Here is a 261,086-nt window from a genome sequence, read left to right as displayed (position 1 = left end):
ACTCAGGAGTTATTCCTTTCTGTATGTTTCTCTCCAGCTGGATGTAGTCCCTCATTATCAGTAATTTCATTCAACTTATAATACTTTGATCACTGCTCAAAATTTTGATTCAGCCAATCACTTGATTAATACACACTAATGTATAAACAATAAATGTCACACACTAATGGCCTACCTTTACTGGCTTACCTCTAAAGAAGAGGGAAATATACTGAAATGAAGAGGGGAAATATGCTGAAATGTGTCAGATCTGCTCCCCTGAATTTAAGTCTCATTACAGAAAATGAGGATTTATATGAGTGATATCTTTTAGAAAGCATTAAAAAAACCCATGGGAAAAGTGGCATTTAATAATGAGGCTGCTGGGTGCACCTGTGTACAGTGTCTGGGTGTGCCTGTGGACAGTGAACACTGCCCTTGGGCTTTATGCCTCGGAGAGTGTGGGAGGACCCTCTGAGGGAAGGAGCCCAGGTTTTTTTGCCAAGTAGAATCTTGGCAGATGCCAAACTTGTAAGGAGTGATTTGCAGTGTTTGGGGGTGGATTTATTTTTCTCCTCATTTCATCACTTTTTAAATACCAAGAACAATTTTATTTTAATCCTCTACTGTTAACAGCTTCCTACTGTAACCCATTGAGTTACATAAAATGCCACTTCATTTTATGACTTTTGAAAGGCTGAGCTATAATCAGACACATCTATGTAACTTCAGGGACAGCTACCGAGTTACAGGGCAGCAATGTGTCATTCATGGAGTCATTACAAGAAGTTTTTATGCATTTTCTGTGTGATGTCAAGATGTAAACCCACATATGGGTCAGCAAATTAGGCAAAGGGCTTGGAAGTTAATGCCAGGGAAGTCAATCATGCAAACCAGTCTGTGGAGCAGACCTTTCATGCCCAGCACTCCCGCTGCTATTGTGCCAAGGCGGTTTTCCCCTTCACCCTTCACTTAGCCCATCTTTGGTTACTCTGTCCATTTATTTGTCAGATGTCCTGGAACTTCCATCCTCAGGAAAATAATTTACTGGTGTGCTAGAGAAAAGGAAACTGAAACTAAAAGAAGGGAAAAGGTAGTTAACAAGGCCTCCTTACACTTTTCACATGATTTCTTGCCCCTTGCCCAGGTTGTGTCACCCTGACCAACAATGGAGACAAGACCATTGGAGTAGGTAGGACACACCACCACAGCTGTTTGTGCATTTGTCAATGCAAACTAACCAGCTTTAAGTTAAAACTCTGTCATGGTTCTTCAAGGCAACAATTCCATCATTTCCATGCTTGAAGACTAACCTAGAATAATATTTCTGTAGTTCAGGAAGAAGCTAATTCCTCTCATGATGAGAAATCAGACTGATAAGCACCATACCACGAGTGGCTAAATAAATCTCCTGGAAACCTTTTCCGGAAGGATAACCCTTCCTCAGAAGCATCTGCTCGCTCAAAGCCAATGCTGCTGTTGTTCTCACTCGAGAACAGTTTTGGTACTCGTGAGGAGTGCACATTGTGGTGCTCTCCATACGGATTACTTAGCCACAACTATCTGTGCTTAACCACGGCACTTTGAGTGACACAGTTTTCTCAAGGTGTGTTGAGTGATCTACCTTACAAAATAAATGCTAGTTTGATTCTTTAGCTTGTAACAGATAGTCTGAACTGGGCATTTTTTATCCCAACTATTCTAGTAGGAGATCTTAAAAACCATATCTTTAGGCAGAAAAGGGTTCTCAAAAATCTGAACTGTATTCCATACATGAAGTATAGGAGAAAGAGCAAACACTGCTAACTCTGGTCTGATGTTTTCCTCCACTGCCAGGTTTTTCCCAGTCTGGGAGCCCTCCAAAGTGTGGGGGAAAGACAGCCATGGTAGGGGAGTGGATCCTGCTCTGTCTAGTGGTCAGACTCCCACTGTCCCTGTCCTGCTGCATTTCATGGGTCGCCAGCACCAAGTGCAGTAAATGCAATAATATGCATTTACAAGATTCCGCTCTGGTTTTCTTTTCCTGTTGTTTGGCTCCTGCTTTTCCAGCAGAGGGCAGTGGCATATTTCTAGTTATAAATCTGTTAAAATCCAGTGAAAAATGCAGAAAGATTCCTCCATATGTGCACCCGCGCAGAAATAAGTAGGAGAGTTCATACCAGGTTTGTCTATTATTTAGCAATCAGTTACATCACCAGATAAAGCAAACACTCTGCACTCAGGGAAGTGAGGGGAGAGAGCTGTCTGCCTGCATTTGGGCATATTTAGTGGAAAGAGCAATACAGAGTCTCTCTGTATTCTCTCTCGCTGGTTGTTACATTTTCTCCTTTTTTGCTTTGAGGGGATGCAATGGAATTAGCAACTGCAACACTTCTGTCAGCTGAGCAAACAGAACCAGCTCACCATTTCAGGCTTGTACACTGGCTTATTCCTATATTGGGCAAACAATTTGATCTGCTAGAATGTCAGCCTGTGACTCAGAAATTCACTGTATGCATAATTGTCCAGGGAGGAAAAAACCCCAGTAGCTCTCTGTTGACAGTGGCACACAGATCCATACCTCCCTACCACTTTTTCCATCAAGGGTATAGGAACAGATCTGCTGTCAGCTGGATCCTCTGTTCACATACTCCTTCCCCATGGCACGTATTACCCAGTCAGCTCTAGAAAGGTGCAGAACTGCTGGGCTACAGACCCAGCTGTACAGCTGCCCCATGGCCATGCCATCACAGGCAGGACTGACCACAAAGATGCTCCATTAGAAAATGGCACCCTGTCAAAATTAAAATGCCTCATCTGCAATTCTGGCTTGTCCCTGGACTCTCACTGGCATGTCCCTCTGAATGCACACTGTACCAGCACCAAGCTATGGAGAAAGAAGTTGCCTGGGGGAGATGGAGCAGGGAAGGCAGGGAAGGACATGGCTGGCTCAAGCCTCACTTACTTTTTTTGGAGCTTGGCTGCTGTGGCTGTGGGAAGAAGCAGCAGTCGGAAGGGAGTCCCATGAAGGGTCAGGACTTGGTGTACACAGCAGAGCAGATTAGTGTGACAGATGTTGTTACACCATCATTTCTCCAAAGACTCGTGGTGTTGGTGTAGCACAAGTTTGGAGTCACAGCACAGCTGTGTTCCTGGTGCATCATCGTCTGGTGTCCTTACATGAGCACAGCTCTAAACAAGGCAGGAGCCAGCAGGAGCTCCCCAAAATTTCTCAGTCCTCCCTACAGCTAATGCACACTTCCCAGGAATGCAGACATGTCAGTATACCTCTCAGTATACTGCAAACATCTCATTGCTCAGATACAATCATTTTCTAGAATTAGCCAAGGTACAGGGTAATCTGGGGATTATGCTGCACTGCCTGGGTCACAGAACCACAATCCACTGTATAGGACAGTGAGGATACTCCAAAAAAGGAGGGCAAGCATAGAAAAATAGCATTTGTAAAGCTTTACAGGGGCTGAAATACTGTGGTTTTTCATGCAGAGTGAAACTGAAAGAGCTCTCAGAGAAGTTCTGTGTTTGCACAAGCCCAGGCTGAGCTCTGCGGGAAGGACAGATCAAGGGGATGGACTTTCAGCAGCATTGCTGGACTTCCACCCATGAGTATCTTCTTCATCCTTTCTTTGGTGTACCCTAGAGATGGTGGTAACTGTGGAGCAAGATTTGTAGCAGTGCAGCTAATACTTCTCACATGTTAGCAGGCTTAAAATTGCTTCAGGCAGACTGGGGCTTAAAATTGCCATCCAAAGCATCCCCTACTCTTTGCTATGGTTAGGTGGCAGCTTTTACCAGAGGTGAGAAACTTATATTTTTTTTTTTTAGCTAGATTAGATCCTCCAGATCTGTGCACCAGTTTCAGATGGAGATATGGTGATGTGAATCTGTCACGGTACTCCTGATGTGGCTGGGCAGAACTGACAGAAAAGCCAAATGCACATTTCATTGCAGAAAAGATCAACCAGAAAAAGATCAGCACAGGCAGAAGCAGCCTGTCCCTGCAAGTGTGACTGTTGGATACTGCTGCTGGGTTACAGCCAGCTGATTTTAACACATCCTGCTCTTTTATTTTCATTGATTTTTCAGTGTCTTTCGAAGTTGGGTCTTTTTCACTTTGTCTCTTGCTTTCCCCAAACTGAAGCATGCTATAGTTCAAAGCAAAGAGGCAATCCCCCAATCATATTTTATCCTACCACATGTAGTATATGAAGTTTCCTACATTCATGCAAGGAGACCCTCTCACTGCAATCAGACTGGACATCTCTTGGGGTCTAATCCAAAGACAGTCTATGAATTGCCTCCTGAACAAGGCACAGGTGCAGGATACGTGCTAGTGAAGCACCGGAAGACTTTCAGGAGAAGACCCTCTGTCACTGGAGATGTCTAAGAACAGGCTGAACCTGGGCTTCCTATACCCACGCATGTGGATGCCACCATCAACACTGACAGCAGTATCAGGTGACACAGAGACAACCTCCTCCCCTGTGATGATCCTCCTTAATTACATGGAGCTATTTTTAACAACACAGCACACCATTTGAGGAGGAAGGTGCTCCCACAATAAATTCACCACTACCCTCTCTCCTGTCTTATTCACCCCCGCATTTTTGCCCATATCAACCCCTTTGCCCATACCAACATCCACCAAGTAGCTTCACCCTTCTGATCAAGGACCCCACAGCCATCACACTTCCACACTGCCAATAACCACTCCAGTTGCCAGACTATGCCCAGTAGAGCAACAGCGCCTGTCCTTTTGCTTACAGAAACACCCTCTGTAGGGTAAAGCAGAGATGGCCACACAGCAACATCTCCCAACTCTCCAGCAGCCTGGCACTGGCACAGTGCTGTGGTGCAGCAGTGACCAGCACGTGTGCTGGAGGAGCAGGTGCAGGCACCTTTGCCACATCACCCCTGAGCCCTGGTCCCTTTTGGAGGTGGGTTGGCAAACCTCTGGGTTAGGGTTTTGGGTATATGTATCTCAGGGTTGATTTTGACAGAGATTTTAAACAGGGAGGAATAATGTACACCCCCTTGAGAACCTTTCTAGTTCCATTTTCCTTCAGATTAATGTCCAGTACAGGCTTCTGTGGGCTGTTTTCAGTAGAAACTAGGGCTTCTCTCTGACACCTTTATGTACCAGGTTAAATCTGTGCCAAGGCTTTAGGTATTTGTTTTACTTTTTAACCTTTGCAACGAATTCATGCAGCTGCCTCTGTGAGCATGGCAGCCATCACCTTTTTTGACTCTGCCAGGAAAATCAAGAGACCTTTTCTTTCCAGTTAAAAGAAATAAATCCATTACTGAAGATGCTGCAAAAGACATTTCAGTGTTTTCTTTTGGCTAGGTTAAGAAAAGAAGGTGAGAAAGAAGCTTCAGGGATAATGTTCACATTAAGAAGTTTGACTCAAACTATTGAGTTGACTCAAAAGTTGACTTTGATGTAGGAATTAACTTCTCAAACACTTGAGCATGCAGTCACAGAGTCTGCTGCAGTGCTTCCTGTTTAAGCAGCCATTTCAGCAGGTAGTCAGGGATGGGAAAGATATAGGAACAACACAAACTGCACATACAGCATATACACACATCCCAGACAGGTCTGAAAAATGGACCGTGTGTCTGTTCTCTGCTTTTTTTTTTTTCTGAACCACTGTGTACACAGTCCATCACAAAAGCAAAACACTAGCTTGAATTGTCTCAGAGTCAAGGCACAGAAACTAACAGATAGTTATCCAGGATATTTGCAAATAAATGTATCAACCCATCTCCACACACTGAGATATTTAATTAAATATCTCAGTGATTTTTATTAAAATTAATTTTTAATTAAAATTAAATTATTTTTAATATCTTAGTGATTTTTTTTTTATTTTTCACACCACAGGAAAATAAATCTCCCTTTGGCAGAGAGTCCTTCCTCCTTAGATCTCAATCTCTGCCTAACAGGATTTTTATGCACACAAACCTTGAATAGTCTTGGCGCACACTAATCACGACAGATTTGGCTGCCTGATGATAGGAGCTGCAGTAGCTTATTCCCATAAACCAGACATTTCAATGTGTGTAGAGCAACCCCGCGACTGTGATTGCCATGTGGATACTTCAACCAGCTTGTTTTTCCCATAGCTGGCACAGTGCCAAGAGAAGCATTTTAATATTAAGGTGGTTGTGGAAAAGCAGCAGATGCAATAGCTGAGAAACAAAAAAAAATATTGCTTTATGAAGTGTTTTGGCTCATTTACCTGCAGTAATTAATTACTGATGACTAAGTGCCTGAGTTCAGGAAACAAAGGTTGTTTGTCTTGTACAGTTTCATTTGTCCGGTTTGGGATGGACAGGATCCATTAAACCAACACCCACATGTATGGTAGGAAACTCACAAAAATAGTTTTCCTCATATCAGCTAAATCAGGACTAGTATGCTTTAACTCTTCTGCCCTACACTTGAGATTTATTTCTTAAGCCACACTATGTAAGAGGATGAGGAACAGCAGCATCACTCAGGTTGATCAGAGCTCTCTTACCTTCCCCAGATACTGACACAGCCAGAGCCCAGCATTGCACACAGCCTCACTATAGTTTTGGGGTTTCTGCCATGGGTGGGGCATTAGTGCTGTGGCTCCCCTGAACTTGCCCATCTATTGCAACAAAAATGCACAAATAATTACTATTGATTATCCACTTTAACATTTTATCAGGATCCGTTCAATGCACAGCGATAATTTTTAAGTTGGAGTAGTTCCATGGCAGGTATTTTCACTGCAGAGGCAGCAGAAGCTTAAAGCCGTGGGTGGATGCTTCACCACGTGTTTTGTCCTTGGCTGGCCTCTCATACCCAGAAAGTTGGATCTTTTCTCAAGCACTCAGACTGCCCTCTTCATAAATCTTGGGGCTTCAGACTCACTATGAAGTTATTGTCATTTAAGAAATTCACCCTATTCTCCTGAGTCTTTAGGGCTGCCAAGGTGAAGGTTCTTCATCCACCTCTTTTTCTCAAAAATGTTTCACCTTTCAGTTGTGACAAGTTAAGAATTGAGCTCCCTGCTGCCAGCCCTCACTCAGCTGGTGCACACTGAATTGCTGTAGCAGAGTATTGTGCTCAGGACCTGAATGCACTGATTTATCAAGTGTGACATGCTACTGATGCCTTTTTCTTGTGTCTGTGAATCTGGGTGTACTTGTGGTATAAAAAACAATAAAGGATTTCTTGTCTTTGTGATGATTTTGTTCATAAGAATAAATTATTTCAGGGTAGATGAATGAGCAAACAGTATTTGCTATTTGCACCCTTTATAGCAGAAAGATCTCTGAATTTAAATGAAATTATCATTTTTTAAAAGGCAGAATATCAACTTTCAAGACCATTGGATAACACATATGTAGTGTTTAAAAATACCTGAACTTTTTTGTGGGAGAAAAAAAAGAAAAGAAATCCTTTATCCTAGTGGATTTATCATACTTTTATCTGCAGAAGGAATGCTGCTTCCAAGTTTATGGCAGTGGAGTTTTAGATGAAAGTCCTGAGTAAAGAAAAGGGAATTGCATCTGATCAGTTACAGCATGAGAGAGAATGAACAGCACATCTTGCACTCCTCTGTCTGAGATATGAAAACATCTGCAAGTATGCTTACTGAAAGGTAAATCAACCATCTCCTCTTGTCCTCATTAATGCATCAATTGCAAGAAACTGTCAGATACCTTAAACCAATATCAAATTTATAATAAAGACTCAGGAATGAGCCAAAACTGAAAAATCAAGGCAAAAAGCAGCAGTAAGTTGCATCATTTATCTCTTGAAAACGTCTAACTCTGATGTAAAAGCCATCCCACATCTGGTCCCAAAGGCTGTCCCAGGACAGCAGGTCCTGTGGCAGGTGACAGGTGCCTCCTGTGACACCACACCAGGCAGACTGGGTCACTCATCAGCCTTACAATGAGATGTCCACGCCTGAGCATGGACCTGCTGCGACAATTTGTATTGGTGAGGGGCTTGGCACATGGCCTGGCCTCTGGGGAAGGGACCTGCCAGTGCACTCCTCTGAGCCACCTTTCTCCTGTAAAACGGGAAGCGAGGGAGAAGGGAGCTATTTCATGTGTAGCCTGATTTGTGTAAATCCTTACTGGAGATTTGGGAGAGCTGCTGCACTCGGGGACCAAATGGAGCCTGTCAAGGGACAGGTGCCACGGCATTACCAGGGCAATAGAGCACTGATAAATCCAGAGTCCCATGGACCAAGCTCAACCTGCTCAGTGGGAGCCTTCCCAGAGCAGCACAGGATTTCCCCCGCCAGGAAACTGCATTACAGAGTGGGACACCATCTCTCTTTTCCCTCTCATTCCTGGCCCTTTTCATCTTGCGGTTGCTCTGCCGCTGAAACAAAATGTTCCTCCTGACAGCTGCGCTAGGCAAAGCTCAGTTTGTGCAAGATCATTATTCCAACTCTCATCTTGTCCTCAAACTTCCCGTGGATCTCCCGGTGCGCGCCGGCACTCCGAGCACACGGGCGCTTGCAGGCAGACAGAAAGCAGAAAGGAGACGCTGCTCTCCGAGCGCCCCGCCGGCACCCTCAGATCCTCCTGCTCTTTATCCCAGCCCCAAGCTCCACCCGTGACCCTCAGCACGTCCCTCGCTCGCCGTGCTGCTCGGGCAGCAGCTCGGCGCTGACTCGGGAGCGGGGCTCTATTCTTAGCCGGCACCGGCGGCAGCTGCGGCCGTGGGCACGGAGCCGCCCGCGGGCGGGCAGGCGGCCTAGCGCGGCCATGGCGGCCCGCCGCGCAGCCCCGGGCCTGCGGGGAGCTGCGGCTGCTCAGGCGTGAGCGAATGATTAAAAATAAGCCACCTCAGGCCCGGGGGACTGAAACAGTTAGGGAAAAATCCTGTCTGGAAGTGTGGAGGAATAGTCAGTGATAAGCAGCCAGGGGGTAAGTGGTGATAAGCCATGTGGGAAGGCTTTGCCACCAGAAGCCGTGGTGCTGGTTGCAGCTGTAGCTCTGCCTGTGCTCCTTTTCCTTCTGTAGCCACAGAAGTGTCAGAAATGAAAAAGTGGAAGTTTTATCTTTCTTTGCTTTGTTTCCTCTCTGTGAAAAGGGCTGCCACACGCTTGGCTCAATAAGCCCAGTTCAAGTTCTGTATGCAGCAGTTCATGAAAACGCATTAGAGCGAAAGCCAGGCAAAAGCCACTAAGATTCACCCATGACTGTAAAGAGATCCCAATCCATGACCAAAACTTTTCCTAGGAAATCTGTCACATGCCAAATGTGAAATTTCTGTCTGGTATGATTGGCTTCAAATCCAGGTAAAGACTAGGATAAATTGGTGCATAAGCTGTAGAGCAAACAAGACATTAAAAAGAAGCAAGAGAAAATGCTGGAAAGGTCTTGAAATTTTTTACTGGAATATGTTAACAAATGATATATTTTTTTATTCTTCAGCATCTCATTCAATTTCAAACAAAAACTGTATATACAAAAACCCACAGACACTGACAGATGTTTTCCTTTTACCTATTTATGCTTCTGAAAAGAAAACCACTATGGGAAATAGTGATCAAAACAATATTTCATTTTTTGTGAGAAATCACTATTTGTTCCACATTGATTTCAAGTCTGTGCTTTCCTGAGTTCAGAGAAGCCCTTCTGTGCCTGAGCAGTGCCACTGGACAGCAAGCAGTGCTGAGGATAACACATTTTTCCCTTTCTGTAAATTTTTCCTGCTTAATAGAGGGAAAATCCATTTAAATGTGTATTTCCACCAGAGGATCTAATAACTTAAGGCACTAGCAGAAGTTTTTTCTGAACTCAGTGCAGAGATCCAACAACTGAGGACATTGCAGGCTGGAGTGTATGGCTGAATCCAAAATAATAATTTTACTGTCCTTTGACTGAACAAGTAAGGCTGCAGTATTCAGTCTCAGAGCTACCTCTGCCTCCTGCCATGCCCTCAGGCAGCTTCCTGAGCAGTCTTATCTATTTTATAGCGTTTCTTATGGCTCTTTGCTTGTATGAATTTTGTCTCACCTAGTATCTGCAGAGTTACTGAGTTTACATGTTGTACATGCAAAACTCGATTCCTAACACATCTGCAAAACCACTGCCTGCATCTGATTTCCACATAGCACAAGGGCTGCAGGGAAGGCACCTAGCTCCTGTAGCAGTGTGACCTGCAAGTCACGCTTCAAACTTGTCACCCCAAAACACCTTTTGACTTGTAGGCCATTCCTTGGGGCACTGCTGTTTGGTGTTGAGGGGGTGAGTCAACCCTCTAGCTGTTTCCTCCTGTTGAATAATCATTGGGCTCAGAAAAATTGGAACATCCTCAAGAAAAAGCAGGGGAAAAAGAAATCCATATGGAGGAACTGAATAATAAATAGCTGCAGCAGAAATGCCTGATTAGTTGCAACTGCAAGGCCCCCCAGTTCTTGAGCACCCGGCCGTGATTTCAAGGGGCCTATAACTACCTCAGAGTTTTAGCCTTTTTTTCTTTTTCTTTTTCTTTTCCTTTTTCTTTTTCTTTTTCTTTTTCTTTTTCTTTTTCTTTTTCTTTTTCTTTTTCTCTTTTCTTTTTCTCTGTTATTTTTTCTCTAAGAATAATAGGCAAATAAGTTTTAGATGTCTTTGTGATGTTATTGCTCATCTGTAACAATTTTTGCCCCTTCACTGACTGTTCTTCTATATTTGCATGGTGTCTGGGGCTTTTTAGCATACCAGGTAGAGTGCTCTGTGCAGAAGACAGGCGTCCCATGACAGCATGATACACAGAGGTGCAGAGCAAAGCTGCTGTGCTCCCCACCTCGCATCCAAGCTCTTCATTGAGTTCACCCATTTTCAGGTTTACATTCTTTGAGCAGGATGAGAAAATAATTGCTTCTCCTTCTTAACAGTGGTAATCAACACCATCCTCATTCCAAATTCAAAACATGTTTTCTGCAACAGCTACTGAGAAGAAATTAACTCTACCCTAGCTGAAACCAGGACAGGAGCCCAGAAAAAACATCCATAGGAAGTAGACATTTGCTACAGTCTGACTCAGCAGCAAAAGCAGTAACTCAATGAACATTGGCAGGACACCACTTAAGCCATAAAAGTAAGAAAAGGTTTGGTTGTCTGTATGTGCTTCTTCTTGCCCTGTATCTGGCTGGTGAATGGAGAATTCAGTCTCTAGTATGGCCAAACTAGCAGGTTCTACAATGTTAAATTGCTTGGATAAGCATCCTCCTGAAAAGAATTAAAAGTTTGCAATAAATATCAATGTTTTGATTTGTCATTTCAGTTATTTTCTTTCTGGTCATTAGGTCAAAAGAGATTTCAAATATTTTGGTGTGAAATTCTGTGAAAAATATTTGCAAATTCTAGGGTCAAAAATTCTTAGGAACTTGTACAAGATGCAACCAATCAATTTCTCCAGATAAGCAGAACATATTTCACTTACTACATTCATTAGATCTGATTCTGTCAAACTTGCCTAATCTTTAAGCTAAAGATTGCTTACCTTAAGTAATGTTTACTGCTTTTTGACACTGTTTGAGAGGCATATCAAAAAAATGAGGGGAAATTACCATTATACAAAACTCCAATCAGATTCTCAAAATAGTCTGATCAAAAATAGGAATAATTTTCTCTAAGTACCACAAGATTAAATAATAATACCACTAGGTTGTCTTCTAATTGCATTCTGCTTCTTTGAACAATTAGATGCACTTACGTTTTCAAGCACTTCTCTGCAAACATGAGAATTAGAAATGAATGCTTTACTTTTTAAATGCAATTAAGACAAGCAAACAAACAATCTCAGCTTCAGCTGGCATAAATCAACATAGTCATACTGGTGGAATTAGTCTGTGCTGAACTGTTTCAGTTAATAATCATGGGTTCTTCCCATAATCTTTTTGCCACTTTATTTATCTCGCATGCTGCTTCTTTCCCAGTCCTGTAAAGAATTCTAAAGAATTAAGGTATGAATTGTTGCAAAGAAACACATTTTCGCTCGGACAGCTGCTTTGAATGATAACTGATTCAGCTGCAGGCTAAAATGTTTGTCCCTGCAAGAGGTCTTCTCCTAGTGTCTGTAACTACTTGTAGCAAATTTGCTCAAAACCTTAAGCCCTTAAGCAGTTAACTTAGGGTCTCACTGTGGTCTTGCAACACACCAAACTGATTGCAGTGTAACAGCAGTGCCATAAGATCTCAGGTTAGGTCAAAATTAGCCCCACAAGCTCCAGTGACTGGACATGCACCTACATGGGGCAACCAATACAGCTGTAGGAGTGCTAACTCCCCCATTTCTACCTCTCTGCTAATTCTGCCTTGGTTCTGGTCTCTCTCTACTTGCTACTTTTCCCTTATGGGTCACTTGGGAGGTCAAGGTGTGGGGATCAGTGCTGGATCCCAGCCTGGGAAAGCTGTGGTTTCTTTTGTGTTTACCTGTTTGGACCCAACGATTCTCAACAGATTTTGAGGACCCTGTGCTCTTTTCTTGCTGGAGTCCAGACCTGTTTCTTCTTCTCTCAGAAAACAAACCAGCTCAGACCCAAGACTGGAAGAACTGAAGATAATTTGTGGCCTTGACACTCTGCTTTTCCCCCACTTTAGGGAGTTCATTCTTGTTTTCATTTCTCTATCACATTTGTTGGGGCAGGAACAAGTCTAATGATATAAACTGGTTTGATTTCTTAACTTGATAGTCCTGTAACATGACTTTATTGCTCATAGCATTTTATAGCCACAAATAATGTAACTGTCTCCTGCTGCCCAGTTGCCAGAATAGTGCTAAGAAACAAAGTGCTAAGTGAAAGGTCCACTTTGCATTAGCCATAATCCCTTTTAAACTTAGTGCTTCAATTTGTAATTTCCTGCCCTAAACTACTGGTGTTTCTTTTTGTTTAACTTCTATGTTGAAAATACTTCATTTCAGATAATTTAACACAGTAATGCTTCTACATAAGTTTAAAAATTCCAATTTTAATATAATTTTAGAGTCCAGAACGGCTTTATGGGCTGGCTCACTGCATCTTTTCTTTTCTTCTTTTATTCTTTTATAAAAAGCAAATTCCAGTTGTGAGTTCATAAGCTGTAATAGAAAGAACATGCATATCTGGGCTCAATAGACTGCAAGTAAAATTTACAGTTTATTAAGTGGAATTCTTTCCATAGATTTTTTTCTTCTAGTCCACCAGACAGAAACAATTTTCTGGTTTATTCTCCCTTTCCAGAGGTTCTGTTTCAGCAATAGACCGGGTTCCCCTCACTGCCACCCAAGGATTGCAAAATGGTGGCAACACTTTAGCTCCTGGTAATGCTTTTCAAACATGTGCAGCACATTCCAGTATAGAACTGATGTTATTTAGGGGAAGAGTATGGAGGAGAAATAAAAATCTCCTCTAAAAAAAGAAACAGGAGAGAAGGTGACCATCACTTCATGGTACTGCCAGCCAGAGTAAAGAGTATCTCTTCTACTGTGGCTTTTCATGTGCAGAGCGTGGTCCAAGGGAGAAGCTAGAAATTCTCTGTCTCTGAGGGTAGATACGACTCTTTGATGTCACCTTTCCACCCAGCACTGTGCATGGGCTACAACACAGGAAAAGGGAAAGCTAGGATTTTTCTAGAAGACAGCCCTGAGGACTGAGGTTCTCCCCCACCCCTTGTCCTTTCACCATCAGTGCTGGTGCATAAAGGCCATGACCAGATGAGGTTTGGTGTATGACAGATTGACAGCATCAGACTGAAAGGCCCTGATGATTATGTTTTTCACTCTTGCCCTCCAGAGAACCTCGATCTTTCTCAAATAGCACAGAAAGGAACTTCCTGAAGCAGCAAGGGAATATACTAAATACGACTGAAATACAACATCTGTAGAGAAACACATAAGAGTACTGTGAGGGAAAAAAAAAGACTAAGAGAAAAGGTTAAAGCTTCATATTTGCATGAATAAAATATAATCATTTATGCTAGATTTAGCCATGCCAGTATTAAAATTAATTTCTTGTCCAAAACATAATATTTTGCCTATGTTTCGCAAGTTCAGAAGTGAATTCTCAAGAGACTTAAACCATATTTTTTTTGTCTTATGTAAAACAGAAGCATTAAAGTATTTATATAAGCTTCTATTCCAGATCTTATTACCTTTGCAACACATCTGAGTTTCCTCTGCTTTTTTCATTGCATGGTGAGAAAGATACAATTTATATGTATTGGCCTGTGTTTATGTATATAGTCAGTATTACTGTAGCCATGGTTCAAACATTTTAAGATTAAATTCACCAGTGCAGAGGGATTAAGAAAGCAGAAAACATTTAAAGTGGCTTCATGAATTCTGCGTCTCTTCCCAATTTTTCCATTAAAATTTCTAATCACAACAAAATGCCAGACTAACTATTCATCCATCTCTTTTCTGGCCAACAGAAGGTACGTACAGGTGCTTTGGGAAAAAGAATATAAAACAAGCCATATCAAAAGGGACTGCCCCTTCTCTCCATACTCTCTTTGCAGTACTCTACATTATATTTAATCTATAATTTTATTCCTCTGTTGCCCCATACTGTGATATTACACTCCAGTTTCTTACTGTTATCTTTCCCCTGACCATCCCAAATCACCTTCAGGCTTCACCACCTCTCTTGTGCTCACAAATCTTGTATGGGTATATTTAACAGTGCAGCCTGCAGTAATGTATCTGTCATGGGGCTGCATTAGTAACCTCATTCCATTGTTAAAAGTTTTCATTCTCTATCTTTTAGCAGTTATTTCCCCCAAAGGGGCTTCTTTCCTAGTTGGAGGGAGTTTTAAAGAGTTTTTAGGGTTTTTAACTTGGCTAATGATCTTGCTGAAAACTTGTAGAAAGTCCATATATACTACATGGATCCACGTATATTGCTTATTAAGGACTCTACAGCTCTGTGAGGCATAACTGCCTTGATAATATGTATACTGCCTGTTCCTTTTTGTAATGTATTATCAAAATCATGTATTTATTATCAAATATCTGTTTCAAGCTTTTTTACTGATTTTCCAGAATGAAAAATTACACCCACTTGTGTACACATTCCAAGACCACTCTTCAGTGACTGAAGTTATCTTTGTCAGCTTTTCTTTCTTTGGTATTGTGGAAGATTTAAACTACAGAATATTCCCATGTGCAATAGTTTAGTAATGTTATGTTTGAGATTCTTCAGAATTCATGGGACCAAGAGTATCTAGTCCTGGTGATCTGTAAAGTCTGTCCTTCTTCACTCAAAAGCCTGAAATGGAAATACCTCCAAGAAATTCTGCTCTGATTTGCATAGCAGCCTGACCTGAAAAATATTTGGGGTTTTCTGCTTTGACAGTCGTTCTTATTGTTTATGTCTAAGGCATTCTCCAGGCAATGAAGGAAAAGGCATCATGTCTTTTTCTGGGATCCTCCCTTCCTTCAGGCTGTGCCTTGATGCACAGGCAGCATCAGCCAGCCAGCAGCTGGCTGCAATGGATGCATAGCTGTTCATCTCTGGGCTCCTCACCATGTCTGGCCAGCCTTCTCTCCATGGCTGTTACCTCATGGCATCAGGAGAAAAATGGTTTAATGACCCTCTCTAATCTAATTGCTTTTTGTTTGTGGCTACAAAGTATCCCAGGCAGAGCAGGCATTTAGCATCACACCCCTAAAAATCTATATATAATCTATACATGCTGCCACTCCAGCCTCATCATTATCTGTGGTGTCAATGAAGTCTGTGCCCATCAAAATCTGCTACTGACGCTGCCCCATAGGTGTCCCACAGCTGATTGGGTACTGAAGGAGTCTTGCAACAGCCTATCCAAAAAATAACATGATCTAGGCATGTTTTAAGGAGTATTTAAGGTAAGAGATAGTGAAAAATTAAGCCATTTGAGGAGCAGGAGAAAAAAAACACTTAATGTTTTTTTTCATGAATGACATGAAATGACAAAGGAAAAGGGAGTATTCTGCTGGAGCTGAACTATGCATTCTGATGCAATAAATTTCATTTCTTAGCAATTAAACCTGGATTCTCACTTTCCATAATTATGATTCCTAAAAAGCAAGAGGAAGTAATAGCCTCATAGATATGAATTTAAGTGAGGCTAGATGAGTCACTAGAAATATCATGAGAGAGCCTTCCTCGAGTGAAAAGTGTGAATTAGATGGATTAACAGGATCTTTCTAGCTCCAGTTTCCATGCTTTAACTAAGATTTTCCATAGTTTACTAAGAGTGCTAATTGACAACTTTCCCCCACATGCACACTCTTCTTCATCCCCTCCCTCTTCCTCAGAGGTGTGTGTAGAGCAGTCTGCAGCTTGACTATAAATGACAAAAATGCATAATTTTGAATGCAGGGGAGCTCGTTCTGGACTTTCCTCAGCTCTTTTCAGTATTTTCCTCAACTTCCTTATCATCCCCAGACCACGATAATTTGGATTTATTTTTTACTGCCCTGAAAACCCCCTTACTTGGGGAGAAGAAATAACTCACAGCTGGTATGTTCCTTAGTGCTTTTGCCAATCAAAACATAGAGCTTGCCTTTTACTGGCAACATGGTTATCATGATTCAAGCCACTTGGCTCTCCTGTTAGCTCTCTGGCATGTAAAGGAAAATTCACACCAGTGAAGAAGAGAACCGTTGAGTCTTTAAATATATTTATTTGAATATTTAAGTATTTGGCTGCAGAGAAGTGTCTAGGGAGAGCTCCATATTTAACAAGGGGTTTTACTGAAACCACGCCCACAGACAAGACTTTTGCAGTTTGCTGACACCTTTGCTGAACACCCTTCTGTAAAAGAAAGGGACAACTCTGCCTTTCAAGAGATACTAAAAGGTAAAACCAATTCTTTCTAAGGTGGGACTGCAAGGTGTTACTGGCAGAACAGGTAACCCAATACCACCATGTGGTTATGAGGAAATTATTCTCCTTAGTCAAAGAGACTCTGGGTAACAAGCTGGAAGTCAAACACAGTGATCCAGGGCTTGGCTGGAAGTAGCGTGTGACCTGTCATGTCTCTCACATGAAGCCCTTTCAGACTTAAACAATCCATGCTCTTTGGGATCTTCAGGCTTGAGCTGAACCTTGCCTGTTCTCAAAGAGACTGTGTTTGGAGCACAGACTCACAGCTGAAAGACCACTTGCCCAGCATGTTCTAAGAGTTATAGTACAAACTAGCTCTACTTGTCACAGGTGCTCCTGGTAGCATGGTCCCTCCTCATTCCTCCTCCATCCTGTAACTGCCATGAGCCAAGGCAGCATCCCTTATGTGCCCTCTTAGGACGTTACCCTGTCATGAAACAGAAGAAACCTTACAGGTCTATAAGTGAGATAAAAATGAGAAAGTCGAAAATCAACATAATTCACTAGAGATGCAGAGCAAAGAAAACATTTTTTTTATTCTTTTACTTCTTCCCAATGAAATCTAATGTACTATAAGAATTATTGCAACATTAAAAAGAGAACTTAGATAAAATCGAAACCCAGACAGGAAATACAGTAGAGGAATAATTTCTGATCTTTCCAAAAGATTTCACTTTGAGTGAGGTTTTAAATTCAAAAGGGTAGGCAAAACCTCAATAATTTTACAGCTGTAATTTTTTAACAAATCATATGGAAAAAACCTCCTAAAAATAATATCTTCCTAAAGGATGATTGAATAAATCAGTCAAATACATGAAAAGGAGGTAGATTATTAAGAATTGAGAAAGTCCTCTGAGAAAGACTTCACAGGATTGTCTAGATGAGAAGGGACAGTACTGGGATGGCATAAAATCCTTTCTTTTTTCCTTCTGTACACATGTAAATTCTAAGGGAAAATGTGTTTCTTCTATGACAATGTTATAAATTCGTCTGTACAAATACGAACTGACATGAGTGACAACTGTCAGGGTTCAAATCCATTTTTCTAATGAATCTTACTAATCACAAGGAAACAAGTCTAACAGGAGAGACCTATCCTCTAAAACAATCCATCACAATTGGTTAAAGTGCTCAGTTGTTCTTAGAAAATTAATCCTGTTTTTCCAAGAAAATACACAAGATGTTGGGCACTGGCACCACTGAGTCGTGGTTACCACCGGTCTCCGAGCTGACATTGCCCACAGGAGCTGTCAGTTTTGTGCTAGACTAACTGGTCAAAAAAACACCAAACACACTATGTTCAAGGACTCGTTACCCACACACTTTTTCATATTTATAAGGCCATCTCTATACTAATGCAAATAATGGCTTTTGAAAACTAAGTTAAAAGTAAAATATTGCTAACTCAACAGAAGAAATATTTTCTTTTAATTTGCTTTATCCTCGGCCAAGGTCTAGCCTTTAGCGGGCCAGCAAATAAGTAAGTTTATGTAAGTTAAATAAGCTTTCAGGATCCACCTATTTTCTTCATCATTAAAGGGAAAAAACATATTAAATTTGGAAATATTCCCCCATGCCCTAAAACATCTCATCAATCACAGACTTGTGTTTGTGTTGACATCTTTTTCTTTTCCCTCCAAAGAAACTAAGTTGGCTAAGCAGAGCATCTGCCTAGAGCCAGTCTTTTCCCTGAAGGAATCTGGTGCTTATTTGAGTGAAATGAAACTACCAGTTTCCAGCAAATATTTTTGAGAGAGGAATAGGAATAAAGGCATTAAAAGTAATTGCTTGGTCAATTTAAACACTTGCATAAGCAGAGCTTATTTTTCTCCAAAATGGCAATAATAATAATAACTTTAGGCCCTTTGATAGTAAATCATTCTTCTTGATGCCTCACAGTTCAATCTAGGGCTATAGATATATTTGCTACATGTTCAACATACATCATGAAAAATTCCATCCCTGAAAAGAATTTTCAAACACTGAGGTACCCAACTTGAAGAAAATGAGAAAAATAGACAGGAAGGAGACATATTTGTGCCATTTTTGTTACCCATTGCACATAAAAGAGAAGTAAACTCCATTGGAGAAGGGAAGGGAAGGCTTAGGATAGACTGTATAACAGCATTTAGCTGATTTGAAGGACCAAACCCTGCTTTGTGACTTAGAATCCTATTATACATTACTGTATTCTTCTACAGCGTGTTTTTAGAGTTAATAAAAAAATATAAAGTAAAACATTTAAATACAAACAAATCAGGGATACCTCCATTTTTGTGCAGGAAAATTCTAAACAGTCCATGAAAAATCTTTTTCAGTTGCTCTGAGAAAAGATAAGATGTATTTGCAGGTGTCACTGAGCACCGGTGAGACACATAGAGAAAAAGCAGTGACTCAGTCTGTCACTGAGTTGCACTTCCTTAGATTTTGCTAGTTACTACCACAGTCTCTAAATATCTGCCCCTGGGCAATGTAGTGCTCCCAAATCCTTGGCCATATTGAGCTTCCCAGCACCCAACCCATCCCCAGGTCTCCTAGAACCCACAGAAGGCTAATTCTGGCCATGGGTATCCTGCAAGCAAATTCATTTTGGCAGTTAAAGCACATGGGAAACATGGGGCTGTGCTTCAAGGTTCTCTTGGCTTGGACAAAGTGAAGACCATTTTTCTTCATCTGAATTCAGCTTCCATGTGAGCTATCCTCCTGTTGGCCCAGACTGGGAAGTTTGAGGGTTCTGTATCTGATCCTACGCCCTCCCCATTCAACCTATCAAAGTGGTTCATGTGTCACTGCCTCCCTCCTTTTTTCTTTTTCTCAAATCTGTTCCCTTGTTCCATTTGCCTTCTCACAGTCTCTGGCTACTGTCGTGGGTTGCAACTCATGACCACTGGTTTAGTTTCAGCACAGGGAGCTGAGGATTGACAGGGAATGAGGAGGGACAGAGATGTTCTCTGCTGCTGCTGTCAGCAGTCTGGTCTGTGCTTTCTTCTCACGCTGCCCTACAGTTGTCACCTCCATTCCCCTAGGCCTTCTCCTGGAAATCCACTCCAATAGAATGACTGTCAGGGAGCTGAGATAATATTCAGGCTTTCACTTACAAACTGAGGGTCCCATGAACATCTTTCACACTCTATGATGATGGCCATAGAGTCCCTGTAAAGGCTTTACCTCATGCTTGATGTTGGAGGCAAGGTCTCAGCTGCAGTTAGATGCAAGCAAAACCTTCTCAAGGGGCAGGGAGGGAAGGCTGTGTGACAGGACTGTAATGAAAGCATGAAAAGATGTGATGTAATGATTTGAGGTCTCTAATGCATCAGAATGCAAAGCATATGTTGAAGAAGTTTAAAATTAAAAAAAGTTAAGGATATTCAGTACTTAAAAAGAAAAGTTTATTTGTCTTTTCTAGACAAATAAATGTTTTTCCTACTGCCATCAGTGAAGAACATGCTGATGAAAACAAATTTCCCATGGACCTTTGATGTCATCTGAAAGCAAGATGAGAAATTTCTGTTCCTATTTAGACTTTGGTTTTTGTGATGCAAGACGTTGCTAGCAATGATGTCATACCACCACATCCATGGTCTATATTTATCCAGCACTCATATCCTGGCTGGTTGTACAATTTGATTAATTCCTTCTGCATCCCCCACAAAAATGTAAGCACCACTTGAGAACACAATGACGATTTCTTGCACATTGTTTGTACTTTTATAAATGAAATGCAATTCCCCACCTCACTTCTCAAATTGTCCACCAAGGCATTGGATAGTAAATTCATACACTTAATACAATACTTACAGTATTCCAGAATGTCTTATTGAATGCTTATTTTTCAATTAATTACTTACAATACATATTTAATCACAAGCAGTGATGATCACCATTGCAATGGACAGCAGCAAATTAACGCCATTTCATGCCTTTGAATGAGGAAAAAATTTGGTAAGCAATGTACTACTGAAGTTAAAAGTCAGCTTTCAAAATTACATTTTTAAGTAATTCATATAATTTCATGCTCATTGCAGTAGCATGAAAGCTGAGAAAATCTGATAAAATATACTTTGATAAAAAATCACCTTATTTCCCCACAGCTGTATTTTTATTCTTACCTACCATTTTTAATGACTCTGGAAAATATTTCCCTTCTATTTATTTGCATCCTCAACCATAAACCAGAATTGCTGATGATGTCAGGAAGACTTTGGAACAAAGCTCATTAAATATTGTTAGCCTAATTCTGGAGTCCCTAAATGGCTAAAGTTTCTTTTAAAATTAATGTGAGGTTGCTCTGTAAAAGAACCCAGCGTTATTATTGTATGCACTATGCTTCATTGTTCCAGACATCATTAAGCATGGTGCACTAACGTGGCGAAAAACTTGCATGAGGAGCAAGTTCCTGGAAAGCCACAAAAATACTTATTGCTAGCAATGCAAAGCTATGCAACTCTAATAATCATTATAATGATAGGTACTTGTTAGAAATTTTGGGTTATAACTTTTATTGCTAGGTTTAGCACACACGTAATGAAGAGTAATGTCTTTGCTTCTTAAAGGAATTACAAAACAAAACCTTACAAAAAAAAAGTAAGAAAGAAATGCTATGATTTTAGCTAAAGAGAGAAACAATCCTTCACGGCACGATAGCACAAAATGGATAGATGAGACTGACCCTGTACAGTGTTGTTGGAGGTTAGAAATATGGAAGTAATGAAGGGCAGGGATATCTCTTGACCTGGAGTGCTCACAGCCTGCAGCTTGCCTTCTCCAGCAAAGCAGAAACAGGACTTTTGGTGAGTTTCCATAGATAAGATGCAGGCATTTACACAAACATCCCATGCAATGCCTTACATAGGATAAGCTTTAAAATCAGATAATCCTGATGTGCCACAGTTTAAATTGTTTGGATGCTATTTAGGCCTGGAGAATCTGGACCACTTCAGCCAGCCATAAGTTACATGATAAGCAGTGCATAATAAGAAACCAGAATTATTTATGAAAATAACACCTTGAAGTTTGTTTTATTTGATGATGCTTTTATAAAATGGCAGGTTTTCATGTTTTTAATAAATAGAAGTATTTCAGGTAAAGAAATTACAAGACCTCCTTATTCAATAAATAATCCTGGAACATCTGTTCTAAAATGAGGATCAGTTGAAAACATCTCTAATCTAGAGTGGGCTTCTGAGTTCCAGGCATTGGACATTGAAAAATTATTCTAAACCAAAGGAATTTGTACCTCCAGTCATAAACTAAATTTCCATGTATGACTGCACAGCTCTGGAATTCCTGAATGCCAGACTTTGAGTTACAGAGAAACATTAGTTTCTGAGTCAGTCTTAGATGACTGTGAGGTATCACAGTGTCACAAAATGTCATATCATAATTAGACTTGGTTTATCTCAATGTATTCTTTTCTATGTAAATATCTAAAGAATCAATAGACACAGGAATCCATGGCAGTTTTGATAAGAAAATCTTCTATTTTAGGATATTGGCTTTTTGAATTATTGGTTGTCATATGTACCACCACTAAACAGAGAAATCTTCCAGTGACTTGTGTATTAAATTTTATCTGGCAAACAGTGTTGTTTTGTCTGCATCGTCCCTCATATTCTACTGATTAATTAACATTAATTGGATAATAAAAGCAAGGAGCGGGGGTGCTTCTAGAAATTATGTTTGCCATGGAACATGGCTGATTCAAAAGGTCTAATATGTAGTAAAATATCTCACAAATCTTCACCAAAGAAATCCTTAAAAGTAATCTTCAAACAAGCATAATTTAAAGATAAAATCCTTAAAATCACATAATCCTTAAACTAAAGTCAAGGAAGATGAGTAACTTTCTGGTTAATCATTTGAGCTTCTGCTTAGTTCAATATTACCATAGGGGCTGCTTTATAGTATAGGCCATGATAGATTTCCAACCCTGTTGGAAAGTAATAAAGGTTTCTTCTGAAATGTCCTACTGACATAAAGGGTCCAAGGTACAAGAGAGAAATTTAGCATTCAATATTTTATCCAAATAAAAGTTTTTGGAAACTGATCCAGAGTTGATAAAGGCATTTGATGCTCTTCCATTGACTGCATAGGAGATTGGATCAGCTTTTAAGAGTGTCATAGAGGTCCTCAGAGCTAAGATTTCTTTCAACTGAAAAATAACAGACTGAGGATTTAAAAGCCTACAATAATTTGGTTCTGCTGGGTTTTTTAAAATATTAAAATAGGAAAATGCTGTTAATAAATATGGTATTAATAAATATTTTGTTTTGCATCATATTAGCTTCCTATCATTCTTTTCACTTGAAAATTTCAAACTGCTAGAAATATATTAATCAATATTAAAAGAATAAACAATACAGAATCTCACTGTCTGAATTAGAGTAAAATATCTGATTGCAAAAATTGAGAGAAAGAGTTGTAAGTAATTTTCTTCTTCAAGAGCAGATGTCTATCGCATTTTGAACATTGATATTACAATTCTGGACAGGTTCAGGGTTATGGTTACATAAGTATGTTAAAAGAAAGGAAAATGCCCACTCTGCTAAAAAGACCGTAGACAGATTGAAAAATTGGATGTAAAGTTGCCAGATAATAAAATCTTGGACCTTTTCTGGTTTGCAAGCTCACACATAATGTAAATTGATTTTTATCTGTTTGGAATAATTTTAGTTATTATCAGTTTGAATGTCACTTTACTACACGTATCAATTTACCAGTATCAAAAGCCACTTGTGTGTTTGTGCACAGAACATTTATTTGATCTCACTTCCAAAGATCTCCTTCTAGGAAGACACTAATGAAAGTCATTATATTATACAAGTACCCCACAGGTGGACCTGATGGGAAAACAAAGAGAATTTCCAGGACCTGTGGCACTAGGATAACCAGCAGTACCAGGGCCCTCAGGCACTCTGCCATGGAGATAGGTACTTGCAAGCCCACAGAGTTTCCCACTAGCTGGAAAATCCACATTTGGAAAAAAAACCAACCCTCTCCTTTTGGCCAACTACTTAAAATAATGGTGAGCCACAAGAGAAGGTTTTCTAGAGGAAATTCCTCCCTAGAACAATGAACTTTTAGCAAAATGAGTGAAAAGGACCAGGCCTAAAGACCCAGAAAAACAAATTTGATCCATCCCCTCAAACTTAGAAAATATGACATTACATCTTTACCTGTCCATGTATTTGGTTTTGTACACCACAATCTGCCATGTGATTCCTGATCTGTGGTTTGAGGAAAATTTATTTGATAAATAACAAAGTGTGTGATTCGGTGGTTTTGTGATAGTATTGGTTTGTTTGGGGTTTTTTGAAGTGATTGTTGCTGAAGTGATTGCTGCTGTCAAGACATCAATGCCTATTTGGAGGACCTGTTTTGAAAATTCTTTAGTAAATCTAAGACTTCCAAGATAATGGATCTGCATGTCTCTTTTCTTCCCAGAAATTAAGAGACTGGTGAGGAGTGATATGAAAATTATTGATTAGCCAGCAATAGCACAATCAAATGACAAAGTCATAGAAGACATATGGGACACATAAATGTGATAAAATAATATTTAACAACCATGTACCACTGCAATTTCCCTCCAAACAACTTTCTGAGTGAGCTGACTCACTGGAAGGAAATGCAAAAAAACTGAGCACAGGTTTCCAAAAACCACTTGCCACTGCCAATGGAAAACCTGGATGGTGGGAACTTCCCCTGGCTGAACCTCTCTGGGTGTACTCTACCAAAGTATATCTCTGAATACCAGAGCTTCCTGTCTAACTTCACTGTGTAAAATCCCACTCACTGCAAAGGGACTCTTCTGATTTCCATGGAGTTACTGCAGATTTTAAAAAGTGTAAATGCTAGGAGAAGCCATCTGAGCCTACTGGCATGGTGCTTCAGAGCGATAATTTTGTGGTTTAAGATGTTTGCTCCAGAAGGGGAATGTGTATGAAAAATTGTTTAGCATTTTAATCTTCTGAGCAATTTCCATGAGATTATTGATTGCTGTGTCTCACTGAGCATTGTAAAAAATCAAGCAAACAAACAAACAAACAAACAAAAGCAACACCAGAAGGAAATGGAAATTACCCTGAGAAAACATAATGCAGACTCAGAGATGATTAGAAAATACAGCTGGGTTATAATATCTGTCAAAAGCAAGTGAAATCTAAGTAACAGGTGATTCTTTGGTCTTCCAGCAGATATAAATGTGGACTGTTGAGTCAGAGAAAAGAAAATAAAAAGGCATTTTCTGCTGCCTCATCTGTAATAAGTTAGACTGGCAGGCTGAATCATTAAATAACTCAACATGACGAGAATTTATGCAATGGGCAGTTGATGTGGGTCTTGAACAGCCACTGCACCAAGTCACATGTTTTGAGCTGGAACAAAACAAACTGTTCTCCAGCAATTTCTCATGTTCACCTACCACAATTTTCTGTTCTCTTTTCTCTACTCCAGGCAAGCTTCCCAGTAAATTCCTTGCATAAATGTGGATACTAGTGGTAGAATTCTGTCTATCAAATGCAACCAAAGTTATAACCTTCAGTTCAAGGTAATTGTGATTTTCTCCTGGAAGTGATGTTTGGATTACTGCTGAAGTTTGCATTTTTTTTTTTGGGGGGGGGGGGGGGGGTTGATTTGAGATGGCTGCTCCTTCTTTTTATACCCAGGGAAAATATTTCCATTTTAAAGTTCTTTCATTTTTACTGAAAGTGCATCCTGCATTATTGCTTGCTAAAGTATATTTTACTGTCTTTGCATAGCCAGTTGAAAAAGTGCACTAGCAAACAGAGCTGCATAAAGCCAAGCTACCAATGCAGAATTTTGACCTGGCCCACGGTAATATCCACAGCAGGTCACTGTGCAGATGCTCTGATTTACAGTGCTGAACTGAATGGGGCAAGAAAATGCCACATGTTCACAAGGCAATTATTTGTGCCCGACTGATTCCAGCTGACTGCCAAGTGCCTCTGTCAAGCTCTCTGTCAAGGCTGAGCACTGGTGCTGAAAAATAAAGGACAATATGTGAATAACATAGCGTCTTGGTTAAGAAGAATAAACACAGAAATAAGAGATGAAAACTCCTAATTCCCATTTGGCCTTGGATTTCTGTATAATTTTTGGCAGATTTCTTCATTCCAGGCCTTGACTTTTCTATTTGCAATGCAGAGGAAACAATTTTCACCTATTCTATTCCCCTGCTTGTCCCAAGGAGTGCTTGTATCACATTTGGGAGGCACTTGTTTTCTTTGTCCTTTTCTTTTTCTAATAAATCTTGTGCTCAGCCACGCTGTGCAGTTTAGAATTTTTGAGCACCTTTTTGCTATGACACAAACTACATAGAGAAGATATCAGGCTGACCCCCGAATCTAGCCCAAATTTGGTCATAACATCAGCACTCAAGAACCAGCTGCGCTACACGGGAGGCAGCCTGAAGGGGACTGACCGTGTTGCACTGCAAAGCTGGACAAAGTGAACGGGCCACTTCTCCCAGGGTGCCTCAGTTTCTGTGGCTAGGAGAATGCCATGGGAACTGCACAAGGAGTTTGGTGCCTCTGCCTTGCACAAGCCTTATAAAGACGCGATGGTCACAACACACATCTTACAAATCTTGTAAATCTTACCTGGCTGCATGTCTGACTATCTGCGTGTATGGCAAGAGAGAGATTGATCAGTCTTTCTGAGGCACCGATTTTCTTAAGCACATTTAGCAGAAATCTGCTAGGAAATGTACAGTCTGACATTAAGATTGTGTCTTCCTGAGCTTTGCACACACTTTAGCAGAGGGAGAACAATCTAGGATACTTAATAGGATTCCATTGCAGAGCACATCAACGGGAAAATCCTATATGAGCTTCTGACAACCTTCTAAAGCAACCATAACGTGTCACATATTAGGGACTTGTATTGAAGCTTCATGGTTCATCTTAGTTCTACCATACCAGTTTCCTAAATTTTGCATGCTTGGCATGGCAGTCTTACTGTTTCTAATGAAGTTTTCTCATTTGAAATAAATTATTTGCTTAGATAACGTTATCTAGATGATTCACAGCAGCAGAGCCATAACCGTACTAGGTTGCCACAAGTGCTGGTAACAGGCAACTCTCACTGCCTTAGACACTGAAAGGTCAGAACAGAAGGAAGAGCATTGTAATGGTCTTGCTGGCTGAAGCCAGATTTTATACTTTGCAGCTTCATTAGCTGGAATTACATCACAGGATACAGACAAGCAAAGCCTGAATTGATCCTACTTGACTGAATTCTAAATGAATAGAAAATGACTGCATGGTTTTGCTAAGGAGCAGCAATAATGGCATGAGAAAGTTATGATTTCTATGAAGATTTATATCTTTCTAGCTCTTCTTTTCAGTTTATGTGTTTCAGCTGTGGTCATGGGACTTGAAAAATGAAGACCCTTTTGCAAAATGTTTTTTCAAGCAAATCAAAACAATATATTGATTTTTCAGTGTGTAATTTCAGAGTCCTTTCATTTCACTTAAAGAATCTTGCCTTATCCCCAGCACAGAAACCTCGTGATATTTTGGAAGCTTATTTCATTGCACTGATAATTGCCAGTTATCAAAACATCCTCATCCATTGCCCTCCTAAACGAGATTGGAGCAGAAAAAAAAAATTGGGCCTATATGTTGTGGGAATGTATCTAGAGATTATGAATCCTTTAATGAGCTGATATTCAGTACAAAGGTTTGGTAATCTGGTCTTGTGGACTTTTCTGATTTTGAGGAATTCATCTCACCTCACTGATTTTACACTTCTCCAGAAATACTCTTAAGAAGGATACACTTATAAAAATGTCTCCAGTAAACAAAAAAAACCCCAGTTTATTTTAAGGATGTAGAGAAAATATGATATCTCAGTCTTTTCTATTTCCTGCCTTTCTACAGTAGGCAGATTCTGATCACACAAAGTGAAAACAGTGTCCTGAAACCAGTTTTATTTTACACACTGACTGGGATGTCCACTTGCAGAGAGTCATCTAAATGCTCAGGTCTGGCCACAGAAGTGCAAAATAACCCCCTCTTTTGACAATACTCATTGTCAGATAAAATCCCACCTTTTTGTCTCAAAGCAAAGAATAATTTTTTTTTTAATTCAGGAAGCAATACTTCTCAACCACCTGACATGGCAGAGGATGGTTTGGTAAGAATAAGGCATTAAGGACCCCCTCCACTGCCAAAGTGAATGTGCTTTCATGTGCTGGGATTTGAAATTATACATTTTCTTTGCTGGTCTCTCTTAAAATAGGTTTTGATTGGACAGGGTGAAAAGAAGGAACAAAATGTCATTTTGTCATGTCCTGTGGGTGTGTTATGAGTACTGTAGGTTTTGTTAATAGAAAGTTAATGTTACCTCCTGTATTAAACTTTCCTCCTTTTTCTATTTGAAGTTTGTCCATCTCAAGAGCATTACTTGATTAGCCAGACAAGTCTAAGTAGATCAAATAAGAACCTGAGTCCACAAATCTGACTCTGACTTACAAAGTTTGTGTCCAAGAATATGGAAGAGTATGAGTAACATACTCATAGGAGTTCACACAAGGATGAAGGAATAGGCTTTTCTTGTAGAGTAATTTTGATTAAAAAACAGATTGCACATTTCAGACTGATTATATTATTTATTTTGGCCCTCTTTTTCAGCACTCTTCTGGTATTATAATTCAATTACATGCATTACCAGAGCCTATTTCTGTGGCATTTGGCTGTCTGTTTGTCAATATGCATTTGCAGCAAAGAAGTCTTGAAAGGTTTGGGGGCTGGATTTGCTTCAAGCAACCATCCAAACAGCTGAAAGATTATCCAATTTTCCTGCACATTTCATTTCTTGAAAAAGAGAAAAAGACATTAGAAATTTAACAAAGACAACCCTTTGCTGAGATTTCTACCACTTCTGATTCTACTCTCAAATGAAAAACTGGAGGATGAAACATTCATGTCAAACACATCAGAAATACATAAAAGTTTGTTTCTTTACTTTTTCTGTAATTAATTCAAATGAGTGAATTAATTTTCAGTATTGAAGACAAGAGCAGATGAAATAGAAAAAAAACAACTGTAAGAATGAGGCTGGGCTTTTTGTTGTTTTTCCCCCACTGACAGCAAAGAAGCTCTGCCTCAAAGACAGCTCTGCTAAACCATTTCCTGATAGAGAAGTCTCTGGCCACCCCTTCCCCTCCTTCTCCCTCCATGAGTGATTCTTCTGCGTTCCCTATCCCTACTCAGAATCTCCTCTCTGCTTTCTGAATATATATATATATATATATATATATATATATATATATATATATATATATATAAATAAATATTCTGCTTTCTAAATATACCTCAAAACCCCGATTACCAGACATCTCCTTTTACTCCATTGCATAGATACCAGATGGGCCTTCGGACGTCATAATGCTGACATCCAGGTATCCTGCTGATCTCCTTTCTTTCTGTCCAGCCTCTCCATAACCTATCATCTACAACCATTTATTTTTTTTTTTAAATCTTTGTATAATATCCTTTTTTTTAATGTCTGTGACTGGGATGAAAAAAATCCTTGGCTGTTTATCTATAAGAAACATTTCTCCTGAGCTGCCCTGTAATGCCCCGCAGGGTATTAACCACATATCCCTTCAGTGAGTTCCTGCAAAGCCCATGGAAACAAAGAATGGGGTGAACAAAGAGTCTGCACCTCACCCTCTGTCACTCTGTACTCTGCATCTTCTTATGAAATCATGTGCCCTTTCGTTGTGCAGGATGCTCTGCTCTTGTCTCTGAACACAAAGATGCACTACAACTCAGCATGAGGCAAGAATCCTCATGGAGTACTAAAAATATCTGGCATTACAGTATGACTCCGTAAGATACGTGAACTAGTTTTTAAATTATTTAATTTCTGAATCTATGGTGATGTCAAAACTAAGAGTCAGTCTTTTGGGAATTTTCATCTAAAACATCTTTTTTCCTTTTGAAGATAGTGTTTCCTTGACAGTGACCAGGATTCCTGCCAGAATAAACGTGGACTTTCTTTTTCTTTGAACCATCTGTGTGTGATTCAGGGAAATGGATGCTGTAATCCAAAGAGATACTTAATACTTCAGCTATTGTGGTTTTGGTATTTTACTATTATTTCAAAAGGAGCTATCTGGGGCTTAGGAGCCTATGGCCTAATTGCAAATTCTGGGCAGCAAATAATGCAGAAATTTCTTGCTGATTATTGAAAGAATTTTTTTTAAGTTACAAGTCCTTCAATTCTACAGGACATAAGAAATATTAAGTACAATCAAACGTCAGCTTCAAAGGCAGATGGCTCACAGTGCTTCCACTTCCACCTAAATCAAAATTTTCTGGTGATTCTGGTACAATAATAAGATTCACAGAACTCGGTTCAGTAAAAGACTGTCCATATAATGTGTAACAACAACAAAGTCAATATGGTAATGATCAATATTGATTGAGTCAATGATCACTGCATCTTTCCCGTTCAGGGGAGAAAAAAACATATATATATATATATATGTATGTATATGTATGTGTAGTATGTGTATATATATATATGTGTGTGTGTGTGTGTGTGTGTGTGTGTGTTTATGTATATGTCTATGTATATACACACTGCAAATTCAAAACCTCTGCCATGTAATAGAACTTACCACATTATCTGGTAGGCATACAGCCAGGGACTGTCTCGCTGAGCAAAATGCTGTAAATACAGACCAAAATAATTACTAAGGGAATGCATCTGGAAAATAAAATCAGCAGGAGTGCAAGAGGGAGAACTAAGGAAACTGTTTATTGAAACATAACCTGATCCATATAGTTTAAAAATTAGTTAGCACTTCCTATGCTTTATAGTGCTTATTGATTCACTGATTCAAGTCAGAAAACATACCATTAGCTAAAATTTTTCTTCAGTTTGTATCACATTAAAGATCATGTATGTATTTCTTCTAGCTACCATTTTTATCTGATTAGAGATTTTTTTTCTGTGTCACATTAAATTAGGAACAAAGCTCCCATTCAATTTAAAAACAAAGCACTTGCATTAATTGGCTTAACTTAGCCTTTATGTCACCTCTGAGCTTATAAGGTGTTTTTAAAAAAAAAAATTAGCAGTCTTTCTTTGGATTTGTTAGAGATGATTTATGCATTTTGGTCTTTCACACATCTGCTTTTAAAATTTTCCAGACAAATACTGATTATGAAGGTCTCTGTGTGTCCTGGTTTCAGCTGGGATAGATTTAATTCCTTCTTATAGTAGATGGTACAGTGCTCTGTTTTGGATTTAGAATGAGAATCATGTTGATAACACACTGAAGTTTTGGTTTTGTCTAAGTTGTGTTTATCCTAAGTCAAGGAATATTTTTTTTTATTTCTCATGCTCATGACAGTGAGGAGGTACAACAAATCAAAAAACTGGGAGAGGCCATAGCCAGGGCAGGTGACCAAAACTGGCCAAAGGGATGTTGCACATCACAGAGTGTCATACCCATTACATAAACTGGGGGAGTTACCTGGAACAGGGTATGATCTGGGTTTTGGAATGGGACATGGCATCGGTCAGTGGATGGTAAGCAACTGTATGGTTTTTTTTAGGTTAATTTTCTGGGATTTCTTCTCATACTAGAAATGACAGCCCATGTTACAATGATCGTCTGACCGTTGCATACCCAGGTTGTAAGAGGTTGTCCAACTGCTGGACAGAGATGTCTTCCGCTTTTCCAATACTGTTTTTTTTTACTTTGTTTTCAATTATTAAAGTTTTCCCATCTCAATATAAAAGTTTTACTTCAGATTCTACATCCCATTCCACCAGGGAAGGGAGCGAGGAGAGGGGAGCATTGAGGCTGTGTGGCTCTTATTTGACAGCTGGGCTTAAGCCAGGACTGTGTGTCTGGTATTTCAGTACTTCTTCATGTAAGATGAGCAAATGAAATTAGCTCCTATTTATTATGTGCTACAAACAAGTATGAATATAAACATACATATATATATGCTAAGCTTGCTCAGTTTTAGTTAGTATCAATCTGTAAGTCCAGAGAAAGACTTGCCAATATATAGTTAATGGGTTATGGACTTCAGGGACAATCAATAATGCAACTGAATTAGGTTAATTTAGGTTAATTTTCTGGGATTTTTTCTCATACTAGAAATGACAGCTCATGTTACAATGATCATCTGACCGTTGCAGACCCAGGTTGTAAGAGGTTGTCCAACTGCTGGACAGAGATGTCTTCCTGAAAGTAATTATTTTTAAAACCTATTTTAAATACTATTATAATAGAAGACAAATTTATGAACTGCCTTGCTAAGCCATCCAACTGTTTAATCATCTCCACCGATGGGACACACATCTTATTTCAAGACCAAATATATTTTTGGATGATGATATTTGTGTGTCACTAACAGTTTATGGTGGCAGTGGACCCAAGGGAAACTCATCCATCTCTCAAACTCAGAGCTGTTTTCTTTAAATTAAGTTCCAAAAACTTCTTTTTCAGTTTCCATGCAAAGAAGTATAATGTCACCCATGGCTTCAACTTCGTGATTAAACTGAGCCAAGAACAGGATGGTGACATGCAAACACAGATTCAGAGTCTGAAACTCAGTCACCCTCTTCAGTGTTTCATTTTTCTGCCTGTAAAATGTAGAAAGAATTTTACAATTGATAACAATCTGTAAGGTGAGATCCACTACAGAGCATTAGTTGTTCAGTACCACAGTAGAAGCAGTAATTCAAATTCAGAGAGTAAAAGGAGAAAAGCAGTAGAATAATTATGTTTACTGAGGGTGCATTGTTCTGGCACAGAGATTTGTATAATCATGCAAACCAAGATACTGGTCACAAACCAAACATGTTGGGCAGCTCTGCAGTAAGGCAGACCCATATCATCCCTCAGCTAATGCAGCTATGACAGGTTGGGTACCTGGGTACACAGTGCTAGATGCTCCCAGGTACATATAGCTCAGAACTCATTTGAATAGCCATAGTTTGTTTGTAGCTTAATAAATCTAGTGGAGAGAACAAATGTTTTTTCATTTACCCAAGAAGCTATGTCTACTAAAATAAATCACTTTGTCCTGTTAAACCATTTCACCGTGAATATGCACGAAGGGGAGTAGCGTCTATTCCAAAGGACTCAGCAGTCAGCCAAAGTGACGTCTCTCTGGCTGGTGACACATTCCTCCTTGCAGGTTTAGGAAATTTAACACAGTGCGTAGAATGTTGTTTGATGGTTATGTAATGCTCCCAGCTCCTAAGGGAAAAACTAGAATATCATACAGAAGGAAAAGTTCTTCTACACATAAAATAAGCCAATATTTGGATTCTGTCAATATAAATGAGTTAATGTCTGTTTTTTATTCTGTTGTAGGAAGGAAACAGCCTCTTCTTATGCACACAGCCTCTTCTTTGCCATTTCTAGCCCCCTCTTTTCAGCCAGTCAGCAAACCAGTGTCATATGCAGTGACCTGGACTAATTATTTATTTATCACAATTGTTCATATATTAAGCAGTCAGAATGTTTAAAAGGCAGTGTTGCTTCTTTTCACAACATGTTTACCATCTGAATTAAATGGATTGTAAAAGGGAAGGATATGGGGAAAAAAAATAAGTAAGCTTACATAATTTCCCAATAAAGCTCTGATTCTGAAAGGCATTTAAGCATCTAAGTCCCAGTGAACTAAGTGTCTTCCACTATCTACATATACAGACCAAAGCTTTGGTGCCAGAATCCACACATACCTTTTTGTTCCCTCACAACAGCTTGCTTTTTAGTGTTTTAGTCAATGGCAAGAGAGTAGAGGAATTCCAAAGTTAGGCTGAATCAAAGAGGGATGTTGGTTAAAATAAGCTCATCAACTCCTGCTGGAGAAAAGCAAGTTAAGAATGAATAGATTGAAACATTATGCCCCTAAAAAAATGTTTTCCATATACGATCAAATGTTCTCCTTAAGCTCCAGTTTGTTTCCCATTTCTCACTTCAGCATAGGCATTGGATCACTGACTGCTGTCAGGAGGAAGAGCTAGAGCTCAGTTTGCTGTTATTGCAGCTTTGGCTACAAGCATATGGTCAACATGAAATGGGGCAGAACTGCTCAGAAATGGTGACTGACCTGCTAAATAAGTCACCAAGGTTCAGCTGGCCTCTGATAGCTAGGAATCAGAGAAGTCACCATGGAAAGGACAACAGCCCCTGTCTCCCTTTTCCTAGTTATGTTAGATATTTTCCATATATCCAAGCACTACAGTGATGCTAGATTTCTGAGCATCTCACTGAATGAATCATAGAATCATGAGGGTTGGAAGAGAACTTTAAGATCAAGTCCAAATGTCCACCCAGCACTGCCACTGTAGCCCCTAAACCACTAAACCATATCACCCTGTGCCAGCTGCAGACATCTCTTACACACTTCCAGGGATGCTGACTCTACCACCTCCCTGACCAACCTATTCCAGTGCTTGACCACCACAACAGTGGAAAAACTTTGTCAAATATCTAATCTGAATCTCCCCTGCCTCAGGTTAAGGCCATTTCCTCCAGTCCTCTCACTGCAGGAGCAGCAGGAGAGACCAACCCCGATCTGGCTTTCAGGGAGCCTTAGAGAGTGATGAGTGATGTTTAATCTAGAGATTAAACAAACCCACCTCCCTCAGACAAATTTTCTAGTCCCTTCACAGGGACCCACAGCCAGTCCAGTCCAGCCCGAAGACCACTGACCAGGACAGTAGTCCAGCTGGTGGGATTCCAGACCACTGGGATCATCCAGGGCTCAAACTGCATAGATTCAAGCTGTGACGAATACACTGAATTTATAAGGAGAGGTTCTCCAGGTCAAAATAATGAATTTTTAGGCAGAAATAAAGACTGAGATTTTCAGTGATCAAACCAAGTGGATAAATAAGGGAATCGTAGAAAGTGGGTCACTAAGTTCATCCTGTTGACAACCCAGGACATCTGGGACAAGACTGTTGATGTCAATCTCACAGTACATTGGAATTAACACAGTACAGAGCAGGCAGATAAGCAGGGAACTAGACTTGGAAGAGTTAAACTTCAGGAACAGCCAGGCACTCAGAAGATTTACTGTAGGTGGAATTTCATTACACAGAGAAGCTCATGGCTAGAATAAGCTGCCAAAGGAAACAATAGAAGCTACTACCTTACTTTAAAGACTTAAGAAAATATTTAAAAGAAATAAATATTTGGTAGTACATCTGCCATCTCAAAGGATACCTAGCTTCCTTTCATCCCTGCAGTGTTCTCTCTTCCAGCTGCAGTATATTTTCCTCATTGCACAACTAATTTTCCTTTTATTTTTCTTTTTAAGGCTTAAAACCAGCATCTGCTGTATTTTAAGCTAGTTCTTTCTGCTCACCCAAGCTACTGTCATCCCTATCTCAGCAGAATGGACATAAAAGCAGCTTTATTCTGCCTTTTGGCCTCTCTTCACTTTGAGGATGAAAAAAATGGCTGTATCATTCCTCAGGTTATATCCCAGCCAGCTCAGAGCTTCTCTACTGACTGCCTGGAAGCTATGGAATATAGGGCACCCCAGCATCTGCTCCAGGCTGGAGAACACTCTAACACTTAGCCATTTCTTTCTACTTGCAATTTTGACTTGTAACACTGGAGTCTGGTTTGTTTGTTCTGCTGGTAGGCAGTACATAAGGCACTTCAGGGGACCTTGAAGGAAGACTCTCTAAATCTCTAAACTCAGCTGCAACAGCAAAACAAGAGTTTAGAAAAGAAGTTCTGAATTTGTAAGTTATGATTAATTCTGAGTGGGGAAGGAGAATTAGATATGTATTAGTTTCACCATGTGAGGAACATATTTTTGCCATTACCTAAGTAATGAAGCTCCAAGGACAAGGAAAAGGAACTTGGAAGCCCTATTTTTCCCATTTAAATCCAGCTGCAGCGGGGGTCGGTGCCTCCCATGTCAGCTTGTTATGATGATGAGTTACTAAGACATTTTTCTGCTTGTCAGCTTTCTGACAACTCTTGAATGTGGTAAAGGTGGGCTAAGAGATGATTAGTCACCACCTGCCTCTAACAAACAAGTTCTCTTGAGTAATTCATGTGAAATGTTTAACTATGAATAAACTCATTTAAAGCACCAGCTCCTTCAAAGAGCATCTGATGGCCATCAGACCCTCTTCCTCTTCCCAGGAGATGTCTTGAGCACTGCCTCACAATGCAGCTCCACAGCTCCAGACCTGAGTTCCTCTGGGTGCCAGTGGGGAGAAAGCTGGGGAAGAGGTACATACAGCTGTTTAGACTTCATGCATGAAAAGCATTTTGCATTTTGCTCCGTGTCTCACTAGGCGTATTTAGACAACACAAGAACATCACATGTAAGGTCCTGCGCACCATTCCTTGACCCCCAGCTGCTTCCCCTGCAAAGGCAGTGTTTGCACCCTGACAGTGATGTGACAGCCACAGCTGGGGCACTGCCTGTGTCTCTCATTTGGTACATCTTGCTCCTTGAATGGTGCAAGGAGCTTCAAGTGCCCTTTCTGCGTGTTTTTGTGCCAGGTATGTTTCACATAGACACACTCTGTGCAGGAACAACAAACACAATAAAATATATTTTTCTATTACTTACTGATTCCATTTTACTCACCCTCACTTGTATCATTTTAATTGAGTTCCCAGCCTTGTGCTTTGAATCCACTTTCTCTCATCTCCTTTATTTACACTCTCCAGCCCCACTGTATGCAGCACATATATTCTTCCCAAACCCTAACATTAAAGCCACAGAGGACCTGCTCATCTACCTTCTCTTTCACTCACACACAAAAACATAATAAAAAAGAAATCTTATGTTGGAAGAAGTCAGTGCATGGCTTTAGACTTCACACTGTTCTGGCAGAAAATGGTTTCCTAATTTGTTACAGTACTTGTCTAACAGTAGCACACAGTCCAAAAGCCAACCCACACAAAACACCACAGTATGAGCTGTTGGTACCTGAACTAATCCTTTTGCATTTTGTGCCTTGGGCTGTATTCAAAACAAGTTTGGCATAATCCTTTTGTCATTTAACTTGGAGTGTCTCACTGCTTTTCTCTGCTGGACTTCTAAAACACTTCATAAATACTCTGGACACCAAGGGAAAGTTGGCAACATTCATTCAAAAGGCCTGCTTGAAAACAAAGTGGAAGACGATAACTGATACCTATGTAAGACAATGAGGAAAAAGCTTGAAGAAAAAACATTATGATAAGCAGAGGAATAAATGGACCTAGGTGAGAATGCTGAACAGAAAATTGTCTTTGAGATGTTTACAGTTCCCAAGGATCACATGATTTTATTTAGATAAAAAGGCTAGGTGATTTTAAAAGGACAAGTGAGTACAAAACATGATCATTGCACCAATGCCAATTCCTTTTGAAGCATGAAGTCCCACCGCTGCTGTTCTAAGTTTTCACACCTGCTCCAGGCTGGGAGAGTGTTCTCAGATCATAAAGGCAAGTGAAACAGATAAAGAAGAGCAAGTTACATCCTTTGGCAAAGACTACAGGTGCAGGGTGGGTGGAAGCGGGGGCAAGGAGCAGAAAGTGCCATACAAATTTCACTATCAAGCCTCGGGAGATGCCTGTGTCTGTGCCAGACCAGTCCCTGGAACACTTCCCCATGAAACAGTTTGCCATCCATTTTCTGAGGAGCACAATCCTTTGATTCGCACCAAAGTATATGCTAAAACTTGATGATATAATTTTGCCTTTGTGTAAACTGTCATCATTCCATATAAAAAAATATTTTCAGTATTTTCTGTATTCAGTTCTGCTACGGAGTGAGGTTCCTGGACTTTGCTGTCAGTGTTTTAATTCTGCAGGATGATTTATTTGTGAATAATCCATGTTGCATGTGTTTTATAACATGTTGGGGCAGTTATTTATTTAAAAGTCTTTGGTTCCAGTTTTTCTCACAGATAAGCAGATGCAGATGCCATTGAACTGTAAGAGGACATAAAAATCAAATGATCCTGACACCTACTCCTCTGTAATCCATCCCCATCATCAAATACAGGACAGTCAACTAAGTGTTGAATCTGCTCTCAGATTATTCCATTCTTGTTCTAATAGGTAGAGTAGCCCAAGTAGCTTTTTGCTGAGACTGGATTTCATATTTTCAAATTTTAAAAAAATCCATTCTGTTCATAGGAAGTGGATGAAAGAGATGAAGAAATCTTCTTTGCATTGATTAGAGAAGAAAACTTAATAGCACCAAACAGATCCCTTTAATTTGTTGTTTATGTGAAAGATTCACAGATATAGTAGATAACATCCAGGGTCCTAGTAAGGGTCTACAGAAACATCTCTAAAAAGATTCATTAAACAAAAAAATTAATAACTTTCAGTGCAGGTGAGGGGGAATAATTTTTGGCTTCTGAAAGCATGAATAGTTTGCAGAGTGAATGAAAAGGGCAAAGACAGGAAAGAAGTAGCAAATCAAGAAAATCTCAGCTACACTGAATCCACGTATGTTGTGCAGTTTATGGACAGGTGGTGATTGCTGCAGAACTTAAAATTATATTCACTTACCAATGATGCTTTCAACTGTAAAGCCCTCACCCTAGTCCTGGTGTCAGTGAACTCTTTATGACAGAAGGCAAAGAATGTTCAGCACAACTATAAACCACCGCATTTTCTTTTCTACCAATACTTCTGAAGAAAATAAGACAACCAAACAATCAGGATGTCTTCACTCTCCTCTGTCACCAAAAGTGAAAACTTTATGGACATAACAGGTCTCCAGGAAGACTTGAAAAAGAAATAACATTTAGAATTTGGGAAGAGAAATGCCATCAGTCCAAATTTCCTCCCCTTCCTCCTTCTTCCCCACACTTTATATGCTGAACATGATGTCATATGGTATCAGTTGGGGTCAGATGTCCCAGCTGTGTCTGCTTTCAACTTCCCATGCACTTCCAGCCTCCTCACCAGTGTGGCAGTACTAAAAAAAGAAAAGACCTTGGCACTGTTTAAACCCTGCTCAGCAGTAACAAAAACAACTCTATATTGTCAACCATGCATTCAGCACAAATCCAAAACACAGCCCCATACCTGCCACTGGGAAGAAAATTAACCCTAACCCAGCCAAAATCAGCACAATATTCCATATTTAAATTGATCTACCTGAAGAATAAGAAAAGAGTTGGTTTTATTGAAGGTGAAGGAAGGATAATCTCTTGCTCTAAGGTAATTACACTGTATAGATCTGAAGTAATTTTTGGATGACTTAAAGTAGTTTTGATGTTTCTTACCTAAATTGATACATCTCATCTGGTTAGCTAAAACCAATACTACCTCAAACAGAGGTAAAATCTATTACTATTGCTGTTGTTAATTGCCAACTGTTTGTTTTAAAAGTATGTAAGGTATTTTCTCTCTTTCTTTGCAGTTAGAATACCCAAGGGGATTTCTTGTTTCTGTTATGTGAGCATAACTCAAAGCCACAGACTTCAGCAATGTTCACATCAGGTCATCTAAAAGGACAGATCAGGATACAAGAACTCTGATCTAAACTAAAAGCTAAAGTTCAATGGATATAACTGCATCTACAGTCTTACATGCAGACTTGTGTTGCCATACTAAAAAAGATATATAAATACCAAGAAATATACTAGAATTCAAATGTTTATTTTGTCTTCAGTGTGCCAAAATGCTGTATGCAGTACACAGAGGTAATGAATCCCTGGTCCTTGATGCTGAATATTTTCCTAGCATATTCTTGTGGTTTTTGAATGGTACTCCCCAGTTTAGTGTTCCCACAGAGATACTCCAAACCATGTGCCACTCACTCACAGCCCCCTCTGCCCTCCCTGTCCCCTGAAGGAGGAGGGAAAGGGGGACTGGACTCACAAAAGCTAAGGATCACAGGTTGAAATAAGAACAAGTACTAGAAAGAGCAATGAGATTTAAAAAAATCCCAAACAGTAACAGCAAAAATACTAATAAAAGAGTGTAAAAGAAATAAATGATTCACACATGAGTTTTCATCCCTGGCAATACCTGACCACTCCCTTCACCATCCTATATGTCCAGGAAGGGACCCCTTCTCACAGGAGGAGACTTCCTTTCCCCCATCCTCCAAAAACATTGTGAGGGGGTATAGAATGACCTCCAAATGCTAGCCACGACCCCTCCTGCCTAGTGCAAAAATTAACCATGTCCTGGTTGGGACCAAGAGACATGACTACATTAAAAGTGGGCTGTTCACCTCAGTACTTCAGAAAACTGCCAGAAAAGTGCCTAAAGTTGGCAAACATGTGAACAAGTTCATTTTGTTTCTTTTTGCAGAAAATCACTGTGAAGATGATTCAAAGTGATGGTCTCCTCCACAAGGCCAACTTGGACAATGAAGTGATCCAAATTACATATGGTGCAATTCCTAAAGTAGCGACATTCCAAAAGAAGTTGCTTTTGGTCTTTTCTGCTAGTTTGTCAGTATGTTCAGGATGGTGAGGGAAAGATTTCTTTTGCTAGGAGTAAGAAGATCTGAGATATAAGCTGATGATTCTCTGCTATAATAAGACATTTCCATGATGTTTCTCTCATTGAAGAAAAAGGAAGATGGATGATTTTTCATCAAAAATCAAGAGTCCAATCCAAGCCAGGTAAGTGGCGATGGACCAAGTGACAAGTTCTTGGTGGATTTAAAATAAGTTCAATTCATTATTGTGGACACAGACTATGCAATTGCAGCATGAGAGGCATTGTCAGATCAAAAATCAGTTTAATGACCTACAAGAGAAACTCTTTTAGAGGTGAGTTGCTGGCTGGAGGGAACTGGGGAAAGGGGATTAGCAGGGACCTCTGTTCTTCCTTCTTCCTTGCTATAACTGTTTCGTGGATCAATGGAAAACCTGTTTCCAGTTTTGTCAGTTTGTAATTTTTCAACCTAAGTAAACAGATCATTTAAAGAAATGTCATTGCATCGCAGGAGCCCAGGACTCATTCTGCTCTGCTAGATCTCTCCAATGCCAAGATTAACACCTGCGCTAGGAAAAGTAACATAACCACTAACGCTGCCTCTTGGCATTCTCACCAGACCGGAACAGCCTTTCACTTGGTATAGCCAAGTGCTCTTTCCCCTCATCTCCTTCCCCCCAGGAAGGAGAGATTTTTGAAGATTCATAGATAGATAAGGACCTTCAGCCAAGTGCAAACTGGTGCAGCTTCTCTGACTTTACATAAGAGGCTGATGCCAAAAGCAAAGAATGGTTTTATGTAGGGAAGCAGGACAATATAAATGTAATCCTTACACTGTGTTCCACTGAAACTGGCATGAGCAGCCACTGCTGAGTGACTGCTGTTTATATGTCCCACTTCTATCTGGTTTTATGAGCATATGTTATACCTACAGGAGATATGTGTAGGGAGTGGAAACAAAGATACTATGAAGGAATCTGTCTTCATCGATGGGAGAAATGCTGAAAAAAGAGACTTTTTAGACAGAACTGTGCCAGTGCTGAAGTATGAGTTTTACTGGCAAGTTCGAAGACCAAGGGGGCACCACTATCAGTGAAACTAGAGCGGTTGTGCTCAGGGTGATGTAGCAGAGCAGAGATATGCCAGCTCTGGCCTGTCAGGAGCCTAGGTCCCTCCATGGAAATGTCCTCCCCACCACTTCACTGAAGGCAGAAAGGACACAGAAGCATGCAGGACACCTGAAAGTGCAGGGTCTGCCAGGGTGGAGACCATTCTCACCCTGCAGCCTGCTGTGGGAGTGTGTGGCCCCCAGAGCCCATGCAAGCACCAGAGCTCAGGCAGTGGCTCTAGGCAACCTCCCCGCAGCGCTGTGGAGGAGCCTGGAACAAAAAGCAGTTTCACAGTCTCTGGGGTTGTCAACAGCCAGCAAAGAGGAAGGTATTCTGCCTCTTTCCAAGGTCAGAGCTTGTCTGCAGAAAAATCTTAGTGAGACCAACACTCGCAAATCATAATGGTAATTTTTCTTTCCCAAGAATTTTGTTACCTTTGCTAGTAACAAGATCATTTAAGGTTTCAAAATGTTTCATGGAGAAACAAAATTTAAGATTCTCAATGTTATTTGTCATCTGGCAACCAGTTACTCCTTACAATGAGCAATTGATTTATATTGTGACATCATGAAACACTCAATGGAAAATAAGTGAATCACTCAGGATAGTTAATTTTGGATACTAGGGTTTCAGCACACCTTGATAAACCCACATCAACAGTTTCCATATTTCTTTGGTTCTTACTCCCATAAATCAGCTTCACAGGGACACAGAGATAAAGCTTGAAGCAAAAAACTGTATTTATGTTGCATTCAAACAGTGGAAGACCACCACTGTGAAGCTTTACTAGAATAAGGGCTAAATCCTGCTATCTGATATCCAGCAGAATTTAGGAAGGAGCTTAACTGAACTTACTGACCCAATGAGCAGCTTTAACATTTTTGAGCAGGCATATAAAGCACATTTTCACCCCTTCTTATCCTCCCTGTCCCCCCCGCCCCACTACAAATGCTTTCAAATCTTTCCTCACACAGAGCTAATTCAAGATTTTGGGGAGAGCTAGTGAAATGATTCATTGGACAAAAATCAGAACATAAATGCCTTAGTTTAGGACAGATTTATAAATGTAGCCAGGCAACAGCATCCAAATTCCCAAATCAGTGCAGGAAGAGAGTGCAAGACAAGGAAAAGAGGCAGTTTCTTCTTTGTGACCTTGCTTTTCACTTGGAGAAAAAAAATCAATGCTTCTAAAAGACACAGAACTCCCACTCTCTAGTCAAACAATTAACATAAGAACAGATCTGACATATGTAGAGAAAACTTGCCAGATTTATCTCCTGTACCTTCCTAGTAACTGCTTCCAGTTATGTGGCATGGCTGCTGTATCTGGTAAATTAAGTCAAAAGTAACTCTCAATTCAACAAAAATCTTCTCTATTTAAAATGGCTTGTTACGTAATCCTCTTGCAGGAAGATTCACATGTCATTTAGTATCAACTCAGATAACTGAAAACCCTGATCCAGGACTTGAAATCCTATAGTCAGGCCCTTTCAGTCTGAAATGCATTCCCATATTCAGCATATTTTCCTTCTTCATAGGAACAACTCCAATACTTCTGTCTACATCTACAATTAACTGAAATAAAGTTCAACATGGAAAACTCATCTAGAGGGGAAGTATGTCTTTAAAATATTTAACTTAGGTCATTGCCAAATTTATATTCTCTAATATAATTACATAGTCACAAGGGATGAGACTTTTAAGCTACTTTTGGGTATTTACAGATCAAAAGATCTTTTGGAAAACATCATTTGGCATTCAAATGCTTCTGAAACTGAATTTTTGGAATCTACTTTTCTGTGAGCATGGAGGTGATGCTTTTGCAGGAGGTGGACTAAACAGTGTCCAAGATCTTGATTTTCTAGTGCATATGACTGACTTTTTCCAATGAAATCCATCTGAGCCAGAGATTTGCAGTGGCAAAAAACAGCTATAAACCTCTGATACATCAGCATTAGACTGTAGCTCAGAAGAGCTTTACTCTGAAAGACTATACATCTGTTAAACATATTGGCATTTCTGAAAAGCTGGCTGAGATTGCTTTCCTTGAATCAGTTTCTAGGGACTTGTCTTGAGGCTCATTTAACCCAATCTGGGCAGTGCTCTGAATATAGCTAATCTTAATAAGGTATGCTCAGATATTCAGGAACCTGATGGCAAGATGTGGGCCAAAGGAAAATAACTTAATCTGCATTTCTCAGTAATTGCTAGGAGGGAAAATAAAATACATTGGAAGTCTGTAGTGTTCAAGTACCTCCCTTTTGATTCTTTTTCACATAAAACTTGCATGCAAAAGTGTTAGCTGACATTCTCTGGTGCTTCACAAGATGAATCACCTGCTGACTGACTTGGAAAATTTCTCTAACAATTATATGTAAATGATCTCTGTCATGTTTCTTGTGCTGGGATTTGAATGCTCTTATTAAAAACAGGTGGAGGGAAAACTTCCTGCTGGCAGGACTGGTGCTGGTGCAAGTGTATATAAGGCACTGGCTGGTGATGCATCTTTGCAGACTCCTTGTAGATCTACTTATGGTGGTGGTAGGACTCTATTCAATGCATTGTTAATCAAAATTTTAAACACAAACTTGTGGTTTCTTTTTGTCAAGGGAGAAAATACAAGTTCCCCAGTAGGTGGACACATGACTTGTTCAGTTTAACATCTCACATCTTGCCGCTCAGCTGATAGCCCTCTGGCCCAGCAATGCCCTTTTTTTGCACTCCCTTCCACATTCTGACGAAAAACTAGTTTTACTCAGTCTTGAAAAGCTATCAATATTGAAACCTTACTCCATTCCAAGTATTTTTCTGGTGCTTAGTTAAAACACATAACTGGGTAAAAAACATTCTGGATGAAAAACATGGGAAACTCATTAGGTTATGACCATGAACCCATTCCGTTTTCCAGGTATAAAACACTCTGTTGTTCATTTCTCCAGACCAGAACTTAAGTTGAAAGCCCTTGAACAAGCAACTTGGAGAAAACAGGTGAAATTGTGGTCCTGCAACCTAAGAAGGTCTTCCCTTTCAGGGTAGCCAGAAAATTACCTATTATCTCAGCTTCCATAAAGACACCAGTCAACAAGTCCTTCTTTTTGCTCTGTATTGGGGATTTTTAGCCTGACTTTCAGTACTGTGCCTTTAAAATTCAGGGCAGAAAATTATAGAGAGTGAACTAAGGGGAATTTACACTACAATAAAGACTCTACTTCCCAATATCACCATTCTCAAACCTGGCCTAGGAAGAATTATATACCACCTAATCACAATCTCCAGTCTGTTGAAAAGGCCAAGAAGCCCAGAAGGATGTGTCAGAGAAACTGCCCAGACTTACCTAGGTTCAGTCAGTAGGAAGCACCAGGCAAGCCCGCTGGTGGAATTTAGAATATCTGGATGTGGCCTAAGCTAGAAGTTGCCTACTTGACTTTCAAAGGGAGTAAACAAGAGACACCTAGATTCTGATTCACAGATCAGCTTGTTGATTTGAATTTTGTGACAGAAACAGGCCCTCAGTCTTTGAGAGCTGGGACTTGTGAAAGCTCTGTTACCCACACAGTCACTCTCTACTCCAGTCTGCCACATCTGCTCTGGAGCTGATGGTGGGTCTGTCCCCAGTGGGACTACTGCTGGTGCACTGCACATGCTTTTCAGAGGCAACAGAAATGCAGATAGGTTGAGGAGGTGTTAAAGAGACTTTTAAACACAAATGTATAAATCAAAAATGGAAGAATCATAGCTGTTGCAAACTAAGTATCTCAAAACTTTGGAGAAGGCCACCCGCTGAGCACCTCCTGTACACAAAAGCGTAATTTTGGTTGAATCCTTCGCACAGAAATAACATCTGAACTCCTGCTGGTGTGCTGGTTGACTCTGTTGCCACGACCATAGCTCCTTTGCAGAACCAGACTCCTGCCTTGCAGTTAATGCTTCTGCCAGGTTGAAGGGAGAGCACTCTGTGCAGTCCCACCTCTACTACCCAGTGACTGCCCTGACATGCATGGAGATTGGATTAGCAACTGGGGAGCTGAGCTCATAAACTGTAGCTAATGTTCCCCTGTGAGCCCACTAATTTGAGTTAAAAATGCCACTCTGCTTGCATTAAGGGCCTTGTGTGCAGAAGGGATTTGCAATGATATCAATGCACAGGTTATAACAGCAAGAAACTCTCTGGTAAGTATTATGACCTTTGAAGCTCTGACATAAAAATTCTACTAATAAATTATATAAGCCTGTAAAATTATCTGAAGTAAAAGAGATTATGTGGTACATTTCTGTGTGTCACTCAGAATCAAGGAGAACAAAGGAGAAAATATCTTCCTTCTCTCGTTAGACCTCACCAAATAAGAGGTCTGGTTGGGAAAGAAAGGGGACTTTATAGCCTCTGTCAGTGAAGCAGCAGCCCACCTGTACCAGCCCTTCTGTCCCAAACACGGCAGAGCCATGGTGACAGCCACCACCTCCTTCTTACATGTCTCAGACATGAGAAGCCTGAAGATGAGATCCACAGGATTACCCTTCTGGTCTTTTCCTGCCCTGGTAACTCCACACTTATACACAAGCACAAAGAGGCTTTTTCAAAAGCTTGTTTCAACGTCTAAGCATCTTTGTGTGCAGAAAAGCCAATTTTTAATACTGTTCTCTTTAACTGGGGCCAGAAATACTTTTGTCTTCCAGGACCAGAAGTCGATGCCAGAAGACACTAAAAGTTGCGCTTCTGGGATGCATTCACAATTCAAATTTTGCGTTAAATTAAACCAGCAGACACGGTCCTATAGGACTGTTCAAGTCTACACAGCACAATAACACACACAATATATAGAGCCCTGACTTGATGCCTGCTGAGTCCACAACAGAAGCAAGCAGGGTACCTGTGGAGACCAGCCCCAGCTCCCCTTTGGCGCCACAGTGCTGCACTTGCACAGCAGCTTCTAGACCCAACCTGGCAACAACTCGACACTTTGGGCCAGCATCAGGATGCAAAGATGCAAAAGGTGCAAAGGATGCAGGATGAAGCCCACTGTTTAGGCCACTTTATGATCACTTATACCTAAATGTTCCTAAATGTTTCTGAATAGATTGATACTGTATCTTGCTAAGCCTGGAATTAATGCTGCATCTGTTTCCGATTAGAAGATATTGTGCAAAACTAGAGTTTTTATAGAATTAGACCATGTAGGGAAGGTGTTTATGATCTTGAGTGAGGCCTATGCTGTTTCTAGGTTGTGATTAAGGCACAGAACTGTTAAACAACAGGAAAAAGTCCAGCTATCTTGGTATTTCTATCTTTCTTTTGCTGAATGTCTCTTACTCTTTCTTGCTTTTCATTGTATTCCTCACCTCATATTTTGGTCATAAATAAGCCAAGGTGACTCCTAAGATTATTTATGCTTCTTGCTTCAATTTACTTTCTTGGCAATTTATTCTGAATGTCAATTGGAATTTTTTAAGTTTCTTGGATTTTTGAGACAGTTTATAAGATTTAGGTGTAGCCACAGTAGTGGAAGTCTCACCTGAAAAGGGAAAGCAGGATTTGGCAGAATGCCAAATTATTATTTTCAATATGACCTGCCTCACTTTTGTTGTCCAAGATATGAAATTTCTTGCAATAGCTATCTTCTATGATGGGCCTATGGCTTTTTCTAAAGCCATATGAGTGGTCAGACAGAAAAATACCAATTTGTTAATGAGAGATGCTGTGTGGAGACCAGGCTCACATTTTTCATTGCAGACACTCTTGGGATACCATTCGTGCTTCCTAGAGTAAAGTGTTACACTGCTAACACTTTCTCACTAAACTATTTATTGTCCAATCAATGTTATTTAGACGCAGATTCCTCCAAAGGGAGCATAAGATTAGGATTTGAAGATCTTTTAACTTTCCATTCCTCCAGATCTAATTTCTTAAAGTTGGCTCTTGGGCTCTCAATACAGCTAATCCAAGTACATGCAGTGATGTTTTTATTTCCAGAATTGACATTCTGCCAAACACAGAATGTTTTGTGAAACAGAAAGATTTCCTAGAGGCTATCAGAGAAGAATGCAGAATAGCTGAAAGTGTAATTTATAAGGTCCTCACCTTAGCAGGAGATGTCCCAGCTGTTGTTTTCCCATATGTCAGATTAATGCCTGATTCATCTTTTTGCTGTTTTCTCTCTCCTGATTCTTCTCTTAGCAATTTGTTAGTCTCAAAAATACTCTGAAATTGCAATTTTTATTCCACCACATGTGGACCAAAATCAAATTTCAAAACCTCAGAAGTACTCACCAAAAAAAAAAAAAAAAAAAAAAAGCTGTTTTCTTGCTGGGGTAATCAGCAGTCTTAACTACAAATACTCTTAGCACAATAACCCAGTAGGAAAGAAGGGGAAAGCTCACATGGAGTGTAAACAATCTGATGCTTGCAAAACAGTCCCAAATGTATTTTCAAATATATTCCTTCGTCATTGCTCAGGATGCTGCCTAATGAGTTGACAGTAAGCCAGTGCCAGTCTCACACAGCAAAACTTTAGTGCTTCCTTTTTTGTACATTCGAGTATTCCCTATTGTTTTGAAGCTGTTAGTAATGCTGCTGCTTTGCCTTTGCCATCAAACAAGCCCTTCTCCAGCAGTGACTCATTCCAGTACTGGCACTGCGTAGGATAAAGGAGAAGTGTTAATAGGAAACGCTTGGTGACATAGATAGGAGGAGAAGGGGAGGAAATATGCAAAGCAGAGTTCTGGCTCTGTCATGTTTTCTCTAATTTGCAGAGTTTTCCACTCTTTTTGGAAACTGGATGCTGGGGGTCACCACACTGCATTCCCTGGATATGCAGAATGCTGAAATCCCAAGGAGCATAACTTAGTGAACAACGCATGATTCCATGCTGTTCCTATTAAAAAATCGTTTATTTCAATGCTCTGTGTTACTTTTGTTCTCCACAGTGCATGTTGGGTTACTTCACTCTCTCCTGAAGCTTCACAGCCATGGAACACTATGGCTGCTAAACAACACTGCTCTTCCAGGGATCTATTGGTTACCTGACTGTGATGGCTTCACCTGATTGGGATGGGCAAGAAGAATATTGGTCTTCATATGAAGCATGACTGTTGCACCCCATAGCATCAGCACTTCACTTAAATCCTCTCATACAAGAAGCAAGAGATAATCCCCACTGCATTTATCTGTGCCAGTGTTTCACTCCAAAACTGTTATTTCTTTAGAGCTTCATAGAGTAACTGGCATCTGCCCCCTGCAACTTCAGAGCCTTCAGCAAGATAAAGGGGCGTGACTGGGAACACAAACTGACCTCATGAGTTTACTTTCTTTTCTTCCCATATATTCTTCATGTAGTTTTAAAACTTAGTCCATCATCTTCCGTTCCCATTTCAATTTCATGCAGGACTAACACTTCTGTGTTAAAGAGATACCTCTAACCTGCACCTTGAAGGGGTTCCCAAAATGCCAGTAGGACTGAATTCTTCAGGTAACATGGGCATGGTTCTCCTTCTTGATGTAGTGCTGACATTTTAATGGAGCTCTGTAGGAAATGGAGTACAATAACCCTGACATTGCCAATCTAAAATTGGTGCAAGAGGAGAGTCAGGTTCTGTATTTTTTTTATTAGCTCTTAAAAGTAAAACAATAAAAGTAGTTTTGAAAACAGACAGAGAGGTGAAGAGTCAATCTCCTCCTGAGAGGAAACTAAGTTCAGTTTATTTGCAATGTATTTCTTGACTGTATGTCACCTTGAACTCCTATGAAAAGCATACTTTTCTGTGCCATTGTAGTTTTTCTCGTTTCTGCTTTACAGTCTCTTGGGACACCCACTAAAAGCATGCCAAAGGGGTGGTGGAAGGGTGGGGGCATAACTATTTTAAATCTATTAAATAAAATAACACTTTTGAAATACCCAAAAACATATGAAAATATGTTTCCCCTCATGTGGGAATTCAGCTGTTCCCAGGAACAGCCTGGGTGTCAGGAGACCAGAGTAGCATATGAGGAATGTATTAAACAAATGATGGAAGAAGGATTGAATAGCTCGGGGAGCTGGAAAAATAATACATAACTTTTCATCTTGAGGCTACCCTGGACTGACAGAGCAAATGAAAATCATTAGACTCTGAAGATGGTTTGGTGGTCCATGTGGAATCACTTGGTGGTTTCTCTGGAGTTACTAATAGACAGCTTTCTACATCACAGAAACTTCCATGCATTTATCACCCTTTTCAGCAGTCCTAGTGGAAGCCAAGAATAAGGGTTTAAGAGAGAAAAGCGTTTAAGCATATGCTTAAAATTAAGCACCTGCTCAAGTACTTTTCTGGATGAGAACCTTAAAAACTGCACAGCTAATACATGTGGTAAAAATATGAAGAACAGAAAGGAAAAGGGGTTGTTCATACGGGTACCTGTCCTGGAAAAGGTTTTATTTTCATTAAATAGCTTTTAGCAACATCACATTGTATTTTTAAAAAAAGAAAAAAAGAAAAAGTCTCAAGGCTGTATTAGAAAGGCCATCCGTAATGGGCAATCAGAAAGGAGCAAGTTTATCAGTATCCTGTGCTCTCTCACCAGAGGCTGAGAATTTTAAGTCCTCTCATGGGCTTGCGTTTCAATGTGGAATTAATTAACAGAAGCCATCACATTTTCCATTTCTCTGCACTAGGCAGTGTTAGAAATACTGAAGCAAATTCTAGGTAAGTCAGTAGAAGCGCCCAGCAAAGTACAATACAAAAAATCTCGCTGGAGTCCTGCCAATCCACACAGTTCTGTTAGTACAGTGCAGGCACATCTATGTGGCTTCCAGTTTTGAAGGCAGCTGAAGGATCCCAGATTAGTGTGGAATTGCATGGGATCAACAACCTCCCTTTGCTCCCAGTGCAGACAGTGAAGTGTAGGGGATGACAGTGCAGGGCATTGCTGCGAGTGACAGAAGCAGCGTCTCAATGTACAGAGATACCTTTTTTCATTTGTTTATCACATAAATGTAAGGGAGGCTGAATGCATCCTCAGCAGGCTGATCATACTTTCTTCCAGTGCAGAACCTACATTAACACCAAGCTGAGGAAAAAAAAACCTAACAATAAATCAAAATGAAATTTTGTCCTTATCTCACCCAAAGACTGCACTTAATTACACTCCTTAAATAAAACTGAAGAAAAATAATTACTTGGCTGATGATTATTTTTGACTGCACTGAAGCTTCATCAGGAATATTTGAAAAATGTAAAAACTGTTTTGTAGTAAAATGGTTTTCATTTTGAAATTAGATGCAAACTTCGTCATAGCAATGTTAATTGTGGCAGAGTATTCCTCTGCCTGAGCTCTTTCTTTCTATAAATTAACTGGAAACTGAGGAGCTATATTTGCTTCCACAGGACCAAGTTGATGCACTACATTGCACTGCTAAATACACTTGTGATAAGACAACTTTAGATCATGTTTCCTTTCATTACCTGACCGAAGGATTTAAAACTCACAATTCAAGCATGTCTTGATCGACTGTTTTCATCTGTGCCAGCTCCTAGAAATTTTGATAAGAAAAAGAATCTGCTCCAATTTTTAAATTATTTAGGAATAGTAAAAATTGGTAAGATAAAGCAAAAGAACACATTTAAGTTTATTTAATAATGTGCTTTTCCTATTTTATATCTTTCTAAAATTAATCTACTCAAATATTTGCTGAAATGTATAGACTAATGGATTAATTACATGGCAAATTAAGGAATTGATGACAAATATTTTGGCCATAATTTTTACTTAAAAATACATCATGGCAAAGCAGAAAAAAAACCCCACAAATTTGTTTGCATATATCATGGCTCACCTTCCTGACTTCACTTTTCACCCTGCCTAGTAAAGTTATTCTACATCATTTCAGCCAAATTCTCAAAGAGGTTCCATAAAAGAAGCTGAAAGCATGCTCTTGTATCTTGGCTCAAAGAATAGGTCTGAAAGGTATTTGCAGACAGTGGTGGGGGGTGCACACAGTCCTCTTGGGTCCCATTCCAGCTCTGGAGGCTGGAGCATACTTGGGTGGGTGCAGAGTTTTCTGTCTCTGTTCCGTCCCAGTACAACGCCCTTCAACTTTTTCCTCCTGCTCTGTTTCCTGACCCTTTTCCTGACCAGTGCCATGATCCATTTGCCAGGTTTCTGGATCCTTGTTCTCTTCGCAAACCTGAGACAAGCCCAACCCCAGAATAAGACTTTCTCTCTGGTCCCCATCTAATCTCAGCTTCTCCACACCCTCTCTTCCTGGCTTCCCCTCCCAGTTTCTTTGCCAAGTCCACATGTCCCCACCCCTCCGTCCCCAATGACATTCCTCAGTCCTTAGGTCAGCTTCCCACTTCCCCTGACTCCATCTACTCATTTCATTACTCTGTGTCCTTATCTGCTCCCTTCCTCTCAACTTAAATCACACGGCACCCTCCTATCCTGCTGCCCGGACTGACCGCAGCAGGGGAATACAGGGGCAAAGGGCCAATGCTCAGGGTTACTCGGTGCAGCCTCCTTGGCAGGGAGCCGTGGGAAGCTGCCTTCCAGAGGAAAGCCCAGTTTCTCTCCTCAGCTGCAGGCCAGGCCTTGCCCCGCTGCAGCCACGATGTGAACAGCCACAGGCACTGAGGCTCACACCTGCTTCCTGCAGCTGCGCTTTTCAAAGCACTTGCTTGGATTGTGGAGGTCTGTAATGATCAGGTGCACAGAACATTTCTTCCCCCAAACCTGTAACTCCATTGGATTTCATGGGGGTTTTACTTGGCATTGGGAATGAGCGCATTGTGACAGGTTACCCACCACAGACAAGAGTCATGTCATCATGCAGGAGATGCTGCTGCTAGCCCATGGTTGTTCCAGGTTGGCTGGTTACACTTCCTGCTTGAAAAATATTTCCTGAGTCTAAGAGAACTCTATCTACCTGTCTCTGCTACACGGTTTCATGTGTCCAAGTGTTCACATAAGTACACAGCCCCAGTCATCGTCATTCTGCAGTTTGTCAAAGAGATTCCACAAACACAGCAACAGAGGCTTTATAGATTCAATTATAAAACCTGAAAAAAACCAAATAAAGCTTAGCCATTGCAGAACATTGTGGAGGGGCAAGCTGAAAATAGGAAGTTGCAAAGTTAAGGTAGCGTGAGAAAAAGTGTAAGAAATCTAAAAAACACTTTAGAATTATCAACCCTCCGTTCTCTTGCTTCACTGAAATTACTCCCCATTTACTCATGGCAGGAACAATGGAGCACACAACTGTGCTATTGGCCTGGCAAGAGACCCATGAATTTGCAGCACTGCCCTCTGTGCTACAGGCCCTCTATGCGTGAGACCAACACACCTTCCATCTCCAAAGGTTAATAGATTCCACTCACCATGCTGATAAAACACTCATTTCTATTGGCATTTCGTTCAGTACAGGGAGGTATATATCCCAACTCTTGCCTTCTCTATTCTCCCTCTATTTAATATTAATCTTTGCTGACCTGAACCTGCAGTCCTCCCTCAAAGTGCACTACAGTTCTCTGGAGGAAGATGTTGAAAACAATAGAGAAAGGATGTTTATTTACAGGCAGATGTTTAGAGCACTTTAGCTGACAATCATACCAGTTTGCCTACCCTGTTTCCTTGCTCCAGGTTTTGCCTAAGGGAACAAAGAGCAGGGCAAGCCTCAGGTGCAGCAGTTATGAAATATCTTCCACCAATCCAGCATTTGCCTCAAGGACAGCAGTCCTATGGATTAGCAGCTTCTGCAGGGAGCTAATGAGGATGCTGAGAACTTGGTCTCCAAGTCCCCTCCCCCTTCCCCAACTCCCCGAGCAAAGCCCTTGTAGACCCCAGAGCTTCAGCAGCAAAAAGACACACTCTGAGAAAGAGAAAAACGCAGTCCTGGCTTCAGACAAATACAGGATGGTAATTACAGGCCACTCAGGAAAGAGTTAAGTACCAAATACAAGAGTGCCCCCACTTTCAGCCTGGACACTGTGATTTTATTACACTCTTCTCTGAAAGTTGGCAGGCTGCATGCCAAGCACTTTTTGATTTGATTTTATCTCTGTTTTACTTTCTCACATGCAGAAACTGTCCTCAAAACCTCTTACTTTTAAGCTAAGTGCCAAAAAATGCTCAAGTGCCAGCCAATGACTCATCTTTTAAAAGCCTGGCTTGTGGAAGGTGGTTTTCATTTCAGGAACTTAGGATTGCTTCCTGGATACTAAACATTGTGGGATCAATAATTAGACTAGAAAAATGTTGAAAAATAAGGATTTTAAATATTTAAACATCACTCATCTTTGGGGATTCTGTTAACTAGAGATATGTGGGAAGTTCCAAGCAAAGGAAAAAACAGGAAGGCCAGGAGATTGGCTGATTACTCAAAATGGCCAACATCCACTTCTTTTTTTTTTTTTTTAACCCTGAAACATATTTCAAATCATTTTAATCTTTTTTTTAATAATGGAACCAGACACATACATCACATTGCCTTGGAAAGAGTAGAAACACTATCCTTTTTTTTATGTTGGAGCAAATGGAAAGCATGTGATGACATTCCATCTCTTCCTCCCCTGTGCTGTGTTTCACCCATTTCTCAACACACAACAGACATGCAGCCCTTATCAGTGCTGTGGTTACCTGTCATCATTTTGCCATCATGCAAGCTGAACTTCTGAGGTGCTCTTTTTCTTCTAGGGATTTCCTTGTTTACACACCACATAAAGCCTTACTTGCTCCACAGTAAAGGCATGTGGGAACACAGAAGCCTGTACACAGATGAGGGCAACTAGCAGGAGCCAGGGTGGAAGAAGGGCACAGATCTCCTCTTAAGCCTGGATCATTTCTGTTTGAAGGCAGTAGTGTTTATCAACTCCAGCAATATAGTGACTGGATGAGTCAAACCTATTTTTCTAGAGGGAATAAACAAAGTGATAAAATAAAAACTAGAAAGCTGAGGGGAAAAAAAATTATATATTTATTAGGTCCAAAACTAAACATTAACTACTTCCTCCTATGTTTGATGCTGGCTCCAGCACAGTTATTCAAGGTAACTGTCTTTTTTTAAATCCTGCTGAGATCATTCATTCTTTATATATCAAGGCTAGCAACTATGACTCTCAAAACTTGCTTATAAACACACTTCACATCTTACGCGTAGGACAATCTGCCAGCACGCAGGTGCCCTTGTCCATGGCTGTTGGGTGAAATACATATATATATAAATATATAAATATATATATATATATATATATATATATATATATATATATATAGCTATCTGGTTATTCTGGGATTGGTAACATCCTGGACTGACACTGCAATCTGTTAAGAAGCAGTTTTGAACAAGTCTAATGAGATGGTATAGATTTTCTGGGAGCATCAAAGGCTATCAAAATTTTCTCCCACCTAATCTGCTCTTCTGTGTCAAAGACAAACCAGTACTGAATATTTCAAAGCAAGGTCAAGAGTCCTTGGTTTAGCCTTTAGTCTTTTAGTTACACCAGTAACTGGCACTAGAGAAAAGTATTCCTAACCACTCAGCTGAAGCATATCTATGTTTAGAAATTAAGACAGCTCACCACAACTTTGGACCCTTTTTTATCCATTGGCATGTTTTGGAGCAACTATTAATGGAAACAAAATGGTTTTTCTCTGTACACAAATCAGCCAAAACCCAGAAATTTCTCTATCCTGTTGAAAACAAACAAACAAACAAACCTAACAAATTAAAAAACAAAACCAAACATCCATCTTTACCTAATATCCACTTACCCAATGTACAGTTTTAGTCACAGAAATGAAGACTCAATCCACCTTACTAAGAGTCAGAATGAAAATATCCCATGCTATCTTTTTCTTCTTAGTGTGTCAAGAGCTGCAAGTTGGGTAACCTTACTCTCTTTCACTTAACACATGTCAAAACACAAGATACACCATTCTCTCTAAAACCTTTGAGTGTTCCACGACGCAAACCAGCCAAGCAACCAGCATCACTCAGTGCCATGTTGCACTGGGAGCAGGTTTTTACCCGCATTGGTGGGATGGTTTATACAGTGGCAGATTTCCGATCCTCACTTAATTTCCTGCTAATCACCCTTGCTTGTCGAGCCCAGCCTGGCTGGATGCACAGGTCCAGGAGCTGCTGCCAAGAGCAGGGAGCTGCTCAGCTTCCTACACTAGGTGGCATGGAAGGACCAAATTTCGCCGCCCCCAGCACTGCCCGATGACGAATGGCGCTGTTATGTGTCTTGCAATCTCTTTTCCTTGGGCTCTGCAGAAATATCTATTTATTTATTTAATCACCTGGCAGAATTTTATCTGGAAAAATGCTGAAGCTCTTCTTGGAGGGGTTTGCTTGTGACTTTTCCATTCCAACGGAGGGGGAGCTCTTCAATGTCCTTGGTGACCTTTCCATCTGAACTTTCCCTTATTGACTCTTGGCACTTTTATAGACCCTAACTCTGTACCTTACTCAGTTAAGTCTCGGGTTTCCCATTAGTTCTCCTCATTTCCCCATTACTCTAGATGGATAAAACAGCACTTTGAAATTTTGCAACTCACAGGGTGGGAACCTGGCACCTAATGTCTGAAAACACATTTTTAGCACTGCAGAATATATTTTGATGTCTGAAATAATCAGGATTCTTGAAGAGGTCAGTTTGATTCTTACCTTGCTCAACTACTGAGCTGATTACTGCAAATGATTGACCCTGTAAAGCAACCAAGCTAGATCCATCAGTGCTGCCACTGGGAAGGGCAGCATTGCTCAACACCGATTGCACTAACAGCACAGCATGTGCAGCTCCAGTCCTGCTGCAGCCCTTCTAATCCTTACTGCTGTCCCACCACGGATACAGATGTGCAATGAAGAACGTCCCAGTCAGTTCAGGATGCCTACATGGCCCTGAATCATGTGGATGAGAACACTTAGAGCATAGTCATTAACCTCCATTGTTGCCACTCCATTGTCACTACAAAGTACCTCATTTGTACCTGGCAGTTTCCAATATCATCTGGATGCAACGCCATTCCCATTACCTCACTGTTCTCCCAGCATGTTTCTTCACAGCTTTCCAGCAAATAAACCCTGCCCATGCACCCATCTCCCCACGCCCCAGCCCATACATGTAATTTGCCTTCCATTGCCCGGGGCAACAACAGGGGATAGATTATCTCTTGAGGTGTTTTCCATCTGTGTTTTCTATGATTCCCTGGGGACAGGCTTATCTCTAAAGTAACATCTTGCAGGATTCCAGGGTAACACCGGTGAACATGTTAAGGCCAGAAACGGGGAGGGAGATGCCTGGTATTAATGGCAGAGGCATGGCTTTTCAAAGTGGAAGATTTTCCCATTATGTGAATGAGGCTGAGTAACTCAGTGTTTTTTCAGCTTGGGATTCAGAATTTAGGTCTCAAGACTATGTGCTGTATTTTTTAAATCTGATTCTGCAGTCCCAGCTATTTAACTCTGTCTTGCCCTGCTTCCTGCTCTCATGTCCATACTGAGGTGATTTTTCTACCCTCTTCCTCCCTGATGTACTGAGCTGGCACCTTCCCCCTTCCTCTCTGCCTGTCTCTGCCAGGATACCAGAGAGGTATTGCCAGGAGAACCAGAGAAGCCACCTGTATCAGGAGCGGAAAAAGAAAATACAAAAAAAAACCCAAAAGAAAACAAAAAACAAACAAACAAACAAAAAAAAAAAAACCAAAACAAAGCAAACAAAACGGCATTGCCAGGAGAGCCAGAGGAGCCACCTGTATCAGGAGTGGAAAAAGAAAATACAAAAAAAACCCAAAAAAAACCCACCAAACCTGGAAGCAGGTTGAAACCAAGGAAGGTTAGGGTCAGACACAAAGCTCAAAAGTATGTTTAAGTCTAGTTTTGGTTCGAGGAGATGTCCAACAAATACACCCTCTGGCCATTGCAAGCATCTGTATTTCATCTCTTGTTATACAGTGTTAACTACCACTGATATATTTCAGTTTCCATGGCATCTACAAAGCATACTTCCTGGAGGATAAGAGTTCCTATGAAGAGCTGTAGACTACAGCACTGTCAGTACTTGGCACAGAGCAGCTCACTGTGCAGCACAGAAGGAAGAAGGCAATACCACCACACAGCTCCTTCCTGGCTGCATACCTCCCTGTGTTTCAAAATAACACATAAAACCTCCAAGTAGCTTCAAGGAAGACCCATGAACAAACTAAATGAAACCATGCCTTTTGGGTGACTGTACAGTAACATGTACTGTCCTCAGTTTCACCAGTGCAGGTGTAAACAAGAGATAAAAATTACACACAGGACACAAACACATGACAATGTGAAACACCATAAAGTTTTAATTGCCACTTATTTTGGTTAAGCCTTTCATAGCTCTCTGCTGGTGAGTCTTGAGCAATGTGGTCATTCCATTCTCAGGCTCATAAAAATTTACAGCACGCCTTCACGTGTTCTCCCTATATAGCTCCACTTTGTTTCACTGGCAAAATAAGGCCAGCTGGAGCTGCAGCTCTGATTAGCTGAATGCTTGGGATGCAGAATGCAGTCCCCAGAATACATCATATTCATGGTAATATTCTGACTGTAAAAAAGGCTTGACTTTTTAAGCTTCTCCAGAGATGCAGATAAATGTAATGTGTCAGAAATAGAGACCACCTACACATCAGATCACACTTACAAGGATAATGTATGCAGGCATATAAAATTGCCAAGGAACGCGAAGCCACACAGAAAGGGGTACTTCCCCGGGCTACTGACTGGTTTATTCCATATTTCACTGACTTTATTAGGCAGCTGAGTGACCTTTGGTATCATCAGAACCACCTGAAGGGATGAAATTGCACTGTTTTTGGACAGCCAGCACCAGGGACATTATGATTTTAAAATATGCCAGAAGACAAAGTCACAAGCAAACAGCATCGCGCATTCATACCTGCTTATTTCCAAACCATAATCAAAACCAGTGAATATAAGTTTCCTAGTAGAGACACTGAAACAGCTCTATTAATTGTTAAGATTCTAGTTATTATTATTGCCAAAGCACTTTTACAGGGAGGGATTTGAAACATTTTTCTAAAGGGAAAGAAAAGAAGGAAGAAATGTGGCTCTGTGACTCAGAGGTGCAATTGAAATAAAAATCTAAACATTGTCACAAGTGGCACCACTGAAGCCCAAAGCAGAACACTACATCTTGGAAATTTCCAGAGGATCTTGGAAAAATTCTGTGCTTTTAAACGAAGAGGAAAAAAAAAGAAAATAATGTCCAAAAAAGAACTTGAGAAAAAAATTGAGTGGTTAAAGCTAAATCATTACTCTTTCTACAGCCCAGAGAGCAGCAAAAAATTATTGATACACAGCTTGGTATTGCAAGCTTGTATTTCTTTCATACTGCACTTATTCTACACAGCTAAGAGCAGAATAAAGGAAGAGTGTGGGGCTTCATATCATCAGCGTTCCTGGCAATTTCTCACTTTCCTCAATAAACCTGAACAAGGTTCTTGTTTGGGTTCCTAGAGTTCATCTGAAGACCCCTCAAACAAAAGTAGCCATCTTTGCTTAATGGTCCTGTTTTGTAAGCTCTGGGAAGAAAGAGCCTTGGGAATGGAAAAGGAGTAGTTGCACCCCAGCTCCACCTCAGCCACATCTGTCCACAAGCATGGATTGTTCTGTTCAGATTCAAACCTTGGACAATACAAGATGTCAAGTTTCAGCCCTGCACACTCTGCAGTGTGGCTTCACTTCCCAGGTGAGTGTCCCAGTCCCCTGGACATTATTCTCACTCTTGATCTCAGCACCTGGAGGTCCTCTCAAGGTGCTACCTGGGGCACAGGATTTCCTAATGGCTTGGACACTGTGCTGGGGAGCACTCAAAGCTCTGGCGCATCCTTTAGAGGCAGACGAACCTTGCAGATGAATGTCCTGCAAATCCCTATCCAGTTGCTGAATCTCCTTAGGTATTCCATTTAAAGTCATTCTGCTTGGAATAAAGGACTTGACAGGAGCTGAAGGAGAAAACAAATGCGAAAATGATTCATGCTTCTGGGAAGTGGCTGTCTGGCTTCTAGAGCATGTGGCAGTGAATGTAAAATGCTGCACACAGAGTGGCTGTCTCATCAGGAGAGACCAAGGAGCAGTGCTTCAAGCCTTGCACATGCACAATCAGCTTGCAGGCTGCTAGTGAAAACACTGTCCTGTTGCTCAGATTTCTTCAGAGATGGACACTGGACTAGTTCTCCTAAAGTTGATGCATGCTGGAGGCCACTGGGTAATATATCCTTCCATAGCAGCTTTTGTGAATCTAGCATTTCTTTTTTTGGTCTGCAAGGACCTCAATCAAAATCTTTTGAAGACTTTAGATGTTCTGAGATTTTGCTTCACCAAGAAATGAAGTTTTTTACAATTTTTAAGAGGGTTTTTTTTTTGGTCTTAGAATGAGGGTGTGAGTTGGCATCTGAGCCAAAAAAATCAGTGAAATGCACAGCTCTTCTGGTGGCAGATTGTTCCCTGTAGGAGGTCTCTGGTTGTTCTTCACATCTCATGGGTGTTACAGAAGTAGTTCTCAGGGAACTATAAAAAAGGAGAAAGGAAGGTTGTTTGGCATATTCAGAATAGCGTGTTCATGTAATCAGAAGAAAATATTGCATAGAGTTCTGTGAATGGTACACAGATACTATGGGCAATTGGAGCTTTATACATTTATGTAACTTGTAATTAATTAATTCAATTATTCAAAGAAAATTACTTCACACCCCCACAAAATACCCTGTATCTTACTAAGGAGACAGATATGCCTGGTTTTACACTCAAGTAATGTCACTTCCAGCAGAAGCTCATTTATTAGAATAGCAGAATACTGCTGTATGATGCCTATCGTAACACCCACCTCCCACACACACAGGGCAGCATGTGCCTTGTAACAAAGGAGGCATTCATAGCTATTATCTTGAAAGGTAGTAGGGGCGATGAATGCATTAAAGGGACCGGAGAAATGTTCACTTCACCAAAGAAAAGCTTAGGGGTGTTTGCACTGGAAGTTGTGGTGCCTCCACATTTGCTGTCCCAGGACTAACTTTCCCTCCCATTGCCAAGAACTTCATTGAGCTTTGAACTTCTTCAGATTTGCAGATACCAAGAACTCAGAACCGAAACACTTCATTCTGTGCTTTCAAAAGGTCCAAAACTAAATTTTGATCTCAGCTCTTTGGCTACAGTGCTGTAGCTAAATTTCTTTGAAGCTTCTGCTGGACTGGTTACCCTTGGGGCATCTGCTGATGGTTTGAGCTCTGTTGCAGGCAGGAGCAGGAGAGGGCTCCTGAGAGCCCCTTTGGTTTGGTTAGACAGGTTTGGTGACTGGATTCACTGCTCCTCTGCAGCAGAGTGCTAGTTGCACTGCATTTTTGTTTTATTATCACTACAGCAGCCCTGAGTATATTAATACGTATTTTGTGCAAAAAAAGAGTCTGGCACTTTCAAAAAGGGAAAGGTGGTAATGAAGAGAATCTTAAGCTTCTAAACACACTCCAAACTATTACAAAAATTGCACTAAGAGCTGCAAATTCTTGAGACAGAATTAAAATTTAAAAAATGAAAAAGCAAAACTCAACCTGAGTGCTATTAGGTCACTCTAGGCAAAGTGAAATCTCCAATCTTACCCTCTTCTATTGCTGTTGTTGAATACTTTAAAAAGATTTTCAGTGAAGCAGCCTGACAAATGATGCTTTGGTTTAGGGGTCAGCCCTCCACAGTGGCCACCTGAAGTTGGCAACAGCCTGTTTGTCCAGCTGGTAGTTGAGGGTGCTCAACAGGTTTAGCTGCAAAGTGGACAGCTCTGCTTTCTTAGCTCTGACAGTGCTATTCAGAGCCACCAGCCCTGCCTCTGGTGTTGAAACTCACTAAGTCCCCTGGGACCCAGCCTGGGCACAAGTGGCTTCTAAGCCGGAACAGCCAGACTGGGGGTTTTTCCATTAGTCACAGGACAGAGGTCAGCAGTCATGGGGTTTGTGTAGGCTACACCTTCACCTTTCCTTCGGTGAGTTTAACTCCTGAAGCACAGCCGACGCTTGCTTCATCTCAACGCCTTGTCCCAGCCAGCGCTTGCAGGAAGCAGGAAAACTTAACGCATGCTATATAAAGCAGCAGAAAGACACACATTGTGTAACAGATGTCTGTTGAAAGGAGATAAAGAGACAGCCTGATTTCTTTCCCTTTTTTTTTTTTTTTTTTGTTTGCCTGTGTCCTCATTCCCCTCCGCCTGCCCGCCTTGCTGTCTGGGGGAGGTTTCAGATTGCATTAGTGTTACCTCCCATGCCTTGGCCGCCCGTCGCAGAGGCTTCGCTGCCAAGCCACCGCCGCTGGCCGCCTGGCAGCTGGTTCAGGGCCAGCCTCCGACAGGCAGGACAGGGACAGACCCTTCAGTGACAGACCCTGAGCCTGAGGGGTGCCAAAGCGTCTAGAGGCAGAACTGATGGGCAGCAGAACAGCCACACAGCATCGCAGCTCTTCCCATCTCTAGCTGCCACTTCCAGTTGCCATAGGTAGGGTAGCTTCAGCAGCTCCCAAAGCCTACTGTTTTAACACTGATTACCCCCAGTTACACCTCAGGTCTCAGCAGGGAAAAGGTATCCTTCTATTTTTTTCCCCTCAGGGAACTTCACAGTACTGCGCAATGCCTCTGGTATCTAACCTCATTAAAGGAGCTCATCTAATTCCACCATACTGAGGAAACTCTCACCTCCCTCAAAGGCAATGACTCAAGATACTAATCAGTGCAAGGAGGATGTCTGAGGGTTTTTCTATCTACTGCTTCAGTCTGGGCTATATTTTTCCTTCCCCCTTTACTGTAGCCACAAACACTGTGCTCACCTTGCCGAGTAAGGCATCCAGTCTCTTCTTGCATACAATGCCTCGGGTATATTTAAATTTAAGCCAAGTGCCAAATAATTAAAAGAGGTCCTGAGCACACCCAGAAGAGACTATTTTCTGCTTTTCCATTCTCTTCCCTTTTTACTGTTCTCTGTTATTGCTTTCTCTGGTTCCTGTCATCATTTTCCTTTGCAGCTTTTTGGGGTCTGAGCAGAGGAAGACACCTCTCCTGAAGAAGAACTTTAAAAGAGATACATTTGGCCTTGAAACATAGTTACAGCTGCTGACCTTCACATCTTTTCCCTCGGCTGTTAAAGGGATGAGATAGGATCACCCTCAGGATTCAGGGTATGCCTTAATAAGGTCGGACCTAACAATATGACACTGGCTAAAGTCGCTCTGTTCACATCTCTGGAGATAAAGTTAGGAAGCTCTGACCTTGAAATTGTGAGTCGTGAAAGGACTGACAGCAACCACACACACAGAATATGGAGATTTTCTGAAAAACTGAGGACACTCCCACTCCCACTTACTTTCCCTGATGGTACCTGTCCCCGTCCTTCAGGCTGGCACAGCAAACCCTCGTCAGGACCACTGAAAGGCCTAGAGAGTCAGTCCTGTGAGAAGTGGCTGAGGGAGCTGGGGTTGTTTAGCCTGGGTGAAAGGAAGCTCAGGGGAGACCTTATCACTCTCTACAACCACCTGAAAGGAAGCTGTAGCCAGGTGGGGATCCATCACTTCTCCCAGGTGACCAGAGACAGGACAAGATGTAATGGCCTCAAGATGCTTTAGGGGAGGTTCAGGCTGGACATCAGGAAGATCCTTCACTGAAAGGGTGGTGAGGTATTGGAATGGGCTGCCCAGGAAGGTCATGGAGACACCATCCCTGGAGGTGTCGAAGAAGCAATTGGACATGGCACTGAGTGCTATGGTTCAGTTGACATGGTGGTGTTTGGTCAAAGGTTGGACTTGATGATCTTGAAGGTCTTTTCCATCCTTAATGACTCTGTGATTCTGTGAGTTATTGCTAACAACACTGAACCACCTCCAAAAGGTTATTATTAAAAGTCATTCATTACATTAATTTGCAACCCTCATTTAACGTCAGCAGACCTTTATCTTTCAGCCTAGGGGGTTATGCTAGCTCCTGCAAGCCAAAGCCCAATCACAACAAGTGTTTCAGGTTGTAATTACAGGGTGATTTCCAATGGTACCAACTGCCTATTTTGCCTCCATACATTTTCAAGTCCAAAGGTTACTTCACTATTTCAGTTCCTGTATGTCTGCACAGGGGAAAAAAAAATCTAATAAACAGATAAATTAATTAAAATAAAATAATAAATTTTGAATAATAAACAAACTGGATGGCTTCTGTGTGTACTCAACGCAGAAGAAGAAATGGGGGCCCAGAGTGCTCTTGACAGGCAAGGAGATCTCTTGAGCAGAAGGATGCTCTCTCTTTTGTTAGCAGGGGAAAGGAGCAGCACAATTTCAGACTTCATTTCTCATTTCTTTGGGGCTGATAAGTTGAAATCAGTTCATATTCCTCCCACATTTCTCCTCCTCCACAGTGTGTTAAAATTTCTTGACTCAAAAAATTATGCCTGCTACTCCCCCGGCTCCATCCAGCATCCTTCAGAGGAGGGGGAAGACAGCTCAGTGAGCCACTTAGGCAGAGGCTTGAAGCTAAATGAGCGTCTAAGTGCTTGGCTGGGTCAGGAACCTCTTTGTTTGGATAAACGTGCTTTTGCTGGAGGTGTTCTAAGAGATTTAGGATTATGTCCTCACCAAGTTCCTTCACAATTCCTGAGCACAGAGACAGAATCTCTGAAAATGAAATTAGGTTCTTTTTTTATTACTATTTCTAAAAACAAATCGAGATGAAATTATGTTTCAAGAAACAAGCACAGGAACTGAGGTATATTTATATTCTTATTTACACAACAGTTAATGAGTAGCAACATAATTAAATGCTAGGTTAATGGAGGAGGACACCATTATGAATATAAGCACTGCTGAAACATTTTTTTATGTATGTTTTCTGATCAGTATGAACAGTTACATTTAACCCAAGCCAAATTTCAGGAATGCAATAATTTCCATTGAAAATAAGTTCGTGTTTCACATTATTTTTTTCATGATTATGTCATTTTTTGATAAACACACTGGCAAAGGACTACCAGAAAGAAAATTTTTTACCTAGAGAAGGAGTGTTCAACCTAAGCCACAAAAAAGACAATGAATTATTATGTCAGAGAATAATTGTTTTCCTTAGTTTTAAATTAAGAATTATCTTTTTTTCTAAAACCTGTCCCATATGCTCCTGTACTTGATTAACTTTTTTTTTTTTTTAACCCAAGCTCTAAGGAAAAAAACAAAATAGCCTAGAAAGTGGAAATAATTGCAAGAAAATTTTGTTAACTGTAGGCATAAGGAATGTGGTCAGATGTAGGAAACACATCTGACAAGATGGTCCCAGCCTATTTAAAGGTTGTGGAATGCATCTCTCCCTTAGAGAAACTGTTGACAAGCGGCCAAAACTCTGAATTGCAAATCCTCCAGCCATGAATAAATCAAAGGAAATTCCAAGAAATAACTTAAAGCAGCTTAAGTGACATATTTTGCTATAGTAACTGCAAATTCTCTATGAAGATATATGGGATCTGCCACAAGTCAAAGGTATTTAAGCCACCCTCAGTGAGTATTATGGCTCTGCTGGTAAAAACACGTTGTATTGAAACCAAGCATGTCTGCATGGATCTGATGAGGTTCCCGCTGGAGACTGAATTTTGCTGGAAACTCAAAGAGCTAATTAGAGCGAAATGGCCAGTAGGCTGCACTGTTGGCCTGGCAACACCAGGTAATTGTATCTCAGGGGTATTTATGTGGCTGGGGAAAATCCTTTCCTCCTAGGGTAGAGACCTTGGGAGTGCATTCAAGGAAATGCATTCCTTGGAGTAACACACTTATTAAACAGGCTTTAACCTGTTTAATAACCACGGGCACCCTTTAGGGGTTCTGCTTTGCCCTGAGCAGTCAGTGCCTGGAGCCACGCAGGGAGCTCCGGCTAGGATGACTGGCTGGCAAAAGCCAAGTGTCTCCTAGGCACAGACTGTTTCCTTCAGAAAGCAGGTGCAAAGGTCTGTTTCACTGAATGGGGAGGGAGCAATCCAGAAAGCCTTGTAACTTATGAGAAGAAGTGGGATATGCCCAGTCCCAAAACCACAGTGGTTCACCCTGAAGACAGATAAGCCTTAATGAACTCTTCCCCCATCTGGTGAGAAGCTGCAGTGGGTGGGCTGCCAATTCCTTGTAAACTCATGGAATAAATGTAGTTTCAAAACCATCTCTGCAAATGCCTTTATCAGATCTGGTCAAAAATTTCATTACCCTCAGAGTGTCTTTTCTCCTTCGTGGAAAAACTTCCAACCACTTTTTAAGTAATTGGCTGCTGACAGCAAGTATTGATTGCCTACTTCTGCCTCAAGCAAAGGTTTACACAGATCAAAACCAAAACAAAACAAAGCAAAGCCATGATCCATTGATGATCCCATGAGATACGGCTGCACAAGGGCCACTCTTGTCTTACATGGATCCTTTCCTGTAACACAAACATCACCTCTGCTCTGCCAATGCTCTTTACCCTGCCTGTATTTTACACAGTTCTTTATGTGAAGGCAAATCATTAAGTGGCTACATCGAGGTCATGGTCACGGGGGACGTTTTAACCAGAATGCTGAGGGAAGCTGAGGGACAGGGTGAAGTTAGGCCACTTCCTATTTCGAAGGGAGACATTTTTATCTCTTTGAACTTTGTGGCTGTCTTATAAATGGTGATCCATCAAATCTACTGACTCGCTTTTTCTTTTGGGTTTGTCATAGTTTTCTTTTATAAAGCACATAAAATGTTTGTGTGGATCCAAGATACTGCAGAAACAAGTAGGAATCCATAACCAGTGAGACCCTCTGATAGTTAAAATTTAAAATTCATCCTAACCCACACTTCAAAATCCAATTCAGTTGACGACTGCTTTTTTTCTTTTTCCTCTTTGCTAGAATACTATTTCAATACAGTTAATCATATCTTCTGCTTTCTGAGGCAAAGCCATTTTACCACAGCAGACCATGTGCTTACAAACTATTTGCTTAATGTTTTCACATAGAAGTCCTCTTTTCTGGCATTTAGGACATGAATCAACAGCAAAGGAATCTGCTGTCCCAGTTATTTAAGCATTATTTTTCTAACTTCAAAACTTCACTTTCTAAATTTCCCCAGATCTGAACAGCTGCACAACTCCATGTGACATTCTGCACCTAAGACTAATTTTTCTGAGTCTCTTATCTTCCAGTATTGCTCTGCATGACACTTGTCACTATAGTTATGTCATAGGTAAGCCAGTACTCATATTCCTGTGCAATTCCCAGGTGTTACTACTACATTTCAGTCCTCAAATTCTCATTCTCAGAGTATCTCACATCATCCTTCTTTGCCCATTCTATTGAGGTACAATTCCCTCAAGTAGCCTTCACTGAACTTTTGGGATGTTCTGTTGCAAACATCCTCAACCTTATGGAAGTCCTTTTATCATCTTTCTTTTCCTCATTACACCCAATTGATCCACTTGCTACAAGTTTCTGAAGTATTGCCAATTTCCATTTACTGAGCAGATATAGATTCAAAAATAAAGTCTTCACCATAGGACATCCTAATTTTTGATCCTTCTTTCCCTCATGTTTATTTGATTGAAAGTTGTCCTTGCCAAGTTTGCAGTGATGAGCTGCTGTCGGAGCAGGGGCTCCTTCCACTTGCACTGGGCACTGCAGGGATCCACTGGTGCATTGCACATACGCATGGCAACTCCACTCATCCCATTCCCACTGCCTTTGCTCTGAAAGGCAAAATCTAGCTCCATACCTAATAGCTGTCCAGAGTCTGTTTATCCTGCAAATCCACGCTAAAATGGATGATATTCCACCCAGCACTGTTTCATGAGAAGTGAGACCCATAAGAAAACTATGTTTTCCTGGGGTCCAGACAGACCTCACAGAGTTTCACTTTCCCAGAGTTTTAGGGGAGAAACAAACATTCTGGTTTATGTATTAACTCTTCATGAACACAGATATGTTGTGTAACCAAACATGCAGAAATTAGCAGATACTTACACATAATTTTCCTGGGCTTTTGTTTACCTTTTATTTTAAGCTTCAATTAAATTTCAAGGATAAACATCTTCACTAAACAGCTTTTGTCTCTAGCCTCTTGTCCCATCCACTCTCTTGGGTGTCCTTGGTAATTCATGTGCACTTAACAGTGCTGGTATTTCGCTGTCTTAAAGATTTCCTCCTGCAGGCTGTTCCTCAGCTGTATGAGCTGATTGAGCCTTAACATGATTCAAAGAGGGTTAATTCTCCCTCCTTTCTCAGATTGGTTTCTGATTCAGCTCGTTTGATGACAACAGTCCCTTGCCAGGTGACAGCATTGCCAAACTGAGTTATGCAGCGATGAACCAGTCTGACTTGCCATTGCTCAGCATGTGTGCATTGCAGGGCATCACTAATGATCAGTGCAAGCCCTGTGCCAGCTCCTCCTAGGAACGCTAGCCACTCCGAGTCAGAGGGTGAAAGGTAGAAGCGACACAAGGATCAATGTTCTGATGCAACAGAGTTTTCCATATCACACAAATTTACAAAATCCGTAAGCTGTAAACTTTTCTTAGACAAACCCCCCCAAATCATCACAACAGCCACAAGACACCAGCTGCCTCCAGCATAACGAAATATTACAGTACTTAATCTCTTGTATGTCCTGACTAATAGACCTCACTTGGTTCATTAGAGTGCACTGGGTATTAATGTGCCACAAGTACAATGCAGAGAAGAATCCAGCAAAATAAATATTCTGTACCATGGAAGCAACCTATCCTCCCACGATATCAAGAATTCCATGAGAGAGCAAAGACTTACACGTGTTACCCATGACATGGATACTTTAGGATATTCTTTTAAATTAATTAATCTTCTCACTCAGAATACATAAAACTGAAGGCTGAATTTTCTAGTTTGCTCCTGTTGCACAGATCTCATTTTATCTTTGAAATTTTAACTCTTCCACTAGTGAGTAAGAGTCTTAAATTAAACATTCTAAGCAAAGGCTTGGATGTTTTCTTGGTTTTGAGCGGTTGAGTTCCTTCAGGAACATTCAATATACCCAAAGATTCCAAAAAGCAATTCATTACAAGTTAGAAGTTGCTTTCATATGTTGTACCTGGCCTCATTCTCAGCAGCAGCCAGGTGCTCACATACAGCTTTTTATTAAAATACCTCTTTTAAAGTCTGGCTATTTGAACTTGGTTTCCATATAGACCTGCTGTAATTTCATTGTTCCTGGGAGGGACAGATATCCAAATGTGAACATCACAAAATGATCGTGTAATAGGAAGTGTAACCTGCTATAAGAAAAGATACTTCCAGCCTTTTGAGGGCTGTTTGCTGTTTCCTTTACTATTGCCTCTCCCTCTTTTGGTTATTAATTTGCGCTTTAAAAAAACAAGGGACCTACCCCTGACTCTTGGGAAACTGTGAACTTTGTCCTTTTTTCAAGCCTTCCTCTGGCCTGGGAGTTTGTTGCCTGGGGCTTTGTCCCCCCTGGCCACCTGGAACAGCTTCCAGATTTCTGTGCTGATGGGAACAAGCAGGCCAAAACTGGTGGATTTTCCTTCCGTGTTGTTGTCAGCTGTCAGTAAGCTGTCGCTAGACTGGTGATGAGGGGCAACCGTGAAAAATTGTACCGCTAAGACAACAGGAAACTATTTAAAAAGCTTAAGCTTGCTGTGGCACTGTGAGTGTGCAGCTCTGAGGGTTATGATAGCAACTCATCATCACGAGTGCATATGCAGTGAGGTGGAGCAAATAGACTTCTAAATACAACTGTCTACGGTTTATTGTAGCCACATATAGTCTAAGGACATATATATTTGGTCTGCAAAAGTACAATCTGGTTTTGATTGCTCTTAATACATTTTGTACTCACCTGGAAACCTCAGAAAGTCAAAGCAAAACTCAGCTTCAGGCATTTCTTTTTCCATCCAGCTGCTCATGAAAACCATGCAAAATTAAAAGCCAAATCCTCTGTAGAATTAAATCAGGGTATCTCTGTTATTGGATCTGCACCAGCAGTGATGAGGCACTCTAGGGAGCTGCTTGTGTACTAGGGACAGGCTCAGTCTCCCCAGGGGCCAGGACACATTCTCCATGAGTAAATTTAGACTCCAGTGCATGCTAAAGGGTTATCTAACCCTCGAGCATGGAAAAACTGCTGGGTTTCCTGTGCTTAAGAAATAGGGTTACCCATTACACTGCCACAAGTGTTGTGCTTGGAAGGATGCTCTGTCTGAAACAAAATCTTGGCCAAAGAGGCAGACAAAATCTGTGACTAAAAGAGCTTACAAGTTAAGGCACAGACCATGTGATGATTTTAAACATATTTAATCAATGGGGCCTCTCTGGGTGTGTTAAGCACATACTTCTCTCTTGGTAGGACCAACCCCCTTGAAATTTCTCTCTGTGGGAGTTTGCTATATAGACAGACTTTTTTCCATTCTCTTGGTCTTTTCTTCTTATGGAGCATTTGCACACAAAACCTCCCACAGTTCTTCCTGAGGTAGGAAGCCTTTGGAGGGTATGATGGAGAGCTCAGTTTTTCCTTCACAATGAGCAAGACTAATACAATTAATGCACAGAAAGTTAAGCCTTTCCCCCAGGAGCTGGAAGCTCCTTTGCTGGCACTCCCAGCTCTTCTTAGCAAGCACCAAGAATTAGTCATGAACATGAAGTCCCAAACCTCCAGCCCAACTGGGGTGCATTTAATGCTACATAGCACAGCTCTTGTTCATGGTTAATAAACACCCATTCACTTAAGTAATCCCATTGATGTCATCAGCATGAGAAGAGTTGCAAAATCTATCTGCTTTTAAGTAGTATTGTGTGTCATGAGGTTGGTTTTAGCATAGGTATAAATTTTTGTCCATTCAGCTTATACAGCCTGTTTCATTGGGTCCCCAGCCAAGGTGACAGGTTCTTGTTCTTCCCAGAGGCCAATGCAGTCTTCTGAAATTCCCTCTACCTTCCCAGAGGATTTCTTTGAATAGAAAGCAACAGCCTTACAAGTAATTTTCTCCTTAGCTTCACTCCTTGATATCACTTTAAAAATTATTGGTACCAAATTCTTCTCTGTCATGATCCCTGAAATTAGCAGAAACAAGGTACAAAAGAAGGAAATAATATTTCCAATTCAGATATGCAATCTGAATTCCTAAAGTGCAAAGGGTTGCACATATGTTGTAATGCAAGCCCTGGGAGGTAATGTTTGCCTGTAGTTTGACTTTTTACTAAGGTAAGAGGGAGCAAGCAAGTTATGAGTTGAGCCAGTTCTCCCTCTTCAGCTCAGTCATCCTTCTCATATGCCAGATTATGCTGTAGCTTGGCAGTAGCTTGAGCTGCAGTGAGAGAGGCTGGAGCTGGCATGACTGTGACTGGACATTTTGGGCAGTCTATAGCCACTGACACCAAACACATTTCCACTTAGAGAAGCAGGTGACTCACCAACCTTGCAGATCAAATAAGGTGAGATGCTGTGGTATCAGATAGCCACTTAGTCAATACAATAGCCTTTTTTCTAAGGACAAAGAATGCCTGCCAAGAAAAGGGCAGTGGTTCAAGCTGTGGTTTAAGTGCTGACTTTCCAGGTGGGGGACATGAACAAGGCTCTGGGCAGCTCTTGTAAATCCTGCTGGAAGAGGCCACAGCACAAAGTCGGTGGCTTGAAAGTTCTTCAAGGGCCTTGTTCATTACTACACAGGACTACATCACTGAAGAGATACAGCAGAGCTCACCACAGGACATCCCTGTGTTGCCCTGTTGTTGTAGGAGCTGTGCAAACAGGCCCACACTGGAGGAGCATTGGCACTGGGATGCAGGAAGAGCCGGGGCTGGGAGAACACATGCAACAGGACAACATGTTCCAGTGGGGTGTTCACTGTTTAGCCATCATCTGGTGTCCACCACTGAGTGAAGGAGATTGATTTACAGCCTACCTTACCACCTGGTGTTTGCACCTGCACTGCCTGCGCCATGTGAATTGTGTCACTGTTCAAGGGTGTGTGGCCATTTTCTTCTACAGGACTTGAGCATGTAAGACATTACTTCCTTTTAGACCAGGGCTAGTTAGGCTTTTCCCAACTGGGAGACACAGAGAATCTGCTTTACCTGTAGTATGAGAGGATTTTGTGTGGAAAGGAAGGGGATCTTGGTGATTTAAATTTGGACAAAGTTCTTTACATACTTCATGAGAAATGGGTAATGAAGGGCTGGAAAAATTAGGAGAAAAACAACAGGAATATGTGCAATATGACTGGCAAAAATAAAATGGTATTTAGGGCTCAAGAGTCAAACTCTTAGAAACTTATGGGCTAGAGGCACACCTTCGCTCTGGGCACTCAACACAGCAATGGGTATACAGGCAAGTAGTTCTTTTTGTGGTTTCAGAAAGCCCTTGACAGCAGTCCTACAGCAGCAGCCACCAGGCAAAGCTGGGGGGCCTACTAATAGTGCCAAAATGCACCCAGGCTGCTCACCCCCCATCACTGCTCTGGTCGTCCCCATGTTTACCTGCTGCCTCGCTGCTGGCTGTCGAAGCTCTTGGCAGAAGACAGCCCCTGATGGCTCCCCTCCCCTGTTGGTTGTCATTTTCTTGGCACTTGGGTTGGCTGTGTGTGTACAGGCATATGCACACACGCCCTCCCCGCAGATATGCACAGGGTGTGGTTACAAAGCATCCGTAGGGTTTCTTCCTAGGCAAGGACATACTTCTATTAGCCTGTATTTACACAGGACTTGGAGAACAAACTAACGGCCAACCCTGCATATGTTAAGAAACACCCTGAAACCAGGAGAAGAAACAAACAGTACTGGGAGCTGTGTTTTAATAACTCGCAAGAAGAAAACAGCTTGGGTAAGGTATGAAGTAGCTGCATGAGCAGACCGAGTGGACCTGTGCCACTGAAGAGCTTCGAAACAGACAGCAATCCATAGTGAAAAAAAAAAAAAATTGCTCACCAATATGCATGTGAACATTTTTCACAATGAGGTGGAAACATCAGAAATAACAATAGTAGCATCTGTCTGAGGACAGTTCCTACTTTCTTATAACTTTTTTTTTTTTTTTTTTTTTTGCATCTGGTTCCATTTATGACTCATACTTCCCAAACAAGCCATATGTTGCTGCAGAAGGCCTTTAAATTTGCTTGATTCGTATTGAGCTGTATTCCTGGCTGTCAGCCAAGTAAATGTAACAAAACCACTTTTTCCATCAAAAAAATAAAAATGAAATCCTATTTGCACTGAGATTTAATTAGCAGCCAGTAAGTCATTTTGGTGTTGAAAGCATGCACACTCATGTTTTGTTATAGCCTGATTTGCACCTTCAAACTCCATGGTAGCATTTTATTTGTTATAATGCAAAAAGGTTTCCTCTTCTCCTGCCTCAGCCTTCACTCCAACTGCAGATGCTATAGCATTTGAATGATGGCAATTTTTTTGGAAAATGTGGCACCCTCTGAGCTCTTCTCTTCAGATGTCACATTGTGCATCATCTATTTAGAACACTGGGACAGGAATTGGATCCACAAGGCAAGATTTTGGTAGCAGGAGGGGGAACAGGGCTGCCTTCTGTAAGAAACTGCTGGAAGCTTCCCCTGTGTCCAATGGAGCCATTGCCAGTGGGCTCCAAAACAGAGGTGCTGCTGGTCAAGGCTGAGCCCATCAGCAACAGTGGTACTGCCTCTGGGATAACAGATTTAAGAAAGGGGAAAAAATCTGTCCAGCTGAAGCTGGAGAAGGGCAGAGTTAGAATATGTGAGAGAAACAGCTCTGCAGACACCAAGGCCAGTGAGGAAGCAGGGGCAGGAGGTGCTCCAGGTGCCTGAACACAGATTCCCCTGCAGCACAGGCTGCAGACCGTGGGGAAGCAGCTGTGCCTCCGCAGCCATGGAGGTCCATGGTGGAGCAGAGATCCACCTGCAGCCCATGGAGGTCCTTGGTGGAACAGAGATCCACCTGCAGCCCATGGAGGACCCCATGCTGGAGCAGGGGCATGCCTGAAGGTGGCTGTGACCCTTTGGGAGGCACACTGTGGAACAATCTCCTGGGAGGACCTGTGGACTCATGGAGAGAGGAGCCCATGCTGGAGCAGGTTTGCTGGCCAGACCTGTGACCCCACAGAGCATGAGCACTGAAGAAGCCTGCTCCTGAGGGACTGCACCCTGTGGACCCACACTGGAGGTGAGGAAGAGTGTGAGGAGTGGTCCCCATGAGGAGCAAGGAACAGCAGAGCTAGTGTGTGATGAACTGATCACAGCCCTCATTTCCCATCCCCCTGCACCACTCAGGGAGATTAAATGGGGTGTAGATGGGGAGTAAATTAAGCCTGGCGAAAAGGGAGGGGTGGGGAGAGATGTTTTCAGGATCCAATTTTATTTCTCAGTACCGTACTCTGATTTTATTGGTAATAAAAACTATTTCCCCAAGTTGAGTCTGTTTTGCCTGTAACTGGTGAGTGATCTCTCCCTGTCCTTATCTCAACCCACAACCTTCCATCATAACTTCTCTCCCCTGCCCAGCTAAGGAGGGGAGTGACAGAGTGGCATTGGTGGGCACCTGGTGTCCAGCCAGGGTCAACACACCTCAGACACTGATAATTTTAGCACCCCAAGCACCAAGCTGAAAGCAGTAATTTCTGCTGAAACAGACGGTCCATCACAAAACGTGTGTGTAAACTCAGGAGCTGGCATCCCATTAAACATGCAGAATGCAGATGACTAAACTGTCATCACAGCCGAAGTTTCTGGAGCAAACAGACTTAAGTTAGAGAAGGAAAGAGACTCTATCCTGTCTATTTAAGAGTCAGGGAATTTCTTATTCACTGCTCTTTTTAATTTGCTGAAATTCTCAAGTAGTGTGCATTGTGACAACATATTTTTGGTTCCTGTCTCATATTCCCCAGGGAGGAGCAATGTTTGACACCATCAGCATTATTTTGAATACCTTAAATTTGAAAAAACAGAAACCAAACCATCAGAGGGTTTAGCTTGTCCCCTTTCCTGGAAAATAAAGGCTGCAGGAGCCAGGAAACTTTGCAAGCTCCAGGATACAGAATTTCCATGCGCTTTTTGGGAGCTCCTGGGACACTGACCAGCCAGAGCACTGGCCTCAAAGGCCAGCATCTCCAGAGCCTCCACCAGCTCCCTGACCTGCCCCACTCAGCTGAGGCCCCACCAGTGGCTTTCATAGCAGTGGCCAAGGCAGCCCCCAGCTGTGCAGTAGCAGCCAGAGAGCAAACCAAGCCAAAGCTTAGGCCGCCCGACACAGCATTAACTCTCTCTTGGATTTCTGCATGGAAATGCAGCAGGTTAGTGCAAGGCAACACTCTAGACAGTGGCTGATCCTTTGCTCCCGTGGTCTGGCAGGAATCCAGCTCTGCAGAGAGCCAGCAAAACGTTTCACAGGATCCTGCAGAGCAGGGGCAACACCACAGGGGCATTATCCTCCTCAGCTTCTTCCTACTGCCTGTGTTAATAGATGGATTAGGCAGCAGGACTTGGCTTATAATATCACCCAGTTCCCTTCACCCCCCACCCTGACAGATCAGCTGGATCTGAATCCCTTTTGCTCATAGTAGGGCCAGAGGAAATGCAGATGGAAAAAACTATTAGACTATTTAGCTCATCTTCTGCCAGAGGACGACTGCTCCCTGCAGTACTCCATCCCTTTGACTTTCTGATTTTTACCTTTTTTCCCCAGAGTTAAAAGACCCTCTCTCTTCTGTATGTCCAAGGAAAATTTCTGAAAGATTAAAAATTAGTCCAAGATGTCACACTGTGCCAGCCCCCTGTGTTAAAATGTCATCAAGAAATATGAAATGGAGGGGAAAAGCTTTGTCACAAAACTGGTCTGCTTTATCATTTACATTTTTCTTGGCAGTAAAAAGGAACAGGGTATTTCAGCCATGAATATTGGCTCATTGTTTCATTAATTTGGTTTTTTCCTCCTTTTTTTTCTGGCTAAATAAAGATGTTGTGGTGGAAAGAAAGATTGTGGAAAATAACAAATGGAGGTGAAGTGCCAGGCATCATTAAGTTAGTCGTTAAGTTTTTAAGGGCCAGATCTTCACATGTGGCCAGAAATCAGTGGTTTCTGCTGATAACAAATGTTCAGCACTTCTGAAAACTCTGACCACTTCATCTAAGTGCCTCAGTCAAAGTCCAGCTCTTCAGAAAACCTGGCTTTTCCAAGAGTCGCTCTTTCAAAGTAACCCCTTAGAGATTTTAAGTGTATATCTGTTTAGGAAGAATAAGCACACAGGTTCTTCTCAAGCCTTCCTTTGCCTTGCAGACTACTGCTAATGGGCTAACGTGCTCAGAGGATTCAGGGTGTTTATACCAGAAACAAAGATATTCAGGGACCACCTCCTCCCATGGCCCAGAGCTGCCTCCCAAAGCCCTGGCAGAGCACAGCTGAACCAGGCAAAGACCTTTGCTTCTCTAGGAACAGATGGGAACGAAAGAGGTTGAAACGGCAAAATGCCAAGTACTCTGACATTCCTCTGCAACTTTAGCAGCGAGATTTCTCATCACCTCATGGAAACAAGCCTTCAGAGACTACACCTCCTGCTGTTAAAATGAATGTGGAAACTCCATTAGTTTCTATAGCAGGGTGTCAGCCTCTTCTTATATTCTGGCAGGAGATGGGGAAAAAGAAATGCTTTTCTTCAATACAGAACTGGATCTGCCTCCACTGGCTTTCTCCAGCTCACTGGGTGCTCATGGGGCTGTGTGCTGCCATGCATATTCATCCCGGCTGTTTCGCTTTGCAGCGCTCCTGTCAGTTCAGAGATGTCACTCATCAGGAAGGTATCCGAAAAGGCAGTCTATAAAGCAATATTGTTTGGCTTTTTTTTTTATTAAGCCTCCTGCTGACCAAGCTCCCCTCAACATGTCAGCTTCAGAATGAATATTCATACAATGCAGAAAAGCAAGGAAACTCACTAGAGCATAAAATTTTTCTGGTTTTCAGAAAGCTGATGTTTTCTTCTACCACTGCTCTCACCAGCCTGCAGTCCAGCCTGCAAGCAGATCTTGTAGACTATTTGCATGCTTGAACAGACCTTGGAGGTGTCAGGCTCCCAGAGTCCCTTGGCTGCCCTACAGCAGAGGTGCACTGGTGCCTAATGTGCCACAGGTGAGAGCCTCGCCTGTAGGACATGATTTTGCAACATATACAGCAATGCACAGTGCAATAGAAGACCATCCATATTTCTTAAAGCTCAGGCAAAATGATACCAAGGCACCTTGTGCAGATACTTGCCAAAATGGAGAGACAATAGTCCTGAATGCCAGTTCATCTTTTATGGGGATTCTTGTGGCTCATGGTCTTTGCTCCCAAGAATGAGTTTCATTCAGTTCTGCCTCCACTTAAGATTATCTTGTATGAAAAGATAGAGATAATTCCTTAACTTCTATCATATGCCTACTAAAGCCCTACACATATGTACAGGCCACCTCTATACCAACAAATTAAAGAAACTCTTAGAAAGAGTTTCTGTCACCAAGCACAATCACTTGGAAAAGACTTATGTACACACAACAAATCGGCTTATTATATCTCATGTAGGCATCATCACAGGGGCAAAAGCCAAACATTTCGCAATGAAAGCTGTCTCCCACATTCCTGGTGCTCTCAGTGGTTCCAAAGCCAGTTAAAAGCAGGCATGTTAAAGATAGTTGCAAACACACGTGACAGATGTAGCATATGTAAAGACCCCAAGAATAACTGCAGAACAAGTCAAGCTATCCAGTATTTTCATCTTAAATTGACCTTACAGTAAGCATATGTTCAGGGTCTGTGTTTAGTGTTTGTAATCTGTGTTTGAGAAAAGGGCACAGGAACATTGTCACTGTAATAAACTCAATTAGTATACAGACTGCTAATTTTTCCATGCAGGCATCTTAACTGAAAAAAAACCCACCAAAATAGTGATTAGACTAAAATATATGATGTGCTGTGCAGGTTTTGCATTGAATATCCTGGATTTACTTTAAGGATATTCTTTAGAGAATATCGATTGAGATTTTCAGGGGTGGCTGAATGACTTAAAAGGATAACTTCCATTGACTTGTTCCACTGGACAATGAAATAAATCAATAAGGCTTGTTCTCCATGAGCTATTTAGGGCAAAACCTAATAAAGCATTCAGGCACTGTAACACCTAACTTTTGGGATTTGTTCCTCGTTCTGAAGCCCAGAATTTTAAGTTTTGGCCCACCTTCATTGGACATAGGAGAGTCAGCCACCTCAGACAGGAGCTGGATGCTAAGTAGAAAGCATGTTTGGAAAATGTGCTCTCCAAGCTGTCTAGAAAACTTCAGGCAGGGAGCTGCTTGAACTCAGTCCTTGTCATTCTAAGTCTCTGTCACACCACTCTACTCACCAGCTTTCCAGGCAGCTCTCTTCTGACTGGGTAGGGCACATCCAACAGCCCTTCGTCTTGGGGACAGTAGCCTACAGTAATGATGATCCAGTGAATCCTGAATATTTTGTTTCACAGCAGGAGAACTTCAGCAGAAAACAAAAAACTTCTTTTGGGACATTTTACGGCACTCTCCTAGGAGACTGGAGGTGTTGATTTAGCCAGTTTCAGCACTGATTTGGGGTGGTTTGGGCTTTTTTTAGATACCCATAAATAGGGACCAAATCATTAAGCTAATCTGTAAGAGGCAGTGACAGCACTTGCCACAAGTATAATTCAAGAGGGAAGCACATTTCATCATATGTCAGGTATTTTCAAAGACCCACTCAGTAGGGCAGGTCCCTTGGAGGATCTCAGCAAGAAATACATACCTTCTGGTGTCCAGGTCAGTGTGGGAGGGGAAGAGGCATGAAGCAGTTCCAAGAAGAGGAGTTCACCTCACCTCATGTCCAAAAGCAGGAAACAGCTTCAAACAAGGCAGGGCACCTTGTAAATTGAGATGCCTCTAGGGTTAGATGGGAGTTGAGTGCAGATTCCTTGAATTTAAATTTTTGTACTTAAGTCCCTTGACTTCATTTGGGTCTGCTATAGTTGATGATGCCCTTTATCGGTGCTAATTATTATCCACTGCTGGCACTGTGTCCTGCATGGAGAAGTCCACACAGAAGTATTTAACATGCGATAGAGTTACTACCCTGAGTCAGAATCTAAAGCTTTGTGAGAGGATTGTGCAGGCAGTTATATGAGACTGATACACCCTCTGTCTTGCTGACGCGAGTAAGTCCTTAAGCAACTCTAGTGACAGTATTCTGAGAGAAGAAAATTAAGAGAGCTTGCCAGAGCATCTGTATTTCCCTTGTGCTTTACAGAAAAGACATATGGATCCTCATAGAAAATTATAACCTCCCTGAACAATATAATAGGTAATTATATTCCTGACGTAGAATTTTTTTAGCACATTGCATGTAAGGATCCTTGTTCGGTTCTGCAGTTTCTTCTAGAGTGCCCTGTTAAATGTCTTCTTTTCCCCCGTTTTAAAAACACAGAACGTTTACATCAGAGAGCTCAGAGTTACACTTTTTGGTCCGAAGAGCCCGCCCTGCATCCACTGCACCGAGTATTGTGGAGGAACCCCCTCCCCATCACCCTCAGAGGGGCTGCCTCACACAGGCAACTCCAGTCCTGCCCGGAGACCGACATTCCCGGCAGGGAGCCGTGCAGCTGCATTCTCCCAGCACGGAGGCTGAAGCCGTAGGCTCATCACAGCGGGGCACAAACAGCCCCACACCATCATCTCCGCAGGCAGCTTGGAGGGGCTGCACTGGGAAGTGCAGGCAGAGCGCCCACGGAATTATTTGCCCCCCCGCTCCAGTCCCCGTTGCTGTGCTTGCACAGTTGATTGTGAAAATTGCTCATGCCTGGGAAAATTTTGTCAGACATGTTTGCCATTTCTCCTCCACACCCTTTACAAAGCATGAAAAGTCATCATTGATGCCTATGCCTTGTATGAGGATATGTTTTTTCTCAAAGCACTGTATACACATTATCTCATTGAGAAAATAGAATTAAGATTGTAAGTACCTGAAACCTCTTCAGCATTGCTCCATTGCAACCCAAAAATATCACATGTAATTTCAGTCGTACTTGCTCACCAATTATAAAAAACAAAATGCCCCAAGGCTGAGAAGGTGGATGGCAAATTGCAGCTGCAAATTAATTAAAATAATCAAACAAGTCAGAGGTAACTCCCACAGTAAGAGGGTTGCTTACAAAGGCAATGTTAATAGAGCATTTACCATCAGGGGTTGCTTGGTTCCCTTTTAATAAAATATCTATGATTACCTGATTAGCTGATCATTGTGCAGAGCATTTTGTTCTCAATGCAGCCATGAAGCCCAGGAGGAGAGAGGCTTTTATCAGATGGAGCTTGTTTATTTAAAATGTATAATTGAGTTCTCCTTTTTTTATGGAAGCATGATCCAACAGGCTGCTCATCTCCAACTACATATACTGTTTCTCCTCTCTCCAGTCTGAGATGAGCCAGTTTTCTGACACATGCTTTTCTTGGCAAGGTTGCCACAATGATCTGGAATAAACGCAGAACATTGCAATGGGTACTGGAAGCTAAGCTTTAATGTTTAGAAGTGGTCACCGTCCATTATGGTATTACACTAATCACATGCCATCATGCTAGAACTATGACAAAATGCCACCTGTGGCTCTGCCCCCACACAGTATTAGTGGAGAAATAAACTGGCTCAGTTTGATAATATGTGAGAAAGCCAATAGATGGTCCACATTTTTCACTACTACTCACATTTTTAAGGGTGCTTCTTGTGCAGAATGCTGGGACACCAATAAACTTGGAAAATTCAAAGAACACATGAAAACTAGACACCTCATGCATGTAACTGTATATTTATTTCTTTTTAAAGAACACTCCTTAGATGTATTTTCAATATACAAACTTGTTTTCACAGATTTATAATCCACTAAATAGCACAAAATATAATCCAGGTCGTTGGTTTCTTTCATCTGTGCGTATGCATGCGTGTGTTTGAGTGTGTGTGTGTGTGCGTGCGTGCAGGCACGCATGCTGCTGGTGGTAGTGGTAACCCACCACACGTGTTCAAACACAAGCCCGGGCTCCTCCTCCCTTCCCTCTGGAGCAAACCTTGCCCAGGTGGAGACCCTACACTGGAAGACTGTGACTTTCTTGCCCATGAAACCCATTTCAGAAGAGGCCAGGGCGGTGGTGCTCTCTGCCTTGCCGGCAGGGCCGCACACCTCCATCCACAGGACAGGACGGAACAGGACAGAACGGGAGCCTCCCCCGAAGCTGGCACAGGTATTGCAGTAGGGAGTGGCCAGCTGTGGAGTTCAAGTGCAAGGAAACACCTTTTCCTCCTCTCCAAACCCCTCTGTGACACTCCAGGGCACTTCTCCATGACACCTACGCCCCTCGGTCAGCCCTCAGGAGCAGGGGACTGCAGGGCGCCGTGTGTCCAGCCAGCAGGCCAGCTCCTCGCCCAGCCCCAAGCGGCCGTAGGGGCCTTGCCACCCTGCTGCTGGAGGCCAGGCAGTGGGCCAGGACGCTGCTGGACTCTGCCCTCTGGCAGGCAGCAGTGCCCCGGCCCGCTCCTGGAAGCACCAGCATGGCAAACCTGCTGGTCCCGGTGAGCTACACAGATGGCACCAGTGATGCACATATTTACATGGGGTGGAATGTTTTCCCATAGCTTTTTAAGGAGTATATAGATCAACATGTTCACATAAGACCAAATACTTTTAATATATTTATAACTGTTTTATAAAGCTTTGAAAAAACTCACAATAGCACATTGTTTTACTTTAATGCTTTACGGTACTATCAGTTTAAAATCACAATCAGCACTTAAGTTATAGTCAATCCGGCAAACAAGAGACAAAAAAAATTACAAGAGTTAAGAACTGACTGATACATCTTTTATCTTTTTTTTTTTTTAACTAATGCATAAGTGCAGAATAATATAAGATACTCTAGTTTAAATATCTTGTTTTACAATATACATTTTGTTCTAATTACGCAACAGTAAATCCCATGCTTCACATAGAAAAGCAATCCACAACATTAAGAAAAAAATTTACAATTTATGAAACAAAGTAAATAAATATTAGTATTACAGAATCAGAGCTGTACATAAAAGCTGTTCAGTTTTAATCATATAAAAATATGTTTTAGTGCAACCTCACATATATTGATGCTGTTCTGTTTTACATCATTTAGATCCAAGTGTCCAAAAAAGGAAAGAAATTACATTTATTACAAAGCAGATACACAAATTCTAAAATATGTACAAATTACTGCTAAAAAAATGCTTATAAGAATATAAGCAAAGTAAAGAAAAGGCACAAACATCTGTACAATTTAAAAGTACCAGACCCAATAAGAATTTCAAATTTAGTTTTGGTCAGGCTCATGATGACTTGTTACTTTATCTAATTCTTTTGATATAACAAAAGTATATATAATAGCAAACTACTGTAACTTAGAACAGGCATGCTGTAAATTTGAATACTTTTTCTATCTCTAGAAAAAAAAAAAGTGGGGTAAATGTATGGGTGAAAGTCTCCATGCATCTCAGATCAATGCGGCTTGCTCTTCTCAGATGACGGATCTTTCCTTTCCTGTGTGCTTGATGGGGGCTCGCTCTTGCTGTGAAAGCCCAGCTGCTGGACATCCACAAAGCTCTTGCTGTAAAAGGTGGGATGGGCTGGCGCAGTCTGTGATGTACCAAAACTGTCCTGTTCACCACCATGCAAGTCAGGATGGGTGGCTGAGGCACAGGGCTGGCCTGGCTCAGATCCACTAAAGTGTTTAATGCTAAAATGTGCACTTTCTAAGGGTTTCTGGTGAGGCTCAGAAGGCCTCTGCAGCTGCTCCGCCCCGTGCAGAACGGCTTCTTCTGTGGCGATTCGCAGAGAGGCTATGGCTTTTGTACAAGTCTGTATGTTCTCCTCCTGCTCCCTCTCGGTAGCCACGACACTGTCCTCGGATGTGCTCTGAGCCAGCAACAGCAGCGGCGAGGAGGGGGCGCTGGGGGGAGCAGCGGGGTGCAAGCTGTGCGGAGAGGTACGTTTCTCATGGTGCTTAGAAATGCTGTACGGTTCTTTCGTGAGGGCTTCCGCAGCTCCTCTTTGCTTCTCCTCAGAGACCTCCCTCTGCAGGGCCAGAGTGGACGGAGAATGTAAACCTGAAAGGGCCACGGGGACTGAATGGACCATCTGGATACCCCCAATAGGCATCATGGGGATAGGTGCTCGGATCTGCTGCTGGGAGTGTAGTGGAAGGTGACTGAAGACGTAGTCGCTCGGACCTTCAGGGAACAGGCTAGACCTGCGGTGCTCCATGCCTCCTTTTTCTCCATATATGTTGAAGTAAGGTGCCTGAGACAACCCCCTCCTCTGTAATCAGAAGAAAAACAAAAGAGATGTCAGCACTGCTACTGTCAGAATTCTTGTCTGGCTGCCAAACCACCTATCTGCTTTCCTCTCTAACACAGCCTCCCATTCACGAAGCACCTTTCATCCAGATGGATCCCAAAGCATTTGGAAAACTCCACTAATTGCATATCCAAACAACAGAGGAGGTTTTGCTTAGCTCAGCCCTACAGGGCTCATGCCTCTGAGGTGGAAGGCAGTGGCTAGTTAAGAGAGTTCAGCAACACAATGCAGCAATTTAGGTCAGGAAGTGGAGGGTATTATATTCAACTGAAACTTTGAACAGAATTTGGGGTAGACAGATTTTCATTCCCCAGGAGAAATTTAGCCAGGAGATCCATCTTACCCTCTCTTTTGGAAAATTATGCTGGTATTTAAACTTTATTGCAGAAAAGTACACATCTGAACATCCCCTGCTCAGCACACTGCTTGGCGTAACAGGGAATATCTGACAGCATGTATGTATTTACTGCCTTCTGAAAAATCTGCTCTTGAGCCCCACAGAATGCACTTGCTCCCTGGGAGCTTTACCCAATCCTTGGTGAAAGCAGATGGGTATTTCCATGCAAGTTCAAGTGTCTCTGTGTGATGAAGACACAAATGTTTTTAGTCATTGAGACAATGGAGCACCCCTCTGGCTTATCTGCAGTGTAAACAATAAATAATAACAAAAGCACAGACATCAGCTGTGAGCAGAAGTGATGATTCTGTCCCAGGGAGACTCACCCACTCATAATGGGATTGAGAAGAATGGGGGATTTTGTGACAGCTAATAAAAGCCAATCTCGCAATATTGACATTTTCACTGCCTTCCCATTACTTCCTGCCTTGAAAGAATAAATAGCTCCATCTCCACTCAGTATTAAATATGCCCTGGACTTTTGGGTTCCTTTTTATTTTCATTCCTAAGTTTTAAAATTTGTTTGCTATCTGATGATTAAGTACCATTTGTTGCTGACCAGAAGAGTAATGATGACAGAAGTGCAGGATAACATTTTCATAATTATATGTGGGATTTGGCCACACATCTCTCAGGGACTCTCATATGAAATTAAATGAATGAAAATGCACATCTCTGCTCTGTAAATTGACCAAACATGGATCAATTGCCCCAGAGCTGTAATGCTACCACAGCCTTGGTGTGGCAGCCTGAGGATTGTGCTGCTAAATGCCAATGCACTGAAGTGGCAGCACTTCACTGCTGGGAAATCCTAGCTCTCAAGGCATTAAGCAACCTCTTGATCCCATCCTAGGGAGCTGGTTTAGGGGGCAATTAAATATTCAGTTTCTGTGCTACCCAAGGGCTCAATCTCACTGTGCTCAGATGCTTTGTCCTGTTTAATATAAATCAATGTTGAGACAGGAAAGGGTGACCCATAATCATCAGAGTCAAACTTCAGAGATATTATTCAGAGACTAATCTATGTTGGGAATTTTCCTATTCAGAAAGTGAGACACTTGAGTCTCATAAAAGAGAAACTGTCATAAGAAAGCACAGTGACAGCACATTATATTGCTGAATGGGGAAAACTACAAAATACACTGCAACTGCCAAGCCGCAAGACAGTTCACCTACCCTGTCAGTCCTTCCTATCACTAACTTCACCTCTGCACAGCTGCTTGCCCTCTACTTTTTTCCATCTTTGGTCTGTCAACCAGTTCCTCAGTCATATTGTCCTTTTGGACGTTTCCTACACCATGACATTTATTACTATTACATCTGATGTGAACTTGGGCTAAGGGAAATTGAGAAAAAAAAATGAGTAAAACTCATCAAAGAATAAACCTAGTCACTCACAAATCTCTAATTGAGAAAGACATTGGCTTCATGTTTTACCCTGCCAGAGTTTCATAAGGGAACAGAGCAATAGTCTGTCCTTGCTGGATAGAGGTGGCTAACATGACAGAAGCTGCTGTGTGCTTCAAGATCCGCAGCATCATCCAAGATATGTCTCGTATGTCCGATTTTAACACAGACAGTGACAGTGTGTGGCATGTCACTAGATACTTTCCAAGCCTGGCTGGCCACATACTGGATTATTTTTTTCTAGCCCTGGCAGGTGAGTTTGGAAACAGTTAACATAAATGGTTACAATCACTAGTTCCTACCTCTAACCCTTTTTATTGCCTTTACCAATATTTAGCATTTTCATTCCTACAAGCAGACACACACATTCACAGAGAAAGACGGTGTCTTTTCAACAAGCATCCAGAAAATCTAAAGACTTTCTGCAGTTGACAGGGCAAGTATTTGATCACAGAGCACAGAGCAGGAAGTCATGGCATCTTTTTGCAGTGCAGTCAGAATGGATTGCTGCCAGTCCTGTGAGCTGAGGTCTTCTCTTTGTCAGGTGATGGGAATCCAGTTCATTTCCTATTAATTCTCATTTGTTACAGTTTAGCATATTTCCCTTCAACTCCAGGTAACATATAATTTCCCAACCAACAGTGTTCTGTAGCAGCTCTTGACTAAATGCTCTGACCTGGTCACAAAGCTAGACTGCCACATCACACCCCTGAGCAAAGCCATATCCAGCTTCACAAATCCCCCAGAATGCCTCAGGGATGAGACAGGGTTTACCCTGTATCTAGTACATCACCCAAATCAGGCTGTGTGAGATTAAGAGGAAGATCACATTTCAAAGCCAAGCACCCTTCACAGACATCCTCTGGGCAGCCTCAGACCACAGCTTGCAAAAACATGTTGGGTGGAAAACAGTCTCTGTGATTAGCATGTCATAATGTACTTGAGGGTTTTTAAAGTTAAAAACCAGAAAACACTGAACTCTATAGTGAAAATCAGTAACAGAGCACATTACCAACTCCATGTGGCCCTCGCTTTCAGGATCAGCCCAATTTGCAGCCCAACACAGAATGCACCACAGTAACCCAGATGCACCAGTGAACCTATTTACAGTTTACCTGGAATTCAGAAGTTTCTGGCTCTCTGTACAAGAATGCACTTCACTCAAGATGATAAAGTGGTGAGTGTTTGGGAAGTGATTTAATATCCATGTTCGGGATGATCAAAGGACCTTAAATCCTATCAATTTTCAAGAGGTCATAGAGATGCCTAATTCCCTTCAGCCCTTCCGAATATATCAAGACAGGCTTCAGACTTCAAAATGAATGAGATGAGCAACAAGATGGCAACAGAAGCAAAATCCACTACTGCCTAGAACCTAAACTGGTTGTGAGAGATAAGTGTGTACCACTCACAGCAAGGTACCATCTCGATCTCCTTGTGTCTATCCTGGGACTGAGAGAAGAGGCAAAGGTTCTGGTATGCACTAGGAAGTAGCAGGGTGTACTAAGGGTTGGGAAAAGCAGGAATGGAGTGAAAACTCTTTGTGCTGAATCTCATATTCACAATGCAAGTGTTGTAGGTTTCGAAGGGAAGGTTGCTTCAGATTAGCCCTATGTGGCCTCTTTGCAGTCACTTGGATGGCCATTCACAGTTCAAGGGCACCTGCTGCCCTCCTAGTGCAGTTTAATTAGTTTCAATTTAATTCCATCTGACAACAATCCAGGTCCCTTACTCCAAGACTGATCTGAAAATGTGAGTCAAAGCACAAAATATGTGACAACAGAGATATGTGCCTGATCCAAACTAAAATGCTACAAGAGATTCACTCAGGGTGAACAAATGAAGCCTTCCTATTACTTCTCTTTCACTCAGGACTGGGAGAAGATGACTGGGAAGAAGAATCTGAGCCCTTTGAAAATGGCATCAGCTTCCTCAATAAGGAAAGAAACCTCTGCCATTGACAGAAGAGAAGATCCCAAATTTATTTATTTCTTATGTATTTAGAGAGCAGAAGATATCTGGCATTAATTTTAAAGACACCAATTTAACTAGTCAAAGCCAAGTGTGACCCAGCATACACTGGAGACTTAGACTACTTCAGAAAGAGTATTCTGTTGCAAGAGTGTATCCTGCTATTGGTTGCCAAAGGCAAAAAAAGTGTGTATTTTCCTGTATTTTTATACAATCTAAAAAAAATATTTACTTTCACCATGCTCTTTTCTACTTCCTAAACAAATAATTTTAATTGCCTTCTATATGGTGCTTTCACTGCCTGAGCACTTTACAAGCCTTTTGTGTGAGACCACCAAAGTGCATGGACATTCAAGAGGAAGCAAGATGAAGAGCAACTAGACCAGCACTAGCCAAGGATACTAGAGCAAATACATCAATTTCAGTTGAGAAGAAAGAAAACTGGCCTCTTCTGGGAACTGCAGGAACTAGAAGCACAAAACTGCCCTTACTCCTGCAAGGACTGGGAACCCAGTGCAGCTCTTAAAGTACTTTAAGGATTGTAAGCCATCATGAGCATCACTAGTGCAGCTGCTAATGATGTTCTGGTTTGCTGGATTTCACTAATCTAAAAAGTGAAAAACAACCTTTATTCCTTTTTCTTCTCTGACAGCTTTCATTTATAGCAAGCTCAGGTGCTATTTGTCTTCCCACACGCTGAGTATAATAACTTGTGTTTCACTTAAGCTTGTCTAATGTTTGGCTAAAGTACATTTTCCAGAAAGGCATCAAGAGACAAGGAATGCATCTTTCCTTCCTTGCAGTCATTTGTTGTAATGGGCAATCATCCTCACCTGTCATTTTTCTCATTTAAAAAATGCTTCCAGTGATGCCTCCTGTATTCAGGTTGCAGTGACTCTATTGAGGTCTGGCCTTCTCTCTCAAACACTCAACATGCCATCAAGTTACTGATGCTTTCTGTAAGACAAGTGGTCTTTTACATTGTGTTTTTCACCACATGCCTGGCTCTACCTCAAAAACAAGGTAAGCATTAGAAGTCCACCTGGCATGGTGGACTTTTCAAAAAAAGGAGTGAGAAGTGCTAAGAGAGTACTTCCAATGTGCTAAATGCCTTGCTGCAAGGTGTCCATAATGTGTAAGATAAATATTACAGCAAGAACTGTCAGATGGTCAAGGATTACTGTTAAAATACGCTTTTGCTAGCATCATTACACATCTACAATCTTTACTACAGGATGCCAGTGTGTATCATGTGGGACATGAGGGACTGGGGCACCCTGCACAATGTCAGCTGTAGAATCTCATATGATCCCATTCATTTGATACTAAGACATCATGACTAGCTAAACTGGTGACTCTTCACCCACTTGTGCTTCCTCACGTAGTCAGTCGAACTGCTGGTGGGATTTGTATCCTCTCTCAGCTGTGCAGCAATCATTTCTGTGAGAGTTCAGCAGGGTTTCAGCATGCCCTTTCTCAAGGACCATTTAATCAATCAGTCACCCTCTCCAATGCTCTCCTAAACAACTTACTAGGTCATGGGGCAATGTCTAAGATGTGGGCGAAGCACCTGTGTTGCTCTCTCCTATAAATAAATATGGCCACTCAAGTTGCAGCTTTCCCTTATACTCCCGAAATGCTGGGAAATCACTTTTGGATCTGCCAGGCTGGCAGCATCTCAGCTCTTTTTGTCCATCCCTGCTCCAATCATCTTTGTCCAGGTGCATCCTTCACTCCTTTCCTGGGAGCAGATAACACATCAGCCTGGCTTTACAGAGAAAATCACACCAGAGCTGAGAAATGCTGACTGTATGAGCTCAGGGTTCAATTCTTCTCCTCCACAGAGAAACACTACAAAGACTACATGGAGAGCCAAGAAGATTGGGAATGGAGAAGCAGGTAGAAGAGGCCAGCCAGGAGAAGAGCAGGGAGCAAGGAGCTCTGAGGTAACCTGAGACTGTCACAGCTTGCCCAGGTTGAACCCGTGTGGGTTCAACCCACAGGCACACAGTGAGAAGGCAGCCACAACAGCAACATGGTGAGGAAAGCACAGTAAATAAATAAGTAAATTCACACCTAGCAAGGCCATTCCTTAACTCTGAAGATGTAATATATTTGTGGAAGCAGTGCTTTGTGAATGCTAGGGCTGGTCAAAAGTGCCAATCTTGCAGTTTCTTAGAGCTGATTTACTAAAAGGGAAGAGCACAGACAGCAGCTGCGCAAATTTTGCATGTTTCCACCCAAACGGTTGCAGCACTTTCTCTGGGGCATACAGCTGCCTGCTCCTCTCACACAATAATATCCTGTAAATTCCAGCCACAGATCATTATTTCAGTGTGTACTTTGCTTTTCTAAGAGGTTCCATTATCTTAGCATTTTTATTCCATTAAACAATACTCAGTGATGGGCACCATACCACAAGAACAGGGCTTTAAGCCTTGATTTTGGCTGGATCTCACCTGAGAGTCCAGGAAGTACAAGATTTTTTACAGTGCAGAAGGAAGCCTCACAAAACTTTGTAAGCTTTCTGGACAATTTAAAAACTTTTAAATTATATCTGTATATATACATATACATACATATATATATACACACACAAACCAGCCTAATTTCATTGAAGTTCATGGAGCTACTCAGGGTTCTACCAAGTGAACACTTGCCCCTTAGGCTGACTCTAGTGCATCTAAATGAATCAGCATCCTGACTTGGTCTCTGTCTATTCCAAATTTCTTGCATTTGTTCCAGGACTTCCCACCAAAACTCAAAGTTTATGCCTTCTTCTTCTACAAAGCTGCAAAGATTTTTGAAATGCTCAAATTCAGTAAGAGCACAGTTTTTGACAAGAGGAATGAAAATATTCTCTCATACTTACTGAATGTCCCACTGGAATAGATTCAGACTGTAAATATTGACCCATGGACAATGCTGGATTATGGTACAAGCCCCTCCGGGGAGATGCCGCTCTAACAGAGGCCATATATCTCCTCTCTCGCCTGGGAGACAAATCTCTTCGAACAGACACATCTTTCCCTGGTGACATTGGTCTCCTCGGCGATAGGTGACGTCTTGGTGACACGTCCCGTCTTGGTGATAACTCTCTCCTCAGCACAGCCTCCTTCCGTGGGGAAAGGTGCCTCATGGGTGAAATATCTCGTCGGGGTGACAGATGTCTTCTGGGTGACAAATCCCCTTTTGGCATTAAATACCTCTTTGGTGAGTTATCTCTGTAGGGTGAAGAATCGTAGCCAGGTGACGATTGTCGGCTGGAAGGTGAGAGGTCCCTCGGAGAAGAACTGGGATCTAACGAAAGCGTGTAATCCTCATCCATGCTGCTGGGTATGTCCAATCTGTCTTTATCGGGCTCTGAATCCGTACTCTTACTCTGGAAAAACCTCTGGTATTCTGTCATTTGTGTGTCGTCACAGGAGTCGCTTGGTGTTATAAGCTGAGTAACCTGAATGCTAGGTAAGGTGACCAAGTAACTGATGAGGGAAGAGTGTCCCACTGAAAGGGAGCCCTCTGGGGAAGCCCCCTGAGATGCCCCAGCTGAGTTCACTGACAGGGAGGAGAACCGAGGAGGCTGTGGGCTGGTGCTTCTTGATCTGGTTTTTGGTGTCGAGTCTCCCTGAGTATCATCAAAATCATCCTCATCTTCATCATCATCATCATTGTCGTCGCCATCCTCGCCATCTGATTCCTCTGCGTCAGAAAACTGGTGCTCTGCTGACAGCCCTGCCAGGTTGCTGCTCTTCTCTGCTTCCTGCTGCATGTCCTCCATATTTTCTGAAACAACCACAGCAAGTCCAAATGATTAGCACATATCGCACCGCTCACACCACAACCATTCCCCACCCAGCACACTCAATGCCATCGCTGGATGCTCTTCATCTGGGATGGCTGCATAAAGCCATTCCTCATTGACAAAAACAATCTTTTTTTTCAAAATAATACCTAAAATTCTATACTTGAAGTATGAAAGCAAATTCATCCTATACTACCTTGCAACTTCACTATTGGGAACCTCATATGAGACAGATGACGACAGGCCATACTTTTATTTCTAGAGCCTCTTCACGTAAAAAAGTATAACCCAGGCAACTAAATAGGATTTTTCTTTTTTTATTTCCTGTTTATTAAAATGTTAACTCTCAATTTAAAAATGCCCCAAATACTCGTAATATATTTTCCCATGCCCATCACTGTGCTAAAGTGCAGTGAGTCATTTGCAGACTCCATACTTTCCGTACTTTTGTTGGAATGAGGCCATTCCAACTAAATTAAATCATTTTGACATACCTGCTTCTTCAGTTTCAGCATCATCTACAGATGTCATTGATACTCCAAGCTCCAAGCATTTTTTCATGTGTGCTTTAGACTTCATATGTTTTGTCAGATTTCCTATGGATCAGAGATTAATGAAATTAACGGACAACAACAAAGATCACTCTTAAAGTTTTGATGTATTTTAACTCCATTTATGATAATAGGGTTTAGCTTTAAAAAACACCACAACAGACAGGGCTGACTCATAAAGACCACTGGCCTCAGTGACTGTTTTAATGAGAGTAGGTTTTCTTATATTTAGAAAATAAAAAATTCAAATAAACTAAGGGCCTGAGAGGTACATAGGCATCTCTCCAATTTTCCACATGATATTTAGTCACCCCTACAAAACTCACTTTTGAATGTTATCTTTTCCTGGACTCACTGTTCATGATATGTACAGATTGCCTAGACATCAAAGTAAGTCCACAGCACAGCAGCCGTTCAGGGCTCATGCTCTTATTTACACAGTGGCACACTTTCCAGGTAAGGGCTCTCCCATTTACCTCACACATGGTTTCCAAATGCTCCGTGTATTTGGAGCATTTAGAAGCAAAAGTGCCCCACAGAAACAAAAAACAAAACAAAACAAAACAAAACAAAAAAAAACAAAAAAAAAAAAAAACAAAAAAAAAAAAAAAAAAAACCAGTTATAGGAGACTTCTCTATGCAAGTTTACCATCTAGCTGCAGTCTCTGAACTGAGAGGAGCTGTGCTTACAGCACCCACCTGGGATGTGGGAAATTCAGGTTCAGCTCCCAGATTTACAGTACGGATCTAAACCAGACACAGCAGAGATTTGAAAGCAAATCTCCTATTCCCCTGAGAGAGCAATCTAACACTAGACTATTGACTTTCTGGAGCGCATGTCTTGGTCTGTTTTTTCATAAATTAAAAAACTGGGTTGAGATTGGCCCCAAGAGACACTTCATGACAAAGAATTTTGAGCACAAAGCACAAGCAGGAGAATATCGCTCTAATCCATTTGCCACTTCAGCCTCCTTTGCTACAACCAAAAGGGAAAGCATGGCACAAGCAAACCCAACCCACTACCAAGTCATGGTGCTTCTTAGCTCCAGGAAAGCCCTCTGGAAATGCATTTATGCTGCTTCTAGGACCCCAACCAGCATCTCCAGTTGGTGTTGTGGTACATGCCACCTTGGGTCAGGAACACGCACTCTTCTGCTGGATAGCGCAGGTGTGCTTAGAAATTCACAATGCTCTTCTTGTCTGACTTTCAGCTCCAGCTAGTTTAAATAATTCCCTTCTCACTAGGAGTTTCTTGAACCTGTGCACTGCATGAAAAATCTAACTTGGCCAATGATGCTTCTGGATGGCTAAATGCTCAGAAAAACTGAAAACCTAAGTACCTCTGAAAGTTTGTCTCCTACTGCTCTCAGCAAAGTAGCAATAGTGGTTATGAGGCTGACAACTGCTTATAATCAGTAATGCACCAGTTAAACACTTCTTGTACTTCGAAGGCTAACCTAGTCTCCTGCTACTCATGCCCTTCCTGTGCAATAGCAAACCACCTCCTCCATGTTTCTTCTTCTTTGTCAGAAATGCCAGCCACAGCAAGCAATTTCTCTTTTTTATTTTTTACCATGCCACCTCTTCTTCTTGGAATGTCCACTCTGAACACAGCTACAAAACCACAATACTGTCATGTATTTCAAGTCCCCACTCAAGACCCATTCCTCCAGCAATGTCAAATGTAAGCAATGATATGAGAGCAGCTCACCAGATGGTCTACTGGGACTACAAACAAGCAGCTCCTTGTCTTTGTCTCTACATGCCCATGAATGTTCCCATCTTAAATTAGGCTGATGAGTCTACTACCATCCATCAGCTGTTCCCATCTTTGGCACAGGAAAAACTGCTGGAGTCATGGAAACTATTACAATTCTCAATCCTCAAAACAGCCATGAAGCTGCAGAGGGATCTTGGGAGAATTTTCCTTCAGCTTCCTTTCTCCCCCTTTGAGTTAAGTTTCACTGCACTGAGACTAGAATCCATTCCTTTGTCTGCCAAAGGGAAGCTAAGAAACTACGAATGTAAGGCTCATTTAGGCTGTGCTACAAAGAAATGATACCAAGGAAAGGATTTATTTTTTTCAAGGAGATGGTTGCATCACGAATCTGAATTCCAAAGAATACCATTATCTGTGGCCACAGGGTGACAAATGGAAGCTTTTTTCTGTGCTGATAAATACATGTGAACAGAAGCTATCAGATCTCTATTCATAATTAATGCCACAGTGGATGGACTGGCCCATCTAGGAGACATATATTATTTATAAACTTGAAACTGACCCACTGTAAAGCCTGTAAAGGCATGTATTCCTCAGCAGCTGATGCTCTGCTTCTACATTATGTCATAAGAAGTATGGTCTCCTGGTAGCATTTAAGTGTTGCTGCAATTAAAATTTGCATCATGTAACAATGTTGGCAGAGTATTATTTTTCAGGGTGGATCTTACGCTACTACATTTTCTCTGCAGACAGAAGGACCAGCCAAGACCCTCTAGATCTTAATGAAGTTATCCAAGGAGTCTCAGAGTCTTACAAAATCCCTGGATCAATTAAACAGAAGAGAACAAACTCTCTTATACAGTCCTGTATATATAAACACAACAATTTTATTCTGAAGAAAATACTCTCCCTGATTGCAATGGGTGATTGGATTCCAGAGGGCAAAATAGCTCCAGAAGTGGCAAGAGTTCAGCAAAAAAGGTCAAGTACCTTTAGTTTTGAAGGCAAAATTGCACAGCTTGCATACATAAGGCCGGACATCAGTGTGAGTGCGGATATGTTTTTTGAGCATGCTTGGCTTTTTACAGCGAATACCACATTCTTCACAAATGTACTTTCCTCTGCCACGACCTCTGACATAGACATAATCCTCATTTGATTTATACCTGTGGGAAGAGAGCAAGCATTTAAGTCATACAGACTTTAGGTCTGATACATGTACAAACACCACTTCTATGCATCTGATCCTCATAATCAATGCAAACTCAGAGAGAAGTCCAAAGGAACTACTGAACTTTCAGTATGGAACCCATAAAGTATTTGGCTTTCAGAGAATGTACTGGTCCCAATGTATTTAAACAATATGAGACCAACAGGTTGCAGTACGAGAACAGTATAAGCACCTTGTCAGGAAACCAATGAACAACCATCCCTATAGACACAACTCCAAATATAAGCCTGCAGGTTGGATTTCAGCTCATTGTAGTCTTGTACAGCACAGACATTTACCACCACTGAAAACAGCATTGTTTTGCAGCACGGTTCATTTGACTATGTTAGTGTATTTATCCCTTGGGATCAGATAAATCGCATCCTGGAAATGCCCGTTTCTTCCCATTAAGCATAAAGGGAACACGGATGACAAGCAAGGATATATTCATTCACATTACATATGCCTGACATTCCCGAAGATAAACTGCTCCCCAAAGAGACACGGAGTTGATTTCACTCAGGTATGTGATGCTTCAGAAATAAAATGGTACATGTCAAACACAGATACTTTGAAGAAAGCTATTACCGAAGTTTTTCTTATCATGGCATAGAACCGACACACAGACATAAACTTTCTATTTTTTTTTTTTTCTGATCACATAGTGTGTAGTTAGAAAATAAATAAGATATGGAAAGCTATGTAAAGCCGTACATTGCCTTTATTATCATGCTAAATTGTTAATACTGAAATCTAAAGGAGTCTAGGGAATCTACTCAGGCTGTTCTGAGGTTTGAAGGCTGCATTCCTTTGGGGAAGAATTCCATCCTCATTCATTCAAAGTAAAATCCAGGAAGTGCAAGAACTGAAAAATAATATTTCTTCTGCCCTCTGTCCTCCATTGCCCTCATCCTAAGCAGCACAAAGTAATTTCAGTCACTCTGTGGATGCACAACCCACAAAATATTGTTGGTACTGACATTCAGTACTTTAAATAAAAAAGGGGTTGTGTGAAAGATTCTGTTAATGTGACGATAACTCCACAAGAAAAAAAGTGGCAATTTTTGGGTTACAGAGCTGGAACATTTTTCAAGTGTGCTGTTCTTAGATGAACACTTTCCCATATGTTTAGCTATATCATGGGTAATATAAATTTTGAAGTTAATATTTTAGAAAAACATAAAGCAGTGTCCTGTTCTCAAGTTCATCTTCTTATCTTTTAAACACATTAGCTCCGCTTTCAAATGCACATGCCTAAATTCAGGTTTTTTTCATCTCATTTCCAAACTAAGTTGTACCTCTCCCATATCCTTCATTGTCCCTGGCAGCATGGACAAAACTGGAATTATCTAATGTAACATAATAGTTAGTCATCTCTTTAGCAGGTTTTCTGTACAATATTTTTGGGATCTCGGCTGCCCCATTTCCCAGGTTCTCCTTCATATGCACATGCCAATGACTGCTAGTCATCTCTCTATCCACTGCTTCATCAACTTCCTCCAAGCTTTCTCCCACAGACAAAAAAAAAAAGAGCCCATTATTATGTGAAATATTGCTATTTTATCTTCTCTTCATCTCTCCTTACAGTCTGACTTTGCTGGGATGGAGTCTACCATCTGATTGATACTGGTAAGATAAATGCTGTGCTATTACATGTGCTTTTCTGTTGCTCCATCTCTGCTCTTCTTCTGCTTGACCTCATTCCACTGGCTTCTGTCACCTGTCAGATCCCATTGGACACAAAGACAATGATAAAACATGTGTCTCTTCATCATTCATATAGATGGTTTTTGGCCACAAGTGACCTTGACTCTTTAAGTATGCTTCATCATAACAATGACTGTAAGAGAAATGACACACACAAACTTGACATTTAAAGAAGGGCTGGTGCAAAAACTAAAAGACCAGAAGTCAGAGTCACGGTGATTACCTTTTAGACCCCAGGAATATTTGATCTTCCTGTTAACTTGTGCCTCTCTCAAAGCTTTGAGTAATTTCCCCCTTCCTACTATGTAATGTCCATGTAGGGACTTTGGCCACTGCTGCTCTGAGTTTGACTAGGATGGGACTCTTGAGTCAAAAAGCATTAACAAGTCTCAGAGTCCTGCAATTTCTATCCAAAATGTTATTTTATTTGGGTTCTTCAATTACAGTCTATTACTGATAGATATGAAAGTACAAACATAAGCAAACTGTGAATTCTTGCTGCCAGCTGATAGTGTCATTAAACTAGGTGCCAGAGGAGCAGGCATGCTTGTCTTCTCCCTTCTTTCTTTGCACACCATTACTGACTAACTGTACTGCAGCAAGGACTGAACTTGAAATTATTGTTCTTCTTTGAGAAATACTGCTTCATATCCCATCAGTCACATCTGCAGTCAGATGATGGAAAGCAGATTTTATGATTCTGATAATTTCACTTGAATCAAGCCACCTGCCAGTGGTAACAATGCAGTGTTTAGTTTCTTCCTTCCAAACTCCCTCTGCTCCGATGCTTACAAAATGCTCTTGATGGGCTTTCTGCAGTGAGGTGGTGATGTGCTGTGACATCTGGTGGTACTGGCTGACATTTGGACTCGATCTTAGGGGTCTGTTACAACTGTAACAACTCAATGATTCCGTGATCTACTTTTTGCCTCAATTCTGATTCTTCTCCTTCAGCTTCTTACTCATCCCCAGCCCCGGCTATCTGCTTTTTGCCTAGCTGCCATATGAATGTTCCACCCCACTGGCACAAGGCAGCTGCAGAGCTCCACTTGCCTGCCAGGTGGACAGGCTTTCACACAAATCAAAAGTGGACAACCACAGATCTTTCTCAGCTAATTACCTTCTTCACACCTATGAAACAAAACCAATCACAAAGCCTAAGGAAACCCATTCCCCATGAAAACCAAAAACCAAAATAAAAATATCCTGCTGAAATAGATATGACCATCCATGCTTCTCTGTCCAGGGGAGAAAATGTGACATGAAGACAACAGACTATATTTCTATATAGTTCATTGCACTACGTGCTCAGAGGAGATGAAGGTGTGCTTGAAGAGAGAACAAAATAGCTCAACAAACAGCCAAGAAGAAGCAAGCACAGAAACCCACCCATGTCAAAAACTAGCTTTAAGAAGTTATAGATAATAGCTAGCTTTAAGTGTGATAGACAATAACTTGAAGAGAAGGGAAAATTCAATAACCAGGACAGAAAACAGTGCAAGACATGACAATAATATCTAAGGTACATTACAACAATTTAAAAAATAGCCAAATAGTCTAGAATGGAAAGAACGAATCTATTCTACCACAAATAATTCTTGTGAAATGTACCATGAAGTTATGATGTGTGAGTAAAGAGTGGACCTACTGACACTGCATCACCTCATTTGCTGCAGTTTTGCAGTTCATATGTTTCTATTGAGGAAGTCCCAGTCTATTGCACAGACTATTTGTTCTCCCCACTCCAGAAATTGATGTGCACATCAAGGTTTCTCATGCTTTGTTTTACTCAAAGGGTATCTACACATAGCCAAGTATTACTAGAAGACATTTCTAAGTGAAGTGTGAATTATATGATTTTACTCAAATAGTTTCATAAACCTTATTGGTGTACAGGAAAACTTAAGATAGTGCAAGTAACACACAAAATTTATTGATGTCAGTATTAGATAGAAGTTTTTTATAGAGTGATTTGCTGCAGCTCACACTCATGTGAATCCTCCTCTAAGTTGCTTTCCTTAACACACTTTTACTCTTCTGACCTCTCATCAGGTAGTTTACATCAAGGCAGACTATCCTCAGCTGGGTCATCCAAATTCAGAAATGGTACATAGTGGGAGGTGATTTTATACTTCAAAGCGGGAGTGAGTTGAAGCACCAGCTCTTTAAATTTCTTGTAAACTTAGGCTTACCACTGAATTTGGGTCACTCTTGTAAAGCCAGTCTACTGGCTTAGGTACTAGGACAAGGTACAGCTACAGAGAACAGACAGGATGAGGGTGTCTGGGCCAGCACATCTTAAAAAACCTCCAAAATAACCTTTTCAGTCTTTCAGGCAAGATGTAGGCTATACTCCTTCAGTGTAGCAGACTAGAAAGAAATGGGAATGGTAATTTCATGGAGATTATTCAATCAAAGATAAAAACACAACATCAATGAAGGAGAATTGAGATTTTGAAGGGTACAAACTGACAGGAGAAGGAAATGGATGTATGAATTTCTCACATCTCCCTCCTGACCTATTTAGTCACCCCAATAAAACAGTGCTGTGGGACCATCTGAGTTTGGTAAGACTGGAAACCACATCTTGTTTAGCCACCTGACTATGCACAACTAAAAACTGGCAAACTAATTGCATTGTGTCAGAATTCTATAAAAGAAACCAACAATATCTTCCATTTTAGAGAATACTGCAGAGACAAACAAGTGTCTATTTAATTTCTTTTCTTAACAAGTTTCTTAAGCCTCAAAACAACCTTAACTGGCTTTCCCCTCTTTGTTATTTGTTTCTGTTATCACTTGAGTGATAGATTGCCATAGTAAAATTAAACATTATTTTATCAACCATACAAGACAGATCTACGGATTAGCCTTAGATACCATAGATTTCATTGGCATCTTACATTTTATCTCCAAAATCCAACCTCAGTAAATAATAATATTACAAGAATAACACTAAGCACACCTGGTCAACCCGTTCAACTGAGTGGAAGTACACAGTGTCTAAAAATGGAATGCATCCTCATGGAAGTCATTAAATACAAAGAAATGGCACAGAAAATATCAAAATATTAACAGTTCATCCACTTCCTAATGACTTAAGGAATTAAAGTAACAATTTCGAGTGAGTGCTCTCGCACAGATGGAAAACAATTGTCTTAATAGCAAAGTAGAGCCCAAAGTGAGTATCCAAGTACCCTGCGGTGCATTTTAAGACTGACAAATACACAAAAAAGAAGAGACTTGGGAGCTACAGGACATGGCAAGAATACAGGAGACTGTTCACATTCTAATTCATTCATATTCATTTTCAAATGTCTTTAAAATGACAGGCTGAGCTTGAAATTTCCAGTTATATTTTCTTACCCTCCTTCAAAGATTTTAATTCGTATCGGCTCAGTTTGTTTGGATGTAATGTCTTTATCTCCATGAATGTCTCCTTTTACTCTTTCTTTTATAATATTCCCCACTACTTTCTTTTCAAGCTTGCTGCCAAACAAGAAGAATGGCTCGTGTTTCATCTGCAGAACAAAGTCAAGGAAGGGTGTTACTTCTGGAGCATACAATAAACGCACACTTCATTTCAAATACTTTTAACATACCAGGTCAAAGCCAAACTCTCATTTTGGTCCAACTCTATATGATGAATTAATCTGTCCCATTCAATTTGACAGAGAATAGAAGAGGAGGCAACATGGACAAATTTTTATGAGAGTCTTGACAGAAAAGACAATACTGTATCTTTCCTCAAGGGAAAAAAAATCATGGAAAATAGATATGGAAAAGCCTCAGAAGGTAATTTATTGCCATTACAGAATTTTCCCTGGCACCATTAGCAAATGCTTAATCCATGAGGGAGAGTCAATATGCAAAAGACATTAAATGGATCTGAAGATCCTTACTCAATTTTATCTTAATCTTTTTTTACAAACACATGTGGATGTTTGTGTCTGACACTGTTTATCAGGAAAAACAAAGGGCAAAATATAAGGAGATAATGTATCAGGCTCTGGCACACATGAATGGAGGGCTTTAAAAGCCTCATTTTTTACATCTGGTTTTGAAAATAGAAACAGAGACAGAGACAGCAGCAGTAGCAGAGCTTGCAGAAGGATAAACTGAGGCTCCAAAGTTGTCTTGGGAAGATGTCACTGGCTGATTTCCCAATAGGGAAACTTAAAAAAAAAATTAACTCACATTTTATAGTTTACTAGAAATTTCTCACATAAACATGTATGAATTTAATTTTATTAAAATTTCTTATTTACCTGAGCAAACTGCTTCCATGCACTTGATGATGTCAGTTTACCAGCTCCAGGTCTGTGCATAGCAGCCAGGGTGTAGATTTCCGTGGTGTTTTTTTGCTTGGACCTTAAAAGTGCTAAAGTGGTCTTTGTACTTAGCCCAGATGGGTTTGGGTTACATGAACTTATACACCATGAAGCATAAACAGAAGCTTTGAGGGTTGGTTGCTGAGTGTAATTGGGTTTCGTATAGTTTAAGAAACACCAGCTCACAGTAGTTGTAGTACGCAGACTTGGAAACTGAAGGATCTGTTGAAAATCTGCTACGTCTGTCAGGAGAATGGTTGAGGCTGTGACTTTCCCAACAGTATTAGATGACATCTGGACTAACATCCCAAGAGGTAATTTTTGATGTTTCAGTTGGTCTTCTGCCTGAATTTCTCCTGGTGGCAATGAAGACCTCTGTGGACTCATGCTCATATCTGAGGCTGTTTCATCCACATCCAACTCTTCTGGTGAGTCTCTTCCTTCAGATGGGCCACTGGACTTCTGTCCCGGGGATGCAGAATCAAAACTGGAAAGTTTTTCTCTGCTCAGTGGGAATGCATCAGCTCCCGCCATGCTGACAGGTGGGAAATCTTGAGACGCTGAGGATGACAGCGATGAAGAGGATGACATGGATGGCAGACTTTCTTTTGGCTCAGTAGCACAGCTCTGCCTTACTAGTTGAGGCTTCTGCATTCTTGGAAAATCTTTCTTTATATCTGAGTTAGTCAACTCAACTGCACTTAGTTCCTCAACTATCTGCCCATACATTTTTTCTTCTTTGACTCGTTTCTGCTGCTTGGTCTCCACAAAGAGGTCCAAGCTGCTGGCAGGGGAAAGCATTCGTTTGCTTCCTCCCAAGGTAGAAGCCATGTCAGAAGTGGAAGGCAAACACAAGGGAATTGGTGGCTCCAGTCCAAGCGGAAGTGTCTGCGGCACTTTCCACAAGGGATATTTTTCTAGTCCTCCATGATGACCCAACATCTGAGCTATGTTAAATCCAATTCCTTGCATGGTTGCATTAGTTGCCAATGTTCTTTGAGAAACTGTCTCATCAACTTTACATATCACAATTGCAGGACTGTTGCTCTGTCCAAGAATCTGGGAAATGCTTGTGTACATGACACTACCATATGATGGCACGTGGGTTTGTATCCTGACGGGAACAACTGTTCCTGGCAAAGACTGCACAGATCCATCACTTGGGGAGTCAAAATCTGTCTGAAGATGCTGCTCAGAGGAGGTATCTGTTGGCTTAATGCTATGGTCTGACTGGTACTTAGCAAGAGTATTTTTTGAATACGACCCAGATGTTCCTGAGTAATGCTGGTATGCTTGCTCTTTAGCATGCACATAATCAGCTGCTTTCTTTCCAATAAGCTCAGGTGCATGTTCCAGGTGATAACTTGGAGGTACATCTATTTGGAAAGCCTGTTTGACATAAGATTTCTGCAGCTGTTGTACAAATTGATGCTGGAAGTGCAGAGGTTCTGTGCAGGACTGCCACAAGATAGGCTGCTGAGATGGTGGTAAATGAACCATGCAGACAGCTGGATAGGGGAACTGAAACAAGGTGCTATGAATAGGGGGAAATGGGACTTTTTCCTGATGTGCAAATAGCTGCTGCTGCTCTGATGGATGTTTGTTAGGAATATAAGGTGCTTGCTGGATTAAGGGAGTCCTTAACATTTCCGGGCTGTCTGCAACAAGAACCTGTTGCTGGGCGAGGTGGGATGAGCTATTACTAAGCTGAGCACAAGAGCCAATAGCCTGTTTTCCAGAGTCATCCACCTGAATGGGCTGAAGTACAGCGGAAGGGGAGTGATGCCAGACAAGCTGGGAAGAGCGAAGACCAACCTGTGAATGCTCCATCTGTTCCTGCTTTATACTTTGTTCTGTGCTCTGATCAGTCTGAGAAATCTCTGGAAAACCACTGAAGGAAGCTTGGCGAACCAAGAAGCATTTCTTCCTTTCTCGGGATGGAGACAATGCCACAGTAGGTGTTCCAGCTGAAGAGGCATGAGACAAGTTCCCATAATCAAAGGATTTACTTCGGATCTCTGGGATTTCAGCAGCATGAGGACAGGGCATCTGTTCAGATGAGCAGCGTCTCATTTCCCTCTGATGGTGATGCCCAGGGACGGAAAGTGAGTAAGCACCTGCTGGAACTGTTAAAAACTCAGACGGTTTTCCAAATTCATCTTGTTTGGAAGGTGTGATGAACTTCATATTCTCTTCTCTTTCGAAGGACATTGAAAAACTTGAACTGTGGGACAAATTACTTTCTTGGCTAGGGCTGCGAGAGAGACTTGTACCTGTAGACTCAAAGCTGGATTCCCCAGAGGAATGCTCCATGTCAGCCAGTCTTAAACGCTTCTTTTTGGGTGGTAGCTTTTCAGCTGGAAGTTGAGAAAGGGTTTCACTTCTCTGGGGCCACTGGAATTCTTCAGTGGGTCTCTCCTGCTCTTTACTTTGCACTTCTTTATCTTTTTCAGGCTTATCTGGCTCCTCCGTGACACGAATTTCAGGTACCTGTATGTTGTGCTGGCGAACCAACCTGGGCTGGATATGACACGGCTGAGGCTGCTGGGATGGGGATGGCTTACTGGTGTCAACATTTTCCATTTGTGGAGCTCGGTCTGGGCTCATCGGGGACTCACAAATCTCACTCTCGCATGTTTCAGATGGTGAATACATCTTTTCCTGCTGGCATGAAATATGTTCTGTAGATTCAGACCTTTCAAATGAGTTTGGCCTACTCAATGAATTTGTGTGCTGAATGACAGAGATGACATTTCCTGGGGGCTTTCTAACCAGTGACTCTGCAGTCTTTTCTTGCTCTGCAGTAAGGGATGAGTCTTCCAAAGAAGCTGCTGGACTTCCAGACTGCAAGTAAGGCCTGCACATTTCAAAACGTTCCGCATGGCAATGGGGAGCATTTTCCAGACCCTGAAGGGCAAATCCACTTCTTGGCACTTCCTGAATTTGAGATTTGGGATCAAAGTCCAAAGGTTGAATTCCCCCAGGGGTGCCAATTGTACTGCTGCAAATCATAGGACTGTCTTCCTCATCTCCAACACTCTCCTCTTTCCTGCGCTTTCTGTTTTCAAAAGTTGTTCCAAGCAAGGATGGCACTGACTGAGATTGTCCAAGTGCATCAATAAAAAACTCTCCCCCTTTGTTCATCCCACTTAAGGATGGTGAGTCCCTGTAGTTCTGCTTCTGAGCTTCAAATTCTTCCCACTTTCTGTAGTGCTTTCCACTGGCATCATAGTCATAAAAGGTCTTGTCCCCTTTCTTCTCTTTTAAGGGTGGTCCTTTGTCACCTGCTGTCTGTCTGCTCGAAGCAATAATAATATTTTTCCCTTGTCTTCCATGATAATCTGAATCTGAGTGTCCCTCCTGTACAGATGGCAGTTCAAAGGCAGCCTGCCTTCTCAACATTCTTTGGTGGGATATTCCCACTGTCCCGGGATAAAATACATCATCAGAGCCAGTCATCTTCTCATCAAATGAATGGCTTCCTCTCAGAGATGGGGGAATACTTAGGCTGTTTGCAGAAGAGGTTGGCATGGAGTTACTTCTAATAAGAGGAGAAGAATCTACTGGGGGCTCTAGAAGGACAGGCACATCACCCTGCTGACTGACTTGGTACAAGTTGGATTCACTTTTGATGGATGATGTGGTCTGGGATTGTCTACATTCTGTATTGCTGCCTGGATAAACTTGTGTAGATTTAATAGTGCTCAAATTATTGGAGTCAATGAGTTCCTCTTTATTTGGAGGCAGGTGAGAAATATGTTCCTCAAGCATCTTGATATCTAGTCTGTTATTTGAAAGAGGTGATGGGTCTGTTTTGCCCTTTCTACCCATTAAACTGTGTTCCTGATTTGCTGTGGCTACAGTTAGTGCTGTTCTTTGATTAATCCTATAGAACTTCCCAAAAATTATTTCTTCGTAAGACTTTGCATTAGTATTTGGTGGGCTAATTTGCTGCTCAGCACTTTCTGAGCGGGAAAAATAGCCAGAGTCAGTGCTTCCCTTACTGTGTGGGCTCAGGAGGTTTAATGACTGCTCAGAATCCTGTCCTTTTTTCTCTGACAGTCTTAGTGCAAGTCGCTGTTTAACTGTATGAGAGTCATCAGACTTGGTATTTAAGGATGGGGTTTGCAACATATCAGAGCTAATATATGGTGAACTCTCACTGGGTAACTGAATCCCACTTTTAGGGATAATCAAAATGGGGACTTTCATCGGCCCTACCAAGGACTCCTCCATGGAGGAGTGGAAACCACTCCTGCTAGCAATGTCCAGTGGGAGCTGTGAGACGGGGCTCAGTTTGTCAGACCCTTCCACCAGGAGTGAGGTCTCCTCATCCGTGTCTGTGCTCTGCTCTCCATCTGAATGTATTTCAGCCTCCACATCGATGTAACCGGCATCGAGGTCCAATTTAGAGACTGCTGACTCTGTGAAAGGTACCAACCCTGCCTTAATTGCATGGGCATGTGACTTCCTGTGTTTGTAAAGGTTGCTTTTCGTCTTGAAGGAGAAACCACAAGGGACACAAGGGTATGGTCGCTCACCAGTATGAGACCTTATATGCTTTTTAAGTACACTAGGTTTGGCACAGGCCCGATTACAGTAAGGACAAATGTACTTGCCAGGCTTTTTGGGTTTGTGCTCTTTTTTGTGAGCATCTTCTGATTGTTCTAAAGATTTCTGTGAATATTGGCTGTATGCAGGGTTCAAACTTGAAATCTTCTTCCTGGAGAAACCTCCACTATGGCTATGCATATGAAAAGGAAACAAGTCCTCTGAGGCAACTGATTGCAAGTGGCTAGGAAACTGCCATGGAGGGCCTTCCAAGCTCTGATGTGGCTTTATGTTGTGCAAGAAGCCTTGTGGCAACGAATGCTGTGGAAAGGAAAGTGAATGTTGACATGAGTAAGGGCTTGGACGATGCTGTGGATATTGCTTCTCTGTGACTTGCTGTGCAGCTTCATTTGATGATACCAGTTTCCCAGAACTAAAAAGTTGTGCTGATGCCGTGTTTCCTACTTGCTCGTGATCTATTTGTGGTTGCCGCTGTACTTCTTGGCTGCCGAAAGTGCTCATCTTAATAACAGCTGAATGTTCTTGCCTCCATCTACTTGGTACTTTAGCAGTTTCTCCAGACCTTGAGGTAGCTTTTTGCCCTATAGCTGTGTCCCCAGAGTCCATTTTGTTACACAAGGTCTTAAGTGCTATTTCACTTGAAAGCTGTGCAGACACATGGAGTGTGCCCAAAGCTGTGCTTTTCAAAGTCTTGTTGCTCCCATTTTTCCAGGGCTGTTGCAAGGTCACAGACTTTTCTTTCTCTTTGGAACTTTCCACGCAGTAGTCTATAGGCATTAGATTTGTGTCTGTACACTAATGAGAGTATTACACAGTTCATTTCATGGCATGAACTTTCCTAAACAGTTTATTATACATTTGCAAAGACTTATTATAGCATTTGGACATGTTCCGTTGTTATTAAATACTGAGATGCAGAATGATCCAGAGATACTTGTGATCTCCTACAGCAAAGCTCTCTTCATCTCTTCCATGGTGACACAGCTACCTGTACAGAAATATAAAATAAAAAAAACCAAAACAAACCCACACACACCAGTTAGTACAGACATACTAAACAACATCGGTGCAGTCAGTTGCACTTCTATTTAGCCTTACATGGAAATTACTGAGGGACTTGAGCAAAAGTAACTACATTTCACTAAACTCCCTTTTGTGAGCAGAAACAGTTAGACTGGCTCTAGGGACTGCACACAAGCATAATCACTACTCAATAGCTGCTCTAGGATTGGAAAATAAAGACCTACACTTTCCAAATGAAACAGTAGTTTTGGAAGGCTTTCAGGGGACAGTTTAAAGGCTTGATCTCAAAAAGTCCACCACATACTTTCAAAGCTCTTTCAGCAAATCACTGATGAAAATAGAAGCCTAACACTGTGAGTGGGAATTACCTTATCCAGTATTACTCACTTACGGTTCAGACACGCACTTTAGTCACCTGGCCTTCCTCTCGAGTCAAAGTAGGTTGATCAGTGAAAAAATCTTTCCATATCATGACAGGTGCTTCTGACATAGAGGCTGTCCATGCACAAGGTCCTCCACTATGGAGATGCTTGTTTCTAACTAGTCAGCTTGGGGTATATACTGAATATTGCTAAAAAACTGCTGAAGTGAGGTACTTCTTACCTTAGATCATCTAACTGGTTTTATAAGAAGATGGTGCTTGCCATTCTAAACTACTTTTAAACAGTCAAAAAAGAGACATCAAAGAAGCATTTCAAACACAGCACTAATGGTACCTTTCCCCAACTCCATCTTCAAATCACTATGCTAAATTCTAGTGAGAATGTCTTGCTAGATGTAAAGGATGTATTAGAGACTGTGCTTATGTGACTAGCATTTTAGATTTCACTGTTGACACAATTCCATCCAGGTATACATGCATTTTTAATGTTTAAACACAATAGATTTCCACAGTTCCATTAAAAAGACCAAAAGCTCAGAGGTATGATTTCCATAGAAAAGTACAGCATTTGAATTTGAAGTAAAATTTTCCCTCACTGTTTTCATGTTATCCAAACACAAGACAGTTTCTGGATAAAATAGTGAGAATTATACAGACAGCCTTAATTTAACTTTAGCAAGGAAAAGAGTAAAAACATCAGTATTATAGATACTGGAATACTTCTCATTCCTACAGTGGAGAAAATGAATTTGGCTTAAAGAAACAATAGCTAAGTGCATGAAAACACACAAGTAATAGCACTTCAGATTTTTTTTTCAGTATAAAGTAATTACCTGCATCTTCTGAACATCTAATAGGCATGACTATCTTCAAATTCCCTGTGGGGAAAAAAAATACAATTATAAGAAATTTTTGATATTAGGTATAGATGATGATGAAAATCTTCTATTCTTTACAGTAGAGGTCTGAAAATTTCATTTACCCATCCACTAGAAAATTTCATGTCGTGACTTAGAGGTCTGAGTAATTACATTTGAAGACTATAAGCATGAATAGTTTTAAAGGACTTAGGTTTCTAATGTGTAGATGAATAACAGCAAGTCTAAACTAATAAAGTCTCACCTTCCTGAATCAGTGAAAAGAGAGCTGCCAGTGTACCTCTTCATTCCTATGCCTTTGTTAAGCCTGGATTATCCCTGAATCCCCTTGGCAAATCCCCTTTCAATGCCTCTCTTCAGCTAATACTTTTAGACTCCAGGCCTCTCATTAAATGTTTCAGGGACCAGCAAAAAGTCCTGGTCAGGGTGTCACCACTCAGGGAGAAGAAAATGTAGTGAAACAGGAGTAGGTGTCCAAATTAGTTAATACCTGAATGATAGTACTATAGAATATATGGCTGCTTTCTCAGAGAAGAAACTTACAGAAAAGACCTCTCTGACTGCCATGATTTGCGACCTCTCTGACTGTCACCACATTGCAGGCTACTCTGTATTTTTGAAAAGACCAGCTCAGAGAAGAGGGAGCCTGAGCATCATCTCATTGCCTTAAGACCCACAAAAGGAGGACTCTCCCTTTCAGTTTTCGACAAATCTCACTTCAAAAAGATTTCTGCTTTTGTTTCATTAAAAACGATCTATGTTCAATTTTGACAACAAAAGCAATAATGGCAGCATTTCTCTATTGCTTTTATTTATGCCAAAAGTCAGAGCATCTCTAAAAAACAGATCTTTAGAAACAGCTGGAACATTAGCTTCAGAGTAGGCGACACAGACTATTGTAACGATCCTCAATTAGCAACTATCACAAAGAAGCTAGAGTGCTCATGTTTTTTTCCATTGAATTACACCAAAAATTATAAAAAAATAACATCTTATAAAAGAAAAAAAAACCCAACAAAATATTGAAAAATATTTTTTAGTTCTTTGTAATTAATAACACTTTCCAAGAACAAATGGACATTAGCAAAGCCTGACAACTTGACACAAATAGAATCAGTACCATGCCACCTGTTATGAATTAATCATTAGTAGTACAAATAATATGTCAGTAGTTAGGCCAGCAATAACTGATGGAATGTTGGTGTAGTCAACTATTTCTTTTAACTATAGAGAAATCCCCTGAAGTACAAAATAACAGCAAGTTATCAAATGCAAACCAGAATGTTTTAGAATCATAATGTCATTTAGCTTTGATGTGCTAATGGCACCTTTAAATAAGTCTGTTTTCTAATTCTCTAAAATAAAAAAGAAAAATGAAATCCAACTTTTTTTCTTTTTTTTTTTTTTTTTAGTTTCCCAATCCGCTTCCTCAAATAAAAAGTGTCAGTCCAAATGGAAAAAGAAATCCTTGTGCACGAGTTACATTATACCAGAAGTGGTTACTGCAGAGCAGCTCGGCAGGGGCTCATGAGGAAATGGCAGGTAAATGGCCCAGCAGTTCCAGCAGCTGAGCTGCACTGAATCCCAGGTAGCTAATGATTCCAATATATGAGCACAGATGTAAAGGAAAATGTGTGGCTTGAGAAAGCAGAAAGAGGGGCAGGAGTGAATGTTCCTTACTGAGAGAGCAAAAAGGTATTTTCCATCTTCAAAGAAAAATACTCTTCTCCTTATTAGGCAATTTTGCAAATGGTGAAGGAGAAATTTCTAGAAGATGGGAGTATCCTTTCTTTTCACACTTCTTTTACTGAGAGCACCTTTATAGAAGAAATCTGCCAGTCACGGCAATGTGACAGCAATGGCTTTATTTCAGCAAAAGATGATGCTAATATACATCCAAAACCTTTCTGTTCTGGACTGAGAACTCCGTTACAGAGTTAAAGCCCTTCTTCAGGACTGCAACCTCAGAACATTCTATACAATTTTTCAACCTCCACTATGAAACAGGTAGAGACTAATTACAGGGATTATTGATGGTTTAAGTATGGCAAGAGCCACTCTCCTGGGAAAAAGAAATCCCTTTCCAGAAGGAACATAATAATTTCTGGTTTGGTTTGAGCTGCCATCCGTGCTGTGTCAAAGATGGCTTTAATATTACTTCTCTTGTGCTTTTTCCCCTTCCTAATGGGAGACTGGCCTAACGGGAGAAATGTAAGACACTGCAAAGCTAGTTGGCATTGTTTCTGTTTCATCCAGTCAAAACTCCATCTCATCTGGCTGCATCCACAGCCTAGCTTAAACCAACAGAATGCTTCAATTTTTCCAAGTGATTAATGTTTCTCCTTTAGAAAAAATTGTAAATACACTTTTAAATATTGCTTTTCATCAAATACATACTATTCGATAGGCAGAAACTCATTATATTTAGAGTACTACCTATTTAAAACCAAGGAACAAAGGATGACAAAAGGGCACAATTTTTTTAATGCCTTTGGCACGGCTCAGCTCTGCTGGAGTGAGTAAGAGTAGCCCACCTACCCGGATCAGAAGCCGTATGGGAGCTGCACAGAGCACATTGTTTGACAGGAGCTGCAAAGTCCTTCCTGGCTGGTGGCCAAGCCAGGTTTCCTGACAGGAATGTGGCCCAAGAGCCAGCTCCCCTAGTCACATTAGCTGTGCTATCTGCCTGCTTCAAAACAGGACATTTCACTTCCATGAAAACTTTGAACATGAGAAGATTACTTGGAAACCAGGAGCTGTATTTATGTCAGATGCACCCACTAAATCAAGACTTTGAAAACTTTCTAGAAAGGAACATTATCCTTTTGCTCCTTTTTTAACGAGAGCGCCTTTGTGAGCTGTATGCAGGGGATGTATATCTGATTGACTGCAGAGCTCCAAGATTATTCCTTCTTTTCTTTTTTTTTTTCCTCTTTTTTTTCAGACCATTAAAATGGTTACACTCAACAGCTTTAAAATAAAATTTGGCAAGATATTACTTTTACTGCTTCTCAATTTGTAGCTCATATTACAGTTCTTGCAAGTGAACAAATTGGAAGCTTATGTCTTCCAGGCTAAATCCGGAGTGCACCATACAGAATAAATATTGACTCTAGCATAAGGACTAAGGGTCAGATCCAGCCTTGTTTTAAATCTTTTTTGTCCAGCTCTGCCAGCACAAAGCTGGCTAAAACCACAGTAACTGGCCCCTGAAGAATTTGTATTCTATAGGGCAAGTGTTAGCACAGAAAAACTGCAGTGGCTCCTATGAAATCCTGACACTCATGCACAGACCTCTGCCAAGACCCTTATTAGGCAAGTCTAGTTTATGTCTGGGATAAGCCCAGCAGCCTTACTAGAGAGGCCACCTCTAACTCTTCCCCACCTGCAACTGAGAAGAAAATTGCCTTGGCCTTTCAGGAAGAAAGGCAGCATACTTTCAGCTTGCTGTCCTACATGTTTCCCTCTGTCTTACTAATGAGATTCCCCAAAGAACTGCTTGGTGCTGATATCCCAGTGAAAAATTAAAAAAAGACTGAGATCCCTAGCAAAACATGGATTTATAGTTTCACCCGTAGAGGCAAAGTCATAGGTGGGCTATGCCTGAAGAAGACCTCTCAACCAGCATCCAGTGTGCACCTCTGAACTGAAGGGTTTAACTGGTATGAAGATAGATAAGCATTTGTTCCTCCTTCTTTCCAAGGTTATACATTCATGGGCTGAGGATGTTATGTGGCAACAGAACAAAAAGAATGCAGTCCTTGGGGTGTATAGTTTTGGCATTTTACACAAATGAAAAAAAAAAGATGACCAACTGACACTTGGCAAAGTCTGAATTACTGGGGAATGGGAGCATGCTTGTGCTTTTGCTCCAGTTTGGCAGGAGTTGTAAGACATCATTTTGCACATGCAAATCAAACAGGTTTTAAAACAGGTTAGATGCATTTATTTTAATCTACCACTTTCTATGTTATACGTGCTGTTGTTACTTCTTCAGGTTTGAAGATACTACTCTAATTTGTTAATTTAATTTCACCTCAGATGTTCTGCCTGCCCTCTGGATTCCAGTACTTTATTGAATGTATTGTCACTCTCCAAAATCAGCCAGAGAGCCACAGTTTTGGAAAAATCATGAAACACTTAGATTAGTACTTATGGGTTTGGTTGGATTTTCAGGTTTTTTTGGGTGCTTTTTTTGGGGTGGTTTTTTTGATGGCTTTTTCTTTTTTTAAATTTGGGCAGCTGAACTAATTATTACAATATACTTTTTCAAATGTCATTTAAAAGTACCATCCAATACAAACCCAAGCACTGCTCAGCAAGTGCAGGCAGTACACAATGATCTAACAAACTGTACTGAGTTTACTCGAGGTCAAGCTACAGGGCAGGATCTGTTCTCCATTGCTATATTGTTCTCGCATGGATTCCCCAAGAAGCCAGGAACTGAGAGGATCCAGTTACAGATACATCAAGGGCAGACTGCAACCTCACTGTGTCCAAACAACAAATTCAGGCTTTTGTCCTCATGAGGGCACATTTGTGTCCCTGGTAGTTGCTGGTTTCAAGGGACAGATTTGTGTGTGTAAAACTAGAAGTGGTGTAAAACCTGGCATTCTGATTTGTGCCATTATTATTTCAGTGCTTCAACTGTATCTTGCTTTACTTTGAGAACTGTTCTAGAATCTCAGCCATTGAGAGTTGGCATCTAAAACATTTTAAACAACTGTAGTAGTATTGAGTATTTAATTAATTTTATGCTTTTACCAAATTCACCTTAATTATTTCATATAATTCAAAATATTACCTGAGACCATTATGAGAGTATGTTGAAGAACGTACTTTAAAAGCCCAACTAAGAAAACAATCAAGCTGACACCAACTAAGAAAACAATCAAGTAATCAAATCTGTTGTACCCTAACACCTGATAACCTGAAGTGCAGGATCTTAGACCTGTTCAGACATTTCATATAAATATCTATGTGTACTTGCTGTGATGAAGACCTAGACTCCGAATGTGACCCTACTGAGTCAGAGGTCAGGCACACACTAAGAGAAAAATCAGCTATGAAACAAGAGCCTCTCATTACAAGATTTGACTCAAAGAGACTGAAAGGAGACAAATTGTACCAATAAGAAGGAGAGCAAAATTCTGCTCTACATTAACCTGGTGGGAATCTGAAGCATTGAGCTGCAAATCCAAGGACATCATTCCAGATTTATTCCTCATAAAAACAAACAGAATCAGACCATTTAGGTTTAGGCTTTTACATCCTACATACAAAATATCTGAAGTTATTTGCCACAAGGTAAAAATAAGTCAACACCTCTAAGATGTCTACGGAGAGAATTGTAACATACAGAAATGTAACATAATATAAAGAAATGTTCAATTACATAATAGTAAGAAAAGATGGGTGATTTTCATTAAGAGATGCTGGTTTGTACCATAAATGCTTTGAGTACAAGCTGCAGCAAAACATTCAGGTTTTGCTATGTTAAGTATCTCAAATATAATTTTAAACTGCTGCTCTCTGTAGAAAAACAGCACCAAACAAAAACCTTAACTTCAAATTTTTAACAAGCTATATAGGAAGTCTAGAGTAGAAACGCTTTAACACTGACGTTTTAACTATAATAACAAGGATTTCTCACTTAAAAGTATATCACTATTTCCTTTTTTAGCATCATAAACAATGCACACATTATTATCAGATGGGGAAACATGTATAAAAAAAGCTCTAATGTTGCCAAAGACCAGTTGAACAGCTATTTCCACAGGATGAGTATTTAAAAAAAAAAAAAAAAAAAAAAGGAGAAAAAACTATGTAGGAGCCAAATTAATCTTAAATGCTTCCTTTACAGGTAGGAATTTGAAAACAAATCTCTATTCTTCTCCTTGAACTGAACAAAACCCTGCTGTCAAAGAGATGCCAAAATAGCCAACAAGCCAAACAATCCTGTCAACCAATTATCAGTTAATTGATCCCTCTGATCCCACTGCTTTTAACGGATCAGGTAAATATTTTGTTTCTGGTTGCCTAATCTTGCTGTGAACCTCAAGAGTCTGACAGAGCATGTCAGATAACACAAAATCTACCTGTTCTGTCTGACTGCCTTTTGACATGGACATCCTGAATCTGTCTCTGTACAAAAGCAAAGGATTGGGATTATTCAAGTATGAACTAAACAAGAGAACTATATAAACTGCTAATCATTGCTCACTGGTACTTATTTCCTTGGGGAACAAGTTAAAAAATGAAAACAGTTTAATAAAATACCAATAATTTCCCATGTGGACCTTAAAATGTAATGGCAGAGCAACAACAGATCTGACAGGCAGTACTTCCAGGATTATTAAAATTTCAGAAGGCAACAAAAATACCACAATTGTTTTGCCCTGCCCATACACCCATCCCCACTTCCCATTTTCTTTCGAACTGTAGTACACAGTGATTTATAAGAGTGAGAACAGCTCCCATGCAGAGAACAGTCACAAACCAATGCCCACCAAGGTCCTCTTTAAACACCATTTTGATGGCTGAAACAAGGTTTATACGATGGCTAATCCCATTGGTACTATCTGCAGAAGAATGAGTGTCTCTCAAGGGTGAATTAAGTAGTAAGCAACAGTATTTACTAAATACACATTAACAATGTACAGGAGTATCCAAAACAGTGCTGAGATACTAATGAGCTCTTAATTCTTGGACTAGTCTGTCAGCAGAAACTCAGCTTTGTCTCACTTTCTTCTGAGCCACAGCAGTTAAACATAAGGACACTATGCCAAACCATAGAAGTGTCAAATCACCACTTGCAGAATTACTTTTCACTATGTAGAAATGAAATGGAGCTTTGGCCCTGACCAAAAAGGGCTAAAAACTTCCGCAAAGCAAAAGCTCGGATGCTAACCAATGATGCTATGTAATGCCACTGGGATTGCAATGGAAGTTTTGCATTTGCAAGAACTGGTGAAAATTATTGAGATTAAAGAATTTTTTTCTCAATTCAACACAAAGGAACGTGTTAATCGGAAAGGGAAATTTCACACCCAATAAAGGACAGACTAAGTAAACTATGAAGTTAGCAGCACTTGGTAAGGATAAAGTGTACGCAAAAAGCAAGATTCCCATGCAGATGTGGTTTGTAGTCATTTACAGACTTATAAAACATCATCTGCAGTAGGAAGGGTAAGAACATTTTCACTGGAGAGTTCAAACTGTTAAAGTTGTCGGATATAAGAATTTTCCTAACTGAAAGACATGCAAAGGCTGAAATGCCTCATCATTTTCACACAAGGCCTGCAAATGGGCAGCTGCTGGGGAGAACACAGCTGTACTGGTAAAGCTCTGTTAAAATATCACACAGCTTTCCCCCAGGTTTTCCCAGGAAAAAAAAAAAAATCAAAATTTGAGTAAATATTGCAACATTTTTAGGTACAAAGTAATTATTCTTCTCATGCCAAAAGGAAATACTAGGCAAATACAAGGCCTTAGCCTAGCATTTTCACCTCAGAGGGAAAATATAACTGAGTTTTCTGGGAAGCGAGGTTTTTCAAGTTAAAAAGTTACACAATCCTAATTATGCAACCACGGCAGATTTTGTGAACAGTCATGCCTCCTTTCACACCATGTCAGAAGAAACCACTTTCATTTCACATTAAAATATCAGTGTCTTTCAAACACCTTTTTGAATGAGCAAATGCGCTGCCTCAGACTGAAACTCTCGCCCTGGAAGAATTACATATGAGGACATTTATAGTACCTGAGCTTGCATTTGTTTTTTTACTCACACCAATTATTATACAAGCTTATTTGAAAACCTGTCATTGTTTACTAAGCTCTGTGGTCATCACATGTCAAAACAAAAAGAGACACATGCTAAACATCAGCAGTATGTTCTTACTATTTTTTTCCACTTTTTGCCCCCAAAGTAGAATGGGTCTTCACAGCAGTTTTATTTCTATCCATCCTGAATACTTTGTAAGAGTTCAGCTGAGATCAGCTACTAAGCCTCAAATCCTAAATATTGCTTAGATGCCACAACAGTCACTACTCAGCAGCCAAAATGTTTCATTTTGACTAATGACTCAATACAGGCATTTTGGTGTAGCAAATCCAGTCACCGAGCACTGCCAAAAGATTCCGATCACTATAAAGGAAATGTAGGATACATTAATTAGACTGCATATTTAATAATGCTGCTTTCTTTACAAGCCTCAGGATGGCTTGAAGAGGAAAAGAATAATAAAAAAACCCCTCTTTAAAATTATTCTGGTTATATTTCACAGTACTTTGTTATTTTTTTACTGTATGAAGCACTGAAAGTCAGTATGTATACCATTCAATTGCATCAGAATACCACTTAAAAATTCAGTAAAATATGCATATGCCTTTTGCTGCATTTTGTAGTTATACATGAAATTTCACTCTTTGCACTTAAGTTTCTTTCTACAAAACACAACTCAGCTGTGTTTATTAACCTTACCATCATTCTCATAAGCAAACACTTCTGAAGAGATAAATGTCTAACAAAATGCCTGAAACTGCATTTAAAACCTCTGTTATTATAGAGCTGTTGCCATTTTAAGGCACAGACCAAGCTGACAGCTAAGTTACAGATTTCAACAAGCACAACATAATAAAACCCAAAACATTTTTCAGGAAAGACACTGTTCAGATTTCATGATGACTTTTTACCAGACAAGGTCAGATCAGGGTGCATCACCACAGCACCTTAACGTTTCACATACGTGTCCCACATACCACTAACTTTTGAAAATACTCCAAGGAAACCTGCAATATGAAATGATTGAACATCAGCTTACTCCTGTCCATGAGAAGCTGAAGTAGAGGGCAGCAATCCTAATTTCAGCCACCAGGCAAGAGCTCAACAGGCTCCAAGAGGACCTTATCTCTTGAAGACCCATCAAAAGGCAAAGCAAATGTTGCTCAGCTTTAAAAAAAAAACCCAGACAACTTCATACAGGGTTCTCCTTCTCCTGTATCCTGCCAGGCTCATTTCACCAAATTTAGTTTTTCTTTCCATTATCAGAAGTGAAAGAGAAATCACCTAACAGTCTGGCCCAAAAGTACCTTAGGTGCTTGCAATACACCAGCGACACTTGTACACAACAAACAAAAGAAAGCATCACCAACATGCAACCCAGTGTTTTGAGTTGGAAGAACCCTTTAAAGATCAAGTTCAACTCTCAAACATCTCCATGTCTAGCCCTCAACATTCCCTTTATGGACAGAGAAATGATCACGTAGAGTACATGTGCAAGCATGCATGTTTGCTAAACAAGACTTGAACTAATTATTACTGAATGTTCCGTGGGATAGCTCCCAACAATCTGAAATGTTGCAGTGCCAGCCAAAAACATATAGGGCTATTTTCCTTAAGACATATTGCAATGTTTTATCACTCAGACCACCTAAGATAAATAATCCACTTAATCAACTTCTCATTCAATTGAACTCTTCCCCCTACTTTTCCCTTCCTCCCCCACTGACAGGGTTTAAGGACACCCTGTTCGCCTGGAGATGGTGAATCACTACAAGCCAGCAGGCCCACTCGGTTCCTCAAAAGTCACAAAAGGTGTAAAAATAGCTCGTACTAATGAAGCAAGTACAGCGTCAGCAGCCAGATGAGCGTGGGTGATCTGATAAGGGTCTGCTGTTGCAAAGGGCAAATTATTAAGAGAATGCTTCTGCCTCTCTCTCTTTTTATTAAGCTTTGTTCTTCCTTTGCTGAAACCAGCCCTCTGCAACATCTGATAAATGACACCTGACAAGGCTGGCTGTAATTGCCAGTTTCATACCAGTGCAGGAAGTGGTGCCTCTCTACGAGCTGAAGGTACAGTGGAGATGTCACTAAAAAAAACCCAACAAATAAAGAGAGGCACAAATAAAGCCTAAAAATAGCCAGGACTACCCACTGAGTATGACTGTGTGGGTATATTTAGCCTGTCTAACACCAACTTTTCTTGTTAAAAACACAATCTTACCTTTATGCAAAACAGCTTCCTGTTTCTAACTTGAGAAACTGCAGAACACGAGGGGGGTAAAATTCAGATTTTGAAATCATTCCCTTTCCATCGACATTATATCAAGAGTAAAGGTGAGAAGACCAGGCAAATCTTCCATGCAGCTTTTGCATCCTGACATCCCATAACAAATAGTCGGAAGCTTTCTATTAAGACATCCCAATAAACAACCCATCGAACTATGGGAATAGACTGAGGCAAAACCAGAGCTGTACCAGCAAACTCCGGGGAGCAGCAGGAGGTGAAGGCAGGGGGCAGGTCCTGTGCCCGGCCAGCAGCAGTGGGACACAGCGGCTCTCTCACAGCCAGGTCCTGCATGCCACACCTGCCCCGGGCTGGTGCACAGCCCCTCCCTGGCACGAAGGACATGCCAGGAAGAGAGCCATCAGCTACAGCCATTTCTTGGCCTTGGCCAAGAACAGGAGGGCTTGGCCTACTGCCGGTGCCGGCCAGCCTTGGTTGGGCTGCCACACGAACCATCCCACTGCTCCTCCTGACAGGAGCCCTGCGCCTCCCTTGGGTTTGACTGCAACAGGACGAGCCACAGCTACACTCAGCTGAGGTGTTCAGGGGTGTTCAGCCAAGCCTCCTTCCAGGGAAGCTCCATGTTCCTGCAGGCCATGCGCTTCGCTCCCTGCTTCCCAAAAGGAAGGCAGGGACAGTCCCCCCTTGTCCCCCTGAGAACATCTGCAACTATTTAAAGCCTGTGACTGGAATACCACTACTGGGAGCAACACTCATGCCAAATTCCTAGTGCTGACTAGAGCTCTATCTGAGCTGTGCAAGGAAATGGTCTCTCCCACAATTTTGCTTTTTCTATTTGATATCATGACTCGTTTGGCTGACATGCACAAGAGGAGTTTGTTTCATTATTGTGCAGCCTTCCTGTGTGCCTCCAAATATCGCCCATCACTTCTACTGGGCTAAACAAAAACATACAGGTTTTTAACCGGACTTTTCTCTCATTTACGACAAGATAAAAAAGTCCACTGTAACACTGCCAACTTCACATGCAAGACTCAATCCAAATGATTATTCTGAAATTAGAATTTTTATTTTCCTCTGATTTTAACATTAAACAAAAAGTAATTGAAGTTAATAAGATTAAATTTTTAACATTAACTACAGTGGGAAATTGAGACCATGTTCTTTTCTTGATATGCTGTGATTAACACCCATTGATGCAAGAACACTCTTTGTGCAGCATCATAGTTTTGTCTTTTCATTCTTTGCCTTAGCGGTAAATTTAATAATCACTGATTTTTCTACTAGAATAGATAAACATGATGATGTAAGACAAATCAGTTGATGATACTATTCTTCAGACAATTTAATTTTCATCTGAAATGAAGAATAGATGTTTTTATATTAGAGGAAATATTGATGTAAAAATAATTATTAGTAGGTTTAAATACTGAAGACTATGTTCTGGCAATATATTTCCATAAAGCTAATAGGAAACAGGACCACGTAGTCTCAACCACTTTGTGGATCTTAAGTTATAAAGTTAAAAGTACAGTGATCATAGCCTCAGTGTACCTCCCCACTCAGATTTGGAACAGGAATTCTGTCTAAGCAATAGTAATATATTACCTAACTTTTTAAGATGGCATCTATTTAAAGAAACATACAAAGGAGAAGATTAAACTAAGAAAACCACAGAAAAGTGTATTAAGAAAACATAACACTTACTGTTACATTGTATTTTCTAAAATTCTGTAAAATAGACTGAAATCCCAAAGTCAGGGAACGAAATCTTCTTTTTTGGTAAGTTCCTGCCATAGGCTTTCTCCTTTGGCCAGTGTTTAAACTGTGGGTGCTGGAACCTTCTTGTCCCAAATGCAGAATCCCAGAATCATTTAGATTGGAAAAGACTGTTGATATCATTGAGCCCAGCCATTAACTTAACACTGTTAAGTCCACCACTAAACCATGTCCCTAAGTGCCACATCCACAAGACTTTAATTACTTACAGGAATGGTGACTCCACCAATTCCCTGTTCCAGCAGCCTGTTCCAGTGCTATGAAGAAAGTTTTCCTAATACCCAAACTAAACCTCCCTTGTTGCAACTTAAGGCCATTTCACCTTGCTCTAAAGTAAGTCCCTTACTCACACCTTCACAATGTGGTGAACCTTCAGATAGCATAGGTGGGGTGGGAGGCTGGATACAGTGGTGTCCTGCACTTCAGATGGGACAGGAGTTCCACAATGGCATTTCCCACAAAATGAAAGCCTACAGTAGGTTAGAGCACACCATGGGCAAATGGAGGCAGTGGGCACCAGCACAGGAGAGCAGGGGAGGCTGCAAAAGGAGCTCCAGGAGGCAGTAAGGAAATACGGCTTTAAGTAGAGTCTGCACTATCGCACATCATCCTACATCCTGCTGCAGGTTGCTTTTCCTGCCACAGCCTTCTCCCTCCCACCCCTGCACGGTGTCATTTTCCCCAGTGTGCACTCCCCTCCCACTCACCAACACGTAAGGCACACCATGATTTATGTCACCTCTCCAGTCTGGCCCAGCATCTCGGAGGTGCAAGCAAAGATGCAGTCTACAAAGGGTTAGGATTAATGCTTTATTGCCAACTGCAGCAGGCAAGTGGCTTGGCTCATAATGCAATTTTGTCCTCAGGAAGACCTGTAGGAGGTGGGAGCAGGTTGCCACGAGCCTGGTGCCTTCTGTGCACTGACATATGTCCTTGTTGCTGGGCAAAAGGGCACATCCAATTAGGTGTCTTTTATTATTAACGTTCTGCTGTTTCATCTCTTGATCATGTATCCTCCTCTTGGCCCCTCTTCACCTCAGCTTGTGTAATGCACCAACATCTGCAGACGCACTGCTCTACTTGGGAAAGCTCAAGTGGAAATCTTGTGGTGGAGACCAGGTATCTTCCTCTTGTAGACCCAAGCAATATCACAGTAACTAGGATCCTCAAGCTAAAAAGATGAGAAATATGAGGAATCTGCTCTGCTGGAAGTGATAATTACAATGTATTATTAACAAAACTCAGGTTTCATCATTAACTTGACTCAAGTTTCAAGAACTGATCTCACCCTAACGATTCTCCAAATTACATCCAGTCTTTCCTTCAGAGTGGAACCAGTTACCAGCAAGGAAGTCTGCTGGTAACTGTTGCACTGAAAAGAAAGCACCAGTAAAAATGAGCTATAAATACCACAATCAAGCAAGTGCAAAAAATTGCAGACATTTTAAGTTGCCCAAACTCAGAGCCATCTCACCACTTGGATCTGATCCTGCCAAAAAGATAGAGACTGTAACTTCAAAGGAGCTGAGAGGAAAGGGCTCACTGTCAGTGAGTGCTGCATATGGCACAGCTGACCTGACCCTCCTTCTGCAAAGGATTGACTCCACTCCCCTCAAAGATGTCAGTCAAGTCAGAGCTCCTCTCTTGGATCTCAAAACATGAGAAAGGCCACCTACGTGTTTGCTATAATGAAGTAGCCAACTGTCTCAGTCACGACCCAACTCCTGCCACAAAAAAACTTTGCTTGATTTTGTTCCTCTCCCAAGCTCATCAGAGGAACAAAGACCTCCAAAAGTGTTTTCTCAACCCCTAAGTGAGAGATGAAAATGCCACTTTAATTGTGGATTGGTGAGGTCTCCTTGAGTAAAATAAACCAAATTGCTCAGATGCAACTGCGTAACAGGGAGCCTAATTGCTTTGCTAGCATCAACAAAGAGCTGCTGGTTCATTAGAGCAAGCTGGAGGAGCGGCTGTTTGCATCTTCACAAGCTGGGAGTATTTGATTGCAAAATCGCTACGGCTGTTTGATCCAAAATTCAGCCTCTGAGTTCTGATCAGGAAAACTTAAAAGCAAAAAGCCATCACTCTGATATTTTTCTTCACAACTTTCTTCAGGGTAACAATTCATTTTTCTCCTTGATCTGTTCAAGGATGTCAAATCTAATCATAAGATAGGATATGAACTTTTATATTCTGTACATACTGCTTAGAGAAAGAACAGAACTGATGTGAACCAAATTGCAGTTTCACATGACAGCTAGAAGTTGTTGGCACTTAGGCTGCTATCCTAAGGTCTAGCTGTAACAGGACCTTGCCAGAAAGAGCAAAGGGCAGAGCAAGGCCAGGAAAAAGGCCAGTGGAGGTCAAAGGCACTCACATTTTTTGCTGACTGGTCAGAGCAGGTTTGGACAGCAGGCAATCAGGCAGACAGCAAAGGAAGCTTACTTCCATCTTATCCAACAGGGAAATAATTTGCTAAATAACACTGAAGAGTAATGTGGCAGCTAGTGGCATCAAAATTTTCGGGAGCATTCTCTGCCTGGGGCAGTTCTACCCCCCTTTTGGGAGACCACACTGCTCTGCTTAAGTTTGCCTGTCTATCCCCTCCTCATCATAAAGCTCAGGTAAACCATAAACCATAAAGCCTTGCTTTATGCTTTTTCCATCACAACCATCTTTAGACTTAAAACTTGCTGGATGAAAAACACAAACGTAATCTCAGGCAGATAACTGCCTCAGCAAGTTTATCAAGAGCACCTTATTTTCTCCAACTCAAACTCCACATACGAATAGGTCCACATACAGGCCCAGACACATCTGCATGAAGAGGTCCATTTGCCTGAGTGTTTACTAGTGAATGCTTGGCAGTCAGAGGGACGCCAGAAGTGCATCCAGTTGCTTTTCATTTTTTAAAGAAAAGGTTGTTTACATCTCTAGGAACAAAGCACTGATGAAGTTGCTTATAAAATGTACCACCCATGGATTCCAGTCTGAATCTTTTCTTTTTTCCCCTTTTTATGCAGTCTGAATTAGCTTGTGGGAAAGTTAATAGAAATATTCCACCAATTAATTGAAAAGTGGATCAAACCAGGACAACAGAAACCTTCAATAAAGTGGAAGACTCCACATGGGGTGCTCTCAGGAGAATCACTCAAACGCAGAACTACCCATTGTGCTGAGGGCTCAGGTAGGTCAGCCCTTTACATGTTTTGCTTTTCACTCAAGGTGCTCATCAGGAGTGGAAACCAAAACCTTATTTTCTGACAGGTTACGAATTAAATAACTACAGCTGGATTCCAGGATCTCTTACCTGCTGCTAGCAATTTCACATAGAAATAATAGAAGTCCTCATTGAGTAAATTATTACTAGAGGTATCCTTTTAATCACAGACTGCTGTAAGATACTTCTTCTCCAGTAGCAGTGAGTCCGGGAAGCGCAGAGCATCTGCCAGCATTAAAAGAAGAGCACATCTAAAACCACAGCTCCAAGTTGTCAAAATACTGCTTGTTGCAGGAATTTCATCTATGCTAACCCTCTGCTAAAGCAGTCCAGGTAATAACAGCAATAACAAACAACACAGAAAAAGTCATAGGCCTGCTAATATAAATGGGGCAGCATTGCTCACAGATATTTTTAAGTCCCAGTGGTGTTGATCCACCCATAAGCAGGTCTGGATTTATAGAAAAGGAAAGAGTAAGTGGATGACTACCCCACAGGAAGTTTCTATTTTAAAAAGTGTCTGCCTTGACTGAAAATCAAGATAACACCTCTGAAATTCCCACCTGTCAAATACATTCTGCTTCCTCCTTGGTTTCTTTTTTCTTTCAACAGTGAACTGAGCTGCTCTAGAATTAATTTTCTGTGATTTTCAGCTAAATTAGATATGGAAGGAACTGCGGACAAGCACTGAGGGCATTAAGTCTACAAGAGACTCAGTCTTTGTCCCCCTTGAGAAATCGATACAATGCCAGCTTGAGTGGACTCTGAATCCAGGTTTTAATTAGACAGAAGGTGAAATCAGTCAAACCTACCTCTTGCTCAAATACTATTCTTTCCTTAGTATCCCACTGTTCTCCAGAAAAAATGCTCTTCTGACCTGTTGGTCGCCTGTTGGTCACCACTTATGCAGGCACAGGATCCAAACTCTGTCCCAGTGTGTCCTCACCATCTGCATGTTGTCTACCTCTTCATCGAGAGCCTCCAATAAAAACTTCCTATAATAGAATTGTCCTGACTCACAGGTAGGGGGGGAGGGAAGCTGACCTCGCTGCAGCATCAAGAGTCTCTGACGCATTTTGGGAGGCTGTGGTTTCAGGTCTGAAAGAATTCAGCCTTGTTTTCAATGAGGTTTCATACAATTAACTTCCAAAATATCACCCTATAGCTCCATGTCCATTTGAAACTTGATATTGTTTAGTGGTTCAGCTTAGCACTATTCAGGGCTTTAGGCGTGCGCTTGGTGAATTAGCAGTACTCACCAGCAGAAGAGAGTTTCTCAGAAACGCAGCCACCCAGGCTCCTGACTGGCTCCACCTCTTGTCCGCCCACTCCCAGTTTCAGACATTTCACATTCCAAAACTGGAAGTGTCTATGCAACGTAAGGTCAGATTACTGCACAACATGCTCTTTTCCTTCTAAGAGCCACTGCATCTTCAAAAGTACATCTACTCTAACAGCAAGAGAGCTGTTTACAGCAAATTTCTATCTGAGTAGGAGTATTTTCTCCATGAATCTTATAACAAGGACATGACGTGTAAGACTCTTCCCTACATTTGGTAAAATTGTTACTGAGATGGCATTTATTCAATACTTCCACATCAGCATGCCTTCCCCTTTAAGCTGCCTTTTGAGAAATTGAGAATTCATTTTTACACTTCCTTAAAGTATTTCTGTGCTGGATAATTTTAGGACACACTAAACAGAACAATTTCTGCCTATCTTATATTTAGAACCAAGGCCTTTGCAATGCAACTGTGAAATACAACTGATTGTCACAAATGTAGGTTTTGCCAATTGTTTTTTTTCCCTTGCCATGTGAATACAGTGTGAATAATTGCTGTGATCATTCCTTCAGTTAGTCTTCAGATTCTTCAGGTGAATGAAAACTCCAGTTTCAATTATACTGGAAGAAAACCTTCCTTTTTAGTATAGGGGACTACAAGTGAGGTGGGCTTTGTTGTTTTTCCCAAAGAACAACACACAGGTGGAAATGATGGCAATCTATTGTGTTCTTTGAAACTGTGTTCAACTTTCGGTACAATTAGGTCTTTGCTGTTAGCACAGAAGGCCTATTTGGTGTTTCCTTGAATGCCAGCAATTTATGTTGGTATCACCTAAAGGCAACCGCTGACATATTTAAAAAAAGAATTAATGACCAGTCCTTATGTGTCCCTTCTTCTTTCTATTCAGATCTGTCACCTTTGTCTTCAGCACCACTGGGGAAGCTAAGCAGTGGGGAAGCAGAAGGGTTTGGGGCTGGGAGGGTTCCCAGCACCATCTAGTAAGAATGGGGATGCTGGCAGGATAAATGACTAAGGCAGCTCTCAAAAACCCTTCCTGATTTCACAGTCAAACAAGTTCTCCATAAGCCGTCAGTCCTATCCTCCCAGAAGGAAGAAGGTTCAGATCCAACAGTCAGCACTCAGAAATCTAATTCAGGCTACCCAGCAAAAATTATGAGGGTCAAAACAAATCAGTGACAGAGTAAGGGGAAATAGGAACTCAAGAGAATCCTATGAGAGGGGCAGAAAAAGGGACAGAGGAGGATGCTTTAGATGTGTGCTGGCACCATGCTTTCCTGCAGGTAAAGGTAGCCCAGGATTTCACTCCAAGTCGTTCATTTGGAAGATATGATTGAGAGTCAACTGCCCTTCATCCAGTGGAAGAGATACCTAAAATGGAGCTAATGGTTAAAGTTACTTAGCTCCTGTTCAGTCTGTGAGCAAGTAAAATGTAGACTGTAATATTTTACCACAACTCCCATGCCTTTCTGAGAAGCGCAGGGGAGGCTGCCTAAAGGAAAGTCAGACATCGGCCATGCTGCTTCCTGCGTGCACCAGGTGAAAAAATCTGCACCTGCCTTCAGGCTCATGTAGATAGAGAGCTTCCTCTGGTGCAGAGGCTGTCACACAGCTCACTTTCTGGTACAGCCCATTTCCTCCTGGGGGACATTTCCCTCGGGGACAACAGGGACTAGTACTCTGTGCGTGCCACCAGTCACGATCACCAAAACTGCCAGCTGGTTGCCATGTAATATAACCAAAGTTTTAGTGCTGTGACGAGAACTTGCTCCATGTGTCAATGAGAACAGGATGAAGAATGGATGAGACAGCAAGACACAGAAAAAGATTCACAGATATCTGGAGATGCAGTACCATAAGGAGAACCTAGCACCTACTACAAATATTGGTACTATTCAAACTGTTAGTTTAAAGAGTAGAAGTGGTATTCATTCTTTTTTGATGCTCATACATAAGAGGTCACTGTGTGATACGATGAATACCTTGGTGTCAGTAGCATTCTTCTCCCTTCCCATATGCTCAGCACGAGGTGTCCAGTCACCTCCAGTAATGTATCAGCCATTAGCCAGCTGCCCTCAGTAGGGGCTACCAGGGAAGGAATTAAAACAAGACAAGCGGAAGTCCTTCATCCTTAGTCAATTTTACTATCACTTAAACATACTTTTTATTCCCTATTAATCTCAAATGGAGCCCAAGAGTTTTACAACCCCCACAGACACATTAAGTAGCCAGTATAACATACTCAAAACTCTGGGAAACTGAGTTTAAACAGCAAAGATATAGGCTCACAAATTAACAAGGCTCCTCTGGTTTCGCAGGGTTTGGGGCCTCTATTTTAGAATCTGTTTCACTTTGACATTGTTTTTCCAGTAGTGAGCAGACTTTTTCACACAAGTGACTACAACCCACTGTGGGACATGAAGACTGTCAAGGTGATCTGCCCACAGGAACTTCTTAAGCATAAAATTTTTGTACTGCCATTCATAATGAGATGAGAAACATAACAGGCAACTTAACGGCAACTGAAACCATTTTAGCTCAGATCAGCTAAACAAAGATCTTCATGGAGTGAAGTGTCTTAAAGGGAAGTATTTAATTCAGAGATTTCCATGGGAAAACAAAAAAATAAAAATAGCAATATGGAAATTTTCCAGTGGAAAACTTGTTCTTGTGGAAATTCCGCTTTCAATTGACAAATTGTTTTTATGGGAAATTCCTAAGCAGCTGTAGGCACAGCCCTCATGCTGAGAAGTTTAAAAGCAGCTCATGTTTGACCCAGCACCCCCAGATTTCCCACATCAGATAAAATGCAAAAGCAAAGCCCTCGTTTTTCCTTTACTCCCGAGCACACCCTGCAGCACACAAGCAGTCTCACTGCGGGCACGAGAGTGTACTGACTGCAGGGGCAGCATGCACGTGGTTATTGATGGGGGCGTGCTTGCAGGACTAACCTTTTAACGTCCCAAATCAAAACTAACCAGAGGATCTTATATGAGCTGTCTTCAATGCTCTGATAACTCTGATACTGGTAAAGCTGTCACTGACTCCAGCAACAGGTTTACCTGCACTAGGGATTGCAGGCTTGGGAGAATCTAAAATGAAGCTTCTCGCAGTGGACTACATGAGGGAGAGAGAACTTGGTGCTGACTTTTATGTGCTTATGTGAACAGTCACAAATCATGGATACAAATCTGTCATTATTAACTGTTTTACACTGGCTTAAACCTGTCAATAAGAACTATACACCCTACAGGTACCATTACAGAGAGCAAGACAAACATTTTTAGCAAGCTTGCTAAGGGTCTTCTAAATTTGCGGGTGGAGCATTGAGTAAGTGTCACCTTTACAGAATGATATTAGGAAAGCATAAACCATTCATTATAATGCATCTTCTATCCAACACCTTAGCATGAATCATCATACCGTGTAAACAGGGTAGAAATCATATTTATGGTAGGGCTCAAAGTATCTCAGAAAGTCAGAGGAAGAAAAAAGCTACTAGAGGAGGCAGGCATGTACAAAACCTCACAGTCCAGAAAGGTACTAGAAAGGTACTGAGCACCTAAATCATTCACCTAAATATTTGCAGTGATTTACAGTATTTCTGTACCAGACCTGGACATTTCACATGAATACATTTTTCACACAAAATAAAATTTAGAACCCTTTGATTAAAAAAGTTAATTCTAGTGGCTGTACAGGACTGTTCTTCATGCTTTATTCTCAGGAGTGAAATTGTCTCTTTCCCAATCACCTTCCGTCCCATACAGCTTATTCAAGCACAGAGAGGATCCAGCATATCCCAAACTGAGCTGGGCTGGAGGAGCTCAAGCACAGTTGAGCTTCAGCAGGAACAGGAACCCCAAGGTGCCATTGGAGGAGGCTTTTGGCAGCTGGCTGCCTGCCAGGGTCTGCGGGCTACAAGGTGAAGAACTGGACAAAGGCTACTGCTCAGCTGCTGCAGTGACCTTCAGCTACGCTGATCGGCATCAGGAATGCACCCTCTGGCCATGCTCGTGTTTCCACATGCTTTCTTGGCTATCTGCAACACCCCACACACACGCATGACACCGAGTTGGCACGCACAGCCCGTGTCCGTACTGCACGCGAAGCTAGTGAGTTCCCCTCCAGCCTCACTGCTGCTCCTCACCCAGGCAGCACAGCACCCAGATGTGCTCACCAAGGCTCGCTGCATGGCTACTACAACCAGACACCCCGAGGCTGAATGGCAAGTAACTTGAATTTCAGAGATGGGCAAAAAAATCCTGTATCTCTCCACCTGAAGGAATTAGTATTTTCTGATGTCACAGTAATAAAATTGCAATGAAAACCTTATTAATGCAAGCTTTGTTACTGAAGTGACAAAAAGGGCATTTATTTTCAGAGCCAGACACTCGAAGGAATACATGGCAGATAGCATAAGTATCCCGTATTTCCAGTATATGACAGAGCTACTTCTACTACACTGAAGTACGTGTGATAAGAGAAGAGGGCCCGGGCCCTTCTCCATGTTCTCTGCATACCTGTTACTATCACACAGCTGCTCTCAAGTCTACAGTTTCCTGTGCAGTACGAACTGCATACCACTTCCCCTATGGAAAAAAAAAGGCCTTGCTTGTTCTTAATTGACGATGGAAATACTGTCATATTTTCCACTAGCCAAGCTCGAAACCATTACTGAACAAACCTTCATTAATTTTTCCACAACAATTTTGCAGAAATGTCAGGAAACAGCTGCACCAGAATGATTAACTGTCCTTATCACTAAGGCTTCATTGGCCAACTTCAAATTATATAGGTTTTCTTCTTTCAAAACTCTACATTTACTGATATTTTTTCTTATTCTTCAGTTGACTGTTTCAGTACAACACTTTCTCCTCAAAAGTATCTGATTGCACAGGTTCAGTGGCAGACAGACATTTTACAACCAGTGGAAGAATTTGTACAGTTTGGAACTGCATACTTCTAGGAAAAGATTGCTTCCTGCAGATTGCTCAGCTGTGTCTTTCTTGGATCAAATTCAATGAAATTCACAACTTGCAGTCAGATTGTATTTGCCAGTCAGGCTGAATTCATTAAACTGACATAAACTTCTCTTGCTGCATTTTTTTGTTCCTTTCTTTTCCTGTCTTCCTCTTTTCCTTGTCCCTTCTCTCTCCCCACACTCTCTTTCCCACCTCTTGAGCTATACCATGTGTCAGAACATATTATACAATGCCCTGTACATTTTCTGGCAAAAACAAGTGGAAGAGTACACATCACCATCCCAAACATGCAAACGCTGAGATGCTAGAAGGCTTAGTACCAAATGAAAGTGCAGCCATCTGGAGGTAACTGCTAGTGTGGATCTGAGCTTCCCAACTGTCTGCAACTTTGCAGTCTCAGAACTTTTTAGCAAAGTGTCAGTGAGCAAGAGACTCCACTCACATGGATTTGCACAGGGCACTGGACTGTAGTTTTTCAAAAATGCAAATTCTTCAGATTTTGTTTAGAACACAGTCAGGTTCATAGGATTACTTTTAAAGACTGACATCATAGTATAGTGCCCTGCTTATATTTTGCAATTATTTAGGGTTACTATAGCATCGTATGTAACAATAATTCTGCATACATGTCATGGCAAATTTAAAACTGCAGTTGTTCACTCCATGTGTTAATTGAAGCTGCAAGCCTCCAATCTATAACCTTAAGATATTTTTAGACAGAGGGAAATATAGATGCAAATAGGTATATATGTGTCTCGGAAGTTAAATAAAATTGATGCCATCAAGTCGGGGGGGTTCAGTGATTCAAGTGTTCATGCTGCTATGACCCCCTATCCCTAGAAAAAATTAGGGTACTTGCAGGATTATGAAGAAATGAAACACATAGAGGTTTATCTAGGTCTTATAAAGAATCCATTTGCGTGTCTTGCTTTTTAAAAGTATCTCTTGCCTAGCAGTGTGCATTGCAGCACACCATCCCCACCCAGGCCTGCTCAGGGAGAGCCGGCCACCGATGTCCTCACCCCGTGCTGGGTCAGCTCCTGAACTCCTGCATGGCCTTCAGCAGGCGCATGGACACCTGGGAGCCCCTGGGCCAGGATGCCTAACACAGAATGCTGGCCTTGTTATTTAATTGGTGCACTGCTGGCTACGAAAAAAATAAACTAAACAGCTATGTTTTTAAATTACTCTACCAAGATACCTGCTTAGATGGCAGAAATTGCAGTACAGTATATTCTGCTTAAAATACGCATGAATATATATGGGTTCTATTTACAACATATGAAATACTGCCAAAAGTACGCAGGTTCTTTAAGGATTCGGTTTTATAATATGCAACGCCAAATTTCTCCTTCACAACATCCTTATCTGTCTCTGCTCGAGCTCGAAAGCAGCAGCTCGCGGTGCCAGAGCATTTCAAGGACCGTGTCCTTCCAGCCGGCGGGATGTCAGCGCACGGGCCACAGATTGCGTGTGTGTGGGGGGGAAAGGGAGCTGTTAGATTTCATTAAGCCAGCGCTGATTTTTATGGCTCTGGGGGTTGGTTCCGGTTTTTTGGGGGTGGGGACGCTCTGAAACGAGGAGGAGATAAACGCGGCCCCGCCGCCGGCAGAAGGTGCCGCAGCTGCCTGAGGGCCGAGGCTGGCAGCGGCGGCTGCGCCGGGCGCGCCTTTTCCTTTTTTCCTTCTTTCCTTTTTTTTTTTCCTTTTTTCCTTTTTTTTTTTCGTTTTTTCCCTTTTTTTCCTTTTTTCCTTTCTTCCCTCCCCATCCCGCCCGGTCCCTCTGGCGCGCCCGCTGCCTCGCCAGAGCGGCCTGTGGTGCCCGGCAGCTGTGAGGCTGGAGAGCGCCGTGCCCATTCCTGCCTCCTCTGGACATTGTGCCTCATCCCCCCCCACCCTGGCACAGGCTGCCAGGGAATTGATTTGCTGTCCAGCCACCCTGCTCGGCCGCCTCCCGGACGGGAAAGAAGAAAACACGTTTTGCCTCTCTGGCTGCTCGCTACAGAAGCAAGTGCTCTCACTTATCCGAGTTTGCACATCTCGAGCTGAAACCTACAGAAGATTCAACCTCGTTCTATTCACACTGTCAGCAACGAGCAGCAGGATCTAGGGGCAATGTCACAACAAAAAGAGAGACCTTGAACTTGCTTCACCCTTTGCATAGTCATTTATATTTGGGCAAAGTGGATAACAGCTCCTTTAGCACTAGCATAGTGGTATTTTATGCTCGCTCGGCATTCACTTTACCCAGGTATAAATAGCAAAAGGTTTCAGGCAGTAGAGAATCAGGACCAGTATCTTCAAAGGATTCCTTGCCAAAATAAAGCAGCTAGGCCTCCACACCACAGCTTGCAATCTTGCTGCAGGAAACATTCCCTGAAGGACGCCTGCGACTGCTGGTTTGGCAACGTTGAATGCTCTGGTCCTTGGAGAAAATGAGCCTTCCTACCACCCCGTGCCTAGAGGTGGAACCAGACTGCAAGCTTTCACTTGCACAGTGGGCAGTAATAGGGTTCCATTTCTTCACGGGATCCTTTTATTGGCTCACACAGCGTATTTACTGCCCTACCTGTATTAAGTGCTTGCCTTAATATCCTTAGCACACGAGGTAGTGGTACATAGCATCATAGTTACAACAACACCTGTTTGAACCACGTTAATTGAGAGCATCTATTCTAAAATTTAATTGTTCCAAACAAAAAGTGAAGTGTGCTATTATTCGGCTGACACGTTCTCAGGGAGAGTTCTCAGTGTACAAGAGCCACAGGAAAAAGGGCCCAATGCACACAAGCGCCATTAAATTGCATGCTAACAAAACCTGAAAGCTGCATGCTAAAACCCCATTTCAGAGGATGGCCGCCATACCCTTGTATGCCAAAGTTCTCCGTTTTCCACTTAAATCCTGCCTGGTGAGTCAGGACATGGCCAGGTTTCCATACTCCAGCAGTGTTCCATTACTCCTCCTTATAAATTTCACACGCTGTTAATGCTTTCCAAACTGGCAACACAGCTCAGGGGTGCATGAGGACAGTTTATTTTCCTGCTGAACTTTAAACAGAAATTCCACAGGACCTCTGGCGGGGTAACAGCCCTGCTGACAGCCATCAGTTCACACCCCCTCGCCCACCCAACTCTGATCCCAGGCTGTGCAGAAACATCTCGGCTGCTCTCAGAGACTGCAGAGGGGAAAGAGAACCACGCAGATAGCCACGACTACCACTGCAGGGACCTTGAGAGGGATCCATAAGAAGAGATATCCCATGTAGCACCATCCTGGACTGCAGAGTATTTGGGATCAGTTCCAGGGTTGAGCAAAGGTGCAAGGGATTGCCCTTCTCAATTTAACCCCTTCTTTCACTGAATTCATATATAGAATGAAACATAGGTCCAACAACAATTATTTATGTAATTCTGAAAAATCTGGTGGGATTATCTCAAAATATGTGCTGTGTTTTCTTTGAACACCTTCTCCTATGCTCATGATATCACATGACAATCTCCAGGATCTTCCTTATATGCCTAGCTTCTATGACTGAAGATAAATATGGATAATTAAAAAAAAAAAAAAAAAAGAAATTGTCTTATTAAATTCTAAGGGCTAACAATTCTTTGACCATCAAGGATGTACCTGTACAGAAAAGATGAGAGAAGAGGAGCTTCTCAGTGCTTCAGGTCTCCTATAGCAAAAGTAACTTTGTGTACTGCACACAGGCACAGTTTTTGAGACCGTGAATATGAAAACTGACCAGCTTGGGACTACCAACCCTAATAAACATGGTGCTGCAATCAGTAGCTTAAAATGGACCTTTTCTTGACAAGATAAATTATCTTCTGAACTATCTGATGCCACGGTAAGACCTCTGTTGGGGTTCCACTAACTTTAAGCTTGGGTGTTATTGCATACAACAACATTAGCACTTTCATAACTGCAGTTTCTACATGCCCAAGTGTTCAAGACCCAGAGGATAAATTAAACCTTGAACAGTACTGTCCGTGGTGCACTTGAAACAAGATTGTCAAGCATAAATCACCAACTTATATTTTAGGACAAAGTAAATAAAACCATTTCAGATATAAAAACCTCACCCACCATACCTTCTTGTATTTTTACAAGCACACTTTTCTGCTTGTTTAGTTCAAGAAGTGGAGACCCTAGATACTTGATACAAGAATTGCATATGAGAAGGGAAAATGGAAAACCAAATATGTGGACAAAGCAAAGACATCCCTTCCAAATTAACAAAAACCTGCCTCAAAACAAAAATGTCTAATTTCAGCTAAAGCTGGCCTCAGTTGTAACAACAAGACACATAATCAGGATTTAAATGTGGGTGACTTCCACATGAAGCCTTTTCATTGTGCTCTCAGACCCGCTCCCTCAGCTCATGCAAAACCACTCTTCCTTTGCTCTCCTACCTGGCTGCTGCCATCAAAGGTGCAAGTGAGTAATGGTTCCAGTCAAAGCAATTTGGTTCACTACTCCAGCAAATATGGCTGTTGACTCTCTCTTCCACCTATTTGGAAAACAAATATTAAAGATTTTTAACGACTGTGATCAATTCAGCCTGCTGTTCGATTTTATACCCTGACTGACTTTATGGTGTTGGCTACATCAACACACGTTAAGAACTTCAGAGATTGTCACACAGTCCTTCTTGCTGTCTTCAGAGCAATGTGGCACCTGCAATCAGTCACTCTCCTGTGGTTTCCAACTTACTGTGGGCTAGAATACACATCGACTAATGCATGTCAAAGTGAAAACAATAGACATACAGGCCAGTAGGTGCATACAATGATGTATTTTCAAACATGATATATACAAAAAGCAGGGTAAACACAAACCATGAATTGTCTTTGTAGTATCTTTACGTTTAGGCCTTGTCATTCCAAGTGTTCTGCCTAATTTATGTCCAATTTTGAAAACATCATGCCCAAATCCTAAACTTAAGAGCACATAATATTTAATTAAATGCAAACACTTTCCTGTTCTTGAATCAGAGCAATGTGATTATCTTTCATTCCGCTTCTTTCCTATTTAGCACTGTGCTTTAAAAGCAAGATCGCCTCTAGGAATTCCCTTTTCCGTATGATACTAGTATGTTTTAGAAAGTAAGTTATTAGCATACACTGTGAAAAACAGTCATGATCCTTAAATTTCTTTTTTACATGTGATGGCACTCTGAGAAAGACCACAAAGAAAGCACTTTTTGCATACAAAAGACCGGCATGTGTGCAGGAGTGTATGTGCATCCAAGGCACAGAGCACCAGGAGATACGTTCATTAATGTGTTAGACGCGTCAGACAGCCACAGGCTGCTTTGCTTACACCTTGCAGGGAGTGGGTTATTGAATACCCCTAGCTGGGGCATACAGACAAGGCACCAGGAACTGGAGACTCAGATCTAATTTGTACACAGAGGAGCTGACTGAAATGCCCTCCTTGTTACTACTCAGGCAACAAACCTTCAGTGATCTTGTATTCAGTGAACAATGTACTCCAATGGGCCTGGCTGCTCTGATTTTACAAAGACTGCTCTGAACACACAGACAACCACATCATGCATTTTGCTCAGGGCATTTTCTTTCAGGTTTCCCTGCATCCCTGAATACCCACATGTGAGATCCCAGTTGATGTGATGGGTAGGCAACAGGTGGATGTGCTCCTGCCCAGGGCAGCAGCCCAGGGCTGCACAGGGTCCCAGCAAGAAGTGCAGCTCATGTTCCCCCTTCTCCTGCTCTTTTGCCCTGGCTGTGATGCGATGGGTAGGCAACAAGTATGAGTATCCCAGGTGGATGTGCTCCTGCCCAGGGCAGCAGCCCAGGGCTGCACAGGGTCCCAGCAAGAAGTGCAGCTCATGTTCCCCCTTCTCCTGCTCTTTTGCCCTGGCTGTGTCACTGGGCTCTGGCTGGCTACTGTCTCAGGTGATCAGGTCACTACAGCAGAAGAAGGTACATTCTCCTCAAGGCCTTATACATCATGGTAGAGGAGCATGTCAGAGGACTTGAACATGAAAATCTCAAACTTAGCACACCTAACTTGCAGATTTGTGCCTGTGGCCTGACCATACCATACCCTGAAGCCAAAGCAAACTTCCCTCTGTTTCCAGCAGGGAACCTGTCCTCCATGGGGTGGGCAACACAGGGTGCTTCCACTGCTAGCAGAGCACAGATGTGAGCTAGTGGAAACAGCGTGCCAAAAGCTAAAAGATAAAGCAAGCCTGGAACTGGCTGGCAATAAAATGGACACGCTGATGCTGTTTTTCCCTGCAATGTTTGCTACCAGCAACAAAAACAAATAGTAAATGATAATGTGTTATTGACCAGCAATATCAACAGCAGTCTATACAGGCATCTGAGTATATAAAATAACACATGCTCTGGCTGCAGCCCCTGGCACTTTATCACACCAATCTACAGCTTTCTAGGAAATGATCTGGGTGTGAAGCCAGGAACCACTTTTGAACCTTTGAACAGACAAGGGCCTAATATGGTTTTAATCTGTTGGTGAAACCTTGGCACGGCTCAAGGGCAAAACTCTGTATTAGCAGGGCCAGCATTTCAATCGCTAGTTTTACAATTGACCTGAAAAATGTCCCAGGCAAAAAACCAAAGCAAAGCAATAAAGAAGTCATGAGTCCTTATTCTCCCATTCTTCAGTAGGATCTAGGAGTACTCTGGATTGTAGCCTCCTCCTCCTGGTGTGGCATGGATACCTTCCAGCCCTAAAGCAGATCCCCCTGTAGTTTCACAGGCTGAAGTGGTTTAGTGATGCTGGCTACACATGCACTGTTATTTCTAATTAATATACATCATGAACTTGTTTATCCTATCTGCAACCTAAAGACAAGGGTTTTTATTCTCATTTATACTCAATCCTCTCTATGGCACCCTGGCAGAAGCAGAGGAGACTTTCAAGAAAAAAAAATAAAGCTGTAAGTGAAAAATGTCATTTATAGAACAAAATCACACTTCTGCTGCTCTAGCTTCATAGAGAGGATTTAAATTGAAATCCATGCGGAACACTATATTCCATTTTGCCCTAAGTTATTTTAGCTCAAAACTGATGGGATCCACTGTCTTCCCTCTTGCTGTGGTAACCTCTCTGTTTTCAACATGGTTCTTCAAAGAATACTCTAGCATCTGATCCATTCAATTCAGGCTGGATCAGTTTCTGAGTATTTAAGAAACTTAATCATTACTTACAAGGAGGCAAAATATTCTCCAAACCATGATCTGCTTAAGGACAGCAGGGTTTTGTCCTGGCAGTGCTAATGAATCCCCTTACTAACTTAGCATCTCATAGCAGCACTGGTTCTGGCAAACAGGACATGGTCTGAAGGAATCAATCTGCAGAGTCTCTAACAAGCCCAGATAATGCATGTGTCATTAAACAGGATTTTGCTGCCTAATTAAAGCTCGACAGTTATTGTTTGGATAGTAAAACCAGGAACTTTTGTTCTTATCACCGCATTAGTAACAATTTGAGCGATCCTTTGTTCCTTTCCTGCAGAAGAAAATGAGCATGTCTCCAATGCCTGTCCACCAAAGACAGCAATGCAGCCACCACTGCTGAGCATTTTCTCTTTGTTTATAAATTGCTAGGTCTCTTCTTACAACTAACAAATTATTGGGCAAAAGGAGATTACTTCAAGTTGCATCAGAGGAGGTTTAGATTGGATATTAGGAAAAAACTTTGCAGAAAGAGTTGTCAAGCTTTGGAACAGGCTGCCCAGGGCAGTGGTTGTGAGTCACCATCCCTGGAGGTATTTAAAAGACATGCAGATGTGGCATTTGGGGACGAGGCTTAGTCATGGACTTGGAAGTGCTGGGTTAACAGCTGGACTTCCAACCTAAAGGATTCTGTGATTCTATTTGGTCACACCTGGTCATGACTCTCCTAATCTCTTCTGCAGTTGTTTGACAGCTGTTGGGACTATGAATAGACAAGCTCATCAAAAGGGAAATGAGAGTATGAAAATCACAGCATGTCTCACTGTTTGGAAGAGCTTTTTCAATTTGAACTTTGCCTCTCAAACACTCTGAAAATAGCCTTTTACACAGGACCTGGAAACACAGGCCGAAGTGCCCTGATAATGACTCTTACACCATCTGCTTTTGAAAGATTCCTAGCAGCCTTGGCAACCCCTGTAACCATTTTCTAGTCATAAAACTACACCTTCAATGGTGACACAAAAATGTAACAGAGACATCAATATCATCTGACTGTAAGAATTAAGTAATGTCACAGATCAACATCAAAATCTTTGCTTTATATCACTTCTTATATATTTGTTAAACTGACACTGTAAGGTCAGTTGAGGGTAGGGCGTTGACAGGGAGATTCCTGTGCACCTTCCAAAGCAAAAAAAAGTCAGAAATCTCATGTGTATTTTAATAAGAAACTAAAATTTTTGGAAAGCAATTGGATAATATTTTACTGCTAATTATTCAAAGATTCTGAAATAGTACAGTTAATAGGTGAAATTGCTTCAAGAGTACAAAGGGCAAATAAAGCCATGCCCATGTTACTCCTTAACTGGTTTGCAGCACACAGATTCCAGCACAGCCTGTAACTTACCACAGTTTGGGAATTTACCTAAAGCCTCACTTTGACCAGGTCTATAAGGTATGATTAAGTTGCAGCCAGGTTCTAGGATTTGTACAGAATAATTTGTACTAAAGAAGAGCTAGGCAATATGGGTAGAAAAATGTGCACACTTCAGCAGTGCATCAACAAACAACTTGGATTCATGGTAGGTAACTCACAACAGTGGGGCTATATGCAAATCTCCCACTCCAATCCATCTTGCGTGAGTTCCCTCTTTATAGATGTTTTCTTACTTAATGCAATGAATTGACCATAAAAACTTCTGTAATATGTAGAGAGTGTGAAGCCAGTCAGAGTGGATTTTCTAATATTTCAATTTTTTAATTTTCTCATTTATCTCTTTTTGCTCCTTTTCTCCCTTTCAAACACAGAAGGTCCATAGAACTCTGTGAATTATCATCTGTTATGGGAGAAATAAGTCTAAAATTTGCTTGATTGCAGCTATGAAACATTAAGTTCCAGGCATCAGTCTCAATCACAGAACTTTTTCTCTAAGCTATTGCTCTCTAAACAAAGTACAATTTATTATACACAGAATTTGATAGCTATGGCAGCTAAGACTAGAAGCAAAAAAGTCTTCTGATGTGAGGAAGGTAAAAGCAATGTCATACTTTAAATTTACTTCATATGATCAATGCCAGAAGACATTCATCTGTGAAATGATGTTCATGCCTTGATCAAATGCAATCACACCATATGCAATTGAATTAGGAAAAAGTGGAAGAAAATGATTCCCATTAGTTTACTGGTCTTCTTAATGTGTTCACACAAATCATCTTTGAATAGATGAATTAAAATACTTAAAGAACTCTCCTTTTGCCCTCTTAATTCCAGGTCATTCTGGAAGGTCCCGATACTGCACACATATGTTTGCCTACAACCAGTTAGATAAAATTAACAGATCAAATCTTCATCTACTTCCAAAGTAAAAGGTATATAATTCATTTTTTTAATCAAATGTTGCTATGCTGTAAACATTTTTGTCTTCATTATTAAATCAGCAAGAGATTTGAAGCCTGCTTTATTTTTCAGTATATATGCTTCTTTTGTTTTCCACGATTTTCTCAATAGGAGTATGATAGCCCATTTAAATTTTTTTTTATGGACAGCTTTTCTTAATTTTGGTATCCTGATAACACCATGTTGCAGATCTCAATGCAAAGAGCATCAAGAAATCTTTGTAAAATTTCAGTTTGTTCAAATTTGTACATGCATAAATTTATGAGCATATATATGTGTTTATCTACATAAATATATGTATATATTCATATCTGCATATTTGTACATATTATTTAAACAAAACCAGACATATTTACTAATGCATGTGTGTTAATGGAGATGGTTTTATTGTCTCTCAGGTTCTGCAATCCAAACAAATTTTAACTAAAAGGAACATCTATGAACTTTGTTTACTTTACACATAGGTAATTCACTTTATTAAAACCAAGAACCTAATTTCTTCTTGGGATCCTCCCTATGTTATCTCCTTTGTCTTCAGACCCCAGGCTGCACAGGAGCTTATTTAGCCGCTGCCTCTGAAATGATGATTTTGGGTTACCTTTTTCACTTCAGCCAGGAGCTAAATTAGCAAGAGCACATCCCCCTAAGTATAGGTCCATAACCTCACTGCAAATAACGGTTTAGACACTGCCAGCTGAGACCAGCACCCTCACTCACCAGGCCTGATGCTTTTAGACAATGGTCAAGCTGACAATTGACACAGTGTCCTCAAACACACATTGCTCAACCCATTTGCCTGGCCTGCTGCTGCCAAGAGGGCTGTTTGTGCAGGCAGCTGGCAGGAAGATGGGAGTACATCTGGCGATCCTCCGAGAGTAGGCAGGGAAAATGAAAACATCACATCTCAGCCAAGCCCAAGATAGGATTCTAGGTAAAGCTCATGCTCTATGGGATCCAAACATGCTCTTTGGCAAAACAGACTTTGGCAAAATCATCATGAGAAACCTCCCACACTGAGTGGCCTTGGCTTCCATTCTCTCTTTGAATGACTACCCTGCTACGACACCCATGCACTGGGGAAATCCAAAGCAGCAAGGTGCACAATGAAGAAACTGAGGCAGAGGCACTAAGCAGACATTAAGGCCACTAAGCAGGTAGGCTACAATATGGCAAGCATCCCACTAGACCATGGCAATCACTTCAGCTGTCAAAACTATCTCCATCTCCATGGAAAGACCAACATCAAGCCCATGGCAGAGTAATGGCCATAGTGCTGGACCATCTCAGCAGTAGGTGAAAGCTAATTTGTCCCTAAGAAGCTGGCAACTGGGTGAGCCATGCAGGATAACAGGAGGGAAGTGGGATGTCTGTGAGCAAGAGAGTTTTGTCAGCAAGGGAAATAATCTAGGGACTTAGGGTCTGTTTACAGAGTTTTGGTTGTTACCTGCAAAATCTAAGCCGAGGCTCCCTGTGAAATAAAACTAAGAGCTCAGTGAGTCTGGTGTTAATTAAAAGTATAGACCTCACTCAAGGCACTCTGAATTCAGACCAGATAAGCTGAGATCAGTCTCGGACAGTTGCAGAGACAGCTTGCAAAGCACAGGATTACACAACTGTTGTTTCAGGTTGGCAGCCCCAGTGTAACACCATCACTGGCAGCTGATCGTTTGTCTTGAAAATCTGAACGGGCCACCAAACCATCTCTGAGCACACACTTTTATAGCACTTCTGCTGGACATCATGTGACCTCTTTACAAGGAATCTGCCTCACTATCCCTTGTTATTGCCACATCTAGAGAGGGGTTGTTCCAAGTGTCCTCTCTCCCAGTCCCTCCACTCTGGTCCTCCAGGTCTTAAGACTACCAAGAGAAAGGCAGCAGTGACGACTTTGGTTGTCCTCAGTGAGGCAAGGTCCCTGTGCACTGATGTCGCTCTGCTCTTGGGGTGTGCTCAGTAAGTCAGTAATTTGTCATGAGCGTGGGCCCTCTCCATACATGGCAGGCTGGAGGAGGAATGACCTCAAACTCCGCTTCTAATCCAGGGGGCGTTGCCAAAGCACAGTGTTTGAGTTTGATGCATGAAGCGCAGAGATATTTTCAGCTACTGAATCACACTTTTGGCTCCACAGCTAACTTGAACTTCTCCTTAGTTTTGTTTGCAATTTTTTGCATTTTGTGATCACCATTGACTCTCAGAAAAAGAAAAATAGGTGGTGTTTTAAGTAAAAAAAACCCTGCATAATCATAAATGTGAAGATTTTTTTAAAATATCAATTTTATTTGAATAACTTTTATTTTATTTTCTTGCATGTGTGGAGGAGTGGAGTTAAACAAATTGCTAATAGATTATGGTGCATCACTAATGTCTGGCTTCTTTATTTCACATTCTAAATATATGCTATTAAATGCTGCCAGTGAATATTTTATAATGATTTTTGTGTCCAACACAAGAATGAAAGAGTCTGAAAAATAAGGCAGTGCAACAGCAGTTAGCTTTGACACTGCTATGCAAGAACTCGTAGCTATATTCCTATAGCTGGCGCAAAAATATTTTGCTATACTTGCCCCATGAAACCATATTCACTTGACTACAATTCACAACCACAGTTTGAAACTGGCAGTAATGAAAAAGCAAAATGTCATTTTACAATACAAAGGGCATGATTCTTAATTGACTTATCCTGCCTGTTACAACTGCATCACCTCTCTGTCACTGTGCCCTGAGCCTACTCTCACTGATTTGGGAGGAAAGCTCCAGCAGAGAAATTATGCAACCTCATTCACAGCTAAGCAAGTCATTTAAGCAAGTCACTTAATTCCATCTCTAATCAGTAAAGTTAATTCAGCAAAGCAAAGCATGTGCTCAAGTCAAAAGTGAATAGGTAGCGTGCATCTTTTTGAATGTCGGTTTTTTTGCAGAGTGAGGATGTGGCACAAAACTTCCCTTGATTTACCTTCGGAGCTCATCAGGCTGGAAGAAGGTAGAATTCAGCTGTTAATCAAAATGTCACTCATGCATGTAGAGTACTAGTCTTTTTAACTCATCCATAGATCACTTAAGCAAAAACAAATTTTTAAAAGGCCATGGGACATATCCTTGCAGTGGACATAGATATATATACATATACATACTAGCCATGGATTGCAGGGACCACAGAGGCAGGAGTCAACACAAAAAAAAAAAGAGATAAGAAGCTGCCATAGGAAATTCTGTACATAAATTGTTGATAAACCTCACTGAGTCTTTACACAGAGTGAATTGGGAAATTCTCTGCTGGAAAAAGAGTGAAAAAAATGGGCATTTCATCTCTTCATTTACATTTTCCTCACGTGGCAACAAGGAAAGAGTGAGGATAATAAACACACTACTTTGATAAGGAATGTGGGTCTTCCCTTGATGGACTGAAGTAACAGGGCAGACTCTACCATCATCTGAAACCTATTCTTTTCCTTTAAATTTCTTTCAGTCTTCGCAAGCATCATTAATCTAACAAAGACAACTTCCAGTCAAGCACAGATCCCCAGGAGCATTCCTTGACTGCAGACAAGTGGGAAAGGAAAAGCCTGTTGCCAAGAGCAGGGCTGGACCCAGTCATGGGGAATTTATGCCCAGCAGCAGGCTGCACCATTTGCCTGCCTCTGCCCTTCTCCCCAGATGAAGGAGCCTTATGTACCTTTGCAGCTATCAGAATCAATTACAAATACCATGGGGCTGCCCTAAACTATGCTCTGCTGCCTGAGGCTGCTTTCTGCCAAGCTCCCAAGCGAGTCCCCATAGAAAAAGGCTGTGGGGAATGTGGGAAAAGGAGCACTGAGGGCTCTACCTGTTCTTCCGCTCCTCCAGCTGCTGTCAACACACTGACTTGTTCTGTGTTTGAGACTGCAATCTGTCCCTGCCCCAAAGGTGCTGCCAACTATACAAATATTTTCAGAAATTAACTCCAGAAAAATACACATTATGCAAACATCATCTCTCTTCCCAGATGACACAACATGGAGCACCAAGCACAAACAAAAATGGACCAAAGAAAGCACAGAGGCATTGTGGAAAAAAACTCATTTAGTGAAGGGCTTCTCTGCCCTCTTTACAGCCATTAGGACAGTGATAATGCTGAACTGGCTGGTTGGCCACAAAAATTAGATGAATTGAGACACAGAAAAGACAATTGAAAGCAAGGAGACAAACAGCAAAAATAAGCGAGACAAGAGATGGAAAGCAGAAACGCAAAGTCTAAACTGCAGCTGTAATTCTGCTGGTAAAAGTCACATTTAAGAGTAGTTCAGTTTGCTTTCCAGTTTTGGAGAGGAAAAAAGTTTTCTTTTAAAAAACCTCAGCTTGTCAGCTGAACTGCTGTGGGTTTTCCCCAGGTATTTTGTGGGACAGGAAAATTATTTTTCTGCAAGCCTAGGAATGCAGAAACACTTCTAAGAAAGGGCAAAATTCTGACAACCCTCTGGTGTTGTGCTAGGACTGTTGGGAGGGGAGAGGAAGGTCACATCAATAAAATCTATAGCCACAAGTGAAAGAGCTGTGTTTTAGTTGCTGCTGGCCAGGGGTCAGTCCCTGGCACTGTTCAGAGCTCTCCCATGCTAGCACTACTTCCTTAGTCTTTCTCTTTTACTAGCATGACTCTCACAATTAGGCAGGAAAAGGGTAGTTATTGTTGTAGCAATGTTTTTGTAGGTTTATTTGGCAGCTTTTCTAGCAGGATTTTAGTACAGTTTTGATAACATGCAAGTATGGGAAAGAAGGATTTCCACATTGGCCAAAGAAACACTTGTGGCAAGACTACCTATTTTTAACATGGTTTATTCCTAGCACTATTTCAGACACAGTATTTTCTCTCCCATCTGTTGACACAGTTGTTTTGTTTCTCTAAAGACATAGTTGTCTGTCTCTTGGAGAAAAAAACTAACACCATCACCATGAATAGTTGCAGAGAAAAACATGAGACCGAACCCAAACAGTGATCTGGTAAAAAGGTAACACTGGCAAAGCTTTATGACTGCAATGTACAGCAATTCTTCAGATGCCTCTTCAAATTCACATCAGGTATTTCAAGTGTGACTGTGAATCTTTAAAATTCAGATCTGGTATACTCAACAACTAAGATGGTTTATTGATCTAAGGGGTCTGACTGCAAAGCTGCTATTGGAGCAATGTACCAGTCTGTTCACGAGGAATCTGCAGACACAGAGTAAGGTGCAAACACTTTCTTTAATAAGGGAAGGAAAATGTAATGAGAGCAGCAACGGGAAAAACATAAACCCCAAAGGCTGATAAAAATTAAACTGGCAAAACAGGATGAAACATTAAGCAATCCTTCTAACAGTCGGGTTGCCAGGCTGTTTTCTCTGATTTTTAATGATAATTTTTTTGCCTTGCTTGTCTGCTGGAGTTCATGGTCATGATCTAGCAGGCAATCTGAAAACCTTATCTCCTCTCAAAGGCATTTCAGGCAGCTTGAGAGCTGGTAGGTGGGAGCAAATAAAACTGAAGCATGGCTAAGGTAGGACCTCTGCAGCCCACTAAAGCACCTCTGTTCTTGTAGAACAGCCTATTTGCTGGAAAAGCCGCACTACGAAAACCTGATATATTAAAGGTCAAGACTCCAATACAGAGCAGACTCATCTGTATTGTGTTTTAATTTCTTTTTATGCCAAGAGGTGACTAGGGTTCTGAAGAGGTGACAGAAAGATAAATCATGCATGACAAACTGGAACAGAAGACAAGGCTGTATCCAGAATAGGATAGCTCTGCTGGTGCAGCTGTCCCAGCACACTGTACTGACAGTGTTCCCAGCACAGCCTTCGTTCGTACCAGCAAAGTTATGTTATTTGCTGGCCCAGCTTTTTCCTGAGGTCCATCTTCCCTCATCCGACACACTAAAAGTGTTTCAGTAAAAGTAAAGGTTTGTTCTAAGTGTATCCACAGCGAGAGCTTTTGTGTGTGTTAAGAGATCAAGTCAAGGATCATGCCTCTTTATACCTTTGGCCAAGACAGCAGAGACAGCAAAAATCTGTAAAACAGGCATGTTCTTCATTTGACTGGAGTAAGAAGTCCTTTTTAAAGGCTTCAATACTGGCTTCTGCCCCCATTGGAAATCTTACCTTCTCATGCACTTCTGCAGAAACACAGAGATAAAATGTCTCACCACACGTGCCCTTATCAGAAAGGTTACAGTATTTCCACAAGCGAAAGAAGTTTCCAGCACTCCTATGACTGACCCCAGCTCCTGCTCCACCCCCATTCTGTAGAAGGCTCACCCACCTGGCCCTGCCCCCATCAGTGAGGCTGAACCTGGGCTAAGCACCCTTTTCCAGAGCCACAGGAAGGGGGAAGCAGACAGTGGGCCTGGAGCTGCTGCCTGCTGCAGGCACAGTCTTCTCCCAGGATGAAGAAGGGAGGACCATGATGTGCAGAGACATGGGGGAAAATTATGCCAAACCAAGTGCCTGGTACTATGTGGGCAATTTAAGAAAACAACCAAATTCACCAAGATGATGAAAACAACTGATTTAAGATGTATTTTAAAAATAATTTTATTAGAAGGCTTTCAGGGGCCATGTGAAAAGTTGTTTTCCAGGTGTGCTATATGGTATGACATACTGGTCACAATCATTTAAGTGATTTAAGATTTTAAGACTGTTGTCTGTGATTTTCATAAGTGACTTTAACATGCCTTTGAAGAAATTAGGACCAGCAAAGGATCTGGCAGCATACTCATACACAGTTTTCAGCCTGTTAAAGGGCATACCTGCTTACCTGCCTTAGGTTTGACGATGTCTACAGCTGCTGTCATTGGCCACCCAGTATTATCTAAATTTTTTTGTAAAACATACAAAACTTCCTATTTCTGGAAGGCTGGACTTACTCCAGGCTACTATGGTTTCCATAGACAGGAAGCTTGAAGGTTTGGGATTAAAACAGCAGGAGGTTGAAAAGAAAATTGAGGACCTGGAAATAACAACTGATAGTCCTGACGCAATCATCACTGAGAACACTGCAGCTCTGAAAAATGTAATCAACAGCCTGGAGAATAATCTCAGATAAAAGGCTAGGTTTTGGAGGCCAGTGGAAAGCTCCTGCAAGGACAGTTACAAGGCAGGTTCTGGTATACTTTTCCGTAAGAGTTTCAAGACTTTTTCCTCAGCGTCATGTAGGAAAACATGATACAAAAGCTTGTAGCTATCCAAGCGATCCCAGCACGTCATTTAAAGGAAAATGTTGTTGGCTAAGAGCTATGACAGCACGTCTTGCTCTAGCTATGGAAGCTGAAGGTCCTTCTGTCCCTACTTGTTCCATGCTGGCTGAAGGCTCACATTTCTACCTCATTCACTGTGAGCCCTCCACTGACCTTCAACCAAAGCCAACCCAGATGGCTTCGCTGGAGTAAGAAGCAGAGCACTTCCACAGCTCTTCTGACAAGTAGGATGGTGGGGTAGTGATCTCCAGCCTGTAAGCAATGATGATCCATGGGCAGAGGGTCATCCTTAACCTGTGCAGTCCCTTGCAATTCCTGTCCACTGTCTGAGATCTGGAGCATACATGAAGAGTTATGGAAAAGGCAAGATGGAAAAGTTTAACTTGCTGCATCACTAAGGTAATGGCTGAAGAAATAAGCTTACCAGACATGCTACTGAACTTAAAGCCCTAAATGAAAATTATCTATGATATGGTACTTGACAGAGGACTCATTTCTTCAGGGAAGACACACAGGTTTTATCCTGAATTTTCAAAGCTCATGAATGTTGTTGTAGACAAAGTACCCCCCTTGAATATCATTTTGTGATAGTCAAGACAAGAAAGAACAAAATGCAGACTCTGAATAGTGTACTAGATCCATCCCTCTCTAAATTGCTTATTTTTACTATGCCCAGAAAACTCATTAAAAAACAATATATTATAATAAAAAAATTACTGACCTTTGAAACACAAATGATAATGCAAGTGAGCAGAGCCTTCACTAAATTTGATGCCTGTGTTCCAAAAGCTAGGTGCCAGCTCAAACAGATACCATAACACTAAATGGCAGAAAGAGACTGCCTGGCTTAAAGAGACTGGCAGGGATTAGCTAAACCTGGTTTCTGAGGATGTTTCATATTAACATATGGTATCTTCAAGGCCTGGTTGCCCCAGGAAACAGAGAAATGGAAAAACAGGTTTTTAGGCTACCTTTGCTTTCTCTGCTGCATTCAGCTGAGCTTTGGTGCGGCTGCAAGCCAAGACTAAGGAGTGTAAGGTGGCAATTTCACCAAGACCCATACCCTTAAACCTTCAAGGTTTGATTTTATGTAAGGGCTCCAGCTCAAAAATTAGTAAAACCAGAAAAATTGTGAGAGGCCACTCTGACTGTAGAAGTTCCATCCAAGGAAAAACCACCCTAGGAAAGGAGACAAGAAAAGTGCATGGGACTTAAAAAATGCTTTTGGATAACAGAATCAACACATAAAGCCCAAAAAAATGCTTCTACCAGGAAAACATAATGCCACTACTAAGAAACATAAGAAATCAAACTAAAGGCTTCTCATGAAGAATAAAAGACATAACAACCCATAGTGATCACTCAGAAATTTAGATACAATGAATGGTTAAGAAAAGTGATAAGGTAGGGGGAAAAAAGGACAAAACAAATACCTACGGAATTTTACATCTCCAAAGAATTATTCAAATTCCCACTCGAGCATTTCCAGAGATTAACACCATCATTTTTGATTCAAGGAGTTACAACAGATATATTAAAATTTAGTCAATTATGTCTCAAACCATTATTGCACTGTTCTAGAACATTTGTGACTACCATATACTGCTTACACTGCTTACTGCTTCTTGATAGAAGAGCATGCACTCAAAGAAAATAAGCTATTTTTTTCTGTCAGGACTCTTCATGGGAGACAAGCAGAATAACGAGATCCCAGGAAGAGGCTCCAGGCAGAGCCTGATGAACCTTGCATGACCTTAGGACACTGCTCACCACTTCTCTAAGGACTGCTTGCTAATACACCAATCCTACAGCAGTTTCAAATGTGATTGTAAGAGGATAAGTAAATGGAGTCAGAATTAACTTTGCTGGGGCTACTTCATTGCTTTCATTCTGACAAGTCAAAGAAATTCTTAACTTGAACTGCCGATGTAGGTTTTGGCACCTATGTTCCAATGCTTTCCATACCATTTCATTACAACTAGTCCTGGCAATGAGCAAGGAAGTCCTCAGTGGGTTTGCAGATCATCACAGCAACGTGATTAGAAAACTTGATCCAAATATCATAAAAGTCAATGGAATCTGGATTGAGACCAAAGAGGAATGCTCTTCCGTGCCAGGTGTGATTAACTATACATCATGTTGCTCCTGTGGATGAAAATCAATCTTTGCCCATGCACCAATTTTAACTAACACCAGAGCCTGCTTTTGAACTATGTAGTGTCATGAAAGAAAACATAATCTGGCATAGAAGAGCCATGTCTTCATTTAAAAATTCCACTGACTACCGTCACTGTTGGGTAAGACTCTCACTCCATTACTTAATGGTATGCACACACATACGAACACATGCAGCTTACTGATCTGTAAGTCCTCTAAACCCTTCCCTGGAAACCTGCACCACCACAGACATTTGTAGCAGGACAGATGTAACTCATGTGGTCATGGGGACACAGATTGTGTCTCACCTCCTGTGTGAAATTATTCTCTAAAATGCTAGACCTTGCCTATCTTTAAAATATGGAGAAATTCATGTGAAAAAAAAAAAGTATAATCCTAAGGAAAAAAGCCAAATGTTTTAAGTATAGCCTAAATATTTATAAGGTATTTTATATCCACAAACACACTGTATTATGTATTGTAATGTATAATTTATGTAATAATTATTTGGCATTTTACATCTGCAATAAATGCAAAGCAATATTGGTCTTATTTTTATCTTACATGCAGAGGGCTTCTTTGTCAATAGGGCTATGAAAATTTACATACCAACTGGAAGAACAAGTCAGTCTGACAAGAGCTGAATATGAAGAAAACAAAAATCACAGAAACATTTGGGATGGAAGCCACCTCTAAATGGGTCATCCTAGGTCACCTAGAATAGTCACTTACCTAGTCTAGCTGTGACTGACCCCACACCCTCCCATGGCACTTTGTTCCACTGACCTAAATGTTGTACAGTAGTAATCGCTTTCCAGTATTGAACAGTCTAGAGCAAAGTACTCCCTGCTGTAGTTTAACCACAGTATTTCACCCCAATTTCTTTTCAGCAACATATGAAAAGATCTTGCCCTGTTCATTCCAGCCCTTGTACCCAAAGCTCTCACTTAGGCTCTCTCCAGACCCAATGTACCTAGATTTGCTCTCTCAAACACACTTTCAGCTTGACTTTGGGTTGTCCATCTTCCTGAAGAGTCCTGTGAACTGAGGTTGCCCTTTGGCTCTTTGATTTTGTGACTGAAGAGGATTTGAAATATTTGTACCAAGTCTAGTTAGGAATTTAATTTATGAGGCTTGAAGTTGAAAATATGTCATTGCGCAACTCCCTGCTTTCTAGTGGCATTTGTTCTTTCCAATTTAATATTGTTCTCCGAAGAGATACCTCAAGAAAATCCCACATAAAAGATCAATACTCACATTAATTAAATAGCTGGAATTTAATACCGCTCTTCTTCAGTATGTGTCCTGTAATTCCAGAGAACTTCCACCCAAACACCAACCAAGAGTGTTATCTCTCTCCATAAACTTATATCACCTCCATTAGGGATTGCTCAGAATGAAGCCAAGATCAACACCAAGATTACCTGAACATTTGCACAGAACATCTGGAGGCTGTTGAGGCCATACTAAATTCCAGTAGCAGCACGAGCAACTTTGATTTTTAAGTAATACCTTTCACCCTGACATATGTGACACACCTGTGCTCCCAACACAGAGGAGGTGCAAGAGCACAGGAGAAGCTGGTGACCTCCTTGTGCTTACAGAGAGAGTCTTTGGCTGAGCCGCCTGGAGTCACTCCTTTGTGTGCAAGGCACATGCCACCAAACATCCACCTGTCCCACCTCTGCCAGTGCCTAACACAGATCCCTCTGAGTGATGTCTGAGCATTCCATAAAGACAGAATGGGGTGGTCGAGCTCTCCATCTGTGACAGAACACCTATGCTGGTTTTGATACCTGAGAAAATGCAATTTCCACGTATGTGGATTTAAAAATCAGCATTCATTTGGTGTAATCTTGTATCATATATCTGGGACTCAAAATCAATTATCTGCCTGTAACATAAAACAAGTGTGTTTTCCCAATGAAAATGCATGCCTAAAGTGCTAAAGACAGATGAAGAGGGGACTTATTTTCCTCTGTTTAGACACAAAAATTGTCAGAGTGCATCTGAAGGGCTTTGCTCCACTGTTACTTCAAACGGCTGCAATGTAAGACTCATCCAACTTGTTTTCAGAATCAACACATGGAAGGTTTGGGTTTCCTAGTTTTTCACTGTTTCAACAAAGAGAGGACACCACTGCTGGGACTGCCTTTTCCTAGTGCCAGCACGAGAAGCTGAAAACAGATTACAATGGCATGGCACAAGCAATTTCTGTATTAAAGAGAGGGCTGTAAACTCTGATACAAACAGACAAGCATTACGTTTCCCAACATGCAGCTCAGAAGACAGGCTTATTGACCATAAAATGAATTATATAACCCAACTTGTATTATGTCATCTGAGACCTTGGTTAGGCCACTATCTTTGATATATATATTATATATATAATATATATAATTATTTCCCCCAGAAAGCTGTCAAGTTACATTCCTTATGTAACACTGCTGCAGTGCTAACCTGAAGCATAATGACTGTGCTCATTATAGGGTTATTATGAGTTCTGAGATGAAGAGCTGTCAATAATTTCATTTTCTCCATATAAGGTAAAACAATTTGTCTTTGTTGAAAAGGGAATTCCAGTTATATCTGTTTGAAACACTAATTCCAGAAATAAACAGTTTAAGAGGCGTAACCACAGGTCCCCCTCCAGCAAGACATGCCAGTCTGTAAATCAGGGGGTGTGTGGGACAAGGAGAAGGGAAGCTGCAACCTCAGCTGCTGGACCTGGCCTTAGTGTACAATCCTCTTAACCTTTGTACTGAAGAAGATGGTACACAATCCTTCAGTGCTTATGGCGAAACAGACTCAATGTTTTTTTGTATAAAAACATATAATACCTACACAAAGTAAATATTCTGATAGTACAGTCTAGCCTTTTTTTTTTTTTTTTGGTCATTTTTGCTGTCAGTTCAGTTCAGCCTATTAAAGACTGTGAAAAGAAATGGTCTTCAGCAGGGATTTATATTCAAATCACATAATCTCAATTTCTTTCAGAAAAAGAGCTGTTGACCTGGTTCTTCAGTTTTCAGGTAAGTGAAGCCCAACTTTCAGATGCTGCCCTTATGTTGTGATTAGGTTTTGCCAACGACTTCCTATTTAATATACGGAAAGATAAACTGATACTGTGCACTTAGGTTCCAAATGTGTTAAATCAATTTGATAATGACAGGGCAAGTAGGTAAGTCTCTACTTGTCCATTTATACAGTAGTGGGTGTTTTGGTCATCTTTTCTTTTAAAGACCTGTGATCTAAAGGTCTTTTAAAGGCCCCATCTCTAGTGAACCAGCTTTTGTTGCTTACAAGTTCTTGCAGTGAAAAAGTATAAGTGTTCCTTTCCAAGGATTCCACTGTATCCCTTACCATCAATATCCAACTGAGTTGCAAAGCATACCTTGGATTTTGTCAAACCCCTTACTGGGGCTTGTTCTGGTTTGTTACTGATGTTTGCCTGGTTCCCAAGAACCAGCTGGGCTTTGTTCAGTGCGGACCGATGGATCAGCAGGAGATCATGGACCACTGCAGTGCTCACAGCAGCTGCCTCTGCCTGCTCAGCCTCTCTCTCCCCTAAAGCCTGCAGTCTGCTTCAGTGCAGCCAGGGCTCAGGGCCTGGGCTGATGGATTAGACCCCCCTGCTATCTAAAAGAGAGGTTTCCATGACTAATATTCGGGTGTAAGTGTCAAGAGGATGAAATGAAAATCCTGGGAACAACATGGAATGCAGGCAAATTTATTTCGGTGTGTGTGTTACCAGAGTTTTTAATTTTTTAACAAACTAGCAAAAGAGAAGAAATCCTGACTTTAGGGCTTCTGTTCATCTGCCTGCTCCAGGCAGTTAATCTAATGCAGCAAAGTGCAAACCAGCCATAGTGAGACAGCCCTGTTTCACAAGCTCACTAATAAAATGCACTTCCATTCCTAGGGCTCAGCCCACAGTCTGCCACTTTACAGAGCCTCCTCCTGACCCCAGCCCCGCAGGGTGAGCCAGCATTTCATGCCCTCCACTGCCAGACAAGTGACACAGATTTGCAGCTGGAGGTGAGAGAACAGCTGCAGAGAAAATGCAAACCTTATTACGTCCATGCTGTCCCTACATATCCCTGCCCTCTCCTAGTGGCACTCACAGCTTGCCCCTTTGGGCTCAGCCCCTACTTCCAGTGGCCCCCAAGCCACTGGGACCAGCACAGGCTCCACTCCCTGCCTGAGATGCTGAGGAGTGACGACCAAGAGTCTGCTCCTGCACAGTCCACCCCAAACCATAACTCTAAATGCATCTTCAATTCTACTCATGTATTTATAGGCCCTTGCATGGGGACAAATTATGCTTTCAAAAATATTACAGGAAAATGCTGCAAGTGGTTGCAATAAAAAAATCCCATCATAATTTCATTAAAAATTAACAAAAAGAAAGCATTAGTGTTGTCCTGCCAACTGGGGGTTGGGGGGTATCTCACATTATTAAATCGAGAAGGCCAGCAATGGAAAGCCTTTTTAGATTGGTGTTTCCATTCCTTCCTCTTTTGCTTGGTTCAAAAGTCCTGCATAATTAATACTGTAGTACTTAATAAATGCTTATGAACCTACTACCTCTCTGCTTTTTCCATTTAATTAGGTGATTGACTTCAGGCATACTATAAATTATAATGACAATTTAATTACTTTTTTAATGTGCACACTTAAAAGATTTATAAACAGAAATAGGGTAGTACAGTGCACCCAAAATTAGAAATACCATGAACTGGAGAACAGCACAAGGTAATGACATCTAAAGTATCTCCTCAGTGGCTGAGCAGCTGCAGTGACTGGGAGGTAGGGTATTTAAAGTGTCTGGTACAAGTACAGAAAACTGTATATTTCTGTCCAAATGCCCATGTACACAGCTTTTAACTTTTCCTTCCAGCATTTGCACATCTCACTTGACTTCACGGCAGAAACATAAAGGAGTTCCAAGGACAAGGCAGGCTGCCTACTGCAGTGTTTCTTAGGTCAAGCATTCACAAGAAGTGGAAGACCCTTTCTCTTCTTTTAAACAAATCACAAAACTTCTGCATCACTTCATCATAACACAGTCATTGTTAAAATTTGCAGGGGGCCAAAATCTCCTACAATATTCCAGCTGACACAGGCAAACTGCCAAAGAGCATGGATTCCATCATCTCATGAACAGACCCTTCCTAGTCAGGAGGCAGAAATGTCTGAGAATATTTCACACCACATCCTACAACAATCCAAGTTAACTCTTCAGATATTGTTGTTATGCCATCTAGGACTCATTCTCCTGTTACTTACAGGAATGTAAAAGCTAAGAGGATTGCATATATAACAAACAAGTAAGAATCAGATCCTTAAAATTAGTGCTCAAAAAAATTGCTAAACTAAAAATTATCTTTTAAAATTTATATAGTTTAAGATAATAAAAGATCAGTTAACCTGCTTAGTTAGCCTACCTAAATGTCCAGACATTCCCAAGCCCTGGTTGGTCATTACAAAGAAAGCTGTATTTTCTACAAGTTACCTATCACTGACAGAGAAAGATGATAGCATTTGTTTTAAATCATGCAGTATGCTACATTGGTAAAAATTTCTCATGTAAAAAAGTCATTAAAATTTTGTCTAGCTTTCCCATCTGGGAGCTGAATCTGGTTTGGTGTGACTATTCCTGTCTGTTAATTTAGCAGTACAAAGTATAACTCCACATTCTTAGCATACTTACTGGGAATGCTGGCTTCTCTGTAACCAGAACTGCTTACAGAGAGGAAAAAAAAAGACTGGGCAATTCAGAGTGTGCTAGAAAAATTATGGGCAATTCCACATTTTAAGCATCATCTATCAACAGTGTTGAATAGTCAAAAGGGGAATAAATTTGAATGCATTGCCAAGGCAAATGCTGTGATAATTGTATCTGCTTCTCCTTTTCAATACAGAACAAAAAATCCCAGACGCTCATCTCATTTGTGCCCAGCAGAAGCTGAGTGGAAAGCGGATCAATCCCACAGCTTCCTCCAGCAGTGTGGCTGCCTGTCCACCTTGGCCAGCACAGAGCAGGACCTGAAAAGGTACAGGTAAAAGAAAGAACACCAGGAGGCTGAGCAGCGTGGTGAATCACAGGGAGCCGCTTTGTCTGCAGCTTCCGTTCTCTGAGGAACTGTGCAGGGCTGAAACAATGGCTCTCCTATGGAGCTGCATCTCATCTACCTCATCTACAGCCAGTGATGAATGATGGGTCAAGAGGGCAGCAGACTTTGGGTGCACAACCCTTAAATACTTTATCAAAGATGGCAAAAGGCCATGTGCTTCAATAACACAGCAAATACTTCCTTTTGCTGTATAGCAGACAAATTCCTTCCTCTCTGCTGGCTCAATCTGAAGCTTTTTGGTTCACAGCTCAGAGTGTGTGCAAGTTTTGCATTCACAAAACATACACGTAAAAAAGCTTCAGTTTTGTTCCTGAGACCATTCAACTGTAAACATTCTCACAGAAATTGAAAGTCAGTCCTATCTGTGCTGAAATCCTATGATTTCAAAAATACGTAATTCTAGGGATTTGTGGGGCTTATAGACAATAGAAGAAGGCACGTTTTACTTATTTTAGAAAGGGAAACTGAATAGTAAGAATTGAAAAAAATTCTAAAACTGTTACTCATCCAAACTTTTCATGCTGGGGTTTCCTGAAAGAAAAACATACTGACTTGATAGAAATGAAAAGTTCAATAAAATATAAAAATTTTGTCCCTGGCTTAAATGAAGATAAATGAAAACAATAGGCCTTGTGATATAACAAGATACTTCAGTACTAAAGTTTTGACAGTATTTTGCTACTTGATGAGTTGGAATACCTTCATGACATAAAAATATGCAAAATAAAACTGAAGCAACATTTTAAATGTTCTGAAGTAAGATGTCTTACTGCTTAAGAGTTGTCAAGGTTTTGTCCCAGTTAGAGGAGAGGTAAAGTATTTCAGAACCTTCTGTCATCTAAATTTTCTTTCAACCACTTTGTTCTTCTGTTCCTCCTTAGCTGTTTCTTTGTCTTTTTATTCCTCTAGATATCTTTAAAATTTCATTTAACTGCTCTGAATTTTACAACAAAACTCAATGTTCCAACAGGACAGAAAGCTGTGGGCTCATGTTTGGTTTCTAAAGGAAGTGGCAAAAAGCAATCTTGGAAAAAAGCTCCCAATCAGCTGTGATCATTTCAGCTCCCTTACGAAAAACATCAGCAACAGAAGAAGCCCACTTGGGTTCCTGCCCACCCAGCACCAGAAGCCAAAGTAACCCTGTAACTTTAGGATCATTGTTTAATGGCGACAACACTTAGTACTGGATCATAATTTTCCCATTTTGGAGGCTTTGAGGAGTTGGTTGACACCAAAACGCCAATGTGAGCAGTGAGGCAGCAAGCTGTGCCATCCCACCACCCATCCTGCAGCAGCACAGGAAACCTGAGCCTTTCGCCTCCAGACGCCTTAGGGCAGAAGAAATGGGTGTTTTCCCTCCCAAAGATTTCACATCATTTTCATTCCTTTTTCAGAGTGTGAAACTAAGATTGGCACCAAACTGCATCACCTTTTTAATGCATTTTCCATCCAAACTGAGAGGCACTTGAGGAGCCGCAGTGATGTCCCAGAGAAAACACATTCAATATAGCTTTTCTGCTACACCCACCTTCAGTTCATGGCCCAGCACTCTGCTCCCATTTAGTCATCCAGGTGAGGAGAAGCTGACAGCTGGGGGAGGGAAGAGATTGGGAGCCATATGGAGCTACATTTAATTTTTGGTATGTATTTGTGAATAGATACAAAAGAGATAAATGCTGACATGCATAAATTCATATTTTATCAATACATATTTTGGTACTTATTGTCAGAGTAATTTATTCCAAAATCGGCTTTTAAAAACGAACTGCAGTTTAAAGGAAATTCCAATCCCGACTCAATTTCTTGTCACAAATCCAGGATCCCAATGGCATGAAGCAGGAGGCAGAAGCCCACCCAACAGGGTTTACCTCATGATGCCAGAAGGGAAAGTGGTGCAAATAACCAAGAACCCAAGAGAGAGATTCTCCAGGTCACTGCCCAGGACAGGCTCCCCAGGAATGGGGATGCTCGAGCAGGGGTGGGCAACCAGCTTTGGCACAAGGAAGCATTGATGGTCCACATCTGAGCTGCTGATGCAGAGGGCAAGGAGAGCTGATGGTTTGCATGCAGCGTCTTGTAATAACAAAGGTTATCAAAATTACAGGATTCACTAGACTGGCTGCCTGTAATTGCTGCACCTACAAATGTTCAGTTTCACTTCTCAGATTTATTCAAATAATCCAGCCCCCATGGGCCTGCAAACCTGAGCTGCAAGTCTGAATACGGAAGGGGATTTATTAAAAGACTGCTGGTGCATCTGACCATGACAGAATGCTAAAAAATGAAAAAGTAATGAAACACACAGAACATTTCTGAGCCCCAGATTATGTTTGGCTTGGATCCAGTGGACACATCTGATATCCACTGGTTCCCCTATTACAGACTCTTATCTCCCCAAACTTTGATCTAAGGCCACCGCAAGAGCAGAGGAGCAGAAGTATCTGTGAGAGTCACTTATTCCATTAGTCAGAAATCAAAAATCAAAAGAGCCACTTGAAGCACTAACAGAATGCAAAAACTCATCACTTCCTTCAGAGAAGGGCAAAAGACCTTATTTGCAATTGTTGATTGGAACACGTGCCATGGCAGAAAATTTCTGGACTCTATTCCCAGCTCTTAAATAGTTCTGTGGCTGGACTCCAGCAAATGGTTTGAATTTTTTATGCTTTTTCAAAATCATAATAAAAAACACATACCCACCTCACAGAATAGAGGCTTCATCAATGTTCCTAACTCACTCTCAGCTTCTTAAGTAGACAGTCCTGCAAAAGTGCAGAGCACCATTACTTAGATTTGGTTTGTTTTTTTTAAAAAATAGTCCTGTCTATTACTTTGTTGGGTTTTTTTAGAAGTATTTTTCAGGTAGGAACAATTTTGAATGCAAAATCAGCATCTTCACCTGGAGACTGGCTTCAGGCTTCTGCCTCATGCATATGTGTACATCATATCCCTACATCTTCCACAGAACAGAAAGTGAGTCTGTGAACAGGTCAGTAGGACACAAGCCAAGCAACGCCCATCCAAATCTGAATGCAGAACAAACAAAAAAGTGGGTATTATTAAGAAGAAAACTCTTTCCTAAGAACTCTGTTTCTTCAGGGTCACACAGTCTGGGTGCAATGTGTAAAAAATGGCTTTCTGAGGCACTGTGGTGTCTTCTGAATCACTGCCATTACCCGAGAAAACCCCAGGAAGTGGTTTGGATGAGAAGCTGGACCCAGCTTGCGTAGGTATCAGCTGATGTCAGAGTACACACAGCACAAAGCCCTAACAATATGGACATTGAGAAACCAGGAATAACCTTCTCTTATCTCCTGCAGTTTGGGAAATCATTTCTAACCCAGTGACTACAGAGCTTAGCAATAAGTCAAACAGTTAATTATTCACTATGCTTCCTAATTAATCTCTATTTCAGGCCAAATCTTTGTATGCCCATAAAAACAAGATCTCCAGTGGGGGAAACAACAGCATGAGCTTTTGGACCTCCTTCTGCAAAGCAATTCGTTTTTCCATAAACAGTTACTATTAAGCAAGGACAAAGCAACAAACCAGACAGCCATCTGTGTAAACCAATTTAAAAGGATGGTGACCTCATAACATTTTTCAAACTAAAGCTCTCCATTTAACTTCTGCCACCCCGTCCTGCCCCAGCAGATGCTGGGTTCGAGCAGGTCCTCGGGTGAGCGCGGTGCTTTCGCTGTAGGGAAAGCTGGTGCTTTAAAGGCACAGTGTTTTCCAACCCGTGAAAAGAGCATGTCAATGAAAATACCTCGGCATATATGGAAGCAGGGTAACCTTAGTGGCTGCCCACGCTCCCAGAGGGTGTTGCCACAAAGGTCTGTGCTATGTTTGCCAGCTGAGCTTCCTAGAGGTATGAGGTCAAGCGAGCACAAAGGTTCAGGCCACTGATGGTAACACAATCCCTGCTGAACTGTGTTCTTTCTTACGACCCAGGGAGAAGCCAGAACAAGCACAGATGGCAACCACATTAGAAAAGAAGGCAAACTTGATAGCCTTAGAGCAAAACTTATGAATCCACATACAGCACAGCTATCCCATGTGTACCCAGGATGGCTACAGCATCCCCAGCTCATTCTGCCTATTTAGATTGGAATCCAATGAAGCTTCAGGCAAAACATGCAAAATAAAATACCAAGTAAAACACCTACAAAGAAGTGCAAGTAATAAACACCCAAGGACATGTCTTGCACAAGGTGACTTGCAGAACTATCCTTTATTCCATTTACTAAAGTCAGTCACAGCCACACAAGAGCTGAGAGCAGAGTGCATCAGATGATGGTGACATCAGACTATTGGTAGCACAACAGAAGGAAGTGCACAAACTCATTTACAAGGGCATGTGGACTACAAACATTTCAGTATTAAAGAAGGTAACTGAAAAAATGTATATTCTGTATAGTCTCTTTTTATTTCTAAACTTCAGAACAACATAACAGCATATAAACTGTATTTCAAGTGGTGGAAGGAAGTGTGTGCTTCTCCATTATATAAAGATGATGTTTCTAATCTATGTAATGCAGATATGGTAAAAATTACTTTCCACAATGCCAAGGCTTTTTACATGGACTCTTTTTTCTTTAACCTGCATTTTCAAAGAGTCATTACTTTACTGCCACAGCGCCTGATGTTTGTGTGCCTGGTATTTGTGTTTGCTTTAAAATAATGGCTGTGAGGTGAAGGCAACTTGCCCTTCTGACACAGTGCATAATTGTACAACAGTTTGTGCAGTAATAACCCATGGTACACATAAAGTGACAGTTCTCTAATTGGCATTTGCTGAACACAAGGGCACCCTCTGCAAACACAGTGGCTTTTTTTATTGGCAACCTCTTTAATTATTTCACTCTTCCTAACACAGAATCTCCTTTCTGTTGTTAAAGAACAAACTGTTCCTCACCACAGCCACAGTAATACTATATATTTCTTAATAGGTATCACTGAATACTATTGAAGATTAGCCTTAAAAGACAGAGTAGTATTAACAGCTGTCCTGGGAATTTGTTCCAGAAAACGGAACACTTCTGACCTTTGAGTCTATGTTTCAGTGCCTTTTTGAGATGCTTCAGAACAAAAGTTCAAGTGGCATCTCCTTTCAGTTTGTCTCATCTTGTTGCATGTTAAAAGTGAGGACAGAAATCCAAGAGAAGCCTGGCTGGTGCTGCTTTCCCTTGCCTCCAGTTCTGCCATGTCAGCTGATCCTGGCACATGGAGCATATTTCTCTGCTTCCTTTGGTTTTGTCTTTCCTTGGTCACTGCTTCGAGTCCCTACCCAGCCATCTCCACGGCTCTCCTGTCACTGCCATGTTACGTAAAAACTCAGAAATGGCTTAGGAAACATTTAAATCTGTGCTATCTTGGCAAGCAGCTAATCCTTGAAGCAAATGCTACTTACACAACAGAGTGCCTGCATTTCCTACCCTGTCGTGGAGATGTCATGCCTCATCTCCTAAAGCTGGAAGAAATGCACAACGCTTCATAAAATAGCTCTGACTTTCCATTTCTACTATATAAGCATCTTGTTATCTGTTTTTATTGGGAGAGAAAATGGGAAAGGGAATTCCTGGAAGAGATTACAATTGTCAAACTGGCTTTTGATATCTGTTAAACAGCTGAAGCATTAATTTTTTGGCGGCACTCTTAAAAGCCTATGAGAGCTTCCTGACTGAAGTGGAGGAAATAGTACATTTAGTTCAACTACAAGCTGTACTTTTTAAAAAATCCATATGAAAACAGACTCATTATTCATTTTTCTGTTAATATGTGGTTTTGCCCTGCAGTTTCAGTAATATTTTTTGTAAGACCTGGCAGTCTCAAAAAAGAACTGTAACTTAGAGCTAATGTTTTAATAAACTCTTGTTTATACTATAGTCAAACCAGAACAAACAAAATACAGCTACAAATGACATTTTTATAGGAAGTCAAGAAAAAGATTCATGTGTCTGAATATTTTAGTTACAGTGTGGTAGGCATGACTATTATTTCCTGTAAAGAAAATGGAAGAAAGCTGCCATGGGAATAGAGCATAGATATGACTTGGGCCTCTAAAGAGCAGCTGGATAAAAATACCTTACAATTTAATGCAAAACTCCCATCAAGTATTCTGAGAATTTTACAATGGAGCAAGATATGGCCATGAGAAATGTTTGGAGTATTCAAAATACCACCATGCTGGATTACTGCAAATGCCTCCCTCTGTGGTAAAACTGACAAAAAATTTCACAAAGAAGATTTGCAGTGAGATAGACAAGAAAATGACCATTTTTAAAAGGTGACCTTAGAATCCCAGAAATTACATCAAAAGGGAAATGACCAAAGTCTATTAGATCATATTGTATCTAAGTAAGAAAAATCTATTAAGTATATTTTTCAGCATTTTGTCCAGTTCACTTTTTAGTTGCTCAGACTAATCACGTCCTCTACCTTCTATCAAGAGAACAGACTTCCACCATAATGACTTTTTCCTAGTAGTTAAACTAATGCTCCTTTTGCTCATTTGCATAATTTTACTACTTCATACCTCTTTGAGACATTCCCTTCTAGGTGGTCTTGTCTCTGATACCATTGCAATATCTAATTTAGTAGAAATCAAGGTTTAAAATGCTAAACTAAAAAGAGCAACTGATCTTCTGATATGCAGCCTTGCTCCCTCTGTAACCAGCGGTAAGCTCCTGCTTGTATGAGACCTGAGCTCCTGGTCAAGAGTCAAGAGGGCAGAAAATCACTACCTTGCTTCTAAAGACAGGCTGTATTTCATCAGTGCATGGCTCTGAGCTTTATGGAGAATGGAAAGCTAACAGCAAAGCACTGTTTTCTTTAGTCAATGTGATGCTCCATGATTTGGTTAGACTGAGAAAATTTGGTTACTATCACTTTTCCCTGCATATTAGTGAAAGGGGGTTTAACGAGTTTTCTGTTTCTATTCTCAAACTGCACACTTCCAGATTAGGATGTCTGGCTGGCCTTTGTATAAAGAAATAGAATTCCTTGAAGGAGAGAAAGGAGTTTCACACTGCAGACTGTTATCCTACCTCCCAAGCAAGGGACAGAAGATGTCATGACCATGGACTGACTTTATACCTTCTCTCTCCCTGAACAAAGATGGTCCCAAGCAGCACACAGAGCAATCCCCAAACATTCATTCACTTCACAACCCAAAAGGATAAATAAGTGTGCAAGAAGAAATGAGAGTCCATCCTTGAGGATGTTGGAATAAGTTTGTGAAAACAAAATGACTACCTGGTAAGGAATTTAATTTTTTAACTTAGTTGTTATTATTTTTAACTAGTTGTTATTATTTTTAACTATTCAGTACCAACTGGAAATTGTACTTGAGAAAGACTGGTGGAGTTTTTGGAAAACTCCTCAATGCTAAAGGCCTGTCTGCAGAGGGACAAAGTCATGTCATGAAACTACAGACACTTGGCAAACTCCTCAGCAATCTTGAGTAAGTACCTTGTACTGCCCTTGTGTTATTAGCTATTGCAGTAGCATGTAAATCCTTCATGACAGTGCCATTTTTGAAGTGCTGCTGTACCGTCAGGTGTCCTGACATTATCAAGGCTCCTGGGGATGTCAGTGTGTGGTATCTCTTTCTTGCCTCCTTTACAGCAAGTTTCCAAGCCAGGATGTGCAAAAGGCCAGGATGTGACTCAGAAAAAATGTAACTTGGCTTAGAAAGAAGCTTCTTCCCTCACTGTCTCCTTGGAGTACAGGACCTCTTTATCCAGGATAACCCTGTCCATTAGCCACTCCTGTCTCAGGATTCATGCCTGGCTTTTCATCTGAGAACAGGCAGCTGGTAGGGAGTGCTGGTGGCTGCAAGCAGATGGACAGGGATGCTGGGCTGAGTCACTGGCAGCTCACCACTTGTTGAGCTGTTTGAGGTCCTGCAGGAAAAATGCTCACTTTGCGACACTAAAGAGAAATACTTCCAAGAGCAAAAATCACTAGAAGAACTACTGCTCCATGTAGATATAGGAAACGAGACCAAGAAAAGGCTTTGCCGCAGTTTACAGGAGTTGGTGCCAAACTACCAACATAAAGGAGGTACCTTCCTGTCTGCCTTCACCTGCAGTATATTCCTTCTCTCTTCTGCCCACCTGCCAACAAACAGGTGGATTCCATTCACATTAACTGTTTGATGCCAGGCTAACATTTATAAATCTATGAAATTACTGACAACCTAGTCCTAGATCTCCAACTTTAATCTTATTAAAGGCGCTGGCCACTTGCAGGGAAGACTGAGCTGATGACTAAAAGTCTCAGGACCAAAGTTATCAAGCACAGAACACACAGGAAGAGCTGAAGTGTACCTCACTCCATTCACTCACATTACTGTATACAGTAACATCAAAAACATGGAAGGCTCTTCATTCACTGGACCAAGTGGATTTAAAAAATCATATTCACAAAAATGAAGTAGCTTTTTTCACTGTTCCAACTTTACACTGCATTTTTCCTGTATTATTTCCATGCATTATTTTCCTTCCTCTTTGCTTTTGTTATTCTATCACTACAAATATGAGCAATGTTTATGAGTAACTCCTTATTTTTCCCTAATGTAAAAGTAATGCCTAAATGAAGTGATGTCTAACCTTTATTTCTTCCATGATACGCAAAGGAGCAAAACCCCAAACAAACCAATGAAACTACACAAACTATTGCTCACAAAACCTGACCAAAACTGCAGTTTCCAGGCATCTGGGAACTGGTTCACTGATTTCAACTGGACTTTATGGAAACATAAAGAACACCTTGAGAGATCAAGTATTTATGACTATAATAGATGATTTTGAATGAAAACAAACAAAATATACCATGTCCCCTGAAAATGTCAAATCACACTTTGCCTCATATTTCAGAGTATTTTTACAGAGTACAGCTGGCTCACACTAATAATGTATATTTACTTATGTTTATGATTTCACTAATGAATGAACAGCACTGCCTGCTCCATACAGTCACTCTTCAAACAAAATAGTGCCGTCAAAACAGTAGGCCATGGCAAGGTGAGCTTTCTGATTTTTTTTCTCTTCTTTCTATCCCAGAGCACCTCTTTACACTCAAGAGTATTTAAGCTCTGAGAGTACTTTATGTAAAAATGATACAAGACTGTTAAATACCAACTCATGACCCTCAACAAATACCCAGCACTACAGTAGCTGTACAGAGTGTACAGTCATAGATTTAACAGGTGGGAGATGTGGAAGAGAAAAGAATTGCATTTAATCTTAAAACAGATTTCAGAATGAAGCCCCAGTATTCCTGTGTCAGATTCAGTCTCCGTTTTGCCTCCCAGGTATGGTAATTACAGTCCTGTGCCCACTGGGAACTAGCTGCACACTGAAACATCAACACGCTTTGCTGGAGGAGGGAGAGCTTTGCCGATGGAGATATTACAAGATGCAGCAGTGAATACTCTGACTTTCAGTGAGTGTGCAGTATCCCTTGCTCACAACACCTAATTATTTTAACTAAACAGATGAATATCTGGTTAGCCACTGTGCAGGGAGACTTTCAAGATTTTAAAGGCGGACATTGAATAAATGAAGGCTCTTGTGGAAAAACAAGGCTTTAGCTACTGCGGTCATCATTCCTCAATTCAAGCTGTGCCAGCAGAACTCAGTGCCTGCACTTAGTCACTGAAGGCAACAGGGTGTAGGCATACAGATCCAGGCATCCACGGGGCGTGACTTCGCTGCAGGGTCAGCGCCTAAATTAAGTTTGTCCCCAGCGCGACATCTCTGTCACAGCACACAGGGAGGTACCTACACACCCTGCCACATGCCAGTTTGGATTTCATCCCTCTGCCTTGGCCTCAGTGCCAAGCATCAGGAAACGGCAGGCAACTTGCCAGCACTTTTTCTTAGAAAACGGCAACCCTTTCTGGAAATGTTCTGAAGGTTTGAAGAGTCTTTCTGGAAAGGTGGTAATGCTGAGCTTTTGCACAAATACTGTAAATGAAAGCTACCCTAAAATACTATCACTACCCTAAAACATGATACCCCTAAAAATGGGGGCAAATGAGGTCAATATTAGTCAAAAGATATTACTGTGGAGCCAGGCATTTTGATTCCTAGAAAGCTGAGGTAAATGACACATATAGTACCATCAACCAGTTAACAAGCTTTACATTTGCAAAGCACACCCTAGGAAAATCCACTGATTGTTAATGCAAATGACTCAAGATTCATCAAACATTTTTGTGCTCAACCTTTTACAGATTTTGAATTATATAACCAGTTTGTCATGAATCCCAAAATGTTACTAAAGCAACTGAAAAAAAATAAACTCAACAATAAGAGTATACTCGTAAATCACAGTCCAGTGAAGACCCTTCCATTCCCTCCTCTCCCCCTCTTGATTTTCCAAGCCTCTTTTTAATTGCAGCTTCTCTTCCTACTGCTTCTGCCGAATGCAATTCTTAACCACCACTCAACTAGCCAGAGCAGATGAGGAAATTTACTTCAGACCCAGTGCATGTGTTGGACCTGTCTGAAGGCAGCAGAGAGGTACACACAAGGATGCGAGGGCATCCACGCCACGGAGTGCACACCTGTAAGCGCTGTGTCAGCAAAGGCACAGACAGGGGTTAACTGGCTTCTGCAGGAAGCCTGGTTTCATTCATTAACTGCGACCTCTGGGCTAGTACATGCGGAGGAGGGAGCACACAGGCGAGTTCAAACAAAGCTCCTGTTTTCCTCTGAAACTTTTCAAGTCTCAAAATCTCGCACAAAACCCAATCCGCTGTCACCTGAATGGAAAACAATAGCAGGCACTGAAATAAGTAAGACCCGCGTGAGAGTTTGCAAGCCCAGCCTGTGCGGAAGGCCACCTGCCAACAGGAAGAAGTGGTGAGAAGGAATTTGGATCCAGCTGCTATCCTCCCTCAGCCAAACAATGCCACACGATAAACAGCATTAAGGATTTTTTTTTTAATCCTCAATCACACTGGGAGCATCTATATCTGTCATTTTTACTCCCTGGTTGCCAGGAGAAGCTCTTGAGAGATTTCTGTGCACAAGTTCACAGACAGCCAATCTCCTGTTTCCTATCATTGCTTTATCAAAGGGATTGAGACAAGAAGAACAGGAGGGAAAGAAGAAGAAATGACAAAGTGCCTCGCCATAGGGCTGACTCAAGCTGCTAAATTCATCACAGGTAACACAGAAAGTCTTGTAGCTGTCTTGCAGCCCCATTTCGCATGTCAGACAGAAAGGCAGAATGGACATAGAAAGAGGAGATAACTCAGTATCTGCAGTCCTTATTTCCTTAAAATGAAGTACCCAGAAAGAGGAGATAACTCAGTATCTGCAGTCCTTATTTCCTTAAAATGAAGTACTGAACACCAGGAAATGAACTACGGCTGTGTGCTCAGTGGGTCACTGTGGCAGGTGCAACTTAACCTTAAGACCACGTAGCCTACTGCACCTTCAGATTTAGCCCAGGCAGCACCTGGGTGAAGCATGCCAATAAATCCACTGATGGTAATAAAAAGGGTTAAAAACCAACCAGACTGCAGCTGAAAATTCCACAGCGTTTCCCTCCACAGAGCTGCGAACCTCGCGTCTCCCTGGTTTCAAACGAACGGAAAAACTGCCCTAAAGATCAGCCAGCTAAACACATGGCACGGCCAGTGCCAGCGGCGGGCACGGGGGGCTGGAGAGGCGGCAGAGCGGGAGCATCCCGGCCGCCCGGCGATCCCGGCGTGCGGGGACGCGCCACTCGCGGCTCCGCGTCGGCGCCGGATTCACCGCCTCGCAGCCGAGGAACCCCCTCTCCTTCCTCCCCGCCCCAGCCCCCGGTGAACACCCAGGATCTGGGTACTACCTGCGTTTATCAGCAGAGCCATCCCGTGTCTTCAGTCATTCAAGGAATTTAACAGCCTGGAAATTCCTGTTGTCCATTATTTGAGGTCACAGATAAAAGCTAAACAGCAGCCGTGACTCCCATCAATCATAAGTCACTCACTGATAGAGCGTATGGTAGGAGACCTACTGATGTAAGCTAGTCACCAGAGAAAATACCCACTGATGACGCATATCCAGGCACAAAAATAGTTACAGGGCCCCCAAAGGGATTATTCAACAGCCTACATTTAGATATTCCTTCAAGAGACCCGCAGTCAATTTGCTGCTATTAGATGGCTGGGGAACGTTGAAGTTTAAGTTTCCTCAGCAGACATAACCACAAATAGCTGGTTTAAATAAGCTACTGCAATTACAAGCTGTTTTGTAAATTTTAACACTGCATTATAGCGATTAAGTCTAAACAGAACCACTGGCTAAATAATGCTGTATAGCTTTTGCTCTCAATATTTACCAATTCCTCCTGCATATTAGCCAGCAATGAAAAGAACGTTTTAAAATTAATTCACAAATGTTTAAACTAAGCCCCTCGTGCTAGCCTAGAGCAATGTTTCTTTATCAAAAAAAACCCCAAAACAATATATGCAAAATCGTATGGGCTATTTTGGCGCTGCTTAAATGCTATCTGGATCAACTTCTGCCTTAATTTTTATCCTTCTTTGGTATTTGGCTCTGTACTACACAAAACAAAAAATACCCAAACAGTTAATCTTTCTTGCACAAATCAAAACCATGTAAAGGTAAATTATTGCAACATGCAAAAACCACGTACCGTGCACCCGCTTTGAGCAGGGGCTAGAAAGAGGATCCCCAGAAATCCCTTTGAGCCTAAATTATTCTGCAATTCTGTGCAGCTGGATTTTTTGGCATTAAAAACATAATCCTCTAAATTAACCAATCAACTGATAATCCTACAATACTCCTGCCCCCTTCAACAGTTTCAGGATCCTTCTCATGCCCAGACAGCAATAAAACTTACTAGGCTATAGCTGAGCCTACTAACACCGCTGAGCACGAAACACTGACTTGTGCATTTTTGGCAATATTAAAATCTTTATTTTTTAAAATATTTGATTTTAACATCCAACCCCCCTTTTTGAAAGCAATTTTGGTGCTTAGGAGTCTAAAGTTTACTGAGTTTTTATTGCACATTTAGACTCTAAATATAGGAAAATATTTTATGGCTCTGATGCCTATTTTATTGACATACTTTTGGAAAGCATTACCTAGCCAAACAAACACTCAAGGATTTACAGTGTTTATGTTGTAAAGCAGGAGAAGGAATTGTCTCAGGCTATGAACTTCTACCTCACTTTCTTCATCTGTGATAACATTATTAAAAATAACACCAAAAATTATTTTTAGCACAACTGTTTCGTAAAGCCCTCATGTTTCTCTCATGCATCCATATGCTGCCAGTCCACATGTCCTAATTTAACAGCCCTAAGAAGAAATATTGGTGCCCTCTAGCTGATTTTCCTCACCAATTTCCTGCAGACACCAAGCAGTAGTCTCTTTTCTCCTTACATTCCCGGGTCTTTCGCTTCTGCCCCCAAAATGCAGTGCCCTGGAATAAAACAAGCCACTTCCTACAGAAGATACAGGAATCAAAACACTCAAATCCCTTAGTGCTCTCAACTGTAGGGGCTCTTTAAATAGCATAAATGCTATGAAAAACAGGGAAGGTATAACTCTGTTCCATATCACCTTACCAAGCACCAGTGAAGCACCTAAATATACATCATTCCTTGGGAAAATACAACCTGCAATTCTGCAGGAAACACAGGAAGTCCTCACCCATTCAGAAGCAGTGCAATTCCCCTCCGTCAGGAGCCTCAAAAAGCTCGTAAGTATTTAATTGTGTTCTGCCACACATTCTGAGTTAGTTGGTGATGGATCAGACAATTTCACAGCTCAGAGCCCAGGGTCTCCCTTCTGCCATCACACAAGCCTTGGCAAGCAGGGAGAGCTTTCCTCTCCTTTCACTCTGATGTCTGTCAAAGGGACGGTCTCCCCGTTCCACCCTCCCTGTTCCCATCCCCTCTGCCTCCAGCCCCTCTCCTGGAGGCTGCATCGGGTACTACTGAGGTACAGGGCCTCATCTCCTTACAGCTGCATGTCCCTGTCCAGCAAGGACACAGCTGGAGCACATCTCCAAGCTGGGAAAGCCACGAGGCAGGGATGCTAACACATACTTTGAACACCGCCTCCAATATGACAGGTGATGTCAACAAAACAGTGTCCAAATCCCAAAGAGGAGATCTCTCCTGGCTGGAGGAAAACCCCTGCTGAGGAAGAGCTGTCTCAGGAAACGCTGACCCTGTGGAGGCAGGCAGCTGCCTGGCAGCTGCTGGAACAGCTCTTTGGCACCTTTGAGTGAGTGCATCTGCTCTAAGCCACACCAGCAGCCACCGGCTGCCCAAAGGATGCGAGAGAACAGGAGTCTGTGTGGAAAGCAGGGTTAAAGCTCTGTCCTCTTCCTCCTCGTCCAGCTAAAAGAGGCAGAGGTTGGCTGGAGCTGGCTGTCTCTGTGCATTTAATTAAAGCCATAAACCTCTGTGGAGAACTCTGGATGGCCCTATTAATCATTAATCAAATTAAACATAGAAGGGAGATCAGGATCTGAAGCTCAAAATAAATACTGTGAGACAGACTAACTTTTAGGGTTGCCTTCATAATCCTCAAAAGGTCCATTTGAACCTTGACTGGGAAAAAGGAAGCTGCAGCACATACTGTGTATTTCTGAGTTTGAACAGCAATTGTAAAGCAGAAACTGCTTAAATGTGTGGGAAGCATAAGGCTGATCCTGCAATTTCCAGCTATCTTTGGAAAGTTAACTTCCCGTGTGCCATCTGCCTGTTGGAAGACAGAATGGGTTAATCACAGTGGCCAGGCATTTTGGAAGGGTCCTAGGGCTCCATTTCTCTAGCACCTTACTAAATATTACAGCTAATGTTCCTTTCACATACACCTCTAGGAAAAGGATGCTACAGACGCAGTCAATACTCATTAACCAGTTGTAATCCAAATCTCTACATCAATTAAAAGATGAAGAGCTTATTTGAACACAGAACAGTCAAAACCCTTTGTTCACATAAAAAAAGGCATTTTACACCATTTGGAAAGTGAAAATTTTGGTTTTGGCTCTTTTTTTTTGTGTTGTTTTCTTTTTTTTCAACCAGCTGTTGGTTCTGCCAGTTCTGGGAGACCTAGAACAAGGCTGGTTTGTGCAACTTCTTTCCTGTAAGGCAGTAGACTTTTCAAAAGCCTGATTTCTTGAAACATAAAAGAACACAGCAAACCCTTGAAAAGAATAGGTACAGATGTGGTAATGTGACAGATGGGCAGTGAAGGTGGTATTTCCAGGATAAAAGGAGATATGGTGGAAAAATTAGGATCTGGTAGGAGTAGCTTTTGCTTTTTCTAGTAGTAAAAAATGTGTCACTTTTCAATACAGAGAAAATATAATGAAAACAGGTGAAGGACAGAACAGGAATCATGTTACAATGGTAACTAAGTATACCCATTTAAATAAGTCTTAAAGAGTGTAGAGATGTCCTATTATCACAAAACTTCATGATAGTTTTAAAAATCTTGTGTTTGAAATAGGAAGATGATGAATTATCCCTTACTGGCCCAGGAACATCCAATTCTGAATATACATTAATGTAGTGTAGGAATATTCTTTATGAAAAGTAAAGAGATTATGATATTTCCAAACACGGTAAGAGAACACCTCACATTAGCAAATTTTTATTTGAAATTTCTATGATTTTTGAAACAAGGGGCAGTATTAGAAAATATTGGCTCACTGAGGATGGGACAGTATGTGCATTTAGTTACTATATCATACAACATTAGATAAACCAGGACACTGATGTCAGAAACATAAATATAGTCCATGCTATTCTCAGTCGGTCTGCCCATCAATGTCTTAGGGCCTTTCTCTAGCTTTGGTAAAACAGGTAATATTGATTATAATTGAAAAAAAAGATTGAAATATTATAGAAGCACAGGCTTCTGAGACTACATATTGATATTTTTTCTTTATTTGGAAGCAGGACTCTCTTACCTCCCCTTGCATTCAAGTACCCCTGAAAAAATCTGAGATGAGTACCAATGGATGATGGTGGTGGGACTTGTGCTTATTTTAGATATTTAACAAAAAAACAACATTTTTATCTGTGGAAATAAGTATGCTTGAAGTTAAATTTCAAATTAACAGTACCTTTGATATAGTTTAAGCTAGTTACATTGGTAGCATAGTTAACAGTAAATTATAAAGTTTATATCAAAGTTTTAAAGTAAATGAAGCCATAAAACTAAATAAAGTTATTGCTGAGCACCTGAAACCAAGTTTTCTTGAAATAAGAAGCTAGCATGTGATAGCAATAACCTTGTCTGTGTACAACCCTATTTCAAGATAATAAATAAAAATACTTTAAGATCTATTCTTTACCTAAATTCCTTTAAAGTATTTCTAGAATATGGCGATGAAAAACAACACTAGTCTCAGTGGTTTATTCACATTGTATGTATGCCACTTGAGTTGAAGTGACCAAATAATGTTTATCATCAAAACATGACATTTATTCCATATATTATTCTACACTGACTGCACTGGTGGATAAGGAAAGAGAAACTGTTGTCATTATCTTGCCTTATTTAAGGTCTCTGATACAGTCTCACACAACATCTCTGTCTCTCTACATTGGGGAGATAAGGATTTGATGGCTGGACCATTCAATAGAAAGGGAACTGGCTGGATGGCCATACCCAGGGAGTTGCAGTCAACCTCTCAATGTCCAAATGAAGCTGCATCAAGTAGTGTTCCTCGTGGAACCTTACTGGGACTAATTCTGTTCAATGTCTTCATTAATGACACAGTGGAATTGAGTACACCCTGAGCAAGCTGGCAGGGGACACCAAGCTCAGTGGTGCAACTGATACACTTGGTGGAAGGGATGCCATCTCTAGTGGGCCAGTGTGAACTTCATTAAATTCAACATGGCCAAGGCCAAGGACCTGCACATGGGTTGGGGCAACCCCCAGTATCAGGACAGACAGAATAAATGGTTTGAGAGCAGCCCTGTGGAGGACTTGGAGATATTGTGTGATATTGGGTTGACTTAACAGGCCAACACAGCTGCTCTGTCAGTCCCTCAAATGGACAAGGGAGAAAAAACACAACAAAAGAGATGAGGATGGAGGAGATCACTCACCACTTACCATTACAGACAAAACAGACTCAATGTGGGTAAAGAAGTCGAATTTCTTGCAAAAAAAAAAAAAAAAAAAAAAAAAAAAAAAAAGAAAAAAAAAAACAAAAAATGAGAAATAAAACCAAACCTCAAAAAATTTCCCCTCACTCTTCCCTTCTTGCCAAGCTTAACTTCACTCCAGACTCTCTCTACCTCCTCTCTGCCAGTAGTGCAGGGGAATGGGGATGATGTTGTGTTCACTGCTGCTCCTTCCTCCTCAGGAGGAGGACTCCTCATGCTCATTTCCCTGCTCCAATGTGGGGTCCCTCCCATGAGGGAGAGCACAAGCTTCCCGTGGGGTCACAGCCTCTTTCAGGCATCCCCATGCTCCAGTGTGGGGTCCTGCATGGGCTGCAGGTGGGTACCTGATCCACTGTGGACCTCCATGGGCTGCAGGGACACAGCTGCCTCACCATGGTCTGCACCCCAAGAATCTGTGCCCTGGAGCCTGGAGCACCTCCTGCCCCTCCTTCCTCACAGGCCTTGGTGTCTGCAGGGCTGTTGCTCTCACACGTTCTCACCCTGCTCTTCTCTGGATGCAATTGCTGTTGTGCAGTAACTTTTTTTTCCTTCTTAAATCTGTTATTCCAGAGGTGTCACCTGCTCATTTCCCTGCTCCAATGTGGGGTCCCTCCCATGAGGGAGAGCACAAGCTTCCCGTGGGGTCACAGCCTCTTTCAGGCATCCCCATGCTCCAGTGTGGGGTCCTGCATGGGCTGCAGGTGGGTACCTGATCCACTGTGGACCTCCATGGGCTGCAGGGACACAGCTGCCTCACCATGGTCTGCACCCCAAGAATCTGTGCCCTGGAGCCTGGAGCACCTCCTGCCCCTCCTTCCTCACAGGCCTTGGTGTCTGCAGGGCTGTTGCTCTCACACGTTCTCACCCTGCTCTTCTCTGGATGCAATTGCTGTTGTGCAGTAACTTTTTTTTCCTTCTTAAATCTGTTATTCCAGAGGTGTCACCTCTGTTGCTGATGGGCCCAGCCTTGGCCAGCAGCATGTCCATCCAGGAGCCAGCTGACATTGGCTCCATTAAACACAGGGGAAGCTTCTGGCAGCTTCTCACAGAAGCCACAGCTGCAGTTCCCTGCTACCAAAACCTTGCTACACAAACCCAATACACTGTTAGATGAGAAACTAGATATGACCCAGCAAAGTGCACTTGCAGTGCAAAAAGGCAAGTGCATCCTGAGCTGCAGCAAAAGCAGCGTGGCCAGCAGGTCAAAGGACATAATTCTGTCCCTTTACTGGGCTCCTGTGAGACCCCACCTGGATAGCATATGCAGCTCTGTTGACAATGACAAGTCAAACACAGACCTGCTGGAGTGGAGCCAGAAAGGGCCACAAAGATGATTAGAGAGCTGGAGCACCTCTCCTGTGAAGCCAGGCTGTGAGACTTGGGGGTATTCAGCCTGAAGAAGAAAGAGAAAGCTCTGGGGAGACCTTACAGCAGCCTTCCAGTACCTACAGGGGACCTACAAGAGAGGGACTTCTTACCAGGGCCTGAGGTGATAGGACAAGGGGCAACAGTTTTGAACTGAAAGAGGGTAGGTTTAGATTAGACATAAAGAAGAAATTCCTTATTGTGAGGATGGTGAAGCACAGGAATAGGTTTCCCAGAGAAGATGTGGATGCCCCATCCCTGGAAGTGGTCAAAGCCAGACTGGATGGGGGTCTGTGCAATCTGGCTTAGTGGAAGGTGCCCCTGCCCATGGCAGTGGGGCTGGAACTAGATAATCTTTAAAGGTCCCTTTCAACCCAAACCATTCTGTGACTCTCTAATTCCAGTGCACAGAATTAGGAGTACCTCAGAGATACCGTAAAGCAAAAATAAAGACAGTGACTGCAAAGAGACTATTCTGAATTGACATTTATTTCAGTTTGATGTTTGATTGCAAATCAGTAAAAACAATCTTCATCCACAGGTACTGACAATAAAAGATCAATTCAGAATGTGTACCCATTTCCAACCCCATCTGGAAAGGGAAACACAGAGATAGTGACTAGGGATCACCAAAACTGGGGAGTGTGAAAGGGCAGCACAGGAAACTCCACTGTCTTCACTTTCTCCATCCCTGAGCACTGTGATAACGTACGATCGTATTTAAGTGTTAATGACCTCACATGCACAGGATCTGACCTGCCCTTGAGGATGAAGTTTCATGCTTCAGTGAGGTCAGTCCAGTGGTAAGCTGCCACCCAAGAGGGGAGGATGCCACTTTGCTTCCTCCTCTCAATGCCAGCTGTGTGCTCCTGCCAGCTCTAGAGTTTGCCTGTGCCCACGGGGAGCCAATCCAAGGTGCTCACCCATCAGAAATCCCTGGCTACCCAACATGTCCAAACCAGCCCAGGGTGGGCTGCAGAGGGCAGGTAGCAGGAGCAGCCCCTCTGGGACATGAAACAAGAGCCAGGACAGTGGGAAACCTTTCCTCAATCTCCAGCCACCTGCACACTTGCTTCCAGCTTTGGCAGCACTGGAGAATCCAGGCCAAGGAAAAGAAAAGCTGACCTCTCAAAGCTGAGAGGCACTTCAGACATTGATGCAGACAACTTCAGCGAGCCAGTAGGGCCTTGAAGGAACTGCAGGGGGAAGAAAGGAGAATGTCCAAAGCACTCTACGCAAAGGAGAGAGACCCAGCTTGGCTGCAGCCTCCTGGTTGGTCCCTGCCAGCAGTACCTGCCAAAAGGGGAGATCAGCCCAGAAGGTGTATTGAGTTCTGCTCACTAGGCCCCTTGAAACCCAAGTATGCCTGATGTTTCAGAAATGCCTATTTGTGATATTTTTCAAAACTTTGTCCATTTTTTTCCCTTTGTGGCAAACTGCACAGATTAAATCCATGAGTAGTTTCCTCTAAAAGAGGTGGTTTCTTTTCTTCTTGCGAGGTTTTTTCGTATTGCTCAACAATCAAGGAAAGAATGCAAGGATCAAATTCATAAAGCATTCTTAAAAATCCAATTTATTGAAAAAAGTAAAATCACCAAATCACATTGCTTCATCTTTTATATTTCTTAAACAACACAGAAAAAAGGTATGACATCTCATAAAGACTCTTCAGGGATTTCTCCTCAAAAGACAGTTTTGCTTGTTAGTTATACCCAAATTCCTCTCTTCCTGGACTCCCTCAAACCACCAGCTCTTATATCTTATCTCTGGAATATGTTAAACTATGAAAAAAGCATTATCTTGCCAACTTGGCATAAGAAGAGGGGAGATATCTCTCCTTGCTCTTATGGGAATTCCTACTGAAATGAAAGTTTTTGGGTTGCTCCAGCTTACACACTGATTAATATGACTCTTCTCTGACTGACATCTCCTTTTCCTGTGAAAAGTTCAAAAGTTCAGTTAGCAACTATCTGATGTCTTAGCTTGCTACACAAGCCTCTGGGTTATTTAATCGAGAAATTAGATTTCTACAATGCATAGCAGCACACTCACCACAGTCAGACTAGGAACTGTTGCTAATTAACAAAAATGCCAACATACAATTATTTATTATATTAATTAATGAAAGCATATATAAGCAACCTATCTGTAAGAAGTTAGATGCAATCTCTGACAGACTTCCTGCTGCTGTGCTGCCAGTTTCTCAGTGCAACTGTGGCCATTCCTAATTAAATAAATAATTTACCCTGGAAGATTTCATTGAGTGCCAGACACAAGCACCAGGGCTGGGTGAAAATAAATCACTGTCGGCAGCATGCCAGTACTCGTTCCTAGAATCTGTGGAAAACGGCTACTTCCCTACAGCAAACATTTTGCATAACTATTCTGCACATTTTAATTGATCTCTGCAATAGCATGATAGTAAAACTCTCTCCATTTCCATATATTTTAAGACAGTACTTCATGTTCTTTTGATTTCATTCTCTTCACATTTGCTGGCTTTTTGCATCAGTTGTTCAGCTTCTTATACAGAATAATCTTTTTTCAAATTTATTTATTTAGGATCAAAGTCTTCCTCCATACCAACTCTTGGGATGATGCTGACCCAAATCCATCCCTTTAAGTCATCATGTTAATGCTCTGAGTCTATCACCATCCCCTGCTTTGATTTCTACCATACTCCTATCAAACTCAAGTTATTTCCTTCTCTACCAATGTCCTCTAATTATACACTCATAAACCCTGCTTTTAATGTTCAACATTTACTGTGCTACACTGCTATTTAGGCATTTTCTAACCACAGAAAAAATTAGGAAAATTCCCACTTTGTGCTGTGATGTCAATCTATTTTAAAACCTATTTCAAGATACCAAAACAAATATTATGGTGTGACTTCAATACCTGACAGCAGTGTAAACATCAGCAAGTTTTCCTGGGTAATCACAGGCATCTCAATTATCCAGATACTGTCTCAGCAAAAGGGCAGCCTGACTTACCATACGGTCAATGACTTTCTATGCATTAGTAATTCCAGAAAACCTAGACAGGAAAAAGAGTCCTTGGTTGCTCCTTCACAGAAAATTTCTCCATACTTTTTTGTGGAGAATTTATTGTTCCTGTTCAGAAGAGTTCAGGCATTCTGGGGGGTCTGTGCTCACCACTGCCTGCCCCATGCACCAGATCCAAAAGGTGAGCTCCTGGTCTCTCTGCCACGTCAGGTTTTAGTTGCTATTCCCCAGGCTTTCAGAGAATTTGGGTTTTTCCTTGCAAATTTTGGCAGTCAGCATGTGACACTTCTACTACAAAAAACCCACTGGCATTTCAAGAAAAAGCCAACCACCTTGATGGGGTTGCTGCCCTGAGGAAACAATGAAGGGAACACATTCTTCTCTGCATACACTTTACCCTATGGCACATAACTTCCCAAGTGCCTCCAGTTTTTCACAGCTCCCAAAACTCTGCTTGACCACCTACCCACTTTTTGGCCAACTGGTTGACCCAGAAAAGCAGCAGAGAAGCAGCAGCCACTGCAGGGAGGAAGAAGCGAGCACAGCTTGCAAAGCAGCAGCGCGTGGGAAGGAGCTGCTCGCTGGGCACAAAGAGGGTCAGCCACGGCTTGCCCTGGAACGAGCAATGCAATGGGAGTCAGACCACAGAGGTCATGAAAAGAAAGGACAGGGAAGAAAGAGCACACCAAGGGAAAGAGCTTTCTTCTTCTACTGCAGTTAACTCCCTTAAATTTCCTCCCTCCTCCTGGTTCCCCAGTTTCCAAAAATAACCTATACAAAGGCAAAAACTGCAGAGGCAGGGAGCCTTAAAAGAGCTGCAGTTGGAAAATACAAAAAGGTGGCAAGGGAATTTATTTAAAAGAAAAAAAGCCCAAGAAAAAAGAGACACGCTCTTTTTAGAAAAGAACAGTGACATCTTTTAGCTTTAAGCCGTTTCGGCGGGGATGTAGGTCAATAGCTGAAATCAGCACCTGTGGGGTCTCAGGTCCTGGGGCTGGTGTGGGCAGCCAGAGGGGCCCAGGGGTTGTTTGGCCTCTCCCCAGGAAGCTGGAGAAAGCTTGGCTGGTCTTAATCTCTCCTGCCCTCATATGATGCAGCTTAGCAAATGGTTCCTCTTTAGGCAGACACACATTTCATGTTTCTGGTATCAGAAGATGCTTGACATTTGCCCTCAAAAGTAAAGGCACATTAATGTGGAAAACATCTTTTAATGACTAAGAGAGTCAAGAGCAAATATTTGCACCCAAAGAATCCAGTTCCTCCCACATCAAAGCAACCTCCTAGAAAACTGATTATAAACAAATTAAAAAACAACTAGCGTGCCTATCAAAAATAATTGTTTTGCTGCTGGCAAAGAATTAAAGACTTAGAGGGCCTGAAACAAACACTGGGGGTTAAATTTGATTCCTAATTGCTAGACTGGACAACAAGGTGAGAGAAGGGAAAAAAACTCCTCATGTTGTGCAGAAATGATTGTCCTGTTCACATGGCATCTGCGGGAAGGATGGTGTTCCTCTAACAACTGAGAAGTTTATTCAGGTACAAGTTGAGAGATTTGGGCTTACACAAACATCAGCCATCATAATTTCCACATCACACCGGCTTTGATTTCAGGTGTATTACAGCACTCCAAAGCCACATGCAATTTTTTTGTCTCTTCTTTTCAGCCCTGATCAAAATAAGCAAGTATCAGCACATCTCTGCATCACTACAGTGAGATACAGGAACATCCCCACTCATTCCACCAAAAGCAGCAAGACAGCACTCACTGTCAAAAAGTCTGTTTTCACCAACATCTCCTTCTTGTGCCTTTCACCGCTCACTTTCTCTATAACAGGAAAAATTATTAAGGTCTCCAGGTCTCTCCTGTCCCCATGCTTTTAACATTAAATACTACCACATACTGCAGTGTATCTGAGAGACGAGTGCCCAGAGAACCATTCCTCTTCCTGAACAACAAACCTACTGTTTTGAATGAATATTTCTCTACCTCTGCATACATTTGTTATCTTCCTGCATTTCAGTACTGACATTCCAAAAAGTCTGGAGAAAATTGGTAAGTGGCTCTGAGGAAGAATTCTAGACTGATGCCCCAAGCTCAGCCCTTGGGTGTTGCATGACCACTGTGGTGGTCAGCCAGGGTTTGAGCCTCAGCCTGGCACACACTGGTACCACTGCCCACAAAACAACCTATTTCAGAGAGAGGATGTTTTTCATCTTGGTGGTCCTCGAGAAAAGTTTAAAAATATAAAGCAAATACCACCTTAGTCTTTAGAAAAGAAGAAGCAGAAATGGCAGAAATTATTTGGAGGTTTGGAGCTTTGGACAGGGTTTAAATCTCATAATTTCTGATCTCTTTCCTCCCTTTTGTGCTTAAGTAACCATTTTCAAATGACACAGCTAGCGATGCCAATGAGTGGTTCCACAGCAATCTTCTTCAGCCTCCTATCAAGATGGAAGTCACCACAATCGCAGAAAACATCCCCTGGCAAGCGATGGCACTAAGTGGGCCAAGCCATGCCTCCTTCAGAGAGGCAGCAAAGCTGTTGAGAGAGCAGCATTTTTAGGAGCGAAGTTTAGGAGAGTGGGAAGAAGACAGCTTCACACAGCCTTAGCTGTTTTTCCCAGCAGAGCTTGAGCTTGAGAAGGAAAAACACCACAAGCCTCTCATCTTCTCTGGCTTGCCACAAAACAGGGGTGTATTTTTCAGCAGGATCCTCTGAGTCTGACACCGAACTTAGCTCAACTGACATGAAATGTTAATGTTTAGGAACAAGGTAGGCGGAGAGGAGGAGGAAAGAAGACATTCATTATTTGATGCAGAATTCATTCAGAACCTTCTTTTGCACAGCCAGAACTAAAATTTCCATTCAGCTCTTTATTTCTGGTAGCCTAGATAGCTTGAACAACTGGAAGAGGGATCTAGAGGGAGCCCTTACCCCTGCCTGCATGGCAACAACCCTTCCTCAGATACCTTCAGAGAGAAGCAGGCACATTTTTATGACTTTGAGTCTTCAGATGCAGGATGAGCAGTTTTCCTTGGGGATATTCATACTGGCTTTAGGCTTCCAGACATGGTGTACAGAAGAGATCTGCCTCCAATTACCCTTTCTGCTGCCTGCAGCAGCCTCCCAATATGGTCCTACTGCTCCTCACCAGCCCCCAAAACCTCCTTAAGAAGAAGGTCAGAAGCTCCTGGTGCTACAAACTCAGCAACTACCATTTAAAATAGGCTGGACCATGGTATGAAATTCATTCATGTATTTTATGTATTTTCTCCTCTTCACGTCAATCTGAATTCTCCTCCCTCTGGTACCTTCTCCCACTTTGTGCATTTTAATTTTCTTGCACCGTTTTTTGTTTGGTTTGTCTACATTACATCTGAAAACCAGCTTTTCCCTCATAGGCACCAGAGGAGCATCTCTTTGTTTGCTGTGCTCTTCCCAGCCCCATTTCTTCTCTGATCACCCTTCTGCCTTTGCTCTGTTTCCTTACTCTTCCCATCCTTGATTTCTCTCCTCCTTTTCTTCTTTCTTTGATGTTCCTCTTGGTGCTTTCTCCTCATCCTTCTTGCCAAGCTGACTGAGGCGCTCCCCTGGGAAGGTGCTGACAAATAGCAGCTGGGCTGTTTGCAGGGTTGTATCAGGTAGGGACACCTACAAAGGAATCCTTCGGCTCTCTCGCTACCTTGTTGACTGGAGTGATTCCTCCTCTTCATTTTAGAGCTGCATACATAGTTCCTTTGTCAAAACTCAGGAAAATGAAGGTGTGACATAATTTGGGAAGCATATGCCAGTATTTAATGAGCTACATCTTGTTTTAATGAGCTTCCTTGTTTTGAGGGCTGTGCATGAATCAGCAGCCACAACAACAACAGCAAAATTGCGAGGATGTCAAAAATGTCAAGTTCAGCATTAGCAAGGGACCTGGTCTTAGCAGTGCTGCTCTCCCTAAGAAAGAGAACATTTTAAAATGACACCTTCTTACTTTGCAGCTCTACTGCCTGGAGGGTGAAATCCACCCCTTTGTGGAATGCTGAGACAGGATCACTTCAGTGCTATTTATTCCCTTAGGAAAGATTTACCCACATTACACTGGTCTCCTGAAGAGGGTGAAATTTCCTCCAAGCAGAATCTCAAACTCAAGATTCCCACTGCAATGCAAGCAAGGCTTGTTTTTAAGAAAAAATATATTCCTGCTGCTATTGAACAACAAACAAAAAACAAAAAAAAAACCCAAACCAAATCTAAAAAAAAAAGGAAGAAAAGAATACAGATTAAAAGAGAGATTAATTTTATTCCTCCTCTCCTCTTGCACAGTATATCCACAGTTGGAAGTTGGTCAACTGCTTTCTTCTTGCACAGCAACTTCCAGCTGCAGAGCTATATTCATCCCCAGTTAGACAGAGAAACCTTCCTGAAATCTCTAGGCTAGACGCACTGGGATGTTCGGGCTGCTTTGCCTGTTTTAGCAATACAGAGCAGCTGTAAATCCAGTTTAACTTGCCACTTCTGTCAGCTTTTCCATGCCAGATTAGCACTGCTGTTAGCCTCACAAATATCAACATCTGGAGGTTCTCCTACTGCCCAGTCTGACTTTAAACCTTGCAAATCTGCAATTCATCCACCCATCAGCACAGCTGGCAGGATCAGCCTGAGGTAGTTCTTCACTCTGAGAAAAATCAATTTATCACAATGTCCCATCCTACATTCCTGCAGTCAACCAAGCAGATCAAACAAAATTCACGTAACAATCAGCTCTCAGTTATTCCCTGGACAATTGCCCAGTTGTTCTGGAGGGTGACTCCTGACCCTCTCTGGGAGCAGGTGCCTTTCTAGTGCAGGTCTGTGAATCCAAGTCAGCTGGGAAAACAAAATACACAATTTCTTTGTACTTTTGTATTTCTTTGGATGTCAGGAAACAGAGCTAAGTCTTGTTTCCTGCTCCTCAGCCAGGGGAGGTAGGGGAAACTGGAAGTAGATGCAGAGAAAGGCAGAAAGAGGGCAGATCAAAAGGATCAAGGAAAAAATTATTAATAATTAAAAAACCACCAAACAAACAAAAACCAACCAACCACCCACTGCTTCACTCTGTGCTGTAAAGCAGTACATCTTGGAAACAATATGTCCCTCCACCCCCATCCCAAGTGTTTCTCTCTAGGGATATACAACCACCTCAGGGATTAATATAATTTTCTTGCAACATTCAAGTGCTGCTGCACTTACAGTATTACAAAAAACCCTCAAAAAACCCAGCTTCTTCATTTGCCTTTTGCCTGAGAAAAATGTCTGTAAAGAAGAATCAGACAGAATGGGGGGTGGGGGGGAGCAGGTGTATTCATATTACTTTGATTTTCTAAGAAAAAAGGCTTTACTTTATATATAAATAAGTTAACGGGAAAAATGTAGGTGCATTTTATTTTTGCCCAGCTCAGTCCCAACTCCTCACTCTGAATGCATTAATACATCCACCTTCAGCACAGTCGGGCCCTCCGTGTTGCCATGGAACTGAAACCTTTGCAGTTTGGATGGCGATGTACTTATGCTGTATTTATGCTTTGGAAGCATACTGTTCTTACACTTCCTATAACAGAAGCAAAATCACTGCATAGCATTAACTCCCTTCGCATTTAAGGCATTCAATGTCTTCCTTGCCTGCTCGTCTTCACACAGAGTTTGCTTTTTCTATCTTGCCACATGCAAATGAAACACATTTGACATAGCTATTCTCGTCTTCATGAACTCAACAGCTCAGAGGCTGAGCACATTACAGAAGGGCCACAAGACTGTGGTCTTTCCCTCTTTAATAGGAGGCTGCTGTCAGGCCTGCTGCAGCCGAGACAGGGGCAGCAGAAACCACAGATGTATGAAATACACATGGATACAGAAAAGTGTTATCTTTCAAGGTGTCATTTAAGCAGACTTTTTAAACCTAATAAACCTATGTGTTGCCAATGCTCTTGATGCTCCTGAATATTTTTTTGTACCCATTTGTCTGAATAAACAAATTACACTATAAAGATCCTGCAGTAGGGACCAAATCTTTCAATACCTTTCTTTAACAGCCTAGGTTGGTGAGATATCAGTGGTGAGCACAGCTTTGGGCACTTCAGTTAGAGAAAAAACAAAGTCAGTACAATTCTGTGTCATACTAAAGATTCAGCCTACAGTGATTACCTTCAGCAGATCTAAGCCTTTTGCCAAAGCTTCTGAAAATGCCTGTACACAAATTGCAAATACATAGATTTTTATGTCGAAAGCAAAAGCAGAGTACAAAAATATCCAACTTGATTATCAAAAATATTACCATAGTAAATAAATAAACAAACAAACAAATAGCCATTCATGTATGTAAACATTGGATCTTTACCTGCAGAAACAACTGGAAGCCAGTCCATGGTCTGAAGCCAGCTTGAGGCTTTTTTTGTCCCAAGTTAAATATTTGCATAGTATTAAGCTTAAAATTAAAGCATTTGCTGAAGAAACTTGCTGACTTGTGTATATGGAAAAACAAGAGGGAATTTACTGTCCCTGCACACTGGGGCAGATTCTTGGGATGCCTTTTCCTTCCCATGAATTCCTGGACAGCAGAGAGACAGACAGACTACCGACCGGGGAATTCCCCTCTTGGTTTCCGAAGGATTTTGTGCACAGGCTGGACAGAGAGGCAATAACCCAAGCAGAGACTTTATGAAGGCACCATTTGTTGCTTTGGTGCCTGCCCCCCGACCACCTGGTAACACTCCATCCTTTTAGCAGTGTGCCCAGCTCAGAAAAGCCCCATTCACCCAGCACCCCACCCCTGCAGGTTTGACCGGTCCCCGTGCCGCTCCCGGCTCCCCCATTTCTGGCGGCTGGGCCAGCATGCCGGCCACTGGCAGGCTCCAGCCACTCACTGCCCCAGGGACATGGGCTGGGGGCTGCTCACAGAGGGGCTTTCTGAGCCAGGGTTGGCTCCTGGCGCCCACTAGCCAAAATAAGGCACAAAAGCACTGCTGTCTCTGTGTCTCTGTCTGTCAAGGCAGCTGATTCCCCGTCCCCAGGTGCTAGCGGCGCACATGAGACCCTGTGAGTGCCTGTGTTTTCAGGTACCCCCTTCTGCCCTCCGCAGAGGCAGAGCTGTGCTGGCAGCAGAAGCTCCCTCTCCTCCTTCCACGGTCAGCACACGTCTGACAGTCGCACGTCCCCATCGCTGCGTCCATGACCGCCAGTTTACGTAAGGCTCTCGCCATCACTTTTCTAGTTACAGGAAAATGTATATTGAGCTGTGATGAAAGGCCAGCGCAACGTCAAGAGAATTAAAAGGACTCCAGAGACTGATTAGAGTCAAAAAGGAAAGGATTTATGATGGTTAATAAAGTTAAACCTGCCAGAGTCCTGCTTATTCTTTCCAATTGCAGGTAATCAGATCTTAAAGGAAAAACTATTAAGGTGTAAAATTATTACGGGTATTACCATCCCCCTGAAAGAAAACCTAAGTGTTGCTGTGAAGCAGCTGGCCAGGAGAGAGTCAGGCTCACTGCAGCACCTACACTGACCCCAAGGAGGAGAGGAAAAGGAGATACATCCTCTGCCCTGTGCCTTGGGTTAGCAGCAAGGACCTCAGTACGAACCACGTATGTCACCTCAACAACCCCAGTGGGTCCCCTTGGCACCTGCCACTCTGCAGGTAGTAGCTAGGACAGAGCTAGGGCTTCCACAGACCATGGAGCACCACACCACACCTCAGCAACAAGCCTTGGCAGACAGGGAAGAAAAGCTTCTCCCTCTGCTGGCACTTCACATCCACAAGGGAAAAGGACAAAGCAAAGAAGCAAGCTCTTGCCTCTCCCAGTCTGGTGTCACATACTCACCTTCTGCTGAAGAATGCCATCTACCTGGATACTATAGGACTGCTCTGAAACTTGATTTAAATGTTTTATAATCTAATGTGCCTAAAAGTTAACATGATTTTACAAGACACTGGTTGCCCAAAGCAGCTGCGGGTGTCCCATCCCTGGAAATGTTCCAGGCCAGGCTGGATGGTGCTCTGAGCAACCTGGTCTAGTGGAAAGTGTCCCTGCCCATGGCAGGGGTGTTGGAACTAGATGGTCTTTAAAAGCCCTTTCCAACTGAAGTTATTCTATGATTCTAAGAAGTTAATGATTTTCCACATTGAAATAACAACACTGAGAGAAGGCAAATCAAAGTGGAGGTCCAAAGTTTAAAAAACTATTGGGAATTTTCTATCCATATCTAAATTACATGCACTTTATTGGATCTCAAGTCTTCATTTTTCTACTGCTTAATAATCACAAATATGTTATATATACCCTTTCCATTTTGTCATTCTTTCACTATATTACATCAAATTTAATTTCCTGTGGAAGTGTGCAATCTTTTCAGCTGTCACTGTCTCAGAAGCTTTTCTGTAATAAGCAGAGCCTCGTCCTCTGGCAGGTCAGTCTTTTATGAGCTGTGCTCCTGCAGATTAGCTTCCTGAAATGTTTGCAATGCTATATGAGAACTGGCAAAAGAGGAGAACCAAAATAACAGCCAAAAGGAAAAATAAACATGAAAACCTTCACTTCCTTTTGACTCCCGTGTTCACCGGTCAAAGGAAATTTCATTTTGATGTGTGTAGATGGCAAATCCGTGAAGGTTATTGCTGTGTACCAGAAGCTTCACGAGGTGTGAGACACAGTCTCTCTTGCCCTACAGCTCATTAAAAGTACAGCTGTGAGATGGCTGCTCGCCCTTTGTGCTGGGGAACACAGAGCGGTCTCCACTCCGACAGCTGCCTCTCCCCACCACCTGCCCTTGGCACTCCAAGAGGTCCCCAAAAAGCCACACTCCACCAGAGAAGTGAAAATGTCAACCAAGACGCATTCATGCTTTTCATGATGCGATAACCTGTGATGGCAGGAAAGCAGACCAGCTGGTCTGCTGGGTCCTTTCCAGACGTCTGCCCCTGCAGGACATGAAACTCATCTTCTTCAAACCAGCTTTCCATTACTAACTCTTACACACACACCAAAACTTATTTACAAGAACACATACCAACAAATTATTCTGAATGTTTGAAAATGAATCAACTCACAAGAAACATAAGTAATAAGAATTTCCTGTATCCCTCCTGACAAGGTGCTTAGGTGTGGACAACAGAAGAGACATCTGAACAAATACAGTCTGCAAAGGGTCATGTGAATGGCGTTTGGCCAGCAGAGACTACCGAGAGTGGCTAAAGAGGCATGCTAAGCCCTGCCAGCAGAAGCAAGTGCAATGCCCTCTCACTTCAGTGGTAGATGTCACCTCTGAGAGCTTCTCTTTGAACTGTCCAGCCAGATGTGGAAACCTTCACCAACCAACACACAGGCTACCCAAGTTGGGAACTGCTTTCCCAAAACACCCTGCACTGATCCATGAAGAACGATCTTTCTCTTCCTGCCCTCCGTAAGACTTCTGCCCTGCTTTCCCTCTCTTGCATCACTGCTGTAGCGGTGGACCATCCATATTTCTGACAGTGTCTTCAAAATGACACATAAAAGTACAGTGCATTAAACCCAGATATATACTTTTAGAGCAAACAGTCATCTCTCCTTACCACATATAACAAGCATTTCACTAATTGAGTTGTCATTATTTTGTCTATCCATTTCCCTGTAATTCTGTTTCACGTTCGTATCTAAGAAATTGCTAAGAAGCAAAAAAAAAAAAAAATCCAAGCAGGGAAATTTCCTTTAACAGAAGGTGTTAAATTCCACTCCCATCAGCATAAAGAAATTTTTTCAGCCAGCTTTGATGGAAGTTGCATTGGGGCCATAAGTCAGATGAAGATGTTCCAGGCCAAGAGCTATGTGGTATGCTCTGAAATGCTTTAGAACCTAAAACAACAGTGTAATCACTCTCATAAAACCATTTTGCCACAGTCTTACAGGACTTACTATGTCTTACTGAGTGTGTGTTAAAAATATCAAGCCAGAATCATAGAAAAGAAAAACATGCCAGCTATGAGTGACCTTAGAATTTTTGCCTTGTAGGTCATAAATTGAATAGCCTCCCTTCACCAGATGTGGATCTTAGTCTCCATTTCCTTATAGAGGCTGAGGAAAACAGGCTAAAATATGAATTTACTTCCTATTGAAATCTTGGTCAAAGACGGTGGGTGATGTAAAGACAAACATCAAGGGAATAACTGCCATCATCTGGTTGAGTTTGGTAAAATGGAGTTAATTTACACTTATTTAGGGACTCACTGGTGTGTGAAATTAATCTAATTTAGACTGACCAGAAATTGAAAATGGAATTAAGAAAGAAAGAAAGCAATTAAAGTCCTTTCCCAAATGCAAAAAAAAAAGTGCAGCAATACAGTTAAAGTACAGAACAATACAGTTAAAGTACAGAACCCTTCAGGCTACTGCTATCACTCCCTCCTTTTTGAGACAGAGAATAATCGTCGTCATTGTACCAGTATAATCTCGTCCAAAGGAAACACTGGTAGAATGCTTCCACCAATATCTGTGAATAAATACATGTTCAAGTTAAAACAGTTCACTACTCTGCATACAGGCCAGGCCTAGCAGATAAACATCTGCTGGAACAGGTCCGTGTAACTGGTTGTACATGTGGCTTAACATTCAATTCAATGACTTTTAGCACCTTCTTGTTATTGTTTCTGTGCTGTTCCAACAAGCAGTGGTTAATGTAAGATGCAGACATTCACATACCGTGTACTTGTGAATAACTGGTTCCCAGAGATGTGGCAGTGATAACATTGTCATCGTAGGAGTCAAAGTAGCTCAGGGTAGATCACATGTCAGAAGAGGGTCCCACCTGAAAGTATAACAAATCCAGATACTAAGTTCATCACATTCACAGGTTTACAGCAAGCTCTGCCAATGCATTTGTGCATTTCACACATTCATCCTGTGCATTTACAGGGTCTGTGCTTTTTCCAGGCTCACAGAAAACATTTTGCCATTCACAGTGACAAGCAAAGTGCCCTGCTGTAGCCAAACTGTTTTGGCCCACTTCTCCAGACCATATTTTAGGCATACTATCAAAGCACTGAAAACTAGTTTTCAATATTAAAGCAGAAGCTGTTACTGTCGGGTGGACAGATACAGAACTTCAGATTTCCCATTTGACGGGTCCTTGAAAAGCATGTAATTCCTTCCACCAGTACACCAGTGCATTGCCAGTTTGGCTTTATCTTCCCTTTTTTTTTCCCCCTAACATTGTAAACTGGTGGTTTGGCAATAGACACAACACTGGAGCTCTCTTGTAATCTGTTTTCTTGAGATTAAGGGATCTTAAGAAAGCATTTACGTCCCACTGGTCACTACAATGACCTTATTTATAATAATTTGATAATTTAAAACCACCTGATGGGTGAGTCTGTTTTTAAATATTTTGGTAGGTAACCAGTGCAGAGATGGAAAATGAGCTTGCATTAGCAATGCTATCTGCAATGACAAGACACTCTGCAACAAACAAACTACCCAATTTCTTAATCAAGCCTCCCCAAGCAGAAGCTGATCTTTCTCCTACTCTACAAGCTGTATCTCGTCCTAGAGTAAGTGGTCTTCAAGAAGAAAGCCTGGTAAATAACAAAGAATTTTCAAGAATTTAGATTTTAGGCATAATTTATATCTTATAAATTACTCTAATATTTCTTTGGTCTTCATGCCTCCAAAGTGGCTTGGCTCTTGCCTTTGTTACACTTCAGTGAGAAGCCTCAACACCTCACAGTTCACTAGTATCATGTACACCTTCATTTGCTGCCACCTAAGCATGTCAGTGTCTTCTATATCCTGCATTTGGTTTTCAATAACAAGTGTAAAACCATGCAAAGACTAAAAGTTGCAAAGAACATAATCCATGGGTCCAAAACAACAACAAAAAATTCCAGGTGAAGGGCGGTGTACTGCCCATGGGCATGATGCTACAATGCAATATCTGAAGTTGGCCTGCTCTGAAACAGTATTAACACCAACAGAGCAGTGCACCTATTTGTGGGCACAGGCACACTTGAATGCCAGATGCTGAGGTGAGCTGCTGAGCCACAGCATGGACCCAGCAGCAGTGAGGAAAACAGGGGAGCAGTGACGGCCCCAAGGCAGCGCTGGATGGCTGCCTCAGATAGATCTGTTCTCTGGAACTGCTGAAATTTTCTTTCCCAACAATTCTCCCAGTAATTACCTACAAAAGCAAAACTTCTCAACCTGTTGAAGCCTTTAAAAACAATCTTCCTTCCCAGAGAAGTAATTCGTGACATACCCCCCACAGAAGGATAAACACAGCCAACTGCATTCAACAGAAGAACACAGTAAGACATGCAACACCTTCTTCTTCTGCTTGCAGATTTATTTGGAGTCATTTAATAATCTGTCCCTAATGACTGCACCTAATCATTTACCTTGAAACTACCAGGACTTTTCAGGTGAATAATTTAAACATTTTCTTTCTTTTTCTTTTTAACAGCAGCGTTAGAAAGTGAAAACTCTCACGAATACTTTCATTTCAAAGTTCTAAATCACCATATGATTTGAAAAGAATGATCACCAATAGCTACATCATGAATAGAAATACACAGCACACACAGAACGAAGAGAAACACAGTCTATCATCTCTAGTGAATCAGTTCAAAGCCAATTCATGTTGGCAGCTGTCACCAGCTACCTTTGGCTTTCTGCTCCCCAGTGTCCTGTAGGAAATCAGTTTGTAATTCTCCATTTGATTCCCTTTTGCTCAGATTTCTTCACTGAGTCTTTAGGCTCTTCCTTGGTCAGGTCCAGATTTTCAAGGCCACCAGTTATGCCTCATTTCAGAGCTGCTGTCTCTCTGGTCATGGTTGAGATGGGAGGGATCTCAGAGATCGTGTAGAAGAAAGCCAAAACTGCTCAAAACAAACCACTTCTAGTAGAGCCAGAGGCACTAACGAGCAACAGCTAAGAACTGATGTAATTATTCATGATCATGACAACTTTCAAGATCTTTTACAAAGATCTTTCTGTCAGAGGCCTCCTAATTCCTTACCTCTGGTGAGAAACAATCACCAAAGTCCCAAAAATTCATCTAAAAATTGCAAGTCCTAGAAGAGCTTCTTTAAGGCAAAAGCAAAGTCTTTCTAGGTGAAGCAGAAGCATGGAAGCCATTGCAAAATGAAATGGAAATGGAAATTATACGGGAGGCATTTAAGTACGTGGTTCTAGCATTCATGGAAATCGTGTTGACAGAAATACGTTGGGGACCCAGTGCTTAAAATCTCAGTGGGAGAAAGACTGGCACCTAAATATACAAATCAATACAGACTCTAAAGAAAGAGAAACTGTATGAAAATGAATACAGTTCTTGTCCAAACTGTTTGTTTTCTAAAGCTAGACAGTGATAATCTCTAGTGCTATCAATTAAAACCTTCATTTGCACAAGCAATATTTTAAGAAAAATGTAATATTAGGCCCAGTTAAAAAAATTAATGGAAGCTGAAATTAAATTTTTGCATCCAACTTAATTCCACACGTGTGCTATCACTTCTTAAAGCTGAGTCTATATGTCTTAAGACTATCCTAAAACTGCATTTATACATACCAAACTACAGGTAAGTTACTCCATTGCCCCAAAGTTACTCCCTTCTTACAACAAAGTACAGCACCGAAGAAGCAAATATGCAATCTTTTGTATTACAAATATTCATATCAATGCACACAGTGAAGTCACACCAACAGAGCTACAGAGGCCTAACAACTACAAGTATTTAGAAAGTCCCTATAAACACACTGTTGTGCTCTAGGACTTACCAGGTTTTTAGGAATTCTTTCTCCCCATGCTAATTTCAAGAATGAATGAGGACTTAAGAAATAGACAAAGCAGCCAATCCAAATGCTTATATTGATTATATACAAGCATCAAACTCTTTACTAAACCCAGGTCCGGAGGTATCAAGCCTCAAAAACTTTCCGGATACATATAATACAATATATTTTATTATTAATTTAATTTAAAACCATAGCTTCTAATTTCAAAAAAATATACCTCTTAATAGCCTTTCAGAAAAATAGAGTTTAAATAAAAAGATGTAATTAATGATCTGAAAAAAAAACTTTCTGTCCTTTCTTCTCAATAAATCTAAGACTCAAGTATTACTTTCCTGGCACCTGTTTTCTGTTTTACAACTTCAGTATCATTTCAGTAAAGGTGAGAAAGTTGGTATTTTGTTCTCTCTGTCATCAGAAGCCGCATTACAGACGCAAGTGCACTTGCCTGCTTTACTGTGCAATGCAAAAACTGGATGGATGGATGGATGGATGGATGGATGGATGGATGGATGGATGGAGTGACAGTAAAACATATCAGACTGACATCCATGCAGACTGAAGCTCTCTTCTCCATCCAGAAGAGGCACAGTGCTTGACAATGACACAGGCTTTTCCCCAATCCATGTCTCCACACACACTGCAGCTGCACTCTGGGAGGAAAACAGGAGCAGTGGTTTCTCGGTAACCGGGAATTACACTGCTGACAGCGCCTATTCAGCTCTGCCTCTGTCACATCTGTGCGAACACAAACAGGTCACATCAACAAGTGGCAGGGCAAGCGGGAAGGGAATGAGAGAAAGGAGATGCAGCTGCAGACAGGGGCTAAACTGCAGTAGGGAGTTCCGCGGTGATGCACAGCAATCTGCTGCCCAACAGCACTGGGGAATTCAGGAACCGGAAATTGGAAGCAGTCCCTGGCACAAAGCTGCACAAAAGGAGTGAGGGGCGTGCCAGAGCTGTACAGAAAATAAAGCATGAAAATCTCCAGACAAATTACTTTTTCTTTGACTTTGATAACCTGCAGAGAAAGCCTCTAAAATTAAAAAATACTTGTTGGACTGTCCCTGGCATGATATATTCCACCAGCACCACTTAATTAATCAAGTACATTATTCTTTGTCACTTTGTCACTCTATGACTTGCTTTGACCTTTCTCTCTTTTAGACTAATCTGTTGTTTTTTTATTTTTTAAATTCTGCCCCTTATTTTCATGAATGTTTGCGATAACAAAATATATTGAGAGTGACAGACAGTAAACATTACTGGAGGCTGTTGTACTTGGACTGTGACTTGGACTGTGATGTGAATGATCATCCAGAGGCGGGTATATGACCTCAGAGTTAGAAGGTCACTCCAATCATCATCCCTACAAAGATCGACACTTTTGAAAAACAACCTCTAAAACAAGGAGACCTAACACCAGGAGAATTTCACATAATTCCTATTTCTATTCCAGCCACAGAAACGAAACTCATTTCAGAGATCAAAAGTCATTGAACAGGGAATGTTGACAAATTAGACAGAAGATGCTGGCGATATGAAAGCACAGGGGAAAACACCCCATTCCACCCCATATCCCACTGAGATATAACATCCAAGTACTGGTGAGAGACATGCAGAAAAAGACAGACAGAGTCAGTCTAGAAAACACAAAGAGACTTGATCACTAATCAGAGACAGAAACCCATCTGAAAGTCACAACTGTCTCTGCAGGCTCTGAAAGACAGAATTAAATTGGCTTAGTACTACATTCAAAAACAAATTTAATTAGCTGACATTAAGCAGGATAAGTTTGCAGTACCATGTTGCTCTGACAAGCTGTCTCCAGAAGGGTAAGTGGAAGGTAAAATCTTATTTTTCAGGATGAGATTACGGCTGTGCACTGAGACAGAAGGTAATGGCATGTCTGCTGAGGGCAGCTGAAACTTGGTGCTGGACATTTCATCTCACACTATAAAAGGATGGTATGTGATAGACGAGCCAGAAGTGCCAGTTTCAGATTCTGCACGTTTATTCATATGGCTGTGCAGCTTCATCCTCCTTCTGCTGTTGCCACTTACATGAAGAAGAGAACCTTGGTGTATAACCTCTGCCAGGAACTTTTTCTCCAGTTTCTCTCAGTCAGAGCTGCTCCCTGGAAAGACTACGATACCCTAGGTGCAATTTATTTATTTTTGTTTATAAGAGAGCATGTTCTTCCCTGGTTGGAAGAACAAGGTCTGTGCAGGGGGCAGTTTCTGTGCTCACCGGGTAGGCTGACACATCTGCTGGCTGCTGGTGTGTGTTTTATGGGGTCACCCACAGCACCACTGCTCTGCTCTACCAGGATTTCTCTACGTGTACTGAACCTGCACGTGACAGTGCAGCCTGCAAGCAGAGTGGTGGTGTCTGACAGCAAATAAAGGTAAACACAAACTGTGGCAAAAATCTAGCAGCACATAGTGACGAATGAAGAATCAATGGTAAAATGCATACTAAATCCAAATTGTTTCCCCCAAGGAACACTTGGAGGAAATGGAACAACACATTTCAAAGGAAAAGTCCCATGAATAGAGGATGTAACAAGCCTTGCCTTCTCATGCCTCCTTGTATTGATAAATTTAGTTCTGGAGATAGGCATCTCACTGTCAGTGCTAGAAATTCTGCTTATTGTCAAAGCAGGCACATGCATCCCAGGGTGCGACCAGGAAAGCTATTGCTCACATCACTTATACTAGTATCTCAGCTCTGTCACACCAGGACCAAGCCAGATTTACCAAGCAAGACAGATGTACCAAACAAGCTTCATCCATCCCATTAGCAAGTCATTAAGGAGGTGTTCTTCCATCCCCTGACAAAAGTGCACAGCAATATGAGATCTTAATTTAGGCTGGCAGTGCCCTTCTTCCTCCTGTGACTCCTCTCACCCGGACTGTATTTAGGCTGCATGACCTTGTGTGGCAGCTCACAGATTTTAAGTGCAAGCACAACACACTGCATGCCCTTCTCTGGCACCACATTAATCACCCTACTTTAATGACTTCTGCTGATAAACCACCCTGTGCATGCAGCCATCCTCCCCAGTGCCTGCATCTACAGCAATAAATTAAACACGCCCTTTCCCATACCCTGCCACCGTGTCATCCACCGGTAGAGAAAAAGCCACCGAGAGTCTCAGCTGGCAGTCATGGATGAAAATCCCAGTTTTGCCAGTCAGGAGACCCCAGTTTTACTAGCCATTTGACAGGTGACCCTGAATTTCTCTGGTTTTTTCACATGGAAGAATCCTATTTCTTTTCAGCTACAATGAGAAGCACAGATACAAGACACCACTTATTACTGGGAAGTATCTACACCACCTATTATTCTGCATAGCTACAGATCAGAACTCTCTTCAACTAAACAAGCATAGCTACAGAGAACATATGATTTTGTAGTATTATTTCTTAATTATTTCACTCTCTTCCAGGAAACTCAAGTCCACAGCTGAGCACAAATAAAGACACAAGATCTTTATGATAAGAAAAGCAAAACAATGGCCTGACATGACCTAACGAAAGCACAGGATACTACTCCCCCAGGGTAGAAATCTCCTTATTCCAAAACTTCCTTTCAAGTGTTTTGAATATGTTACTAAACAAAGAAAACAAGACATTCACTTTTGCAAGGCAGTAACATTTTTTTAAACAGTGGCATCTGACATTATTCCATAAATCATCCACAAAATCAATGTGCTTTATGTCAGATGGGACCTTTAAACTTAAGAATAAAACAAGTTTAGGACTGAATTGCAATGCAAAGATACGTGTAATAAACTAAATATGTCAAAAGCTTCAGGGGAAAGAGGGTTGCTGAAGATTTAACATGGTTTAACACAGTGCACAAAGGCACACAGATTCACCTCTGTGATGCTAAGTGATGTATGGTGCTGGGAGTGCCACCAAATCATAGGACTTGAGAAACAGACTGAGTTCTTAGCCACCAGTGATTTCTTATCTGACCATGGAGGGCATCACACAATCTGTCTCCATCTTTGATGCCTGTGATAACATTTCTTTCCTCTCCTCATCTGTCAGGTATTTATGCTGTAAATTCAGGGAGTTTGAAGATGTAAAGACAAGGAAGGCTACGTCTTCATAGAAGACTTTAGATATTACCACACAGACAATAAAAGTCATGGTAATAAAAAAATCACTTACATTACACAATTCTAATATTTTACTATTTCCATATAGCTTCCTATCCAGAAAGTATTCTCAAAGGAATTAATTCAACCTTCCTCCCAACATCTCTTTTGTAACTTTGTTTCCTATGTAAAAAAAAACCCTGCAATCACAAACTGTGTGTGATGTCACGCCTGTGTCTATCCACCTCCTCTTAATAATTTCTCTAAAGACATTCAACAAAGAGGTAGCAGTCTCAAAATTACTCAGTTGCCAGAAGGTCCTTCCAATTCTAACTTACGCTTAGATAGGAGAGAGATGGTCAGCATTCATATTAAGGGGAAAATCTTCCATGTTGAGTCAGAGAGAGCAAAGCTTGCAGATAAAACAGATGTACAAGATGCAAAACGGTGTCAAAAGCTGAAGTTCACAACTACAGGTGCATCCATATGGCTAAATAAGAAGTGGGAAAGGAAGCAAATTCACCCACTGGAGTACACTGGCCCAGCTACCCAACCGAGGTGAGACAGACAGTTTTTATCTGTGGTCTGTACCACACTAGGAAAAGCCTACAAAGCTCCCATCGCCCAAGTGTCTCTCATGGAATTTTCCAGGGAGGACACACTGCAGCATCTGAAAAATCCTGAAGCCCTCAGCATGAAGATAGTGCTTTAAAATGGTGAGAGGAAAACCTGGTAGCTTTTGCAGAAGAAAATACACATACATACACACACCCCTGAGTACGCATTACAGTTGCAAAGACAAAATTCCAAACCTGCAATAATATAATATTGTCTCTCTTCTTCTGTCACAATTGGCTGTTTCAGCAAAATGTAACAACAAAACCAAAATAAACACCACTGATGAACTTCATTGCTGTCCTCTCAAAAAGCAGTGTCTGCCAATCATTGCATTCATGCTACTGCCACTGCAACACGGGAAAGTCACATCAGCAGCAGGTGAATTATAAAATTATAACTAGTAGCACTGAAATTGTAATCTTGTTTTGCAGTAAAAACTAAACAAAAAAAAAATTTAAAAGGCTGTATTTTGCTATATGTATTTGTGTCATGAATTATATCAAAACACATCTAGATGTTGATGATACTTCAAATACACTGTGTGACGAAAAATATGATGAAACAACTTTTGAAGTAATTTATTACTCATTCCCATACTTGATAAGAAAACAAATATTATACTTCTTTATTTATTTTAGGCTATCAAGAGCATCATATTCTGAAAGTGGTCATTTCTTTCCACTACCAGTTTGGAGCATCCTGCTTCCATCTCTGCAGTTTAGTAACTCGGAGTTTCATCTGCTGGTGTGAGGGAAAAGATTTGAGTAAGTGCAACTAAAAGAAATGGCTTGTAGTTGAAAGACAAATGACAGCAGGATGGAACACATAACCAGAATATTTTAGAAGTCTAAAATTTTTCTTCATATTGATATAATATGGACAACAGATGGGTTTTTAAATGCAGCTCTCGATACAACTTTGCATGTGAGAAGGAAAATAATTTGGAGTTCACGGGAACAGGAGCAGATTGTTCTGTGAATCCAGTTGGTGTCATTCTACACCCTTAAATTCTCCTGCAAAATACTGTAAGCAGAACAGCAGGAGTCCCAAAATTCCCCATGCTGGCTCCAGCTCAATGAGCCATTCCTATTCACAAAGTATATAACCATATACTTAACTTCAGGAGAGTGTGTAGGACCCAGTGCTTTCACCACAGCTTAGGAATCTGCCTGAAACTAAAGTTTCTCTTAGCGGCTTTGCTAATGAAACACCAGATTCATCGGGCAGATATTTGTGCTGCATTTCTCTCATGCCTTGGCTGCTGACTGCACCTTAGTTAGGCTATTTTTCCTCTTAAGTAAAGGAGATGGAACTGGACTCCAAAGCCACATGTAGCCTGACTTTTGCAATGACTTCTGTGTTTAATACCATAAATAGTATGAGCAGAGGTGCCCACAGTAAATGGCACAACTATTGGTCACTCTGAGAATGGTCACTTAAAAGCAGACAAAAACAAAAACAAAAAAGTAGGGTTCAAACCCCGCAGTCAGTTTTAGCACAAAACCCTATTGGCTCCCTATGGATCAATGGCAGAACACAGCATCTGTCTACAGGACATGTCTGTAAGACAAGGAAGTGGAACTGACATGAAGAGAACACTGCACAATAGTGACACTGCTGTGCCTCACTCACATTCATGAATATAATTCATATGAAAATCACTGTGAGGTGGTGTGAATCTTGCCCCAAACTCATGAACTGTGTAGCAGAACCAGAAGTTGAAGCTGTGGGTACTGTCCCCACCCAGCCTGCCAGCCACTAGACCGTACTTCCTTGGGTAGAGGATTAGAGTAAATACACCAAGTCAGCTGTGTACTGCTGAGCTTGTGTGATCACACGTCACACACAGTAAAACATGCCACCACCATAAACTCAAAGGTCTACTCCCTGCATATGACGTTGTCATTGCCAGTTTTGAGGCAAAGCATTCAAATTCCAAGTGCAAACACATGCATTTAAAGCAGTTTTTCAGATGGAATGAAGTATACATTGAAGCAGGGAGTGTTAGTCTAGTTTTCAGAGTTTCTTTGCAAAATGGTTACAAAAAAACCCTGTCATTACCATTCTGAATCTGCAAGAATGACATGTCAGCAGAAACAAAAAAATTTCTTTCTCACTATTGCAACCAGGCACCTTACTGCATGCAGTATGCCAGGAAAACAGACTTGCTGCAGGAGGAATTGAACTGGCACAAGCACAACAGAAAGGATTTTAATCTACAAGCACTGCACTGTGGAAAGCAACTGCACAAGGAAGCATGCTCCATGCAGATAAACCAAATCTTGCATGATGCATTCAAAAAAAAACAATTCCACTCTTGAAGTAAACCTTGCGACAAACATCTCTGAAGTTTGGGAAGGTTCAAAACCAGGGCCTGCCAAGGTAAAGAAAGACAGCACACATATTTTTGCAGGGTGAAACCTGTTCTCTACAATAGAGAAGGGTGTTGTTTGGTGCTTCCAAAGAAACATGCACCATGGCAACACCACCAGGGTGTTGAACTAGCCTTGGTAAGACTCATGGTGTAAATAACACAATCCCATGGCCAGCCTCAGCTACAACTGAACAAAAGCTTTTGCTTCGCACCCCCACAATAGTGAAACCATCATGACCTGTGATCTGCCTCTCCCAAAGCAGTGGCAGGTTCACAAGGGACTGGCTGAGGGGCAGCAGGACTGCAACAAGCACAATCACAAGAACCAGGCAAACGCTCTCTAATCCATTCCTGTGACAAGGAGCTGAGACCACACACCCACTTAGGCTACGTATTATACAAATTTCAGTATTACCTAGGGTCCAGTTTTACACACACAGCAGCTCTGCAGAGGTTGTGTTGCAGCAACACAACGGGGAAAAAGGGTGGCCTTTGGATGGCTCCAGACACCATACCAAGGCACACAGTACAACCCAGAGTTAAAAGAAAATAAGTCTGCAATAATGAGAAGACTTGTTTAAAACTCTCCCATCTTAATCTATTCTTTATTTGTATCAGACTTCCTGTAAATTTGTTCGAGTTTTTTTTAAAATGCTTCAATCTGCTAAGAAAAATCTTCTCGCAGATGGACTGGTAATGAAATACAAATAGGATGCTTAATATGAAAAATGTAATGCACAGCATATTTTTTCCTTTACTTATTTCATCTTAATTTGCACCTGGTCATTTTCATGCTGAGTATCTCATTTGGTTAAATAATTAGTGCAAATTAAATTTCACCCTTTTTAACAGGCAAAAATGGTGAAACTGGGTTGGCAATTGTTTCAAGTTTTGCCACAACATGGAAACAACTTGATAACCTGACAATGCTTAAGGGTTTGAAAGAACAAGATACACAAAAGCAAGCAAAATGAAATTGTGTACAGCAACTTAAAGGGCAAGAAACCCCTGTGTGCATAGCCTTGTGGCCTGGAGTAGTAACCTCTGAAGATCTATTCAAAGACCCCAGGATGTGAGAGTTTACCCCTGAGCAGGCCACTGCCTGCTCATGCACAGAGATACACTCCCTCCTTGTCCGTGCATCAGTGCCACTCGTGGTAATTTACTTTCTTCCATCCAGCAGCCACATGCTTACCCTACTCTGCTCACTCACCCACTGCAACAGAAATTGCACCAGAACCAAAGCCAGCCCACACCTCCCACAGCACAAGGTGAACAACCCTCACTCCTCACAGGCACTGATCCCAGCTGTGCTCATCTGCCATGGCACTGTCCTGTGCCTGCAAAGCCCAGCTCACCCGCCGGTTCATCCCCCAGCTCGCCCCCCAACAGCCCTCAGCCCACCCCTGGCTGCCCCCCAGCAAAAGCCAGCAGGCACAGGCTCTCACCTGACAAGATCAGGCAGCAGAGAGCCACAACAACCTCCTCTGCAGCCGTGCTCATCTCATGGGCCCTGCCAAAACACGGGGTGGAAACTCCCATGGGTCCCGTGATGCTCACTCTGACCCTCCTGGCTTTACAAGCCATGGCTCTTAACAAAGCCACAAGGACTTCTCATCCAAAAGAGTAAGGGAAACTCAAGTAAAGTGCACCCAAGTAAAGGACACTCAAATCCTCCTAAGCAGCCATAACAGCAAAGTGCACCAACAAAAATTTCAACAATTTTATACTATGTCCCCACACAATGCTCATCTGTATCAAGTAAATCATGGAATTACAGAAAGGACCTAACCATTAGTTAGACAAACCCCACTACAGAGTCAAAAGTAACAAATAGTGGAGTTGACAGAAACAGAAAGCACTTGATGAACTCTCATTTTGGTTTTCATCATGAAGGTTCAGGAAAATGTCTTTCTCCACCTACAAAGTCTTGGTGCCCTCATGTGCCACTGCTTAGATTCCCAGCTCTAAGCTTCTGCTGCTCTAACAGTAACGTGACTATACGAAACCAAGTCAATTCAGTACAATAAACGAAAATTCTCCAGAAGACTGAATTTTTTTTAGATTTTCATAAAAAAGCAAGTTTCTTCTGACGGATGTTGTACTGACAGTCCAAGAGAAATCCTTCATTTGTTTGGAAAATAAGGACATACCAAGAGCAACATGGTTCACTTCCTTATAGCTCCTTTTCGACATCCCTTGGCCATGACCTGGATGGCCTCCAGTGTGAGAAAACACTCATTTCCGTCTCTGCTGGTTCATCCCCTGTCTCTGTGCTGAGGTTATCAGCGCTGGGCTGGCTTCAGCAGCAGCTTACAGAGGCTGCTTGTCACTGTAACATCTCAGCTGCCACCTGTGCCAAGGCACCATCAGCCACTGTGTTCATGTACACACGGCAGTGCAGGAGACCATCCACATCAGCACTCTTTTTTGTCCATCTGTTCTTAATAACAATAAAGTTTAAAAATACAGGAGTTTATAACCCTATGCCACAGTTTACAGATGTTTCATTTATAGATAAAAGGAAAAATACATAATTATTTAGTCAAAATGAGAGGGAGCAGGAGTTTGAAGGGGAATTTAGGAGCACTAAACCATTCCTTTCCAAAATAGTTACTACTTCTAATCCATACCTGAAGACCTGATGTTGTTGCACCTTTATCTCCTGACATTATTATTTAACATCTGTATACACGCCACTAAAGCAAGAAGTCATCCCAGGCTTAACAACTCAGCATGACTTTGAAGATCAAGCCTAAGTAACAGCAGAGAAAACTGTCAAGGAAATATTATTAAAGGAAAAATTAGCTTAAAATCAATTGCTTTTATTCTAATGCATTCATATAATCACTTGCCTCTCCTTTCTGTAAACTGGTTGTAAAATCTCTTGAGACAGAGGACTGTTGCACTGCACACATTCCCAGTGATACTATAAGGGCATATTAAAAAAAGGAAGGAAAAAGATTTATATAACACTTTACAGGGGCAATCACAGCTCATCAAGATATTTTCCTTTACATGTGAAATTGGGCCCATTTAAGGGAATATTCCCATTTATTATCCCAGAGGAAAAGGAAGGCGAGGGTTGGGGTGGGGGGAACTTGGTGTACACATATACAGAACCCTCTATGAACTGCTCATGCTTGAGCAAATTCACTCTTCTGTCTGTCAAACATTCCCATCCCAAGACTTTGTTTCAAGACACATCCTCCTAATGAATAGCTGGACCTTGTCTGTACAGCTGGGAGTACCAACACACAGCATGTCATCTCAAAACCCAGGCATATCCTATTCTGCAAAAGGTTGAGTGCCGTTATTTCTTTGCCTATCTTCTTTTTCCTGCTAGCAAGCATCTTGCCAGGCATGATTCATGTTACATAACTCCAGCTTGTTAAAAACAACAGTTATGCAGCTAGGTAGTACGAAAGATTAATGAGGTAAATCCAGAAGTCACTTATTACAGAACCCAGACAAAAGCTGCTTCTCAAATAATATGCCTATGCAACTTTAAACAAATGAATAAGCCACTGCACCAGCACTGTTTACATCCAAAGTTAATTAAATCTTTCAAATTCAGGATCCTGTACTTTGGACTACTCACGCCACTATATGCAAACTCCCTAGTACATGCGTGTTTTATTTTTCAAAAGTGACACACTCCCGAGTCACTACAGAATAACAGCTGGATACTGAATCAGTCAATTTCACTCACAAAAATGCTGTATTGCTTTAATGTTCTGGATGACTATGCTGAGATAAAATCGTCCTCCCTGAGCTAGCAGCAAAATGCTTGTGTTTTGCAAATAACCATTTTTACTCATATCCCGGCTCTGGTTATGAAGTGTAAAAGCAGCAGCCAGAGAGAGTTAAACAGGCTTCCTGTCAATGCTCTGCATGAAGCCAGCCTCTGTACTGCAGCAAGGCAATGAAATCTGTTCAGGCCCAGTATTCAGCATTATTCAGCACTATTGGGACCATATTCCAGGATCCCTCAATGCCCACCTGACAGTGTGTCCTCTGCATTAAGGCAGTGCTATGGTCTCTCCAAGGCAAATCATCACCTGACCATCCTGGTCTTTGCAGCTCAGCCGTGTCCAGTGACACGCTCCGTGGAGCAAGCCATTGCCACATAACTGTATGCTCTTCTCAGTCACTTCTCCAGGAGGTAAAAAAAAGGAAAAATAAAAAGAAAATTACAAAGCTCGTGTTTCTGGCATCACCACCCCAGCAGAGCAATAGGGAGGCGACTGGCTGCCCCGGGCAGGAGGCAGCAGCAGTGGGGGCCTGTGCGAGCACCAGCTGGCTGCCAAGCCCAGACCTGAAACTAGGTCTCAGCCCATTCGACTGCAGGGGAAGGGAGGGGAAAAAAAAGAAAAAAAGAAAAAAAAAAAAAAAAAAAGGCAGCAGCACTTTCTCAGAGCAGGAAGAAGGGGAGGCCACGAGCGTTTCCTGTTGTGCAGCTGAAACAAGCAAAGACGTCATTACACTTACGCTCCCTCAGGGTGTCAGCAGATTGAGGGCCAAAGTTCAGTCATTTCCAATGCACCGCAAGGAGGGAGGTTTGGGAGGAGAAACCAGCAGTGGCTTTATTGCTAACAGTGTTCTCTGCACTTGCATAGCAAAACAGCTAAGCAGTCAGCTGCAAAGTATCGTATGTGACTAGAAACAATATTTGCTCCGGAGCCGTGCTGCTCTTGTTTTTCTTGTACAGCTTGTGTAAGAATATTACTGCAATATAGAAGTAGAATGAAATATTACTACAATATCAAAATGTACTAAGCTTTCTTCTGCAGCCCATACTTTTGCAAGCATCTGGAAATCAAGCCTTACATTGCTTTGGATCCCATGAAGTAATACATGTTTTGTAAATGCATCGGAGGCACAACCAGTGGGTAAAACTCCCAGATTCCCTTGTCAGATATGGCCAACATCCTGGCAGAGTGAATACAGAGGCTTCTTTTCAAATTTGCCTCTGTCTTTCTGAAGCAGGTAAGGTCCCACTTAAGGAAAACAGTGAGGATGCAGGAGTTGGATAGTGGCATGTGGACATCCAACATTTGGTAACTGATTGCCAGCCAGGCTGTCCATCTAAATGTAAGAAAATCAGTATAGCTGGCAAGCACAGGGTGAATCTGGATTGCAGTCCTACCCACCATTACTACCTTCTTAAGCTAAGTATTACAAATACTTTTTAAATGGAAAGCATTGACAAGAATCCAAATGAAATTCTTGTCAGAATTTCAGGAGGTTTCAGAGTCTCCACCAGCCACTGGAAGCTTTAAAGTGCAGTCTGAACAACTACCTGCAGGAAATGCTTTGGTTATAGCTGATCCTCTCCTGGAGCAGAGGGATGCACTGGCTTACAGTACACTCTCACTCACGAGACACATTCTAGACCCATTTTTGATGAAATGATACATGAACAACGTCTCAAAACACAGTGATAAATGCAGTCATTCCACAATAAGCATGTCCCAGCATACATCGAATGTGACAGATTGGGTAGCAGTGCTCCACTTGATAGAAGTTTTTTTTCAAATAGGGGTACTTAACAAACCTCAGTAAAAAGGGTTACAAGAAGTTTGGAAAATGCTCTTCTGAATTCTCATACCATCATCACTAGCTGAAGAGAGTATTTTTGCCTTATTTCTGCAATAACCGTCCTCTGGTCACGCTGGGAACTGAAGCCAGTTTTCAGCCCCAGCAATTCAGCATAACAGAACTGAAACTAGGGAATCACCAGTACATCTTGGATACACTGTATCTTTCATGGGACACAAGCAGTGTCACTAGCTAACCAAACCTGATCATTTTTACTAAAATAAGGTCAGATATAGTGTTTTAATAATTTATAAACAAAACATTTTGGATATATTTTCAAACACATTATTCTACAAGGACACGAGATGGTTTGGTTGTTTTCTACTCTTTCCTTTAAAGGTAAACTTTTCAAAGGTAACTTATCTCTAGGATTCATTGCCAGGTAGCATGAAAAAACATCTACTGCTTCTTGTTCTGACATTATCTTGAAAATCTAATCCTGAAGGTTGTCAATGTGGCACTAATAATCAGGACTCTTTTCAATATAAAAAAAAAAAAAAAAGCAGAAAAATAAGTCTTTGGTGTTGACAGTGATTTGCAGTACACAGGCATCAATTGCAGCAAAGACAGTTTGGATTAGCCCAGTCAGAGTAAAGTGATCAGAATGTCACCCTTAAAACTGTGGTTGCTGGAACAGAATCCAGCCTATTATACAGAGCAGTGGGTGTATATGTAAGTGACAATCTCCTGAGAGAAGGAAAAAGAGGGTGAACCTTCAAAAGTACCATGAGAAAGTTCCCACCGTGCACAGCATCCTAAACAGCACATATAAGAGCCATTTGACTTTCTGAAATCCAACCACCTGGTACCACGCTCACTCAGAACAAATTTGGCCAACTATTTTTAGACCCATGTCCAAGAATGAAGGAAATGCACCAACAATTTGTACTTCTGACCATACTGAGACAGCTGGTGCATGGCACAGCAGCAGCCCAGGGCCAGGCTGAGTAACCACCAGGCACCACCATGCCATATCACAACAGGATTTTGCCACACATCTACGGCTGCCTGTTGCAAGAGTGTCTGCTAAAGACACGGAATATAACAAGGAATAGCAGTGGATTCACAAACCCATCCATTTCCTGAGAGTTAATTTTCATGTAATTACATCTCACTGACCCATTAGTTGACAAAGAGTATTAAGCCATCTCTGCCATGGTTTGAGGTGAGAAAGTGGAATATGCTCTCCGCAATATCCAAATATGACCCTAATATTTTTAAAAGAGCTGTATGTGTTGTATTGGGCTTTATTCACTAAACGGTTGAAACTTACAGCAAAGAGACAGATGCAAACTGTGACCTGGCCTCACTGACAGTGCCCTGGCTACGCTGATGAAAACACTTGCCTTTTCACTCCAGGACAGATACTGGTTGTGGTAGGTACAAATACACGTGGAAAACAACTCTTAAAGTTGGCTACTTACAAAGTATCTAACACCTTTAGCGATCCCCACCAACTCAGTTACACTTTTACCCTTTGCAACCCATCCAGACAATACTTTTAACAAAGCCACTATCGTGCATCACTTGGGAATTCAAATTATGTACAAGGTTTTTATAATTCTTTCACTTCCATTTGAAGAGAAGTGCAAGTGGAAAAGCCATTATCTTGAATTTTTCTGTTGTTGAATTGTCACATCACTAAGGGAATTCTCTCAAACAATCCTATAAGCAGATGATTAAAATATCCTGCACACCAATTTTATAATGAAAACAAGGCAAACAAAGATGATAAAGTCCAAGCTGCCAAAACACCTGATAGCAGGTCATTATTTGTCTTCAAAATATGTGTGGCAAAAAACAGAAGTGGGGGCAGGGAGGGTTTGTTTTTCACTGTAACCTGGTGTTCAGCATAAATACAGCAATACAGAATGCAGGAGAGTCTGCCCATTGCTGAAGGGCGCGATCCAACCACTGAGGCAGTGGCAGCAACTAGAAATTCCGAGAGTATTCCCCAGCATTTTGTCTTCTCATTTACTGCACTCAGCTGCCCCATGCCATGCTTTCCTGCCCCAGCAGGACACTGCCACCAGCACTGGTCCCTCATCCCTCATGCCAGGTACCTGAGGGGGTCTTCAGGCACAGCCTCCCTCCCATTCAGAAACTACTGGGAAAATGCTACATTGCCAAGACAAACATTCCAATTATATGGTAAGGATTTGGTTTAGAATGAAAATATTAAACTTGAAATGGGATGATCCCAGGTAGTGCAGATGTGTGTGAGTGTCCACAGAGACAAACTGTGGGAGTGTTATTTGTGTCTGTGGTGTGTCTATATACATTTACATACACACTTGTGCACATTTGGGTGTTTAGACACAAAACAATATGTAGACATCTAAATATATAATTATATCTATATTCACATTAGAAGTTAATATATTAAGTGATTTGGCTAAGTGGTACCAAAACCCTATGATTGTACATATCTTTTTATAAGCAATGGCTTATGGAGATTCTTTGGGCAAAATACATTAAGTCCTGGAAGCTAAGTGGGGGAAAAGGCAAGCCCTTATTTTGTGGTACCAAGTATTTCTATTTTATTTCAAATATCTAATCAAGACAAAGCAGATCTGAAACCCATGTTTAAGAACCTGAAGTTTTCAACAATAAGTAACCTAATTTCCAGAAACCAAAAGCAATTGCTAAAATACTTATTTAAACTGCTTTCATGGAAACAAAGAGAAAACACTTTAAAAAAATCTTTAAATTATCAAATCAACTTGACTGCTTCTGTATCCCATTAATTCAACAAGATCCTAGGCAACAATAATATTTAGAATAAATATTTTTCTTATGGGAATAGCATTTTCACTCAAATTGACCAGATGATATCAATTAAAAAAACAAAGATTAGATACAGAAAACACATCTACTGACTTAAAAAAGTAAACCGCACTTCAGTGAGTACAAAGCTTGTTTAAGAAGATACTGACTTTTTCTTTTAAAGGTCTTCTTACTTCTAAGGGGAAAATGCTTTTTTCCCCTTGCAGTATTTTGAATTTCAATCCACATGATGAAAATCTGTTCCCTAAAACTTCAGAGAGCACACTCTACTCAATGTAAAACACTGCACTTCTACACAAATATAAAGTTGAATATACCCAAGGCAAACCCAGTACTGATTCCAAGTTCTGCACTTGGCCTATATGCACACCTTAAAAAAAGAGAGAGGAAGATGAAGAGCAATATAAATAAATACAAACCAGTGATACAAAAATACATTAACTTTCTACGCAATATACCATCTGTTCCTCCAGAAAAGCATGCTGCATCAAGCCACAGGGGCTACAGCTAAGAAAAGCCCTTGTAGAAGAGCCAAGTTCTGTAATGAGCAGTTTCAGAAGCTGTGGAAAACTGTACCAGCCACCACAGTAAGGAGGCAGCCTGCGATACGCTCAGTGGGAATCGCCATCCCCCCGTGCTGTGGGTTACCCGAGCTGCCACAAGGTCCTCAGAGAGCTCCCCAAATGTTGCAAAGCCAGGGTCAGAGGTTCACAGCCTACCAGGAAAGCTGGGCCGTGCTGCAGAGCGAGCGCTAGCTGTTTGAGGATGTGGTGTTTTGCTGTGGGCTTTTACGGGAAAGTTTTGTCTCCAGAGTTACAGACACAGTAAACTGGATTTCCCCGTCTACTCCACAGACCACACCTCCACTGCTGCTGTTCCCTTCTCTTGTGCTGTGGATCTAGGATCAGCAAACAGAAATAGCTTCCAGAACATGGGAACAGGCACCCTAGCACGCCTGCTGCCCCTGAGGCACATGAAAAGCAGGAGCTGCTGCTGCACGCCAGGTGCTTGCTCACTGTTGTGTGCCTTACAGCAAGTAAAGCGAGCGTCTTCCAGCCACTTGGGCAAAGAGGCAGGCAGGAGAGACCCAGATCAAAGAAGTGCTAAGGGGTGCTCTGTTATGGTTAAGAAGGCCAAGTAAGGTGTGCAGCCCTCTCCTTCCAGCTGGCAAAGTCTCAGGTACTCAGGATTATGTAGTAAGAATTTCCTGCCGCCGCTTCTATTGTTATTCATTATGTGTGTGTTAAAAAACGCATCCGGCCTTTCCAGACTTTGGTTGCATTATCACACCAAACCCAGGCTTTAGGGCAAGGTCTGAGTTTTGTAAACCATGCTTACAGAGAATCTGCTTGTGTTCCCTGTCACCAACCCCAGAACAAACAGAATGGCAGAACCCTGGGCAATTAGGAGACCGTACCCAGACTGGAGGGAATTTGTGAGCCAACACATTATCACAGCTCTCATTAATAAAATAATAAACTGTGCAATTACAGTGGGTTGTACACATACCTTAGGGTATGCAATAAGGCACAAATTTAGAAATGGAATATTTCCAACAGCCAACAACAACTTAAACAGATCAAGGCAAGGATCCTTATCAAACAATTAGGTTACTCAAGAACTACTCCAATAACTGGCCCTTTTTGCCCAGGGTTATGCATTCTAGAGCCATGTCATAAGCTTTCGTTGAACTAGGCTTTTTCCTCTTCCTTTTTTATTTTGTTTGTACTGTTTAAAAAAAAAACCAAAAAACTCATCTCCCCCCTAATCCACCCATCAGATGAGGTGCAAGATTTTATTTTAAATTACACCAAAAAATAGGGAACTGCAAAGAAAAACTCCATTATCAAGGATAACCTGAAGAAACGTGTTTCCTGGGCTGTTAGAGTCCACTCCGGCTAGCTATAGACCCTTGCCCACATGATACTTCATAGACGAAAGTAAAAGAGAAGCACTCTCCTCCACGTGGGAAACGTTGTCCTTTATTCCAAGACAAGCATCAGGCGGACAAACCCATGGGAGAAAAGCAAGGGCGTTCCCTGGCAGCAGGGAGCTTTTATACCCCCCCGATGGGGACAGAGGGAGAGGGAGAGGTCCACAGCCAATGGGATACCAGTGAGGAGTGGCAAAGGGAGGGGTAACCCAGGGAGAGACCACCAGGTGGTGCCTGGACAGGTGAGGGAAAGACAATGTGATGGGAAAAAAAAGGGGTAACAAACCACATGACATAACATAAGCTATACAGTGCAATACAAAACTATTCTGTGCAAATTCCCAATCACCCAGTGCAAGAGAACAACTAAACTGGTGTACCATAACAATAACCTAATTCAGTTTGGCGCTACTGGGCTGCAGATGGAGAAGCAGATACATAGTGCAGGTGAAATAAATACACCAAAATGAAACACAACACTAGAACCATGCAAACCTTTTGTATATATTGCTTTATCTTTCTTTTTATGCTGAACCATACCACAAACAGACAAAAAAAAAAAAAAAAAAAATTTTGAAATTATGCCACTTGAAATAAGCAGGCATCAGACCTCATTAAAAAAAAATAAAATAAAACAGGTCATCATACACAAACTGAAATTAAATGCAAGTTTCTCACATCTTAATCATTCCAAAACCAAATAATGGGATTTCACTGCGGAGAGAAGCACACAGGACAAGATACAGCACTGGCTCCAAGCAAGTTCCTTTTTCAGCCGGGTTATAACTACAAATAATAACCAAAAAAAGCTAAAACCACAGCTCTAAGCCAGTCAGTTGCAGCACTTGCACCTCCAACTTCATGTACTTTATATTCAAATCACAGTGAAAGCACCTTGGGGTACATAATGCATAATTTTGTTTTCTAAAATACCTTATACCATCTGGCAATGTAAAGATCATTTCTGCTGAGAGTGCCTTTCGTTGTAGGTCTTCTCTGCCTGAAGTATCCAGAGGCTGATTCCATGTAGACAGTTTTTCCAACAGTCTCACCTAGTGTTACTATATTCAATGAAAAGCAAACCTTGCATGCTGAAGGTTTCCATTTATAGGCTGGGACAGCCATGAGGAGTACTATTTCAGCAGTACAAGTCCTATCTACAGCTGATGCAAAATCCTGACCTCATGAAAAAAAATCAAAATCAAAATCAATAACTTCCCATTCTGCACTTTTATTGGTCAGGACACAATCCCAAATGACAGAATTTTCATTACATTCACAAGAGACAAGGTAGTTCACATGGTGTCACAAGCTGTGCCAGGCACAGTTTGGTGCCATCTTCTCAGATATGGGGCACTGATTAGAAAACTGTGAGATGAGGGCAAGACAGTTTTGTGTTGGCTCCAGAGAAAGTGAAGCTCCAGCAACAAGATCCGTGTTGGCACGATGCAAGTGCTTTTTAGGCTAGCTTTGATTTCCATCATGTATTTGCATGGTTGACTCTCTGGTCACTCTCCCACAGCCGTGAGAGCTGGCAGCACCAGCTCAGCCGCAGTGTGGAGGTGGGTGCCCCACCAGAGCAGCAAGGCTCAGCGAGCACCCTGCTCAAGGCAAGCGATGACAGGGCCTGGGGAATGACCCTTCCACCTTCTGAGCACAGAGTGATGTGACCACGTCCTTCAGAAACACCAGGATGTAAAAGGAATTCCAAGTGCTTCAGCTTAAAGGCAAACATCTTTATGGGGTCCAGCAAGACATGACCTTGAGTCAGTCACAGGCAGCTAAATGGGCCATGCTCGCTCACTGACCCTGCTGCATCCTCCTAGCAGCAGAGCACCAGGAACAGTGGATAACATTTTAGAAATGCATCTGCATAGACATTTGTGAAATAAATGCTAACAGTCATACATAAATAACTCAAATAAATTTATTTATTTAAAAGACTTTCTTTGATAGTTAACCAACAGCAGAAGTTGAACCTGGAATCCAGGACAAATCTTCCTCCCAGTGACAAACAAGCCAGACCTCCAACCATGAGCTCTCATGAGATTAATCCAGGTATATTGTTCTATGAAGGAGACAGGACATGACTAGAGGTAAAAGCTATGAACACATATACATACATGATTCTAGATGTATATACCTAGACATGCATTCTTAAATATTTCTTCACACAATGTGGCAAACTCTCTCCATTTTCTTCTGTAATATGTTCATTTTTATGGGAAAGCATCAAAACAGGAGCCAAAAAATGCTTTTTTGGCTGAGATAAAAAGGCAAGTGTAATCCCATCACCTGCATGTGACACCATCTGAATTAGGCAAGGAAACTGAAACACGGCTGTTTTCTAGTGTGTGAATCTGTAAACAGCCATCAAATGTATTTATTACACTTTTGGCTCACCAGACAACCCACTTGACTGAAAAAAAGAAAGTCAAAATTAGTTTCATTTATTCCCCTGCTTGCTAGTTAAGTGGGTTGAACTACTGATGGGGATTAAATGATATTGCAAAGAAATTAAATCAAAACCATGCATAAGCAAATGTAAAAATAAATACCTTCAAGCACTGAGCAAGATAAGAAGCATCATATTCTGTGTGCAAGCTACCTGTGGAGATGTCAAAGTTGGAAGTTAGAGGATGTTACCACTGCATCCTTGAATGTGCCTTCCATAGGATCTTAACTCAGCGACACATGCTTGTATGACTTGAGATGGGACAGGGATTCTAAAGACTGCATTACTAAAATTCTGTAGGTTAGAGGGAACTTGACCTGATAAAAATAACTTCCAGTAGGGAATTATAATCCACTGTCAGTCACATTCAAACCTCCCCTCCCCATCTTACTGATCTTCCCCTCAAAACCTCATCCTCAACCAGCATACATCCAAAATTGTATATTTAACATCTCTGGTTTCTTCTATAATTAACAAGGTTGCGAGTGAGAAAGAGAAAGAAAATTAAAAGGTTTCTCTCATATTCACTCCATTTGTGGAAAATAAGCTACACTGAAGTTTTGAAGAGGTGTGCATAAAGGAACTCCATCATCCCATGTGTCCTTCTCTTTCCTGCCATGCACAGGGTGATCTGGGCTACCTCACTCTTCCTACAGAAGAATGAGCAAAGACCCCAGACACACCATATAAAGCATCACACAGAGGACATACACCAAAACTAAAGCAAAGGTTCTTCCTGTACATTTCATTTCCTTTCGGGAAGGGAAATGAAATCTTGCGACCCAGAAAAGAAAGACTTACAAACGCTCTGGAAAGGAGATAGAACCAAATGAAATGCACCTGAAAAAACCCAAAAAAACCCAGAAAATTGGGACATTTAGTGACTATAAGAAAACGGCCTGGGAGAAAATGAGGGGCAGTGCAAAGGACCCAAACATGTCAAAAGTAACCTCAGAGATGGTGCTAAAGCAGGAGAAAAAATCAAGGAGGAAGACAGAACTTTAAAGGGAAGATATGAGTGACATTGCATGGATACTGGGAAAAAAAAAAGTGAATGTGTCCAGTCCAGCCTCCCATCGTGGAAGTTTGGGTCTATCAGCCTTGCACGAGGAAATCTGCACAACCCAGAAGCAAAACAAGCATTTCCAAGGTGACATGTAAACACATCCTGTCCTTGCTCCAAAAGAAAAATTTGGAACACCTGATATGTTTCCATTCATTTCTCTATTACTTTCTCACCACTCCTTCAAGCTTGTTCATAGGTAATGAACAGAGTGGTTGAATTTTTTTTCCATTAAGAGATCACTAATTTAATAGAATCAATGAACAACTATAGCTTTTTTAGCTGAGCTAAAAAACAAAGCAGAGAAAATGAATGTATTGTATGTCATCCTTTTGCCTCCCTACATTTCACAGACCAAAGTCCTGTCAGACCAAAGAAAGGTGCTGTCATATCACTCTATATCAGCTCCAATTTACAGCCTTACTTGCTTAGAAAAAAAACAGCTGACTCAAAATTGCCCTACTAATTACTCCAAATCATGTAGTAGTTTTACTAATGCGTGGCTGACTATAAAGTTCTTCACCAATAATTAACATTACTCACTACAATAAATTAGGTCAAAGATGAGCACAATTTGTGTATTTAATTAGTAATTAGGTAAATCAGAGATTAAAAATATATGACATATCAAACATGATTGGACCAACTTCACTGTCCTCTTGATCCCAATATTTTCCACCATAAAAACCAGCTGCAGAGGTAGCAACACTGTATTTGGTATCAGTCTAAAACAAATACCTTTCAGTCAGTTTTTATTTCACTAACATCATTTCCTCCTAAGCGTATTATATAAACGACTCCTACCCTTACACTTACCACAAATTTCTTCAGATGTATCAGTAACATCTTGCTAAGCCTGTATCAAAATTCAACTGTACCTCACAAATTAAATACTTGTAGCTTATCCATTATTTAAACCTTAAGAAATCAAATATTCTAGCCAAGCAGCTCTGTGAAAATATTCACTAACTTTTAAAGGGATTTTGCTACTATTGCAGGACCAAGCATAAAATAATGGAACAGACTGCAAGTTTTGTTTGACATAAATTTACTATGAATGTTGGAAGAAATTAAATTCACATAGCTTTGAAGAGATTTTAAAGCAAAATCTCTTCACTCAAAGAGCCTAGTATTACAGCCTCACCTGGTGATCAAAACAGATTATCATATCAAGACAGGGGGAAGATGTCCAACTTTATAGTCTCACAGTTGACAGTTTAATCCTATTTTTACCAAACTGTAGAAACTTTTATTGACTTACACAGGACGAGGAATCTGGCTGTAGGAGTCTATGAATGTCCTGCCAAAGATAAATGCCTTTTTCACTAAAGAACTATTTTACTTCAGACAAATACACTTAAAAGGCTTTTCATAAACAGTTTCAGAAATTGCATTCATAAACATAACTGATTTTCAATGGGAAAAAGCAAAAAATTGTCCATTTCTATTGTTACAGAAGACCACGAATTGTACTTTATTTTCTTTTCTAAAACATTAACAAAGCAGTTTTAGAAATTCAGCTCTCAAGATGAATCAGTGTTTCACAGGTGTCACACAGGACTCAGCTGAACACTGTCAGCTTGCAGAGGTGTCAGTGAACCATGGGCCTGCACGATGCTCTAGGGCTCTAGGTCTCCTTCATTGCTAAGGTTTGTGCAGAAAGAAAGAAAATGAAATCCAGTCCTCAGAAAAACTGACAACAGTTAAGAGCAAATAAGAGTATTATTTTTCAGCTAACTGAACCATTTATTTTAGCTATCTTTGAGAGACAAGCAACATAAACCTCCACATACTTCTGTAACTTTTGTAAGCAGACTACACACAAAATGAACTACACTGACCTGTGAAGACTGGTAATAGATGCCAGCAACTTACGTCTCTGTTGAATACTGACTTTGGTCTAAACTGAATAGTTTTTGCTCTAACTAAATAGTGTCACGTCTTGCTGTCAAGGAAGGGCAACCTCGGTTATTATTTCATACTAGTCTTTCTTGATACTACACATGTTTTGTTGTAATGCAAGCCACAAACACAAAATACACAAATACAGAGAACTGGGACTTTTATCTTACTTAAAAAATAAAAATGACAAAAAAAAACATGCCAACATGTAAAAAAAACCCTACTGTCTAATAAGACGAATTTTGATAACCCTGATCCTGTGCCATTAGATTTTTTAAACTTAGAGCTCCTTTCTGCCTAAGCATAGATGTTGGTCTATGGAAAACTTGCTCAATAAATAATATTATTTCAACTAAATCCTCTGATGTATCATATCATACACTGTGCAGTTAGAATTTTCTTTCAGCTTTTGACATTTCTTTAGCAACACCATTCTCTGTAGCCACAAAAGTCTAAACTTCACCATAAATTACAGAAAACAACTTGGAATTTTTCTGCTTCATTTTTTTAAGTATTTTCTTATGAAGAGGGTCAAACTCTATTTTATTGAGTTACTTTTAAAATGTCACCTGACACTGTAATATCAATTCCCGTTCGCTCCTCTAGTTTTCACTGTTCTATTAAACCAAACTATACATGCAAATTACCTAACTGCTTTTCTTTGTATGGAATTTCCAATAAACTACTACCCGAGAGAGAAACTTTGTAGCAGTCAAACCTTGAATTTCTCCTGTATGACAAAACAGCAGTTAAGCTAAGCCTTTCAAAAAAGACTGTACATTCTTTTCCCCACCTTTTTTGCACCTTACATAAATCAAGTATTTTAGCCAGAGCTGCAGCAGTTTATTACAAGTTACTTCAGTAGCAATTAAGTGAACTTTCTCATTTAAAAACAGATGTATTCTTTACTATTCTTTTTTTGAGTGTGCAGGATCAAATTTCTTATACATGAGTTGCATTTTTCAGACTCTGTAAGTGCATTAGGGCAGAACTATCAACTATCAGAAAAAGAAAATAAAATAAAAACTAAGAAAATAATTTTCTGTAAAAGACAAATTGAGGTGCAACAAAACAAACCCCTGTGTACATGAAATGGCCATAAACTCATTACCTACTACATTATTACATTTCCTGTGGTTACCATGTCATACTTAGAAGGAACTTTTCTGCTGGGACCAAGTTTACTCTGACAGAGATAGGATGTGCATAAACAAACCCAGAAAAAGGGGATATTATTACTGTACAAACTGGTCATATCAGAATAACCATGTACCAGGGGATTTTACATCAGATAATTAAATCCATATTTATGCACTGCATTACTTTCAGAAAACCACTCAAGTGGTAGGTACACTTTTGGGTAGGTATGGCCTGAGACTCCCATCCAGAGAAAGTGAAGGGGGGAAAAAGCATGCACAGGTTTTTGCTTATTCAAGTAAAAGGCGATATCCAGGTTCAAAAAAACAGTAAAAGAGACACATCCAGGGCAGAACAAGGAAATACGGAACATAAGCAATACTGTGACCAAAACCAGAGTGGTCCACACCCCGCTGTGGTACCCTGGCATACAGAGAGAACAGAGTGACCATTTTGCAGATGTACAGAATGTGCCTGAAAGACAAATGAAAACAAACACCCAAAATCCACAATACTTCCTCGGAGCAAGAAGAAGCTTTTATGTTTAGACCATATCAATGACGGTAAGAATTTAATCACAAGCCAATAAAAAAAGGCAAGCGATTCCTGACAGACAAAATTGCATATGGTACTTGAATGTCTTATTCTACACTGGGGATTTTGAAACACTGTATAAGATTGTTCCCCCTACCTATATCCTCCCCCACCTTTTCCACAGCTCATAGCTTTGGAAAGAGAGTTCTCAGGGACAACCTTACTGGGGACAACCTACTACAAGTGAGTAGGGAGGGTAAAGCAAATTGTTTCATCTGTGAACAAAGCAGAATGGTGAAATAAGATGTCCATGGTACCTCCCACATGCTATTTTTGTAAAAAGAGAAAAAGTTTTAAAAACCCCAGATTTTTCCAGACATTAACATATTCTTTAATTTCACTAATGATTTCTTGAAGTCTAAACAGGGGCTTGCTAATTGGTTGTCATGGAAAATCTTCTAATATTTCTATTTACAGTGGATTTTTTCTCTCAGGCTGTCAGACCAGCATTTTCACAAGTCCTAATTTCACTTGAGAATTAAAAATATGGCTGCAATGAACTGCTTTTTAATATTTCCTGCTTAAATAGGGGAGTCATTGCAAAGTCTTACAAAAATTTTTAAGCACCCAGTTGAGAAACAAGGCTGTACAAAGCTGCTATTTCGTATCAGAATGGCACATTCAAGCTGCACAACCAGCTTGAAACTTTCATTGTTCTATCACAATTCTGCGCTGCTTTATTTAAATGTAGCATCCCAAACTGGTGACTGAATATGTGAAAAATACCATTCTCCATTTTCCATCTAGCTTACACTTCCCCTTGCTGTTTCTTCACTTCTTTAGCAACTGCTAGATAATCTATTGAAGGGGAAAAGAAAAAACAAAAAACCAAAACACTCAACCAAACAAAAAAAATCCAACAAACAAATGGTTAAACTACAGAAGAAAGCCAAATAACTTCAAAAATATTTAATCTGTAGCATACTACTTCAGAAATGCTGTTTAAGAAATCTTGAGAAAAAATAACCTGCCTCTTTAAAAAAAAAAAAAAGAATTTTTAAAGCAGTTTCCTCGTAACTTATCAGACCTTTTTCAAATAACAAAGGTATGCAGCCTCTGCACTCAACACTCCTGTTCAACTCCCAAAAGTATTAACAATTAACTCTTCCTGAAGCCTTTAACCCGTAAGAATAATAATAATTATGCACTCCTCCTGCTTGGATGAAGAAACGTGTTGGACCAATAATTTAAAACCACACACTGACAGTCTGAGGTAAAATGGATAAAACATTTTCTCTTTACCCTGTGTGAAGACCACTGACATGAAGAACCAACTTTTCATGGGCCTGATTTGTGGTAGGACCGAGGAAGTCAGTGCTCAGCTCTGATGATTTACCTGCAATCCTTAGGCAGAATCAACTACAAGCAGGTAGTACTTGCTGAGCTGTACAGATAACTATCAATATAACCAACCACAGCTTATTATAAGCTCACACTCAAATTTGAAGGATGGAAGCCATATTTCATTACCCAAGTCCTATTACTGTGACTTATACATTACTATGACTTGTATACAGGAATACTCTTAAATAGCAAGCATTCTTCTCTCTGATGGGTAAGTATTGCAGTATTTCACTAAGTAAACCACTTCTGCCAGGCACACAGCTCCTATATTCCCACTACCTTACCCAATATGGTTAAATTACAAAAGCAGTAACAGTAACTGCCCCTGCTGTTGACCAAAAATGATGAGCAGAGGGACATACAAAATGGTACTCACTACTTTCACTTGTGTTTAAATCCAATTCACCTTTATTCTTTTTTAAAAAGCACCTAAATAAATGAATAAGCAAAGAAATTTGGCAAAATGCTCAACAAGAAATGTCCTGCTTTAGAAACGTCCAGCTTAGTTACAAACACGCAGACCAGGCTCATAAATTTGCTCACACAAGTGAGTACAACCACTGGTATTAGAAATAGTTAAAAGTCAAAAAAGAATAGCCTTGTAGGGTGCCACCACATAAACTAAACATGATATACTGCCAAACACTCAAGTAGACACATGTACCATTATTCAGCAAGGACCACATGAATGCATATGGCTCTCTGTTTTGTCTTCATAGTAACAAGAAGGTTTGTAAACAGATCTCACATATGAGGCAATCTAGTCACTTGAGAATCTAATAATCTGCCTTTATAAAGAAGCATTCTGCACTGTTGCCACACAATTGGACTCAGACACACAATTAAAAGTCCTCTACATTTGTGCTTTGGGACAAGTGCTGCTCGATTCTATCCTAATCCACAGCAGTGAGGTTTGAAGAAGTCACTTCAGTCAGGACGCATAGAACTGCTGTGCCCAACAGCCATTGGAAAATAACATCAACGCAACAGATACAAAACATTAAAAATGCAGATTATTCAATCAACAAAATAATGGCACACTGATCTCGTACCATATCACTGCCGCCTTTGCACAGCTGAAAACTATAGGAATCTTCAATACATTTGCAGATGACAGTAGTGACTTCTTAAAACTCACATGAAAAAACCCTCCCAGCCTATTCTACAATACTTAATTTTTTGAGAAATGAAACAAAGCAAAAAACATAATGAAGAAAGTTTCAGATAATCCATACCTGAAGTTTCAGAAACATCTCCTGAGTGGAAGGATCAGGAAAGATTTAACATCAAAGTATAAATAAATATAAACCCCAGGATACACTGCATCTATCTAAATATGCCCACGTGCTGCAAATCCAACAGGCAGAGACTCTCCTATCTTTGAAAAACAGATGCACTTTTTGAGCATGTCTGTATATCATCTTCACTATCAAAATATTGAGGATTCCACACCGAGTCCTGATAACCTGAGGATCAAACTCCTCTGGTAGTCAGTGGTAATCCACAACAACAACAGAACTTAAAACTGGGCCCACTGAATTTGTACCTCGTTAGACCAGTAGTTCCTTTAATCTAGTAATTACTCCAATTACCCGGTGTCCCCAGAACTCCTGCCGATGATGACCGGAGCCCCCTTGCGCTGGGAGCTGCACGAACACACGCCTGCACCCGCAGCTCCGGGAAGCAGAGAAATACAGACCTCGCCAGCAATGCTTCTCTTCTGCCACCCTGACCACTTTGTTTACTTCTTTCGTAATAGCTCTCAGTATAAATTCATTAGAAGAAAAAAAAAAATAAAGTGACACCCTTGACTATGTCAGCAAAAAACGTTTAGTGCCCCCTCTATTATTTAATAATACAAACCCAGACATAATATTAAAGTAGGCTTCAATTTAAAACGAGACAAGAGAAACTATTTAGCTAAATATTTCTGCTGAAACTCATTAGTATTTCGATTATTTTAGTTTAAAAAGGTTTTTAAGAATTATTGCTTAAAAAACCCCAATACTTTAGTGTTTCAGCAGAAGTTTCATTTCTGCAGCTATCATATTAAAAAAAAAAAAAAATAAAAAAAAAAAAAAGTTTGACCATTAGTGCCAACTAATAAGAAAAACAGAACCCTTTTCCGGGAAATTAAGCTCTGAGGAGGTTTATCGTTGTCCCGGGGCGAGCCCCGGCCGCCTGCCCACGGAGACAAGATGTGCTGGCCGGCAGCCGGCCGGGACCCCTTGGCCAGGCGTGCTGGGGCGGCGGGGCCTCCCATCGGCTTCCACCCGCGGCCGGAGTTCCTGGGGACAACCACCACCCGGAGCGCGGACACCACCACCCTCCGTCCCCTCCGCCCCGGGCTCCCTCTCACGAGGGGAAGGCCGTGCGGCGCGCCAGCTCCGGGCAGGAAGGTCGGGGCGGGCTGCGGGGCATGACCCGGGATAACCCGGGGCTTTCCCCCGCCTCCCCCGCGCCGCTTGACCCCGGCGGCGGGGACACGGCGGGGACGCGGCGGGGCAGCTCGCCGCCCCTGCCCGCCTCCCGGCGCGGAGCCGGCGTGCGGTGCTGTATCCTATGCGATAGCCTATGCGACAGGCGCGGATGTGCCGCTTACATAATCCCCGCCGGCCGCACACGTACCCCGCATTACATAAGGGATCGTGCCCCCGCCGGCCCCCGCGGCAGCCCCGCCGGCGGGCGGGGGGACGGAGGGAGGGAGAAAGGGAGGGACCCGGCGGCGGCCCCGGCCGAGCCCCTCGTTAACCCCCTTCCTGTGGCGTTTACACGTCATGGAACATTCCCGGAACGGGCCAACGTCCCACCCACTTCAGGGAACAGTCACCGCGGCGCAGCGCGCACACGCACTCCCGCACACGCACTCCGGCGCGGTGCCGGGTGTCCCCGCACACACACGCACTTCCCCCGTGTCCGGCACCCCCGCGGGGACGCGCTGGCAGCCGGGGCACATCCCCTCCCTCCGCTACCTCCAGCGCCCTGCCCTCCGCCGCGCCGGGTGGCCCCGGGCGCCCCCCCTGCCTTGGTGCCCCCCCATCCGCTCCCGGGGCGCCGGAGGCCGCGATGAGTGCCCCGTCGGGTCGGCCCCCCCGCGGGCGCCTCTCCCCGGCGGTGACCATGCCCATTCCCCGCCGCAGGAGGGGATTACGCAAGGCAGCCTTCTCCTCATCTGCATACACTTACAAGCCGGGTATTCCCCACATTTCCTAACGGCGTGTCACCGACAAAGGCCTGTCCCCGCCGTGTCCCCCTCCTGCGCCGGCTCAGCAGGAAGGGCCGTCGGCCGTGGTGCCCCGGGGACGGTGCCGGTGCCTGCCAGCGCCCGGAGCCGCCGCCACAGAGGTGACTTACCGGTCCGGCGGTTTTACAGCCCCGCCGGCTTCCCCCGCCGGCGCCCTCCCGCCGCCTTGCCCTCCATTTACCCCCGCAGCCCCGGGCGGCACTCGGAGCGCCGGCACAGACCCCCCCGCTCCGCGGAGCGCCCTGCCTGCCGCGGCCCGACCCCAGCCCCGCGGCGCCCCGCACCCGAGCCCCGCCGCCCCGGCGCGGCTGTCAGCTGGTGCCGGTGACAGGGAATGAGCGGCGGGCAGGGAGGAGGGGGCTGCCCGCAGCAGCCGGTGCTGCTCACCTGGGAAATCACCGAGGAGGAAGGAGGGAAGCCCTCCCGGTGCCCTTGTTGTTGTTGTTGCTGCTGCTGCTGATCCCGCCGGGCGCTCGTGTTGCTCCTTTGCTAAGGGCTCGCCCGGAGTGAGGCGGCTCGCGGTGCTTCTTTATATATAAAGACAGACAGAGATATTCCAGCGGCCAAGGGGCGCCCGCTTCACGCGTTTATCTTAAGGCAGGTCATTCCTCTCCCTCTTTTTGGAAAGGCTCATCACCATCTCCCTGACAGTGGCGGAGGGGCTGGTGTTGCACGGGGGAGAGGCGGAGGCCCGGGAGCCGCAGCCCGCCCTGGCCGCGGCGGGAGGGAGCGCTCCGCGCTGCAGGCGGCTCCGCCGGGCTATTCCTGGCACCACTTCCCAGAACAGAAGTTACAGGGCGGCGAGCGCGGAGCGAGCGCGGGGAGCGCGCCGCCCGTGACGTCACCGGGTCCCCCCGCGCGGCGGCGGGAGCGCTCCCGGGCGCGGTGCTGGGCGCTGCCCGCCCTGGGAGCTGCGCGGGGCGGGAGCCGCGGGAGCTCCGCGCTGGGGAGGGCGCGCACCGAGGAGGCAGGGCCTCGCAGGGCGAAGCCGCGGCCTCTCCCCGTCGGCGGAGATCGCCGCTCCCCTCCCCCTCCCCGCCGAGGGAACTCCCAGGAGAGCCAGTCCCGACTTGCCGTGCGCAAGCCGCGCGTCCTCCCGGCCTGAGAATTTCCTCCGAGGACGCGGGATCCTCCTGCCCCCTCCCCTCCCTCCGCTTCCTTTCTCTCCCTCCCCCGGCCCCTCCACCCCCTCGCTCTCGCCTGGCCGAGATCACGTTATCTGTCAAGGAGAACAATACACCGCCGGGGCTCCCCGTGCCGGCCGCCGGCCCCGGCTTCACAGCCGAACCCGGGTCTCCCCCGGGCGGGGACCACCCCGACCCTCGCTCACCCCTCAGCACGTGGCCCCGGAGGAGGGGCGCGCATCGGGCCGGCCCGGCGGGGCTCGCCGCCGCCCCGGAGGACAGGGAGCCCGCCGCGCCGCCCCGGGCTGTGCCGCAGACATACGCATTTATTGCAACACCCGCTCGCCGCCAGCGCCGCGGCCGAGCGGAGCGAAGCGCCGGCCCCGGCAGCGACCCGCGCCGCCGGGAGGGCGGCAGGGGGACGCGGGCGGCCGCCGCGCCGGGTAACGGGGCTCGCCCGGGCCCGCAGCGCCCGGGGCGGCCCGGCGGGGATCGGCCGGGCCGGGGCCGGCGGCGGGGTCGCTCTCCCGCAGCAACCCCCGGCCCCGGGGCAGGGAGGCGCTGCAGGGGAAATACCCTCCCGGCCGGGTGAGGCGGTGCCCGCGCTTCCTTGAGACATCCCACCGCCCTTCCGCGGTGGTCGGGAACCCACCGCGGGTTTTCTGAACCTTCGCCGAAGCAGGACCCGGCCTTGGTCCCGCACCGACACACGCCCCGGGTCCTGCCGCTCACACGGTCTTTGAGTTAGTTAAGCCTGAGCGCGATTCCGGGGAACGGCTTTTGTATCCCTGAGATTTGCCAGGGCTGCTCGGAGAGTGAAGCTCAACCGGCTGGTTCCCTCTCCCGGCCGCTCCGGCAGTGCGGGGGTCCCTTGCCTGGCCTCGCCTGGTTTGGCTTTGCCGTGGCACCGGCGCCCGCTGGGTTTTTGACAGCATGTCTTCACTTACTTTTCAGAGTAAATTTTCTTTTGGGGAATCCATTCAGCCGCGTTTACAGGCTACTGGAAGTTGATTCGAAGTGATGCCAACTCGCAGCACCGTCACGGTGACATCGAAAGTCATACTTGGCATCTGAGATTATTCTTTTGACTGAAATCAAGAAAAAAATCGGTCTCGTGGATGAAAAGGAAAAAGTTTCTACATAAATCCTGAAAACAATGGTTCTTATGGCAGATGCCAGAGTAAATAAAACCATTATTTCATAATTTTAGTAACTAAGAATTTAAAATTGTTCCTGCATCTTTTAGAGACTAATAACAATTCAGTGCTCAGAGCTGGCAATACAGAGACACAGAAGGGCATAGAATCTATTAATAAAAATCTTTTCATGCTACTGTGGTCCTTTGCCCCTGTTAATTTTAGTGATCTCTGGGTCAGATTCCTAGTGCTTCATTTTGCTCAATCCAAGAAGTGCAGGAGAGTCTTGGGATTTCTTGGGGTTTCCCTCAAGTTATATAAGCACAATATCATGTGACCATAATTTCATGATAAATTATGACTTCTTTTACAAATAAGACTTGCTCTTACAAGCATGTTCTATACTGAGAGGGCTGAACAAAGAAGGTTTTGCTCCTTGTTGGGTCTGTGAGCATGTCTGTCTTTGTTTTCCCGATTTCAGTGTAAGTGATACTGTCACTCCTGACACTGAGTATGGTTTGACTGGAATTATTCTGTCTGAGCAAACATATTGACTTTGGGCTTGTGATCTTTATTTGATGTCACATCAGAATAAGTCAATGGGAAATGGGAGTGCTTAGGATTTGTTTCAAAATGAAGTTTTCCCATCCTGCTGTTTTCTACAACAGCAGCATTTATCTCTGCCCCCAAATGATGGCTGCCAGTACCTTCCCCTCTGGGAGGCTGCAGGCTCCTGACCAGCAACTTTGACTTCTTTGTGTATGCCCAGCGTTGTCATCCTCTCTCCTCCCTCTCACAAGACTTCAGAAGTTCATTTTTATTGTCACAGAGACCAGCCCACAGAAGGTACCGCAACAAGATTCAGTGTTCAAAATAGGAGTTTATTTACAATCAGTCTCAAAGCAAACTAAAAAAATGCTTCTCCATAATGCCTTTCAAAAGAAGGGTCTTTTTCCAATTATATTGGTTACCTCAAGAAGCTATACTGTGTGTGCTTTCCCACATTCTCTAAGTATTGCACCATGTGAGCCACAGCCATTTCCTTCACTGTGGCTCTACAAGGTATGTGCTGGAGCTAGAACTCTTTGGCACTTTAGTGCTTCCAGGGGAGAGAGTGAAGCTATACCTGTGCTCAGAGACCCTCACTGTTCTACAAAATTTGTCTGGCTCAAGTCCCAGAGCGGGTTTTGACAAGCTGCACAACTTGCAGCTGCAAGGGTCCTTAGATTGGAGGAGACCTCCCTAGGCAAAGAGGCACGGAGATCCTCACAGGGCTCCTTCAGCCCTCTCCTTCTTTGTGCACATTGTAGGAGAGTGGGTGTAACTGAGTACAGAGTGACCCTTCATCCCCGACTGATGCTCCTCTCCTCTCCCACAGGGAGCATGAGGCAGGAGCACTGTCCCACAGGGGACTGCAGCTGGGATGCCAGGGTAGTTTTCCTCCCAGACTCCTACCAGTGACTCCGCCAAGAGGCATCAGACATCTGAATCATTTTCTCTCGCCTACTTGTGGCAACAACATAACTTAATAGTGATGTCCTTGTTTCATACCATCCTATCATTTCCCTCTAGATTTTTTTTCTGTGTTGACACCCAGCATTTAATAAAACTATCACTCTAACAAAGAAGATAACTAAGGGAGCTCTCAGATGTAAGATTTACAGCTGTTATTTAAATATAGATTTTGCAGATTCATCAAAAAATAAGTCATTCTTGATGCTTGGAAAGCACCTTGGCCATCACAGCTGCAGCTCACAGCAAACACAACATACAGTGATAATATTCAGCAATGATGTTCACAGATTATTAAATGCTATAAATTATTCTGAAAATTTGGTTTTATCTCAGAGCACACAGAATCCATCAGTTTTGTAAACTGTGCGGCTCTCAAAGTAGATAATAGAAAGCATTACATAATTTTTCTATAATAGTGCACTTGAATTGAAATGTTAAACAACCATTCATTCCTAAAATAGCTAATGATTTTAAAAGAATTCATCCTTTCTTAAGAAAAAATTACTTCGTCCCCAAACCTGTACCCACAAGCTCATTACTATTCTTCACAAAGTTGTTACAGATAGAACTGCAGCAAAAGGGATAATTCCTTTATATAAGGCATTGATACCTCTTTACTGATTTCACTGTGAGCAGTGTAAAGCAAAATGGACCAAATGTATCCAATTTTCTGAAAGTCTCAGAGGGTAGGAGTGCAAAACAAAATTAGTGGTGTTATTTTGCTGTTTAGATCCTCTTTCTTAAGTTTTGATTAAATTAGAAAATCTATGTGAAACTGCCTGTGAATGGCTTTCCTGATCAATAAATACTAGAAGTTTCCTACCAATGATGTTTAAAACACATTGTCCTTATTTAAACAGGAGCTTCCTGCCATACTCCTTCTCTTATTTTTCTGACCTGCTGTTTCTCTGCTCATTGGAGAGAGAAGGGCCCTGAGCTGGGTGATGGATGATGAATGGCCTGTGAGAGTGAGGGTTCCAGCCACCAGTCCCTGCCAAGGAGAGCCTGAGAGGGCACACCCAGTGGCTCTGGGGCCAGCAAGGACCGTGAGAAAGGAGGGAGACCCAGATGGATCAGAAGAATTAGCGAGAGTACTAAAAGGGCTGCATTTGCCTCTGACTTTACTTAGGGTGTCAAATACATCACAAAATCCATTTGAAGAGCAGTAATAATTCAGGTAACTGGTTTTTTTTAATTATTTTAAGAGATAGCTACCTTCTACTGACCATCTCAAGCTCTTCTTAGAGATAACTAGCAGCTAAGAGTTTCACATATCATTTAGTCATTTAATAGCATAAAATGCATTTCCAGCCACAGCATTCCATTTTCTCATTTTTACACATTGCTTTCCTTTTCCTCAAGTGCCATCTTATCATATGAGAGAAAAAGACACTGCCATTTCACCCTCTCAACACCTCTTCCTATGTGTTCCTTGAATCCAGGCTGCTGTATCTTGTTTGTCTACTCTCCCACGTAAACAAGGGTAATCTTTCCTCATAGGGGAGTGTGCCCGTGACTCCTCCACAGAACACAAAGGAGTCACAGTGAAGCACTTCTTTATCCACAACAGCTCCAATCTCATACAGTATCAAATGGTGTGAAGGAGCACGAAGCCAAGGTGGTTAGCTTGAACAAGCCTGTGTGTAAATAACTCTGGCAGAGGGCCCAAAGGAAGGGGAGTCCTGTTTGCCTGGTAATGAACAAATGGCTGTATTTCCTGAAGGAAAAATATTTTTCTGCTATTTTGAGATTTCAAAAAAAAAAAAAAAAAAAAAAAAAAAGTTATTTTCACCAAATAAAGTATTTCCAGATGCAGAACTAACATGCTGTGTGCATCAACAACTTGATAATAACATGTCATCACTTGACCTTGGAATAGGGCGAAAAAATTAAAAAAGGCAGAATTTTCTGAAATTATGCCCTTTCATGGGAACATTTTTTTAAAGCCCATGAATCCTGGGAAAATGTTTGGTTTTTTTTAAATAAAATTTGATTACTTTTACTCATTTTAATTTTTTTTCATAGCTAATTGACTAGCTGAATAGGAAAATCTGCACTGCTGACTCGAAACTCAGGCAAGGGATTATGTGCACTTCTCATGTGAGATAAATAAAGCTTGTAAGTTCTCTTTGCTTGTCCTTTTTAACATCACAACCCAATTAAGTTTTTGAAGAACTTTTAGGGATTTGGAAAAAATATTTTGCCTCGTTGACAAGTGGAACATGTTACTAAGCACTGATTATTTCTTGTTAAATATAAAGTATTAGCTCCTGCAGATTTTGTATACAGGACTCAGTTCTCCCCCTCGCCCTGCCCCATTTTTTATAGGAACAACTGAAGTAAGAGCCTGCCAAAAGCATGGCATGATTTAGCAACTTCTGAGTTATATATAACCTGAACTATTAAGTGACTTAATTTTCTAAAAGCTTACCTATTTTTATTCCCATTAGCCCTGATAGCCTTTCATTTAGCATTCTTCTCAAACAGGCAACTCTTTTACATCATCTTCCAATTCAAAGAAACCTCCAGTACTTCATGCATACAGAATTTCATGTATGGGCTGGAGAGAGCAGAGGGGCAGACCACTCTTAACAGTGATTAGTGACAACTTGAAAACAGAGTAAAGAAGATATCTCAAAATGGCAGGGGGCACTTTGGATGAGAAAAATTGCATTAACTAACTTGCAGCTATGTAGAATTTCACCACATTATCCTATCTCCATAACTCCTCTGGCACATGCCATGGGAACCTTCCTAACCACATTGGCTACCTTCCTGGTTTTGCATCCCTGGAATCTTCCCACAGGCAAGCGCCCCAAGCATCCTGCAAATACTTTCCTTCTTTGACTGAGAGGGAAGTGTGCCACCTACTGAAGGACCTCAGCCACTTTCTATATGTCTTGGACTTTCTTAAGTTCCTTCCCATTTCTGAACTTTCCAGGCCTTCAGACTACTAAATTGAATTAGAAATTAGTCTTTGGTTTATGAAAGTTTGTAAACTCAGCAGCTGGAAGGTCATGAATATGGACATGAGCAAATGTAATCCAGACTGATTCCATATAATTCATGTGTAAGCAGCATAATTTGATAAATCATCTGTCTGAAAGCAGTTACTCCTACATTGTCACTTTTTGCTAGAAATGAGATAAATATCAAGAATTATCACTACAAATATAAGAAAACACTAGACTTGTAGATGATTAGTAAAACACGCAGATGAGTTGGCAGCACTGACATGCATGGTATTTGCAGTTTAGGTGTTAGTTAGGCATTTTTAATAAATGAGTGAACAGCTTCACTGCCAGGCAGTAGCTGCCTCTGATGGTGGGTGGGCTTTGTTCAAATAATCATTTGGTTGAACAAGCTCAAAGCAAACTTTACACAGCTGTTGTCATAACTTGCTGTTTGACGCACCTAGAGAGTGTCCTTTGGTTACCTGAGTCTCACACCACTGAGTTATTCATGCACACTACTGCATTATTTTGACTACCAAAAAAGTTGAAATAGATGTCAGTGTTGTTTCAAGTGTTTTAATAGTGGATCATAAATAAATAATTTAAGGCAAATTTATTTTATAAATATCTATGCAACTGCTTAACTAAAAAATTTTCAGCATTGAGGTTCATCAGAGCCTTTCACTTTTGAGTCAACAATACAAATTCTGTTATGTGTATTACAGTAGATGATCAAAACTTCTAAAATTGTGATTCACTGAAATTAACAGGTAATGTATGCCTGTAAAGTTTCTCACATTTCTGTATTGGGCTGATTAGTTCCTAAGAAATATTGTTCTCAATAATTCTCAGTAAGAATGTCATCAAAACTTCTGCTGGAATGTAAGAAATAAAATAATGTGGTTTAGAATAAATATCTTAATGGATTCACAGTTTGAGGATGTGTAAAATAAAAGTTTGAAGTGTTTCTACCAGTTTTGTCAGTCTTAACCAACTTGTCATACAATACATTAAAATCTCTGTAATACCTGAAACTGGGCCATTCAAGATTTCACATATGTACTACGTATAAGGAAAACAAAATTCATTGCCAGCAAGCACAAAACAGGGAGAAATCTAACTCTAGACTCACCATCATGTCTAAACCGACTGTCAGTTTAAAAAGTTCTGCAAGTCATTGCAGACAGTCCAGCAAAACTATCAGCCCAGTGACCAATGAAAGCACCGTTTCAGGAGTAATTCAGAAACAAAAGGGATAAAAAAGTTTTGCACCTGTGTAGATACAGGTGGCACATGCCAAACACTCTTCTGCTCAGGCACAGTCTGAAAAATAACATGGTGCCATCTTTCCCATCTTTCTTCTTTCCCATCAAGAAAATGAGGAGGTTCAGCAGATTTAACAGGCAAAAAACCCCCACTTACTTAACCCAGTGCATGGCAGAAGAATGCTGTGGGGTGCCAGACTAGGAATGTCTTGAAAACAAGATTCACCTCATTAGCTGTGAGATAGTCCCTTACTGGCTATTAAAAAAGCTCATATATGTGCAGATGCTTAGGGGTCAGTCCCTAAACCACTCACTGCCTGGCAGAAGTAGGTGTATCATAGAAAAACTATAGGAGACAAAAGAGGAAATTCTTTCCCTAAGTGGTGTAACTGGCCACACTTTGAGGACAACAAATTACATGGAGTTCTCATCTGGCTGAAATAATGGTAGCTCTTATCTTCCTACTAATTCATGGTGGGTTGTTTCAGGGGGCTTTTTCCAGTCACAACTGGCCTCTCTGCAAATGTCTGACAAAATTTGGGCTTTTAAAATTATTTTCAGTTTCAAAGACTGTATGGAGAAGCATTCAATGAAAATTTCAGTTCATCCTTGAATTATTTTTCTTCTTCATAATGGAAGAGACATTGCAGAGCATGTTGTATTTTCTGCTTTAAAAGCCAAAATGCATTAAAGATCTCCAACAAATTACTGATTTGTCATAATGTAACCAATTCTAATAGCTAAAATATCAATATAAACTCTATTTCCTGAATACCACAAGTGTGTAAATGTGAAATACCCAGGGATCAAACTTTGTATTACCTGAGTTTTTGAACTTATAATATTTTTGAGCCATTGGCAGCCCAATTAGGTGTTCAGCATATGTCTTGAATTTCAGAATCCATACACCCTTCATCTGGAATAAAGAGATATGAAGGGGATGTGAGTCATTAATCATATTCAGGAAACAGGTTTCTGAATATTAATAAATGACCAGTTGCCAGTAAGTAGCCATCTGCTACATATATGAAAAAAAGTATGTTCTAAAGCTACATATTTTAATGATAGTTTTAAAATGCTCAATTTGTAAATGGTAATGGAAACAGTGTTTCTCTAATGAAATGTCTAATATCACTTAAGACCCGCTAAGGGCTGCACAATGATTCTGATCAATGGGAGCTGAGTAAAATTGCATAGTCAGTATAGTACAGACGAGTCTGAAATCAAGCTGGTGTGTAAAGGCATAAATTACTGTTAAGTGCAGGAATAAACCTAGTGATTTCAGTGATGTTGTCTTGGGCTTAAAGTTAAACAAATGCTTAAGTGTCCTAGACTTCACAACCCTGTGCTCTCCATCGTTACTCGCAGACATTGACATTTCTTGCCCACCTCTAGAAGAAGACGTTCAATTTGGCCACATGCCTAGCTGACTATGAGTATGCAAGTACATGGTTTTCTTACTTTTTGAAAATTTTGGGATTTTTGAAGTGGATGGACACTATTAAATTCAAACAGGTTACATTCATTGGATGTTTTCAGTTGTAATCTCAGTATGTGTCATCACTGCTGGGATTGTGGGGGGAGAGGGGGAAGAGTCAAATTGTATTCTTGGTCAATAAGTACATTGTCAGACTGTTTAAGAAGCATATTTACCCAAAAACTAAGAATGGAAATTGCCAGCGCAATTACAATGTTTTGGCAAGGAACTAGCATGAAGCCTGGGAAAAGTATGTTGGTGGATACCAATATGTACAAAAAGAGATTCACTCCTGGGCTTACAGCATGGCCAGCAGTGTTCCTGGCTCAAGGTCTGTGGACTGTAGAAATTAATAAAACAGCAAATTCAAAGTTCCATTCCAATCTTCACTTAAACTGTAATTATATTTCAACAATCCAGAAACTTTTGAAACTGCAGAAAAGTTGGCACTAGATAACCCTGTGTGCTATGAGCAATAGGCACTCACAGCCGTACAATAAATTAAAAACAAACTTCTCTGCTGCAGGTAGGTGTAAAAGTCTGTTAAATATTTTAGGTGAAATTCTTTTCTTTCAAAAGATCAAAATTGCATCTTCAGCTTCTGTGTACAAACCAAAATATGGCTAAAGATAGTTGATAATTGTAGGCAACAGATGTTCTGAGGTGCAATTTAACTCTGATTTTGGTCAAAAGATACAATGTAAAAAATATTCTAGCAGCAAGATACAATGAGAAGTAGGACATCGCATTGGGGGGGGGAAAAAATCACTGAAATCAAATGAAGAGATTGGCCAGTCCTCTTCAGTGCAGGTCATCTATTATCATCCCATCAGAACTTCAGAGATTGATAGTTATTAGCCATCTACATTACTATAATAAGATATTGCCCACATACTCTGTACTGTTCAAGATCCCACAACTGAAGAAGAAGGTTTGTGGAATGCCTGACAAACTTGTAAGTACTGAGAAAACAGAAGGGTTCGAGTTTTACTTCAGTGAAATGCTGTTAGTGAAATCATGAATAAAATCTTCTGGTAAAGAAATATTTGGGGCCAACAAATCAAGTAGCTGCTGAACTCAACTTGTCTACAGTTTGGGATCTTTACTTACACTGTCTCGGACCTACTAGCTGACTTACAGTGCAGTAGTCACAAGTTTTTTATATCCCTTGTTTTCCTCTCCAAGGCCACAGGAGACAGGACAGCAATGAGAAACAGTTCAGAACTAGATTTTTCCTCCATACCCTAGGTTCTGATAACAAAACAGGTTAGTATGGAAATCTGAATCCAAACTTATTTAAAGATGTTTAGGTTGTCTTTAATTTTCTATGGGACTCCTACAATACAGAAGACAACAAAGCTATTGCTATAGTAGTCAATGAAGCCGGGCCCATCCCTGAGGATTTGTATCTTTATTGCCCTGTATCTTTAATGCCTTCCCAAAATAGTGTGGCACCACACACACACTCTACCTAAGAGAATGAAAAGATGCCAACCAGCAAGTTGAGGGCTGGCTGGCAATGTGCAGAGGGAAATGCAGTACATATTGGCAGGAAGTGAAAAAATAAAGTTATGCTGGATGGCAAGAGAAATACTGAGAAGGAAATTATCTCAATTCAGGAAGCTCTTAATAATATGTTTAAAAATAAAGCATATGCTTCAGTATCTTCTTATCAATAGCCTGTGTGCCTCAAGTTAGGCACATATTTGAGCATCTTGCTGAGCTGGGGCTCTGCAGTGAAGTTTCACAAGCTGCTTAAAGTGATATAAGTCTGTGGTGTCACTGAGAGATGTGAACCTCTCCTTCCCAATGTCCCTAGCCCTGTTGTTCCACCACCTCTCCTCTCCTAGCACTAGAACTTGTGGGAGCTGCACTGTCAGCAGCATCAGCAATGCGCTTGCAATGGGGGCTGGAGGAAAAGAGCAGGTAGGGAGAGGGCAAGACTGGCTTTTTCTGCACATGCATGTGAACTGGACACAAGCTGAAGACACTTGTCAAACCATACTGTGCGTGTCCTCAGCCACTCCACTCCTCTTTTAACAAAGCTAAAGAGAATTCAAACTCATCTTGGATGGCCTGCCTGGGCCTTTGCAACCTTTTTTTGAAGTGGTTAAATAGTCACCATATGTCCATGTCAGATATATATCCTTCTACATGATTTGAAAGAAATTAAAAACTATTAATTTGCATTTGCAGAACAAACATTTCTAAAAATTGTGTTTGGTTTTTTTTTCTTTTTTTACTGGAGAAGTGCCTGACAGATGGTTTGAGTGAGGAGTGGTGAGGCACTTAAACCAATTTCCCAGTGTTCTGTCAGCTATTTACAGTTTCTGTTGCACACTTTCATCGTTCATAATCTTTCATAAAATTCGACTTTACCTTTCAATGTATAAGGAAAAAAATGTTCTGATGTCCCATACTGATACCACTGTATGATACTGTTCAAGTTATTGTCTCCATCATTCAATGTACAGTGCAGATATAGACCAGTTCATTAGTCAGGATGAGACAATAAAACAGCTCTAACCATTTAAAACCTATTAATCTGGATAGCACCATTAGCATAAGGAATAATTTATTATTACGAAATTAAATCCATTATAAGTATCTTGAGTGTCCAATCAGGTTAGTAATAAACTGACTAAAGCTATCTACCCAAATGACTGTACTCCTTGATGGAATACGTTTGGGATTTCTATGCATTAATCTGACTTTTAGTGGGCTGTACTGTTATTTATAATTCTGATAAACTGACTTTCATAACATGTAGAACAGCTAAACATTTTAGAATAGTTAGAATGGTTTCATAGGCTCTGTGATCAATATTTTTTTTCTCCCTTTAGAGGGCAAAAGGCATTTTCTACCATATCACAGTTCCATCAGTTAGAGAATTCCTAATCAATATGAAACTTGACTATGTATGTTTTCCTTCAGAAAAAAATTTACAGAACTTATGTTAAAGGAAACAGCAATGAAGACAAGATTTAAAATACTTGAAGAAAACCCAGGATGCTAAATGGATATTCCAGAGGACAAGACTAACTTGTTTTCATTGTTCCCATGAAGCTGGAGCCCTGGCTGAGCACAGCACACTGGGTGTGCTGGTCTGTTGGGAAAGACTAGGATTAAGACTGACCCTCAAAAATACTTTAGCTATTTAGAAGTGACAGAATAAAGTCACAGATTTACTAAGAAGAATTTTAAGAAGAGAGGTAGGGAGTTTGAACTATTTAACCGAAATGTGTAACTTTTATTCCTAAGGACATGGGTATGGGGTTTTGTCCATTAATTTTAAATTATTTGCCTGACTATTTTAAAAACTTGATATTTCTTGTAGATGCTGCATATGCTAAATATTGTGTATATGTACGTGTAATGCATGGTAAAATGTAGGGGTCAGTTAAAAGGAACTCTAGGCTTCCCCAAAGGCTTTGCCAATGGAGGCTGTCTCTTTATTGCAGTTACTCCTGCTGCAGAATGTGACTGCTTCTAAGACATTTATTCTTCCCAGTCTCCTGTATAAGCAAGAAAATAGACCTCTTTTATAGATGGGAAGTTGAAGGTAAAAGATTACTTCACTTTGCACTGGTGGGCAAGAAAATCAGCAAGAGCAGACCTCCCTGATGCTCTCTGTGACCTTTTTTATAGAGTGGATATAATGTCTTCCCTTTTGGTGCCTTTCCACCAAACAGTTTGATGGGGTTGGCATATAGGACAGCAAGTAGAATCAAGAACTTGATTCTATTTATCAGAAGTCAGATGTTAAGCAATTGCTGTCATTGTCAGCGATTGCATCCCATACATATTTTGAGATATACAGATAAATTATTTCCCAGCGCTCTTCTTCATGCTGTAGAGCTATGCTTTCACAGGGACAAATGTGGGATAAGCTGTTTGAATCCCACTGACAGGAGATTTTTATCACTGCTTTGAACTTTTTAAATGCCATTGGAAATGAATGTGGTAGGATCAGCATCAAGTTTAACTGGTCCCCAGTCTCAGTCCAGTAACTTACTCCAATGGTGGGATTATGGGCAAGGAACCAGAACAAATACCCAAGTTCACAGGATATCAGGAGTCAACTGGGGTAAACTAAGTTGCAGCATTGATGGGCTGGCATGGGAAGAAGGGGACTGTGTTGCTTTCATTTTCCTGTTGCTTCCATTTTTCTGTTATCTGACACATCTTGGTACTCAGCACAAGATTTTTCTTGAAGCTGTTGTGATTTTCGCCTGAAGTAAGAAAATATATGACTGGGTCTTTTCTGACAAACTGACAGAGCAATAACTTATATACACGAATCAGATTAGTTGACAGTAAAGATACATGGGATGTGTTATTTGAAGGACATGAACAGTTGTTGTTATTTTTCAGCCTGAAACAACTTTGCTCTCCTGAATGCAAAAACCTGCCAAGAAAAGTAGAGTGAACGTAGCTCAGTGTTATAAAGCTGACAATAAGATACGTCTAGTATTTTAAGCTGGCCTCTTACTCCTTTTTCCAAGGTTCAGCCATAACAATCATTCATCTGAAAGTCAGATTGTTTTGTGTGATTTTCCAACATAGCATGACTCAGTTGCTTAAAGTTTTTGAAATTCAAGAAGGAAATAACCTAATGTAATCAGAAGGAAAATCTACTGAATTTTAAATCACAGAGCATCTCTCAGGCTCACTGTTTCTCCCTTATGCATGGGTAAATAAATTTAATTTGAGGATAAGAGATGTAGCTTTCTCCTACAAAATTAGCAGATTAAACAGGAGTGAATACTTTTCTGACAGTCCTTCGAAGAAAGTTTTTGCTGGTTAAACTAAACAGGCTTGCACTCTGATCATTTTTGGCTGTTTTCACTACAGTCAAAGCAGTTTATGCATTTATAAATACAGAGACATGCTTACTTCATTTACTGTTCCTCTTTTAGTCTTCTTTTAAAGCAAAAGCATATTCAGTGAGCAATTGAATTACATTATTTAAATATGCTTTATGATCTATGCAGTAAAGCTTAATATGCTCCCTGATTTCCTTCAGTGAGGTTTCTGTGAGGCTAAGCAGAAGCTTTCAGTGAGGTTTCTGTGAGGCTGAACTGTGCTTCACAGTGTAGTCCTGTACCTCTACCCTCCTGAAAGGGAGAAAGCTGAGGAGACAGTGGGACCACTGACTTTCTCCTGATTTACAGGAAGGATCTTGTACCCTGTGACTTACTCTGAGGCTCACTTCAAGCCCAGAATCCCATGGAAGAGGAGCTGCTCTGGGGGAAGCCAGGCTATCAGCCAGGCATGCAGGACCACAGTTGAGAGAGAAGCAATCCAAGCTGGGGCAGACACAGCCAGCTGGACACAGACCTGACCTGATGGTGAGGAAACATCTTTTGCAGAACTTTGCTGCAACCAGACCAGGGACCTTATGGCTCATCTGAACAGATAGAAATTTTGCTCTTGGTGCTGTCAACAGCTTTGATGTGGCATATTTTCCAGTTTATCCAGTCTATATTTTCATGAGAAGAGAAACTTCCTCTGGACAAGGTTTTTGTTACCAAGGGAGGAGATAGTGTCACCTATCAAATCCCCTGGCCTGTCTGGGGACTCCTCTTAACCAAGGAAGACATTATTAATGAGAACTCAAATATTTGCTCCCTGGCTTAATGCAAGTGATAAACGTGACTAACATGGCGTGTGGTAGAGAGTAGAATCAGACTTGCTCCCTCACCATCATCTCATGAGTGCCTTAAAGGCTAAGCTATAGAACAGTCAAATTTTCTACAGATGACCCTTTTTCCTTTGAATAAAACAAGCTGTCAGCAGCCAGTGTCACAATAGTCCTCAGTCCTGCTTCAGAGATGAAATCTGAACATTAATCTCCAAAATAAAGTATTTTATTATTTATGCAAAATATATAGTCGCCAAAAATAATTAGAATCCTTCCCCACCCAAGCATATCGTCTAAGATGTAAGAGAGAACAAGAAGTGGAAGTTGCAGATTATAATTGCTACTGGGCAGAACTTAAACAAACTTTCTCATATACTTCATGATTTCTTTAACTCCTGGATTATTTGGGGAGAAATGTTACCCTTTCAGTTTCTTGTGTCCATTCTTTCTCTGCTCTCTTTTACCCATCTTTCCCACAGTATAGTGTTTCAGGTCACGTAAAAAAGGTTTTCCACATTTAAGTTATTTGCATATGCCCTTGCAGACCAACAGTTTGATGGCAATTTGCTATCCACTTGCAGCCACAGACCTCTCACTTTGAACACCAGGAAGTGAAGGAACCATGCAAAACAGGATAGCAGCACTTGAATATTGTATTACCCATATAAAGATTAAATGCAATGGGCTATCAAAAGTAAGAAGGCTCTTAGGAGCATCAAAGTAAAAACAAAGGCATTATGTAAGGACAAATAAATCATTAATTAGATTGATAGAACGTACAACGGAAGAATTTTATTTCACCGAACTATAGACATATATTTGCAACAAATCTCTATGTAAACTATAGACACATATTTGAAAACAAATCTATATGTAAACTGTTGATCACCACATAATTTTCCTTATGTACTGATGAATTACAATCACAAATTTCTACCTATAAGTGAAAGTTTCACTGGCAGTCTGGCACAGTGGCTGTTTCTATAGATTTGTTAGACAACTTGGCCAGCAGTTCTGCAATTTCACATTTGAGTTCCTTCAAAATCTTGGTTGAATGCCAGCCTGCCCTGGTGATTTACGGGTATCTGTCTATTTGATTTAATTCTGTTTGGATCCGTGTTCCTAAAGCTGAAGGAAATGGGAGCAGGGACTTGAAGTAAACCGTCTTTGTCTCGGCCACATTGTCAAAGCAGTAGTTGTTGCCGTGCGATGTCATGGCTTGCCTCAGTTACCCACGTCCTTCCCCAGGTGTCAGTCACCTCTCCTTTCCCCACCCTTGACCCCTGCTGGGCACTGTCTATCAACCCAGAAATTCCAGACAGCATCAAGTGATTGGCAGGTTCAAAGGATGCTCTCAACCCCTTGGGGGACCACTGGCCCACCCAGGTGTCTCTCTCACCTGAGACCCCCTCCCCCCATACCTGGTTGGTGCTCCCTGGGTCCCCTCCCCTGCCCCTCTCCCCAGGTAAAAGGGTGAGCACAGCACGAGGTCGGGAGTTCTGTTGGAGTTGTTGCAGGATTCAGAGGCCATGAGGCCCAGAATGAAAAATCTGGATTAAAAACTCTCCATCAGGACCCACTCCTTCTTTCACCATTGCCTTAAAGGTTTCTCCAGCTCAGGGAGGCCTGAGGAGTGACCCTCTTCAACAGCAAGTTCCATCCCTAAGCACTGGAGCTCGGGACATGCCTGGACTTGTCCCCATGTGCTCATAGCTAGCCAGAGTGACTCTGGGGTGCAAAACTCCAAAGGTGCCACTATTTGGTTCAGCAGCAGAGACCAGACAGATCAAGGCAGTCCCGTTCAGTAATATTGGTAAAATCCAATAGTAGTGATATGTTAAAATGGAAATTTGTGGAAAAAAAACCTGATTCTATCCAGTCACCCTCATGCAATCAGCATTGTGCTAAAAACATTGGGCAGGGTAATGACAACTATCATAAAGGCAGTAGTGAGGCACCTTTGGATTTGCACATCTGTCAGAGCAATGCCTGCCTACTTATGAGATGACAAAATGAGCTAAATTAAGAATGATCAGGGAACCCCATTCACATTATTGAAGCTTCATACAGTAAGTGCAAGAGACAGGTGGCATAAGTGCTAAAACAAGGATGGAGAATGTGTGCTGCAGGGAATCAATCTACTGCATTAACGGCTAATGGCACACTCAGTATTTATCCATTATTTATCACATAAATGAGTATGTACTGTCTAGACTGCAGAGGTGCTTTCACAACTAGAATGACACTGATTACTGAAAATTAAAAAATGAGAGATGATCTTAATAAGTGAATTGCAAATGGTAACAAACTCCACGTGGTATATCTGCTCAAACTAATAACGGTGGGTTTTGCTTTGCTTTTATGAAAATTATTTGATCCATCGCTATAATTTTAGAGTTTAAAGAATAATGCAAAATCTGGAAAAAGGTAGAGGACTTAGGATGTAATCACTTCCTGCCACTATCACATACTTTCATTTGCATGCATACTCTTCATTCTGAGATGCTTTTTGTTTGCTTTAATATTCTGTTCATTTATTTATTTTCCCTTTATACTTACTGGTACATTAGTAAAAATGAAGAATATCTGCTCACACTGAGAAAAGAATTCTGTTACTCACCATGTACTATGTTCCAGTTGTGGCATAGAAACCATACTCTATGCATTGTTTTTAATGTTTTAATGATACCAGAACACTGGCCTTGAGTAAGTTACACGAGCTCAGGATTGATCATGTATCATTATCAGTGGAAGTTGCATCATTACATTCAGAAGAAGAAGCGTCAAATTTTCACCTGAGACCCACTGACAGTATTAAAATTGGAAAAAAAAAATTAGATGGTTAGTTGAATCAGGAAACTTAGAGATTAGTTCTAATAAAAGTAGCACAAGGTTTTTTAGGCATGCTAATTTGTTAAGGAAGGATAGAAGAATGATATCAAATAAGTGAAAAAGAAGCCCTTAAGTGTTCCTACTATATTAAACATCTTAAAAAGATGACTTCTACATTAAGAGAATTTTGTTCCTAGATACTTACGTAACCATTTAAAATTTATACTAATGCTAAATGTTAGCTATTTGCATTCATCTGCATTACACCCTATCCTCACCACAGACCAGGAATTCCCAAGAGACAAATTATTATATCTTGCAGTTGATAAGGTTTTTAACTAGGTATGCTGGCCCTGAAAGAAACCTGTGTACTTCGTCCATGTGAATCCATCATAGCTGGTCATAAGCATCAAACTGTTGTCCTGCAGTGAATCCCTTACAAGGAAAATAGACACATTTGGATATGTTTTCTGTGACAAAGTGAAAATATAAAATTTCGTCAGCTGCCATCAGAAATGTCTGAAATTTTAAAAATCCCTATCTCCAATCATTTCTGGAAATATCCATGATATAATTTACTCTGATAAGAAGGATATATGTTATATTAAAATACCAACAACAAAAAACCAAACAAACAAAACCAAAATACAAAACCCTCTCAAACCCAGAATTGCCTAGGTTAAGAAAACATAGAGGACAGTTTCATGATTAATCTAAATCAGCCAAAATTAAATGGAGTATTACAAAGATTTAGACTGTGTTCTGAATCATAGTGTGCCATCTGGGCTGCTCATAAATTATAAAGCTGGCTAGGCCAGTGGCTGCATAAGTTCATGCAAGGCTTGCAGATGCTTGAGAATAGATTGTAATTTTTGTAAAATGTTCATAAACAGGATTTCTTCTCCCTCATTCACATGAATATTTTGGTTAAAAAATTGCAGTCCTGTGCATTTTTAATTATCCCTAGCAGTTGTACATTACTAGCATAAATAGTCAGATTTACCAGTTAATGTACTCCAAAAAGGCACCTAAAGGCTTTCAAAGGTATCTTAATTATCATATTTACAGTTTCCAGGGTTACTTCCAGCAAAGACATCCTAATTCAACCTCTCCTGGTTCATTCAATTGCACTTTATTAGCTAGTAACTATACTGCTAAGACTTATAGTAATGCTGCTCCACATCTGCTTTAACTGCTGTCTCTCCATGATGCATATGTGAAATGGACACATTGTGTTCCTTCTATAAACAGAAAAAAAAGGCAAAGTGACTTGTGGCTAGTGAATCTGAGCTTCATGGGCGGGAGCTCTGGCAGCCAAACATTTCCCATGGATATTAAGTACCAGTTTTTCTTTGCAAACACCTATTTTTCCAGTGTGTCCTCTGCAGTGGTGATGAACATTGTGCAACACTGCTGTCATCCAGGAAAACAAGGATTATGATTATCTCATTCACTTGTAGAGAAATTCCCATGATTTATCTTGAATAGTTTTAAACTGTTCTAATTTTTATTTTTGTTTTAGCAAGTGGGTAGCAATAATCATAACATGAAAAAAGGTATTTGTAAGAAAGTCTGAAGTAATTTCAGTGTGTTCATTTATTCCCATTTGCATTTGTGGCGATTTACCTAAGAGCTCAAATATGCAATTACTGGTTTCTTTCTGCAGGTTGGTCTCAACCTCCTGCTTCTCCCTTCATTTTCTCCTTTAACACACATTATCTTTCCATCCTCTGCAATTAATCTCAAATGACCATCAGACTATGAAAACATACAAAGCTGAACAAACAGTGGAGAAAGTTATTCATGGTTGTTTCCCTAAACTCAGTTTGCAATTCACTTTTTGTGTCACACCAATATGTGTGTTTCCTTCCCTTTTTACTTCCATTTTGAGGTTTCTATTGTGGATTTTTTTTCAAGATCATTTTAAGAGAGGCTTTTAGTTATGGAGATGCAGATACATGGCAGATTAATAAGTGAGGAAATTATGGGAATAGTTTTCTGTCTACCATTTCCACAGTGGCTTTGTGTGTCTGAGAACAAGATTTGAAAGAAGGCTGGAAGAGTGTAAATTAGTGAACGGGGAAGGAGTTTAATCCATCAGCATAGCCATGAACTAAAAAGGCAGGAAAAAAAAAATTATGTTCCAGAGGCATGAAGATACCTTACCCGAAGATTTCTTGATGTTGTTCTTATTTTCCAGAGTATGAAATGTTTTTGATAAACAGACAGGAAAAATAAAACAAAATGAAACAAAAAAGCATCAGTATCCAGGAAAACCATCCTATAGAACCATCTGTAGTGCAATATCATCACAGTAAGATGGAGACCCCCTGCCACTGTTAGCCCAGAGAAATGTGAGCCTTCAGCAGCAGATTGCATCAATGGGAAGGACACACACTGAAAAATGACAGTTTCCACAAGTTGTGTGAAAGACATTTTGAGGATGAGCACTAGAATAAAAAATTAGATAGAAAAAGAGCTTCCAGCTGGTGACAGAAAGAGCTTGGTTGCTGCTGTATTGTCTGGCAGAGAGCAGAAAGCCAGAAGTGTGGCATTCTGCTGAGAGTCATTCCTATCAAGAGAGGAGGAATTGGCAACGATCAGCATTCCCTGCACGGGGGCTAGCAGATGATGGGAGGCACCTCCAGGTTTGCTTGGCAGCCCAAACACAATACAAGCTTCTGCAAAAGCATCAAAGCAAAAAAAATCAGTTGAAAAAACTGGGCATGCCAAGTCTTTGAGATGGATATTTAGCCACTCCTGTCCTTGCTAGCCACTGCTGTCTCTCTGCTACTGAATGAAACACCCTCTCTGTCCTGGCTGTTGTGTTAGATGTGTATTACCACCCTCCCTTATCAGCTAAATCTTACTGCAGCTGAACCAGACAATTTTGTCATTCACAATAGAAGATATTTTATGTTTACTCTATTTTCCAGTACTGCCTATGAGTTGGTTGTCACAGAAAAAATAACATTGTTTGTTTAAGAAGTTTCTGTATTTTTTAGTATTTCGTGTTTCCTCAGAAGTCCAGGATGTAACTGGGTGAAGTAAAGTTACATATTTATAATTTCAAAATAAATTAAGAACTAATTGCTGAGATGAACTTCAGTCAGGACACAAGACATAAGGTTTTACTAGTCCAGAATTATGAATAGGAATTTGGGGTACCGACATGGTGCAAACAAATAAGTCTACAACTTCTGATGGGCAATTTCAGGGTAGAGATTTGTTCCAATTCAATTAATAAAATATACATGTAAAGTCTCCAGCACAACTTAGCAATTATATAACTTTTTTTTATGCAAGCAATGCTACAAAAGTGGTGTGGAGCACCACTCCCATTCCTTCTTATCTTAGTAACTCCTTTGGCCAGGTGTTCAGAGGAGGTAGCACAGTGATGTACTTAGGGGATTTAAGAGAAATTATTTTGACATCAGAGAAATTATTTTAACAATCAACAATTTAATTTATTGTCAATGTTAAATCTAATAATTTAAACTAATAATTAAAATTAGCAATTTAAATTAATTGTTAAAATTACAAATTAACAACTTTTAATCTAGAAAGTGCAGGTTGACTTGGTGAGCTATGCGTTAGTCACTAAGTGTAAATGCAAATGTACCTCCATTTACACTAACACATCACATCAACCTGTTGAGGTTGGAAGGGACCTTTTGAGAACATATTGTTGAATCCCCCTGCTCAACTGGGGTCAACTACACCAGATTGCCCAGGACCATGTCTAGATGGGTTTTAAATACCGCCACAGATGTAGAATCCACAGTCTATCTAAGCAACCTGCTCCCATGAGCAACCAGTCTGAGGGTAAACAGCATTTTCTTACATTCAGATGGGATTTCATGTGTTTCAATGGTTACTAGTAAAAATTCTTGTGCCAGGATTGACTTCTATCAAAAGAAGAGAAGGCAGATCCTTAGTGTGCAGTTCCACACAGGGTTAATTTTTCTGGTGTTACAATTATTTGTGGAAAATTGGTTTGTCTTCATTTGTGCATTTTTAATGAATTAGAAGCTAACTCATATTTCCCCATGGCAAACAGTTCTGTTTTTTTACTGCTCACTGGTATTCCTAAACAACAGTGCATATCCACCAAGGTTAATTAACAGCAAGGTTATGGGTTCAACCCCTGTATGAGCCATTTACTTAAGAGCGGGACTTGGTGATCCTTGTGGGTCCCTTCCAACTCAGAATATTCTGTGAATCTTTTGACCCCAAGATTAGCTCAGTTGGTTAGAGCATGGTGCTAATATCCAGCTCATTCCAAGAACTTGACAATAGCTAGATGTAGTGTAAGGGATAAGTTCTTAAAACAGAACAGCAGATAATTTATAACTGTGCACTGCATGTTCCTAACCATTTCCCAAAAGCCACATCCTTCTGTGGGACTGCATGCTGCAGCAGGAGAATATTTGCTCTGGTTTACAGAGGGCCATATGATCTGTGGGCAGGTGGAATACTCCCAGTCAGTAGCACACTTCTGTGCCTCAGGGCCTGGTACCTGCCTTCCCTTTCTGCCCTAACTAATGTATGTACTCTCTGATGTACTCAACAGAAAGTATATGAAACTGAGATATTCAATCCTAACTGAGAAACAGCTTTGTTACATACAAACTATTTGATCCAAATGTGGAGAAAAGCTAATCTGCTTACACAGTCCCTGCATCACTTACACATTCAAAATTCCTGATCTGTACAATAAGGTTTTTTCTTTATAAAATCATCCCTTTGGGGCACTATAATCTAAGAGAGAAGATGAACATAGTGAGTTTTTTCACTCATTTCATCTTTATAGCAAGAAAGTTCATGTTTTTTCAGGATAAAGCCAAGTCTAACTTACAGAGAGGATAACTCAATTTCCACATACCCCAAGCTTTGTTTCACTAATCTCCTGGTTATCTCTGCTCCAGCTTTTTTCTCCATTGTTAAATACATATAGACAGATATACAGTACAATATGCAGTACAAAATATGCCAAATTAGTAACTTCATTGTAGTTCTTAAAGCTAAATGTGAAGGTAAATTGGCAATAATCAGTCATCGGAAAACGAAGCAGTTCCATAAATCTAGACACTTTGCTCTTTATACCAGGTATGAATGCAGTCTTTTAATTTTTATTATCTTTTTTCCTCCATCCTTCAATCTTTATTACATAGTTAATTTATAGCTTTATTCAAAGTAAATGAAGAAATAAAATGTTGCTTAAACTTTATTAGTACTTTTAATAACAGGCCTAGTTACAGCATTTGTCTTTACCAAACATTTTGAGTTGAATCCTCCCCTGATACATGAGGCCATTTCCTCCCCAAATGGTACTTCATTCAACTGAAGAGCTACATATTAAACACATACATTAACTGAGAACATTTCTAAAAACTCTTCTCTTAGGCACTGAGAAGGTTTTTCAACAATTTCCTCTTGATTTTTAACTTGCATTGTTTCAGTAATTTCACTTATGTTCCTCACAAGAAAGCTTAATTTTCGCATGTCTGCTTATGTGAGAGTCACACTCCCACACATCCAAGTACTTACCTTGGCACAGTTTGTACTCTATGCCTCAGATATTAGAAATTGCAGTATCAGGTGCATCATCATGAGTACATTGTGTTGAGGCTGTATTACCAACTTCCTACAAGTAAAAGCATTTGTTATTATTACTTTTTTCATTATTATTATCATTATTTCATTATTATTATCATTATTATTATTATTATTATTATCATTGCTTTGGAGGGAAGTGTTTGTGGCATAATTCCTTGTAGACAACTAATCTGCATTTAAAGCAATTAAAGAAAGGCCCATTGTGGGCCTCTCTCCCAGATAATTCACCAATAGCTTTTGATATTCACAAAATAAAATGCTGTTCAGAAATTCAAATGTCATTTGTTTAAAAAATGGAAAGCAAACAAAACCCAAAGCCATCAAAAAAATCCCCAAGCAAAACAAAAAACAAAACAAAACAAACTCCCCCAACCAAAAAAAAAAAAACAAAAGAAAAAAAGAAAAGACAAATCCACCAAATATTCCTTCAACATTCTTATTTGCTAGTCTGCCTACAAAAGATCAAAACTTGGACTCCAAGATGTTATGTTTTATTCTGTCAAGGTGCCAAGTAGAAAGAACACCATGCTACTCATTTTATATAATTGGATGGGAACACCCCCCCCCCCCGCTTTTTTTTTTTTTTCCACTCAGTTCTCTGACAGATTTTTAGGCATCTTGCTTCCTCCCCTGTAGTAGACAGCCCTCCCATCCCAGACACACCAGCACTTTGAACTCTTTCTCCTTTCTAATGCCATCTCTCCTCTCAACTGGATGACAATTATGACCTGTGTCAAAATCCCACTTTCAAGTAAATTCACAGTATGTGGCTTATGAAAATTGAGTCTTTTCACAATTTACATACAAACAAGTATTTAATCACTGGAATCTGAAAAATGACAGGGTAGCCCTGGATATCTGACTTTGCATGGTTAAAATCCACCTAACAATGATTTAAGCATTTAATCCAAAACCTGAAATGTAAACATGCTACCAAAGTACCAAAAAGTTTCATTCATACAGCAATGTAAAGGTCAAAGCAGTAAACTTCTAAATTTTACTTTGCTGGAAAATATTTAAGACCAAATCCAAAGGAAAATAAAATCATTTGCAGACCAACTTCAACAACAGTCACAAAAGACTTTGCTGCTTGTTTCTCAATAAACAGAGTATGAAATCCATAGCAGCACATACAGATTAATGACAGCCTCCAGCCTAATCTAGTCCTTATTAGAATACTGTACAGAAAGTCAACAGATACTCATTTAGAAAGGACACAGGCTCAAAGGACCCACCCACAATGTTCTTATGCTTCCTTTCAAATGTAGGAATTAGAAATGCATAATAAAGAAGAATTATTGACTAAAGACTAATAAAGAAGAGTTTTTGGCTGAGCCTGGCATGATAGTTAGCCTGCCTTGAGACTTTCTTCACTGAAAGAAAAAAAAAATGGGGAACAAGACTGTTATAATGTACAACATTCTGCTTCATTTAGACTTTCACCTTGACTTACAAGGCTTAGTTAAAGCTTTTCTAATGAGGTTAAGATTTTCTGTGAGCCTTGCTGAGATGTCTGTTGAAGAGTGAAGAGTAAAACTGAAGAACATTCAAATGGGGCTCCAAAATGCCTGGGTGGCTTTTCAGTTTTAAAAAAATTTTGGGGTGCTGTAACCATGGAGACTGTTTAACCTACAGACAACAAAAATGCAAATTGCTAAAGGTGGCTGCCATGTAATGTTCAGTGAGTGTTAGTGTCTGCAGTGCCTCATTATTGACAGAGAGATGATCAAAGGAGTGAGTTCCTGTATACTGCAGGAGGTGGTGCAGGAGAAAACTAGGGGATGGGCTGCCTAAGGCTTACACAGCCCCAAACTCTTGCTGTCAAGAGGCTGATCACAACGATGTAGAGTTCTGCACAGACTAACTTTCCTTTGAGAGCTTTTGCAGCTTGACACAGTTTCAGAAAGCAAGCTGGACTCCTTTTGAATAAACCAAAACAGAAGATGTGCTCCAGGATTTCACTTAATGCACCTCAGCCACTAATGAATATTCACAGGTCCAGAGAAGTGAATCTTCCTGCATGCATACAGAACAGACATCAGGCCCCCACCAGCAACTATGCTGCTTTACAGACTCCCTTCTGTTGGGTCACACTGATAATGTCACTGGGCTGGTCTCCTGTTGTACTCCAGACCACTACATTACACTCAGGTGACTCTCACACTGCACCTTGAGACCTCAGGGAGACTGCAAGACTTTTAGCCTGCAAGACTAAAACACATGCCACAAACATGGGTAATGTGCCCAAAAACAAGCCCAATGTGCTTGCTGGGTCTGTGAACTGATGGATAAGATTACCTAAAGCATGTGGTGCTAAATTCATGCTTCGTATTTCTAGAGGATTCTTTATACATTCATACATATGACATACAACTCCTCTGCATAAGGAGAAACCTTGAACAGTGCTAAATTCATTGAGGATAGCTGCTAGCATGTGTTCTCCTAAAAGCCCTTCATTTTTGCAGAACTTGACCACAGTTGATATCAGATGAAAAGGCTTTGACTTTACTTAGTGGAATAGAAGCAGGGAATGCATTGCACAATCATTGATTCTTTTTGCCTTCCAGTAGCTTAACTATGATAAAGCACCTTATTGTTCAAATATTTATTTCCTAAGACAGATGTATGGAGATGGTTTTTTATAGAAGTGATTTGTCTATCCAAGCCCAGACATCGCTGCTCGTGGGTTTTTTCCCCTTTAAAATAACTTTTCCAGATAGTGGAGCAATTTAATATTTACCCTGCAATCAAGCGCCTTGAGAGCTTTTTTTTTTAAGGTGTAGGAGTCTAAAACATGAGCCCTCCTTGATTTCTCCTAATATCGAGGATCCCTGTGGTGGTCAAACCTCTGCTGACAGGACAGAATCACAGAATCACAGAATATGTCAGGTTGGAAGGTACTACAGTGGATCATCTGGTCCAACTTCCCTGCTCAAGCAGGATCATCCTAGAGCACATGGCACAGAGCATTGTGTCCAGATGATTCTCAAACATCTCCCGTCAGGGAGAATCCACAACCTCTCTGGGCAACTCTGTTCCAGTGCACAGTCACTCACACAATAAAGTTCTCCCTCATATTCTGGTGGAACTTCCTGTGCATCACTTTCTGCATCTTGCCTCCTGTCTTACTGCTGGGCACCACTGAGCAGAGCCTGAATACATCTTCTTGACACCCTCCCTTAAGATACTCCCAGACATTGATGAGGTCCCCTCAGTCATCAGTTCTCGAGGCTGAACAGGCCCAGCTCCCTGAGCCTTTCCTTGTAAGACATGCTCCAGTCTCTTGGTACGATGTCCCAGGGCGTCATGCCTTACAATGCTGGTACTTCATTTCAACCCACGGATCAGGAGGTTCCCATCTCACAGGCTTGTAGGCATTGGAGAGCCCACTTCTAGCAAACGTCTGTGTGCAATGAGTGGAAGGTTCAGGAACACAGAGGGCAAAACAAACGCTTTGCCCGGCGGGGCCGCTGTGTGGACACACGAAGGGTACGTACACAAGCGGGGCACGGACACACGAAGGGAGCCCTGGAGCGGCAGACAGGGCGCTCAGCCAGAGCCGCACCCCCTCCGCGGCCTCTCCCGGGCGTCCCCGGCCGCGCTCCCGCCCGGGCCGCGGGGGGGTCGCTGCGGGGCCCACACGAGACGCAGCGTTCCTCGGAGCCAGGCAGTTACCGCCCGTAACTGCTGACTCATTGTAGCTCTCGCTTGAAAACCGGCGGGCAGCCGGGTTCTGCAATTAACTTGTGCTCACACTGGCGTCCCTCCCCTCCCTCGGCAACGGCCCGGCCTCCTCCGGCCCGGCCCGGACGCGGAGCTGAGGCTCGGGAGCGCGCCGAGCCCGCCCGGCTGCCGCTGCCGCCCGGCGCTGCGGCCCCCCTGCCNGCCGCACGGCGCGGGCCCTGCGCTCCGCCCCGGCCGGGGCCGCGGGGGCGCTCGGAGTCCCGCCCGCACGGCGCGCACACACACACAGGGATACACACACACACACCGGGCCACACGGACACACACACGCGGGGCACTGGGACACAGGCACAGGCACACGGAGGCGCACCCCGCGCCGCAAACATGGCGCTGGTGCCCTGCCAGGTGCTGCACGCCGCCATCCTCCTGTCCTATTGCTCCATCCTGTGCAATTACAAGGCCATTGACATGCCCGCGCATCAGACCTATGGAGGCAGCTGGAAATTTCTGACCTTCATAGACCTGGTAAGTGCCCCCGGCGGCGGCCGTGGCCCTGCCCCCTCCCTCGGGCTGCCCGTGGAGCGGCCGCGGCCCGGGTGCATCGCGGCCCCCGGCGCTCGACGGCTTCGCCATGCGGTGACCTTAAAGCGGGGCGGCGACATGGTGGGGCTGCGGGGCCGGCCGTGAGAGGAGCCAGCCGGACACGGCGGAGCCGGGTGGTTTGAACGGAGACAGGCACGGACAAAGCCGAGCGGCTGCTGCGTGCAAGCGGCCGTGGGGAAGGTGCGCCTGACGGCCTGCCACCCGTCCCAGTGCTGATGATGTGTTTCGCCTTTTCTAATGGCCGACAGTGAACACCAGAACCTGCCGGCCCAGCATCTGGCTCCTGTGTGCTGTCAAAATAAAATATATGTCTTGCTCCTTTTGGCCCTTCTTAGGAATCCATCCGTGACAGGTGCAAGTGTGTCAGTGATGCAAAAAGAGCCAGGCAACTCCAACTTGCCAGATCCAGTTAGTTTTGGTTGCAAATCCATAAACGAGTGTATGAAATAAAAGACATGTCATTTCATCATATTTCTTCATAAGGGTCCAGATCTGTAAGAGTCACCAGCATGCTGGCCTGCTGGAGAGCACCAGGTGCTAGTCAGGACTATTTTTAATCTCAGCTTCCTAGGCGTACTGCCCCCACAACAAGTGCTCCTTTAGTGCAGGTGGGAGGAGAGAGGGCGGGAGGAAGAGAGGAGATGGGAGGAGAAACTCCGTTTCTGGTTCAGAAATATGATAGCCAACTTGCACCTAGTACCTAGATCAAAGTACTTTTTTTCTTTTTATCCACGGTGTAACTAGGTGAGAAATTTTGCGGTTCCAACTCACTGAAAAGTCCCAAAATGCAAGTATTTCAGTGCCTCCCACTGATAACACCTCTCTCAGAACTTCATTGTAGATTCACAAGTACTGCTGCAATATATTGCCTACATGCATGGTACTGACTCAGTAGGTTGAGTTTGTGGGCTTGGAGACCAAAGACTCAAACACTCATAGCCAAGCAGGTCAAATGTGCAAATTTCTGTATCAGGTTTTTGTTAAGGTTCACTGAGGTCTGTATTTTATTTGCAGAGGAGAAGCATCTGCTGTATTTTTCACTTAGCCAGGGTAAATTTTTTTTGCAGGTGCAAAAATTTGCTGGAGCTCTGAGGTTCCACAGCAGTAACTAGTGCTTTTGCTGCAACTCTAAATTAGTGTCTTAAGGCTTGATGGTTCTCTGGAGGACAAACTAGAATCTGTGGTTTTTACCTTTCGGGTTGCTGAACAGTACTGTCTGTAATATTGGTTAATAGAAGTTAAAATAAAATCCCAGTAAGTTAGGGGGGTAGCTGTTGACTTCAGTTGAACTGGAAATGAACCAGCCAAAGCTAAAAGCTGATAATCTCTTTGAGTCTCCTTCACGTCTTTCTCTTTTCTCCTGGCCCTGACAGTTGCTTGAGGACTAAGTCAACCAGGGGTGTCATACAGTGAAAATTTAACTGTAAATGATAGTCATCATTTCCCAAAAATTATAGCCTTGTAAATGGCAAGTTCACGTGGACTTTTCCATCAAAGCATGTACATGGTCCAGGCTACTTCTGTCAGGGCTCAAAAGGTCATGGTAAATATGTAGTGCTTTCTAAAATAGCTAGAATAGTTATCAACTGCAGCTAGTTATTTCTGTCCTGTAGCTAATAGTTGTCATGTGTTTCTCATAGTCAAGCCCAGTAGTTGAGAAAAGATTTAGCCATTTCTTACAGTGTTCAGTCCTTCAAAATAACACACAATTCCATCACTTGAACGCCTTTCTCAGTGACTAGCCAGCATGCAGAGCTCTCCACTTGCTGATGATATTTCTTTATGTCCAAATGGCCCTGCCAGTATCTTATGTAAGCAAATGTATCTTTCTGTTCCCTGGGACAGCTAGGAGATTTGACAAAACAAAACCAGTTAGATTCCCGAGGAGGATACCAGGAGGCATAGTTGGAGGATGTTAGGCACATTTCCAAAATCCTGTGTCTTGACTAAGTCTCGAAAAGCTCTTCCATAAGTTTCAGTTTGCTCAGCCATGTGCACTGTTCCTGTGTCAGTCACATTCAAAGGCTGTCTAGACAAAATATCATCAATGCCAGAGTCTTGGCAGACGTGTTCTTGCTACAGATTGTACCTCCACAAACAGAGATTTCATCTTTGACATCACAGAAGCACGTAGAAGTTCTTTCTGCTTCCAAAAACTGCTACCAGTTTTTGAGAAAAGTCAGTTTATTCCTTTAATCTGAAAAGTAATTTGGAATTTTTTCCAACTGTCCATTTGCAAAGGGATGTTTGTTCCAGTCTCAGCATCCGTAAATCTCTTGGCGTCTTAAATAGCCAGTTTTGTAGAGGTGCTGTGAGAAATGATTTACAGTTATCAGCAGGTATTATACTTTTGAACTGAATTATGAAAATCTAGTAGTTTGGACTCTAAAACATGGGGCAATAAAACATTATAAGTGTATGCAGTGGCTTGAACAGTAGACTTTGAGCCCTCACACTGTTCACAGAAGTTGAGCATTATGAGAAAGTTTTTTAATACAAATGTAATGTCCATGTCGATCCAAAGTATTTTGGATGTTCATATCTAAGTAGTGTTTTGGATACCAATGTTCATCCCTAATCTCTTCTGTCCTTGAATTAGGAAAGAAAACAAGTGCGACCAAAGAATTTTAACTGCTGTCATTTTGATGACTTACTATTTTTTTGCAGTTGCAAGTCTGATGGCAAGATTCCCTAGAACACCTGTGACAGTGGAGTATTTTTCTGGTTTATGAAGCAATGCACAGGCAGTATATTTTGACATTACATTCAAGATGCTCCCGACTGTTGCTACTAACAGTAATATTTCCACTTCAGCCTTTCTTCTTCGTATATAGACGTGGTAGATACTTACCCTGCTTTTTCAAAAGGTGGTAAAGATACCTGCCTAGTACCTATGTATTCAAAAGCCCATACAGAAAAGACAGTAATGTTTTCTTTGTCATGTATAGAGTGGAAAACCAAGGTATACAGAGGTAAAAAGTCGCCAAAATCAGTTGGTGGGCCCAGCAGATGGACTTATGAAACTGAATATTCAGGCTAGTTCAAAACTACGTGTTGCTTTCATTTAAACTCAAAACACAAACCAAGCCCTGAGGTTAGTTCCTGTGAAAATGACAAAGAATTGGATTCAGATGGGATATTTCAAGAAATGGGCCTAAAATGTCTTGTATAGCTGCCTTTGTTTAACTCAGATACACAATTTTGTGCTTTAATAGTGGAATGCTGCAGGACAGCACTGTCCTGTGCTGTATCCCACAAATACATTGTTGAGCCTCATAGCTGAAATTTAAGTTAGGCCAGAAATGATGCCAGCAAAGCTGATTCTTTGCAACAAGTTTGTCATCTCATATAAATCCCTCAGAAGTTTTCCTCATGCGTTGTATAGGTACTTGAAGTAGCTGAGTTAAAGATAATAATACTTGGTCATCCTGCATACACTGCAATCACACACCTGCCTTTATAAATACACATTTGTTGAGGAATCCATTGCACCAACTCATTTAAAATTTGCTATTGCGTTTTATTCTTCAGTTTCTCTTGGATTGCTTACTTTTTTTGGGAGAGGAGGCAAAATTAAATAGAATTTGTCTTCTGGAATAAAGTGGAGAGCCTGTGGGTGCCAAAAGAAGACCAAATCTACTTGTTATGTTTGGGGTTGGTAAAAATTAGCAGAAAAGTAACTTAGAGTTGTAAGTATGTATCTCCTTAGTAAGGGATGTGCTGGTCTAAATAGCTTCTAGTTTTCATTGTGCAGTTTCTTTGGAAACCTTACTCCTCAAAGAAAGTAGAGTAAACCAAGATACAAGTGCATACATATTAACAAATTTATGGGTTTTTGGTTTTGTATTTTGTAATCTTAAGATTATAAGATATAATAAGATTATAAGATCACCCTGATAGGCAGCACAGGGTAGTTACAGAGACAAAATGCAATGCCAAATTTTTGGAAGCAGTCTCAAGTGTTATGTTTTATGATTAATCATCATAAAATTAATAGTCCCATTTTGAATATCAGAATATTAACCTGGGTATTCCTATGATTTGATTCAGCACAGCCAAAGCTAGAGAGGAACAGATTTTGCTCATATATAAATCTGCCTGACGTTATACATTTATTATTCTCTTGAAAGAAATAGCAGGATGTCTGTGTGAACTTTTTATACATTGCCTGGGAGATTGAGTTCTACAAAAAATAGGTATGTGCTCTGTTCTCAGCACAGATTTTTTGCCAGTAAATGCTGTGTTTTTTTCCAGAAAACATCTTTAGATTTAGTTTGATTAAGTTCAAATAAGTGATCAGAACTTATATCCTTGTCTCTGAAAACTTTCAGAGGACCATGTTATCAACAGGACTGGAAACTCGAGCTCTTAGACTTATAATTTACTTAATTAGTGTATTAGTTATTAAGTTATATGAGATACAGTTACTGGACAACAAAAAATGGTAGCAGTTTAACAAAGCGCAGCTAAAAATTTTTGGTCAGTTGTGCCCAATTTGGATTTAGTTGAGCTGATAGGAAATAAAAGGACCAGAAAATACTAGAGGCCAAAAGTTTCAGAATTAAGGAATAACAAACGATACCATTGGTGTATTATTTGAAATTGAGTGAGTTTCGTTGCTAACTGTATGGATTCCACTTGCCACAAGCAGAGGACAAAAGTGAAAACACATTCCATACTCTATGGAATATAACTATGACTCTTTTACAGGATTTTCCTTAGTACAATAAATTTCACCTTATGATGTCCTTTTTCATAATTTGTAAAGTTAGCCTGATATGCAAGTGTTTTATGACTTTTGAGTGGAAAGATTCCAGAAGTAAACCAGTAAAATATTACTATGCATTATTCTCCGTAGTAATTAATCATCATATCTAAAAACCTCTGTGGTGTTCCAGAGAATACAGTCAATGGAGAATTTATCAGTGTACATAGAAAAGGATTGTTTTTTAAGGAATAACAAGATGGGGTTTCTTAATGATATTTAAGGTATTTGAGAGAAAAGGTAACAATATAGGTAGGAGAGCCTTTTAAGTATTTCAGAGCTTTTTTTCACTCTTCGGTTGTTAAAATGTCTGGGTAAGAGTAATGTATAGTGCTGTTGATGCAGTAATAAAAATGTAATAGTGTCAACCTTCTTTATTCATAGATCCGTGTTTTCCATTTGCTGTTGGTAGCGCTATTACAAATTGAGTGGAATTTGAGCACTACATTGAAGTGTTGTGTTTTCACATTGTATTAGTCTGCCTCTATTTTACAATTGGACTTAAGTATGATGTACATTTAATTTGGGAATTCTCAGGGAAGTTATGGCTATCTTGAACTATTTGTGTTGGCAATTGGGTTGGCAGTGTAAAGCAGGAGAGGGGAAGAGAGGAAAAATTGGGATCACTTTCCGTGATGATAGATTCAACTAATGTCAGTAATGTTATTTTAGAACTTGGAGTGGGTAAGTGATACGCAGCAGTGCTGTGTCTTACAGAGTGTACAGTCTGTAGAGTTTTGCCAAAAGAGTTTCAAATGATGACAACTTCAACAAATTGGTTTAGTAGTCTTTTGGTTGCCCTTTGAAAAAGTTAAGTTGTCTAACAGTTGAATTGTTTAAAATTTTATTACAGTGGTAAGAATAATTCAGATAATCTTATATGCCTTCATATGGCAAAATTGTTTTAAACAATTATTTTAAATAAGGACAACATGTCTAGTGTTCTACATTAGTGTTCCTCGTGAAGTCATTTGGGTTATGAGCTGTCCTAATCCATTCTGAATATAAGTATTTAAAAATTATTTAATCAATGTATTTTTGACCTTATATTTGTGTTATGGTAATGCAGCCATGTAAGTTTATACAAGAAATAGATTCTGGAAGATTGACCTTCTTAAGTTGTAGTAAAGATCTATATAACCTATCAAATAGTATTCTTAACTAATATAGAAAATTTCAAACTTAGTGTTCTAAAATTTATAAATAAATATATTTGTAATAAAAATCAAATAACACTTGATTTTTTGCAGTTACATGAACATTAGGATGTACAAGGACTTGTAGGGTAGATTGCCATGTGGGTAGTTGCTTGCTTTGTCCTTAGGCTGAGAAAGAATATATCATAATATACCACTGTACAACAGATCTGAAGTTGGCCTATAAGTAAAAAAAAAGCCTCTATGAAATACAAAACCTTCATATTCCACAGTTATAAGTTTGAAGATTTGAATAAAGTAAAACAATAGAATGTAATAAAGAAAAAATAGGCAATTCTGCAGTCCGTTGAACACAATATATGAGATTCATTGTGAAGAATTATGCTGAGTGTGTATTTGCCTGAACAATAAAAAAACAATAAAAAAAATCTTAGATTCCTTCTATTAGATAAAGTATTTTCTGTGCTGCAACCTTCCATATCTAATAATAGCTTTTGTGAGGGCCTGCATATCCTAATGCAATATTTAGAAAACATTTTTCTAATTGTGCTACTTTAATATAGTCTCTGATGTTGGGTGGAGCTCATTGTGGGTGGAGAATTTGTTGTCACTTGGAGCTCTAATTGCTAATGCAATTCCAGACAGTAAATGTATAAAAGATCACCACCAGTGACAGGTTAGTATGCTTTCTGCAGAATTCAAGAGTGAAATAAATATTGGTGTATAAGCAAATTCACATTGGATATTTCTGTATTTGAAATAAAAGTGATGTTATTGCTTGCAAAACACTCATGCAAAGCATCAAAGTCTTTTCAGTGTAGGTTTTTGGGATTTTTAAAGTATTTGAATCTGAGGCCTAGTCTTCTCATCTTGATGTTCCACTATATGTATGTATATATAGATAAATATGGCATGAAAGGTAGAAACAAAATTGACAATTGACTTATTTTGTAGAGCAACTCTTTGAATGAGTGAATATAAAAAGCTTTCATCCTTCCAATGAAAGCTTTTTCAAATTTTGCCTTACTTGCCAGCATTTATTTACATTAAATGTAAATGTATAATTACATTTTCCCCGTATTGTATTTTCCAAGGCTCTGAATTTGTTATTAGTCTTCAAAGCTTTGCAGGCTTTGTTCCATTACTCTTACTATGTATAATGCAAGATTTTTTCAACTCGTATAGTTAAATATGCTACCACTGAAAAAGCTGTGTTTAACTTCAGTGGATGGAAAAGTTAACCCAACTCTGAAGAAAAAAAAAACCTGTTAGAAGCTTAAATAAAGCTTCCAGACTTTTCAGACAGGAAGAAACTATAAGTTAAAATTTCTAAGCATGTGTTGGTAAGGCTTAAAAACAAGCTCCTCTCCCAATTAGAACTGTGATTAAGTTTTTGGTTTCTTTTTTAATATTGCAAAATTGCTTTTGTGCTGCAAATTTTAGGGATTCTCTTGGTTCTTATTTTCCCCTAGCATTATGTAATGCTAGGGGAAAATAAGAACCTGATTTTCATTTATATGAAGGCTTCTTCTGGCAACATAGCTAAATCCCAATTTTCCCTTGAGAGTTTCAAAGTACCATTTGAATGCCTCTAGTTGCATTCCCTGAACATCCTGTCTTGCCACTGCCCATACAAGCATCCACTTTACAGTAGGTTTTCCAAACAAACATGCCAAAAGGTGCAGTTGTAGAATAATTTCCACTTTAATCTGTTTGTAGCTGACATGGTTCAAGTGTTTTTGCTGCAGTTGTCTGTCAGGTTAGTTGTTTTAAAGTGCATGAGGACTCTGCAGTGTAGCCTAAAACAAAACTAGTATTGCTGCATTTTTGGTGTCCTGGTAAAGTAGAATAGAATGTGCAAGAGAGCAGGATGTAAAATCCCTCACTAATTCCTTCCTTACTTGTAAAGCAACGCACAAGGGGTAGTGGGTTTTTGCAATTAATTGGTCCAACTGAAACAATTTAAGAGGCTGAATCTTAACTCTACAAATGCTGCCAGACTCTTCACACTCTTTGAGCTGCTTGTGCAGGGTGGGACCTAGCTGAGAATTTAAATTTTAATCTATTAGGGATTGATTGGCTCGTTTTTGGTTTCAGGCAGTCCTGTCTGTATTTGTATATTTTTTAAACCTAGGAGTTTGTGTACCTGTGGGCAAATTTACTTTTTTCTTCCCTATGTTTGTGCATATTTTATAATGTGTCTTGAAGCCTTCTGGTCCTGGCAGCACATAAGTAATAAATTGTTATTTATTATTATTGCTAATATTATTAGCATTCAGCACAAGTGGGAGTTCCACATGCAAAGTACAGGTGGCATATGTTCCTAAATGTATTTGATCAGATGCAAAAGGAAGAAAAAGAAACTGCTGACTTGAACTGCTGCTATATGAATTGGTGAAATGCAAGAATACAAAAGGAATGTTTTCCCTGGGAGGTGCTTAAACGCGTGCCTGTGAAATTGGTGGAAGCATTTCAGACAGCTGATGCTGGGGCAAGTGGCTGATCCTGAGGCACGTCAGTGGGGCCCTTGCCCATAGGGAAGACACAAGTTGTTTATGGCCAGTGCTTGCGCAGGCTCAGCCGTGTAAAGAAAGGAAGTAGGGAAGTGATGGAGAAAAGGAATCGGACATGACAGCACTTTGTACCTGGGGCGCGTAGGTGACAGAGTGCACCGTGCCGACCAGTCTCGTGTTGTGACAAACTGGTATTCAGGTATTTGACTGCCGGCTATGAGGACAAAGTGAGGGAAAGCAAAGGGTGGAGATGCAGGGTGGCTGGTATTTATTGGCTAAACCAGCATGTGTTAGCTCCCTCAGACTTCCCTCCTTTCCTTTTCCTCTCTGTCATTTCTTCCTCCCACACAACACACAGTCTCCCCACACAGCCCCCCTGGCTGGGGGCACTGGTGCCACAGCACCACTTCTCTGCACATACGTGTTTGGCTTAGCATGCTCTGCTCAGCGCAGGGTGCTTGCAAAGCTTGTCCCTAGTTGGAAGCCATATGCGCTGACAGATGCAGAGGTCCCCAATTGCTGTTCACTTAGGCTTACAAACAAACGGAGACTCCGTGCTGTGAAAACTTTCTTAACCTGGGTTTACTTGTTCTATCTATGTTCCAAGGACTGTGCAGCAGACACAATTGTCTGCATTCCAGTAGGTCCCAGGCAGTGAGTCCCAAGAAAGCCACTGTGAGTCACAGTGGAAACCTCTGCTGTGTATAACTGCATGGCACTGTACTTCTAAACTGGACATTCAGGAGGCTGGAGGGGGTTTGGTGTGTTCAGGTTTGGGTACACATCTTCGCGTACGTTTGTTATAACAGTTATTTACCTATGCTGCATGTAATTTATAAAATTTATAAATTTATTTACCTATGCTGCATGTAATTTATAAAATACCAAACTGTCATAAAAGCTGCTCTGTTCCATAGCCTCTCCATATGCTGTGCACGTCTCAGGGTAAATTGGTCTGCTACTACTGAAGTCAGTTTAGGTGACCAATTAATGAACAATAGGTCAAAGATTACAACTTTCAAGATGCTGTTCAAGTTTTTCAGTGTCGACTGTAGAGGACAGGAGAGACCAGACAGCTTTTGGGTTAGCTGTTTCATGACCTACCATGGCTAGAAAGGGATATTCCTGCATTTATTAAGGAGTTAATGATCTTTCTAATTCTAATATATTATTATAGAAGATTATCATTCAAATCTCCTTTACTCATTGCCAGTATAATTTCAGAAGCTAGACACCTCTGGTTTTCCATAGATTGTGTTCTCTGCTTTAAAGTATATGTCATTTCAGGCTAAGTTTTTTTTTTCTTTTTGTCATGGTTTGAGGCAGAAGCTACTCACAATTATTACCAAATATTACCAAAATACTTCAAAGCTGTTTTGTTCCCTGTTAATTACAAGGCTGAGTTCAAATGATGATGATTTTATGACAATGCATTTTAGAAAAGCGTGGAGGGACCTCTTGTTACTTTGAGGATTCGGACCAGTGGGATCTGAACTTCTTAATTTCTAAATTCGACCTGCAACATAAAAGCAAAATATGAATGTTCTTGAGGGTGTGCAAGGGATGACTCTTTTCATCCACTGCTGGCTTTGTCAGTGAAAGTGCTGTCCCTTTGCCCTGATCCATTTGTGCCCCTTGTCACCCAGTCAGGCTCCTCAGTTACAAGCTGCTGTCAGCTATCAGTATATTTTCTGCCTTTTTTTCCTTACAGGAATTCCCCTGTTCGATATCTCTTCCCCTGTTCTAGTATCTTCTAACCCAGCATCTCCTTGATCTTTCAGCTCTGCATCACAGTTCCAATTGCACTCCCAGTGCTCTTCCAGAAGCCTGTGTTTTCCTGTCAAGTGCCGCTTTTCTTACCCCATGTACTCCTTACACTCCTTCCCCACCATTCACACATACTGTCTTTCCTCCCAGTGCATTCACTTTCATATATTCTGCGTTCTCACCCTGTCCTCCCCAAATACCAGACCTACTCAGTGTCATTCATTCTCTTGTGTTTTTAAAGCACCTTGTATAGACCCAAACCAATAAAAAATAAGCCATCTTCCATTAGAAAAACTTGATCTTGGTGTGGTGTGACCTTAAATAAACCAGTTTGGAAATTATGCTGTTACATAAGACTCTTAGCTTTGCTTTCTGTTTTTGAACAAGTTTTTAAGCATCCTGGTTACAGGAAAAAAAAAGCCTGTAAGTGTTAAGCATAATGGATCATGATCCTAATGTTTATTATGGTGTTAAAATCTTGTCATTTCTTGGTAGTCTGCCATTCAATTTTTTTATGATAAAATTTCCAATTCAGAAGCAGGTCCTTGAAAAAAACTGACATTTAATATGAAAAATCAAAATTATGTACAGAATCGGCAATAAGTATTTATTCTGACATTTTCCATCTTCGTTTTTTGTAATGTACTTGTTTCAAATGAGATGCAGAAATTATTTAAATTGTATATTTCCTAATAAGAAAACTTGTCTCTTAACAATCATCGTGAGGTTTGAAATCTACTACCTTCAGTGAAATGAACAAAAATGTTTTTGAACATTGCTTAGCTTTTCAGCTGTTAATAGAAGCAGCTTCTTTTTTTTTTTTTTCATGTTTTTTTTCATGTGAACATATACAAGTACTTATACCTTGTTTGTAGGTGCAAATTTTGACTGTATGCAGACACACCTGGTGCAATTTAGGAGTAAGGAAAGAGAGAAATGTACATTTCACAGCGGTAACCTTCTCCTCAAACCCACATGAAAACATACTCATTTTTGTCAGGGGTTACCAGATGCAGACGAGCCTGCCATGGCTCCACTCCCCCATTTCCAACCATAAGCAAGGCTGAACACATGCCCAGTGGACACATACAAATACAGACATGTAAAATCAGGTTGCCTGTAATCCAGGTCAATACAAATGAAATTCTGATTGAACTAGGTGATTTAGAGTCAATATCTGTTAAGATATGTCAGCCAGGATGTCAGGTGATGTTTGGAACAAGGAATGCTCAACATATGACCCAGCTAGAGTCTGTATCCTGCCTGTTTAGCCTTCCTGTGCTGAACACAGGGCTGGGCTGCAGTCATGGTGCTGCGTTCTGATGGGAGCACTTTGGTCTCCATGTCACTTCTGTCGGAGTTTAGCCCTACCACAGGACCTACATGTGCAGCACATCCCTAGAACCGGTGTTTACAACTTCCTTGTGATAAAATGTCTCAGGAGGTCAGTGCATCTCCCAAAAGTCCAGATCTACAGGGGTATTTTGATATTACTTCCAACAGCTAATGGAAAGGTAGCAAAGATCTCGATCTACAGGGGTATTTTGGTGTTACTTTTGACAGCTGATGGTAAGGTATTCTCTCTCTATTATTCACATGTTCTGCCTGGTTTGCACAGGAGTTGAGGTCAGACTCCCGGTTCTGGGAGATACAAAGCATCCACATATGCATGTGACTTAGAAATATGTGATTTTTCAGCACATTGTAAGATGAGACATAAAATATTGAAGGAAGCTTTTTTCTGTTTTTTTTTTTTTTGTTTGTTTGTTTGTTTTTTGTTTTTTGTTTTTTTTTTTTTCCTAATGCCTCTTCTGGTATGATTGTAAATTTAGAAATCACGAATTTGTTCCAGATGGGAAGAAAAAAATGAATCTCACAATTTCTTGTGAGGAAAAAGATTTAGAAAAAGTATTTCAAAAATCATGGTTTCAGAGCAGTTGAACTGATCAAGTGAAAACAAGACGTTTGATTGTCTTCATTGAAATACTTGGACAAAACGACGTTACAAAGGAATCAGCCATTGCAGTGAGAAACTGTTATTCAGAAATATTTTGTCAGTGGTAATGACTTAATCATAAATATTACCTTATTTCATAGGAATTATACCTGTGCTGTGTGGAATAGTCAATGCAAACTTAAATTTGAAAGTGAGAGTCAGAAGAGGATGTGATAAATCTAAGCCCAGAAAATAACAACTGTTTAAGCTTTCTCTGTTCATTTTTTATTTATTTTTTTAAGTGTGTACAACCTGATTACAAGGATTAGTAAGTATTTTGAAGACAAAACCAAATAATAATAATATGGTACAAGATAAGTTCCCTTCTGGCCAGTCTTTGCCTTGCAGACCTAGTATTTTGCGTGTCTTGTTTCTTGTGCTAAGTGAATGTGACCAAACAGTATTTGCCAGACAAAGAACTGTAGTGATGGAGGCAAACATGTTTTATGAGATACTTATTTGCATGGTGTGGCTGTATCTCAGTGGTGTATTTTCAGACAAGGTCTCTTTGGCTAGGCTGTGGTATAGACAGCCTTGAGCACTCATTCTGAATCACTCCAGTGTCTTCGTGCTGGTCTCAAGTGTATATATCTTGTGTAAGAGAAGACATATCCTTGATACTCAGAATTCCATAGAGTAAACTGACCTTTTTAAAGCCTCTTTCTAAGCCAGGTAGATGAGGATTCAGCATTCTGAATCAGACCTGGAACAGACCCATCTTTTATTAATATAATGTCTTCTGATTTACTGCAGGAAGACACTGAAATGATTAAGTGTACTAGCAGTCTGCATAAAATGCCTGGGTGACCTCCGAAGCACTATGATAAATATCAAAGAAAAAATTTTAAACCTGTATGATCAGTTTAAGGAAAATTAAGGCCATATCTCAGTTTGTTGGAAATGCTGTTAAAGTAGGAAGACAGGTAGTGCCTGCAGAATGGCTGAAGATCTAGGTCACATCTTTTTCCATATGACCTAAAATGAATGAGTATGCTGGGTTGAAAGTATCTTTCCACTGGAGTTTGCTTTGCAGTTTTTCTCCTTGATAGTCTTCTCAAAAGAAAGCACAGGTAAATAGTATGAACAGCTAATTGACCATTCTAAATGATCAATCTTGTCTGTTCTCTTTAGAGATGTTTACATATGTACCATCTCCTTTGTTCTCCTTATTCCAAGAAAGAAGCAGTACACAGATAGAGATCTTCCAAAAAAAATTAACATCTCCTGATAGTGTCTTACTAAAATTCCTTTGTAGTGCCATTGTACCTTTTATTACAAGATCTCAAAGCACTTAAGAAATATTTGCTAATTCTCACATCTCTCTGCAGAGAAGTGTGATTTGAGCCAAATGCAAACACAGCAGACAAGACACTGACATTGGCTGGACATAAAATCATTAAAATCCTTTAGGAATTACCTTAGTTGCATAATCTGTACGTCAAACGTTAATCTCAGGTGGTTCAGGAGGTGATGTGGGGCAGAGGCTGCCCACAGATCACCCCTGTTCAGCCTTCGGGGCTTTTTGCAGGGTGGGGCTGGAGGCTATTCAACCTGCTCTGCCTGGGCTGTTAAGCATCACCTCCAGTCTGCCCTGTCTTGCCTGGTGACTCACCTGCTCCTGCTGCTGTTCACTAAGATATGGGAAATGTGTGGACATTACCACGGCGTGTGAATAAACCCAGGTGCTTCCCCCTTGGTAGATCAGGAGCAACCTAAGTCCACTTTGGCCCCACCTTCTTCTGCTGTCCAAGATAAGAGCCACAGCCTGGGGTAACTTTGGCCCTTCTTGGTGTTGCTAGAGGCACTGTCTTCAGCCTGCGCCTACCCAGCCACTGCAGAGCAAGAGACAGGAGAGGCAGGGTGCGTGTTTACATGCTGGATGTAGGCGAGTGCATTTGATGGTACAGGAAGGGTGATCTGAGTACAGGCTGCTGATGAGGGAGGAAGGAAGAGACACCGCTATTTAAATGGTAGAACGTAGGCTGCTGCTGTGGGTGCAGAGTGGGTGACTGCTGCAGCAGCACTTCAAGAGGCATAGCTCCAGCAGGGCAAGTTGACCTTAAGAGAAAAAAGATGAGGGCCATAGACTGGAGATCTGCCTGTGTGCCTGCTGAGTTCAGGACGTCCTCAGTCTGCAACAGCTGTTGGAATTATGGACATATTTCTGGACAGAAGGAGGTGTACCTGCACTGTGTAGCATATGTGGCATAAATGAAGAATCTCTGGGAAATGTTTAACCTGCTGGGTGTATACTATGAAGTTAATCCCTGTGCGAACAGTAGGTGTTTATGCAGAAGAACCAGGCATTCAGCAGCCTGGACAAGTACCATGAGTCCTCACATGCTGCCTGAAGACAATTTCTAGCTGGAAAGAGGGAAAAATGAATGTAGGGTAGCTCTAACCTACACTGTGAACATGTAGGTTAGCATGAAGGCTTCCACCCACGTGACCTACTTGTGGAACAGCTTCTTTTTTGAAATAAACAGCGCGGTATCATCCATGCCTGTTTGAGTAGGACGTGTATTTCTGTTGGCTGGAAGAAAGGAAGGTACAGTTGTCAAGCCCAGATGGAGACTTTGAAATATGCATGATAGTGGCAGCTGTGTGTGGGAAGAATGAGTTGAAGTGTGTTGAGGAGGAGGAGGCTTGTTTACTGTGCTACAGTCTTCTTGTAGCTGCAGAGTTGAATGAGGAGAGAAATGCGGAATGCGTTTCATGTCCATGGATTATTGCTTCACTGTGCTGGACAATTTTTTTCTCCCGATATTCATTACTTGTTTGAAAATTTGTAAAGGATCAGTAATTTGCAGTGAAATAGATTGCAAAGACTTATCATCCATATTTTGGCAGTCCTGGATCCCCATGGATCAAGTCCCTGATTTCCTGAACTGGACCCTTCTGCCCGAAGGATCCATCTTGGAATGGATCTGGGCTGAGGCAGCTATGTGCGTGCTTTGGAGAGGAATGCATTGTCCTGTCAGCCTTTCTGATCTTGAAATTCACGTGTGCCCTTATTTATTAGTGTATTTTGGAGACCGTGGTTATGTAAATGGTTAAGCCTGTGTATGGCTGGCATTTGGGTGTCGGGGCCGTGTTTTGTTGCTGCTGTAGTCACTGGCTGGCAGTGATGCTCAGGGGTGGCTGCAGGTGAGACCTGGCTGAAGGCAGTGCAGCTCACCCTCTTCCTCGTGGGGAAACAGGGGCAGTTGGGGACAGATTGCTGACGCCTTCCAGCCAAAACTTGCCTACAGGCAGCCTGCTGCTTGGTTCCTGGGTGCCTGCCCTTCTCTCCCTGCTTGGAAAGGCAACTTGTGGTGCTGAGCTGGGGCAGCCCGTGAGGAGATCCAGTTTTCATAGCTGTGGAGTGCACCCCCTCGTTTCAGGACAAAAGGCAATGCCAACCTAGCCAAAAGGTTTAGTGATTCATGAAAGACTATATGTACTTACAATTATAAAAG

The 261,086-nt window shown here is 41.5% G+C and overlaps 2 protein-coding genes across 13 annotated transcripts in view; one reads left to right on the top strand and one right to left on the bottom strand.

Annotated features, from left to right (window-relative positions):
* Positions 1-80,169: 80,169 nt before the first annotated feature.
* HIVEP2 (HIVEP zinc finger 2) lies at positions 80,170-218,734 on the bottom strand. 12 transcript variants are annotated; one of them, XM_041469832.1, is made up of 12 exons: positions 217,965-218,734; positions 185,331-185,436; positions 170,200-170,244; positions 155,783-155,844; positions 132,433-132,530; positions 106,657-106,701; positions 99,784-105,406; positions 98,882-99,036; positions 93,589-93,764; positions 90,822-90,923; positions 89,398-90,308; positions 80,170-82,711 (listed from the first exon to the last, which is right to left on the bottom strand). In XM_041469832.1, the coding sequence occupies exons 7-12, from the start codon at positions 105,193-105,195 to the stop codon at positions 81,893-81,895; spliced, it is 7,575 nt and encodes a 2,524-aa protein (XP_041325766.1). In that variant the 5' UTR covers positions 105,196-105,406; positions 106,657-106,701; positions 132,433-132,530; positions 155,783-155,844; positions 170,200-170,244; positions 185,331-185,436; positions 217,965-218,734; the 3' UTR covers positions 80,170-81,892. The 12 variants fall into 12 exon arrangements, with proteins under 12 accessions (XP_041325766.1, XP_041325765.1, XP_041325767.1 ...); XM_041469831.1 differs by lacking the exon at positions 170,200-170,244 and adding an exon at positions 154,611-154,672; XM_041469833.1 differs by lacking the exon at positions 155,783-155,844.
* Positions 218,735-245,049: 26,315 nt separating this feature from the next.
* Positions 245,050-261,086, top strand: part of AIG1 (androgen induced 1) — a 123,682-nt gene continuing 107,645 nt past the window's right edge. Inside the window, exon 1 of the mRNA XM_041470119.1 lies at positions 245,050-245,352. Coding sequence (XP_041326053.1) covers positions 245,212-245,352 — 141 coding nt within the window. The 5' untranslated portion in view covers positions 245,050-245,211. The remainder of the gene's footprint in view (positions 245,353-261,086) is intronic.

This window comes from Pyrgilauda ruficollis, unplaced genomic scaffold (assembly GCF_017590135.1).
Source record: "Pyrgilauda ruficollis isolate IOZ18807 unplaced genomic scaffold, ASM1759013v1 scaffold24, whole genome shotgun sequence".
NCBI lineage: Eukaryota > Metazoa > Chordata > Aves > Passeriformes > Passeridae > Pyrgilauda > Pyrgilauda ruficollis.
Note: the sequence above shows the minus strand (reverse complement) of the source record. Positions and strands in the feature narration are given on the sequence as shown.

What these genes read in the sequence shown, in the direction of transcription:
- HIVEP2 (XM_041469832.1), bottom strand. Translation starts at nt 105,195, where the DNA reads ATGCCTATAGACTACTGCGTGGAAAGTTCCAAAGAGAAAGAAAAGTCT. An exon ending in CATGGAAGCAGTTTGCTCAG is followed by an intron (nt 99,037 to 99,783) that starts GTAAATAAGAAA and finishes TTTGTTCTGCAG; the next exon opens with ATGAAACACGAGCCATTCTT. An exon ending in ATTAAAATCTTTGAAGGAGG is followed by an intron (nt 93,765 to 98,881) that starts GTAAGAAAATAT and finishes CTCTTCCCACAG; the next exon opens with GTATAAATCAAATGAGGATT.